Source organism: Lissotriton helveticus, chromosome 3_1, assembly GCF_964261635.1.
Source record: "Lissotriton helveticus chromosome 3_1, aLisHel1.1, whole genome shotgun sequence".
Taxonomy (NCBI): Eukaryota; Metazoa; Chordata; class Amphibia; order Caudata; family Salamandridae; genus Lissotriton; species Lissotriton helveticus.
In genome coordinates this window covers 179,328,005-179,616,362 of record NC_136061.1, presented here as the reverse complement: position 1 = coordinate 179,616,362, position 288,358 = coordinate 179,328,005, and positions in this window count along the sequence as shown.

The following is a 288,358-nucleotide window of genomic DNA, read 5'->3' as shown; positions in this document are numbered from 1 at the left end:
ACAACACGCAGTTTGGTTTTAGGAAGGGCCATGGGACGGAGACTGCCCTGATAAAAGCTGCCGAGGAGGTCAGGATAATCATGGATAAAGGTGGTGCAGCCATCCTGATACTCCTAGATCTATCCGCGGCCTTCGACACGGTCGATCATACCATCCTGATCGACCGTGTCGCCGCCCTAGGCATTCAGGGCAGGGCAAGAGCAACGTTGGCTTCTTTTCTGGCCAATCGAGTACAGTCCGTTAAGATGGGACGCTTCTGCTCTCCTGATTTCACTCTCCCGTGTGGCGTTCCCCAGGGCTCCTCGCTAAGTCCGACACTCTTTAACATCTACGTGTCGGACTTGGCGAGGGTAATGAAGTAATTCGGTATAGGTTTAACATCATATGCCGACGACACACAGCTGGTCCTGGAGATACACAAAAACGGAGAAGCAGTGGCAGCGAACTTTCAGGAGGGCATGAAGGCAATCAGTTCATGGATGAATCGGAACTGTTTAAAGCTAAATTCCGACAAGACGGAGGTGATGGTTTTTGACGAACTAACTCCGTCTTGGTCCCCGGTCTGGTGGCCTTCGGAACTTGGAGCTCCCCCACCACCTGTTGCCAAGGTGAAAAACTTGGGCGTGCTTTTTGATAATAAGCTTACGTTTCTAAGCCATGCCAACGCGGTGGTGTCAGCCTCCTTCTTTACCCTGAGAATGGTGAAGAAACTGCTCCCATTTCTTCCCCCAACTGCAGGTAAAACCTTAATGTCCTCCCTGGTGTTATCTAAGGTGGATTACTGCAATGGTCTATTGCTTAACGCACAAGAGCAAGTTCTGAGCAAATTACAGCTTGTCCAGAACGCTGCTGCAAGGATTCTCATGGGCATACCCAAGCACGCTTCTATCTCTCCCACAATTCGTGAGCTCCACTGGCTACCAATAAGAAGCCGGATAAAGTTTAAGGCCATGTGTATCATTCACAAGGCCTTGAACAACAATGGACCTGATTTTTTCAAAAGAGCATTTAAACTGTACAAACCCAGCCGAACATTACGTTCTTCCTCGGCCCAACAGCTCCAAATCCCATGCACAAAAAAAGTATCATGGGGAGATAGACGTTTTGTAGTGGCAGCATCAAAACTATGGAATCAGATCCCTTCCTCTGTTAAAGATCAATCCTCACTACTTCTATTTCGCAAACATCTCAAGACTTGGCTCTTTAACCAGTAAGACGTCAGTGGAACCCCTGCAATCTGCAAACACCAGCGCCGAGACACCGAAAGGTATTTGCGCGCTTTAGAAATTAAAAAAATAAATAAATAAATAAATAAATATATCTGGACTTACAGCAGTTCCAGCTTCATCCTGCTCATTCAGTACAGCCTGTGACACGGTTCCCACTCCATCCCCTTCTTTACCTGGGCTAGTCTTATTCTTGTGTATATTTGTAATTTTTACTTTCTTCCTTGCATAAGCGGAAGCGGTGGGACGTTTACGTTTTGGTATGGCACCCTCCTTCCTCCCGCGTAATCGTCTTGTGCTTGCCTCATCTTCCGGAACCTCCAACTCTACAATTTCTGATGTGTTGTCACCCACCACAACTATCTCTGGACAGGATGTATGGTCATTGGGTGGTTGCAGTGACACCTGAATAGGAGGTGTTGGTAACTGAAGGAGCTGACCTGTGGTGTGATGCACATCGGCTTGCAACAGTAAGGGAGCAGCGCTGTCGACGCGTTCTGGACTTCTTGCTGATGCTATATGCCCCAAGGATGATCTTTTAGCCATTACTGGGTCTTGTGACATTCTTCTGGCTATAGCTAGATCCAGTGACACCCTCTGCTCCATTAAACTTATACCCATATCAATTACCGAGTTCGTCCTGGTAATGAAATTGTCAAGGGTACATGTTAACTGAATACCCCCCTTCGTAACCTTACTCCTGCTTTCTCTAGTGGACATCCTTACTAATACACAATCAATTTACAGTCTATGGGTAGGTGTAAGGTACATACAGTTTATAAGCATACAGGACGGAAACACAAGGGGGGTGGCCCAGCCCAGTCTTACTCGGTCTGGAACGGGCTAGAACGGGCCCGCCCTTGGCCCGGGCTTCGCCCGCGTGCGTCCCGCGAAGGTGATGTCGATTTTAACCTTCCTGGCAGGGGGCGTGGACACCGGGGGAAGAGGCACCAGCTGTGAGGAAGTGTAGCCTGCGGGTCCTCGCAGTCCCCCGGTGATAGGTAAAGCAAGCAGCAAGCAGCAGTCACTCAAACGGCACCCGTGGACCGGGACCGAAAATCCCACTTAATAAAACAAGCGGGGAATCAAGATATACCGCTATTGTGACAGTGTGGCTGAAGGTTTCCATTACAATTTTCCAAGACACTCTGGAAAATGAACAACTTGATTCATTCATCCTGATTACCAAATGCCCAGCCTGGGAAGCTGAATAAATCTCTGCATCGCCCTTCCCACCCACTTTCTGATTTTTTTAAAATAAATTCAAAGGCTACCCTGACACGTAGCATGGAGAACAAAGATAAAATGGTGGCCTATGGCAAACACACATGCACACACACACACACACACACACACAAACACTGGCCACAAAAAAAATGGATACGTAGACAGCAAAAAAAGGAGGTATGCTAAACAAATAAGAAAACACTACCATTAATGCAGCAGTGTCAAAAACAGCAAGCAATGGCATAGCCAATAGGTCTCGCCTTTGGGACCTTATAAGTGGTTAGCCATGCAACAGTTGATGTTGTTGCACCAAGGATATTGTGCTGCATAACTAAATACTTATAAGGTTCCAACGGCGAGACCTATTGGCTATGCCAATGCTTGTTCTCCTGGTAGTCAATTTTAACACACTTTCCCTTTTTTACACTGCACTACGTACTTTCATGTGTTTTGCTTCATTGATCTTAGGAAATCTAGCCCCTGGAATACACTAAAACATCTGTAAGTTCTTCCTTTACACTAGCAAGGAGTTGCAGCTCCTTGTCTGCACTAGGTTGCAGCCAAGAGGAGATCCCAAATGATGAAGCATGCCACCTTGGTGGGTGATGGGATTATGTCCTCTTAAAGAGGACTTCCTCCAAGGTTTTGTGTCCTGTTGAATTGTGCTTGTCTGTTTGCATATAATTCTTCTAGGGACCCGCGGATTCTATGGTATTGTTGGAGGTTCAGATCCCCCAGGAAGATTGATTTAAGGATGGAGTTGATTGCCAGGGTGGTGATGAAATCCAGGATGGAGTTGCAGAAGCTGGGGTGGGGGCCATATGGTCTCTAGGTGAGGGTTCCTCTGATTGTGGTTATGGTGTCTGGTTTGATCTGAAAGTTGAGGTGCTCCATGATCGGTGTTGTGTGTTCGTCCGAGGCGATACAGTTGAGGGAGTCCTTGGGGATGATGGCAATGCCTCCGCCCGGTCTGTTTGGGCAGTCTCAGTGGATCATTTTGGGGGTGAGACAAGTTTCAGCGATGAACATCATGTCGGGGGAAGGGTGGTTATGGTGTCCCAGATTTCCGTGGCGTGTTTGCATAGGGTCCGACGTTGCATAGGTAGCAGTGAACCTGTTGTCTCTGAAGGGGTACCTGCTGCTGGTTGGTGATCGTTATGATGGTTCTTGCATCGCAGAAGTGGCAGTGGTGGCAGGTGAAGGGTCCTTCAGTGGAGGGTGGAGAGGCAAGCAGCAGTTGTTGTCTCATGGCTTGGTTTCGAGGTGCTGGATTTCTTCAGTGGAGTACCGGTGTCGGGCTGTAGATCCCAAACAGTGAACCTCAGACCCTTCAATTCCAAGACCACCTTAGTATCTAAAGGGTTACCCCAGAGCTCCTGCCTTAGCCCCTCCCTTTTCAATGTGTACGTTGCTCCACTTACAGCACTCCTTAGGAACATCGGGTTTACCCAGATTTCCTACGCAGACGACACACAGCTTCTTCTTTCTTACAATAAAGGTACCCCCAACATCCAAAACATATTCGCGGAAGGCATGAAAGCTATAACATCTTGGATTAGCAGCAATTTCCTGCAGTTAAACGCAGGAAAAACAGAAATAATGCTCTTCAAAGACACAGTCACCAGCTGGTCCTCTAGCTGGTGGCCAGAGGAACTAGGCTCGGCACCATCTCGTTAGCCAGTAACTAAAAATCTAGGAGTCCTAATAGACAACAAATTGAATTTGGATGAGCACACAGCGGCAACCAAACGAGCTTGCTTTTATGCCCTCAGCCTGCTCCGTAAGATCTTCCATTTCCTCCCCTCCTCAACACGTACAACCCTGATTCATACCCTAGTACTTAGCCGCTTGGATTTCAGTAATACTTTGCTGATCTCTGCTAAGGAATCTGCCTTGCATAGTCTTCAGGTGGTGCAGAACACAGCAGCCCGCTTGGTAACCAGTGCACCCTACCGTGCCTCCTCACTTCCCCTACAACGTAAACTCCACTGGATAACCATACGCAAAAGAATCCACTTCAAAATCTTCTGCATAGTGCTTAAAGGTCTAAACCAGATGGGTCCTGTATATCTGGCCGACAAACTGGTCAGGTACACACCATCGCGTACCCTTCGATCGGAAGGGAAAGGTCTTCTCGTCATCCTCCATATCAAGCAAACTAGATTGGGAGGAAAATCGTTCTCTTACCTGGCCCCCAAACTATGGAACCAACTACCCCTGGATATCTGCCTCTCCAGTAAGTATCTAGGCTTTAGGAAAAAACTTAAAACCTTACTGTTCTAAATACTGCTTGCCTTACCTCTACGTTATCAGCGCGGAGATACCCCATTTGGGGTGATTCATGCGCTTTACAAATGATATAAATTAATAAATAAATAAAATCCAGGTTGCGGTCTAGACCCGAATGGGCGCAGATGGGCATGCATCCTGCACGCCGCCGGCGCAGTGGCCTCCATTAAGTAGCTCTGGGAGGCGGGAGGGCAGGGAGCTGGGTGGAAGGACGATGTGGGTGAAACCGGCAGGAACCGGCATGAGGAGACACGGCCCACGGGTAGAGAGCAAAGGCGCTGAAGAAGAATGCACAGGAGCCAGTAACTAGAAATACGCCGATTCCACAGGGAAACAAAATAACACAAAGCAGGCAACTAAAATACGATAACACAAGGAAGCAACTAAAAATAAAATCACACAAGGAAGAAACTCAAAATAACATTACATAAGGAAGCAACGAAAATAAAAACTGAGCAAAGAAGGCAAATTACGCTGCACAAGGGGGGGCAGAGCCGGGCTCGAACCAGTGAACTCCGCGCTGACAGTAGGACCAAATGTGCCTCTCTTCTGCGAGGCTACGGTACGTGGAGTGGCGACCAGACCAGGAGGTAGCCTGTGAAGACATAGGTGACTCTGGCTAGTATGACAACATTTCTACCAGTTTTCAGTAATAGTTGCAAAGTATTTTAAGAGAGGATTGGACTAAAGTAGTTTTTTCTATTGTTCTTTCTTATAGCATCCAGACTTGCAGAAAACTTGCAGAAACTGACAATGATCAGATGAGGAAGTAAAAAGAGCCTACCTAGTGCTTAGCTAGCGCAGAAACATATTTAGCTATAGCAGCATTGTATGAACTCTCAGGATTTGTCAGCTACAGGTAATCACAACAGGGAAAGTCTGGTCACAAAGGTATCACTGTGTGGTCTCAGGAAATAAGATGACTTGAATGCAATAAAGACCTTCTCTCACACATGCCGGGCTGGGACCATAGTTGCTGTGAGAAGAAAGGGTGCTTTTTTTCGGGTCAAGGTGCAAGTGGTGCGTGGAGAGCAGCTAGGACTGTTCATCCACACATGCACATAAACAGGTGAAATGGTTGGTGGTGTCCTACCAGCATTGTCAGGAGTTGGTAGCAACGCTCCAATCAGGATTCTCAGAGAACGTTAGGTTCTGCTGAAGTAGCTGAAATGTTTCATTCATCCCGCCCGAAAGAAAATAAATGCTGCAAAAAACTGATGCTTTTTTCTTTTTCTGGAATGCACCTGCACTCGAATTGCTATATTTTTAGGATAGAGGTTTATGGAAAATATAAAAGGCTTTGATGAGAGTGGTAGTGGGGCTTTACATCCTTGTTGGCAGATCTTTGCGTCAGGGCGGCTCTTTATTCTGACCCCTATGTACAATGCATGGGGAAGAGTTACTTCAAAATAATTTAGGTAATAGGGAGGGGTGCTACTATGAATATCTAGGTTGTGGAAACCTTCACTACAACCTGATGGCAGTCAGTACTTAAACATTTTCTGCATTTGATAGACAGACAGACACATACACAAACACCCCTTCTACCTTTAAGACTCCAGAAATCATTACAAGGAAGCTCTTTCCCTTCCTTTTTGGCCATACAGCTAATTCCCACCAAAAGATCTCCAGTCAGTCTGCATATACCATTATGAACAACAACAGAAAAACACAGCCCAGTCTCGAGGCAGCTGGCATCACCCTCAGGATCCGTGCCCTTCTCTGCGCGCGGACGGCGCCTTTGTTTCTCCTGCCCCGCCCTCTTCACACCTTGCTTCCTTCAAGTTTACAAGCCGCAGGTCGCCATCTAACTCCCTGGCGAAGGTGAAGCTAGAGCAGGGCAAGGTACCGCTGAATACCACTCCTGGTTTTAAAATGCCAAACTGCAAGCATACTCGGTATCCTATGTTAATAAAGCGTTTCAAAGCCTAGTCAGAGGTAAAAAGCGCTATACAGATTGAAGTATAATACAATATAAATGCAGTGCAATTCAATAGGAAGTATTTAGCATTTCCTCAAAAATACTGTTTTTAGATATTGTTACAAAGTGTCAGAATTTGAATAAACTGTGATTGACAATATCAGTCCTAATACCTAAACCCTCTTATTCAAATAACGTGATATAATCTGAACCTAGCACATACATATTTTGAGTGTATCATTTAAATCTCATAAAAATATATTATACAATCTGTTGATCCCACCCTATAGCCACACCACCGCACTTCTCAGAATTGTTGAGACAGACACTGTGAGTATGCAAATGTACAATGTTCTAGCGGCTCGTTTCAATGGTCACCCCTAGGCGCTATTTCCTGACCAAAATTCTCAAACGCAGATAGCAAGTGTATTTGTTTTTGTACTGAGATGAATAAATTCATTTGAAATATTTAGCAGGGCAATGATATTTTGAGCAACTGACGAAGTTTTGCCATTTGGTCTGAAATCAAAAGTAGATTGAAAAGCCTGTGTTTTTCTTCTGCATAAAAAACAGATTCAGCCGGCGCGGACGGCGCCTTTGTTTCTCCTGCTCCGTCCTTTACACAACTGGCTTGCTTTTGTAGGCAATGGAAAAAAACAAGCATTTGCAATGTAATCGGTCCGATTGCATTGCAAATGCTTAAGTTTAAAACTGAGCGTGGCGCCGCTTCACGGACACCGCGCTCGGTTTTATTAATAGATTTCTTAACTTCAACACTGAGCGCGGAGTCCTTGAAGTGGGCGCTGCGCTCAGTGCTAAAGTTAAGAAATATAACAATAAACTGAGCGCGGTGTCCATGAAGCGGCACCGCGCTCAGTTTCAAAGTTAAAAAGAAAAGTTAAAAAAAAAAGACTGGCAGAGCGTTTCCCTTGCAGAAGCGAGCAGGGGCTCATAAGGTGTCAAGCTCGCTCCCGCAAGGGAATCGCCAAACGTGCATGCGTTGCTATTGAAAGCAATGCAACACGTGCACGTTTTTAAGGCGAAAAGCAAGTTGATTCCAAAAGGTCTTTTTCCTATGCAGCGCGCATGCGTGCTGCATAGGCAAGACCTAAAAATGAGGCACTGTTCCTAAAGAGAGAGGTTGGAGAGGGTCAAACCAGAAGGGGATGCTAATGATCAGTACTTGTTGCCCTCACTCACCCAATCAGGTGTCATGCTTCATTATAGAGCATGCTACTCGTAGGGCCGAAACAGCAATGCCCTATGGGCCCTGCAAGAGGGCGCGTGTTGGACCCGGCCCTTTTTGTAGGCTTACCCCAAAAATGTTGACTTCTTCCTCCTAGTTTTCAGACCCTCTTTGTGTTGGCTTTAGGACCCAGGGCATTTTAACACTGCTAACCAGTGCTAAAGTGCATGAGCTCAATCCTTTAAATATGGTATGATTGGTTTACACCTGTTTGGCATAGTTAATTTACTTTACATGTGAGTTCCTTGTACAGTGGTATCCCATATATCCAGGGCCTATAATTTAAATGCAACTAGTGGGCCTGCAGTGTTGCTTGAGCCACCCACAGTAGTAGCCTTTCCAACCTTTCTCAGGCATGCCACTGCAGGGCCTTCGAGAGCTATTTGCTGCCACATTGACTTGCATTTAAAACTACCTGCCAATCTTTTTTAATACATATAGGTCACCCCTAAGGTATACCCTAGGTAGCCCTATGGGAAGGGTGCTATGCAGGTCAAAGGTAGGACATGTGCCTTTATTGTGTGGCATGTCCTGGTAGTGACAAACAGCCTAGTTTGTTTTTCACTACTGTGAGGCCTGCTTCCTGCATAGGCTAGGGAATCCCCTTACATTTGTTTAAGTGAAAATTCCAGATTTGAAATGAGCAGCGTTTGTAGGAAAGGGCCCCTATTTGCATGGTTACCCCACACTTTTTACCTGACACAGGATGCACTTTGACTTTGTGTGCCCTGGGTCTCTGCCAATCAGGTACCCAAGGTCTGTGTTCTTTCCAAAGGTGTACCTTTGTCACCATAATTGGCACATCTCTGGTTACACTTAGGCCCCTTATGAAAGGTACCATGGGTACCATGGGTACCAAGGGCCCGGTGACCAGGGAAGGCCTCTAAGGGCTGCAGCACCTATTGTGCCACCCATAGAGGCCCTGTACCTTAACACCCACACTCTGCCATTGGAGGCTGCGTTTTTTGATGCAGAGAAATGTGAAGAGTCGACATGGCACACATCCCTGTGTACCATGCATGCAACCCACTGTCTGAGGACTAGGTAAGTCACGCCTCTATCAGGGTACACTAGCCCTCAGATGAGTGTACAGTTGAATGAGGCCTGTACCCCATACAGAGCCTAAGTCCATTCTTAGACATTGTAAGTGTAGTAAAGCCACAAAGAGTATATGGTCTGACAGTTGGTCATTACGAACTCCACAACTCCATAACAGCTTTATTAAACCTGGGATGTTTAGTAGCAAACTTCTCAGCACATTAAACTCACACTGATGCCAGTGTGGGATTTAATGTAAAATGCATTCAGAGGGCATCTTAGAGATACCCCTGAAAAAGGACCAGCTCTGGCCAGGTTTCTGGACCCCTGGGTAGAGGGCCTCCGCTCTCTGGGTCCAGAAACAAAGCCCATCCTGGGCAGAGGTGTCATGCTTCCTCCCCCAGGATGGGCAGGGTCCACGAAGGGGAAGCTCCAAAGACCTTCCATCTTTGCAAGATGTCCCTGCCTTTTGCTGCCCCCAACAACTGGCTCCCACCGGTTCTGCGCCCCACTTTGGGTGGGAGAATCGACAGGAAAAACACGTTAGAATGAGAGGTGTGCCCAACTTTGCCAACCCCACCCCACAAGTGGGGGAGGTGAGAAAAAGCACACATGTCAGTCCCTTGAACCCGATCTAGGGATCGGTTTCAGGGTACCTTGAATCCAGTGGCACAATGAGCAAGGGACCCACGTCTGGGCATACCCATCCCACTTAGGGTGAAAAGTGTTACGCAAACAAATGATGAACGGAATACTGAATAAATCATACATTCACCTCCAGTCAAGAGATCTGGGTTAAATCCATTGTGCTTTTGCTCAGCATACCACCCCAGTTTAGACCCAGCCATATGCAAATCAGTGTTCACTCTTCTACTCATGGGAACAGTCTAGCCTGAACTGCCATACCATATCCTCCCTGGACTGGGACTGGCTTCTGGGTATTACTCCTCATCAACCATGCTAACTTGAATCCAGTGGCACAGTGTGCAATGGAGACTCCCTCAGAGTCCCTGTACCCGGGGATTGCCATGGGGTTCTGAGGCTAACAAACTTCAACATTTAAAAATATTTTTTGCATAGTATGCACGGCAGTTATGATTCATATGGCTATATGTTATACCTATTAAAGTTTATACTCCTATGTAAAATGCATATCGTTTTGAGGGTTGCATTGTCAGGATAATGAGTATGATTTCAGGTGTTGCATAATATGCACAACAATCATGATTCATGGTCTATGATTTATGTACAATATGCAATCTATATTTTATATAATCCTATGTGGAGTCTCTTTTGTGGTGTAAATATTGTGTTACTGGTGTGACACTTTACACATTGCCTCTGGGGGTAAGCCTGACTGCTCAGTAAAAAAGCAACTCGGGGTGAGCGTAGGTTATCTTTGGTGTGTAACTTACTTGCCCTGACCAAAGTTGTGGGTTCTGTCTGGCTTAGGTGCGTACCCTAGCCAACCAGGAATCCCTTTTTTTAACAGCTCTGCATCGGAGTTCTTTTATTTCCATGTCGTATAGGTTGAGGTGTGTTCTGGGGTGTTAAATGAGTACAGTGGAGTGAAAATTAAGTGAATTAAAACTACCTATGTGGAGGCTGAAATGTCATTTAATAAGAGGGCCCACCAGATAGGGTTAAAAAGAGAAAAGCACTATTGTGTGGGTTCTATAGACCAGGGTAGCTCTAATGTTTTTGTTGTGGAATTTTCTATGAAGTCAACATGGTTCACGCCTTTGTGGTCCTAACAGATCCTTGGCGTTTCTTCAGGATCCATATGATCCCTACCCTACACCTAAAGGGAAGATCTATGCAGTACCATAAGTAATTGAAATACCTCAGTGTTGTATTTATCTAACCCTATGTAATCACTAGTTCATGCTCCATTGGTAATGCGCACTGCTGCAACAGAAGTGGCTCCACGCGATGCACGCTTGCGACCTACCCCAGACTCTGCTCGAATGTCTGTACGCAGATGAGCGAGAAGAGTCAGAGTAGGTCGCAGGCATGCCTATTACACATATGCCCCCTTTAGGTTTAGGGTGCATTGCAGCGCAGGCCCCACGAGGATCACACCCTACGATGTAGCATGACACTCAGGGGGATATTCACAAGGACTTATCTCCGATTTATCTCCAGCTTAACACATCAAAAGTGGAGATAGATTTACCACCCTATTCACAAGCTGGTGCAAACTGCAGACATCGCCAGTATTCCCGCGATAACTGCCCCAAAATTTATCTCCACGGTGTACACCACCAACTAACCCTACTGAGATGCAGAGTAAGTGTTCCCGTGCAAAAACACATGAAAAAACCACAACGCCACTTTCACAACAAACTGCCAGATCTGCGATGCGAACCAAAAACAGGCGATAAGCCGGGGTAGCAGTAGGTAATTAACACCTGCCTTTTGCTGGTGTTAAGCAGGACGACTATCTGCAGCATGAAAGGGTGCCCAGCCAAGAGCCACACCTGAAGACCCACAGATGCCATGGAGACAATGATCATGCAACACAGATACCCATGGGGGCCACAACACTCACTGCACCATGCTTGCCTTTGTACCATCCAACCCACAACTGCCAGAGTCGGAGGAGTCACACAGCCAGCCCCATCCAAGGTCATCAAACCTGTCCTGGATGCCAACATCAGCTTGGTACCCCAGCACCCCCACGTCACCCACACTGCGCAGGAGCTGCTGGAGACCAAGCATGGCCCCAACGCCATAGCTGGATTCCCTCACGTGTCAGGGACAATCAACTGCACACATGTACCCCTCGTCGCCCCTGCCCACACTGCACACAACTACCACAACAGAAAGCACACACATACCATGAATTTGCAAGCAATGGTGGAACAAACAGAACTCCTCAACAATGTTGTGGCCAACTCCCCAGGCAGAGTGCATGATACTCACATCTCCCGACAGTCCATCATCACCCAGGACTCCCAGGATAGCACACATGGAAATGCAGTGCCCTTTGGTAAGTCCAAAATAAACACACCACACACCTCCAGCCAACAGTCATGCAACTCACGACACTGCCAATAGGCACGCAGCACAACTACATTCAACATGACACACAACATGCCAACCGACCAGACACCACAACATGACTCCATTGGGAATCTGGCCTTGCCATGCCCACAACCCAGCCACGGCATGGCAACACAGGCACACAATAGCAGGATGTGAGGAGAGGCATGGAGCAGGCATGTGCGAGAGCGGCACGTGACTAAGGAATGTGAACTTACCCAATGCAAGGTGTGGCGTGGAGGTGCCAGACAGACCACAGAGTGCAAACCACAGAAATGGCCCTGTGGAGATCAACTGCTGGTACATGGAGTGCAGTGGCCAGTGGACGCTACCATGTACCCACAGGCTGTGGGGCCGAACACGGAAATGTTGCATGTTATGACCCCCCCTGGATGCGCGTGTGTAGGGGGTTGGACCTGCGTACGCCAGGCCTGCGTAGGGGTGTGAACAAAAAGTCTGTTGCACTGGTTGTGGTTCTCATTCAGAATGGGCAATGTGTCTGCCAGGGCGGCACCTCTCAGCCCGCCACGAGTCCTGCGCCGAGCGCGGCGGGGCCTGCGGCGCTGTGCGCCGGCTGTACCCGGTTCCGCTGGTCCCACGACCCATCATGCCTGAACCAGTGCACCAACGAGGCTCCGTTCACCTGCCTACACTGGCGTGTGTCAAAAAGGGCCCACCGCGTGCTGGTGCAAGCTCCAAACACCAGTCCCGCGACCTCTGCAGCCTCCGCAGACCATCACTGGCCCCCCGACTCTGGCCCACATTACTCCTTTCTCATTGACATACTCCACCGGCGTCCTCTTCGGCCCAGTAGGTACCACATGTGGATCTGTGTCTTGAATCTTGAATGGCAGTGACCCCAAATCTGTGGCAGCGGCCACAGCACCAGACTCCCTTCGATCAGTGAGGCATAATTCCATATCGCAGGCCTGCGACACGTGGTGCCCCTAACCCTGTTCAACACAAGCCGGTGACACGTTGTGCTACTAACCCTGTTCAATGCAACCTGCCGACACGTGGTGCCACTAACTCTGTTCAACACAAGCTGGCGACACATGGATGAGGGCTCAGGCCTACCCTGCGGACCAGTAGGTCCCACATCCAGCACTCAGTCACGAATCATGAATGGCAGAGTCCACACCAGTGAATGCACGGAGAGGAGTAAGAGGAAGATGCGACTCGGTCCGGACGAAAGCCGGATCAGCATCACGGAGGTGATCGAACACTATCAACAACTGACCTGGTGCCATCAACCCTGTTCACCACAAGTCCGCATCCCGTGTTGCCACTGAACCTAAACTACGCAGGCCGGTGGGGCCATCCACCCTAAGCCTGTGACACTCAGTGAATGGCCCTTGCTGACCGCTGCCTCAGCCTACACTACGGTCCAGTAGGTCACACATGTTGAACTGTGTCTTGGGTAAGATGTGGAGGAGTCCACATCATTGGACATGCCTCATCACAGGCAGCAGTCCCTAACAGCACTGGTGCCACTAACTTTGTGCTCAATAAGCCATGGGCACTATCTGGTTGGTTCTTGGTGGCATCTGAGTCCATGGCCTAGTGGTTTTCTGCATCTTCATCTAGCTGGACCGGACTTGGTGTCCGACATGTGTCTGTTCCATTCATCTCCACCATAGTGACTGTTTCAGCGCATCCTGCCCTCTTCATCATACCCTAGGGGTACACCTTCTACTGTCCACCGAGACACTCTGTGACAAGCCCCTTTGTCTTCTACGGAAACCAGCTCTACACACGTGACCCTGTCCCAGTGCCCCGCAAGTCAGCGGCCCATGGCGGTAGGCCCGTGCAGGACGCTGTGCATCCAGGGCCACTAACTCCTTGTAGCACAAGTCATGGGGTCTTTATGGGTGAATGGTTCTGTCCTTTACGATCTACACTGTTGTCGATTTCTGACTGTACCAGTCAGCCCTTGTCGGCTGGTGTGCACATACCCCACACTCATCCAACACAGGTGTCACTCAGTATGTGTGCCTGCTAATAAATGTGGCCATGTGCACGTGCCCATAGCCATTCACACCATCTGAGCAAGTGTGTCCGTGAGGTCATTGTGTCAGCATGATGGGCACAGGCCCTGCAACATCACAGTGTGCTGTCTTCAGCGGACGTTACCATGTCACCTCAGCGTTGGCCGTGACCCTGGACATGTAGCTCCGCACGCACCCCCCTGCATGCACAAGCAGCGTGTGCTGGTCCGGCATACGTCAGGTCAGCGCAGAGGTGTGCTGATTTGGCAGGGGGAGCAGGGCGTAGCTCAAACATGGCCTTGGGCAGGAAGTGCGGTAAGTGTGTCTCTGTGTTGGGGTGTAGTTGCCACCAGGGCCACAATAGTTGATGTTGCAATGTAGCATGCATCAGGAGGGCGAGCCCGCACGTACGGGGACATGTAGGAGCGCAAGACCGCTTGGGGTCTGGGCACATGCATGCCAAGTGTTATGTGTATCAGTCCTGCGGATGCATGAGTCAGTTGCCTGGCCTCATTCACAGCGCAATCACAGCCAGCCATGGGCTGTACACCTGTGTCCGCCCTGTCCGGACCATTGGCCGACAAGTGGCCACACACCTTCAAAGGCCAGCGTCATAGTGTTGTTGGCATGCCACTGGACATGTGCGGACAGGCATTACAATGCTGTGCTGTAGGAGTGCACGTGATGCAACCGCACAGTGCACACAAGTGTGGGGGCACGTGGGAGGGAGGAGCAGCTGTGTGGCAACGTAACACACAGTGAGGCCGTTCATGTGCCACATACTGGGCATATCATCCATGATTCCCAGGGTCGCAGACATCCCATCACACCCACGACAGGCCACTGTACATCTCATGTATGCATGCAGATGGCGAAGTTACTGTAGGGATGAAAGCTCCTTTGTCTAGACTATCAGGCGGTAGCCCATCTGCTGCTCCGAGCAGGAACTTGCGTGTGGCCAGCACCCCTGACAGATACGATAGCATTTGCTTGCGACTCCCACACTAAACACTGCCCGACATGAGACCAACGTGTACACATCCCGCACACAGAAGTCCTGGGTCGTAGTTAGCATGCATGAAATGGCCTTCACACGTACTCCCACCCCACCCCAGGCCTGCACCCGTTGCACACAGACACTGCTCAATGCACCAAGCTGTGCCATTTCATCCACAGGACAAGCGCAGGGCAAGCCAGTGCTGCTTCAAGCAGAGCCACTTACGCAATGGCAGAACATCGCAGACACATGCTTGACTCCAGTCTCATGGACCTGTACCGTGCACGTCTGCTGCATGTACTGGGGGCACTGCAGTTGGCTGTGCCGTGGATCAGTTACCGGCTAAGCTTCCTCCTTGCGGACGTCACCTGCATTCAGCCTGTGTTGCATTGTCGCTCGTGCATATTCGTGTGGTTCATGGATGTCTGCCTCTCCAACGTAATGGTAGCTGACCTGGATTTCAACGCGTGTGTGCGCCCCCTGTTGGCCCAAGACCAGGAGTGTCACCGTGATGCCCGTTTATGACATGCATGGATGTTTGGCATGCAGGCTGGAAATTGTACTGGGGAGATTGCACGAGTCGTCCACATTGGGTCCAGTGGTTGGAGTTAGCACATCTGTACGGGTCAGCTGATGGATTACGTCGATGACTTGTCAGATGTGGTGGACAACGATCCTTCGTTGGAGATGTTGGCCTACACTGCTGCACTCGCGTTCATGGACGCTTGACAAGGTACCTGATGTCGCAACTGGATGTGACCCATTGAGGTGTCCCGATGCCTGGTTGCATATTGGGAATCCAGTCACATGTCCCAAGACGACAGTGGACATGGCTGCATTGGCCTGGACTCATGATCCAGGTGCAGACAATCAACGCGGGTTGGCACTGACTTGTGTTGGTGATGGACTCCCCCGAGGTGGACACGAGCGCTTTCCTACGTTCCTCACTTGTTGTATATTGATTTGTATGCCAATGTGTGTGTCACAGACTCTCTGGCTCCCTGCCATACGTGCATTGCCATCAGAACTGTTGGTTTGTACTTGTGCATTATTATTAAGGCTCACGGTTTTCTGTTTAAACGGATTAATACATATAAATACAGAGGGAAAACCTTTTGGTTTTTGTCTGTATTTATATATAGAAACTGGAAAATACTTAGAAAACAGATGCTCCTGCCGCCTCTGTGCTCCTCTATAAAATGTGAGTCAGAGGTGCACAGGGGCCGCCAGAGGAAATCGCAAACTGCTGCCCTTAAACTGCCGCTCCAAAGAGGGTTGAACTAGTGCAGCTGGGAGCGCCGTGTCATGAGGCCCTCCAGGGCCCCTCACAGCGGTGGTCAGGGAAGGTGTACATTGTTGGAGCAGTGCAAGCAGCTCATGTCCATTAAGAGGTGTGAAAACACCCCAGGACATCGGCTCAAGCCCCAGGAACCTTTTGTTTTAGTTTTTGTAGGGGAGGGGGGAAGGAGGGTGATGAGGCAGGGCACAGAGGGGGCAGACATGCCTCTAACAAAGAATAGCTCGCAGGAAACGGAGGGGGTCAAAGGGTGTGCATTAAGAACACCATTTATTTTAAAATATAGTAGATTGTTGAGGTGGAGCGACGGTCCCATGAAAAGCAAGTTGGGTCCTACGAGGGAGTGAGGCACCCCTGGCAGGGACCTAATGAAACCAAGATTGCACCTCCCAAGACGGATTGAGAGTCAGAATTGCCTTGCAACGCTGGCGATTTACAAGCGAGGTGAGCCCAACACTCATACCTCATATGCATACCACATTGGGTGAGGTGAGCAAGAGTGGGGCATGTGATGGCGACAAAATCCAGCGTGTATAATAGAAAGGTGGTTCCATTCCGTGATTTCCGGGCCATGAGTATTGCATATTGCTCGTCTCCATAGGCCCTAGGCGCTAGAGAGGTTTCCCTTCTGTAGGTAGTGATGGGGAGGGCCTCCCCTCACCCATCAGCCAGCAGACAGGTGAGCATGCTTTCCCTCAGTAGGGCCATAGGGGTGGAACGATCTGGGGTGGGTGGGCGGAATGCCTCATCAGGGCAGGAAGAAACTTGCCTGCACTCTGCAATGAAGGCAGGGAAGCTGCCAATGTGAATAATGCATTTAGCATAGGATCCAATTTTTTAAAAAACTGCTATAACAACCTAGTGCAAGTTTGCATGTCAATTTAAATAAATGTGGTAAAATACTAATTTCAGCCTCTTTTTTTTCATGCGACAAAAATAAATGTGGATAAATACAGATAAAATGACAAAAAATAAATATGGATAAATACAGACGGAAATGTTGGAAAAATAAATACCATAAAACCAGGAGCCCTAATTATTATGTCCCTGTATCATGCTTTGCCAGATGCGTATGGCCGTTTACCGGCCCCAGGCGGGTGCACTTGTGTTCTGTGTTCGGTTGTGCAACTGTTGGTGTTTGTACCACATTGTGTTCGATGTTGGGGTACTCTGCTTCCTATCTGTGTGTGCTGAATTGTGTGTGAGATGTCCCTTCAGCTCTGATTTGGCTCACCCTGCTCCCTTTCAGGCAGTGTGGTTTTCACTTCTGTGCTTGTTCACTGCTGTGATATTGCCGGGTTGTGTGACTTGTGCTCTTGGTTGGTGTTGTTACTCTTGGGCATGGTTCGTCTGCAGTTGTGCTGTGCTTAATTGTGCATGTGTGCCATTGTGCCCATCTCCCCCGTCCCCTCAGTCTCTGCTGATTCCTCACCCTGTTGCTGTTGTGTTTGTAGTTTTGGGCAGTTTCCGTTCCCTGAGTCCTGCCACCATCTCCAGACTGATGTGGTGGACACCATTTCCTCCATGTCATCCAGCTCCTGGTGTGGCGCTAGACTCCCACCTCCGGTGTGCGTTACTGCCTTCTTGTTGTTGGCGTGTTTCTGCTTGTTTGCGCGATTCTCATCATTCTGGATGTTCTGGTTTTCTTCCATTATCCTCCCCGCTCTCAGGCTGCATTCAACTTGTCCAAGATATCCTGCTGTGTACAATGTTTTGTTGCCAATGGGGCTTGTGGGTTGTATACTGGCTTGGGATGCCACCATTGTGTCTGACTGTTGTTTTCTGTTTAGTTTGCCTTTCTTTTTCATGCTTTTGTTGTGCTTATTCCCGCCTGCCGTGTGTGTCGCTGGCCTGGCGGTGCTTATCCCTGCTTTCCTCATCGCGAATGGGCTCATCGCACATTTATTTGTGCTGTGGTTTGTGTTTTTATCTCCGCCGAGGTGGTTGTATCCCGGACATTGGCCGTGGGTTCGGCAGACTACTGCATGGTACCGTCTTGTTGGGAATTCCACATTGACACTGGGTTATTTTCCTGCGATAGGCTGTGATGTGTAAAGTTGTGTTAGCATGTTTTTTTGTTTTTTGTTTTTTGTTTTGTTGAAAAAGACCTTTATTGTTGGAAATATACAGTACACAGCATTCTGCTGACATCCCATCCGGGCCAGCCGCACATCCTTAAATTCACAGCACTTGCATGGAAAGAAAAGAAATAACACAGCCACATGGCCGACAACCCGAAGGCCCGGCGGCGTTGAAGTGATTAATTCTGTAATTCGTGATCATGCGTGCATTCAGCTATAAAAGGATACAACGTGAGAAATAACGACTGTAATTCTGCAGGTCTTCATTTTCTCTTTTATGCTCATAATCAAACTTGAAGAAGAACTCAGTGCTTTGGGAGTACTCATCAGTGACCGTTTGCTTGTCACGGCTCGCCAGAACACTTGTGAGGCACATAAAGGATAGTAAGATATCTCGCTCCCTAGAAGGGCGCGGGATTGCATGAAGGAGAGATGTAGTTGCACAGTGCCACAAGCGTGGCAGTCATTGGGGAGTAGATAACACGGTCAGCTCGTCGGTGATGCCAGGCATCCATTGTCTAAGCTGGGTAGTCGAGCTTCAGCTCTGACAGGTGACCTCTAAGATCCCAAGGCGCGGTGCGTATGATAAGTAGCAAGGAAGAGTGTGGTCTAGGTGTTTGGGGGACCAAAAGGTCGAAAAACAGTTGTAACAGCAACTAGGGAAGCATGTATGGAAGGAAGAGGGGGAGAGAGATAGAGGTAGCCATGTGGTGGGGGGGAGGTATCATCTATATGCAAATAGCAATTCAGCGGGGTGAGCGGGAGGGGGGGTTCGCTTGCGCATCAGATCCGTGGGGGCAGGTATATTCGGATAGTATTATTCCGTCCGTAGGCAGCAGGAAGACCCCTATCTGTGGTAGTGTGCGTGGGGGCACTGGTGTGGGAAAGACTGCATAACCGTCAATACTAGACAGTCTTGTGCGTAGCGTGCAGTGACTGTGACCCAGGGTCCCTAGGGGAGTTGTAAGTAGTGTAGCAGCAGTCATGTCTCAGTATCACAGCAGGGCCTGGGAGGGGGGGGAAAGGTACACGGAAGAGGCTCACTAGAAGCGAGCACAGCGCGTGTTGTTCATCGCTGCGTGGGGATGTAGGGATGGTCCATATTCCGTCATGTGATCCCTTGCTCTATACATTTCTGTTGAAAGGACTGGAGGATAGTGTCCCAGTGTTGTGCAATTGGGAATTTTCTTAGGCCAGCTGTTTCCTCACGCCGCAAAGCTGCGCTCTCCGCTCGGGCCCAGTTCGCCAGTGAAAGGCTCCAGTGCCGGATGTGTGGAGGCGCATCAGCTTTCCACCGCTTGGTGAGTAGTCGTTTTGCCGTGATGAGTCCAAGATCCCAGTACCGGGCCTGAACTTTATTAAGGCGCGTACGTTTGTACAACCCCAGCAAGCAGGCCTCCCACGTTTTCGGTACTCGTTCGTCTGTACAATGCGTCAGTATCATGGTCACCCCATCCCAATACTGTTGAAGGGTAGGACAGTGCCAGAGCATGTGTAAAAGGTCCGCTCCGGTCTGGGAACAGCGATTGCAGGCCGTATCCCCGACTGAGAAGTACCTGTTAATCTTGTCCGGAGTGAGGTAGGCGCGGTGTAGTATGTATAGTTGTATAATTTTAAAGCGGGGGTTACAGGGGACATTAACCGGACCAGCCAAAATCATTGCCCATTCCTTATCTGTCCAGTCTCGTCCTCTGTCAGCTGCCCATTTCTCCCTCAATTGCGCTGTGGCGGGATGTGTATGGAGAAGGAGAGCTTGCGCTAGCCAGTGAATTATGTGTGTGCCATTACTCATGACGTGTAGGTATTGTAGGAAGTTGTGTGTGGGTAATTCATCAGTGATGTCTCCCCAGGCCGCGGTCAGTGTGTGTGTGAGGGTCGCGTGTAATAGGAATTGCCCAGCCGGTAAAGATGTGTCGTCGGCGAGGGTGGCGAAGGGGAGGAGAGCGCCGTCGGAGTAAAGGTCCCCCAACGTTTCCACTCCTGCCGTGGTCCAGCTATCAAGCTGTGCGGCTGTGAGTGTCCCTGTCGCAGTCGGGGTGCCCAGTAAGGGGAGCACCGGGGCATATGGTGTTGTCGCCAGCGTTAGGCGCAGACAGCGAAGGAAGCATCTGCGTGCTACCGCGAGATGTAGCTGCGACGGACGCGGGGTCTTGGTTAGAGGGTGGAATAGTACCTGGACCTGTAACTGAGTCCAGACCGCAATATCCGTGGCCGTGTCTCCCAAGTCTCTCCCGCCCAGCCATCCCGACACCCACTACATTTGCGCTGCCAGATAGTACAGCTCCAGATGGGGGACAGCTAGGCCTTCCGCTTCGGTTGGCATGTATAGTTTCGCCAGTGCGATGCGTGGGCGGCCCTTGTCCCGTAATAATGCCTCGAGGTCTCGAAACACCCGGTTAGGGACGTACGTAGGAATATTGGCAAAGTAGTATAGGAGGCGCGGCAGTACGATCATTTTCGTCAGGGCTACACGACTGGGAACGTTCAGCGGCAGTGTTTTCCAGAATCCAATCTGCGAGCGGATGGATGCAATCGCCCGCAGCAGATTCCCGTCTAGGATATCCGCAGGTTCCCGGTAGATATGTATCCCCAGATACCGGAACGTCGTGGGGTACCACTGCAGGGGCACACCGCTGATGGTTATCTCACTTTCTGGTGTATTTGGATCAAAGGAATAAGCTCCTGATTTAGCCCAGTTGACTCTCAAGCCCGACATCGCCTCAAAAGCGCCAAAGATGTCAGTGAGGGACTCTGGAACATCACTAAGGTCTTTCACATAAAGGAGAAGATCGTCGGCATATAGCGATACCACATGTAGGCCATCTGCCATCGGTATACCCCATCCCTCCCCATGGGATCTAAGAATTTCGACCAGGGGTTCCACAGCTAATGAGAACAGCAGGGGCGACAGGGGGCAGCCCTGCCTGGTGCCTCTCCGCACTGGGATTGGGTCAGAAAGGAGAGCACCAGTGCGGACTCTAACAGTGGGTCTGCGGTACAAGAGGCCTACCATGGTCAGGAAGTCGTCGCCTAGTCCGAATTTATCCATGACCGCTCGGAGGTAGGCCCATTCCACGGAATCAAACGCCTTTTCCAGATCCAGCACCAGACATCCAGCGCGCGGCCATTGTCGTGGAGCATATTCCTGAAGTCAGAAAAGTCGGCGGATATTGTGGGAGGTGTGGCGCGTCGGTACAAACCCGTTCTGGTCCCGATGTACCAGCTTGGGCACAAAAGGGGCCAGTCTACGAGCGAGCGAGGAGGCGAGTATTTTATAGTCCGTGTTTAGCAGAGCCAGAGGGCGGTAGGATCCCATCAGCTCACCATCCTTGCCGGGTTTGAGCAGTGACACCAGGGTGGCCTCATTAAGTGTCGGGGGCAGGTGAAAATCGTCCGTCGCTGCCGCGTACATCTTCACCAGCTGTGGAATAAGGATGTCCGAAGCAGCCTTGTAAAATTCGGCCGGCAAGCCATCCGGCCCCGGAGACTTGCCATTCGAAAGGTTGAATATGGCGTCACGGAGCTCCTCGGGGTCTAAGGACGCCCCTAGGTCATCCTGCTGCGCAGCTGTTAACACGGGCATAGGTATCGGCAGGAGATATTCAGTTATGTCAGACAACGAGGCGCGCAGACGGGAACGATATAGTCCCGAGTAATGACTGGTGAACGCCTCATGTATGTGACGTTGGGTGTAGAGTAAGCCACCTCCCTCCGCCTGTATTGCCGAGATGGGAGACGAGCGGGTCTCCTGTGCGATCAGCCAGGTTAACAGTTTACCAGGTCTGTCACCCTGACGATGCATGCGGGCAGAATGTGCCGCAAAGTTAATGGTGCGCAAACGTTCTAGGAGGCGATCATGGTCCGTCCTGGCCTCTGTTAGTCTGGCGTCTGCGTCCCCCCCCGCTGCGCTCTCAAGGGCCAGCACCTCCGTCTCAATACGTGTCAGTTCGGTTTCAGTTGTCTCTTAATGTGTCCCTGTGTACCCAAACAGATTCCCCGGGTCACTACCTTGAAGGCGTCCCACTCGATCTGGGGAGAGGACGCTGTGTTAGTATTAAGTTCAAAGTATTGGGCTGTTTGTGTGTGTAGGGATTCACGAAAGGTCGAATCTAGCAAGAGGTCTGGTTGCAGGCGCCATGTGGGGACAGGTGGGTGCGGGTTCTCCCAAGCTATCGCTAGCGTATGTGGGTTATGGTCCGAGTGCGTTCGGCCCATATACTGGGTATCCGTGACTAGTGGGAGAAGTTCAGTAGAGATCATGTACCTGTCTAACCTGACATGTAGCGCATGGGCCCCAGACCAGTAGGAGTACGTCCGTGTAGTGGGGTTGCGAGCCCTCCAAGCGTCACGGAGGTCCCATTGCATGGCCCAGGTTAGAAGTGCTTTCGTGGTGGTGTGTGTCAGAGCTGTGGCTGTGGGTGCGGTGGATCTGTCCAGGTCAACATCTAGGACGCTGTTGTAGTCACCCCCAAGTATCCACGGGATCCCATGCCAAGGCACCAGTTTCAAGGAGAGGCTGTCAAAGAATTTACCCTGGTCAATGTTGGGGGAGTATATAGAGGCGATTACGATTGGGCGTCCGTCCAGTCTGCCCCTGGCAATCACATATCTGCCCTCTGTGTCAACCTGCGTGTCCATAACCGCCCATGGGGTGCCTGGCCGAACCCATATGAGTGTCCCTCCAGCAAAGGAGGAATACCCAGTAGCGTAAAGCTGCCCACGCCATCTGCGGCGCAGCACAAGTATTTCTGGTGCGTTTAAATGTGTTTCCTGAAATAACGCTACATGAAACTTGTGACGTCTCAAGTAGGAATAGATTTGGTAGCGCCTTGATGGTGTGTGCATACCCCTAACGTTCCAGGTGCAAATCTTGATTTCAGCCATAATCACAGTGTAGACATGGAGCGCCCGCCCCATCTGCCCTCCACCCCTCTGGTGCGCAACTACCTAGGCCCCCCAGCCCTCCCCCTTCACTCATTCCAAACTTAGGCACCCGTTCATGAAGGAATAGGGTGGGTAAGCTTCCAAGGGCAAGGGTAGGGGAAAATACAGAATGTTCAAACAATGTAAAACCATAACAAATACCATAAGGTCGGCCACGGAACATGTCGCCGTCCAAACACACCAAAGAGGCAAAAGTTCAATAAACAAGTCTAGGGGGTGTCATGCGCTAATCACAGTATCTGCGGTGTTAATAGATAAAAGTAGAAAATGAGAGTTAGTGGCCCTTCCCTGGGCCCTATGTCGAGTGTGCCGTGTGTACAGATTCTGTATCCGGGGAACCATTGCTGACTCCGCAGCGCTCGGACCTCCGCTGGGCCCACAATGTAGGGGGAGTGCAAGCAGTCCTTAGCTCCCATTTGACCGGCAGGGACCAGTCTCAAGACGGGAGGGGCAGTAACCACGGAAGAGAGGCGGGGAGGGAAAGTGTAGTATAACACATCTTCACCACCTCCTTACCTGCTCAGTGTCCACTAGTTCGGGAGGCACACACACTGTAGGAAGGTCTCTCCATCTAGCACCAGAGCAGGGTGGATCGTCCAGTGTGACAGCCAGTAGTCAAAGTGTCCAGCAGTCGTCACGTCCTCTGTTCCATCCCCTGCAGCTCGGCAGGGTCCGGGCTCGATGATGAAATGTCTTTAATGAAGCATGTCCGCCGTTTGTGGCGTGACTTCCGGCAGTTCCACGGATACCTGGGAGTCTGGCAGGCCATAGATGGCGTCGTCATCGCTGGGGATTGTCTGTGGGCCGTCCTCTAGCATAACTTCTGACGAGGGCGAATTGCTCAGTTGAGTGACTCTCCGGAGCGCATCTCGCTGTTCTTGGAGCATTTGATCCTCCGGTGGGGAGTGCCTTGACACGTCCTCCGGGCGGCGGGTCTGCTGGCCTCTGTTTCTATGGCAGCGGCGCGGCCCTCATGTGCGTGGCCGCGCCTCGCTCCCTTGTGCCTGCCTGGGCGTCGTGTCCGTGCCGCTGTCCAGCCACTCGCCGACTTCCTCGGGGGTGTCAAAGAAATAGGTTTTGTCCCGTGCCACCACTCTCAGTTTCGCAGGAAAGAGAAGAGAATATTTCAGGCCAGCGGTGCGGAGACGCCGTTTTACCTCCAAGAAATCGTGCCTTTGACGTTGCACTTGAATGGTGTAATCCGGAAAGAACATTATGGTAGCATTGTCTATGCGGATTTCTCCAAGTCGTCTAGTTTCCCGCAACACCGTGTCCCTGTCTCTGTAGTTCAATATCCGGAAAAGGAGTGGCCGTGGGTTAGCGCCCGTGGCGCGGGGTCTTGTAGGAACTCGGTGTGCCCTCTCCACCACAAAGTATGGCGAAAGCGTACCTTCAGGTAGCAAGTTTCTGAGCCATTCCTCCACATGTTGGGCCGGATGATTCCCTTCCCATTTTTCCGGGACCCCCACGAGTCTGATGTTGTTGCGTCTCGCCCTCCCTTCCGCGTCCTCAGCTCGGTCCTCCATGGAATTCAACTCTGTTCAGGAGGTCTTGTACCTGCTTATCTGTCTGGGTGACTGTGGGTTCAAGGTCCCTGACTGTCCCCTCCAATGTCTTAGTTCGATCAGCCAGCTTCCTGTGGTCGTCTCGTAGGTGGGTGAGATCTATGGCGACGCTGTCTATTTTGGACTCCAGCGATGTTCTGGTCAGCTGGAGGGACTGCTCCATGCGTTCCATGGCTGCTAGTACGCTGTCCAATCTCGCGGCCACTTGATCGGCAGCCATCTTGCCCTTTGATTTTTCTGATTTACCCTTTGGCGGGGCAGCTCCAGTCCCAGTGCGGGTTCGTACCCCTCCGGACATGTGCGGGATCGCCTGATGGACAGTACAATCGGCGCAGCTGTTTAGGAACACTACGACCAACTGGCGATGTAGACAATGGCTGCAATCGATAGGTCTTTCCACGTTATCTCCAGGTCCCACGCCAACTGCCAATTCGCGCCACCTGCGCTGCGCGTTCCCGGGCTGTGGGTAGGACGGAGCAGTAGTGCCCGCCGTCGACGAGGCTAGTGAGGGCTGTCAGGTAGGACCTCGTCTCTCTTCAGCGCAGGGCCTCCGCGTTGCGTAGGCTGTAGCAAGGAGCTAGGGCCAAAACAGTATGCAGTCTCTCCGGGCCCGCGTTCGAAAAGGTATGGAGGTAAGGAGGCAGGGCAACGTCGTCTGTAGGCCGCAGCTGAGGGCCCAGGCGGCAGGCCCGACCCGCGGCTTTGCTCGCCGTGTGTCGTTGGGCGGGTGGCAGCCGGCTCCGTGGGTGGCGCATGAAAGAGTCTGGTGCAGAGTGGGTTGTCGCAGGTCTTCGGCACAAGGAGCGGCCAATCTGCCACGTGCGCCTGTGGGCCGGTCAGCACTGCCGTCCGGGCAGCATCGCCGCAGGCCGGGTGGGAGGTATGAGATGTGCCAACAGTACCAGCGGGCGGTGAGCGGGCTCCTCGCGCATGGTGTCCGTGCTATCCGTGTGTCCCTGGGAGCACCCGCCGCAGCAGCGTGGACTTTCAAGGAGGGGTCTTACCAGGTAGGCCCGGTCTCCAGGCAAAGGTCAGGGGGGGGGTCCGTCATCCGGCCCCACCGCTCCGTCGGTGTGTCGTCGGCCCAGGAGCTGCTTCGTCCTCAGGCGCTGCGTCAGAGGGCCAGATAGTCGTGTCCCCCGCTCGGGCAACAGCAGCGCGCCTTCCACGTCGGGCCCCTCACTGACGGTCAGTATCGTGGAGGAGAGGGGTGCAGGATTGCTAGAGGTCTCCCGTAGGTTGGCACCGGCTGGCCAGCCGGCCGCGTCCGTCAGGGCGTGTGATCAGGATGTGGCCTGGGCGCCGGGCCCGATCCGCGGCCTCGCGTGAATTCGCCCGCCGCGCAGGAAGCGCCAGGGCCCGCAGGAAGGCCGTAGGACAGGCCGGTGCTTGCCGCTCCGGGTCTCCGGAGCCAAAGTCGGTGAGAATGCCGAATACGGTGCCTGGAAGGTCCGCCTACAATTTCGGCCGGCAGCAGTTAATTATGGCGGAGAATCGGCCCAGGGAAGGGGAGCTCAGCACGGAGCTCTACCCTATTGCGACCTCCGCCATTGCGTGCTTAGCCACGCCCCGTTGTGTTAGCATGTTTTGGTGATGTTTAGCACACGTTCTTGTGAATATATCCCTCAATCTGGTGTGTGAGGGCAACAGGTACAGCTCATTAGAATCCTCTCCTGCTTTAACCCTCTCCAACCTCTCTCTTTAGGACAGCCCCCCCTTTTTGTCTAACAGATCATTAGGAGCATGGGTGCTGGACCTTTATTAGCTCCATGTCCCTAGCTAAGAATTTGCCAACTACAAACATCTCAAGGCATCAAACATTACCCCACCAATACACTTTGAAGCAAAACGTAAAATGCAAAAAAAATAGATTTTGCATTTAAACCAAGGTCATGCCTAAATGAATAGATGTTTTAAAAAACAGCTACTACCGCAATAATATATGCCCAATGCCTAGTAATGGGCAGCTGGCTGTGGCTGGTGGGCAGACTAGGCCCCACACTAAAATAGCAAAATAGTGAAAATTCACAAACAAACGAGAAAATAGAGAAAAAGTACTTTCACAGTTTTAAAAGTAGGCTACCAGCCCTCTCAAAACTGTGCAAACTTTTTACCTTCACAAAACTAAAAAAGCAAATGCAAAATAGGCCCTACTTTAACTACAGGCCACTCACAATCAAATTTAAAAATTGAGAAAAAACATAAAAGGTACAGAAAAATACTGGTGCAATGGCCTCCATCAAACAACAAACTTTCCTAAAGTTATTTTAATTTACTTGAGTTGATATCTCACCTAAAAAGTCCTTCAAATCCAACTGTAATTATACAGCAGGTTTTGCAGAGAAGGAGAGTGATCCTTTCCCCTCCAAATCCAAATGAAAAGTGACCAAGGGATGGACAAAACACTGGGAGGAGCTTTCTGGATAGGAAAAGAATGTTAAAGTCTCTATGGTACTTCCTTATTGCAGGAAAAAAAAGTGAAATAAAAGAAAATGCTTTTAGCACTTAAAACTACCTGAACCATCCGTTTGGGTAGAATAGTTAATCAAAAACCTATTTTCGAGTTGATTTTGCTGCTTCTTGAGTGGAAAATCTACTTGAGAAGCAGTCCTCTGAATGCGTCCGCTCATGACTGCCCACATTAGAAAATGGCACTAGAGACTTCCTAGCAACCGGAAATCGAGCTGATGGATGTCAAATCATGTTTGCGCTCGCTAGAATACTTGCTTTACATGTTGTTCCTAATAATCCAAAGGCCTGGGTTCTTGGATCTGAGAGCTGAGTAACAATAGTGGGGCTATGGAGGGATATCATGGGGTCCATTCAGAGCTTCAGAAGCGACACAGGCAGGGGAGACCTTTGTGAGCCTGTCCCAGTGTACATGAGACCCAGCAGGCTATAGAAGGGGGCCCAGGATGGGTCAGAGCCCAGTCACAGGAAATTATTTACGGGGCAAGCAGGGGAGACTTCCTGGTACCTGCAGGAACCCATCCCGGGCACTTTGTTACATAGAAAGCTGGTGAACGGAGCCCAAGGCCGGGGGCTCCCACCCCAGGGTCAGTGGGAGCTCTGACCCATGGCTTAGCAAGCGCTTCATATCCCCAGGCAAGCATGGGAGGCCTGCCCAGGCTTGCAGGTCCCCATCCCCTGTGCCGAGTGACACCATGGGCCATGGAACATAGTCCAGGGCCAATGGCTTCCACCCTGGGCCTACTGAAACTCTGACTTGGGACCTGGTCAAAGATGGGTTCCATCCCAGGCACTTTGAGACATGGTGGGCCATTGAATGAAGCCCAGTTCCAAAGACTTCCAATCCAGGGCCAACTTCGGGCCCAGTCAGAGCTTATTATTATGGATAAACAGGAGAGGTCTCCCCGAGTGCCAGGGCATCAAGTGACACAATGGGCAAAGGAACTGATCACAATGGGGGTCTTCCAACATAGGGTCCAGTCAGAGTTTCTTATGTCAGGCCTATCCGGGCACTTTGAAAATCGGTGGACTGAGGAATGGAGCCCAGAACAGGGGCTTCCAACCCCGGGCATTCAGTAGCATCCATGGAAAGAGCAAATTGCCATGAATGATTCTTTATGTGGCAGAAGGTGCCCCTTCCTGCACATAAGCAATCATTCCTGCAGCGCAGGCACCCTTGCAACATGGCGGCATGGTGCCTGCGCTGGCACCAGGCAGAATTTTTGAGCCACCGCTTGAGGAAACACAGGGATGCACCATATTCTTGTGACTATGGCGCATCCCTGCATTTTAAAAATGTCAGAGCGCGGCGCTGCTGATTTTGGCGCAGCTCCGAGCTCTGACTTTGTTTTTTAACTTTGCCCCTAAATCTCCTCTGAAATTAACTGAATATTTACCTCAAAACCCATCGACCCGGTGGTCCACGCCGAGAGTCTCCAAAATCATTAAACATCTTTCTCCTTCACAGACATATGTAAGTGTTCTCGTTTTTATGCGGTAATAGTTCTCTTGCTAAACTGATTGTAGGGCTCGGGTTGCTTGAATTTCAGAAAATGTTATTGTTGACAGCAGACTTTGGTTAGTCAGTACATGCACTTTTCATTGTGCCAGTGAATTATCCTTGTGGGGCCGCTGTTACTATTTGTCCTTCACTTTGATGTAACTTGATGGAACAAAGATTTACTTCCTGCATGATTGTAATATAATGACACCAAAAACGTAGTCTGACTAAGCGAATTAGCGCAACCCTTTTAGAGAGTGAATGGTAGGATTGCCCTTCACTCCAACAGATGGTTGGAAAAATGGACCAAACGAGTGTATTTTTCCTGCCCAGGTTATCAGATATATTGTTTGCAAATCAATACCTCTGCACTTTCTGAAGCACCTTCTGTTGGGAAGAAATCCCAGTGGTCCAGTACATAAATAGCCTTTATTAGTCTTGCATCTACAGTGTACCTGTATGTATAATACCATTCCTAGGTAAGAGTCTAAAATGTTCCACTATATAAAGGACCACCCTCGTGCCATTATCTGCTATGCCCTGGTACGGGATGCACCATCATCAGTCCAGTATCCGCAATGCCCAAGAATCTTAAAATGTTAGTGTAGGAGGCGGGCTTAGTATATGGTGCACACTTAAAGAAGTGATTCCCCTTGCACTAATCCAGGCAACCATTATGGTGATTTTAGTGGTCTTTGATAACCTTTAAGCTTTCAAAAGGGTAGCTATGGAGAGCAGCCTTCAGGCTTATCTTGAATGATTGTAAAGCAGTTTGTTTTACCACATTTAATCAATAGTGCAGATTAGATAAGAAAGAACCACACAGTGTCCATGAAAAATAAGAATATTTATTAACACAACACAATCACTATCACTTGGTCTATCTTCTATCCGTAGATATCAATATTTCACATAGGGAATACTTAAAATAATTTAGGAAAGTATACACAAATATACACATGTCTCCAGGGGGAAACCAAACCATATACTAAATAAGTGGAATGCAAACTGCAAAAGAGAACGGGACTTAGACAAAAGGACTTAGAAGAGCTTGGGAAACCAGGAACCACTGATGGTCAGTACCCAGGAACTCCAAGGGGGCTGTGTGCAGAGTGGAAACACAGCTGCGTGTTCAATAGAAGTCAATGGAGAAGTCGCGGTTGCAGTTTTAAAGAAAAAGTTCCCAGAGGACCCCAAAGACACCCCTTTGGCATGCAAAAGTTTGAAGAGCCACACCACCTTGGATCCCCCAGAAACCAGATTACCTGCACCTTGGAAGTTGGGTGCATAGGGTTAAGTGACATCTCTCATAGATGACAACGGGCGACTCAGAAAGAAAGGCCTCTGAATAAGACTGTGAAGATGTGTGGTGGAATCCAAGGGCGAATCATTTTTTCTTAAAACATCTGTTTATTGATTTTTGACAGGACATAATGCGATTTACTCAGTACCTTTTACTGTATCATATACATATTTTACTTTCATGGGTGTACCCTCCTTCCTCCGCGAGCCTCCCACCTCTTTGTGTCTTGGTGTCACAGGGAATCGTCCATCTGGTCTGTCCTCCACTGCATTTCCCCACCCGGATTCCCACACAAGTTCCCTCTGTAAGTATTCCACATGTTCCACTTCCTAGGAAATCCCCTGCTTTCGCACACTGTTTTTTATGCTATCATGCACCAATCAAGGTCCCTTATCCACTCTCGCCAGTTTGGTGTTTCTGCCCCCTCCCCCCAGTATTTAGCTATATTGCACTTTGTGATTATCAGTCCCAATGTTACCCAGATTCTCCCTTTCTCGCTGAGATCTGTGGGTTTCAATACATTATGCATGCACCAGCATGGAGGGGGGGGCGGGTAATTTCTATCCCTGTGACCTCAGTCATTTTCCGTACTATGGTGGCCCAATATTTTGTATGTGAGGGCAGCCCCATAGTATGCAGGTGCCCTCTTTGCCACAACCCCTCCTACAGGTAGAATCTTCTACTCTACCCATTTTTACCAGACTGCTGCATGAATAGTATATTCTGTGGAGTATTGTTAGCTGCATTAATGTGAATTTGCTTGATATGGCTTCTTCTTTCAGGGATGACAGAGCTTCCTGCCATTTATCATCCTCTAGCTCCCCTATGTCTGCCTTCCACCTTCCTCTGAGCTTAGCAAGGGAAATTATTAACCTGTTTCTGGTACGTTAGGGATATGGCTTTCGTGCTCATATGGTCTATTATGATTCTGTTCTCTAGTGGGAAAGACTCTGGGCATTCTGTATCCTTAGGAATTGCTGCTTGCAGTGCGTGCTTAATCTGTAGATAACTAAACACTTCTGTATTGGACAGCTTGTATTCTTGCTGGAGCATCTCAAAAGATCTTACGTATCCCCTTGCCCACAGATCGTCCACATGCTATATGCCTATTAGGTCCCATTTATCGAAGCCATGATACTAGCCCATGGCCCCTAAAGTTTCCGCATCCCACAATGGGGTATGTTGTGTTATCTTGTTTTCCCATACCATCTGTTACTGAATCTTGTTTCAGAATTGAACCGCGATTTTGGTTGAGCCCGTCAGGGGCAGGCGACTGAGTGAAGTATAGGGTGTTTTAGTATATCCCCTCTTGCCTAAAAAGTATCTAACCATGAGATACGCGGGTCCTTCGGTGATTGGTGTATACAGTGATTAATAGCTACCAATGTAGACGGCCAATATTATTTACATGTCAGGCAGTGCGGTACCCCTATCGTACCATCCCCAACCGAAGTTTTAGTGCACGATTCTCAAAGGCTTTTCCGCCCACAATAGTAGTCTTTGTTCACTTTCTATTATTTTGGAGTACTTGGGAGGCACAGTGTGTGAGAAGTTGGCCTGGTATATGCTGTCCACTAGTTATAGTGGGCACCCTGTACCAGTCCAAATAACACTTATTGATGATTAGGTTTAAGACAACCTTTATTGAAAGCTATCCTAGTGGTAGCTATGGAGAGCAGCCTTCAGGCTAAATCTCTAAGAAATGTAAAGCAGCTTGGTTTACCAGATTATAACTTACTGAATGATTAAATGAAAAGAGAACCACACAAGGTATATATAAAATATATGTATTTATTACTAAACACTCTCTACTAACCTCTTTATGAAATTAGAGAGCAAGATCCACAATATCAAAACCCTAGAACAAACATAAATAGCACAATACACAGTGAGCTCCAAAGGGATACCAAACCATATATTAAGAAAGTGGCATAACAACCCTGACTAGACACAGTGCCTAGAGCACGTAGAATCGCTGGGACCCCAAGGAAACACCCAAGGTAGTGACAAAGGGGACCCACGGGGAATCGTGCAGTGTGAGAACACGTCCGCGAGCTCCGTACAATCCTATGGGAAAGTCGCGGTTGGAATTTTAGAGTTTAAGGACACTTAGAAGAGGACTTTGACCAAACCCTTTTAGACTTAGAAGTTCTGGGGCCACCACCCATGTGAGCACCAGAGTACTAGGGATGTATGATGTTACAACGCATACTTTCACAACGCCTACCTTTACAACGCGGTTTTTACCACGCATACCATTACAACGCATAGCGCTTTGGGGTGCTGGATAGTGAATAGTTTAATTTACTATTCCAACTCCAGTCCCCGTGGATAGTAGGGAAGGTTATCGGATAGTAAATTAACCTATTCCCTATCCTAGAGCGCCCCCCAGAGCAATGCGTTGTAATAGTTTGCGTGGTAAAAGTTGCGTTGTAATGGTAGGTCGTTGTAAAAGTTTCGTTGTAAAGGTTACATACCGAGTACTAGTGTTACCTCACCCAGGGAAGCCGGGTGCATAGGTGTCAAATGGTGTCGGGAATCTTCGTCGTTTTCAATGGAGAGGTGCTGCAAAGTGCTGCTGCTGTGAAGGAGGAAAGTGTCCGGTGTGATCCAAGCTGGGATCGGGGATGAGAAGAACCTGAAAGCAGAGGGGACAGAGTCTGGGTCACTTGCCAGTGACCAGGGGCTCGGTAGAGGAATGCCCACCGATGACAGGTGCCTGAGGTGCAAAGAGGTGAAGCTTGACTCTGCAGCCACACGGACCAGGAGATGTCAACGATGACCAGAGTCCACAGGCGAGCTGTCCCAATGAAGGATGTCGAGAGCTGGGGAGTCGGTGTCCGGATTGGAGACCAACAAGCCTTGGCAACTGCAACCCATGCAGTCAGAGAAAAGATGCTTCAGTGAGGACCAACAATGTCCTTGGGACTCCCCAAGCTATGGAGCGTCAGGGCACACCTGGAGCAACCAGGAAAGCCCACAGAAAGTTAAGGTTACCTTTTTAGGGACCCACAGGTCGACGGGCCAGGGATCACGAAGGGGCCTCAAGAGAAATCACAAAACACCAGCCCATGGAACACTCGTGGAGTGTAGGCTGGTGATCTTCAGTGAAAACGCTGCTAGGGGGTTGGACTACAAGTAGCCCAAAGCACAGCCTCAGGGATCGCCAAAAAGCATATGCTGCTGCAAATGTTTACTGTGTCCAGGGGTTTTGGTTGCACGGTCCCCACGAGGGCTGCGGATCTGAGGTTTGCTGAGAGCACAGTTCGGCCTCAGTGAAGCTTGGGAACCAACCTCCTGTGTTGCAAAATCTTCGGAGTCTGTCCTGATCTGCGTAGATGCAAACCGGTCAGATGCGTTTAGGTGCCAGCCTTGCAGGGGAGTAACTCCTTTACTCCAAGGGAGATTCTTCAGTCATCCAGCATCGTGCAGATTGTCAAAGTACTTGGTTTCTGTAGCAGAGTTTAGTCCAGGTAAAATCTAAAGTCCTTTGGTCAGGGTCTCCTTCTTTATACGCAAGGAAGGAGTGGGACAAACTCTGGGGACTCACCTATGAGAGGGTCAGGACAGAGGGGTGGCTACACCATGTCCTTTGTCCAGTTTCGTGCCGGAGCAGCGGCTGATAGCCCCTGCAACCGGTTTGAGCTGGACTATGTTCAGGGACACCAAATATGCCCCCAGTGTAGACATCAAAGCAATCTTGGAGTGCACCCACACAGCCCCAATACACCAGAGCCTGTCTGGGAGGTGGTCACACCTCACTGTGACAGGAAACCTATTGTACAGCCTCCCCTGCCGGCGTTTCATCCAGCAGCAGGAGGCTAGACTAGTGCCTGTGGCTGGCAGCATCCATCTTGTGATGCCAGGGTCGAGAAAGCTGGTAACGGGTGTACTGGTGCTGTCATATTTCTCCCTCTAGGAGGGTGGAATCATACCTCCCCCACCAGTTACTGGCGGGGAGATATGATTCCAAGGTGTTTGACACCAAATACAACATTTTTCCTTGCAGCCGTTTTAAAGTTAGGATTTACCGCGAGGTTATAATGCACTTAAGAGTATATGCATCACAAACAACCATGGAATACAGGTTCTGAAGGCTTGATATGGCTTGCCATAGGGGTGACTGATAGGTTTATATGTGCAGTGATAAGGATAGATATAGTGAACCTATATCTAAGTAAGGAGTGCATGCACCACCTTACACAGGCTGCTGTAGCAGACCTGTTGTGTCATTTTGAATGGTCTCTCAGGGGTGGCATAATACATGCTGCAGCCCCTGAGAGGCCTCTGGGGTTCCTATGCCCTGGGTACATGGTATACCATATACTAGGGACTTATAAGTGTACCCCAGAATCCAATCTGGAGTGTACCTAAAGCACATGCAATCAATTTAGAGGAGAAAGCAGCTAGGCTGAGGTCCTGAATAGCAGGATCCCAGCCAGACTAAGTCGAAAACAGTAAAACATCAGCAAAAAGTGGGGGTAATTATAAGAAGCAGATCCTACTTTCCTACACAGTATATGGTGTGATCTGTAGGATATAGAGGAATCGGGGAAGCACCATCATGTTGAAGAGGGCCTCTCTCCCTGGGAAAGAGAGAGGCAGCATCTTCCAGTCACAGTAATCTCCCTGTAGGCGCTGTAGGGGGGGCAAGAGATTGTGGCTATAGAAGAGATCTGGGTCTACTGCTATCAAAACCCCCATATATCAGAAACCTTTTTCACCACCTCTGCCTAACATTCCCTGGGAAGTGTAGGGGACTGTCCATGCAGTACCGAAATGGTGGATTTTGTCTAATTTATGTAATAGCCTGAATATCTACTGAAGTCGGTGAATATATTCAACGCCCTGTGAATTAAGGTTTTGGGGGATGCTAAGTAAAGGAGGATATCATCTGCCTATAGGGATATTCTGTCTTCCCATCCATCGGTCCATTGAAATCTCCTAATCAATGGAAGCCAATGGTTCCAACGTCAAGGCAAACATTACAGGTGACAGGGGGCATCCCTGCTTTGTCCCCCTCCTCAGGGGAAATCTGTAAGACGTTGTATTGCTAACCACAACTTGCGATATAGGGTCAGAATAGAGCAGTCTAATCCATGTCATGATGTTGGGGCTCAATCCCAATTTTTTTAATACATGTATGGCCATTCCACTGTGTCAAAAGGCCATACGGGCGTCGAGTGACATAACCACCACGTCTTCTCTTAGTGTGTTTACCCTTCCTAGCACTCGTGGACTCTAGGCTGATTAAACGCTGTATTTCTTCAACGCATAAAGCCTGATTGGTTGGAGTGAACCAATTGCGGAATGACCTGGCCAGGGGGATAGTTTGGCTAGGATTTTGACATTAATTAACGAGATAGGATGCAGAGTTGTCTTTTGGTTTTCCCTCCTTATGAATCACTATATGGAGGCAAGACGTTGGTCTTCGGGCTTTATCCCCTGATCCCAGCTTTCCAGGTACATGTTTTTCAGGTGGGGGGCTATCGTGGTTGTTGCAAGATTATATGGCTCGATCGGAAGGCCATTGTACTCTGATGCTTTCCCCGATTGTATATTTTGGATCGCTTGCATTATCTCTTCCTCTGTTATTTCACCCTCTGTTAGTGTCAAAGCCTCAGTATTGAGAGTGGGTAGGGGAATGTCTGCAAGCAGTTCCCTGGTTTCCTCTGTTGTTGATAACCCGGAGGGTGAGTATGTCTCACAATAATATGCAGCAAATGTGTCTGAAATTTGTTGTGGGTCTCTAAGCTTCTCTCCTTCTCTTAAAGGTGACTGCGGTAACTAGCCTATTGCCTTGCTCATGCCGGTCTAACTAGGCAAGCAGTTTCCCTGTCTTGTCTCCCAATTCATCTATTTTGTGTCTGGTCGCCGTATAGTTGGCCTTTGATGCGTCTGTGGCCAGTTCACGGTATTCTTTTTTGTTTTTCGATTAAAAATGTGTCTGGTCTCATCTGCGTTACTATCAATTAGGGCTTCCTCGATCTGCTGGAGTTTGCACTCTAGTTTTTTGATCACTACTTTTTTCTCTTTTTTATGTTCCGCAACAGAGGAAATGGCTTGCCCTCTTATCACAGGCTTGTATGCCTTCCATAATGTCTGTGTGGATTGGACCATCAACACGTTTTCATAAAATAGTATTTCATCGCTTGAAGCAGTCCTTTTTTATCTTGAGGATTTTGAGCCACCATGGGTCAGTCTACGTCCTCCCCCCTCTGAATAGATCACCCAAAGCGCCGAGTTGTCCGGTATTCTCCTTGCCAGGTGGTGTATTTCCCTAAACTTCCCCACCAAGTCCGACAGTGTATTTATGTAGTATATTCTGGAGAGACTATTGTGTGCTCCCGAATGAAATGTGTACTATTGTGTTGTTGAATTATCGGTTCGCCACACGTCCACCAGCCCCATGGCATTCAAGAAAGCAAGTAGTCGGGAAATAGCTTGTTGTGTGGTCCGCTGTAAATATCTATCTGGGGGCGTGGTCTCGGAGGCGACCAAGATGGACACCTCTTGAGAAAGCTCCACCGGTTGGGCTTGCTTTTCTTCGTTTTGCCCGATGTAGGGGCGTGCTGACAATTCCGGACACTGCCCATCCGTGCCCGCAGACATGCTGCACACATCGCCTGGGCCACTGGAATGAAGTGGTATGCCCAGAGGGAGCTCCGGTGTCCGTGGTGCCCGGGACGACGCTTCGGCCTACTCCGTGAGTCTGTGACGCTGCCGGGGTTGGTGGGAGCCCGCGCCCGCTGCTGCCTTGGGGGTGGCTCTGTAGCCTGCCTCGCTCTTCGGCCTCCCTTCCGCTGCCTGCTTCCTGGCTGACGCCTTCTCCGGTTCGATTCCCAGGCCTGGGGCGGGCCTCGGGCCTACACGGCCTGGTGCGTTCCCCGAGGCTGTGACCTCGATTTCTGGGGCCGGCGGGCCGGGGGGTGAGGCTACGGGAGAGCTGGGCTGGGGGCTGGTGTTTTGGGGCTCGCTGGGGTGGCTAGGGCTGTTTGGGTTTCCCCCCTCGGTGCCCGGGGAGCCACCTGCTTCCTTCGGTGGGTGGGGGTCCGCGCTCCCTGACGTCTGGGGCCCCGTCCCCGTCCCGGTTTTGGCTGTGGGTCTCCCTGGAGGCGTCCATCACGGTGGTGCCTGATTTGGGCCCTGGACTACCGTGTCTCTGCTGCCCGCTCCTGCCTTGATGCTGCTGGCTGGCCTACCTGCCTCCCCTGGCCACGTGTCACTGCCTGCATGTGAAACACTTCAATTTGTGTCTGATCATTGTGGATGCCCTGCTTCTTTCTGACTGTGTTCTGCCCTGCTCCTGCCTGGTACTCCCCCTGCGATTTTGTTTTGGTGCACACATCTGACCGGCGTCCAGTGGCCTTCTCCTGGCGACCATCACCTTCTTCCCTCCTTGTCGCCCACTGATTTGAAGTGCCACTCATCATCGGCTGCCGCCTGGCTGCCTCCCTTGGTTATCTTGTGGCCGCTGCCGATCTCTGTTTGGAGTCAACTCCGTATCTTTCCGCCCACGTGGATTTATTGCCAGAGCCCTTTGGGCTCGTCTGCCTGGTTCACCCACACTCACCGCTGCGTCGGCGCTGCAGTGCACTCCCTGCTGGGCCCGGGATCTCTCACCCATCACTTTCTGCGACAATGGTGAAAAAAGACCCCAAACAGCCCAAGCTCCAGTTTGACAAGGCCTTGGGCACTGCGGTGGAGTCCCCGGCTGACCAGCCAGCTATGGTCCCTCTTCCCCATGACGCGGAGGGTGCGTCACCCCTAGTTGCGGCCATGCTGGCGGAGATGAGAGCGGGGTTTAAAACTCTAGAGGGCCGATTCGACGATCTGATACCAAGTTGGCGGGGATGAATACGAAAATCCAGGCTAATGACCGCAGATTGGATGTGGTGGAGTCCAGAGTCTCGGACATAGAGGACGGGGCTTCCTCCTCCTTGAAGTGGCTGGAACGGGTGGAGAAGATCCTCAAAGACGTCGCCATCAAGAACGAGGATTTGGAGGCCAGTAGCCGCCGCAACAACATCCGCATTCTTGGCGTTCCGGAATCGACATCCACTGGCCGCATGGACACGTTTGTGGAGCAACTGCTCTCAGACCTCTTTGGCAGGGACTCCTTCACCCAGGGCTTTGTGGTCGAACGAGCCCACAGACTATTGGGCCCACGTCCTAGGCCTGGTCAGCCACCTAGACCCATCATCGCCAGGCTCTGGAACTTTTGTGATCGCGACACCGCTCTGCGAGCTGCTCGAGACCTGGGGGAAATCCAGCAGCAAGGAAGCAGACTCTTGGTTCAGGAGGCCAGATGCAAATTCCAGGGGGTTAAGGCAACAGCGAAGAACTTTGGCCTGCGCTACGGCATGCTTTATCCTGCTCGATTGAAGGTGGACATAAATGGCCCGGCGCGGGTGTTTGACACTCCGACTGAGGTGCAGGAATTCTTCCGTGACTATAAGAAAGACCATATGGCTGAATCTGGGGGCCCGAGGTCTTCTTCCCCCCAGACACAAGCATCGCAGTCAAGTGTGGACCTTTTCTCCCAACCCGGGACTGGCTGATTGTCTTTCGTGTTACAATGCCCCTTTGATGTGTCCTATTAATGGTTTTTTCTTTCACATGTTCCGCTCCGCACATAGAGTATTTGATTGCTGTTTTGCCCGACCGGCGTGGCGTTGCCATGCCCCATGGTGTACACCACTGTGGACTTCTTTATTGTTTGGATGCTGCACTTTGTTGCTTTGATCCACTTGTTTTGCTCAGATTTTTGTCAATTAAGTGCACAGTTCGCTATGTTTGGGTCTGCCTCTTCTTGGGGTGTAAGAGGTTGGGTGGGGGGTGGTGGGGGTTTTGCTTTTTGTTTAGTGATGGTTCTTGCAGTTTGCAGAAAACTATGATTATTTTGTGGAATATGACATATGCATGCACAGTTTTGATTGTTTTGATGCAGTTTGGATGGTACAGCTAGGGAATGTGCCGGTCCTTTCGGGCTTTCACTGTTAACATGGAATGTGCGTGGTCTGAATAACACCAGGAAGCGCAGACAAGTCCTTAATTATGTAGCTCGACACAAGTTGATGTCCTTTTTATGCAGGAGACTCACCTGTCTGGCGCAGACGGCACTTTGATTGCTTCTGGCTGGGGCCCTCATAGGTTCTTCTCCAATTACAGTAGATACGCCTGTGGGGTCTCCTTCTTTATACATAAAAGAATTCAGCTCGCACACTATAACACAAATCAGGACCCCGATGGCCACTTTTTGATCGTCTCTGGGCTGCTGATGGGACATAGGATCACCCTGGTGTGAGTTTACGGCCCGAACACTGACTCCCCTTCCTTTTTTCAATCCTTATTGACACGTCTCCTCTCAATAGACACCGGATTGTTGCTCATGGGTGGGGACTTCAACCTTCTGATGGACCCTGCTAGGGACAGCACTGCTACATCCCCCAACACCAAACCTCGCGCCCGACTGGCCCTCAGAGATATTTGTGCACATTACTCCTTAGTTGACATGGAACTCCAACTACACTCGCACTACACTGTCAAAGAGAGCCCACCACATGCCGGTGCAAGCTCCAAGCCCGAGGCCCCGAGCTTGCCAGCCTCCTCAGACCATCACTGTCTCCGAGACACTCCTTTCCCATTGACATACTCCACCGGCTGACACAGCGGACTAGTAGGCCACACATTTGGAACTGTGTTTTGATTACACTATGGCAGAGAACATTATTTATGGCTGATTTTATTTCACTATACTCCCTTCGATGTGGTGCCACCAACTCTGTGCATAGCATTCCAACCACACATGTCTGTGGGCCCTTGCCGACTTCGGACTTCGGCCTACACTGAGGTCCTGCAGGCCTCACACCAATCCAATACAGTCCATACCAGACAGGACACGGCATCGTCGCAGGCTGCACACCCGCTCAGCTCTGGTGCCTCTACCTCCGTCAAGCACAAATCTTCTCCACATGCCATTCCAACGTCGTGTGTTAGAGATCCAGGAGGAGATGGCTGGACAGCGGTTGACCTGCGCTGACCACTGCCTCTGGCCTTCACGGCGGTCAACTAGTTCACACATTTGGAACTGGGTCTTGCTGGCTTCATGGCTGAGTTTATGTCATTGTACAGGCCTCATCACAGACTGCATCCCCTTTCAGATCTGGTGCCACTAACATGTGCCCTGAATCCATGGGCACTCTCTGGTTGAACTTTGGTGGCGTCTGAGTCCATGGGCTGGGGGTTGTCTTCATCATCATGTAGCTGATACTAACATGGTGGTAAAAAGGAGTCTGTAGCATTCAACTCTGCCATTTGCCTGTTTCTGCTTGCTTCGGCCCTCTGCATCATGCCCTGGAAAGACACCTTCCACTGTCCCCCGCTTCCCTCTGTGACATTCTCCTTGGACTTCCAAGAGGACCCGCTCAATTCGTGTGGCCCTACCTCAGTGCAGCGCAAGTCAATGTTGGCGTGTGCCTGTGTGCCTGTGCCGGCTGCAGTGCATCCGGGGCCACTTACTCTAAGCAGCTCAAGTCATGAACCCTTGCTGTTTGAAACTTGTGCTGCTTATTGTCTGGTCACTGTTGTGGTTGTTGCCAGCACCAACCAACCACTGAGGGGTGGCTTACACTACCCAACACCCATCCAGCACAGGCATCACAGTACATGTGACCCTGGCAATTAAGGGGGACGGGCGCACGTGCCCGTAGCCAGTTCCACAAACTCACTCAGTGTGTCCATGTGGCCATTATGTATGCATGAAGGCCCCGGCCCATTCCGCATTACATTGTGCTGGGTACAGCGGGCGCAACCCTGTCACCGCAGTCATTGGGGTAGACCTAGGGTATGTAGCGGTGTCGTACCTTCGTGTGAGCGTAAGTGGAGTAGACAGGCATACAACAGTACAGCTTAGGCGTGTGGCTCCTCCACCCGTGGATCTGGGTGTGGTTAAGTTCAGGCCTTGCCAAGGAAGTGACTCATACGCGTGTCTCTTTTGTTGTAGTGTCTGCGCCACCCGTCCCGTAATGGATAATGTTGCTATGTGGCATGCCCCCGGAGTGTGGGCTCGGCCAAAGGGGTACATGAGGGAGGGCATGCCTGCTCGGGGTTAGGGATCACACATGCCAACTGTTGTGTGTGTTGCTATTAGCGCAGCATGCACCAAATGTCTACCCTCAACGGCCTGGTGAGGTTAACCAAGCAGGTGTTCTACATCTGTGTTAGCCCCGTCCTTACAATGAGCCTACACACATGTGGCCGGCCACCTTCAGCGCACATTACCACTGTGTCGTAGTGAAAGAGCGTGCAGGTCACCTGACTATAATTTTACCATATACGTATTGGGCCCATAAGTTCAATTTCCCATATTTATTAATCGGGTAACCTTACACTCTACTACCAGTATCCCTGTTCCTTCCTATTGTATTTCCAATGTACCCAACTTACCACTCCACTGCTACGGGTACCTAATGACCACAATGGATCAGGGAGCTAGCTGTAAAAGAAAGGCAGACACCAAAATACGAAATACCTTTTCTATATTTACACTCATATAATAACCACAGACTCAGGGAGTTTTTAAAACCTTTATCTAGTTTTCATCAAGATCAGAGAGCATAAGGTTCACAGCAAGTAAACTGTCAATAACTAAGATTATAAAGAGCACATAACCATATAGGAAGTAAATAAGACCAACCATTTGTAAGTCTAAAGAGAGGTAAGATCAGGGAACATACTAATGAAAATTTTCAGGTTTTCAGACTTGATAAGGAGTGACTAAAGGACAGGGAAAAATAAGGAACATTCTAGAATGTCACGGTAAAGTATTACCCCTTGAAGAGGATAGGAAAATAGAACTTTAACTTGTACTACAGAAATTTCGAGATACCATGTAGCTATAGATAAGGTAAGAATGGACCATACTAATAAGACAGTGTAATTGTTTGAATCGACTAAAGGATGGGTAAAGAAAAGGAACATCTATAATTTTATGAACAGTATGAAGAACAGTACTTATAGGATGGGGAAAAATTGGAACATGCTAGTATAACAACTACAATGTAGGATTTTATCATTTGTCAGCACAAGGAAGGTAGAAAAAAGGAATAAAAGGCAAGTACAGATTTATTCACAGCAAGGAAATGGAGAATGCAAAATGGGTTCCCTCAGATTTATATTTACCTAGAACCGTGTGAAGACCAACCCTGGCCACGGGTCAGTTAAGGACAGGAGAAACCCCAAGGAAGGACAGTCGCCAGTAGGCCAGCAGGTGCAGAATGGACACCCCAGGACAGGACAGGAAAACCAGATTAGGATCAGGACAGGATCACCAAGGTAAGACCAGCACCCGCAGTTCGGTAGCAACGCCTGCGCTCCACCCTCTCTGCAGCTATCAGTCAGAACCCCAATTGGGTTATCGAATTTCCCAGCAAAGTGCTCCGCCAGCACTTAAGGTTTCACAAACCCCGCTTGGGTCTATGGAATATTACTGACAGAGTGCTCCGCAGCTCTCTGTATCAGTCACCTATTGAGTGCGTTGGGTCAGTGACAGGTCAGCTATTCGGACAAGTCGGACAATTTCTCTAGCTAAACCTAGGCTAGTTATACTGTTTTCGGGTGAGTGTACCACCCCCCAAATGTTGCAAGTGTAAGAATCCCCAATTTCGATTGGTCCTCAAGTAGGACAGGTCAACACACCAACCAGGATTTGACTTTTCAAGTCCCAATTTACATCTTTTTGGGACCTCCCATTAAATTTGGGATTCCCATGACATATTCAAAAAAATACAATGAAGAACACAGACGACGGTGCATCTTCCCAGGCACATCTTGGCGGGGACCTCTGGGTTGGCGCACGTTCAATGTCACAGAGTTCATCCTCTGGCAGAAAACTGTCATGCGCAGAAAGGCTGTTCAATATGGAGTATTCCCATCCCTCATACCCAAGGATTACGATACATGAAAAGTAAAGGAAAACAATTTAGAACACAGAAATAAATGAATACACTGTATACCAGGAATCCCTATATGACTCCCCTTACTTTATACTAACTATAGCATTAAGATTAGTGCAAAACGAACAGCAGTGCAAAAAGCTGCAGTGCAAGCTTCGGGATGTGAGAATACAAAGCGGCCATTTTAAAGCTAATGCGCAAGCGCAAAGATTTCCCACCAGAACTGCGAGTACGTCACGTCATGTGAGTGTGACCAACGCATGCGCAGAAGAAATTCCCGCTAAGCAGCGGCCATTTTAGTGGCAAGCGTTTTAGGATAAGTAAACACATAGGCAAGCGTTACTGGGACACCCCGTGTAATGTAGAATATGCAATATTAGTAATACGAACAGGTTGATTACATCTTATTAATGTTACTTGAGGTTCTTGATCCAAGCAAGTCGCTTTATGTGCGAATCCTTGCTCCATCAATCCCCTCTTTGATGATATTTTATATCATCACAAATTCATGGAACCAGATGCCAACTTTTTTCACTTTTTCCCAAGTTCAATCTCTTCAAACATTCTGTTCAGTTTTTCTTTCGTTTCTTTATTAGGGTGAACATTTTTTCACCCTTTTATAAGTCTGATTATTCAGTTCCTCCAATTCAAGTTCATCCACGTTTCTTTTTTCTCCTCTCTGGTTCACAGTGTACTTCTTTTGGTGCTTTCGACATTTACAACAGATGAATATGATGAATATTACTAAACCTATTCCTGCAATTGGCATCAGTATTTTAATAAAAAAACTTTTACCTAAGTTAGCAAACCAATGACCTATGGCGGAGAGCCCATCAGTAAGTCTCTTCCAGGCACTGTCAACCTCAAGTGGTTTAAGCTCTTTTCACAAATTTGTAATATTCCTCACATACGTTTTGATTTCTACACTTTTATCAGGTATGTAGGTGCAACAATGTTGCGCTTTCAGCATTCTGCAGACTCCGCCCTCTTTTGCCAATAGGGTGTCAAGAGCAAGCCTGTTCTGTAAAACCATTGATCTGACCGCAACCATTTCGGTATTGACCATCAGGAAACCTCCAGCAGTGTCAGTAGATAACTGATCCACTACTTTTGATAATTTGCAAATTCTGTGCGTGTTCAGAACCACTCCCACTGTAGGTATCAGTGCACTAAAAATATCTCCTACAATTTCAACAGCACTTTCTCTTTTAGTACGGACTAATTGATTAGTCTTTTCAGGGCTTCCAGTGATTTTCCCCACATGGTATATCTTTGCGAAGACAATACCAAAATAGCACCTCCCGTACCAATGGTCGGGCAATTTGAAGTAAGCCTTATTTCCACATATAAAGTAAATTCCTGGAAATACAGGCTCTGTCCATCTTTGAAACCCCAACCCCCAATTACCTTGTAATTATGTTCGCATTCACTGGAACCAATGAAAATATTGTTATAATAACTAGTCATTTCTCTTTTAAGAGACAGTTTCCCCTTCTTTTCGAAATCCAGAAGCATCGTAGCATTAGCTCCACCATTTGAGGTGCTCCCTATACTCTCTGCCCATTTTGGAACTTTCTGGTTCTTATCTTTTGCTTTCTTTTGGAAACTTTCTCTTCTCTTTTCTACCATATCCAGAAATTATTTTTCTTTTTCATGTCAAGAACAGGTCAAGTTATTTGTGTGTGCCTCATCTATATTTATTTTTCCTACAGTTAGAAAATAATCACTCATGTATTTAGCTACGTCTCTAGTCGTATGTACAGGGTTCAGGTTTCTCCGAACAGAAGTTCAGAAAATGTCACGTCAAAGTTTGAGTAATAATACTGTAAAGGTCCTCTTTTATAAAATAAACTGGTTAGTATACTACAGGAAATTCCATCGGTTAAGGGTAAGTGGTGATAGGTTACACCTTCAGCTACAGAAGTAGGTAGCTTCATGCTGACATAACAATCGTCTATTTCCATAGTTTCTACATAATGTACTAACAGGTTTGCGAAAACATTTAAATGAGTCTTGTTCTTTATTTTGTTAAAGTGTAATTCTTCCTCATCTGGTGCTTCTAATTCTATTTGTCTCCGTTTCAGGCTAAGTGGTTTGTCCAATGTGTCTACTCTTCGTGGTGTAATTCTAGTGTGTGATTCTACAGTATCACCACCTTTGGTTTTTCTTTGTTCGCCCTAAGTTGGCAGGGCATGCTCAGACGTGAGTCCCTTGCGGATGTATGACGGTACCACGCGTACTTTTACAACGCGTACCGTTACCACGCTACTTTTACCACGCAAGTCGTTACAACGACTTGCGTGGAGGGGCGCTGGATAGTAAATTATTTAATTTACTATTCCAACTCCAGTCCCCGTGGACTCTAGGGAAAGGAGTTGGATAGTAAATTAAAGTATTTACTATCCTGGAGCGCCCCCCAGCGCATGTCGTTGTAACGACATGCGTGGTGAAAGTAGCATGGTAACGGTACTGCGTTGTAAAAAATGCGTTGTTACCGTTGTATACCTCCCTTGCTCACTTTGCCACTGGAGTCAAGCAAGCCCGGCTGAAGACGGCTGTAATGCCAGAAACCGGTCCTGGGAAGCTTGATTCCGGTCCAGGGAAGACATGGCTTGGCAGTTCGGGCGTGACTGTTCCCATGAGGCACAGGGTCAGACTGATTTGCATATGGCCATGTCTGAACTGGGGTGGCGGAGTGAGCTAAAGAACGGTGATGGATTAAACCCAGATCAGTTGACTGGGGGTGAGTGTTTGTATTGTCAACGCTCCGTCCATCACCACCTTTGGTTTTTCTTTGTTCGCCCTAAGTTGGCAGGGCATGCTCAGATGTGAGTCCCTTGCTCACTTTGCCACTGGAGTCAAGCAAGCCCGGCTGAAGACGGCTGTGATGCCAGAAACCGGTCCTGGGAAGCTTGATTCCGGTCCAGGGAAAACATGGCTTGGCAGTTCGGGCTGGACTGTTCCCATGAGGCACAGGGTCAGACTGATTTGCATATGGCCATGTCTGAACTGGGGTGGCGGAGTGAGCTAAAGAACGGTGATGGGGGTGAGATCAGTTGACTGGGGGTGAGTGTTTGTATTGTCAACGCTCCGTCCATCACCACCTTTGGTTTTTCTTTCTTCGCCCTAAGTTGGCATGGCATGCTCAGACGTGAGTCCCTTGCTCACTTTGCCACTGGAGTCAAGCAAGCCCGGCTGAAGACGGCTGTAATGCCAGAAACCGGTCCTGGGAAGCTTGATTCTGGTCCAGGGAAGACATGGCTTGGCAGTTCGGGCTGGACTGTTCCCATGAGGCACAGGGTCAGACTGATTAGCATATGGCCATGTCTGAACTGGGGTGGCGGAGTGAGCTAAAGAACGGTGATGGATTAAACCCAGATCAGTTGACTGGGGGTGAGTGTTTGTATTGTCAACGCTCCGTCCATCACCACCTTTGGTTTTTCTTTCTTCGCCCTAAGTTGGCAGGGCATGCTCAGACGTGAGTCCCTTGCTCACTTTGCCACTGGAGTCAAGCAAGCCCGGCTGAAGACGGCTGTAATGCCAGAAACCGGTCCTGGGAAGCTTGATTCCGGTCCAGGGAAGACATGGCTTGGCAGTTCGGGCTGGACTGTTCCCATGAGGCACAGGGTCAGACTGATTTGCATATGGCCATGTCAGAACTGGGGTGGCGGAGTGAGCTAAAGAACGGTGATGGATTAAACCCAGATCAGTTGACTGGGGGTGAGTGTTTGTATTGTCAACGCTCCGTTCATCCCCACCTTTGGTTTTTCTTTGTTCGCCCTAAGTTGGCAGGGCATGCTCAGACGTGAGTTCCTTGCTCACTTTGCCACTGGAGTCAAGCAAGCCCGGCTGAAGACGGCTGTAATGCCAGAAACCAGTCCTGGGAAGCTTGATTCCGGTCCAGGGAAGACATGGCTTGGCAGTTCGGGCTGGACTGTTCCCATGAGGCACAGGGTCAGACTGATTTGCATATGGCCATGTCTGAACTGGGGTGGCGGAGTGAGCTAAAGAACGGTGATGGATTAAACCCAGATCAGTTGACTGGGGGTGAGTGTTTGTATTGTCAACGCTCCGTCCATCACCACCTTTGGTTTTTCTTTGTTCGCCCTAAGTTGGCAGGGCATGCTCAGACGTGAGTCCCTTGCTCACTTTGCCACTGGAGTCAAGCAAGCCCGGATGAAGACGGCTGTGATGCCAGAAACCGGTCCTGGGAAGCTTGATTCCGGTCCAGGGAAGACATGGCTTGGCAGTTCGGGCTGGACTGTTCCCATGAGGCACAGGGTCAGACTGATTTGCATATGGCCATGTCTGAACTGGGGTGGCGGAGTGAGCTAAAGAACGGTGATGGATTAAACCCTGATCAGTTGACTGGGGGTGAGTGTTTGTATTGTCAACGCTCCGTCCATCACCACCTTTGGTTTTTCTTTGTTCGCCCTAAGTTGGCAGGGCATGCTCAGACGTGAGTCCCTTGCTCACTTTGCCACTGGAGTCAAGCAAGCCCGGCTGAAGACGGCTGTAATGCCAGAAACCGGTACTGGGAAGCTTGATTCCGGTCCAGGGAAGACATGGCTTGGCAGTTCGGGCTGGACTGTTCCCATGAGGCACAGGGTCAGACTGATTTGCATATGGCCATGTCTGAACCGGGGTGGCGGAGTGAGCTAAAGAACGGTGATGGATTAAACCCAGATCAGTTGACTGGGGGTGAGTGTTTGTATTGTCAACGCTCCGTCCATCACCACCTTTGGTTTTTCTTTGTTCGCCCTAAGTTGGCAGGGCATGCTCAGATGTGAGTCCCTTGCTCACTTTGCCACTGGAGTCAAGCAAGCCCGGCTGAAGACGGCTGTAATGCCAGAAACCGGTCCTGGGAAGCTTGATTCCGGTCCAGAGAATACATGGCTTGGCAGTTCGGGCTGGACTGTTCCCATGAGGCACAGGGTCAGACTGATTTGCATATGGCCATGTCTGAACTGGGGTGGCGGAGTGAGCTAAAGAACGGTGATGGATTAAACCCAGATCAGTTGACTGGGGGTGAGTGTTTGTATTGTCAACGCTCCGTCCATCACCACCTTTGGTTTTTCTTTGTTCGCCCTAAGTTGGCAGGGCATGCTCAGACGTGAGTCCCTTGCTCACTTTGCCACTGGAGTCAAGCAAGCCGGCTGAAGACGGCTGTAATGCCAGAAACCGGTCCTGGGAAGCTTGATTCCGGTCCAGGGAAGACATGGCTTGGCAGTTCGGGCGTGACTGTTCCCATGAGGCACAGGGTCAGACTGATTTGCATATGGCCATGTCTGAACTGGGGTGGCAGAGTGAGCTAAAGAACGGTGATGCATTGAACCCAGATCAGTTGACTGGGGGTGAGTGTTTGTATTGTCAACGCTCCGTCCATCACCACCTTTGGTTTTTCTTTGTTCGCCCTAAGTTGCCAGGGCATGCTCAGACGTAAGTCCCTTGCTCACTTTGCCACTGGAGTCAAGCAAGCCCGGCTGAAGACGGCTGTGATGCCAGAAACCGGTCCTGGGAAGCTTGATTCCGGTCCAGGGAAAACATGGCTTGGCAGTTCGGGCTGGACTGTTCCCATGAGGCACAGGGTCAGACTGATTTGCATATGGCCATGTCTGAACTGGGGTGGCGGAGTGAGCTAAAGAACGGTGATCGATTAAACCCAGATCAGTTGACTGGGGGTGAGTGTTTGTATTGTCAACGCTCCTTCCATCACCACCTTTGGTTTTTCTTTCTTCGCCCTAAGTTGCCAGGGCATGCTCAGACATGAGTCCCTTGCTCACTTTGCCACTGGAGTCAAGCAAGCCCGGCTGAAGACGGCTGTAATGCCAGAAACCGGTCCTGGGAAGCTTGATTCCGGTCCAGGGAAAACATGGCTTGGCAGTTCGGGCTGGACTGTTCCCATGAGGCACAGGGTCAGACTGATTTGCATATGGCCATGTCTGAACTGGGGTGGCGGAGTCAGCTAAAGAACGGTGATGGATTAAACCCAGATCAGTTGACTGGGGGTGAGTGTTTGTATTGTCAACGCTCCGTCCATCACCACCTTTGGTTTTTCTTTCTTCGCCCTAAGTTGGCAGGGCATGCTCAGACGTGAGTCCCTTGCTCACTTTGCCACTGGAGTCAAGCAAGCCCGGCTGAAGACGGCTGTGATGCCAGAAACCGGTCCTGGGAAGCTTGATTCCGGTCCAGGGAAGACATGGCTTGGCAGTTCGGGCTGGGCTGTTCCCATGAGGCACAGGGTCAGACTGATTTGCATATGGCCATGTCTGAACTGGGGTGGCGGAGTGAGCTAAAGAACGGTGATGGATTAAACCCAGATCAGTTGACTGGGGGTGAGTGTTTGTATTGTCAACGCTCCGTCCATCACCACCTTTGGTTTTTCTTTCTTCGCCCTAAGTTGGCAGGGCATGCTCAGACGTGAGTCCCTTGCTCACTTTGCCACTGGAGTCAAGCAAGCCCGGCTGAAGACGGCTGTAATGCCAGAAACCGGTCCTGGGAAGCTTGATTCCGGTCCAGGGAAGACATGGCTTGGCAGTTCGGGCTGGACTGTTCCCATGAGGCACAGGGTCAGACTGATTTGCATATGGCCATGTCTGAACTGGGGTGGCGGAGCGAGCTAAAGAAAGGTGATGGATTAAACCCAGATCAGTTGACTGGGGGTGAGTGTTTGTATTGTCAATGCTCCGTCCATCACCACCTTTGGTTTTTCTTTCTTCGCCCTAAGTTGGCAGGGCATGCTCAGACGTGAGTCCCTTGCTCACTTTGCCACTGGAGTCAAGCAAGCCCGGCTGAAGACGGCTGTAATGCCAGAAACCGGTCCTGGGAAGCTTGATTCCGGTTGTGGGAAGACATGGCTTGGCAGTTCGGGCTGGACTGTTCCCATGAGGCACAGGGTCAGACTGATTTGCATATGGCCATGTCTGAACTGGGGTGGCGGAGTGAGCTAAAGAACGGTGATGGATTAAACCCAGATCAGTTGACTGGGGGTGAGTGTTTGTATTGTCAACGCTCCGTCCATCACCACCTTTGGTTTTTCTTTGTTCGCCCTAAGTTGGCAGGGCATGCTCAGACGTGAGTCCCTTGCTCACTTTGCCACTGGAGTCAAGCAAGCCCGGCTGAAGACGGCTGTAATGCCAGAAACCGGTCCTGGGAAGCTTGATTCCGGTCCAGGGAAGACATGGCTTGGCAGTTCGGGCTGGACTGTTCCCATGAGGCACAGGGTCAGACTGATTTGCATATGGCCATGTCTGAACTGGGGTGGCGGAGTGAGCTAAAGAACGGTGATGGATTAAACCCAGATCAGTTGACTGGGGGTGAGTGTTTGTATTGTCAACGCTCCGTCCATCACCACCTCTGGTTTTTCTTTGTTCGCCCTAAGTTGGCAGGGCATGCTCAGACGTGAGTCCCTTGCTCACTTTGCCACTGGAGTCAAGCAAGCCCGGCTGAAGACGGCTGTAATGCCAGAAACCGGTCCTGGGAAGCTTGATTCCGGTCCAGAGAATACATGGCTTGGCAGTTCGGGCTGGACTGTTTCCATGAGGCACAGGGTCAGACTGATTTGCATATGGCCATGTCTGAACTGGGGTGGCGGAGTGAGCTAAAGAACGTTGATGGATTAAACCCAGATCAGTTGACTGGGGGTGAGTGTTTGTATTGTCAGCGCTCCGTCCATCACCACCTTTGGTTTTTCTTTGTTCGCCCTAAGTTGGCAGGGCATGCTCAGACGTGAGTCCCTTGCTCACTTTGCCACTGGAGTCAAGCAAGCCCGGCTGAAGACGGCTGTAATGCCAGAAACCGGTCCTGGGAAGCTTGATTCCGGTCCAGGGAAGACATGGCTTGGCAGTTCGGGCTGGACTGTTCCCATGAGGCACAGGGTCAGACTGATTTGCATATGGCCATGTCTGAACTGGGGTGGCAGAGTGAGCTAAAGAACGGTGATGGATTGAACCCAGATCAGTTGACTGGGGGTGAGTGTTTGTATTGTCAACGCTCCGTCCATCACCACCTTTGGTTTTTCTTTGTTCGCCCTAAGTTGCCAGGGCATGCTCAGACGTAAGTCCCTTGCTCACTTTGCCACTGGAGTCAAGCAAGCCCGGCTGAAGACGGCTGTGATGCCAGAAACCGGTCCTGGGAAGCTTGATTCCGGTCCAGGGAAAACATGGCTTGGCAGTTCGGGCTGGACTGTTCCCATGAGGCACAGGGTCAGACTGATTTGCATATGGCCATGTCTGAACTGGGGTGGCGGAGTGAGCTAAAGAACGGTGATCGATTAAACCCAGATCAGTTGACTGGGGGTGAGTGTTTGTATTGTCAACGCTCCTTCCATCACCACCTTTGGTTTTTCTTTCTTCGCCCTAAGTTGCCAGGGCATGCTCAGACATGAGTCCCTTGCTCACTTTGCCTCTGGAGTCAAGCAAGCCCGGCTGAAGACGGCTGTAATGCCAGAAACCGGTCCTGGGAAGCTTGATTCCGGTCCAGGGAAAACATGGCTTGGCAGTTCGGGCTGGACTGTTCCCATGAGGCACAGGGTCAGACTGATTTGCATATGGCCATGTCTGAACTGGGGTGGCGGAGTGAGCTAAAGAACGGTGATGGATTAAACCCAGATCAGTTGACTGGGGGTGAGTGTTTGTATTGTCAACGCTCCGTCCATCACCACCTTTGGTTTTTCTTTCTTCGCCCTAAGTTGGCAGGGCATGCTCAGACGTGAGTCCCTTGCTCACTTTGCCACTGGAGTCAAGCAAGCCCGGCTGAAGACGGCTGTAATGCCAGAAACCAGTCCTGGGAAGCTTGATTCCGGTCCAGGGAAGACATGGCTTGGCAGGTCGGGCTGGACTGTTCCCATGAGGCACAGGGTCAGACTGATTTGCATATGGCCATGTCTGAACTGGGGTGGCGGAGTGAGCTAAAGAACGGTGATGGATTAAACCCAGATCAGTTGACTGGGGGTGAGTGTTTGTATTGTCAACGCTCCGTCCATCACCAGCTTTGGTTTTTCTTTGTTCGCCCTAAGTTGGCAGGGCATGCTCAGACGTGAGTCCCTTGCTCACTTTGCCACTGGAGTCAAGCAAGCCCGGCTGAAGACGGCTGTGATGCCAGAAACCGGTCCTGGGAAGCTTGATTCCGGTCCAGGGAAGACATGGCTTGGCAGTTCGGGCTGGGCTGTTCCCATGAGGCACAGGGTCAGACTGATTTGCATATGGCCATGTCTGAACTGGGGTGGCGGAGTGAGCTAAAGAACGGTGATGGATTAAACCCAGATCAGTTGACTGGGGGTGAGTGTTTGTATTGTCAACGCTCCGTCCATCACCACCTTTGGTTTTTCTTTCTTCGCCCTAAGTTGGCAGGGCATGCTCAGACGTGAGTCCCTTGCTCACTTTGCCACTGGAGTCAAGCAAGCCCGGCTGAAGACGGCTGTAATGCCAGAAACCGGTCCTGGGAAGCTTGATTCCGGTCCAGGGAAGACATGGCTTGGCAGTTCGGGCTGGACTGTTCCCATGAGGCACAGGGTCAGACTGATTTGCATATGGCCATGTCTGAACTGGGGTGGCAGAGCGAGCTAAAGAACGGTGATGGATTAAACCCAGATCAGTTGACTGGGGGTGAGTGTTTGTATTGTCAATGCTCCGTCCATCACCACCTTTGGTTTTTCTTTCTTCGCCCTAAGTTGGCAGGGCATGCTCAGACGTGAGTCCCTTGCTCACTTTGCCACTGGAGTCAAGCAAGCCCGGCTGAAGACGGCTGTAATGCCAGAAACCGGTCCTGGGAAGCTTGATTCCGGTTCAGGGAAGACATGGCTTGGCAGTTCGGGCTGGACTGTTCCCATGAGGCACAGGGTCAGACTGATTTGCATATGGCCATGTCTGAACTGGGGTGGCGGAGTGAGCTAAAGAACGGTGATGGATTAAACCCAGATCAGTTGACTGGGGGTGAGTGTTTGTATTGTCAACGCTCCGTCCATCACCACCTTTGGTTTTTCTTTGTTCGCCCTAAGTTGGCAGGGCATGCTCAGACGTGAGTCCCTTGCTCACTTTGCCACTGGAGTCAAGCAAGCCCGGCTGAAGACGGCTGTAATGCCAGAAACCGGTCCTGGGAAGCTTGATTCCGGTCCAGGGAAGACATGGCTTGGCAGTTCGGGCTGGACTGTTCCCATGAGGCACAGGGTCAGACTGATTTGCATATGGCCATGTCTGAACTGGGGTGGCGGAGTGAGCTAAAGAACGATGATGGATTAAACCCAGATCAGTTGACTGGGGGTGAGTGTTTGTATTGTCAACGCTCCGTCCATCACCACCTCTGGTTTTTCTTTGTTCGCCCTAAGTTGGCAGGGCATGCTCAGACGTGAGTCCCTTGCTCACTTTGCCACTGGAGTCAAGCAAGCCCGGCTGAAGACGGCTGTAATGCCAGAAACCGGTCCTGGGAAGCTTGATTCCGGTCCAGAGAATACATGGCTTGGCAGTTCGGGCTGGACTGTTCCCATGAGGCACAGGGTCAGACTGATTTGCATATGGCCATGTCTGAACTGGGGTGGCGGAGTGAGCTAAAGAACGTTGATGGATTAAACCCAGATCAGTTGACTGGGGGTGAGTGTTTGTATTGTCAGCGCTCCGTCCATCACCACCTTTGGTTTTTCTTTGTTCGCCCTAAGTTGGCAGGGCATGCTCAGACGTGAGTCCCTTGCTCACTTTGCCACTGGAGTCAAGCAAGCCCGGCTGAAGACGGCTGTAATGCCAGAAACCGGTCCTGGGAAGCTTGATTCCGGTCCAGGGAAGACATGGCTTGGCAGTTCGGGCTGGACTGTTCCCATGAGGCACAGGGTCAGACTGATTTGCATATGGCCATGTGGAAAATTAGTACGGTTTGGTAAACATTATCTGCGCCATCTTGCCTTTTCCCCTGATGCCACACTTTTGTCGCGCGCGCCCGCCATTTTAGGTGCCTCAAGCAGGACCATCCCTTTTGCATGCCACTGGCCCCCGACATAGCCCTTCGCCCCCACCAAGCCTGCACGCTGACCAACCCCCCCCTCGCTCGCACCTGCCTTGAGTCATAAACCCCTCTTCAGCGCAGCTCTGCCTCAAAGCCCCATCCTGTTCCCAGTTCGACCCCTCCCTTCATTCTTTTCATAGTCCCCGGCCCTTTGATGCAAAACCCCTTTTTCCTGTGCCCGTTTGTCTTCCTCGTTCCCAGGCCGACACCTAGCTCTGCCGATACTGTTTATTGCCCCTCCCCGTACAGTAGAAAGCTCCCTCATCAAAAGACCCCCGAGTTGATCAAAGCCCCCACCCCATGAGATCCGATCGAACCCCCACATTCCATGAATCGGCGGAATATCCAGCTGCGCGATAATCATCACCTGTTGTGACCAGGGTGGGGACTTCTACTGTAAATGTGTATGGGAACGGGCCCGAGGGGGAGATCCCGGGAATGTCTTTCCGTACATCAAAGCATTTGCCATGAATATGTAACCTGTAATAAAACAATAAAACTTGTGTATAAGAGGCCAGGCCTCAGAGATGTGGTTAGAGCACCTCATGACGATACCTGCTGTCTGTTTTGTTGTGTTCTCCTCCGGAGAGAATAAACCTTGTTTCCTGCTTTCCAGTCTCCAGCGCCTGCCTCTTCATTGCTTAATAATTCGTGGGTTACAGAGGCAATACCGCCGGGCAAATATCGATTGTCCCCGACCCTAGGTTTTACAATTGGCGTCCCAAACGTGGGGCCCACCAGCGACTCGTGGATCCAGTGGGAGAGGTCCCGACGACAGAGTGAACGACTGCAACGATCGGGAGAGCTCTTGCCCAATAGACCCTCGTCTGGCAGCCGATCATCCGAACTTCACTAGTTCCGAACAGACCTCTCTCGAGTGATCTACGGTCCTGACTGGGAACCATTAGGAGTGCCGTGAGAAATACGAGAAGAAGAGGACGAACGGGCGCTGGATTCGGAAGACAAGAAACTGTCCATACGGTCCGGGTAAGGTCGTGTAAGCACGACAAACTGCAAAATAATTGATTGATCGTTCGGAAAATACTAGTATTACTCTTTGTTAACTTATTTGGAGATTCACTGTCTGCACGCGGAGAAACAGTAGGCTCTTTCCCTTTTTCAAACAGTGAAGGATAGGTAACGCAGCCGTCGTGCCTATTTTTCTCCCCCACTGATTCTATTATTTATTAACGGTTTTCAGGAGATTCCCTCTCCCACACTGATTAACTGGGTTCTTTGACCCCGAACTACTGTTCACGGATTGTCTTCTGGAGATTCTCTGTCTGCAAACAGGAAATAACAGATTCCTCTTTACGGATAGTGAAAGGGTAGAGGACGCAGACTTTTGCGCCCCTGCTTACTCTCCCCATTGATTTTATTCTAGTTATTTATTATTGGTTATTCTTTATTATTGGTTGTTCTTTATTATTGGTTGTTCTTTATTATTGGTTGTTCTTTATTATTGGTTGTTCTTTGTTATTGGTTATTCTTTGTTATTGGTTCATGAGGTATTCACTGCCTGCAAACAACGTAGAATAGAAATATTCTGTCTAGTCTTTGCACACAGTGATAAGATAGGCAGTGCTGACTTTTTGTCCCTCGTTGCGAGCCGTCATGTCTGTCTTCTCCCCACTGATTGATAATTGGTTCAGCCCGGACCGTTTATTAGAGGTGGATCATCTAGCTCCGCTGGAAGGTACCCCTAATAAGGACATGTTCATAAACTATGGATTAGTCACCATAGCCTATAATAAATTGTGGCACAGGTATACCAAAGAAAGTCAAGACAAACAGTGGCCACTGGTAGGATCCTTCGACCTTGATAAAATAGAAACGTTAGAAATAGCCCTTCGTAATAATAAGACGACGCCTATTATGCTCGACAGTCTCGGTATGTGGCGAAAAGAGGCAATGCAACGACAGAAAAAAGACGAGGACAGAACAGGTAGAGGAACATATCAACAGGACAACCCCTGGACACCATGACCCGAAGGTTATCCCCCGACACTACGCACAGGACGGCCAGACTTAGGGCCAGACCAATGTGCTTTTTGTAGATATGTCGGACACTGGAAAGCCCAATGCCCGACTCTACTGAGCGTGAGTAGGGGCAGAGGGCCGACAGGAGTAACAGGCCGACAGAAAGGGAAAAGGCGCGAGACAAAGAAGAATCAGACTCACATGGACAGACCAGATAGAACCACCACGTTCGATTATGCCCGATGGCACAGATTTCGCCAGAACAATTTCAGCGATATGTTCGAGTTTTCCTAGGTCGGACAATGTAAAGACGGGAACCCAGCCTAGCCCTAAATTAACAGACGGAAAAAGATAATTATGGCCAATAACTGTTTTTATGCTTGTCTTTGGATCTTGTATGTCATACTTTTACTGTCTCCCCGTCTGAGTTTGTGTGTACGTAATGTATGAATCTGCGTCATCCCTCTACACGTGCTTTCGTGTTACATAAACTCTGTTAACAGAAATTTAGCTTGAAAGAACCTGGAAAGAAAGGAATGGGAAACGAAATCAGTAAGCCACTGATGAACACGAACTTTTATTTTAACATAACAAGCAAGAAACAATAACGCTAAGAACAAGAACGGTAAAACTGTAGAAAATGAAAGTCAACAGAACATTCACCCCCCCCCCATTCTGGAACCTTCCAAAGTAGGGCAGGGTTACGGCTACGCCCAACCGGCGGCAACCCATATAAGGCGGGCCCTGCTGCCAACACTTGGTCAGGAAATCTTAACGTATGGGGAGCCGGAGGAGAGGCAGGGGCCAGCGGAGTCCGGCCACAGCGGCCCTGGGTAGCTGCAGGTAGTCCCGCCACCTGCCTCCCCGGCCCAGCCGCAGCGGCCCTGGATAGTTGCAGGCAGTCCCGCCACATGTCACCCCCCGGTCCGACCACCCATGGCCAGGGACCGGGGCCAACTAAGTCCGGCTGCAGCCGATAACCTAAGGAAGCCCGGCCCAGAGAAGGACGAGACACCTCTTTCTTTTCCCTTCCGTGACAGCCGCAGCAACTCTGGGCGGCGGGATGTCCTGTTCATACCTCCATGGAATTTAGTCCAAGCTTGGCTGGGAGGGAGAGGCGACGCGGACGAGCCTCTCCCACCTCCATGGATAGGAGGTCTCCCAGCCCCCGGCCCAGCGCCGAACTCCCCCAGCCAGGCGGTGGTGCCCCAGTACTTGCGCAGCACCGAACGTGCAATAGTGCCCATATTTTTGGAGCACTGAATATGCAATGGCTGCACCGATACTTGTGCAGCACCGAATGTGCGCCACAGGTGGCCATACTCCCACAGCACTGAGCACAAGACTTGGGGAGCACCGGATGTGGAGAGACCTTCGTGCGGGCCGATGAAAAAGAGCAGCATGGAGTGCACCGGGAGAAGGAGACGACGCGAACGAGTCTCCCTCGCCCCCCAGGTGGGGGCATTACAGCCGCACCCCAGCCGAACGTCCCTCTTCCACAACACAGAGTTCCATTCCCTATTTGTCCTCAGAAAGGTCTCTTCCACTCTTGCAGACTCGACGAGAGGGGACTGCTGCAGGGCCCCAAAATGGCGTCTGGGCCTGCTGGAAGGCGGGTCTCGGCCGCTAGAGTAACTTTGAACAGCAATGTAACTCGGTCGCTCGCCCACCGGAGCACGAGCCCCCACCTCCGGCAGCATCTCCACAGCCTTGAAGAGTCTACAAAGGTCCCCGGCAGAGCCTTCGGCCCCTGCAGGCTTCCGGTAAGGGACGACTGCCTTGATCACTAACGAAACAAGCATGACATTGCCACTCCTTCTGTTAGCATGAATTCTAGAACTGCCGAAAAGGACTCTGGTCCAACTGCCGGTTGTAGGAAACATTTTTTCCTGATGTTACTTCCGGACTAACCCGACCCCGCCCAAAATGGCGCCGGTATCAATAGGAACTTACGAACACCTCGTGGTGTTCCTTTCTACTAATACAAAACTTGATGTTCTGAGACATATATGATCCTTTGTACACTTGACCAGAAAAGAAAAGGAGAGCTCACTCGACGAACATTGTAAAAGGATCCCGTTAAAAATGTTGATTACAAATGTACGATGTATTATATTTTTATAGCTGATGTATAACCTCGTTTATGACGCACGCACACGGTATGCATATAGGAAATCTGATTGCAACTATTTTTGACTATGCTTCTAAATTATGAATGCCCCCGATCCCCCAACCAATTGATAGACGTTTTAGTTCCCTACGGATGAATGAATAAACCTTTCTAACGTTTTTATTGCTGCGAAATAACGCCCCCACTGTACGCACTTTAGCCATTGCCGTGTTCAGCCAAATACGACTGCACCCTCATAATCTACGTACTGAAATGACTTTGCAAAAATAAAGGTTTTCGAAACTATGAACGGGTATTGCATGCTTTATTTAAAAATGTGGGATCGGCGGGAGAATTCTTTTCTGTGCACCCTACTCTGCTCTCTCTTTAAGGTTATTAGAAGATGGTTGCCCAGCCCCGGAGGAAGGATCGGATCTACGACACGATACTCTGCCGTCAAATATGCGACTGACTCAGGGACTCGCACATGGAGAAAGACCCTGACTTCTGGGGATGGGTAAAACGAAACGGTATAAATGATGGAATGTAAAAGTAGGGTAAAATAAAACGATGTAAATGTTATAAGGTACGACGCTCAAAGGTATTAGGGAACAGAGCGGACCAAAGAACTGAAGAACCTTAGAACGTCACAGCATTGAAAGAGATTTAAGGACCCCGATAGTTGAATACACCTGCCAACTAGAAACTTTGCGCTAAGTACTTCTGATTCTCTAACGTTTTCCTACTCACAGCCCATAAGGACACACTGCCCCCACCCCCCCCCCTGGCTCCAGAAACCACAACCTCAGGGATTCTATCCCGAGGAGATAAGACGGGTATGAGGTAAGTAAAGGACCCTTGAATCCATGTATTTGATATGCGCGAATGTTGTCCCCCTCCCTTCCCCTCTTTCCCCCCCCCTCTGCAGGTTACATCAGAGATCACAGCCGAGGTGTGGCGAAGATCTGAAGCCTTGCCATGTCTGATACACGAAGCAGACTAGCGCCGCGAGGTGGCACCTAAGCACACCCACGAACTACTAATGTAACAGACCAACCAACAAATAGTATGACTCGATGAAAAATGATCACCCTTAATCCATGATGCGTGAATGGACACATGTCGCGTGTGAATGAAACTATGAGAGAACGTTTGTGTGTGACTGAAGCGCTGACTCAACTGGTCAAAGGACCAAGAATGCAAGGAGGGCGACACGATGGTGCCCCCTTTTCCTTTTTCTCAACGCATGTCCCCCGTACCCGACCTAATGCTCGCCCGTCCTGAACCGCATGCTTACAAAATACTAACACAGACCTGCGATGTCTTGTATCGAGTAATGCGCTGAAAAATCTATCTTAAATACACGGCCGCTCCCTATGTTGCACGTGTACTATCTAGCCTATTGTTACACATCTCTCTCTCTCTCTCTCTCTCTCTCTCTCTCTCTCTCTCTCTCTCTCTCTCTCTCTCTCTCTCTCTCTCTCTCCTCCACACTCTCACTCTTCCGAACGACTAGCACCTAAATTGGCAAACCGCCACCCCTAGCACACCACCCAATTGGCTTCAAATACCGCCAGTATTTGCTCAAAACTTGTCTTTAATGCAATCACCCTAACGCTGTGTCACCACCTCTCCTTTCCAAAAAAATATTTCGATGAAACCAAGATTTGGCCATAAAGGAAAGGACAGGTAAGACGACTGAGGTTCCCTAATCTGACCCGTAATAAGGGAACTACATGTCAGCGGCCCCTATGATGAAATAAAATGTCTCAGATGATGCGACCTTCCCCGTTCCGAATTGTCGCAATCCCCAAGCCATAAAGGTAATCGAAACCTTCCCATCTTCCCAGGACGCACCCAGTATTGTGTTCAATTGCCCCAGATAAGAGTTTTTAACTATCCTCCACCCCCGATTGTAAAAGATGAGCCGACTTGCAACTAACGCAGGCCAGCTGTGGTTCCTAGAAGTGATTTTCGATAGGCAAATTTCAGAGTTTTGAATTCGAGAAATGCCACTGAACGCTCACCAACTGAACTGTGGCCTTCTGCCGATAGTACCCTTATAACCCAAAAAGTAAGGTGATGTCCCCCCCCCCCCATCGCAGTTTTCCATGTCCCTAGCTATCTTCCCATGAGACCCCTGTCTGTTCTAATTTAGTAATCAGGCCGTGAGAGACTGCATAGGAACCAGAATGATGGTTTACAAAGTTAAAGATTAGACCAAAACGAAGAAAATCATTGCAATGAATCTTGTGGAAAGCGAAAATGTTTAGTTAAAAGGCAGGATGCATTGATAAAATGAAAGATGTTTAGCCTATGTTCGTCCCTCAGCGAGATACCTATTAGTACCATGTTGATAGCTCACAAACACCCTTTTTAAATATAAACCCCTAGAGAACGGTATAGCTTTGTCAGGCTTGTATTACGAAGGTGGGTCTCCATCAGATGAACTGTCGAAACTGTAATAAATAGTTGTAAAGGAAAGTCATAGTAAATCCAATAGGCCCATCACCGGCCATTTATATGTTACTTATGAACCTTAATATAACGGACGTCTTCATTCCGTGCCTGGAGCCGGGAGAGAAATAGACTTATGTGTTTACCTTCCTCTACCAATTCTCTAAAGACTGTCTTTTCGAACTCGTTTAAGGGTACGACTGTCGGAGGAAAGAAGAACCGGATGTGGGAGCACATGGCCTGACTACAGATCTTGGAACACCTGCGACGTTGGCCGAGGCGAGACCGCGACAGAAAGGAGCTGCAGGACGAGGCACTATTTCCGACAAAGTGAGAGGAAAGGGCTAACCTGATGCCCCTGCCTAATGTTCAAATGTGTGCCGAAAGGTCCCCGCTCCCTAAACTCGGTCATGAGCCCGCCAACCTGAAATTTTCCGTTCCCCTAGTCTGTCCTCGGTCTGGCCTTCGCTCCATCCCCCTTTTTCTCCGACCTACCCTATGGACTATTTGTACACTCTTCTTCCATCTGAACTTTCTTGACTATCGACTCCGAAAGACACAGGGCGAAAAAGACCTTTTTGACCAGAAGCGCGAGGAAAAGGTCGTGCCCTGCAACACGGGACCTAGAATAGAGCTGGACCCTTAGCTCCACCGCCGGTGCTCCACAGCGCCAACAAAGGACGACAAACAGTACTGAGAACTCATTAACTTCGAACATTGACACCCTCATTCATCGTTTCTGCTACGTCTCGTTTCTTTCCCAGCCTATGTTCTAGTCAAATATATGTGGAGCCCGTATATAATAACCTGTATGCAATGTACTCACTGCTCGCTACAGAATCATTTTTGTATTACATTACTATGACTTTCCTGCTAACAAGTTTATCAAAGTTTATCAATAGACCCGCCTCCTAAAACTAGAGAAATTAAATGTAATGTTTTCGACTCCTTCACCTGGGTTCCTACTGCTTTCCTTATGCCCACCATAATAGACCTGAATAGGAAATGAACCAGCAAGATGTCTTGAATATGTTAAAGGGAGGACTGTGGAAAATTAGTACGGTTTGGTAAACATTATCTGCGCCATCGTGCCTTTTCCCCTGATGCCACACTTTTGTCGCGCGCGCCCGCCATTTTAGGTGCCTCAAGCAGGACCATCCCTTTTGCATGCCACTGGCCCCCGACATAGCCCTTCGCCCCCACCAAGCCTGCACGCTGACCAACCCCCCCTCGCTCGCACCTGCCTTGAGTCATAAACCCCTCTTCAGCGCAGCTCTGCCTCAAAGCCCCATCCTGTTCCCAGCGCGACCCCTCCCTTCATTCTTTTCATAGTCCCCGGCCCTTTGATGCAAAACCCCTTTTTCCTGTGCCCGTTTGTCTTCCTCGTTCCCAGGCCGACACCTAGCTCTGCCGATACTGTTTATTGCCCCTCCCCGTACAGTAGAAAGCTCCCTCATCAAAAGACCCCCGAGTTGATCAAAGCCCCCACCCCATGAGATCCGATCGAACCCCCACATTCCATGAATCGGCGGAATATCCAGCTGCGCGATAATCATCACCTGTTGTGACCAGGGTGGGGACTTCTACTGTAAATGTGTATGGGAACGGGCCCGAGGGGGAGATCCCGGGAATGTCTTTCCGTACATCAAAGCATTTGCCATGAATATGTAACCTGTAATAAAACAATAAAACTTGTGTATAAGAGGCCAGGCCTCAGAGATGTGGTTAGAGCACCTCATGACGATACCTGCTGTCTGTTTTGTTGTGTTCTCCTCCGGAGAGAATAAACATTGTTTCCTGCTTTCCAGTCTCCAGCGCCTGCCTCTTCATTGCTTAATAATTCGTGGGTTACAGAGGCAATACCGCCGGGCAAATATCGATTGTCCCCGACCCTAGGTTTTACAATCATGTCTGAACTGGGGTGGCGGAGTGAGCTGAAGAACGGTGATGGATTAAACCCAGATCAGTTGACTGGGGGTGAGTGTTTGTATTGTCAACGCTCCGTCCATCACCACCTTTGGTTTTTCTTTCTTCGCCCTAAGTTGGCAGGGCATGCTCAGACGTGAGTCCCTTGCTCACTTTGCCACTGGAGTCAAGCAAGCCCGGCTGAAGACGGCTGTAATGCCAGAAACCGGTCCTGGGAAGCTTGATTCCGGTCCAGGGAAGACATGGCTTGGCAGTTCGGACTGGACTGTTCCCATGAGGCACAGGGTCAGACTGATTTGCATATGGCCATGTCTGAACTGGGGTGGCGGAGTGAGCTGAAGAACGGTGATGGATTAAACCCAGATCAGTTGACTGGGGGTGAGTGTTTGTATTGTCAACGCTCCGTCCATCACCACCTTTGGTTTTTCCTTGATTCTACAGTATTGTCAGGTAGATTATTATTTGGGTACAGACTTGGGTTTTTGCTCATCATAGAAGGAATAGTTATGGTTAGTCCTATCCAAAGTATTAGTACTATCGCTACACTACATAAACATACTTGGCAGCATGTTTTACAACAATTTCGTCTCGGTCTCCCATTCTCAGAAGAATCTGACATTTTCAGGTAAAAAGAAGCTTCAACCCCTCTTTGTAACTCTGCACAGCTTGCTTACTCAAGTAACTTTTTAGGGTGGTTCTGCTTCTTCTTCGGTCTGTTCAGCAATCAATTCTTCTGCACTTTCATCACTTTCGTCACTTATTTCCAAGTTCTCAAATTCTCCCAGTACAAAGTAAGTCCATTCAGGGCTGGGATACTTGTTATTCAGCTTTTTGATGCGAGCACTTCTTCTTTTTGGCTTTGTCACCACTGGGTCAGTTTGACTCGAGGCCTCATTTATCTGTTCAGGCTCCTCGGTTATCGTCTTCAGACGCAATCTCAGCCTTTTCTCAAATCTAGGTACTGAGTCACCTTTCTTTAGTCTTTTAACTGGCACTGTGTCTTGGCCTTCTTCCAACACCCTTTTGTTTTCGTTCAGTTGTGGCACATTGGGATCAAATTCGTCATCAGTATTGCTCCCTAACTGACTAGGTCCAGGTCTTTCATCTATTTCTTCTGCCTGGTCTCTAAACTGGCCTTGTTCAGGTATATGTTGGTTTGGGCTTTGATCTGTTTCGATCTCTTCTTCCTGAACACAATTGTCTAATCCTACCTGTTCCTGTTCAAGCTCTTCGAGCTCTTGTTTTTCTTCCGCTTGAACTTCCGCCCTAATTTCTATCTGTCCCTCTTCAGGTGCAGGTGTTCTTGGAGGAGTGTCAATTACCTGCTCTTTCCCTATCTGGTCCTCCTCAGAATCAGATTTAACGTGGATTTTGATGATCTGAGTAGCTTCTTCTTCACCTGTCTCGTCCTCACTATCCCACTGTCTATCTAGCTGGGCTTGACTTCTAGTTCGTCTAGGATTGATAGTCAGATCGAATAATGGAACCCACTCTTCTTGACTGGAGCTCGGTTGTACTTCTTCAGCTACTTCAGGACCGATGTCTTGGGATCCTTCAGCTGCGCAACCTTCAGCCTCAGTTTCGTCAGGTTCAGTCACTTTCTTCGTGTGGCTGGCATGGATCCAGGGAGGTACTCCTGCACACTTTACAGCTGTGGTGGTTACCAGGATCACCTGTCGCGGCTTTCCCCACCTAGGTTCAAGGCAACTTTTCAGAGTGTGCTTCTTTATTACGACCCAGTCACCTGGATTCAGGGCATGTGCTGGAGTCGTTGGCCTGGCGACGTCTTCTCCCCCAACCTGGCGAGAGATAGAACGTACTTGGTCAGCCAGCTCTTTACAGTATTCCAGTACCATATCATCAGATATGCTTATTATTTTGTATCCTGGTACCCATGCTTGCCGCATTGCTCTTCCCATCAAGATCTCGTGGGGACTCAAGCCCGTGTTCCGATCTGGAATACTTCTGAGTCCCATCAACACAAGAGGCAGAGCATCTGGCCATTCCAGTTGAGTGTATTCACACATCTTTCCCAATCTTGATTTGATCGTGCCATTTATTTGTTCTACCACTCCAGAAGCTGAGGTTCCGTGACAATTGTAAGTGATGTTTTCGACTCGCACGAATATGGTCGAGTCTGGTATCTAAGAACCGCAAATGACGAGTTTAGTAAGTGTGCGCAGTTTCGCTGTGCTAACTTAAACCGTTCGTTTAATATGTGGATTTTTCATCTGTACCCACGGGTTCCATCTTAGATACGGCATCCATTTTGTCTCTTGCCCTCAAGTAGCCAGCGAACGGACACTGTCCGCTTCGTTACCCTGGGACTCTCAAGATATTTGTGGAAGACACATGTTCTTTGTAAATATCTTTTACGATGAGGGGGATGATACTGTAAGGCAGATGGCCCCGCTTGAGGCTCATCTTGCCGTGCCGGTTTATTGTCTCAGCCGTGCATCTCATTAGGCACGTCCCTTTGATGCCTGTATCTCGTGTTTCCCGATACCTCCCCTTTTACACCCTTTTCGATCTCCCCACTGTCTCCATCTTCCTCTGCACCTGTCTTTGTCCCTATTTCGATCTGTTTTACTGCCGATTGGAATTCACTAATGTTGGGAAGATGGGTTTTTACAGTTGGGAACCGCCAAATGTTTCCGCACTTATGTTCCGGACCTTATGTGTACCAAAGTGACCAAAGCGACCCCTCTGAGGGATAATTATGGGAACCAGGTTGTAAACTTTTGTGTACCATGTTGTCCTATGAGTAAATTCTGTATAAAAGGAGCGCTCCACAGAACCAATTTGAAGCAGTCTCCCCAAGTTGCACGTGTTGTACTTGTTGTGACTTCTGTGTTCCCTGCAGTAAATAAACCTTGAATCTTTGACGCCGAAGGAAGTGTCCCGTGTCTCTGTAGTTTGTGCGCCGAAACAGGTATCCCATGAAGGTTATAGGTGTTGTTCCCTGGCACCGCTGGTACTGTTAAAAGTCCAGTCCTTCAATTGGCGCCCAACGTGGGGCGACTTCAGCGGTACCGGTCCAAAGCCTGATGATCGTGAGGAACTTCGTGTGAAATCTCCGAGGGAAGGTGCACCCCGCTTCATCGATCCTGTTGTCGAAATAAGTGGCCCGAAGTTTTTCCCTGCGAAGATTCCCGCCTCCTGACGGCTGCGACGGACCGATGCCCTGACTGTCGACCTGTCTTCGACGCCCGGCGTAGACCTTATGTACAAGCGAGACGATAGACGGGCCTTCCTGGTGACGCCATCGAAGTTCTGAGTTAAGTATTTGTGGGTCGCTCCCAGTCCTTGGTGGTTGTTCTAGCTTTTTGAAAGCTTTGTTGTTAACCTTTAAGGTTTTTGTTGTAATAGCTCACTGAGCTTTGTAATAGCCTTAAGGCTTTGTTGTATTACATGGTTCCATTGCATTTGTGGTTCTTAGTATTGGTTCTTAGTATTATTTGACAGTTGCAATTGCCAAAAACCGAGGGTTTTGACTTACACGAGGTTTCATTGCTTCGGTAATCCTTGAAGTTTGATACTAGGTTAGTGTGCACGATGCCTAGCCATAGTGGTTTGTTTCGTATTTTCAAATGTTGCGCAATGGATTCCCGGTTGGAGGACTCGTGTCCGATACCTCCAGTTGGAACTCCGATACATGATCTTTATAGTCGACATGGGGTAGGCCCTATAATCTATAATGATTACTGGATCCGTTATACAAAGAAAGACGGTGACCTTAGATGGCCACCACATGGAACTTTTGAACTTTCGATTTTAGATAATCTTGAGGCTAAATTATTTTTAAAGAAAGCTAGGCCAGCTATGTTTGATTCCTTTCGGATATGGCGTAAAGAGGCCAAGCAGAAAGAAATCAAACAACTTAAAAAGGATCAAAAGCAAGAGTTTGTTCCTGTAATGCAAGCTATAAAAGAATATAGACAAGACAAAGAAGAAAAGGACATGGAAATCTCTACTAGATTGCATCACATGAAAATAGATAAATGTTACCCAGTTTTACCGAATAAATCAGAAAAGAAAGAAGAAGATTTGAAGGAGGATTCCTTGTTATCATATTTGATGAGATCACCACCTCCTTATGTACAGGGTGCTACTGCTCCTGTAGTTGCTCCTGTAGTACCTCCTGTTATACCTCTTGTTGCTCCAGCGGCTGCGGGTCAGCCCGCTGTTAACCCTACGTTTGTTTCACCACCTGTTCTCGTTCCTACTGCTCCTTTACCTTCGCAGACTGTTGTTTCTGCTACTCCGACTACCTTGTCCGTTCCTACTATGCCTTCTTTCACTTCCAGTGTTGTGCCCCTGTTTTTCTTTCCCCTTCTGTTCGTAAGCGTGTCCCTAACTCTGTTGCTACCCTTTATTCACCTCTCTCTGGTCCGTTATTTTCGTCTGATTCATCTGAAACTCCTCAGAGACGGAGTCAGATCCCTAGTGGTAGGGAGAAAGAGACGTTAATAACCATGGCTCATAGGTGGATGAAACATCCTGCTAATTACACTCCACGTGTAGTCTTTGATACGTTTTCTCAGTTTAATGAGCCTACGCAGAGATTCGTATTTGAGGAGATGTGTAACTTTTTGAGAGAAGAGTGGTATAATGATGATGTAGATAATATACCGTCCGACATAATTGAACTTCAGAGTCACTTTTCGAACGTTATGATTATAGGAGACGATGTACGACGTGCCGTGGAACGCTTATTAGCATTCAGATCCACAGCACATTCTCGGGTATCATTAGATGATACCACTGAGAACTGGAAAGCGGTTCCTGGTCAGTATCCCATGAGAGAGGTTCCGCCACTGTGGGTGCCCGGTGATCCTAATGCAAACCCTGTGGTGCTACTGCATTTTCGAAGAGTGTGGATACATCTTCCATGGAAACGATCGGAAGTTTTGCAAGTGAAGCAATCCTTGCCTGATCCGCGTAAAAATCCGGCTGGTTATTATAAGGAGTTATCACAACTGATAGAAGCTTCTATTATGAACCTTGCCGACATCGACATGTTGTTTGGCAACGTTGTACCGCAACCAGTTTGGGCTAAAATTCGTCAAGCCAACCACGCAGTTGAATTAGGGGGTGATTGGGCTGCACTGCTAGCAGCTGATGTATTACAAGTCGGTGGGGCCAAGCCTGAACAGTTGATCTTGGATTTGCCTCAGAAAATAATTACGCTCATGAAAACTCTCATGCCAGCGATGAAGGTGAACTGGGATAAGTTATCAGCTTGTAAGCAAAAGAAAGACGAGAGTGTCTCGGATTTCTTTACAAGGTTTGAAGAAGCGTTTGTCGACCACAGCGGCCAGGACATGGGCGCTGAGGGAGGCCAGCGATTATTCGTTGACAAATTCGTGTCGAATTTGTTGCCTGAGCTATGCAACAAATTGAAGAATTCAGAAAGTGCGTGGGCAGTTTCAACCCCTGCGCAAATACTAGCAACGGCCCAGTATTATGAGAATAGGGAAAAAGAAGAAAGTGATCGTGTAGAAAAGAAAACGAAAGAACTCAAAACGAAGGTTTTATTGCAGCAAGCATACCCTCCACGATCAAACCAAAATGATTCACAACAGCAGTATCGACCACGAGCACAGCTCGATAGAATACAGCCGCGCTCTGACAACTTTGATTACAGATCTTCACTTGGGTATAATCAGTGCGCATATTGTAGGAAAGAGGGACACCTAAAATATGATTGTCTTGTTTTACGAGACCGTCTAAATGGTGTGTCAGCACGAGGAAATCGTGGCGGTGGTCCCCAACAAGCACCACGTGGTAGAGGTCGTGGTTCATCACACAATCAGAGTGATCGTTATCAAAATCAATCGGATACAAATAATTGTTTTGACCAGCGCAATGCGGGGTCAGTTCGATCTGCACAGTATAATGTGGATGATTATTATGCAGAGCATGAGACTGTTGTAAATGACCACTACTAGGACAGCCAACGACAAAGAGAGGGAGTAGTGTCAGTTCCGGTCGATCAGAGTGGGCCTTACGTTGCAGTGGCTACATCGGGTGTAGTTGAGCCTTTTCTGTTAGACACTGGTGCGACGAAAAGTTCCATCATGCATTCAAAACTCCCTGGCGCACCTTTGTCTGGCTTAACGAACGTTTCCGTTGGATTCTCTGGCGCCCCTGTTAGTAACCCAGTCTCTAACCCTTTGCCTCTTATGATTGGACCTCGTGAGCTAACGGCTCCACTGATTCTATCTACAGGCTGTGGTGAAAATCTTTTGGGCCTGGATTTGTTGAAACGATTATATGCAACATTGTATTGTTCCCCCGAAGGAGTGGAGCTTACATTAGGACGGAGAGTGATCTCTCCCATGTATTTGTCAGTCGATAAATTCCCACCGGAATTGAGTTCTCTCCCTGCGTCTCTATGGGCCACAGGTCCCAATGACGTGGGCCTGTTAGACATTCCACCCTATGTGATTCAATTGAAACCAAATGCGCGATTACCGCGTTTGCCTCAATATCGTATTTCTCTTGAGGGCGAACGAGCGCTGTTAGCAATCGTTCATGATCTCATTGGAAAAGGTGTTGTTGAAGAAACTCGTGGAAACGTGTGCAATAGCCCTGTATTGCCGATTCTGAAACGAACTGACCCAACTAAACCTCCTGTGTATCGCTTTGTTATAGATTTGAGAGAGGTAAACAAAATAGTAGTTCCACAATTTCCTGTGGTTCCCAACATTACGGCCTTACTAACAATGATTCCGGCAACTGCCTCCTGGTTCACAGTAATCGATTTAAAGAATGCTTTCTTTAGCATCCCGATTGCAGAGGAAAGCAGAGACCTATTCGGATTTTCATTAGGTGGTCGCAGCTTTAGGCTAAAACGCGCTCCACAGGGCTACTGTGAGAGTCCGTCAATCTACAGCCAAGCACTTAAAGGTCAACTTGATGCCTTTGTATTACCAACGGGTGCAGCTTTGATTCAATACGTGGATGATCTTTTAGTGGCAGCTGATACAGAAGCTATTTGCAAAACGGCTACAGTATCACTGTTACGCTATCTACATGACTTACACCACAAGGTATCGCCTTCGAAGCTACAGTATTGTTGTCAAGAAGTTACCTATCTAGGTCACTTATTGTCAAGAGAAGGGAGAAGGTTGACCCCAGAAAGAATTGCAGCGATTTCCCGAATGACTGTGCCAAAAACTCAGAGAGATGTTCGCGCCTTTTTAGGTATTACGTCCTATTGCAGACAATGGATTCCAAATTTTTCATTGTTGGCGAAACCATTGATAGCCCTTACGTGCAAGGATGTCCCATCCCTGTTGGCGAAACCATTGATAGCCCTTACGTGCAAGGATGTCCCATCCCCAGTACCTTGGTCTGAAGAATGTCAGAAAAGTTTTTTGGAATTACGTGATGCGTTGTGTTCGGCTCCTGTGTTGGGTACCCCTGACTACAGTAAGCCGTTTACACTATACGTTCACGAGAGGGATGGTTGCGCGTTGAGTGTTTTGACACAACCTTTTGGTGGTAAGCAACGCCCATGTGCCTACTTTTCTTCGACTTTAGACCCAGTAGCAAGAGCTCTGCCAAGTTGTTTAAGGGCAACAGCGGCAGCTGCGGCGTCCATTCGACAGTCCGCAGGTCTAGTCATGGATAATATGCTCACGGTAATGGTTCCGCATGCAGTCGACACTCTATTGAACCGAACGAAAACTCAACATCTGACAAGTGCAAGATTGTCTGGATATGAGTTGACGTTGCTGGCCAGTCACATACGGATAAAACGATGTAATGTGTTGAATCCAGCAACATTGCTGCCGATCGACACAGAATCAAGTGATGAAGCAGTACATGACTGCTATCTCAAAACTGAAGAGGAAACTAAGGGTCGCATTGACCTAAAAGATACTCCATTGACAGACCCCGATGGTACTTTGTATGTGGATGGTTCTTGTTTCAAGTTGCCGAACGGTGATGTGACAACTGCGTATGCTGTAGTTACATTGAGAACGATTGTGGAAAGCGCAAGGTTAAGTCAGAATTCGGCTCAGGCTGCTGAGTTAATTGCTTTGACGAGAGCGTGTGTGTTGTCTAAAGATAAACGGGTGAATGTGTTTACGGATAGTCAGTATGCGTTTGGTGTGGCACATAGTTTTGGACGACTGTGGAGAGAGAGAGGATTCCTTACGTCACATGGTACGAAGATTCAGCATGGCCAGCTTGTGAATGATCTTTTGGATGCACTTACGTTGCCTAAGCAAGTGGCGATTGTTAAATGTAGTGCGCATCGTAAGGTGACGGATGATGTTGGTCGTGGTAATGCGTTTGCGGATGAGACTGCTAAGGAGACTGCCCGGAACCTTAGCACTCGAATGTATGTGACGAGTTCGGTTAGGTGGCCTGCAGAATCAAGTATGTGTGAAAACACCATCGAGAGTGTGAAAGCAATTCAGAATGAGGCCACCGAGACTGAAAAGACGAAGTGGAAAGAAAGTACGGGAAAGTTGGATGCGAATGATTGTTGGATTGACTTATCGGAACAGAAAAGATGGATGTTGCCTGATGCGTATGTGCTGGCTGTTGTGACTATGGCACATGGGTTAGCACATATTAGCGCGAAAGGTATCTGTAAATTGCTGTTTCCTGTGTGGAAAAATGATGGTATTACGAAATGTGCTGAACGCTTGGTTAAGAATTGTATGATATGTATGTTGTACAATCCTGGTAAGGGAACCCCAACTCCTTCTGGTAGTTTTGCTCCCCCTTCATGTCCCTTTGAGGTGATCCAATTGGACTTCATCCATATGGAGCGATGCAATAACCTGAAATACGTTTTAGTTGTTGTTTGCGCATTCTCCCGATGGATTGAGGCCTATCCTCTCAAAGACAATACTGCTTTGTCCACTGCGAAAATCCTACTGAAGGAATACTTTCCTCGGTATGGAATGCCTAGAATTGTGTGGTCAGATAACGGAAGTGAGTTTGTGGGGAGTGTGATGAAGAGTGTGTGCAAGGGCCTTGGAATTAATCAGAAATTCCATAGTGCCAATCATCCTCAGTCAGCTGGTTTGGTTGAAAAGTACAATGGCACCCTCAAACTAAAACTAGCAAAGATTCAGGCTATGACAGGTCTTTCGTGGCCTGACGCTTTACCTTTAGCATTGCTGTCAACAAGGGCAACTGTACACTCCCGAGTAGGGCTCAGTCCCTATGAAATAGTGTTCGGTCGTCCTGCCAATGTTTGGGGGGTCCCTAGACCGGGTGCTTTTTGTGATCTTGAGTATCCAATGTTGATCGATTATCTTCATGACTTGACTGCTAAACTGAGGTTAATTCACCAACAGGTTCACGAAGCATTGCCGACGCAGACGGAGGGTCCAGGCCACCAGCTCCAGCCCGGAGATTGGGTGGTAACGCGAAATTTTTCGCGCAAGAACAATTTGGATCCCAGGTTCACTGGACCCTATCAGGTCCTCCTTGCCACGAGAACTGCAGTTCGTCTTGAGGGGCGGAAGAATTGGGTGCATGCCACCCATACCAAGAAAGTCCCCATCCCGTTGCCAGCAGACTCGTGGGTGAGGAAAGGCATTGCATCAACTGAAACCGAAGGATTGCCGACGTTTGTACCTTTCAGCGACGCACAACCTGTCGGAGAATCCTCAGTGCAGCAAAAAGGCATTGTTGAACACTTGTCATCAGAAGACTCAAGACCAGAACATTCAGCTGATCAACAGGGCGTTGTCCCTTCAACGGATCTTTTGTTTAACGAACAGACACGTCCTGGGAAAACCCGATATTTTTTGCGATCCAGCACTAAAGACTAATAAAAAAACCCCGTTCTGTCCCTTGACAAGTGCATTATCCCGTTTTCCATGATCAGTTTGAACACTCATACTATTGTAATTATTTTGTACATATTCATTGAGCTTCGTTCCTTACACTTTTTGTTTCCACAGCTGAGAGACATTGATTTCGCATATATATATATATTTGTGAAATAAAGGCCGTAGGGCCGCGCGCGTACTTCCTTCTGGTTAGTAGGTCTTGACGCTAGGTTAAAGACCGTCGGTTCCTGGGAACTCCTAGGAATTGACTATTGCTACACAGAACGAAGTGCGTCAAGAAACGTTGCGGACGGTCATAGGGAATGGCATTTTCGAAGCTGATGGACTTGGAAAGAGCTCAAGCACAAAGATTCAAGCTGCAGCAACTCAGTCGTACCAAATATTTTGTGTTCCAAATATTCGTACTGTTTGTGACTGTTTCTGCGTTATTGGGGGGTGGAGTATATTACACGATGTCTTACTTCTTGCCTTCTACCATACCTACTCCTACCCCTGACCTTAAACTCACCCCCACTGTTTCTCCTCATTCTTTTCACATTTTACCTGAACACGAGCAGGCTAGACGTGTAGAATTCCTCAACAATTCCTTTATTCAGCTCCTTCATCAGCATCAGTTAGTGGTTAACACTACTAATTGTTGGGTGTGTGGGTTGATGCCGCATACTACGGATAAGGGAATTCCATATCTGGTGTTACCGTATAGCTCCCAAGGGTCTGCTCGAGCATTTCAAACAATGTTTCGAAGCGCACTGGGTTTCCACCCCATTCGAGAACCACGTTCCCCCTACTCTGGTCCTACCTCGTACCAAAAATCTTTGTCTATAGCAATAGAGGATTTAGATAGTGATATCTATGATCCCTCGCTTATCCCTGAAGAAGAGGTACAAGCCTATAGGGTCCTAAGTAGAGGCGAATATAGTGTGTTCACTGGTGAAAAACAGCTTAAAAGCTCGCCTCCGATATGGGTCGTACCCCACATTGGCAATTTTTGTTTAATAGGTCGCGGCCGTAGATCGAAAGCCCGACTTGGAGAGAGTGCTTGCACTGAAAATTATATTTTGCCAATGGTCTCGTCCCCTGTGTTTTTGGCTGCCAAGGGTACATACTTTATTTGTCATGATCGTGCGTATGCATGGTTGCCCTCTGACTTCATGGGCTCATGTTTTATCGCAAACTTGTTGCCTCCAACGTTTACTGTAGATGCAGATTATCACAAAACTAGAGTTGTGAGAGGCGTAATTAGCGAAGAGGATACTGCCGGTCAAGAGGCAGGAGACTTTTTCAAGGGTTTCCTCCCATTTTGGGGACCTATGGTTAATAGTAGGAACCTGAGACAGTTGACTCGAGTGGTAGAATCGACAGCTAATATTACTGCCAGTGCCCTTGGTAATATCACCACAGAACTTCAGGCGGATAGACTTATGACGTTACAAAACCGTATGGTTTTAGACGTGATCTTAGCAGATCGAGGTGGGGTATGTAAGGTGATCCATTCGAGCTGCTGTATTTTCATTCCTGATAACGCTCCGACTGTCTATCAAGCCATCTCGAAGTTGCATAAGATCTCCGAATCCATACACGTGGATGTAGGGGATTGGACGCTACTTGGATGGATTTGGGGCCTGATGTCGACTTGGGGTTGGAAGATTCTGATGATCATTGGAGTTGTTGTAGCGTTCCTGTTCACGTGTTGCCTTTGCGTGCAGTGTGGTCCTGCCTTATGTGGCCTCTGTGCTACAACGTGTATGAGACAGCCACCTGTTACCAAGGGGTCTCGATTGGACAGAGCTATGCTACAGCAACATCTCGAGGGTCTGATGAATATCGAATATGATTCTGACTAGTGCTTGCCTACATGAGGGCAAAAGGAGCGTCTGAGGTTCCGTGACAATTGTAAGTGATGTTTTCGACTCGCACGAATATGGTCGAGTCTGGTATCTAAGAACCGCAAATGACGAGTTTAGTAAGTGTGCGCAGTTTCGCTGTGCTAACTTAAACCGTTCGTTTAATATGTGGATTTTTCATCTGTACCCACGGGTTCCATCTTAGATACGGCATCCATTTTGTCTCTTGCCCTCAAGTAGCCAGCGAACGGACACTGTCCGCTTCGTTACCCTGGGACTCTCAAGATATTTGTGGAAGACACATGTTCTTTGTAAATATCTTTTACGATGAGGGGGATGATACTGTAAGGCAGATGGCCCCGCTTGAGGCTCATCTTGCCGTGCCGGTTTATTGTCTCAGCCGTGCATCTCATTAGGCACGTCCCTTTGATGCCTGTATCTCGTGTTTCCCGATACCTCCCCTTTTACACCCTTTTCGATCTCCCCACTGTCTCCATCTTCCTCTGCACCTGTCTTTGTCCCTATTTCGATCTGTTTTACTGCCGATTGGAATTCACTAATGTTGGGAAGATGGGTTTTTACAGTTGGGAACCGCCAAATGTTTCCGCACTTATGTTCCGGACCTTATGTGTACCAAAGTGACCAAAGCGACCCCTCTGAGGGATAATTATGGGAACCAGGTTGTAAACTTTTGTGTACCATGTTGTCCTATGAGTAAATTCTGTATAAAAGGAGCGCTCCACAGAACCAATTTGAAGCAGTCTCCCCAAGTTGCACGTGTTGTACTTGTTGTGACTTCTGTGTTCCCTGCAGTAAATAAACCTTGAATCTTTGACGCCGAAGGAAGTGTCCCGTGTCTCTGTAGTTTGTGCGCCGAAACAGGTATCCCATGAAGGTTATAGGTGTTGTTCCCTGGCACCGCTGGTACTGTTAAAAGTCCAGTCCTTCAAAGCGTCTGGACGATATGCACAGTACAGTTTTTGCGTGATTTTGAATGCTTCACAGATTTGACTTATTATTTCATTCTGGAGATGACTTCCTCTGTCAGATTCAATTAAGACTGGGAAACCGTAACGAGGTATGAGTTCCCTAAGTAATAATTTGGCTACTGTGATGCTGTCATTTCTACGTGCAGGGAAAGCTTCCACCCATTTTGAAAACAGGCAGACAATGACAAGTAGGTATTTAATTTCTCGACATGGGGGCAACTGAATGAAGTCAAGTTGTAGTCTAATAAAAGGGCCTTCTGCCTTTCCAATTTTTCCTGGCAAAACAATAGTTTTCTTTCCAGGGTTAAATTGCTGACAGGTCAAATACCTCTGGCAGAGTGCCCCTGCTACGCTTCTGAATTTCGAATTGAACCATGTTTGGTGGAACATGCGAATCATCGCATCTCTGCCTACATGTGTATTTCCATGTATCAGCCTAGCCATTGGAGCAAGCATACAGTCTGGCAACACAGGCATATCATCAAGGTAAACAATGACACCATCTGCACCTCTCCTACGACAACTGAAGCTTCTCCATCTTTGCTTTTCCTGTGGCTCTGCTGCTTCCTGTAAGTCTCTCACTTCCTCCCATGTATTCACTCCCTCTAGCATCAAAAGTTGGCTGTTGTTTCCCCCAACCTTTATATTAATTGAAATTCGGTACTTTGCACAATGTTGGGCTAACTGGTCAGCATATCGATTACCTGCTGTCACTTTTGTCATCACCAGATTAGTGAGCAGCACACTTGACCACAGCCAATTCTTTTGGTAACTGGATTGATTCCAGTAAGTCCTGCACGTATTTCCCTTTGTAGCCACAACTGGCCGAAGTCATGCACAACCCCATAACCATACTGGCTATCAGTGTATATGGTTATTTTTTCTCCCAAATTTACAAGCTTTGGTCAGTGCAATTAATTCGGCTACTTGTGCAGACTTGACTCCATACAAATAGGATGCTTCCACTGGACGCTCTAGGGTGCACACGGAGTAGGCAGCACTTAGGCCACCATCCTCATGGCTCATGCATGAGCCGTCTACAAACAGCTCATAGTCTTCACTGTACAGAGGGTCCTCTCTGATGTCTGGGCGTGACTTGGTACTGAATTCAGTCAAGTCAATGCAATCATGTGCAAATTCTTCCCTCACTTCTGCTGCAAATGAATTTGGTAGTAAGGTAGCTGGATTCAAAATGTTAAATCGTTCAAGGGTCACGTTTCCTGCACCTACAAGGATTCTCTCATACTTAGTCAGCCGACTAGGTGTGAGATACTGGGTTTTTGTTCTTGTCAGGAAAATTACAACTGAATGTGGAACATACACAGAGACTGGATGTCCCATAACAATGGACTCACTCTGTTCAAGACTCATGCATGTTGCAGCTACAGCTTTCAAACATCCAGGTAATCCAGCTGCTACTGGGTCTAATGTGGAAGAAAAGTATGCCACTGGATGTCGAGTCAAACCATGAATTTGGGTCAGGACTGAGAGTGCACAATTGTCTCATGTGTCACAGAACAGTGCAAAATCTTTTGAATAATCAGGCATTCCCACTGCAAGAGCAGTACACAGGCATTCTCGTAATTTGGTCAAAGCTGTCATGCTTTCGTCATCCCACTCTACTGGGTCACTTGCTCCTTTCCTTGTCATTTTTATCAATGGTTTTGCTAGGACTGCAAATCCCACAATCCACTGCCTGCAGTACCCTACAACTCCAAGGAACATTCTGATTTCCTTCTGAGTATTTGGCAATTCCATGTTTCGAATTATCCTGATTCTTTCGGAAGTGACTTTCCTGATACCTCTCTCTATCTGGTGCCCCAGATATTTTACAGATGTGGTACAGAATTGTAGCTTTTCGGGTGATACTTTATGTCCTCCTTCACCTAAATGGTTCAGCAAGGCAATTGTGTCAGTTACACAGTCTCTTCGACTTTTAGACGCCACCAAGAGGTCGTCTATGTATTGCACCAAAACTGATTTTCCGGGCAATATTAGGGTTTCAAGGCATTTTTTCAGAATCTGATTAAGATTGAGGGGCTTTCTGTATACCCCTGAGGGACGTGATTCCAGACATACACGTGACTGTCGAACTCAAATGAGAAAAGAAATTTGCTGTCTGGATGCAAAGGAATTGAAAAGAATGCATGACATAAGTAAACCATCCAGCATTCCATGGAATTGGGTATAGAATCACTGCAGGGTTTGGCACAACAGGAAAACAAGGAACCACAATTTTGTTAACCTTGCGCAGGTCCTGCACTACCCTGTACTTACCACTAGGTTTCTTGATTCCAATTATCGGTGGGTTACATGGGCTGCTCATCACTTCTTGTATGATATTTGCCTCCAACAGTCTTTTTATTTCAATGGCAACTCCTACTTTTACTTCTGCACTAATTGTGTACTGTTTAATACGCCAAGATACTCCTTGGAGTGAAAGTAGCGCTATAGAAATGTCTTTTACATACAATATTTGGGTATACTGCATTTTCTTTTATGGCTATTTTAATTGGGTCAACATTTTCCATTAATCCTACATCTTTTCCCGTGAAATCCCATACATCTGGCTTCACTGATTCTTGGAGCTCTTCAGGTAAGTCTTGGATTGTCAGTCTTTCAATTTCAGAGTCAGGTCTTGCTAACATTAATTTGTAAATTCCGTCTTCGTCTGGGGTCTGGATTTCGACGCCATTTGGTGTGCAAAAGATAGTACAGTTCATTTTACACAATAAATCCCGTCCTAGCAGGTTTACAGGACTGGAATCACAGACAACAAACCTATGCATTTCTTTAAAATTCCCAATTTTAATCTCCATAGGTTTTGTAACTGGGGTACTAATTAGCTGATTAGAAACGCCCACTACTTGGATCGCTTCTCCCGAGAGGGGTAGGTTTGGAACGTCTGCTGTTCTCACAGTAGAACGGGTAGCACCAGTGTCCAACAGAAAGGTGACGTCATTTCCTTTAGCCTTTCCTTCAATGTATGGCCCTGACTTGTCCACCGGCAAGGAGGCGCCAAGCACGGACTCCTCGTCTTCCCCCCTCAGGCACCGTCAGTAGGTGTCATCACAGAGAAACGTGTCATTTAACAGAAATTGTAAAGTTGCTGCATTTCTATTCTCCCTTCCTTCCCATACTTTGGTGTCTTCACCCTGTTGTGCTTTGCTCCTATAATTTTGTCTAGGTGCACGAGGCAACTGATTCTGCTTTCGTGGTTTCTCATTCTGCGTCAGTGGATTTAAATCATTTATTTGTACGTTACCATTCTGTACATGTGGACACTCGTCTCTCCAGTGACCTATCGGTCCGCACCCGTGACAGGGGAACTTTTTTTTGGCCTCTTCTCTGCTCATTTTTACTCTGGGGTTTCCCCCACCCCGGACCTTGATTCTGATTACTGGTCAATTTATTTAGCTGCTGTTCTTGGTGTTCTGCTAATTTTACCTGAGCCCACATGACCTTTTCCTTCAACTCTTTTCTTTTATCTGCCAATTCATCCTCGCAATATTTAGCATACTTCAGTACTTCATCAATTGGTTTAGACTGCCAGCAGATTTTATTGTCTTTGATCCACTGGGAAATTTCAGTTCTTAATCCTAGCACAAATCTATAAATGAAGTGGGTCATGTCTTTCATATCGATGTTGTCCAGACCACTGTACGTCTTGAACACCTGTAACAGTCGTTCATGATAGGAGTGCACAGTTTCATCTCTATTCTGAGTAGTTCTGTCTATTCGGGTCCAATCAGTTTCTTTTGCAGGCACTTTTCCTTTTAGATGTAATATTACCTGATTGTACTTTTTCATTACTTCTGCTGAAGGAGCCCCTGTGTTTGGGTCTCTCGGGTATTCTTCACTAGGCCAATCAATAGCAATTTTACATTCTGTCCACAAATCTACGGGAACTACAATGTCAAAGAACCCATCTAAGTCTTTCCAGAGACACTTCTGGACTTTCACGAATCTCTCAACCTGTCGGTACCAATCTACAGGTTTCTCCCGTAATTTTGGGAAGTCATTGGTAAAGGACACAATATCCTGTCTGGACCATGGAACATGTACATATTTTCCACCTGGCACTTCTCTCATAGGATAACATTTTTCTGCCTTGTCTGCATCTTTTAACGGGTACTCAGATGTCATTTGGTTTGATCTAATCTCCTCCTTTTTCTTTTCCCACCTGGCTTTCCATTTTTCTAATTCTCCCCATTTTTGCAACAGGTTCAATAATTCTCTGATCTGTACCTTTTTCCCTGACACATTCATGTTTTCTAAGACTCTGTCGGAGAACTCTGCTCTGTAGGGTTTTTGCAATACTTTAGATTTACCAATATCTATTCCCATACTAGCCGCGGTGTCCATTAATTTCTCATGGAACACTCTGGTATTACGGGTGATACTTTTGCAAATAAACAGCAATTCTTCCTCAGTAAAGGTATTCAGTCTGTCTAACCACACATTTCCAGCCATCAGTTCTTTCAATTCTATCCTTAATTTGTAAATATCTAATGGTTTCGACTGAGGATTTTGTTTTTCTAATTCTCGGCTCCATCTTTCAATTTCTTCAGGAGTCACTACTGTGGCACTTCTAGTACCAGAAGTTGACTCAATTTGCACTTCTCTTGAAGTGAAAGGAGTGTTCTTTCTCTGTGAACCCCTTTCTGGTTCCCTTACTGGTAAATCCATCAAGGAAATCACAGATTCACATTCACTTGCCTGATCATCTACAATTAAGGGCTCTTTTCTCGGCTGTACTACAGATGGGGTAACAATTGGAGTCTTTGGACTTCCCTGTCTATCCCCGTACAAAGGAACAACTGGTCCAATAGTTACTGGAATTGTTAAGGCTTCAGGGCTTGTATTCAGTTGGGAGATTTTCTGAATTAATTCTGTTCTCTGTTTAACTATAGCTTCTCGTTCTCTATCCTGTAGGACTCTTTCCATATTAGTTTCATGCAATATTTGCGGAGTTAGAGTGGGAGCATAATTCGGGGCAGTTGGATGCGTCATACTCGGTCCTTCGCCATAATTAGGTTTTAGGAAAGGGTTTCCTGTACTCAAAGGTCTTATCTCCTCCCGATAAGGAGGTCGTAGACAGGTATCTCTTGTATCTAGGGATCTTGATCCCTCCTGGTAAGGTGGTCTTAGCCAGGTATCTCCTACATTTGAGGATCTGGATCCCTCATTATAAGGAGGTGGATTCTTCATTAATAATTCCTCCAAATAATCATCATCTGAATCCCCACAGGTCATCAAATGTTTTGTTTTCTCTGTCTTTTTCTCTCCCAGTGCTGCTTCTAGGGCTATCACAGGGTACAATCCTTCTACTATCATGTTCTGTCTCCATTTCTTCATTTTGCTTTCTCGGGTTTCTTTATTTACTTTAGGATACCATTTTGTCAACCCCTTGTCCATTCTGGGCCTGTCTCGCTCAAAAGCCTCTATCTCCCATTCTTCTAAGGCCTCATATTGCGTTAGTCTGGGTCTGGGATGTAAATCATTCATTTGGGTTCTCAAATTGAACAGAATCCTACTATTAAATGTACCGTCTAACGGAAATGCCAAGATCCCGTGGTCTTTAGTATATTCCACCCAATTTTCCAACCATACACAGGCATCGTAGCCTTTGTCAAACATCATAAATGATGCGGGAGTATTCGGTGGTGGAATGACAGCTCCTTCTCTAGTTTTGATAGGCTTGTCTCTCTTGAAATAATTTTTCACTTTGCTTACTAAGGTAATTTTCCTCTTTTCTCCGTACATAACGCTTTGACGACCTTTCCACTGATCTTTTCCGAACCCTATGTATCTTGGATCAGGTCTAGTTTCTGGATTATATGTATGCCACATATACTTTTCCGCTAGTGACTTTGTTTACAAAAACACTTCCAATCAATAAGCGTCTTTTAGTGTTCTGCAACTAATCAAATGCGCGATTTCAAAATATTTCAACCAATAGGTGCGTGGCGTTTCTCGCAACCGAGTTCTCACGCTCCTGTGCTCACCCCTCCTTTACAATTACGTCTCAACTACACGCCCGCTGTCTCGACCAATACCAGCGCGGCACTGAGTGACGTCAGCGCAGCTCCGCAACTGACTCCCTCCTTCACAAGGTAAGAAATGCTTCGATTTCTACCTTTTAAAGTGCAAGTGCTTCGATTTCTACCTTTTAAAGTGCAAGTGCTTAATTTAATTCACAACAAAAACACATTTGCCACTGTACTCGAGTGTCTAGAAAGAAAAGATTTGTTTCACTACAAGTAAACTTCTTCTATTTACTTTTCAAATACTGCGAGTAGATCCCTTCTGCCTACCCTTCACACAAGCATTAGTGAACCTGCTACTCCTTCGACTCATCCACTTTGGGATATATACTAAGCCAAAAGTTTCACTAGTGAACCCCTTTGCTATCAATCAAGCTTAGAGGAACCTGCTACTCCTCCCGTGTGACCCTTACTAGGTTATATCACAATAGAGGTTTTGCCAGCAAACTCTTTGCTAGCATTTATTCAGACATTTATTCAGAAAACCCTAATTAGTGCTTCCAGTTCTGCCTAACCTGCACCAATTTTCCTCAAGCCACTGACCTCACCGCGACGTGGATTCTCCTCACCACTCGCTATTCTGCCCCGGGGATTCCAGACAAACATATAACAATCACTAACGAGTTTTGTTAGAACACATATCAATATATCAACAAGAAAAACAATTTAAAACATTTCATAATTTTCAAAGCAATAATCAACAATTGTACATTCGATCGATTTAGTAGCAAATTTTGTTCACAATTAGCAGCAAATAACCTACCTACCTATCCTAACTAGTCCTACCTACCTTTAACTAGTCCCTAACCATCACCTCTGCTACCACAAAATTACTGATAGAGCGCGCAGGTCACCCGACTATAATTTTACCATATACGTATTGGGCCCATAAGTTCAATTTCCCATATTTAATAATCGGGTAACCTTACACTCTACTACCAGTAACCCTGTTCCTTCCTATTGTATTTCCAATGTACCCGACTTACCACTCCACTGCTACGGGTACCTAATGACCACAATGGATCAGGGAGCTAGCTGTAAAAGAAAGGCAGACACCAAAATACGAAATACCTTTTCTATATTTGCACTCATATAATAAAGTCCACATTTGTAAAGCGCACAATCACCCGTAAGGGTCTCTAGGCGCTGGGGGCCGTCGGGAAGATTAAGCGAGCTATTGCCCAGAGTCACATGGTGCTGGGCTAACCTGCCGCCGGAGCGGGGGATCGAACCGTGGTCCCCAGATTCCAGCGTCAGTCACCCTGGCCGCGGCGCCACACCTCTCCCTATAATAACCACAGACTCAGGGAGTTTTTAAAACCTTAATCTAGTTTTCATCAAGATCAGAGAGCATAAGGTTCACAGCAAGTAAACTGTCAATAACTAAGATTATAAAGAGCACATAACCATATAGGAAGTAAAAAAGACCAACCATTTATAAGTCTAAAGGAAGGTAAGAACAGGAAACATACTAATGAACATTTTCAGGTTTTCAGACTTGATAAGGAGTGACTAAAGGACAGGGAAAAATAAGGAACATACTAGAATGTCACGGTAAAGTATTACCCCTTGAAGAAGATAGGAAAATAGAACTTTTACCATGTAGCTATAGATAAGGTAAGAATGGACCATACTAATAAGACAGTGCAATTGTTTGAATCGACTAAAGGATGGGTAAAGAAAAGGAACATCTATAATTTTATGAACAGTATGAAGAACAGTACTTATAGGATGGGGAAAAATTGGGACATGCTAGTATAACAACTACAATGTAGGATTTTATCATTTGTCAGCACAAGGAAGGTAGAAAAAAGGGATAAAAGGCAAGTACAGATTTATTCACAGCAAGGAAATGGAGAATGCAAAATGGGTTCCCTCAGATTTATAATTACCTAGAACGGTGTGGAGACCAACCCTGGCCACGGGTCAGTTAAGGACAGGAGAAATCCCAAGGAAGGACAGTCGCCAGTAGGCCAGCAGCTGCAGAATGGACACCCCAGGACAGGACAGGAAAACCAGATTAGGATCAGGACAGGATCACCAAGGTAAGACTAGCACCCGCCGTTCGGTAGCAATGCCTGCGCTCCACCCTCTCTGCAGCTATCAGTCGGAACCCCGATTGGGTTATCGAATTACCCAGCAAAGTGCTCCGCCAGCACTTAAGGTTTCACAAATCCCGCTTGGGTCTATGGAATATTACGGACAGAGTGCTCCGCAGCTCTCTGTATCAGTCACCTATTGAGTGCGTTGGGTCAATGACAGGTCAGCTATTCGGACAAGTCGGACAATTTCTCTAGCTAAACCTAGGCTAGTTATACTGTTTTCGGGTCAGTGTACCACCCCCCAAATGTTGCAAGTGTAAGAATCCCCAATTTCGATTGGTCCTCAAGTAGGACAGGTCAACACACCAACTAGGATTTGACTTTTCAAGTCCCAATTTACATCTTTTTGGGACCTCTCATTAAATTTGGGGTTCCCATGACATATTCAAAAAAATACAATGAAGAATACAGAGTTTATATACAATTGTTTCAACTGCAGAACAGTTCAGCTTCTTCTACTAGGCGAAGGTGCATCTTCCCAGGCACGTCTTGGCGGGGACCTCTGGGTTGGCGCACGTTCAATGTCACAGAGTTCATCCTCTGGCGGAAAACTGTCATGCGCAGAAAGGCTGTTCAATATGGAGTATTCCCATCCCTCATACCCAAGGATTACGATACATGAAAAGTAAAGGAAAACAATTTAGAACACAGAAATAAATGAATACACTGTATACCAGGAATCCCTATATGACTCCCCTTACTTTATACTAACTATAGCATTAAGATTAGTGCAAAACGAACAGCAGTGCAAAAAGCTGCAGTGCAAGCTTCGGCATGTTAGAACACAAAGCGGCCATTATAAAGCTAATGCGGTAGGAGGACGGTGGCAGTGTCCCCCAATCCGCTGACGCTGTATGCTGTGAGCTAATGATAGAAGTTGCATATGATTTTAAAAACTGAATTTGTTGAATGATTTTATTTAGCGCCGTATTTTAAATATCGCTCGTAGCATAGTTTCTGTTTATCAGCGCTACAATCAGGGGCTTGCACGCTCAAGGTAAACTTACTGCTAATCTCCGCCTGGGCTCGACGATCACTCGTCCTGCTCGCCCCGGTCCGATTCGGCAACCAGTGCCGTTGAGCGGAGGGCGGGTTAGGCAGAGCCAGTGACTTCCGCCCACATCCAGCGGTCAGCGCTCTAGCTGCTGCACGCAGAGGGGTATATAGGCAGCGAGGAGCAGGCGGCGAGTCGTGGTAGGAGGACGGTGGCAGTGTCCCCCAATCCGCTGACGCTGTATGCTGTGAGCTAATGATAGAAGTTGCATATGATTTTAAAAACTGAATTTGTTGAATGATTTTATTTAGCGCCGTATTTTAAATATCGCTCGTAGCATAGTTTCTGTTTATCAGCGCTACAATCAGGGGCTTGCACGCTCAAGGTAAACTTACTGCTAAACTCCGCCTGGGCTCGATCACTCGTCCTGCCCGCCCCGGTCCGACTCGGCAACCAGTGCCGTTGAGCGGAGGGCGGGTCAGGCAGAGCCAGGTGACTTCCTCCCACATCCAGCGGTCAGCGCTCTAGCTGCTGCACGCAGAGGGGTATATAGCCCCCTCGTAACAGAAAGCGCACAGCGAAGCGCCTGAGACGCGCCAGAGAGAAGCCCGTCTGCGCCCGTCCGCGACCGGACGGGATCAGGGGCCATGGCAGACACCTATGGAGTGCGTAAAGTATCTAGGTTAATCTACACTTCACGGGAATTAATGGGTTTGCGTGATAACTTACTCATAAATAACTGTCAGCAACTACATCACTGCTGTCCTGAAGGACCATTCTCATGTAGATTTTGCCATTGTCAATTTAAGATAGAAAAAGACATATCCCCCCAAAAACATACTGCTAACATTCCTATTGTTATAGTTCAGGGAGGAAAGAACTTACTTTGCAATATAAGATCCTTAGCAAAGCACTATATTGAAGTCTGGGACCTTATCTCTACTCATAAACCTGATTTGTGCTTCCTAACGGAGACATGGCTTAAACCCCACTCTACTCCAGCCATCACCCTTGTTATACCGGAGGGTTATAAGATAATCAGAATGGCCGGCCCCCAAAAAGTCGGTGGGGGAATAGCTATTGTATTTAAAGATAATATCTCAGTTTCGGTTCTTGATCAATGGTGCAACACGGCTTTTGAAATGATGATCTTTAGGATCAGTTCTTCAGCCAAACACAGTAGGAAAGGAGCTTTGGTCTATCGTCCCCCAGGCTCCATAAAAAGCACCCCAAAACAGTTAGTGGAAGCATTAGCTCCTCATGTGCGCCCAGATAAAGATTTTTTGCTGCTCGGGGATTTTAACATCCATAGCGAGGAAGTAAATAATAGTGAGGTACAATCCTTTTTAACCGACTTATCCTTAATGGGATTAAAACAATGTAACTATGGACCCACACATCAAGCAGGGCACACTTTAGATATGATAATATCTCATTTTTCTGGTATCGAATGCTACGCACCCAAACAGTACCACTGGACAGACCACTTTGTACTTGAGTTTACTATGCCTGAGAAGGGTGTTTGTTCCATCCCCCCTGTTCAAATCCCATCTAAACGTAGGCAATGGCATAAAATTACTAACACCAATTTTGAACAGAAATATCTTACTCTTCTTATTTCGCCTACAGATTGCCCCGATAAAAACCTTTAAAAAGCGACCTGCAAGGAAACGAGAGGTCTGGTTTTCGGAAGAACTACGTAGCCTCAAACGAAAGGCTCGAAAGACAGAAAAAACATGGAGAAAATCCCACTTGAACGACGATAAAACTAACTATCATAAGGCCTTAAGCATATATCATAAGGCTATACGATCTGCACGCAAGAACCATGTTACTTCACAGTTGGAGGAAGCTGGCAACGATTCTAAAGTTCTGTACCAGATTGTTAACACTTTTTTAAAACCTGTAGCATGTGAAAGTGCAGACATGGCGTCACAACATCTTTGTGATAACATCTCGAACTTTTTCACTGAAAAAATCAATGCCATTTATGATAAAATAGAGGCACTTATCCCTGCCACGACTGGCCAGGCTCATCAAACTCTGGCACCTACTGTGCCTACCAATTCTCACTCATTTAATGATTTCCCTGAAATCTCCTTACAAGAGGTTCAGAAGCTGCTTACGGACATCAAAAGTGGGAGCCCGGCCGATTCACTTCCAGCTAGGCTTATGGGTCCTTTAGGGACAACACTTGGTCCTGATATTAAGAGACTGGTGAATCTCTCAATTAAAACAGCTAATGTCCCTCAGCAATGGAAAACTGCCTTAGTTAGACCAATTAGGAAAAATACTTCTTCCCCCTGGACCAACATGTCTAACCTCTGGCCGATTTCCCTGCTACCATTTTTAGGGAAAATTATTGAGAAACACACCAATAAACATCTTTCCAACTACCTTGAGCAATCAGACAGCCTTGATCCATCACAGTCAGGTTTCAGGCCAAAATACAGCACCGAAACGGTCCTGCTGTCGATAACGGACGATCTACGTATGTACCAGGACAATGGTTATTCCGTTGTCCTGGTGCTACTTGACTTATCGGCGGCGTTCGATACCATCTCACACAACATCTTGATCGAACGACTGTCTGTGAGTGGCATCGACGGTAAGGCACTGGACTGGATTAAAAGCTTCCTCTTCAACCGCACCCAACGCGTCACCATGGGTGAATTCAGGTCGGAAGAGGTTAAGATCACCAAGGGGGTCCCGCAGGGATCGTGTTTAAGCCCGACCCTGTTTAATACCTATGTGGCTCCCCTGGCAGAAATAATCAGAGCCTTTGGCTTCTGCCCAGTGTCCTACGCTGACGACACGCAGCTACTCTTCCCCTATAAACAACTTACTTCAGAGATTATACAATCTTTCTCCGATGGGATGAAGGCAGTAGCGCGATGGATGTCTTCCAACTTTCTTCAATGTAATGTTGGGAAGACCGAGGTGATGCTCTTCGGTAAAGCCAGGGTCCAATGGTCCCCTGATTGGTGGCCTCTGGACCTAGGCCCAGTCCCTGAACCTAAATCAGTAATCAAGAACTTGGGGGTACGTCTGGAGCCGGAGTTGACCATGAAACAGCATGTCAACATCACTGTGGGATCTTGTTTCCACGTGATAGGTCTCCTCCGTAGGATATTTCCTTTCCTCCCTGACACCCACAGAAGAACTTTAGTTCAGGCTCTAGTGATCAGCCGTCTTGATTACTGCAATGGTCTGTTAGCAGGCGCTAATGAAGAGGTTCTAGACCGTCTGCAAGTAGTACAGAATACAGCAGCCAGGTTGGTGCTCAATGCACCCCCCAGATCTCCATCTAAACCTCTATTACGTAAACTTCACTGGCTGCCCATACGTCTACGAGTGAAGTTCAAGACCTGCTGTACTATTCATAAAGGTCTTCATGAACTAGGACCTGAATATCTGTCAAAAAAATGTGTCCCATATGTTCCTGTCCGTACCCTTAGGTCCAGCGAACAGTTGCTATTAAATGTACCTAAGATCAGTAAAACTAGGCTTGGCGGTAGGGCTTTGTCTGTGGTGGGTCCCAATTACTGGAATATGCTCCCGTTGTCACTGAGAAAATGATCCAACCATCTTCTTTTTAGAAAGAATCTGAAAACGTTTTTGTTTAGCTTATTTTAGCTAATTTCCCGTTCTTCGGATTCTGTTCTGAACGAATATATTCAAATTTAATATCTTTGCCACCTCTATAGTTTCTCAGGCCGGCTGTCATAAGCGCGGAGATACTCCTAAGGGAGTCTATTCATAGCGCTATAAAAACCAGCAAATAAAATAAAATAAATGCACAAGCGCAAAGATTTCCCACCAGAACTGCGAGTACGTCACGTCACGTGAGTGTGACCAACGCATGCGCAGAAGAAATTCCCGCTAAGCAGCGGCCATTTTAGTGGCAAGCGTTTTAGGATAAGTAAACACATAGGCAAGCGTTACTGGGACACCCCGTGTAATGTAGAATATGCAATATTAGTAATACGAACAGGTTGATTACATCTTATTAATTTTACTTCAGGTTCTTGATCCAAGCAAGTCGCTTTACGTGCGAATCCTTGCTCCATCAGTAGTCAGGCTTTTGGACATGCACAAACAGGCATGACAATGGTGTGCCGTAGGGGTGCAAGTGATGCAACCGCGCTGCGCACACTAGTGACTATGCTCAGGGGAAGGAAGGATCAGCAGTGAGGCTATGTAATACACATTGATGCTGCTATTTGCAACAAGCAGTTCATGTCATACAGGAATCACTAAGTCACACATATCACACACCAATGAACCAGTGAGCCTGCCAACACATCATGCAATACGTAGTCTTGACTCATGTCTCTCTGCACTGTCACAGGTGACCAAGGATAAGCACTCTGCGATTGGATGATGACCCCCCCTCCGAGCCCCGAACACACAGGCCCAGAGGCAGTACAATTTGGCCCACAAACGCACTTGGGGCATCAAGGAGCACACGTTTCGCGCGTTGAAGTCATGTTGCGGGTGCCTGGATGTCACAGGTCGAAAACTTCTGTACAGCCCAGACATCGTGTGCAAGATGATTGTTGCACAATATATGTGTACGCAGCAATGCCCCATGGACACGAGTGCCAGATGCACCGGACGATAATGATGAAGATGAGGCAGGTGGACCACACCCCACTGCAGCTGCAGCAGGAATAGCCCATTGAACACCATCATGGACAATTTTTTCTCATGTTGACATCACATTGTCACGGTACTTAGATATCATGGGACAGTACGATGAATGACCATGTGCAAATAAATGCATTCCAAGACACATTCCCTGCTTGCATGTCACTGATCTGTACAGGCACTTCACTCAGACAGGTGTGGGTGTGACATGTAGTGCTAGTAATTTTGGAATTTGATAATGGATGGTGGGTGTGTCACCTCTGTGCAGTGTGGCTATTTAGGGTGTCACGTATTTGAACTGCCAGTTCTGTGTGTCAAAGTTGGTACGGTATCCCACCCTTCGGCTTTTCACATGTGTCCCAATTAATTTCATTTTGGCTGTCATTTGTGGCCTACAAGTGACAACAGGTCTTCTTTTGGGCTCTGATATGTGCCACGATGATGCAGGGATGTACACTGTGACTCAAGTCCCACGACATGGGCAACATGTACATGAGGGGGAGTCACTGCCCCAACATTAGTCCATGCTTGCATTTTAGCTTGATCATGGACATGGCACGTCTGTGTGCAGGGGGTGTTGATTGTCCCTCTGCAATGTGAAGAGAAGATGCGGTTTCACAGTCTGTTCCATGTACGTTTCCGCATTGGCGCAGGTTACATACAGAATGCATGTCAATGTACATTGTGGCTGTTTGTGGGGAGATGCCTATCTGATGTGGGACAATAGTCATTTGTTCTACGTCACGGCAGTAGGGTGGTGCTTGTATGTTGTCTTCTCTCCGTTTTTTTACTCTGCTTTTAGGGTTCATTTTCCCTCATGACGCGTGGGAATCACAGGCCTCTCGCTGGGTATCGCTGTTGTTTGTATCTCGATTGGCCTCATCGCTACTATTTTCGCGTTGGTGTTTCACTTTTTTTTGGGCCTCGCGTTGGTTTTAATGCGGACATTTGACGCTTGTGAGCCTATCGCATGGTACCGCCAGGTTGTGAATATGCCGTTGACACAGTGTTGTTTTCACGCGATAGAATGCGATGTGCAATGTTGCGTAATGCTTATTTTGCGCTGATTATCACACGTTCTTGATAATATCTATTCTCTATGTATTGGAGTACCATTCCTCTTTTAATTCTATCTCCCAGTCCATTTACGTTCCAGGAGAGAAGTCTCAGTCCCGGGCGATTATATGTATTAAACGTTTCAATTGTGGTTTTTACCCTTCTTTCTCCCCTCTGCCCTTGAACATGACTGTATCCTACTCTTGAGATGTGGTGGGTCACCCATGTTCCTTTTTCCTGTAACTGGTTTAACCTGTCTAACATGTTAATCAAGAAGAACTGGCTCGTATCAAACACATATAACCCCTTGATCAGTTTGTGTTTGGAAAACTGATTGATTTTTTAAAAGAACCCTCACCCACCAACCTAGTTGGTGGCATGCTTCATCATTGGGTTCCCACCCCAGGCGCCAAGTGCACCCTGGGTGTGCTGCGACGCCTGAATTACAGCAGAGCTGTTTTTTTTGTGTTTAGTGTGATGCATTGATCTGCGAGTTTAAAACTGTCTATATGGTCCCCCTCAGTGAAGAGAGTGAATTTATTAATGACGCCCTATTGCGGGGGTAAAAATAGATACGGCGGATACATCTAGAGTTTTAGTTTTCACTCATGTATCCTGTATAAAGGTCTACATGTTTCAGCCAGTCATTACCATACGCTGGCTTTTGTCAGGACCAGCAAACGTGAAGCCAGACTGGGGGAGTGCCTACAGCCTGGAGTAAACAGAGTGCGCACACGCTAAGGTACGTAGAATGAAAGAAAAGCTATTCGTTTTCTTCTAGATGTTAAGGACTAACTTGCAGTTGTTTCGTTAACCCTGCCATAGGGCCCCATTAATAAATTATCGAGGGTTATATGTTTTTGTTACGAGACAGTTCTTCTTGATTAACATGATTGATATTGGGGAAATTAGCTAGCCTTTCTGATTTCCTCGCTCTCCCGGTGATATTTAACCGGTCTAAAACATTGTATTCTTCCTGTCAAACTCTGAGAATTCCTGTCAACTAACCTGGAGTTGCTATTCTTCCCATAGCCACCCTTCCATAAACAATAACACAATTTAATACAATATATGAAATACCCCCTCCCTGCCTCCCTGCAATCCGGGCTTGGTACAGCCCGAGTCTCCAACTATTCAGAGTCCCTGTTACCCTTTCCCATTCTGTGTCATTGGGGGGGAATAGGGGCTATTCCCCTGTATCAACCAACCACCCCATATATCAGTGGGGTACCAGTAGAAACAATTATTTACTAGGTTGATGTCTATGTCCATTTGTCTCTGCCTTAATGTTCTTTCCTGTTGTAACACCTGGCTCACCTGATAACCACATACTCAGATGTGCCCATATCATCTTCCTGGACCATGTAGGCCATCTTCACTGATCCTCCTCTGGAGTCCGCCCAGTTCCGGTGACCAGCTGCATCTGTTCCTCAGGCTGCTGTAGAGGTTGTCAGTGTTTCTTCCACTGGTCTTACGGGCTCCTGCCTCCCACTACCCTCCATCCCTCCAGCCACTCCCTTTCCAAATCCAGTGTCTGGAAGAACCAGGCTTTGCCCTCTGCCTCAGTCCTTAATTTTGCTGTGAATATCTTGGAATATTCATTCCAAAACTGCGCAATTCCTGCTTGATCTCATTGAAGGTCCGCAGCTGTTGCTGAACTCTGACAGTAAAGTTAAGAAAGAAGGTTATCTCACTGTCCTCAAAGTGAACTGGTGATCCTTTCCTTGTTGCCTGTAGAATAACGTCCCTGTCTCGAACGTTGAACACTCTGGCCAGGATAGATCTGGGTGCGGCTCAGGGTTTGGGCCTACATCCTGGGACCCGGTGTGCCCTCTCTACAGAGAACATTTTTGGGAGACCTCGTGGTTGCATTTGTGTAGTTATGAGGTCTTCTACAAATAGGGATGTTGCCTGCCTTTCTGCGTGCTCTGGTACTCCAATAATCCAAATGTTATTCCAGCATGATCTTCCCTCATAGTCGTCCAACTTTGCATCTAGATCACGACAGGTCGTTTGCAGTTCCTTAACTTGGTGCTGTGTAGATTTTAATCACTCTGGAGTCCGGTCACCGTGGTCTCCATTGTGGTTACTTTCAGCCTAATTCATCAACGGGCCCTTTTGCGAGCCCCTAATAGCGAATCATAGCGAATCGCTATTAAGGACTCGCAAAACGGTATCCATGTAGGAATTGCTAAATAAATAGCGATTCCTACACATTCCTTATTTGCGAGTAGCAAATTGCTAATCGCAAATAAGGAATAACTCCCCATTCATTCCTATGGGCCAAAAGGTCCATAGGAATGAATGGGGAGTATTCCTTATTTGCGAGTAGCAATTTGCTACTCGCAAATAAGATAGCGATTGAAAGGGTGCCAGGGGTGTCCAAAGGACACCCTGTAGCACCCCTGAAATGCAAATTGAAACAGGTGTTGCGCACACACATGTCCAAGGGACATGTGTGTGTGCAACATGCAACTTAGAAAAATGCTTTTAAAAGCATTTTTCTAAGTTTTTGCTAATTACCGAGAGGTCTGACCTCTCGGTAAATAGCAGCCCAAAATTGCAAATTCGCAATTTTTAAATGTGTCATGAATAGCATTTATGGAATCTCTAATAGAGATTCCTTAAATGCTAATCCTCGCATATTTGCTAATTCTTTATTAGCGATTTTTGCATTTGGGATGATGAATCCCAAATGCAAAAATTGCACTCGCAAAGGGCCAGATTCTGAGAATCTGGCCCTTTTGCGAGCGCATTTAGCTACATGAATCAGGCTGTTTATCTCTTATTTTTCCTAGGTCTGCTCTGAGCAATGAGACTTCATTCGTGATGGTGTACATTCTTTGCACTAGGGATGTAAGTACTGTCATAATTGCTTTCATAATATTCTTAAGGGAGGGTTAATCAGTCTCCGAGTGTGGCTGGGCAGGCGGAGTAAGCTAGGGTGAAATCTCCGTTTCCACCATGTGACTTCTATTTGTCGTAAATTTGTAGAGTTTAGTCTGGCCCACCTTTTGGTCCTCTCCCCCAACATCTCTGGTAACCAAACGGAGTTTGCTGACTTACAAGGTTTTAGGAGTATGGGGATACTCCCTCCTGCCTGCCTGTGGGGGAATCCTCTTCACTCAGCTTGTCAGGTTTCTCACGCTCTCAAAGTTCTTGATCGACATTACAATCCTCTTCAGCGAGTCACCTTAAATTAGCGTGAATTTCCTAGGACCTGAACATGATGTTGGCTTATACCAAACAGTGGGGCCTATTTCTCTAGTCACTTGATATTTAAGTTAGTAATACTGTGTCTGTGAGTAAGCACACCCTCGACCTTCGGCGAGCATTTCGTGGTGGACACCTCGTTGCATCTAATTCTGTAGGGAGAGCTCGGCTTTATTACTCTTCTTTGGGGTCCAACCTTGCCTTTCGTAATTTCCTTTGATTTGCTGTACTCCCCTAATCATATAGCATACCTCTGGGCTGCCGCTGCTTATGGCTGTGACCCACCTGGGGTATATTTTGAGTTGAGGCTCACCCTCACGTTCTTGTTATTAGGGTGTGACCATTTCAGATCTTTCAACCAATGTTAATCCATGTCAGTGGGCCTTGACTCAGGCCCTTCATTTTTTCTGCAGGCTTCACTGTCCTGAAAGCTATGTTTTATTGGGTGTGGGCTGGGTTGCGGAATTCTACACCCTCTTCCTAGAGTCCAGGGATTGTATCACATCTTCTCTTCACAATGGCCTCCGTGTATATCCCTGCTCTACGTGGCAGTAGTGGTTGCAGTCTCTAGGCTCGCCCCTTTGAACCAAGCGGCTCCACGTTCATGGCCCGCCTCGGGGGCTTCTCTTAGGGTTTCCTGTTGCTTTGGGGTGCGCCCAAGGAGGAGGGCGGTGTGCCGCGCCAAGCAAGTCACTCTCCCCCGTCTCACGACTTGCCTTCTCCATGCCCTCACCCCTTCTCCCTGTTCTCTTGGGCACTGCACCTGGTGCGTGACCAGCTTCACCAGTCAGGAGCGAGGTACCTGTATCATGTTGTTCGCTGTATTTTTCGCTGCATGGCTGTTGCAGTTTCTGGGCCCTCTTTCCGCGTTACCCACAGCTAATTCTTCTCATCCCCGCTGTCGCTCTTGAGGCCTTCTTGCTTTTTTTTGGCTTCCCTTGTTCACTTCGTCATTTGGAGGAATTGTGAAGGAGGATGAGGCTTCATGATCTGCGACTCATTTCTTCACGCCTCGCGATTTGTCTCCTCCGCGCCCTTACTCAGGCCTGCACTTCGCCATCACTCACCACGCCAGTCCCCGGCTCCACTTGCTGTGAAGGCCGCTGCCCTCAGCTGTTCCTATTGCCACCCCCGGATCGGAAACACTATCTCCCAGCGGTCACGATTCACGTGAGGTGATGCAGATGCTACTTCTGGTTACGCTGCTGGCTCTGGTTCTCCATTTTCGGATCAGTTGGTCAGATTTTAAGGGGGGTTTTGGTGGATGCTTCAAAAGAGCTGCTCTAGTTTGCTGCCATCTTCTTCAGTGCTCAGCCATGCCCCCCTAAGGGTGGATTCTTGCTGAGGTGAACCTGCGAGCACAAAAGCACAATGCCCACATTTGTCAGGAATTTCAGAAGAGTTCACAGGTAACCATAAAAGATGGATCCTACTTTCCTACAGTTAGACATTTTGTTTGCAGTATTCAAGATGGTACAGAATATAGACCATTAATACTTCTCATTGTCGATGCCCATGTCTGCAGTGCTCTTGTATGTGAAGCACTATACTCAGGCTGGTACTGTAAAACCTCCTCAGCCCCACTGACCTGTGGTCTCTGACTTGTTTCCACCCTAGGACTTCTTTAAGATCCTTCCGCGCGGCGCAGCATGGTGAAGTGCAGCCTGCCCTGCACATACAGCAGAGGTAGCCTAACTAAAGCAACATGGAGACATAGATTAGGGTGCCATGGAGAAGTGGGAGGCGTCAGAGTTTGAGGTCATCTTTGGTCCAACATCGAAAAATGTTTAATGTTTACGTTTCTTATTAACCCCGGGCATAGTAGGCGTAGCGGGGCTCTGCGGAGGGCCACAGAGTTGATAACAAACTCAGTGGAACTCCGTGGAGCTCCGCCACGTCACCCGCCTTCCAACCGCCCTATTAACAATTACTTACAACTTTTAAAAAACGACTTAAAGTAATTAAAAAAACAACTTACCTTAGCTGCGGTGTCCCCGGGCTGCCCTCCTCATCACGTTCTGTATGAAAACTGTGCATGCCTGCGCGCATATTCGCATTTCTCGTGACTTACAGGTTACAAACATAAACCTGTTGCATTGACTAATCCATGTGACTATAGAAGGCACCTGATGCATATACCATTGCTAACACACTTCTATAGGAGGCACATTAACCCACTGAGCTTTTGTAATGCGATTGTAGTCTGCGACCAGAGCTACAAAGGTCTCTGCAGAATGTACATGTGTAATGCGTTCTCTGACTGTCATTGGAAGGCAGAACAAGCATTTAAAACCAGTGAGACATGAGAAAATGCATAGAATTCTGAAATTGGAACATTGGGGATTTGGGGGGGTGGCCGACCAACGGGAGGCTCGCCCCCCCGGGGAAGTTTGGGGCACCAGAGGAGGGGGGGGGGGGGGAGGGGGAAGTTGGCCCTATGGGTGCGCCGTAGCGGCGCTTTTTGGGCTGGTTGGGCGGTTTGGGCTCCTTTTGGGCTGCCTGGGGACGGGGGGGTATATAGGTGGCCATTTTGTGTCACCGCGCACGTTTGTGGTGCGGTGACACAGCAGCCAGGTCGGAGAAACATTTTGTCCGATAGTGATTTCGGGCCCGGCGGTTGTGTGGCGGCGGTGCGCGGCTTGTCCGAACCGTGGGAGCGGGCTGAGGAGTGTGCGACGCTCCGGCGGTTTGTGGTGCGGTGATCCGGGTCGGCGGTAGGGGGCGTGAGGACGGGGATGGCGGCGACAGACCCGCGTGTTGTGGAGGCACTGAGGCTGTTGGCAGAGGCGGGCCGCATGGACTTAATGCGGCCCGACGTGCAGGTGAGGCCGCCGCGGCGCGCTGCCATCGGCGCCGCGGCAGCTGTGGCGGCGTGCGACCCTCCGAGGTCGCGGGTTGCTCGGCGGGGGGGGAGGGGGGGCGGGGGGGCGGAAGGGGGAGGCCGGGCGGTGGCCAAGGCTCCTGCGAAGGCCGCGGCCAAATCAAAGGGGGGGGCGCGGAAGGCCCGGGAGGCGGGGCGGAAGAGGCCGCTCGTTTTCGTGACCGGTGGGGAAGGGGGGGTGGGGGGTGGGCGGGAGGAGGGGAGTGCAGCGGTGGATGCGCGGCCGGAGGGCATGGGAGGTGTGGGGGAGGGGGGTGGGGATCGGATGGTTGTGGAGGGGGAGGGCGCGAGCGATGGTGGGGGGGGGCGGGGGGGTGACAGTGCGGAGGGGCCTGCGGGGGGGGAGGGCGCTAGTGGCGGTGGGGAGCGCGGGGAGTTGGTGGGGGTGGGGCTGGGGGGGGCTGCTTCGCCGCTGCTCATAGAGGAGACAGATGTGGAGGAGGAGGGGGTGGGGGGGGAGGACACGGAGCTGGACTGGGGTGAGTCATCGGAGGAGGAGGGGGGAGGGGGGGCGAGGGGGCGGTTGGCGCTGGGGCAGGGGGCCCGGGGGGGGGAGAGGGGCCGGGCGGGGGTGAGAGGGCGGGGTGGGTCGGAGGCGCTGGGTGGCGGGAGGGGAGGCGGCGGCTTGACCGGCGAGGGGGGTGGGTCGGGGGGGGCGTTTGGGAGGGGCGGTTTTGAGGGGGGGGCTGGGGGCCGGGATGGGGGCACAGGCGGGCGGGTGGCGAGTTTTGGGTGGGGTACGGGGGGCAGTGGCGTGGCCTGGGGGGAGGCTGGGGGGGTGGGGCGTGGAAGGGGGGTGGGGCCGAGTTGGGGTTTCGGGGGGTGGGGTGGGCCGGGGGGTTGGGCGGGGGAAGGGGCTTGGGAGTTGGGGGGAGGGAGTGTCCCGGCGCGGCGCGGTGGCCATTCATCGGGATGGGGGAGGGGTGCGGCGATGGGGTGGGGTTTTGGCGGTGGGGGCAGCGCGTGGGGGGGCGAGGGGGGTGGTTTTTACCCTGGCATGCTGGACTCCACCTTTTTTCCTTGGCAGGAGCTGTTGGTAAGGCGCTCGGGGGAGCAGCATGCGGCTCCCACCCACCGAGTGGATGGGCCGGCTCTGTTTGGTGCGGACGGCCGAGCTCCGACGAGGGACCTGGCTCAGGGACTGGGCGAATGGAGGCGAGACGCGTCTCCGCCGGCCCCTCCCCGATGGGTCTCTACGGCCGCCGGGGTTGGGGGAGTAAGGATGGACACGAATATTTCTGGATTGCCTGCGAGTGTGGTGCCTAGGAGGGGGAGTGTGGACTTGATGGATTTAATGCGGGTGTGTCGTGAGCGGGCGGGTTTGAGCCGGGTGGAACTCCAGTTGGGGGGCCAAAGTGGTGTGGTGCCGGCGGATGGTGAGTCTGAGGAGGAGGGAGAGATTCGGGAAGATGGGGGGGCTGGTAATGGTGTTGGAAGTGTATTTCAGGTGCCAGCACGGCAGGAAGCTCCCAGAGTGACGGCCCCCTCGGCTCAACTGGTTAGGCGGCGGGACCCAGCAAGGACGCCGACCTTGACGCCAGGTAAGACAGGTGACGGCGCGGGGAGCGCTAAGAGGCGTTGTGTGCAGGTGTCCGTGGGGTCTGGGGGCGATGGGGAGGATGGGTGGCGGCTGGTGCGGGGTCGGTATGTGCAGGACGCGGGAGTCGGTACCGAAGGCGTGGGGTCGGGCGGGGCTGCGCCGGGCGGAGGAAGCGGGGTTGCGGCGGCGGGCGACGCGGCGCCGGGCGGAAAGGAGGCGGCGGGGGGAAGTAAGGAGAGTTGTGTAATCCCGGTGCGGAGGCTTCCGTACATGGGGCTGACCAAGCCGCTGGGGGCGCACCTTTCCGCGGCTACGAAGGAGAAGATTTGGAAGGGGGAATACATCGATATTTTGAAGCTGCTGCATAGGGAGTTGACATCGAAGGAGGGGTCAAAAGAGGAGGAGCAGGAGTTGGCTAGGCGCCCAAGGGTGCCCCTGACGCTGGACAATTGGTCGGCGGCGTTCCTAATTTACGCGAGCGTGTATTGCGAGAAATTCCCGGACAGGTGCGTCGCGCTCTTTAAATACATGGATGTGGTCCGACGGGCGCAGGTGACGTACGGCGGGTATGCTTGGTCGCACTACGACGAGGAGTTTCGGGCTCGCTTGGCGGGGGACCCCGAGGCCCAGTGGGGGGAGCTGGATTCTGATTTGTACCAGCAGACGATGGGAGGGGCCAAGTTTGGCCGCACCATCTACACGGCCAGCGGTTTGCCGCTGGCGTCCCCCCCCTTTTCGGCGCGCCCCACCCGTGGGGGGGTGGGTCAGGGCGCCTCCGGCAGCCAGGCCACAATCGGGGCCTGCTGGGATTTCAATAGGGGTGCCTGCGGGCGGGCGGCGTGCCGTTTCCGGCATGAGTGCTCTTCGTGCGGACGGAACCACCCGGCGCTGCGGTGTTGGGGTTCCGGGGGCCCCCCAGGCCAGCTGCCCCCGCAGGGGGGTGGATTTGCCAGAGGGGGTTCAGGCGGGGGGAGGGGTGGGGGTAGAGGGGGGGGAGCAGGGGCTCTGGGAAAGGGCTCGTACGCCGGTTAGGATCGAGCGGATGGAGCCCTGGTTGGCGGCGTATCCGCGGGCGGAGGATGCTGCGGTGCTGCGCAGGGGTTTTCGGGAGGGTTTTCGGTTGGGGTACGAAGGTCCCCGGATTGCTCGCTGGGCGGAAAACCTAAAATCGGTGAACGCGCACAAGGGCATAGTGCGAGAGAAACTGTTCAAGGAGGTCAGGGAAGGGCGGATGGCGGGCCCCTTCGCGGCGCCGCCGCTGCCAGGTTTGATCGTTTCCCCCATCGGGGTGGTGCCTAAGAAGGAGGAAGGGCAGTTCCGACTGATACAGCACTTGTCTTGGCCGGAGGGGGAGTCGGTCAATGCGTACATTTCGGCGGATTTGGCGTCGGTGACGTATTCGTCGGTGGACGTGGCGCGACGTCTGGTTGCGACGGCGGGGCGGGGTGCGCTGTTGGCAAAATGCGACATCAAGTCGGCATTCCGACTCCTTCCGGTGCACCCGGCGGATTACCAGCTGCTAGGGATCCAGTTTCAAGGTCACTACTTTGTGGATAAGGCGCTGCCGATGGGGTGTTCCATTTCGTGCGCACTATTTGAACGGTTCAGCTCCTTCATTCAGTGGGTTTTTTCCAGGCGCACAGGCTCGGAGTCAGTGACGCACTATCTGGATGATTTCTTCCTGGTGGGGCGGCCCGGTGCGGCGGATTGTCAGCGGCTGCTGGATGGTTTGGCCGGGTTGATGGGGGAATTTGGGGTTCCCCTGGCGCCAGAGAAGACGTGCGGTCCCAGTACGGTGTTGTCCTTTCTCGGTATCGAGCTCGACTCGGTCGCCATGGAAGCACGCCTGCCAGAAGACAAACGGGTGGCGATGTTGGGTCTGGTGGATGACATGTTGGCGAGGCGGAAGGTGACGGTGCGGGACGTACAGGTGTTGTTGGGTCATTTGAATTTTGCGTGCCGCGTGGTGCGGGCCGGACGGACGTTTTGCCGGCGTTTGGGGCTGGCGTTGTCGGGTTTGCCATTGCCGCATCACCATGTGCGCCTCTCGGCGGGGGTGAAAGAGGACCTGCGCATGTGGCGGGCTTTCTTGGAGCGTTTCAATGGGGTGCCGATGGCGCCGGCGGAGGACTGGGAGTGGGAGGTCACCATGTACTCGGATGCGGCGGGCGTCGGTGGTTTCGGCCTGTACTGGGAGGGAAAATGGTGTGCGGAGCAGTGGCCGGACCATTGGCAGGCGGGGGGGAGGAGCATTGCGTTCCTGGAGTTGTTCCCCTTGGTGGTGGCTGTCACGGTGTGGGCAGGGGCGTTGGCGCACAAGAGGGTGCTTTTTCGAGTGGACAACATGGCCGTCGTGCAGGTGGTGAACAGGCAGTCGGCTCGGGATCCTCAGGTGCTGAAATTGATGCGGGTGTTTGTCTTGCGGTGCTTGGACAATGACATACTGTTTCAGGCGCGCCACGTTCCCGGTGTGGACAATGACATTGCGGATGCCTTGTCTCGTTCACAGTGGGAGAGGTTCCATGGGCTAGCCACGGCGGCGGAGGAAGTCAGGACGCCGGTGCCGGAAGAACTGTGGTCGGTAGGCGAGGCCGGGTCTTTCAGTTGGTGAGGACGTCTGTGGCTGTGTCGACATGGAAGGCTTACGAGCTAGCGTGGGAGGAATTTCTGCAGTCAGGTGCGGTTCGGTGTGGGGACAGGTGGCAGCGCGAGGAACAGGTGGTAAGATTCATGTTGGCGCTTATGGACAGGGGTTTGTCGCGGGTGTCAATTGCGGGAAAGTTGTCGGCGGTGGCCTTCATGGGGAAGATGTGGTGGGGTTACCCTCCGTCGGCGGGGGAGTTGGGAACCAGGCTGCTGGAGGGGTGGGCGAGGGAGCGTGGGGCGACAGTGCGGCGGCGCCGTCCCATTTCGGCGGTTTTGCTGGCAGGAGTGATTGGCGCGCTGCCGGAGGTGTGCAGGGATGTGGGCGAGTCGGTGCGTTTCTCTACGTTGATGTCATGGCTTTTCTTTGGGGCGTTTCGAGTGTCGGAGCGGCTGGGTGCAAGGGGGCGGCGGGGGGTGCTGTGGGGAGAGGTGGAGGTGCGGGACCGGGAAGTGGCGGTGTGTTTGAGACGCTCGAAGACTGACCAGCGGGGGGTTGGTACCTGGGTGGTGCTGGGGCCGGGCGACACGGAAGGGGTGTGCCCGGCGGTTTGGGGCAGGAGGTTGATGGCTGAAAGTGGCGTGTCGGAGGGGGAGGTTTTTGGGCGGGGTGGGGGGGGAAGGGTGACGGCGTCGCAAGCGTTGTGGGTCTTGCGGCGGGCGCTGCGGGTCCTGGGGGAGGATCCCCTGGCGTTCGGGACGCATTCTTTTAGGATTGGGGCAGCGACGGAGGCGGCACGGAGGGGTTGGGGTAAGGAAGAGATTCAGAGGCTGGGTAGGTGGAAATCGGACGCTTACAGGACGTATGTGAGGTTGAGGGAGGCGGATGGTGCTTTGTCGCACTGATTCCCGATGTTAATCTATGTGTCTTTGCAGGTGCTGTGGCGGGGCCGGATGTGGCTGTCCTGAATTTGTATATTGTGGGACATTCGTTCGTCAGGCGGGCTGAACGAGCGGAGTGGGACAGACATCAGGCGCTCAATTTGGGATTGGATCCGGGGTTGTATAGATGTCATTGGAGGGGAAAAGGGGGTAGGCGTTGGCATGAGTTATTGCCATTGTTAAACACGTTGGTAAAAGGGGGGGTGTGCCCGGATGTGGTGGTAATTCACCTGGGCGAGAACGACTTGGTGCAGTGCAAGGGTTTGGCGCTGCTCAAGCAGATGAGACAGGACCTGCAGGAAATCGGGAGGCGATGGGCGGGCTGCCATGTCATATGGTCAGAATTTATTCCCAGGCGGGTGTGGAGGGGAGCTGAGCGCCCAGGGGCCATAGACAGGGCTCGAAGGAAGATCAATCGGGAGATGCGCGTTTTCTGCGCCAAGGAAGGGGTGGGGAGGATGGAGCACCCGGAGTTGTGCTATGGTGCTAACTATTTCTTCCTGGAGGATGGGGTCCACCTGTCCAGGTACGGCATGGAGCTGTACATAGTGCAGTTAAAGGAGGCTATAGATGGGGCCCTGGGGGTGGTTCGGTACCCCAGGAGACAGGAGTCCTAGTGGGGGGGGTCGAAAGTCGTAAGCGACTTTCGAGTGGCGCTGTCCTAAGGAAATAGGGTGGTTGGCTGGAGGCCTGGGACTGCATGGTAGCGGGGGTTTGGGGTCATGGAGGTCATTAGGGGCATCTAGTAGAGGGGCAGGTTGATGAGCGTATGTTGTTGTATTACTGTTGCAATGTTCGGGTTTGCATTTAGGGGTGGGGGTGGGGGGCTGTTAGGCAGTTGTTATTTAGTGAGCAGTAGTTTTGTGCGGCACAGGCCAAGGGGGATGTTTTTATATGTGCACCTGATTCCAATAAAAGCGGCCTTTTTCACACACTTCTGGTGTCTGTGTCCGTGCTTCCCCCCCCCCCCCCTCACCTACTGGTGTGCCCCAATGGGGATTTGGGGGGGTGGCCGACCAACGGGAGGCTCGCCCCCCCGGGGAAGTTTGGGGCACCAGAGGAGGGGGGGGGGGGAGGGGGAAGTTGGCCCTATGGGTGCGCCGTAGCGGCGCTTTTTGGGCTGGTTGGGCGGTTTGGGCTCCTTTTGGGCTGCCTGGGGACGGGGGGGTATATAGGTGGCCATTTTGTGTCACCGCGCACGTTTGTGGTGCGGTGACACAGCAGCCAGGTCGGAGAAACATTTTGTCCCACCCTCCCTCCCTTTTTTGCAGGGTTTCTTCGGGTTTTTTGTGTTAGGCCCACGCTGTTTTCCCCTTGCGGGGTGGGGGGGGGGGGGGGGGGTGGTCGAGGATTTGTCCCGAGGGGCTTTTTTGGTTGAGGGTGCACTATTTAGGTTTGAGGTTGTGTTTTTTGTCGCTGGAACAGGTGCGTTGTGGGGCGCTGTCCTAAGGAAATAGGGTGGTTGGCTGGAGGCCTGGGACTGCATGGTAGCGGGGGTTTGGGGTCATGGAGGTCATTAGGGGCATCTAGTAGAGGGGCAGGTTGATGAGCGTATGTTGTTGTATTACTGTTGCAATGTTCGGGTTTGCATTTAGGGGTGGGGGTGGGGGGCTGTTAGGCAGTTGTTATTTAGTGAGCAGTAGTTTTGTGCGGCACAGGCCAAGGGGGATGTTTTTATATGTGCACCTGATTCCAATAAAAGCGGCCTTTTTCACACACTTCTGGTGTCTGTGTCCGTGCTTCCCCCCCCCCCCCCCTCACCTACTGGTGTGCCCCAATAATATCATGTAGCATGTTACTTTCATTTTAGACTCAGTCATTCAGACTCTGACCATACTCCTAGAAGCGTTATTTATATTTTAGTTGTTTTCTTTTTGCTCTGCCCTTTTCTCGTTTTCTATTTTAGTTGTAGTTACATCTGTCCCCTTTGGGCCTTTGTTGACTTGTACAGCAGCGAATGGCTACTTAGAATTTTTTTTACTGTACCTGATAGGTACTTTAAGCTTAGGAACGTCTTGTAAAAAATAAGTCAACATCTAATGTTGTAAAAGAAGCAAACATTTCCTTAGGTGTCATTGATGTTCTGCAAATTCTCGGCTGGTGTTTGTTGTAGAGAATGGTGTAATACACTCATATTTCCAGTGCTTATTTGGTCATGATAACAGAAGAAGCAACTTACATAGCAAAACAAATCCCCACATGAGTTATTATTGGCCGAGGTTCTTTGGCTGAAAAGGCTGACAGTGAGCTCTCAGTAGGCAAAGCACAAGCGTAGCATTATTGTACCCATCATTTCATTGCGCGAAAAAAGATGAGCTCGTTCCATCGCACGTTCCAAACAAGTTCATCTCTTTTAACAAGTTCAGTGTGCTGACTTCGGCTCAGTTGCTGATAGCTGTCAAACAATGGGTAGATGAGCTCATTGTGCCTTAAAGATTCCTACTTCCATGTATCCAACCCGAGGAACTGAAAGAATTGCCTCTGGTTTCTGGTGGCACACAGGCACTAGTAGTACAGGACACCAGCAGTCAGTTTCAAGGCTGCCTCTCTGGTCTTTGCCAGAGCTTAATTTGAGGCTGTGGTTTCCTATGCTCAACACCAGCACCTAATCACCAACATCACGCGCGTTTCATGAGCACCAGTTATGGACATATTCATTTACGGGGATATTAAGTGATTTGCCCAGAATCATAGGATGTTGAGCTGACTCCGAGACTCGAACCTGGTCCCCAGCGCCGAAGTCGGCAGCTCTGGCCATTTAGCCACACCTTCTCCCCACTGTCATGGTTAGTAGTTGGTTCTGTTTTAGGCGGTGCTAATAGGACAAATTAGCTGGTGCCAGCTGCCTCCTGATGATAGGCACGGTACCTAACATTTTTATTACAAATTAACTACTGGTCTTTACCAACACTCTGGCTCCACTGGAAGATTTTCTGGAGTAGCAGTAGGACACCTGCTATCTTGTAGGCCCAGCATCAAGGGAGCAAACTGGCCCTCAGGACCCTGACCAATCTTAGATACTCAGTGAATCACCCTCTTTGCTGCCCTCAAAAAGTATATAGTTTATTTATTAGGGTGACTGGTAAAAGGTTCCCCGCCACCAAGCATAGTAATGGAGTCAGCCAAGCAGTCAATAATTTTATGCGCAACAACACCCATAGACCCATCTTTAAGCACTTGTGTAAGGTTATTAATGTATTTGACAATCTGAACACCAAGGGCAGAGCTTGCAGAGTTCCAGTTCGCGGAATTCGGCGGTGTTATTGAAAAACTCCACTGACACGGAATTCCGCGTCGGGCGAAGTATTATAATTAGGGGTGGGCGGAATTTGCATAGTCGCACTGCGCAAAGCTCGGCGAAACGGTAACAATTCTCCGCGAGCACGCAAAAGTTCTGCGAACGCTCAGAATTGCTTGTTCCGCCTGTTCACAATGCTTTTTTCCTGTTCACGAATGCTGTTTGCGTGCTCGGGGAGAAATATCTGGAGAACACGCATTTTGAAAGCACGAACAAGCAAAAATTCCGCAAAGCAGCGGATTGCGGAATTTTTAGCAATTCCGTGTTCTCCGCGAAACGCAAATTACCCAAACTCCGCAAATTTCACGAGCGGAACAGGAATTACCGCCCAGGCCTAATTATAATGTCTGAAGCGATAAGAAGCTTGAGGAGGCGTGTGGTGCGGCGCTCCTTAAATGTCCTCTGGTACTAGCTGATTGTTTTCACGCTGTACTAGAAGAATGCACTATACTTCTTGGAGGCCTCAGCACAGGGGCTATTTGAGTCAAAAGATGAAGATCTATGCAAGTGTGCTCACGTCATGCCCGGATCATTGCAATGAAGAAATGCTTTAATTACAGATGCAGATTCATTTACCAGTGCACACGTGCAGCAGGCGCGGCAGGAGGACACCTGCCCGCGCGCAGAATTTCCCTAAGTAATGCATGCATGTGTGCGAGTACACATTGATTAATGTACATGCTGCCTGTTCTTCCTCTGTCATATATTTATACAAGTGAGTCCTCCAGATATTATTTATCACACACCTTCCCCCATGTCCTGCGTGCACTCTCTCACACAGTATTACCCGACAAATCATCCTGTGATTCTATGCAAATCACTTATGTCCCAGGGCTTAAATATATGAACATGACCTTATGTAACGTAACTGGTACTCTTATAAAGCGCTCCAATTTTTTTTAGTCCAGTTTGCTCTGTATAAAACTGCATAAAAATAAACATAAAATTGAAGTGCTCTTTCCTTGTACTACTAGGTATACTTCCCTCCACTGGCACTTCGGTGTGGACCTGGTACTCCTAGGATCCTCGGCGCACAAGGCAGAGGACTGTAATGGGGCTGGTATGCATATGGTCTTGTCCTGCTCACAGCGCATGACACAACACACGTACACTCTGGGTTGTACTGCGGACAAAGGTCACGTGCGACCTCGAGCCCCTTTATTTATTCCCTCGGACCGAGCCCGGTCACGAGGGGTGAGGTGCTGATACATTGTCCTGTAGAGGCCGGGTGCCCCTCTACATCTCTCCTTTCCTTTAGATTTAGAAGAATGGAAAACATGAAAAGAAAGAGGATTAGAACATTAGAACAAAGTGTTAACTCAGTACATTTTTGACAACAAGGTCATGGCCAAATTCGCATCCACCCGGTGGTTAACCACACATAGTCCCTGGCTGGGTTCGGGGTTGGTTCTTAGCTAGTACCGTTGGCTGCGAAATTACATTATGCCAGGGTCCGTTGCGACGCTCCCCTGGGACCTCTCGGGGTCTACATTCCCGGATAAGCCCTGATGACCTTCAGGTGGTGTGCTTGTCACGTCAGAGTCACCCTCAGACTTGCAGTAGGTCCCATGGACATGTCCATGGGGTCCTATTCTCCCTCCAATGATGTCCTGTTGAGAAGGGGACACTGACGACTTCCTTGAACCAGGATACATTTCACACCACCGTGTGTCGGCCTCGTCGAGCAGTGACCATCGTGCCATCCACCCTGGTGACCGTCGACACCTCCTGTTCGTAAGGTGTGTGAAACTTACACCCAGGGTTACGATCTTTGAGGAACACTCAGGATCCTACACGCACGGATGAAGTCTTTGCCCCTCTGCTGGTGGTGGCCTTTTCATTGGTGACTTTACATTTCTGCTGGGCCCTGTATATGTCCCGACTTGGCGGTGCCCAGTTGAGGTCTTCAGGGATGAAATCCCTTGGGGAGCACCTCAAAAGGAGCGTACCTGGGGCACACCCTGTGGTTGAATGAGGTGTCTGCTGTTAGGCGAGCAGGAACAGATGGAGACATGTCTCCAGGTCCTGTTGCTGGTCCACTCCAATTCCTAGTGCCTGGTTCAGGGTCCTCATGAAGCACTTGACCTCGCCGTTGGCTTGAGCCATTGAGGTGTGATCCTGTGGTGCCGGATGGCTCGCTGTTCCAAAAAGTCATTAAAATCCTGACCCTGGAAAGGCGGTCCGTTAGTCGGATTTTACTTCTTCTGGCAGTCTGAAGGTGGCAAAGATCTTTTCGAGGGCCGTTTGAACGTGCGTGAAAGCCATGGAGGGTACCAACTCATTCACCGGAAATTTAGAGAAGGATTCCATGATGACCATGGTGTGCCGCCCATTTGGGAAGCTTCCAAAGTTGATGCAGACTTTAACCCAAGGCATGTCACAGGGTTCTTCGGTGATAACCGGCGCAGAGTCCTCACCCGTGATGGTGCACATTTCCTTACTTCTTCGTCCACCAAACTGTCCATGCCGGGGAACCACACCTTTGTTCATAGCCAGTCCTTTGTCTTGGCCGTACCTTGGTGACCCTGGTGGACTAGGGAGACCCTCCGTTGGTGTAGGCCTTTGGGGACTACAATTCTCTGTCCTCAGAGGACCAGCCCGGACTGGCTGATGCTGAATTTGTGCCTTACCTTCCATGTTTGTCGTCGGGCGTTCTGCTCTTCCGCCGCAAGTGCGGCAAGGCCATCCAGAAATCGATGCCACCCCCCTTTCTCCAGGGCTTCCTTAACCCTTGTCAAGGTGGCGTCCACTTCAGTGGCGTGGCACAAGTCGTTCTTGGTGACGGCCAGAGGGCAGGCATTGTCTTCGATCATGAGAAACACAGTGCAAAAGGGTATGATGCAATTTTGACTGCACTTATCGCTATATTAGGTCATATGTAGTTTAAACTCCTATGGTGCAAAGGACCTGAGGCTCAATACCCTTAAACCTTCTAGGATACAATATCCCAAAAATAGCACATTAACAATATGATCCTTTGATCACGCACACGAAAGCCTCGGTGTTTGCGATGTCATCAAGGACCTGGTCCCCCTCTGTTGGCTTAGGGTGTCTCGACAGGAAATCGGCTGGTTTATCTGCACCCGGTCGATACAGCAGTTGACATGAGTATGCATGCAGTTGTACTGCCCACCTTTCAATCCTTGGAGGTGCCAGTCTGGAGGACCCACTGAACAGTGGTATGAGTGGATTATGGTCCGTTATTACTCTGAAGGGGTGACCACACAAGTATAGATGAAAGTGTTGGCAGGCCCATCTTATAGCGAGAGCCTCATGCTCTATTTGTGCTTATCTTCTCACAGTCTGACATAGTGCGCGACTGGCATAGGCTACGGGGACGTAGGTCCCTTTGGTGTCCTCTTGAGGTAATTTTGCCCCTAGCCCGAACTGGCTAGCGTCAACGACCAGCTCTGTCTTCCTTTTGGGATGGAAGTAGCTCATCATTGTTTGATCCAAGAGTGCCTTTTTGATGCCTTGGAACGCTGCCTCCTTTCGAGGAGTCCACTCCCAGGATGTCCCGGTCTTGGTCAGTTGTCTTAGCGGTTCCGATATTGTAGCAAGATTCTGGAGAAACTGTCCACAATACGTCGCCATCCCCAGGAAGCTTTATTTTCTGTGGAGTTCTGTGGATAGCTTCTGCCTTGCGAGGGTCGACCCAAAGCCCATCCCTCGAGAACACATAGTCTATCAACCCCTGTTAGAAGGCCCATTTTGTCTTGTGCAGGGTGAGTCCGCAGTCGGCTAACCTTTGTAATGTTGCCCTCAGCCTGGCGTGGTGCTCCTCCAGGCTCTGTGAGTAGATCAGAATATTGTCCCTCAGATTTATCATCACGATAAGGCCGGAGAGGGCTTCCTTGATGGCGTTCTGGAAGACCTCTGCTGCAGATGACACTTCAAAGCTGAGTCAGGTATACCTTCAGAGACCTACATGCATGGAGAAGGTGGGGATGTAGCGGCTCTCCGGCTCCAACTTCAGCTGATGGCATCCGGAGTTTATGTCGAGTTTTGATAACCAATCGGCGCCATTCAAGTCCACTACGATGTCATCCATGATCGGGGTCGCGTGCAGATCCCTGCGAATGGCTTGGTTAGGGAGCCTCATATCTACAAATGACCTGATAGCCCCTGGTTGCTTCGGCGCTACCACCAGTGGTGATACCCAAGGAGTGGGTCCTGACACCTTCTCTATTAAGCCTAGGTCTTCTAGGTTCTGCAGTTCTTGCTCCACTAGGGGGCAAAGATGGAACGGTATATGCCGGTGTTGGAGTGCACGTGGCTGAACACCCTGATCAATGTGAAGTTTCACTTGGCACCCCCGGAGCTTGCCCAGTCCTTTGAAGAGTCATGGGAACTCCTTCATCATGACTTCAGCATGGTGCTCGTGAACCTGTTTGGCAAAGAACACCTGCTCCAAATCCTCCGCTGTGTGGCAGCTCAGCAGCGTGCCTTTCTTTTTTTCAGTGATGTGACAGGTGGTTTTCACTGCGTACTTGTCACTGGAGGTCCCGACCTCCATCATCCCCCTCAGTGGCATGGGTTTGGTGCCACCGTACATGTAGATTTTGGCAGCACTGGGTGTCAGTTTCGGTTTGGGCGACAGCTTGTCGTACTGGTCAGAGTCCATTACATAAACGGATGCCCCAGTGTTGATGAGGGCCTGTACTGAAATCCCGTTGACTTTGATGTGGCACAGTGGGGGAAGGCGTCCTTTGTAACCCTGTCTGCCAGCGAATGAAATGACAAACATGTTATCGTCGTCTTCGTAGTAGGCAGTAGCGTCTTGTTTGGGTGTGGCCTTTGTACTCTTCTCTGTGATTACAGCCCACCCAGTGACTCTCATTTCCTCGCTTCTTCCATGTTGCAGTTAGTCAGTCGTATTTGTCCTTCCGCTGAAGGACAGCTTCTACTATCTCTCTATTTGGGTGGCTTTTAGATCTTCCAATGCTTACTTATAGGGAAACATTTTTGCCAAAAGCACTCCAAATGAATGTATGTGTTTTCCAGCTGCCTCCCTCGTGTGCTTTTATCCCCTTTTGTTCTGCATTTTTCACTCTCGCCTGAGTGCTTCTCCCCCTTGCTGCTGTCCACATTTCTCTATCTCTCCACTATGTGTTTCTCTCCCTGCCCTGCACTCATGCTCTCTTTTATCTCTCTCACCTAGGTCCTTTTTTGGCTACCACCTCCTCCGCTTCCCATGTCACTCTTTCTCACTTATGTGTGTGTGTCTCCCTCCCGTGCTCATGTTGCCTTCTCACCCATGTGTTTCTCTGCCAACACAGCTGCACAGCTTTCAGAGTTGCTCTGTCTTGTCTGTGTGCTATTCCCATTTCCTCCTGTAGTCGGTCTTACATAGTTGCTTGAATGCCCACCATGTTGCTTGGACTCCTGCTGTATTGCTTGGATCCCCAAGTGCCCGCCTACCGCTTGCTCTCCAGACCCCTGCTGTTTAAAAATTTAAACATGCTTTTGCACTAATTTTGTTTATTTACAGATCCACCTCGGATTGGTAGATAACAAGGAAAAAAAACACCCTCGTCATTTTGGAGGTGACTGCATCATGCTGTCAGAGTGTGTTTCCTTTTTTTTCCTTTTTCTGTTTTCTGTTCTTTTTTCTTTAGTCATGCTGCACAACATCAGTGATATTGCACAGCATGGCAAAATACATTGACAAAGCCAATAGGTCCCAAAGACAATACCTATTGTTTTTTCCAATGCTCGTTTATTTTGATGTTATTTTTGGGTAGCTAACTGCTTACCTAGGACCCTGCACTTCTCCTAACTTCTGCTAGCTTTCTACTTAGTGACTGTAGGTTTCCCATCCATTCTAAGACTGGTATCCAAGCAATTTATGTATCCGCATTTTGCAGATTATCTTCTCTTCCTAATGTATATTTGTTTGAAGCATATGTAGCTGATTGTAATCTGGCGTTTTCAGAGGTCATTGTAAACGCCAGATCATCTTCCAGATCTCCCTCATAAATTTCCGCTACAAAATTTCCAGATGGATTATGGTCTGGTAATTTCCTCACAATCAGCTCCATATATTGCTAGGTATTCAACTTCTGCCTCCACTACATTATCTAGGAAACTTCAGAGTCATACCTAGGGGTGTGAACAAACATTATTATTCTCCCCTGCTACTCTATGTGCCTTCTTCCTCATTTCATCTATATGCAGGGATCAGAGCGCTCTAGCACACAGTATTTGCCATAGGCACCCTTATGCTGAACTGATCCAGTCTTTTTTTCAATTCTTTGGAAAGCTGGTATCTTGATTTTCTTTCTCAGTCTTACTTTCACCATGATGTCAGATTTATAATACTGGCATCAAGGTTGTGTTCACTGTAGTAACTGAGTAAATGCTGCAAGGCTGCTTGGGTTCTATATCGCTCACTAGGCCGAGGGGATACTTGGCACTGGTATTAGCAAGCCTAATTACCAAACAATCAGCGCTGCAGCTTTCTCCTGAAGATATTAAATGAAGTAGCCTTTCTTAGATCAGTGGGGGGTTCTTTTTCAAGATAAACAACCGAAAAGAACGTGATCATCAAAATATTGTTTTTTACAGTGCAGATTTCTATCCAGTGTGTACAACTTCGGTTTGTCTGAATCACGTGCATAGAGCATGATTGGTATTTATTCTAACAGGACGGAGCACTGAAACTTTTCAGACACCCCCCCCCCCCCCCGGTCACTATTAGATCTGGGTTCAATTTATCATCGTTCTTTAGCTCACTTCGCCACCCTGTTCAGATCCAGCCATATGCAAATCAGTCTTGACCCAGTTCCTCATGTGAAGAGTCCACACCGAAGTGCCAAGTCAAGTCTTCCCTGGATCGGAAACCAGCATCCTGAGAACCCAACAGTCAGGCTAGCTTGAACCCAGTGGCAAAGTGAGTGTTAGAAATGGGGGTCTCTAGTTGGCAGAGGTATGTACCTTTGTCCAAGTAGAGACCCTTGCTTCCAGTCAGGGTAAGGGAGATCCACACTTTAGATAACCCCTGCTCACCACATTGGTAGCTTGGCATGGGAGACATGCTTATCACAAAGACAATATGTACAGTACTTGTGCTCAGAAAACACAGTAATACAATGAAAATACCATACATTGACACCACACCAGTTTAGAAAAATAAAGTATCTGTATCTGTATCTAAACCAAACAAGACCAAAACAACGAAAAACTGCAACATACATATATCAAAATAGCACTTAAAAACAGCTTCTTGCAGAAATAGTACTTGCAGAAACAGGTAGCTCCATCTTGGGCTATTACGACGTTGTGACAGGCATAAATCCAAACTACGTCGACGACAGCGAGGTGCGCAGCATCAGGCATCGAGTCACACTGACCCCCAAACAACAGTATCCTAGAAAACAAAGTCTATGGACAATGCATGGCCTCGTGGAGGTGAGGCGTCAGGGCCGAGGTACAGGCTGGTGCCCTGGTTGCCACGGGAGCAGTGTGGCTTTCTTGTCTGCGAGGAGGGCACATGATGTGTCCAGGACAGGGAAAGACGGCGGCGTCAGCGGTGAGGCATCGGTTCTGGTGAAGCGATGCAAAGCCGTAGAGTTTTTGAAGTCACCCTAGTCGATTATCTACTCCAGTTGGGTAGGAAGGGGGGTGTGGTGGCTGTGTGCCCCCCCTGGTGTCATCTCCGAGGAGGGTGACAAAATGGCAAAAATATGTGTTTTAAACTCATATTTTTGCCATTTAGTCAAGCTGGGGGTGACAAAGAAATCACTGAGAAGGGGGTGACAATATGGCAAAAATATGTGTTTTAAACACATATTTTTGCCATTTTGTCAAGCCGGGGGTGCCAAGAAATTTTCTGCACTGGGTACCACCTGACCTTGCTACGCCACTGATCGGCTCCACGATAACAGGATGCAGGCGCTGGCGGTTAAGGCGTTAGTGTGAGCATTGGCGTAAGGAAGGCCGATAACTGCAGGCGTAGGCGGGCATCAAAGTGCATAGGATTTAGAGTGCAGGCGAGGTGGTGCATTGTGCATATCACAAGCGGTCCCCCTGGCCTCTTTCGTCGTCAGCGGCATCGCTGACGACGTCATAGTTGGTTTTTTTGTGCTTTACTTAAGTTTCTTCCAGCTCCCAACAGCAGAAACAACCTCCAGAGGCCTAAAATTGGAATAGACACCTCCTAGCAGGTCAGAACTCCCAGCAGTGGAGTTCAGAGGAGCTGGTGGTGAAGTCTTTATGTCTCTGAGACTTCAGAACAGGAGGCAAGCACATACAAACTCTGGGAAATTCTTCTTCAAGCAAGTTTACAGAAACGTTCCTGTCTTGTCCTCTTCCTTGGCATAAGCAGCAACTGCAGGCCAACCAGGCAAAGCACATAGCAAAGGGGCAATACTCCTACTTACAGTTCTCCAGCTCTTCTCCTTGGCAAAAGGTTCCTCTTGAGTTCTGAAGTGATTTGATTCTTTGGGGTTTAAGGTCAACTACTTATACCCCTTTTGTCTTTGCTCTCTTTGTGGCAAGGGTCTCTAAGCCCAGCCCAAACCAGTTCTGTCCTCTCTGGTGTAGCATGGACCACAGGGGGTGGAGACAGCATTGTGCAAAGGAGACAAAGGCTATTCAGGTGCAAGGGAAACTCCTCCCCCACTCTAAATGCAGCCAAGGTCTATTCAGCCCATCTCTGAGTCACACAGGAAAGGCAAGGAACTCCTCAACCCCCCAGTGGCGGTCTACATCGAACGCACATCCCCAGCACCAGTCACTCCAACACGAGAAAACCAATACACAAACATGCAGAGGCATACAAAATGGTTAAACATGAAAATGCCTACTTTCTAAAAGTGCAAAAACAACAGTTGATGGACAGAATGCAGAACAATGTCATACATTCACCCCAGTACAGAGATCTAGGTCTAAATCCATTGTTTTTCTGCTCACCACACCACCCTAGTTCAGGCATGGCCATATGTAAATCAGCCTTGAGCCTGTGCCTCATGGGAACAGTCCAGCCGAACTGCCAAGCCATGTCTTCCCGGGACCGGAATCAAGCATCCTAGGACCGGTTTCTGGCTATCAGCCGTCTTCAGCCAGGATAGCTTGACTCCAGTGGCGTGGAGAGCACGGGACTCACGTCTGAGCATACCCGTCCCACTGGGGGTGACAAATGCAAAAACAACAGTTGATGGACAGAATGCAGAACAATGTCATACATTCACCCCAGTACAGAGATCTAGATCTAAATCCATCGTTTTTCTGCTCACCACACCACCCTAGTTCAGGCATGGCCATATGCAAATCAGCCTTGACCCTGTGCCTCATGGGAACAGTCCAGCCGAACTGCCAAGCCATGTCTTCCCTGGACCGGAATCAAGCATCCTAGGACCGGTTTCTGGCTAACAGCCGTCTTCAGCCAGGATAGCTTGACTCCAGTGGCGTGGAGAGCACGGGACTCACGTCTGAGCATACCCGTCCCACTGGGGGTGACAAATGCAAAAACAACAGTTGATAGACAGAATGCAGAACAATGTCATACATTCACCCCAGTACAGAGATCTAGATCTAAATCCATCGTTTTTCTGCTCACCACACCACCCTAGTTCAGGCATGGCCATATGTAAATCAGCCTTGAGCCTGTGCCTCATGGGAACAGTCCAGCCCGAACTGCCAAGCCATGTCTTCCCTGGACCGGAATCAAGCATCCTAGGACCGGTTTCTGGCTATCAGCCATCTTCAGCCAGGATAGCTTGACTAGTGGCGTGGAGAGCACGGGACTCACGTCTGAGCATACCCGTCCCACTGGGGGTGACAAATGCAAAAACAACAGTTGATGGACAGAATGCAGAACAATGTCATACATTCACTCCAGTACAGAGATCTGGGCCTAAATCCATCGTTTTTTTGCTCACCACACCACCCCAGTTCAGGCATGGCCATATGCAAATCAGCCTTGACCCTGTGCCTCATGGGAACAGTCCAGCCTGAACTGCCAAGCCATGTCTTCCCTGGACCGGAATCAAGCATCCTAGGACCGGTTTTTGGCTCTGAGCCGTCTTCAGCCAGGATAGCTTGACTCCAGTGGCGTGGAGAGCACGGGACTCACGTCTGAGCATACCCGTCCCACTGGGGGTCACAAATCCAAAAACAACAGTTGATGGACAGAATGCAGAACAATGTCATACATTCACCCCAGTACAGAGATCTAGGCCTAAATCCATCGTTTTTTTGCTCACCACACCACCCCAGTTCAGGCATGGCCATATGCAAATCAGCCTTGACCCTGTGCCTCATGCGAACAGTCCAACCCGAACTGCCAAGCCATGTCTTCCCTGGACCGGAATCAAGCATCCTAGGACCGTTTTTTGGCTCTGAGCCGTCTTCAGCCAGGATAGCTTGACTCCAGTGGCGTGAAGAGCACGGGACTCACATCTGAGCATACCCGTCCCCCTGAGGGTGACAAATGCAAAAAAACAGTTGATGGACAGAATGCAGAACAATGTCATACATTCACCCCAGTACAGAGATCTGGGCCTAAATCCATCGTTTGTTTGCTCACCACACCACCCCAGTTCAGGCATGGCCATATGCAAATCAGCCTTGACCCTGTGTCTCATGGGAACAGTCCAACCCGAACTGCCAAGCCATGTCTTCCCTGGACCAGAATCAAGCATCCTAGGACCGGTTTCTTGCTCTCAGCCGTCTTCAGCCAGGATAACTTGACTCCAGTGGCGTGGAGAGCACGGGACTCACGTCTGAGCATACTCGTCCCACTGGGGGTGACAAATGCAAAAACAACAGTTGATGGACAGAATGCAGAACAATGTCATACATTCACCCCAGTGCAGAGATCTGGGCCTAAATCCATTGTGTTTTTGTTCACCACACCACCCCAGTTCAGGCATGGCCATATGCAAATCAGCCTTGACCCTGTGCCTCATGGGAACAGTCCAACCCGAACTGCCAAGCCATGTCTTCCCTGGACCAGAATCAAGCATCCTAGGACCGGTTTCTGGCTCTCAGCCGTCTTCAGCCAGGATAGCTTGACTCCAGTGGCGTGGAGAGCACGGGACTCACGTCTGAGCATACCCGTCCCACTGGGGGTGACAAATGCAAAAACAACAGTTGATGGACAGAATGCAGAAAAATGTCATACATTCACCCCAGTACAGAGATCTGGGCCTAAATCCATCGTTTTTGTGCTCACCACACCACCCCAGTTCAAGCATGGCCATATGCAAATCAGCCTTGACCCTGTTCCTCATGGGAACAGTCCAGCCCAAACTGCCAAGCCATGTCTTCCCTGGACCGGAATCAAGCATCCTAGGACCGGTTTCTGGCTATCAGCCGTCTTCAGCCAGGTTAGCTTGACTCTAGTGGCGTGGAGAGCACGGGATTCACGTCTGAGCATACCCGTCCCACTGGGGGTGACAAATCCAAAAACAACAGTTGATGAACAGAATGCAGAACAATGTCATACATTCACCCCAGTACAGAGATCTGGGCCTAAATCCATTGTTTTTTTGCTCAACACACCACCCCAGTTCAGGCATGGCCATATGCAAATCAGCCTTAACCCTGTGCCTCATGGGAACAGTCCAGCCCGAACTGCCGAGCCATGTCTTCCCTGGACCGGAATCAAGCATCCTAGGACCGGTTTCTGGCTATCAGCCGTCTTCAGCCAGGATAGCTTGACTCCATTGGCGTGTAATGCCAGAAACCGGTCCTAGGAAGCTTGAATCCGGTCCAGGGAAGGCATGGCTTGGCAGTTTGGGCTGGACTGTTCCCATGAGGCACAGGGTCAGACTGATTTGCATATGGCCATGTCTGAACTGGGGTGGCAGAGTGGGTTAAAGAACGGTGATGGATTAAACCCAGATCTGTTGACTGGGTGTGAGTGTTTGATTGGTTCAGATGCTCCGTCCATCACCACCCCCTTTTGTACCGCTTTGTTCAGCATAAGTTGGCAGGGTATGCTCAGACGTGAGGCCCTGGCGCCGCGGCCAGGGCGACTGACGCTGGAATCTGGGGACCACGGTTCAATCCCCGGCTCCGGCGGCAGGTTAGCCCAGCACCATGTGACTCTGGGCAATAGCTCGCTTAATCTTCCCGACGGCCCCCAGCGCCTAGAGACCCTTACGGGTGATTGTGCGCTTTACAAATGTGGACTTTACTTTTTACTTTACTTTGCCACTGGATTCAAGCAAGCCTGGCTGAAGACGGCTGTAATGCCAGAAACTGGTCCTAAGAAGCTTGAATCCGGTCCAGGGAAGGCATGGCTTGGCAGTTCGGGCTGGACTGTTCCCGTGAGGCACAGGGTCAGACTGATTTGCATATGGCCATGTCTGAACTGGGGTGGCACAGTGGGCTAAAGAACGGTGCTGGATTAAACCCAGATCTGTTGACTGGGTGTGAGTGTTTGATTGGTTCAGATGCTCCGTCCATCACCACCCCCTTTTGTACCGCTTTGTTTGCCATAAGTTGGCAGGGTATGCTCAGACGTGAGTCCCTTGCTCACTTTGCAACTGGATTCAAGCAAGCCTGGCTGAAGACGGCTGTAATGCCAGAAACCGGTCCTAGGAAGCTTGAATCCGGTCCAGGGAAGGCATGGCTTGTCAGTTCGGGCTGGACTGTTCCCATGAGGCACAGGGTCAGACTGATTTGCATATGGCCATGTCTGAACTGGGGTGGCAGAGTGGGCTAAAGAACGGTGATGGATTAAACCCAGGTCTGTTGACTGGGTGTTAGTGTTTGATTTGTTCAGGTGCTCCGCCCATCACCACCCCCTTTTGTACCACTTTGTTCGCCATAAGTTGGCAGGGTATGCTCAGACGTGAGTCCCTTGCTCACTTTGCCACTGGATTCAAGCAAGCCTGGCTGAAGACGGCTGTAATGCCAGAAACCGGTCCTAGAAAGCTTGAATCTGGTCCAGGGAAGGCATGGGTTGGCAGTTCGGGCTGGACTTTTCCCATGAGGCACAGGGTCAAGGATGATTTGCATATGGCCATGCCTGAACTGGGGTGGTGTGGTGAGCAAAATAACAATGGATAAAACCCAGATCGGTGACTGGGGTGAATGTTTTGCCATTGTGCAACATTCCGTCCATCATCTTGTGTGTAACACTTATCTTTACTTAAAGATGGCGCTGATCTGAGGGACTTCTTACAAGGACCGACTAAACCGTGTCATAAACATTTTATATACGCCGGTATCTATGCCCTGTATAATGATGCATGGAAGATTACGCAAGCAGAGTCTGCAGAACGAATACGAGAAATTGATCGCATTCATTTAGAGAAATCCCTCTCTGTAGTTGACAATGGGTTAAAGACTCTGTCGTCCAGGATATTTTGTTTGGACAGCATAGTATCCTCTGCCATAGACATAATGCAGCAGGACATGTTGCTAAACACCAACTAACAAGTAACACTCAGTCAAAAACCTGCTCATAAATGAGGGTTGAAAGATTTCGTGTGCTGTTTGCAAAATCAATAACGGGACACCCTTACGATAGTTACAGTGTTCCCATCAGAGTTCCATCCTGTACCGCCCTTCATCATTTGGGAAGGCCACCATAAGTACACAGGGAAACCCCATGTCCGATTTGGCACAGCATGGTGGAAAACAATGCCCAATGAAATTATGACAGGTAGGTGGCAGGATGTAACTACTAAGCAGTGCTAAATAATGAAAATAAAAGAATTTTTCAAAAAAGTGGTGATGTTAAAAAGGGGTAGAAGAAGGAAAATAGATTTATTAGCAACCTTCAACTCCCACTCTCTAAAAACAGTGCAAAAAAGGTAGTGTAAGCAAATTACTACCTCGACAGTTTATAAAGTCACGGTCGACATGTTTCTGCAGCTTTTACCTGTGCCCCGGGGTCACTTGCTGCTTCTTCAGGACCTATCCTGCTACTGCTTAATTAGTGCATACTAAACAAGGAAACTTAAATAAAATAAATGTCACCTTAGATTCTCCTGATGAGAGGACCAGTGGATTTCGCAAAACAGCACACACATATAAAAGAAAAAGAGAGAACAAGCCTATTAGCAAAGCTCTCGGGCGAGACTCGAATACAAAGCACAGTCTCGCAATTAATGGTTTATAATCCATCCCTTTCCACACTTATTTTGAGATAACAGTTATTCCCAAAAGAGCCAGATTACCACTTGTGTAAAAAAACACTCACCCCATGTTATGGAGAATGTTGCCCCACCTCACCCGGCATTAGCTCAGGTACTACGGAGCCCCGCTCTGTATGAATAACAAACACATATTACAAAAGAATCAATTGAAGGAAGTACTGTTAGGTCAAGGCAGGCCACTCGATATAGCGTGGTTTACAGAGGCGCCTGTTCCATCTGTTGACTCACCTTTCCGTCGGTACTCCAGACGTCCAACTGGGCTGTCTGTGGGAGGTACCGGCGGTCGGAGTCCAGTTACTTAAATAGGCTATAGATCTTGTGAGCCTACCGGCACATACCGGAGAACGGGGACGCGCCGCCCCGCTCCTTGCTGCTAGCGTCAATCAGTCCTCTTCCGGGTATTCCAGAGGAGTATTCCGATTGGCTGACGCGGAGCGTGACGCGGTCGCGTCGCGCCAGGAACTATGGGCTCTGTGGTTTGGAACCCTCGTGTATACTCTGACTAAACAAATCTATTGTATAAGGTCTAAAGGGTCTCATAGACTCCCAAAATTTTGACACGCATAACCGGCGTCATCACGCAAATTGTCGTGACGCCCTCGCAAGGATGCCAAAAAAAATGTAAAAAAATTTATACAACGTATAAAACAGCCTGGCGGCAACTTGTAATTGACATAAATGGAAGCGCCAAATCCAAGACCCCATGTGTCTTCTTTAACAAGGTCTATGTCCATATCATGTTTAGGCTCTTAGCAAATCTGGGTGAGGCCCAGACAGATCTCGCCTAGAGAGGCCAATATAATCGCGCTACTCCTGCGCTGTATCCATTGTAATGGACAACAAACTCCTGAGCATCCACGCACCCAGGCAGCGAACATGTTCTGTCTCCCTTAATCAGCAGACTGGCGGTGCTCTGTCTAGAACATCTCCTCCAGTCTCATTAATCTCGTCCTTTAATCTGAACAAAACATGTGTCACACGCGTCATTCCTGATATCCACAATCGATGGGGCCTTCTGGTACCCCATCGTAATATGGGAGTAATATTCATAACCCACTCGCCATATGATCATCAGGCACTCATACTCAAGGGAAGTAACAGATATACCTCACTCCGGGCATATCATTCATTAATATGAAAGCACTGATTAACTGGTGCCTCTAGCTCTTGAGTGACATCCAAGGAATATCCTCGTTCAATCCTCGCTTGTCTGTGCCCAATTTATGTACCCATCGCTGTTCGCGCTGGAACAGGAAGCTCTTAGTGTCAGTGATATGGGCTGGTATCAAAGGCTGCTCTATCACAGTCCAATGTAACTCAGACGACATATGCTTAGCTGTTAAAAAGTGGTTCGTCAGTCTGGTCGACTGTCTTGAGCACCGAATGGAGCTTTTATGTTCACAAATGCGTGTCTTAATTTTGCGAGTAGTCATACCCACATATCTCTTATTGCATGGGCAGCTAATTAGGTACACTAAGTTGGAGCTGTTACAATTTGTGAACCTTCGCTGCTCCCACGGTCTCCCAGTCCCTATATCAATGGTTTGGGATTTTGTTGTGTTCGGACAGGCTGCGCAGTTCCCACAGGGATGGTGTCCTGTGGCCGCAGGCATGTCCCATAATGTACCTAAAGCTCGTGGTATTTCCCCTTTGGGACGCGTGTGGACCAATCTGTCCTTTAAACTCTGCCCTCTTTTAAAGGCAAACAGTGGAGCTGGAATAGTGTCACCTCCAGTATTCAGAATGCACCAGCGTTTCTTTATTATTTTCTGGATAGCATTTGATTGCGTAGTGAATGTGCTCACACAGGTCATTCGATTTTGAATGGGTTTAGGTGGCAATATCTCCAATAGCCCCTCACGGTTGTTGTTGGAGGCTCTCTTTTTTGATTTCCGAACTAGGCCTTTGGGATAATGCTTTTGTACAGCTCTGAGGCCAAACCGGTAGTCGTGGGTGTAATTAGTAGATCGAGAAACGCTAGATGAACTCTACTTTGCTCCATTGTGAAGCGTAGAAAGCGATTTCTCTCATTCAGCCATTCGTGGAACCTTGTTAGTTCTTCTTCACTCCCTCTCCAGATCACTAAAATATCATCAATATACCGCTTCCACAGACGCACCTGGTCTGTGAAAGGGTTATTGTCCGAGAAGATGTGCTCTGTTTCAAAATTATGAACATACAGATTCGCTAACGACGGCGCAAAAATGCTGCCCATGCTCGTTCCACTGACTTGAAGATAGAGTGAGTCTTCAAATTGGAAAAAATTCTCCGTCATGGCTATATTAGCCAGAGTCATTATGAGATTGACGGGAGTGATGGAATCTAGATCTCTCTCTAAGAGGAGCATTTCCACTACTTCTAATGTCTCTTTCTGTGGGATGGAGGTGTACAAACTCTCCACATCAAATTACACCCACGACTACCGGTTTGGCCTCAGAGCTGTACCGAAAACCGATGTCGCGTAACTCTTTACTAGACTATAACAGCTGTCATCCTAAATCTCTTCGAGATAATTTACCTTATGGGCAATTTTTGCGCATACAACGAAATTGTTCGATTAAAGACCGGTTTGAACATCATGCCGACTGCCTTAAAGAAGATCTTGCACAAAAGCATTATCCCAAAGGCCTAGTTCGGAAATCAAAAAAGAGAGCCTCCAACAACAACCGTGAGGGGCTATTGGAGATATTGCCACCTAAACCCATTCAAAATCGAATGACCTGTGTGAGCACATTCACTACGCAATCAAATGCTATCCAGAAAATAATAAAGAAACGCTGGTGCATTCTGAATACTGGAGGTGACACTATTCCAGCTCCACTGTTTGCCTTTAAAAGAGGGCAGAGTTTAAAGGACAGATTGGTCCACACGCGTCCCAAAGGGGAAATACCACGAGCTTTAGGTACATTATGGGACATGCCTGCGGCCACAGGACACCATCCCTGTGGGAACTGCGCAGCCTGTCCGAACACAACAAAATCCCAAACCATTGATATAGGGACTGGGAGACCGTGGGAGCAGCGAAGGTTCACAAATTGTAACAGCTCCAACTTAGTGTACCTAATCAGCTGCCCATGCAATAAGAGATATGTGGGTATGACTACTCGCAAAATTAAGACACGCATTTGTGAACATAAAAGCTCCATTCGGTGCTCAAGACAGTCGACCAGACTGACGAACCACTTTTTAACAGCTAAGCATATGTCGTCTGAGTTACATTGGACTGTGATAGAGCAGCCTTTGATACCAGCCCATATCACTGACACTAAGAGCTTCCTGTTCCAGCGCGAACAGCGATGGGTACATAAATTGGGCACAGACAAGCGAGGATTGAACGAGGATATTCCTTGGATGTCACTCAAGAGCTAGAGGCACCAGTTAATCAGTGCTTTCATATTAATGAATGATATGCCCGGAGTGAGGTATATCTGTTACTTCCCTTGAGTATGAGTGCCTGATGATCATATGGCGAGTGGGTTATGAATATTACTCCCATATTACGATGGGGTACCAGAAGGCCCCATCGATTGTGGATATCAGGAATGACGCGTGTGACACATGTTTTGTTCAGATTAAAGGACGAGATTAATGAGACTGGAGGAGATGTTCTAGACAGCACCGCCAGTCTGCTGATTAAGGGAGACAGAACATGTTCGCTGCCTGGGTGCGTGGATGCTCAGGAGTTTGTTGTCCATTACAATGGATACAGCGCAGGAGTAGCGCGATTATATTGGCCTCTCTAGGCGAGATCTGTCTGGGCCTCACCCAGATTTGCTAAGAGCCTAAACATGATATGGACATAGACCTTGTTAAAGAAGACACATGGGGTCTTGGATTTGGCGCTTCCATTTATGTCAATTACAAGTTGCCGCCAGGCTGTTTTATACGTTGTATAAATTTTTTAAAAATGTTTTTGGCATCCTTGCGAGGGCATCACGACAATTTGCGTGATGACGCCGGTTATGCGTGTCAAAATTTTGGGAGTCTATGAGACCCTTTAGACCTTATACAATAGATTTGTTTAGTCAGAGTATACACGAGGGTTCCAAACCACAGAGCCCATAGTTCCTGGCGCGACGCGACCGCGTCACGCTCCGCGTCAGCCAATCGGAATACTCCTCTGGAATACCCGGAAGAGGACTGATTGACGCTAGCAGCAAGGAGCGGGGCGGCGCGTCCCCGTTCTCCGGTATGTGCCGGTAGGCTCACAAGATCTATAGCCTATTTAAGTAACTGGACTCCGACCGCCGGTACCTCCCACAGACAGCCCAGTTGGACGTCTGGAGTACCGACGGAAAGGTGAATCAACAGATGGAACAGGCGCCTCTGTAAACCACGCTATATCGAGTGGCCTGCCTTGACCTAACAGTACTTCCTTCAATTGATTCTTTTGTAATATGTGTTTGTTATTCATACAGAGCGGGGCTCCGTAGTACCTGAGCTAATGCCGGGTGAGGTGGGGCAACATTCTCCATAACATGGGGTGAGTGTTTTTTTACACAAGTGGTAATCTGGCTCTTTTGGGAATAACTGTTATCTCAAAATAAGTGTGGAAAGGGATGGATTATAAACCATTAATTGCGAGACTGTGCTTTGTATTCGAGTCTCGCCCGAGAGCTTTGCTAATAGGCTTGTTCTCTCTTTTTCTTTTATATGTGTGTGCTGTTTTGCGAAATCCACTGGTCCTCTCATCAGGAGAATCTAAGGTGATATTTATTTTATTTAAGTTTCCTTGTTTAGTATGCACTAATTAAGCAGTAGCAGGATAGGTCCTGAAGAAGCAGCAAGTGACCCCGGGGCACAGGTAAAAGCTGCAGAAACATGTCGACCGTGACTTTATAAACTGTCGAGGTAGTAATTTGCTTACACTACCTTTTTTGCACTGTTTTTAGAGAGTGGGAGTTGAAGGTTGCTAATAAATCTATTTTCCTTCTTCTACCCCTTTTTAACATCACCACTTTTTTGAAAAATTCTTTTATTTTCATTATTTAGCACTGCTTAGTAGTTACATCCTGCCACCTACCTGTCATAATTTCATTGGGCATTGTTTTCCACCATGCTGTGCCAAATCGGACATGGGGTTTCCCTATGTACTTATGGTGGCCTTCCCAAATGATGAAGGGCGGTACAGGATGGAACTCTGATGGGAACACTGTAACTATCGTAAGGGTGTCCCGTTATTGATTTTGCAAACAGCACACGAAATCTTTCAACCCTCATTTATGAGCAGGTTTTTGACTGAGTGTTACTTGTTAGTTGGTGTTTAGTACTTATGAGGGACGTAGCACTCTTGGTCATTAAACTTTTCCTCTGACCCTCCCTAGTGAAGTTTGCAGGACATGTTGCAACATGGTCAGTCACAATTACGTTCTATAATGGTATAAGTCTGGACGTTAAAAAACCTTCATTCAGGCTATGTGCCTTGGCGTTTAATCAATACCACGTCACTGTTTTAAGAATTTAATCTCACTGATAAACAGATCAAACTGGCACAGAGGGGAGCAGACTATACGGTGCTGAGCATTGAAAAACTGGAACGATTGCCATTTACTGTCGCTGAAAAGCCAGCCATTGAATGGATAATTCACCGAATAATCACTCTGCCTGTTACAATTTTCCATTTTCAGTATTGCCTAAAACACATACCAGCAGGCATATATGAAAGGTTGGGTAAAGAATACATCAAGACATCCTGGAAATTACCATACACACACAAATGTTGGAGTGGAGGAAAGAAGTGTTTCTTCGTGGTAAAAATTGTGAAAAACCACTAAGCGGCTCTCTCTTTTGTCATGGTATTAATGCCTGCGATGGTTCCTCTAATAAAGTATCCTGCCACCTGAAAGGTTCACCAGCTGCAGTGATTGATCCAGTTTTTAGGCAACTTTCTAATGGAAGTTACATTATGTTGAATGATCACAGCTGCTGTGGCATGTTGGCAGGTTTAGCCTATCTCGTAACTGTGTCATCCAGGGTCACTTGCTGTATGCAAGTATTGTTTCCAAAAACCAAGACAGACCAGGAGTTGCCGTTATGGCCTTCAGTGAACATCTCTTCTGTACGAATTGATACTTTAAGCAGAATGAAAGCCATTCTTTTACAGAAAACTGTGCCACTGACTTCGGCCAAAGAGACCTATGATCTGCAAGTCGCAAGGACTTCTGCAGAGATACACACCCTATTAACTACAAATTGCCCTGTACATTTCGAAGAGTACAAGTGGTATTGTACATGTATTTAAGACGATTTTTTTGGGACTGTTAGCACCTTTTGAAGCAGTCCTAGGGATATTTCCAAACTTCGTGCACTCTGTGTTTGGCGGATTTCCTCTCATTTTGGGACTCGCTGCAGGAATACTATTTTTGCGCCTACTGCTTCGATATGGCAAGCCAATCCACAGCAGACACCCACATCACGGTGAAAATACTCTACTGGCGTTGAAGTGTTGTGAGCGTATAGTCCAAATTTTGGTATTAACTCGTTTAAGAGAATTGAATATGGTTTATGTCATTCAGACAAATCTGGCAAGATTGCATCTACCTGTTCTACGATGCCTGCTATGCAGAGAAGAATGTGTGTTGGACATCTGTCTCACACTCCCATCAGTCCTGCCAACGGATGTTGATAGTTTGCTTGGACCAGTGACGGCTCATGCACTGTGTTGTCCCCAGCGGCTACCAATCCTGATGACGGCATTCATTGAGATCTCACAGACGCAAAAGGCTGACGGTGAGCTACGAGAGAAAAGCGTCACACAAGTACCATCCAATTCGAGCATTGCTAATGCGACCAACGCTGACGGCGATGCTTCACATCTATGTGCGGTTGATCTTCTTAACAAGGTAATCCAACTTTCACCTACAATGACAGACAATTTCTTTACAGACTTAGAAGAGTTTATGTTTTCACCAAACAATAAAAAAGACTTTTGATTTGGCACGCAGTGTTCTGAAAGACTCTGAATTCGACCTTCATTTTTCAAAACAAAGTCCTAATTTTGGAACTCTTTTTTCTAAGATCAAACATTTGTTTTTCCAAATTTGTTTTTTTTCAATTTTTTGGCACAAAGTAATCTGCCTAAAGTAGAACTATTCATAGAGAACTAGAATTCTTCGACCTTGTCCACACTCAAACAGTTTATATAATCTGCCATGGAATGGTCTCGACTTTTTCTTCTGTAATTAAGAGCCATTTCATAAAGGTACTTTTGTGATTCATTTGGATAGCGTTTTCAAGTGTCATCTATATGCTTTGAATGATACATTGCGTTAAATGCGTACAGCACAAATGCTTTTCGTGTACAACCAGTACCAATGCATTTTTATGTATTTTGGGTGGGTTTAACACATCATGTTTAGATATGTTTTTATGTGTTTTGAACTTAGTAATCTTGTATATAAGAAAGTGGAGTGGGTGTTGTGTGGCGTTTTAAACTCCAAGTGAATTTTTCCGATTCATGCCCTTATATAGGTACAATTCATATTGCCCTTATATAGGTATATAAATCAAGCCCTTATTTGGGCATGCTACCCAAATACAGGCATGGCTACTGCCGCCCGTACCAAACGTCACAATGACTTCTTGGAAAAACAGCTTAAGCAGTCAGGGACTTCCCCTTGCTTGAATATTGATTTGTCCAAGAACTCAGTTACTTTACAAAGAACAACTATTCCCTAGGGGTTCTTACCTGATTTTCATATGCCCGACTTTAGGTCAAACTATGGCATTCTTATACTCCTTCAAGGTATAAATATACCTTCACTTGCTCCTAGCAAGATACGGAGGTTCGGAGCAGTTGGAAGACCTACTTGCCCGACGTAGTTCGCTACAGCAAGTGCAGAAGGAAGCCGACTCTCCATCTGACGCACTGATTAGGAAGCTGGCCTTCTCCTGCCGAGAATCCATCTCCAGTGTTTCCGGCTCCACTTGCGGGGTGTTGGGAAATCGAGTCCCGAGACAGAGATACCAGACCACCGTCATTCTAACAAAGTATGGAGCCGATTAGAACCTAGAGAAACCTTTGGTAGATTCTTGGCAAAAACAAAACCTATGCTACACAATACTTACTTCTTCCCTCGTACTAGACTTAGGTTAGGTACATTGGGGTAGGCGTATTTTAGAAGCACCAGTTAAGTATTTTAGTCAATGTTATTTATGTATGTATTTTTATATGGCTTAGAAACCATACAATACTCTAACAGTATCATTTCATATTACTATTTACGCTGTACGTATTATACTTTGCAGTCTGAATAACGATTGTAGCAGTTCACCTCTCTTGCATGAGAAAGAAGACTGTTCAATAAACCCTTTTTATTGAAAACGCCCGTCTCACTATTTCTCTGCAACTCTATAGAAACGAAGCATGCACGATTGACTGAGTGAAATACTTATCTATTGTTTCCACGACTCTGAGAGATATATTCTTATTCTTGGGAAACAAAGTTGTCATGTTTATGAAGTTTTCAGAAACTAATCCCTTCTTGTGTATTCGAGAAAGTTTCTTGTGTCCTCTGAGTTAGCTGGCACACAGCCATTTAAGTTTAGTATATACGATAGAGACCTAGTTGACCTATGTCCTACGTCAAATCTATAAGATATAATATTCCAATGAGCATAGCCTATTGGGAATATAGGAACTACACTACATACTGTGTTGGACTATTCCCTGTGCAGCCTCTCATGTACTTGCTCTGCTCTTGGCCCGGGACACTGGCTCTGTTGCTCTTTGCTGTGTTGGGCTATTCCCTGTGCAGCCTCTCATGTACTCGCTCCGCTCCTGGCCCTGGACACTGGCCCTGTTGCTCTTTGCTGTGTTGGACTATTCCCTGTGCAGCCTCTCATGTACTCACTCTTCTCTTGGCCCTGGACACTGGCCTTGTTGCTCTTTGCTGTGTTGGACTATTCCCTGTGCAGCCCCTCATGTACTCGCTCTGCTCTTGGCCCTGGACACTAGCATTGTGGCTCTTTGCTGTGTTGGACTATTCCCTGTGCAGATTCTCATGTACTCGCTGTGTACCCTGAACTGGCCACTGGCCTTCCTGTTTTGCCCTTGCCTGTGCAGCTTCTCATGTACTCTCTCTGCACCCTAAACTGGCCACTGGCCTTCCTGTTTTGCCCTTGCCAGTGCAGATTCCCACGTACTCGCTCTGCACCCTGAGCTGGCCACTGCTTTCATGTTTTGCCCTTGCCTGTGCAGATCCTCATGTACTCGCTCTGCACCCTGAACTGGCCACTGGCCTTCCTGTTTTGCCCTTTCCTGTGCATATTCTCATGTACTTGCTCTGCACCCTGAACTGGCCACTGGCCTTCCTGTTTTGCCCTTGCCTGTGCAGATTCTCATGGATATGCTCTGCATTTTGGGCCTTGCTCTTCTCTACTGTTGGTGCCTATCTGTGCAATATATGAATAAATACAGTTACTCCCGTTGTCTGTTTTGTCAGTGTCCTTAATGAATACAGTTATTTTGGTGTGTGTATATGGTTGACTGTGCCCCATGCTCTGACATTGCCAATGTCTTTGCTCGCCCACTCTTTTTTTAACAGGGGTGACAAGGACTTCAGTTCTTCCTGACACTGATACTTGTGGGGTCTAAGATGTAAATTTTACCTGTGATGCAGTTGTCATTTACATGATTTGTTGATGTTATCTATGTTCTTCACATGTCAGGTTGGCGGGGCACTGCCAGCACAGAGTGTGATTCTGTCCACAGGTTTGCAGGTCGGCTGTTCTTCCTTTATGTGCGCCCAGCAGTGTATGTGCATGGTCATCTTGGGATGGCCAGTCATCCTGGTCCCATGGCATACCTTAGATGTGTGCTCTTGGGTAGTCAAGAAGTGTGCAGTGTGAAGGGAGTGACTCTGTAGTGAGTGTTGATGTGTGTGTGCCCCTGCATTGTCAACTACACACATGTGTCACCCATGAGTTGTGTGCCTGTTGTTTGGATTGTTCAGCCCTGTGGATGGGGTTGTATGCACATGTTTGAGTTGTATGTTGTGCACTGTGCAGTGTGTTGGTGTGTCCATGCAGTCCTGTCTGACTCCTACTTGTTGTTTCTGTCACTTGTGAGTATGCAGAGTGTGTGACTGGCATGTCAGTGTTGTGTTTTGTTGTTCATCCATGTGTCTTGATACTGTTTGTGTAGACTGTGCAGACCTGCTGCTCCACACTGCCATTGTGGTTGTGTTTTCTCATGCATTGCTGTTACATGGTGCCTTTTTGCCTCCAGTATGGTATGTTGTGTGTGGTGTCATGCCATCCTCTATCTGTGCTTCGGATGCCTACCCATTGTGGGTCTTCACTCCCTCTCTTTGTGTATGGTGCACACCTGCCATGTCCACTACTGACGTACAGTACACTTCACTTAGATGTCATCTTTCCCCCTGGTTTACATGTGTGGGTGCCTCCTCGTCACTTCATTTGTGACACTGTGCTTTGTGATGCAGTTCTTTGGCCAGGAGCAATGTGCCACTCAGGATATTTCCCCAATTGTTTATTTGTGATGTTCTTGTGCTGTTTGTCAGTCATGGTTGCTCATCTGCTGGTCAACTGTGTGTGCTGCCCAGTCCTCAGGTCAAGTTGATTCCACCTTTGTACCCCAGACTTGTGCATCTGTTGTTGTTTTGTTGGATGTATGTGTGTTGGCTGTGGTATTGCTTCACTTCTTGGGTGTGGTGTTGTCTTTGTGCTGTGTTGATTTGTGTTGTGTAGGTTGATGTTGTGTCAATCATGTCTGTGTGTGACTAGTGTGCTTGGTGTGCACACACTGCTTGTTGTGCGTGCAGTGCTGTGTGTGTATGTTGCCTTGTCATTGTCTGGTGTGCATCCCCTGATGTTCTGCTGTGTTTGCTCTGTGATTTTCTTGCCTGTGCATCTGTTGTTTGTTTGATGTGACTGTGTTGTTCTGTGATGGTGGACTTCTTGTGTGTGTTGTGGTCTGTTGTCTGTGCATTGTTCCTGAGTGATGAGGTTGTTCACTCCTGTTGTATCTGTGCTCCCATTGCCTTTCCACAGTTTGGCTGCACAGTGCATGTCTGTTTTTGTTGTGGTTCTGTGTGTGTTTCTGTTGGGTTATGTGTTTGTGTGTTGTTTTGATGCAGACATTTGTTCTGGCATCCCTGTGTGTGTGATGTTTGTGGCTACACCCAGGGTGTGTGTGTGTGTGTGGACTGGTAAGTATTGCCAGCCTTCAGTGTGTTTGACACTGGTGTTGTGTACTGCTGGTGCGAGGGAGGGTATGTGTGTATATTCCTCCTGGTGTTTGTCAGTCATGGGGTGTGTTGAGCTGCTGTTGTACTCCTGTGAATTAGTTGTATGCATGTGTGGCTGTTCACAGTTTGACTTCAGGGCCTTCCTTTCTTCCTTGTGCCTATACATGGTTTGCCTTGCTGTCTTTCTGTGTTGTTGCACCGTCTGTGGTTAGACTTCACTGACTAAAGCAGCCATGTGTGGCTTGATGGTCTGAGGGTGTTGTTCTGTGCTCCTTGTCTTGCATGTGATGTACACATGCTTGTTGTGTGTCTTCCATTTGTATGCATCCCACTTTGGCTTTCCTATTTGTTGTGCTCCACTGGTGTTGGCATTTGGGGTGTGTATGTATCTGTGCGTCAGTCTGTGGTATGTATGTATGACTATGCAGGCTGTGTGTCCATTTGTACTTTTGTTCCTTGTATGTGTTCATTGGGTGCTTTTTGTTTCCCTGAGTGTGGTGGTGTTGTGGTGTATGTATTTCCCTGGCCCTGTGATTCTGTGCTGTGTGTTGTGTGTTCCTATACAGCCACTCCTGCTGTGGCTGTCTCCCTGGTTGTTGTTTGTTGTGTGGTGCAGGGTGTGGTATGACCTGGCTTGTTGTTGTGCATGGGGGTGCACAGTAGAGGCACATGGCATATGCCTTCATGGGGTGTGCCAATGTGTGGTGGGAGGAGGCTGAGCAATGTGGTGTTTGTGCCCCGCCCATGTCTTTGGCTGGCCCTGCCTTCTGCATTGTGCGCATGTATTCCCTTGTGTTCACAGCAGCGGTGACGTGACTGGGACATTGATGCATGGTTGTGGAAGATGTGTGTCCAGGACGCGGAGGGGTGACTTGGTGGCAGGTGGGTCATGTGTGAGTGCCCTTATGGATGTGGATGTGGACCCTGTGTCAGCCCATGTGTTGTGTTTGTGTAGTTGCATTCCTGCGGTGGCGTCCGTGGCAGTCCATGAGTTGCTGGTGACGTATCAGCTACAGCACCGGAAAGGCATGTAGAGCTGGGTCCATGGCAGTCGTGACCGGGTGGTGTGGGCCGGGACACTGGTTTCGCGCTCCGCTGTCGAGCTTCCACCGTCTCTGATTGTGTGGTGTCTCCGCTGCAGTGCGTCTGCTTGTTTGGGGCATCCTAATTTCTGGAGCGGGGCGGACGTCATTCTGCACGGCAGTGAGTCTCCATTGGCTCCTACCGCTGCGATGGCGGGCGTACTTTGATGGTGGTGCGCGTCGCTCTGCGGCAGATGGGAAATGATCTATGTTTGGCCATACTAATATGGCGGACATGAGTACTGCTGCTCACGGGTGGAAAAAGTCGGTTTCCGCACCGCCCGCACCGCCCGCACCGCCGGCACCGTGGTGGTGCCACCGCCTGACATCCTAACCAGTCCCTAAGTACGAGGGCAGGGCAGGACTCGAGCTGTGGAGACCCACCACCTGTGTTGTTGAATCTTTTGGAGTCCGTAGGAGCTCAGGATCAGCAGAGTTCAGCTTATTTGCTCTTGCTGCAGATGGATGAAAGTGACTCCTTCACTTCAAGTGAGAGTTCTTCAAGTGTCTTGGATGCCCACAGGCCTTGGAAGGTTCCTGCATGTTGCGCAGGCACAGAAGTTGCAACGGACTTAAAAGGGGACCAAGTCGAGCCCAAACGAAGTCCAGAAAAGTCCAGAGTGCCCAGACGGTAGAAGTTGAAGTGGTGTGTAAATTGAATCATGTCCCACGATGAATCTGAGGACCCACCCACAGGTAAGCCCTTAAGTACTCTTATTTAAGGGTTGGTATGATTCAGGGACCCTCTCAGGGGAGGGACTGGACAGTGGGGACGATACTCCCATGTCCTTTGTCCAGTTTCAGGCCAGTTTCACGCCAGAGTGGGAGCCAACTGCTCCCAGAGTTGGTTTGAACTGGACTATGCAAGGAGGCACCACATGTGCCCCTCATGTAGACTGAGTGGTGCATGCAAGCGCACCCACCCGGCCCCAATACACTGAATCCTGTCTGGGAGGTGGCCACACCTACTTGTGGCAGGATACCTATTGTTCTGCCTTCCACTGCTCAAGCTTGGCTCAGCAGCAGGAGGGCAGAATTGTGTCTCTGGTCGGAAGAGCCATGTTGTGCTGTACGGGTCTAGAAGACTGGTACCGGGAGCACTAAGAGCCTTACGGATGGCTCCTCCAGTACTTGGAATCATACCTCCCTCGTATGATGTTAACATGTTGGATACCAAACAGGATAGGATTCGTTCCAGCTGATTTCGAGATGGTCATCGCATAATTACGTGGGCCCCTCTATATGGTATATGGCAGCTTCACTTGTAACCTGGAAGAATGGACTCCATAGGCTGCAGGGGTGTCCTGCTCATGCAGGGACACCCTCACACTTAGAACCAAGAACGCTGCCCTCAGGATTGTAAAGGCCTACTGTAGGGATGATGTATAGGTTTTAAGAGCAGTGACCATAGATATAGGAAACCTACATCTTTCATAAGTGGTGCAAGCACCAGCCTACACAGGCTACAATGGCAGGCCCTGGGTACCTTCATGGGCATCCGCAGAAATGTTTCCGGGTGGGGGGAATTTTTAACTTCATCACCATCCTCCGTCATGATTGAGCACCAGTATCAAATAAATAAAAAAAAATCTAATAAGACAAAGAGCTTAAATAAACAAAGAAACTCATAGGGGGAAGAGAAAAATCTTGTGAGGCGCCACAGCAGACGACCTGGCAACTTCAATGAAGCAGAGGAAAAAACTAAAAATGCCTGGAAAAAAACTAAAATAAATTAAATCAGGTGGATGTGATTCTAGAGAGATCCACATCAGCAAACGTTTCACTGATGGTACAGTGTACGATTGTCTGAAATCTACCTCTCCCCTGCCTCTCTCTCCCAGCCTCGTACCCGATCTTGGTTGTGTTGCCTGTTACATTTAACACTCAGCATTCCCTCTCCATGACACTCAAGTTATCCTAATGGTTCCGCTTCTCTGATTTCTACCTCTCCTATCCAAGCACTGCCTTTAACCTTTCTCTCCAGCATTTACTTTATTCACTGATTCTGCCCCCTTCATGTCCACCTCTCCCCTCCATGCTCAACTCTTCATATTTTATCTCTCTTTCACCTCTTATCTCCATTTGCTGTTTCTACCCCTGTAGCTTCTGCTTCCTCCTACATGCGCTGCTATTCACCACTCTTCTCCCCGGCCTCTTACCTTGCTTCACCTCGTGTGCCAGGACGCAATACAGACCCCTGCAGCACAGATGGGCCAACAACACTTCAGAGGGCCCCAACCCATCAGGGGGCTCTTATTCAGCCCAGGGCCAATGAATATCTGTGAGTTGTGGGAGACTCAGGGGCCCATTATCACATTCTGCCGAGTGGGACCCCATCATTTTGAGTAACACCACTGCTCTTCTGTAAGTTACAACATTTTCTCCTCTTCCACCCTCTCACTCTACCCAAGCCGTTGCATGCTATTCCTTTTGCCTAACCAACGTTCTTCCCATCTTTCATTGATTCTGCCATTACGTACACATCACTCCTTCCCCATCTCCCTTTCCTTAAGCGTCTTTTTCTATATAGCTGTTTTGCCCCTTATGTTCAGCTCTCTGCTATACACTGTCATCTCCCCAGCTCTTACTTTCTTTGGTTTGTCTGACCCCTTCTAGATGTGCCTCTCCCTCAATACTTCTATTAAAATCTAAAAAGAACACCAGACCTCTTTAGATGTACCCAGGAACACAGGAATTAAGATTTCAGGTGTAATCAAACATGATGTCGGGGAGTAGTGCTACCTTTTCAGATGTGCAAAACAAGAAATGGTGGTTGGTTTGATGGGTTAAATAGCAAAGGTGTATCTTAGACGGTTCTTTGCACTCACCTCAGGGTGGTAAGGATGGATGTGGGGGTCATCCCTCCTTCACTCCTACCAACTCAATGTTGTCATCTCTACTATTCTTTTACAGACCCAATAGTTCAATATTCCTTTGTTTCATGTAAATTACAAGAAAATAAGAAACAGTAAGCGATTATACTCGACTGCACTTACTATTTATGTTTGACTCTGTTCATGTTACTTTTGGATGCACATGCTTATTTGTAAAATAAAACAACAGCACAGAATGGTAAAAAAATAACAATAATAACCACCTCTCTCTCTCCATTTTCTGCTCTTCAACCCCTTTCCCTTCTTTGCAAGTGAGCAGAGCCCGTTGGTATGTGAGGTCACTCTGTTTAGGTCTAGCCTAGCTGCAGCTCGACTTTTAGCAAGGGGCTTTTCAAAGTGCTACCCACAAGCTTTTTCTGGCCTAAAGCTTGCGTGCATGTGCGCCTGAACCAGAGGAACCATCATCTGCCTTTCTTATCTCATTAAGCTTTGTTCTAATGGCTCCTCTGCTCGCACTCCCGCCTCCCTTCTCCCCCTCCCTCCTCGTCAGCTTTATTCAGGCTCCTCTGCTTGCACTACCCCCGCCTTTCTCCCCCTCCCTTCTCGTCACCTCTGCTTGCACTACACCCTCACTACCCCCTCCTTTCTTCCCCGCCCTTCTCACCAGCTTTTTAGGTCTCTCCTACTGTTCTCTCATACTCGGTCCCCAAGGCACTGCTGACTTTTTTGTGCTCAAAACTTCCCAGCTATAGGGAAGGAAGTGTTCCTCGCTTATAGCTCTGTACATCACTGATTTAATTCCCCTGTTGTCCCTCTATCAAGCCACTTTTCTAAATAATCTCAGACGTAAAGTGGAACAACGATCTGTTCCTTTCCCAAAAGTTAACTCCATTTAAGTTTCTGGAGCTGGGACATGCCTCGGATTCCCTCTTGTCATTTTTCTTCCATACCTGCCCTTCCCTTCTCCACTTCCTTTTTCCGGTTTTCTCCTCTCCCTCCCCATTGGCCTCGCAAGCTCACCTTTACTTCCGAACCTCCAACATACCTTACATTCCACCCCTTTCGCCAGCCTGCCTAGCTTTAATTTCCAGTAGAGAATGCTCTAGCAACTGAGGAGCCTGCCGGGTGTCACTCACTCCACCTCCAGCCGGTGGTTCACGTCCTCCCTGGGCTCGCTTTCTCTCTGTGTCAGTCTGGGCCACTCCCTTCCTCCAGCCTCTTCCCCCATTTGTCTCGCCATGCTTTTTTCCCCCCTTTTCTGAATGAAGGGAAATTCAAGGCATGAGCAAGGAGCGTGCACAAGTATGTGATGACAAGCGAGTGTGATACTTTGGTGGAGATTAATTTAAAAACTGAACGGAGATTGGGTGGGGGGAGGAGTGTTTTTTTTTACTGAACTGATGTGAAACCGAGGTCGGTTATGGGCGACTTGCTGTGTGTCACTAACAGAGCCACGGGGGCCTTGATTGTTGACCGAAACAGGTGGGAGCCGTAGGAATCCTGTCACCTCAAACTGTCCGCCTCTCAAAGAAGTAATCGGAGGCGACGGTTCGACCTGAAGGTGAAAAGATGACGTATGCCACACACAGAGGTCGTTCGCGATTTGTATGATCAGACTGAAAAGGAGCGCGAACACGCAACAATTTCTCCTTCTCCTAAGCAGCCGGTGCTTCCTGAAGTTTCTGCATGCTGGTTTTGGCAAGGTGAACAGGCAACATGGACAGATTCCGCTTGGTAGGAATGCGCCATACTTATTTTCTTTTAATACACATCAGGCCTAAGCAGTAGTTATTTGTTTAGGGGTCCGTAAAAACTGCTGACAGGCCTGGTGCTGCTAGACAATCCTCATGCTCTGCCTTGCACCCTTCTCCCCTTCCACCTTGCACCCTTCTCCCCCTCCGCCTTGCACCCTACTCCCTCTCCGCCTTGCACCCTTCTCCCCTTCCACCTTGCACCCTTCTCCACCTTGAACCAATATCCCCCATTTGCCCTGCACCCTTCTCTACCTTGCACCCTTCTCCCGCTCCCCTTGCACCCTTCTCCCCACTGCCTTGCACCCTTCTCGCCCTCCCCCTTGCACCCTTCTCCCCTTCCCCCTTGCACCCTTCTCCCCCTTCCCTTTATACCCTTCTCCACCTCCGCCTTGCAACCTTTTCTACCTTGCACCCTTCTCCCCTCTGCCTTGCACCCTTCTCCCCTCTGCCTTGCTCCCTTCTCCACTCTGCCTTGCACCCTTCTCCACTCTGCATTGCACTCTTCTCCCCTCTGCCTTGCACCCTTCTTCCCTCTGCCTTGCACCCTTCTCCTCTCTGCCTTGCACCCTTCTCCTCTCTGCCTTGCACCCTTCTCCTCTCTGCCTTGCACCCTTCTCCCCCTCCGCCTTGCACTCTTCTCCCCCACCGCCTTGCACCCTTCTCCCCTTCTGCCTTGCACCTTTCTCCCCCTCTGCCTTGTAAACCTTCTCCCCTCTGCCTTGCATCCTTCTCCTCTCTGCCTTGCATCCTTTTCTTCTCTGCCTTGCACCCTTCTTCCCCTCCCCATGCACCCATCTCCCCCTCCCCCTTGCACCCTTCTCCCCTCTGCCTTGCATCCTTCTGGCACTCCCCCTTGCACCCTTCTCCCCCTCCCCCTTCTACTCTTCTCCACCTTCGCCTTGCACCCTTTTCTACCTTGCACCATTCTCCCCTCTGCCTTGCACCATTCTCCCCTCTGCCTTGCACCCTTCTCCCTTCTGCCTTGCACCCTTCTCCCTCTGCCTTGCACCCTTTTCCCTCTGCCTTGCACCCTTCTCCACTCTGCCTTGCACCCTTCTCCCCACTGCCTTGCCCCCTTCTACTCTCTGCCTTGCGCCTTCTCCTCTCTGCCTTGCACCCTTCTCCCCCTCCGACTTGCACCCTTTTCCACCTTGCACCCTGCTCCCCTCTGCCTTGCACCCTTCTTGCCCGCTGCCATGCACTCTTCTCGCCCTCCCCTTGCTCCCTTCTCCCCTCTGCCTTGCACCCTTCTCCACCTCCCCCTTTCACCCTTCTCACCCTCCCCCTTATACCTTTCTCCCCCTCCCCCTTGTACCTTTCTCCACCGCTGCCTTGCACCCTTTTCTACCTTGCAGCATTCTCCCCTCTACCTTGCACCATTCTCCCCTCTGCCTTGCACCCTTCTCCCCTCTGCCTTGCACCCTTCTCCCCTCTGCTTTGCACCCTTCTTCCCTCTGCCTTGCACCCTTCTCCCCTCTGTCTTGCACAATCCTATTGGAAATACATTTCTAATTCATACAATGAAAAGTATAAAACAAATTATAAAAAATACCACATATATGACCAACAATATCAAAAATATGCCTTGCACCCTTCTCGCTCTCTCCCTTGTACCCTTGTCGCCCTCTGACCTACAACATTCTCGCCCTCCCCCTTGCACCCTTCTCTCCTCTGCCTTGCACCTTTCTCCACCTCCGCCTTGCACCCTTTTCTACCTTGCACCATTCTCCCCTCTGCCTTGCACCCTTCTCCCCTCTGCCTTGCACTCTTCTCCCCTCTGTCTTGCACCCTTCTCCTCTATGCCTTGCCCCCATCTACCCCTTGCACCCTTCTCTACCTTGCACCCTTCTCCCCTCCGCCTTGCATCCTTCTCCCCTCTGCCTTGCACCCTTTTCGCCCTCTGCCTTGCACCCTTCTCGCCCTCTGCCTTGCACCCTTCTCGGCATCCCCTTGCAGCCTTCTCCTCCCTGCACCCTTCTCCCTCTCCGCCTTGTACCCTTCTCCACCTCCGCCTTGCACCCTTTTCTACCTTGCACCATTCTCCCCTCTGCCTTGCACCCTTCTCCCCTCTGCCTTGCACCCTTCTCCCCTTTGCCTTGCACCCTTCTCCTCTCCGCCTTGCATCCAAGCATTGGCATAGCCAATAGGTCTCGCCTTTGGGACCTTATAAGTGTTTAGCCATGCAACAGTTGATGTTGTTGCACCAAAGATATTGTGCCGCATAACTAAATACTTATAAGGTCCCAAAAGCGAGACCTATTGGCTAATCACTGCCACAACCCCTGCCCTGCCCAGTCTGCAGCACCTCAAATGGATGAGGTGTCATGTTGCCGTTTCAGCCCATGGCAGCCAGGCCCAGGAGAGGCCCCCCCCGCCTTGTGTCTTTCACACTTCACCCAAATGGAGGGGGCTGCCACCTGGAACAATGGCACCATTTCAAAAGCATGATGGGCTAGTGCCGGCCCTGATTGGGCCCACACCGGACGCACTGGCGATCCGGGGGGGGGCAAGTGCCCCCCTTTACCCGTCCCCCGCGGACGCCCATGGGTACCTTAGTACCTTATACTAGGGACTGATAAGGGTACCCAAGTTTCCAATCTGGGATGTACCCAAGTACTGAACATAACAATTTAGGGGAGAACACAGAGAATGGGGTCCTGGTTAGCAGTATCCCAGTCGGACTACTCAAAAACAGCTTAGTACCAGGCTAAAAGTCAGAGTTACCATGCAGAAGGATCCTACCTTCCTACATAACCCACCCCCCTTTTCAAACGAAAGGATATAAGGCTAACCTTGCCCAATTAAGTCTTTTTTTCCTGACTGGCCATATAAGGAAGGTCCTGCACTTGCATGGAGGCCGCCAATCTAATGGTCCACTGAGAAGGTCCTCCCCTGTAGGGCTTTGGATCCTCTCAAAAGTTTGGGGTGCCTACCTGTTGTTGGAAGTGGGATCCCCGGCTGGCCAGGGCTTTCGCCAAAGCCAGTCAGAGACCACCACACCCAAGTCAGGGCAAGGGAGTTACACGCCAAGATAACCCCTACTCACCCTCTAGGTAACGTGGCGCGAGCAGCAAGGCTAAACTTGGAGGCGATGTAGGCTAAGTATTTGCGCACGCACCCCAGCAACAACAACCAAAGGCCCACCACAAAGGAAACTCCACACAAGGTTATATAAAAATAGCCTTTGTATTACACCAAAACACATTAGATAAAACACACACTTTACAATGTGCCAGAGGCACGGGCAGAATTTACAAGGGATTATTTACAAGACAGGGCCACCTGGACCACTGTCAGGAATCAGAAGTAGCACTTTCAGAAATAGCACTTAGTACATAGAATATAGCACAAAATAGCACACAACCAGTAATCACTGGTAACAGGACCTCACTAGCACCACCTGTACTAGGGAGAAAACAACCACCTATGTATCACAATACCTGTAGGGGTGTAAGCACATAACACATGATGCAATGCATAACATTCATTCAGAGGTGTAAAGAGGAAAACACATGATGCATCAACAATACATTCAGAGGTGTAACAATAAAACACAGTTGCGCAAAACTCACAAGTCACCACCTGTGACTGTCCCTGTGTCCCAATGTCAGGGCCTAAACGTGGCAGTTGCCCACAAAGTGCTGGGCAACTGGTGCAGGGAAAGTTAGGGCACTGTGGAGCCTCTCTGGCTCAAGAACCACCACTGTGGCACTGCGGAGCCTCTCTGGGCTCAGAAGTAAATCAAAATGCCCTCCTAGAGCCTCTCTGGACTCTTGCAAATGTGGCACCACCGTTGGAGTCCCCCCTCTGGGGACTCGAAATCAATGAAGGCCCCTTGAGCCCCTCTCAGGGCTCTAAACACGACTGTGGCACCTTTGAGCCTCGCTGGGCTCTAAACAAATAAAGGTGATGCCCCCTGAGCCTCTCAGGGCTATTAACATCAAGCAATGCCCCCAAGAGCCTCGGGGCTCTAAGAACACTTGCCCCTTCGTTGGAGTCCCACTCGGGGGACTCTAGAGACACCAATGCCCCCTTTGCCGGTGGAGCCTCGCAGGCTCGAAAGAAGATGTGGGCGGGAGCCTCTCTGGGCTCTGCACAAATGGGGCGCCGTGAGCCTCGCACTGGAGGGGAGGGGCGGGCACCGTCAATGTGCCCCGACGCCCCCCTCTCCCTGAGCAGTCACTCACCGGCTTCTGCAGATGCTCCCTCGGTCTGGGGAGTAGCGCGTCTCCTCTGCCCGGCGGCTCTTCTTCTCCCCGGGGCTCCGGCAGGCAGCAGCTTCCGCCTGCCTCTCTCCTGCCCCCGGCCTGCCTGACTTCCGGGTCGCGGCTGCGGGGGCGGGACTTCCGGTCGGCCCGCTCTCCGATTGGCCGGCCGGCGAGAACACTTCCGGGTCGCACTTGGCAGCGGCCCGGCAACGTTTTTAAACACCCGGGCTGCGGCGGTGAATCTCGAGGGGCAATGCCGGGTGGGCACCGGCCTTAATTACCATAAAGCGCGGTGGGCACGCGCTCGATTATTCAAAACCAGCGAGGTGGGCACTCGCTTTACAAGGTCGATAAGGCGCTCCCAAGCGCCAGGGGGCAATCACAGCGCTCCCAGCGCTACAATTCCAAATAAAGCGCTCTCACAGCGCTAGAGGCCAATAAAGCGCTCCCTCAGCGCTAGGACCAAAAGAAAGCGCTTTCAAGCGCTAGGGCCCCAAGTAAAGCGCTCCCAGGCGCTTAACAGAAGCAAAGTCCAGCAAAGTTCAGGGAAGTAGGCAGAGGGGCAAGGCTGGGCCCAGAGCCAGCTCACTGGGTCTCCAGGCAGGGAGACAGCCCAAGTGGCGGTCCTCTGGCCCAGCAGCAGCAACAGCCCCCTCAGGATCCTGGAAGAGAACAACATCTGTGGGGACACAGCCCCATTTTTATACAGTGCATTCCTTTGTCTGAAGGTGCAGGGTGGGGGCAGAACCAGTCGCAGCTGGTTCTGGAGCACTCTTGATGGCCCAACCACCCATTCTATTCACTGGCAGGGCTTGGGTCATCAGTCACACCACAGGGGGGCGGAGCCAGCATTGTGTGGGGAAAACCCAGCCCATCCAGGACACAGGTACACTCCTCCCACACATCACTCATGCTAATCTCCCACTCACCACCGGGGCAGACCCACACAGACTTCCTGGAGCCTGGCATCCCAGCCAGCTCCAGCCAATCACACGCCAGCACCCTCACAGCACACGTACAGCCATGTCTAGAAATGGCGCTTCCCTTCTAGACACATACATGCTGCATACACCATCTCGCAGCATTCACTCCCCCGAGTTCACACATACCAAACTTGACCATGCACACCTCACGCACCAGGAACTACCAGGGACACAGACATTCCCCATGCATTCCTATGGGAGGGCAGGCCAATCTCACACACGCACTCAGGGAGAGCACGCACTTTACACTGCGCCACAGTGTCAAAGTGCGCAAAGGACAGAAATCACTATAATTTAAGGCAAAAAGTTCAGGGGTGAACCTGCCACAAGGCCCAAGTCCAACACAACCCCCTTCCAGCCAAAACGCAGGGGAGACCAATCACCACCGTGATGGACTTCCCTGCTTGGGGCGATAGAACACGGACGCGGGCCCGCACTGCAGGGACACCCTCCGGTTCTATGCCACATTGATCCATAAGACAAGCACATACTTAAAAAAAAAACAGGCCCAACTAGGCTACCCCACTGGTACTCCTGAGTTGTCCACGGCTAGGACCAGGCCCTAGGCCACCCAGATACCACTGGTCCTTGCCAATCCACAGAGTGGGGGGTAGTAACCCCTGGCCTGCACTAGCCATTCTCCACTCCCTTTCTCAGTGTAGTTCCAAACTACCACTGATCCTTCAACCTAGGGTCCGCACCCTCAGGCTGACCAGAGGTCACGGGCAAGAATGCCCCACCCTACCTCTACTTCTGAAGCACCCTCCAGAACACAACTCTCCCACCAGTTTAAGACCTGACTTCCTCAGCAGCAGTGACCACAGTCAGACCAGCACAAGATCGGTGTAGTAAGGCGTTGCACTTTGCGGGTTGCCAGATGCGGCACAGGCGGCGGCTCGCGGACCGCGTCGAGACGGGGACGGCGAGCGGCATAGGCTGCGCGGCCGAAGACAGACGCGGCTCAGTGCGGTGCCTACAGGACACCAGGCTGGTCATGACAGAGTCACAGCTCCCTTAACTGGTTTACCACCTGGGATTCAAATTCACCGGATGCACAGGGGTCAGACTTCCTCTGACCCCCTTCCAGAGTTCTGCACCCTCCCACTGTAGAACAGGGTCCCTCCACTTAAGGTAGGCCCCACCTGCTCTCAGGGTAGTACCACAACACTCCGCCAAGAACCCTAAAGATCCCTGCTAGGCCTGTACCACCCCTTCTGGGAAACACAGGGTCTCTTCACTTAAGATGAGCCCCACCTGTGTTCACAGGGGTACCCCTAGAAGACAAACCGGCCAGGACACTGGCTACAGTCGCCCTGCCGTCCAGGACAGGCAACACCTGACCCTGGCTCCCCAACCTAGGGACGCTACCCTTTGGTTAGATGCCTGGCGCACCAGGACTTCCACAAGTTGGAAACAAAAATCTAAGACTTTCTCTCCTCCTTCAGCAGCAAGGCAACCACTGCAGGTCAATACCCCATACAGCTTACCTGGTTCCTTCTCTTCAGGCAGGAGTTCCCTCTTGTAACTTCAGGACACTACATACAGTTGCCCTTACGTCCAGATCCGGAAACACCGGCTACTGGCTCCCCAACCAAGGGACGTACCTCTTTGGTCAGATGCCTGGCGCACCAGGACTTCCTTGAGGGTGACACAACTAATGTGTCGTGTACAAGTCTGCCTGACACTCAGGACAGAAGTGGCATCACCATGGTCACTCACTGGCGACACAACCCTTCTGGCTGGCCCCTGACCCACTGGCTCTTCCACTGGGGAACCTATCCCCCTCGCACCCCTCCATCTGGACTTCTGCACCCTCCCAACTGGAGCGGTACTGCCAGACACCAGAACTACTGGAACCCTGGTTACAGAGGTTCCACGTTCTCCAGACACTCTGGAAGATCCTCCTCAAATGACCTATTGGTACAGCCTAGGTCCCCGACCGGATGTTCCCTTCAGAAACATTCCAGGCCCTGACACTGGGTTTCGGGCACCTGGAGACATGCAGTCCCACCCACTCCTTCTCCTCTTGAGACAGGACGTGAGCCCCTACACCGAGACCTAGCTGGGCTACACTGAACCTCTTCCACCACGCTGGGCTGGAAGACACCTCAGACACTCCTTTTGGAATCACTCCATCCCCTATGCCTCTCTCCTCCCAGAACATTACCAACTCCAAAATTCTGTCTCTCAACAGACCACAGAAATCAAAAAGCAGGCTCCACTATCTGCAGACGTTCTTGGGAAAAGTTCCACACACAGGACTTAGGTATCTGAACCAAACTAGCATTCAGCAAGCTCCCCATCCAGAGAACTTACAAACACGTCCAGTGCCACACACCATTCATCCACACACACCCCTCCCCAGACTGGTAAGGCAGTTTCTACCACCCCTGACTTCTCAACCTGACCACACTTGACACAGGTACCATTACTCTAGGGCAGGGACGGGGGACACATGCACTGGACACACTTATGCTGCCACCACTGGATCCCACCCTTCTGGTGAATCCAGAAAACACACTGCACTTAGGGGGATGATCTACCCTCCCGAGCTAGGGACACCTAACTCAAAGTGCACAAGAAACACATTTCCACAGAAATGACATTTTTAGCAAACTGAAACAATAATCCCCAAAATGTTTTTATCTAAAATGCAGAGTTTTGTGGTGCAGCCAGCTGCTACTAAGGTACAACGCAAACACAAATCCTTATCCCACCGCTGCCACCAATGTTGGAAGTGGGATCCCCGGCTGGCCAGGGCTTTCGCCAAAGCCAGTCAGAGACCACCACACCCAAGTCAGGGCAAGGGAGTTACACGCCAAGATAACCCCTACTCACCCTCTAGGTAACGTGGCGCGAGCAGCAAGGCTAAACTTGGAGGCGATGTAGGCTAAGTATTTGCGCACGCACCCCAGCAACAACAACCAAAGGCCCACCACAAAGGAAACTCCACACAAGGTTATATAAAAATAGCCTTTGTATTACACCAAAACACATTAGATAAAACACACACTTTACAATGTGCCAGAGGCACGGGCAGAATTTACAAGGGATTATTTACAAGACAGGGCCACCTGGACCACTGTCAGGAATCAGAAGTAGCACTTTCAGAAATAGCACTTAGTACATAGAATATAGCACAAAATAGCACACAACCAGTAATCACTGGTAACAGGACCTCACTAGCACCACCTGTACTAGGGAGAAAACAACCACCTATGTATCACAATACCTGTAGGGGTGTAAGCACATAACACATGATGCAATGCATAACATTCATTCAGAGGTGTAAAGAGGAAAACACATGATGCATCAACAATACATTCAGAGGTGTAACAATAAAACACAGTTGCGCAAAACTCACAAGTCACCACCTGTGACTGTCCCTGTGTCCCAATGTCAGGGCCTAAACGTGGCAGTTGCCCACAAAGTGCTGGGCAACTGGTGCAGGGAAAGTTAGGGCACTGTGGAGCCTCTCTGGCTCAAGAACCACCACTGTGGCACTGCGGAGCCTCTCTGGGCTCAGAAGTAAATCAAAATGCCCTCCTAGAGCCTCTCTGGACTCTTGCAAATGTGGCACCACCGTTGGAGTCCCCCCTCTGGGGACTCGAAATCAATGAAGGCCCCTTGAGCCCCTCTCAGGGCTCTAAACACGACTGTGGCACCTTTGAGCCTCGCTGGGCTCTAAACAAATAAAGGTGATGCCCCCTGAGCCTCTCAGGGCTATTAACATCAAGCAATGCCCCCAAGAGCCTCGGGGCTCTAAGAACACTTGCCCCTTCGTTGGAGTCCCACTCGGGGGACTCTAGAGACACCAATGCCCCCTTTGCCGGTGGAGCCTCGCAGGCTCGAAAGAAGATGTGGGCGGGAGCCTCTCTGGGCTCTGCACAAATGGGGCGCCGTGAGCCTCGCACTGGAGGGGAGGGGCGGGCACCGTCAATGTGCCCCGACGCCCCCCTCTCCCTGAGCAGTCACTCACCGGCTTCTGCAGATGCTCCCTCGGTCTGGGGAGTAGCGCGTCTCCTCTGCCCGGCGGCTCTTCTTCTCCCCGGGGCTCCGGCAGGCAGCAGCTTCCGCCTGCCTCTCTCCTGCCCCCGGCCTGCCTGACTTCCGGGTCGCGGCTGCGGGGGCGGGACTTCCGGTCGGCCCGCTCTCCGATTGGCCGGCCGGCGAGAACACTTCCGGGTCGCACTTGGCAGCGGCCCGGCAACGTTTTTAAACACCCGGGCTGCGGCGGTGAATCTCGAGGGGCAATGCCGGGTGGGCACCGGCCTTAATTACCATAAAGCGCGGTGGGCACGCGCTCGATTATTCAAAACCAGCGAGGTGGGCACTCGCTTTACAAGGTCGATAAGGCGCTCCCAAGCGCCAGGGGGCAATCACAGCGCTCCCAGCGCTACAATTCCAAATAAAGCGCTCTCACAGCGCTAGAGGCCAATAAAGCGCTCCCTCAGCGCTAGGACCAAAAGAAAGCGCTTTCAAGCGCTAGGGCCCCAAGTAAAGCGCTCCCAGGCGCTTAACAGAAGCAAAGTCCAGCAAAGTTCAGGGAAGTAGGCAGAGGGGCAAGGCTGGGCCCAGAGCCAGCTCACTGGGTCTCCAGGCAGGGAGACAGCCCAAGTGGCGGTCCTCTGGCCCAGCAGCAGCAACAGCCCCCTCAGGATCCTGGAAGAGAACAACATCTGTGGGGACACAGCCCCATTTTTATACAGTGCATTCCTTTGTCTGAAGGTGCAGGGTGGGGGCAGAACCAGTCGCAGCTGGTTCTGGAGCACTCTTGATGGCCCAACCACCCATTCTATTCACTGGCAGGGCTTGGGTCATCAGTCACACCACAGGGGGGCGGAGCCAGCATTGTGTGGGGAAAACCCAGCCCATCCAGGACACAGGTACACTCCTCCCACACATCACTCATGCTAATCTCCCACTCACCACCGGGGCAGACCCACACAGACTTCCTGGAGCCTGGCATCCCAGCCAGCTCCAGCCAATCACACGCCAGCACCCTCACAGCACACGTACAGCCATGTCTAGAAATGGCGCTTCCCTTCTAGACACATACATGCTGCATACACCATCTCGCAGCATTCACTCCCCCGAGTTCACACATACCAAACTTGACCATGCACACCTCACGCACCAGGAACTACCAGGGACACAGACATTCCCCATGCATTCCTATGGGAGGGCAGGCCAATCTCACACACGCACTCAGGGAGAGCACGCACTTTACACTGCGCCACAGTGTCAAAGTGCGCAAAGGACAGAAATCACTATAATTTAAGGCAAAAAGTTCAGGGGTGAACCTGCCACAAGGCCCAAGTCCAACACCTGTCATCTGTTTGAGCCAAGAACGAGGTATGTTGGGTGTCTGATTAGGTAGGGGAGGCCCTAACAGGGTTGGTCTCAACTTTCTCAGAACACTGGAACATTGAGGCCTTTCTCTCCATGACTGACTTAAGCCTATCCTGAGGGGTCAACCTCTGGCTGCTTAGAGCTTTTGGTTGATCCTGTCTGGTTGGGACAATGGAGGGCCAGTGAACGTTTGGGACAGGGTTGTCCCAGGTTTTACCTTGCCCTACAGAGTCCATTTAAGGGATATCACTCGCTAAGCGTAAGAGGGATCCCTTGGATTGCTGAGGTGGACCCACCTGGCTAGTATTACTAAGGTGGGTGTCCCTAACCTGTGGATGAAGGGATTCCTATTGGCAGTGGGTGGTGGGGTCCACTGACATCCCTGGTCTCTGCAGCCCTCGGCTGCTTGAGATTTGGTAGAGAGGGGCAGGAAAGTTCCCCTGCCCTCAGTGGCTCTGCCAGGACAGGCCTGACCTCCTCTGGGGCAGTTTCTTTACAAGGGGTGGGATCAGTTCCCCGAGGAGGCTGACCTTCATACTTTTCTTCCTCCCCTTTGCTCTCTGTTGGAGCAGAGTGGGCCATTCTTTCAGACTCTACTGCTCCTGAATTTTCCCGTGGTTGGACGGGGGCCTAAGGGTCACTCTAACTTTCTCAGGGAGGCCTAAAATCTCTAGAAAGGCCTTCAGTTCTATTTCAGACCAGGCTGAACCTTCCAATCATTGCCCAAGAGGCAATCTACAGGCAAGTTTGGGGACACTGCAACTCTTTTAGGACCAGTGACCCCTCCCCAGCTGAGATTGACAACAGCCATGGGATGATCAGTTCTAACACCAGTAAGACCTTCGACCCTCGGTATAGGTCCACTCTCTCCCTGCAGCTCTTCTGTGCCGTCTCCTGCCTCTAGATCCAACCTCCTCATTGGGAGGTTCAAGGCTGCTGCCCGCTCCTGCGCCTGCTGCCCCCTCCAACTGGGACCAGACTACCTGCAACCGGATCACTGACAGAATATCAATGATCAAAATATCGAGCTGCCAGAATATCGCTGACAAAATATTGACTACCAGAATATCGAATTCCTATCTACTAACAGGTAAGTACAAAAATATCGAATCCTGAATATAGTTGTAAATAATATAGTTTGCTCAAATATTCCCCCCGGAATTCCCCCGCTGCCACCTCCCCTACTTAATGGTGGCTGCTGTGCGGTCACGCAGCGGGCACGCCACGCCAAAGGGTAGCCCATCTGCACCCGTCCGTCACTCAACCACAGCCAGCGGCAGGAACTCTGATCCTCCCACTAGCCATCGCTACAACACCACCACCCTCCTCGCACTCAACCCTGGAAGACTTAGAGAATGCCAATAGGCTTAGTCGAATACAACCCACAGCCAGTTCTGCCTCCACTGCCGCCAGACTCTCACTGCCACCCCAGCCTCCAACAGTGCCGATGCCAGTACCGGCAACACCCTAAAATGCATCCTCCTCAACGTACACTCTGTACACAGACAAGCCATGGAAATCTGGAACCTACTCGTCTCTCTCTCATCCAAAATCGCCTTCTTCACAGAGACCTGGACCAATGCATTATCCACCCCCAACATCAGCACTGCCACCCCAGATGGATACCAGATCCAAAGGAAAGACCGCCCCAACCACCCAGGAGGGGGCCTCGTCATCGCCCACAAGAGCACCCTCCGCCTCACCACCACCAGCGAAACGTTCCCCTCCGCAGAACACCTGCACTTCCAGATCCAGACCACCCCCAAAGCCACACTCTGAGGAACCCTCGTTTACAGACCCCTTGGCCCCTTAACACCCTTTGCCACCACCATCACCGACTTTATTGCACCCCACGCCATCGCCTCAACAAACTACATACTCATTGGAGACCTGAACTTCCACCTTGACAACCCCAGCGCCCCCAATTCCACTATCCTTCATGACAACCTCGCCAGCATCGGACTTAAACAACTCGTCAACACACCGACCCACAGAGCAGGACACACCCTCAACCCCATCTTCGCAGCAGGAAACAGCGTCCAATTCAGCCACACAACGCAGCCGCCATGGACCGACCACCACTGCGTACACTTCGCCATCAACAAACCCACGGCACCCAAACCAGCCCCACACCCACCTCGAAGGAACTGGTGCAAGGTTACCAAAAAGCAACTAAACTTCACACTCACCCGAGACAACCACACCTGGGCACCAAACGCAAACGACGCAGACAGAGAACTCCACACCTGGATCTCCAACTGCGCAGACGAGCTTGCACTGCTACGCAACCCAGACAGACAACGCCCCAGGAAAGCCGCCTGGTACACCACCGCTCTCCAAGAAGCCAGACACACCTGCAGATGCCTGGAGAAGAACTGGAGAAACATCAAGACAACCAAAAACCACACCACCTACAATGACGCCATGACGGACTACCGCAACCAGATCAGAGCCACCAAGAGGAACTTCATCCAAAACAAAATCCTGGCCAACTCCAAGGAACCTTTCAGTGTCATTCAAGAATTCACCAACCCACGCAGCAAAGTCACAGACATCATCCCGTCACAAGACCTCTGCGACAAGCTTGGAACTATTTCCACCTCAAGATCAAAAACCTCTGCAACAAATTCATCGACCATCCACCAGGAGCCTCAGATGGCCCCCTGGCAACCAGAAACACCAGCCAGCCCACCAATTCCAACTGAACACTGATCACGGCCGAAGACACCGCCTCTACCATGAAAAGCACCCCCCGCCCCCCTCACATCTACCACTGAGCCGCGGCCACCATCGCACCTGAACTACAACGCACCATCAACACCACCTTTAAAACAAGCACTTTCCCAGATGACTGGAAGCACGCAGAAGTCAGACTCCTGCTCAAGTAGTCCCACAACTGACCCCATCAACCTCAAGAACTATCGGCCCATCTCGCTCCTCCCCTTCGCAGCCAAAGTTGCAGAGAAAACAGTCAACAGGAAACTGGCACGATTCATTGAAGAGAACGCCGTCCCCGACCGGTCCCAAATCCGGATTCCGAAGCAACTACAGCACCGAGACCGCCCTACTCACCGCCACAGATTACATCCGCACCCTCCTGGACCAAGGCCACTCCGCAGTCCTCATCCTACTCGACCTTGAACACCATCTCCTACCGCACACTAGTTGCCAGACTGCACGAACCAGGCATACAACAAACAGCCCTGGAGAGGATCAGATCATTCCTCATCGGAAGAAGTCAAATGATTAGACTCCCACCCTTCCTCTCGAAAATCCCCTGCGGAGTCCAGAAGGGTTCATCACTGAGCCCCACCCTCTTCAACATCTACATGCCCCCCCCTCATAGCCATCGTCCGACAACACGGCCTCAACATCGTATTGTATGCCGACGACACCCAGCTCATCCTCTCCTTCACCAAAGACCCCACCACTGCCAAACTCAACTTCCAGAAAGGAATGCAAGACATCACAGTTTGGATGACCAGCAGCTGCCTGAAGCTCAAAACCGAGAAGACAGAAGTCCTCGTCCTCAGTACCACCCCTTCTGCATGGGATAGCACCTGGTGGCCGACCGCCGTCGGAAGCCCACTTCCCCCTCAGACCACGCCAAGAACCTCGGCATTATACTCGACTCATCACTCACCATGAACAGACATGTCAATGCTATCACCTCCAGCTGCTTCAATAGCCCCTCATCCTTCACAAGACCTTCAAGTGGATCCCCCCTGAGTCAAGGAAGACAGCCACCCTTGCACTCATCACCAGCAGACTGGACTATGGAAGCGCACTCTATGCTGGCATCAACAAGTCCCTACTCCGCCAACTCCAGACAATACAGAACACGGCCGCCAGACTCATCCTCTGCATCCCCCGACACGAGCACATCAGCCAACACCTACGAAGTCTCCACTGGCTCGAAGTGGAGAAAAGAGTCACTTTCAGAATTCTCACTCACGCCTACAAATGCCTACACAACAACGGACTCAAATACCTTAATGACAGAATCAACTTCCACGTACCCAAAAGAAACCTCTGATCTTCCAACCTCGCACTGGCCGAAACCCCCCGCATCCACAGAGCCAGAGCAGGCGGAAGATCCTTCTCTCACATTGCAGCCAAGACCTGGAAAGAGCTACCAGCAGACATCAGATACGTCCCTCCCTGAACACCTTCAGGAAGACCCTCAAGACCTGGCTCTTCGGCTAAACAGATCAGCTGACACCCCCTCCCTCAGTGCCTTGAGACCCTCATGGGTGAGTAGCGCGCTTACAATTTCCTGATTGATTGATTGATAACACCATCAGCGTTTGTCACCTGGTACAAGTACTCAGGTAAAAGCTTAAGTGGGGACACCAGGATTCCTGTCACCATGGTGACACTAACCCCTCTATCCCTATAGGCCACAGCTTTCTGACCATTAATCAGAGGTTCCTGTCTGTACTTGCCCATGGCATTGGGACTTATAGTAAAAGTGTCAAACCCATGCCACCACCACAGACTGAGGTTGCCTGTGTGGGGTATCTGGCTAGGCTGGTATCCACCTCTTTACCCATTAGAACCCAACTAAATTTTTGGGTGTGCTAGTAAAACCTGAGGGAACTACTACTTGGGGCACTAGGGGGTGTTGTAGGTCCACTGATGAAATATCAATGTAAAAAATATTGAATCAAAAATATTGATGTAAAAAATATAGATGTAAAAAATATCGATATTTAAATATGTATAAAATAAAATACAATGGGGCTCCTTAGTATGAAGTCCGCCTGCCATACCCCCGGGAAATGGGACCACCCGCTAAGGGAGCGGCGTTCCCGCACATCCCATTAGGATGCGCCCACCACACTGGTGGGCGCATCCCGCATTTCTGACATTGTGGCGGGTGCTGTTAAAAGCACCGCCCGCCGCAATGCCAGAAATGCAAGATGTGCGTTTGACAGTACAACATGAAAGGCACCGCGCGGTGCCTGCCACGTTGTACTGTCAAATGCAAGGGGGTACCATTGGTACCCCCATGTGCACCCCTCAACCCCTTGAATCCCTGGGGGCCCATTACAGGCCCCCAATGCTGAGAACCTCATGCCTTTCGTCCCCGCATGTATGCTAATATGGATGGCGACTCTTCGACCGGGCGGAAAACTGATGGAGGGTCTTTCCGTCCGCCGGGGTCCCCCCGCCATGGTAATGTGGCGGGGGAATTTACATGCGGGCGGGGGTATCCGTCGGGCGGATCGCCAGCGCTATGCGGGCAGAGGCGATCCGCCCGACATACTGATGGGGCCCTATGTATTTTCTTTGTTTAAACTGAATGAACATATTTATAAAACTGTAATGCCCATCTTCAAAATAATCTGCAAATAAACAGAAAAGGTTTTATTTAGTTCTCTTTATAGTTTGGTGTTTATTTAAAAATCGACATAGGATATGTACCTGAAAAGTAATTGTGAGAATAGCCCTACATGCACGTCCCTCACCAGTTTTTGCTGCATCAAGTCCCGGAGGTGGAAATCAAAGGGGATTTTCAACATCCTGCTCAGCAGAGTCCCCACTTGCTTGGTTGACTGTGAAACTCCTACATATTGATAACTTATGAAGCATATCACATATGTATATTATCTTTCAGCACATTTGCAGGGTCTGAATCATAACAGCAGGGCACGCCCTTCGCACACGCCTTCAGGCAGGTCTTCTTCCAGTAGTTTTCCATCGAAACTTTGACTTCATCCAAAATCCGTTGGGTCGACCTTGGGTCCCAGGCACCTTCTCCGCTTAAGGTATCTTCTCGACATTCCAGTTAACTCCCCTGGCGCCTTCCTCTACCAGTTATTATGCCTAATGAGACATGTGTCCTTGCACCTGCAACAGAAGGCCTGAGAGCAAATCGACCATGCACACACACAAAATTCTACAGTCAGCATTTGACTAAGAAAAAGAGCCTTCCCAAGGAAAAATACATTTCGAGCCTGCAACGTTGAGCTAACATAAGAAATCTCAAATAGGCCTTCTCTTGAGTGTATTTGCGATCGACCTTTACACATTTAAACATGTGATTCTAAAGTTACCTTATGAACATTTCATTTCATAACATCTAAAGCATTACATTAAATTTATAAGCAAATCTACACGTGCAAACTTTAATATGGTGCACAATTTAATTCTAATGCATCACTTTACACATGAACTAATGCATTTTACATCAACCAAAGCACATTTTCGATTAACTTATACTTTGACCTACATAAACTACATGGTTACATTTCTATTCACTCTCATACATACAATTTTAGTACTACATTTATAATGATTACATGCTAATACACTCTTCTAAATATGCGTGTGCTATCAGTGAATATGATGCACCCCTACAATTTTCAGAATAACATGGCACTCTATCATATTTTTGCCTCACTATAATAACATTCACACCCTGTCCACTGTTGCCCTGAAAGTGTGGTCTTTTTTCACTTAAAAATTTGAAAACATTTAGAAAGAATGGGCATTATGTGTCCATGCCATTTCACCAGACATTATTCCCTTCCCTCCTTTCAGCTTTTATAGGAGCTGGAATATCTTCCATGGGCCTAATACATCAATAAATACCCACCTGGTTTTAACTCACTGTTTACAAAGGAAAAAATTGATTTTAATTCAGTGGAAAAGTTATCTACTTGTGTTTCTTTTTAATATTTCATGTACTTTAACTGAAAAAGATTTTTGGTGGATGTTACCCGTGTTACACCCGCTCTCTCTATTGGTAATGCTCTACTGGTGTTTTGAAGTAGTGCTTGCCTTGGCGTCAGCTGTGGATTATTATTAGTACGGTGTTCAAATACCTCAGTAATTTTGTTGTCTTTTAAAAATTGGTTCCAGTTGTTTGTGTGCGTAGCATCGCATTTAGCTATGGATTCCTCTCGTATGTTTTTATTACATGTGCAAACTGTACTGCTTCTCATGTATGTGTCTACAATAGACAAGGAGGGAGAGGACAGGAATGCTCTAGGGACGCAAAGGGAGCTGATGGTTCAAATGAGACTGGAGAGCTACATGTTGTTGCTGAAGAATGGATACACTTGGTGTAAGCTTGCAACAACTACTTGAGATTTTAACATGAGCACCATTAAGTACATTCCAAGTTTGGTAAGCGAGGACTTAGAACCAAAAATATACACACCCTTCGCAATACCACCAATGGTAATTCTTCTCACAGTTTTAAATTTATACAGAACTGGCTCAAGGGAAGGGGTCCCAAAACACCTTTTTCTCTGAAGCCTTTGCCATAGGAAAAATTAGACATAGATAAACACAAAACGGCTCAACAGAATTATTTTGCAGAAGGCTAGACCTTTACCCAAAAAGTGTGCTTTTTTGTGATTTGTTGTTAATCTGTTCAGTAGTTTTTGGGAAAAAATAAATAATGTATAGATATATTATCATTTGCCACACTTCAACACCAGCATGAGCTAGCGGAATCAGAATGGTTTTGGTACCTGCAGGCTCGGAATGCTCTCCGGTCACTTCTCCCAGAGGGGTCCTCCCCCCCAGATGCTTCCCGGTTAGATGACAGGATACTTGACGGACACTTACCTGAGAAAACTATATCCGTAATATATAAAAAAACGTATAAACAACATGGAAAACCCCCTCCACACACTGCGGGAAAAATGGGTGAGGGACGGCCTTAAAATAGATGATGAGGAGTGTCAGGAAGCGGGGTCCTCCCCTAAGACAGTTGCGATCCCAGCAAATCTCCAATTGATACAACTCAAAATCCTCCACAGAATCTATGTCACGGGGCCCAAACTGCTACACATGGGAGTGGCCGGGGGGGGGGGTGAAACTGTAGAAGGGGGTGCACTCAGCTAGGCACTTTTATCCATATCCTCTGGGTCTGCGATCACATCCAATACTACTGGCAAAAGGTACATGAAGTAATTAGTGAAGTAATGACAGTGTTCGTCCGCCCAGAGGCTCGCAGGTGCCTCCTAAACATTTGGGAGCCTACTGACCTCAACACTTACGAAACACAATGGGTTACGCTCGGGCTCATGGTGGCCAAAAGGAATATCACGCAGCTCTGGGGAGCTGCACATTCACCGACGATTGTAGACTGGAAGGAAGACCTCGTTTGGTGGATGTTCAGAGAAAAGACAGTCTACATTGCTCGTGGCTGCCCCCACAAATGACCCAAAATCTGGGCCCCCTGGAACTCATATCATGGGATTATATGTACCCTGCCCCATAATATAGACTGCAACGATGTCCCAACTCCATAACACCCAAAGAAACATTATGCTGAATTTGTGATCATAGACTGTCTCCGCTGTATTCTCACATGTCAAACTCACTGTACTGTATGTTTATGTTGATAAAAAGATATATAAAAAATAAAAAAAATGTATAGATATATTGACAGTTGATCCCGCTCACTTCTTCGGGGCTCATTCTCCAGCACAAGGACGCCAGGCGGCAGCTACAGCGGCAGAGCACTGAGTGGCAGGATGGTCTCCTCAATGAGCCAGGTTGGCAGGTATATCGAACAAAAAGTTAACTGTGTGGCCTTTGTGGTAAATAAATAATTAAATACCGGTTCTATTTTTCAGAATAATCAATAAACGGGTAGCTCAATAAATAAGAGTCAAAATTCGAGGTAGCTGGAGTTTACAGGCTTTAATCAGGCATAAAGGACAGGAACAGGACAGCCTGTACGGGAATAGGATGGCAGCTGCCGGGGGCAGGATCTGGGATGACTAGCAAACTTTAATATCGGTGCATAATATATATACTTTAAACAAAATACATTACATTCAATACAGTAGGCGTAGCAGTAGGCGGGGTTCGTAGCAGTCGCGAAAGATAAGACATAAAGTGGGTGTAACAAGAGGCGTGTACAGGGCGTATACATAGACATGTGGTGTAAACGTAACAGAATATGTCATAAACGGGGCGGAAACATGGAGGGGGCTACCTGAGGAGCTGGGACCTTTAACCTAGTGGTGCGCGCAAACTGGCAATGACGTGTTACTAGGAGGAACTGGGGGCTATGACTTCTGCACTAGAAGAGGAGACTAAAGTCTGGAGTGTCAGAGCGACATGTACCTAAAGCCTATCTAGTATCTGGTGTTTAGAGAACATGTTGATAGAATCCAAAAGTTATCAGGGTAAAGGCTAACAGACTCTAAGACTGGTGCATGCATTATTCTACATGTAGTGCGGGTGCGATGAATATTCTATGAATATAATACAGTATTTCTCTTACATGGAGACATAAAGGCTAGACCATGACAGAAACTATTGATGCGATTCAGTAGCTTAGGAATGCAGAGAAGGAGGGCTGGACTGATAACTAGAAACATAACATACTCTTGGCAGACTGTTAGGCAGAGCCAGGCCGGGCCGGGCACTGCGAGGCATGAAGTAAGCAAAGGGTCAGGGATACAGGTGGGGGCTGTATCGCTCCTCGGAGAGGGTTCAGGAGACAGGAGCTGAATCTGGGTCCGGGCCCTTTTGAGGCCTAGAAACGGGGACTTTTCAATAAATTAACGTGCACACTGTAAAGTGTGGCAACGTAGTTTTACATAGGCCTGATACTCGTAGCTTTCACGAAGACTGGAAACTGACATACTGGAGTTGGACACAACTGTAATTGCGTCTTTAATCGATCAGAGAGGAATACATATGCATATTAATCATGCACGTATAACATAAGATGGGGAACACGTAGGCACATATAACATGGCAAAATTTACTTTTCCACATTCCCTCCTTGTGCCCTACGTTTCCATCAGGAAACATCAATATTCATGATACCATCTATCATTTCATATAGCATCATTTGCTCGTCTCGAATTGTCTTGGAACGGGATTTAGGACTAGGAATACAAGATGTAGCACAAATGCCGCAAATCGCAGGGCCACATTGTATACAGAGGCAGCAACTGAATATGAACATTACTGCAATACCTAGGAATGACAATATTTTCCATCCCCAGGCAGATATAATACTCCAGAGCCAACCGGACCATGTCCAGGTGCCTGGATTCTGGTGTATCTGATGGGCAATTTTATGAAGTCTGGTTATAGCTGAATAAACAGACGGCGCGTTATTAGGAATGAAAATGCAGCAACTAGATCCGATGACTCTACATGCTCCTCCTCTATCGGCCAGTATGACGTCAAGAACGAGACGATTTTGGAGCACGACAAATCTCATAGCAGATTGCTCTTCGGTTAAGTTACCTAGAGCAGAAGTAGTCTCATTCACTACTGCTTCAAGGGTTCTAGTTAACCTACGTATTAGCTTACTATTCTGGATAGGTCCTATAAAGAAGAAGAAACCTTTATTGAAGTCTTGATATTGTTCTAGAGTAGTTTCAGTTTGATCGACAATCGGGGACTCGATCTCCCTTTTATGTCTGACGTGTACTAAATGTGTGTTTCTGTGATAATCAGATGGGGCTAGAAAAACTGGTGGCAGTAGGAAGGCAATGTAACATGTTCCATCCCAATCGAGGGGCAGACGAACATATGCGGTCTGACCACAAACAAAATAAGAATGACGTGAGGCTTTAAAGATAGATTTCCCACTGTCACTATACTCGACAATAGTAATACAATCACTGTGTCCTACATGTACTGAACCTTTCTTTCTGACACATAATTCGCCTTTGACTGGTAGTACTGAAATAGCAGGCAAATCTGGAGTAGTATCGGACTGAACATTCAGGACCATAAAATTCGAAGAATAATTACCTAAATCATATACTTCATTTTCTAGATCTAACCCTGTTCTATGGGGGAGACCTTGCTTGTCTGGGAAACATGTACTATTCAGAAGGGACATATCAGTTGAGGATGACGTTAACGTGGACCATGCTCCACACGAACCATTATGTGAAAATGGATAAGGAAAGAGTGGCAGAACTCCCTTCGGTGTCTGGAAAGGGGGGAGTCGACCACACACCCAACAATTAGTGGCATTGCTGGTCTGGTGTGAATAGTGTAACATTCTAATAAACGTGTTATTTCGCATAGCAAGACGATAGGATAGCTCGTGAGGAGGCAGATCACTAAATGTGTGCTCTACTGTAGTATTAGAAAACTTATTTACATGAGAAATTGGAAAACATAAATGTAATGCATAACTTGTGCAGGTAACCATAAGACTCACATATACTAGAAAACTTAGAACAATGATACACTTGATAGAGTTTTGACTAACTCTCTCACTAGGGGGGTCTATCTCATACATGTCAGAAACCTGTCTAACCGTTTCACCCGAGAGGGACTTAGACAATTAAACTGGCTGACTTATTTTACTAGACCTGAGTTTCTTTTTATACTCCTGCTGCGGAGTTTCCTCTAACCGGGAAGGCTTGAATTCAGAGTCAATTTTTAGGCAGTCCTTAGAAATGTCCTTGGCAAATGTTTTTTTCACGAATTCCATGGAACTTCTTGATGTGGGACAGATGGACCCACCCCTTGCGGCCTTCCAACTTCACGGCCGTGCGGGTGGTCAGAAGAACTAGTCGTGGCTCCTTCCAACGAGGCTCCAGTGGACTTGAACGATCAAAATTCCGCACCAACACGAGGTTTCCTGGAATGACTTCATGCGGTTTAACCTCGGTGTTGTCTGGAAATGCGGCGGCAACCTGTGAACGACAAGAGTGTAGGGCAGACATCAAGGAAGCTAGGTAATCTGTCAACATATTACTGGAAACGTCTGTAATACTGCGGGATCTAGGTGTACCCCACATGTTTGGGGGGCGGCCGAATACGACCTCATACGGGGACAGACCTGATCTAGAATGTGCGACCATGCGCATATAGAATAAAGCGACTGGCAGAGCTACTAGCCAGTCTACACCTTTCTCTTTACATATTTTGGCAAGTCGGATTTTCAGAGTTTGATTATGTCTCTCTACGAGACCGGCTGCTTCAGGATGGCGCACACAATGGAACTTCCACTGGTACCCCAACAGAAGGGAAACATGTTTCATAAGTTCTGATGAGAATGGCTGGCCGTTATCTGAATACACGACCCTAGGGAGTCCATAGCGGGGAAAGAATCCACGAACCAACTGCTTGGCAGTGGTCGCAGCTGTGTAATCTGGAACTGGATATGCTTCTGTCCACCTGGACAAAGCGCATACTACTACGAGGACATACTTGAAACCTCGACATCGCTCCATCTGAATGTAATCCATCTGGAGGACTTCAAAAGGGTGGTCAGGAGGTTGGAATCCCCCTTGTTCCACCGGGACACTTTTACCTGGATTGAACTGACAACATATCATACAGGTACGGACTTTCTGCTTGGCTGCAGCTCGTAAATGCTTGTTGAACCAAAGGTTCTGGATACTGTCTAACATAGCTTTTTCTCCTAAATGTGCAGGACTATGTGCGGTATTGATAATGACTTGAACCATTGAGTCGGGGAGAAACCATGTGGCTTTTCCCTTCGTCAACCATCCTTGGTTTGTCTGGACCCCTCCTTGTTCGGACCATTTCTTTATTTCATCGGGAGTAGCATGTAACTGCATGTCTATGACATCTTGTGTAGGGTCCTTAACTGTCATACATGTAGTCGGATCTGGGGTGTGTGTCAGTGTCGTGTTAACTGGAATGTCTGGTGTCTGAGCTGTAAGCTTGACTGTTCGATCTGCTAGATCGTTACCTTGGGAAATAATATCAGTGACTTTCGTATGTGCTTTGCACTTCATGATAGCGATAGCTGTCGGTAAATGTATTGCATCTAACAGAGCTTGAATAAGAAGACCATGCTGAATCTTGGTTCCATGAGAAGTCATAAAACCTCTTTCTTGCCAGAGCACTCCAAAGTCGTGTACGACTCCGAATGCATAACGTGAATCTGTATATATGTTTACTTTCAGGTTCTTAGCACGCATGCAGGCTTGGGTCAGAGCGACTAGCTCTGCTGCTTGAGCAGACAAGGTGTCAATACGGTGTGTCTCTATAACTTCAGTCTCAGTAGTCACTGCATACGCGGCTACTAGTTCTCCTGTACTTGTTCTCATACATGAACCATCCACATAAAGTGTCAGGTCGGGATCAGGTAATGGAATATCTGTCAAGTCTTGTCTTGGCTTTGTCATAGTGTTAACTACTTCCACACAGTCATGTGTGGCAGGATTTGAAGTAACTGACGGTAACAGTGTAGCAGGATTCAGAACGTTGCAGCGTCTGATTTCTATGTGTGGCTGGAACAGTGTCAATTCATAACCTGTTAAACGTGCAATTGTCAAGTGCTGAGTCTGTGTTCGGTTTAAAAGAACTTCCACGGAGTGTGGAACTTGTACTGTCAGGGAGTGTCCTAACACTATGGAATCACTTTGTCTGATAGCTAGTGCTGTGGCTGCAACTGACTTGAGGCACGCAGGCAGAGCCTGGGCTACTGGATCTAATGTGCTCGAAAAATAAGCACAGGGCTTGTATTGTCCTGCTTGATCTTGTGTGAGAACAGATAATGCTGTACCATCACGTTCTGTGACAAAAAGTGTAAAAGGCTTACTGTAGTTCGGTGTAGCCAGAACAGGTGCTTGGCATAAGGCTTTCTTTAATTCATTAAAAGCAAGTGTATGTTCAGATGTCCAAGGGAGGACAGTCGATACGGCTGCCTCCTGTGTCGTTAACTGTATCAGTGGCTTGGCTAGAAATGCATACTGAGGAATCCATTGTCTGCAGTAAGAAGTGAGGCCAATAAAAGCTCGTACCTCCTTCTGTGTCTTGGGCTGTGGAAGACTCGCTATTAACTGGATACGGTCTGGTGTCAACTGCCTACCCCACTTGGACAGTAAGTGGCCTAAGTAGATCACTTGCTGGACACAGAATTGAAGCTTCGAAGGGGACACCTTGTGCCCCATCTCGGCTAGAAAATACAGGACTGTAAGTGACGCTCGCTCGCAGTCACGTTCAGAACGGGCGGTGATCAATAGATCATCGACATACTGGAGCAGGGCAGTGTCAGTTGGCATGTGAATATTGTCTAGTTGTCTCTTGAGTGCTTGACTATAAATACTAGGACTTTCTGTGAAACCTTGAGGAGCTCGTGTGAATTTATAGCTCCTTCCATTTAAACAGAATCCGAAAAGGTACTGACTGTCTGGATGAATGGGGACACTAAAAAATGCATTCTTGAGGTCGATAACAGTGAAAAACGTAGCTTCAGAATCAATGGCTGTCAGTAGGGAAGAAATATCTGGAACAACTGGGTACTGGGGAATGATACATTTATTAAGTTCTCGAAGGTCAATCACTAATCGATATACTGGAGGTGCGTTTGGATCAGTACGTTTCATGACTGGAATGATAGGAGAATTACATACATTGGAGTCAGTTTCTACAACCCCTCCTTGAGCAATAAGCTCATCAATAATTTTGGATAAGGCTGTTACAGCCTCAGGTGGCAATCTGTACTGTCTGATTCGTGGCAAAACTATACCTTGCTTGAGAGTCACACGATGGGGTGTGATGTTCATACAACCAACATCAGTTGGACCTTGTGCCCATAGATGCTGTGGGACATTCAGTAATCTTGGATCAAAATCACGTAATACATAGTGACCTTTAAAGTCACGCAAAAACAAACGGACTCCTTCTGGGGAGCAACATATAACTGCACCTAATTCTTTCAATGTTTTAATGCCTAACAAATTTTCTGGACATGCTTTTGTAAGTAACAAATCAGTAGTTCGGGACAATGGACCAACTTCTAGAGAAACTGGTTTTGAAATTTCGTTAACAATTGGCTTTCCTGAAAATCCAAGGGAAACATTTCTTGAGCCTGAGAGCGGAGCCCCTGGAACCTCGTCATGACTGATAGTAGTCCTACTTGCCCCTGTATCAATCAGAAACTTTCTGTCTTTCCCTAATACTTGACTGTGTACGTAGGGACCCTCTTGATCTACAGGTATCTCAATGAGAGGCAAGCCTACCTCCCTCTCTAGGCTGTTTCATGAATACTGTTGATACTCTGGATACTCTGCCTGGGCATACTGGTACATCTGCTGTGTAACATGCTGTGTTGCAGCGATAGGCTGCGGTACTGTAACTGTCTGTTGTGCATTCTGTGGTGACTGAGAAGTCTGTGAAACTTGTTCTTGTCTAGGCGGACGTGGTCTTTCTTTAGTCTTACCAGTAGCTATGTTGTGTTTCAGAACTGCACACTCGTTTATAAAATGACCTGGCTGTTTACAATAATTGCAGGTCCCTTTAACGGGAGCTGCAGGATGACTGGCTTGATTCGGACTCCTCTTCTGACTGTCTTGTGGAACAGATTGTGCAACTAATACTTTCATTTTCGTGTCTTTCATACGTCTCCTTTCGTGTTCTTGTTCTTCCCTGATTCTGTTCTGGTGATACTAGAGCATCTGTAACATTTGGGACGGAGTATTAGCTTGCCAGGTACTTTCGACTTTCAAAACTCGATTTTTAACTTGTGGACTTGAATTCTCGACTAGTTTAGTAACAAAAAGATGAGGGTATGACTCGCTACTTGTTTTCAAACCACTGTTAATAATAAAACATTTCTCAAATCTAGAATAAAAATCACTAGTGTCTTCGTCTTGTTTCTGTTTACAGGCTGAGATTGCATCCCAGTCTTCCTTTTTCGTGGCTAGTAACCTTGGCAAAACCTGTATCAATAATTCGGGCAACTCTTTAACTTTACCCCCTAGACCGGTACCTGGTACACGTGAATTATCTTCAGCTTCTAGAGCTGTCCAATCTATCTTTTTCTCTCCCACCTCCCATTCTTTTTCCTTGAGTTTTTCATACACCCCTGCGGGCAACAGGACCTTTAACATTTTAATGATATCAGGATACGTGTATTCTCCCATACGGAGCATGTCTTTTAATTCTCGATGGAACCCTGCTGGATCTTTATCGTGACAGGGAATTAACTTCTTCATCTCTAAGAGTTCCATCTTGGTGATAGGGGTGTAAACAAATACTCGTTCTAGATCACCACCCGTTGTCCTAACTGGGTGTACTTCTCGTAACGGATGCTGTCTGTCTATATATAATAGTTTATTTTCTGGAGGTGAGACATGAACAAAATGCGGATTCAGAAACGTTCTATATTTGTGGCGCTGCTCTAGAATGATACTAATTAAATCGGTACCTAGACCTTTCCATCTATACTGGAGTAACTCGTTCAGAACATCATGTAACGGACCTGGATCAGAATGTTGTCCCTCATACAGTGTAATGAGGTGCTGGATCATATACATACCCACCAGTCGCTGCTCGGCTGGGGGCAGTTTCAGAAACATTTGTGCCACTATTTCGTCTGGAAAAGTGGTAGAATCAGTAGTCCATCGGACTGCTGATCGGGCTAGTTCTTGTTCATGCATGGTACTGAGTTCGTTATAACCGATTCGTGATTTCAGAATGGGATCGGTAGCTTGAAATACTTGTTCGAGAGAACCTTGTTCTGGTGCTGGAGGAGGGAACACTGTCTTGTGTTCCGGGCGTGAATGTCGGTCGGGAAGTCTAGTTCTACCTACATACGCTATTCTGGAGGGATTCTCGCTGTCTACCTCTTCAGTATCAGAGGCGTCTTCTTTCTCGGTTGCTTGTAATGCTTCTCGTTTCTCGTGTAACTTTATTATTTCTTTACGGATTTTCTTGTACATACTCTCTATACAGTTCTGGGTCTTGTGTCTTCCCTCGGCTATATGGTCACTCCATTTGGTCAGGACTTTCATTTCTTCCGGATCTTTTTCCGGATAATCTTGTTCTCTTATTAAACAATTAATTAAAAACTTTAAAAGCATGAGCTGGGTCTCGACTTTTCGTTGAGCCATGGCGTCGCCAATACTTCCTGGGTCTGCTCCTGTACGGATGAAACGATATATTCTGTCTAGATAACCTTTCATATTGGGCAGGGTGTCCAAATATTCGGTCACCCGTCTTACACGCAGTGAATATATGACCATATTATCATCACCTGGGACTGGATCATAACGGCATTCGGTAAGAGCTCGCTTGATATCTGCAACTGACTGATGCTTGGGCGAACGCTGTAACGCTCGGGCATGTTGCTCGATTAATGTCACACGTCTGTGCTGAGGCGGGGTTCCAGGAGGACTTCCCCCCGAGGCCCCTTGACTAGAATCGTCGACGGGTATTGTACGGGCTGGGAGAGTGACCGATGTAGCGGGTACATGTACTGTAGGTTGGACCGGGGGTACCGTAACAGGTGCTGCAACGGGTGCCCCGGTGGCTGGAGGAACAGGAATTACATTATTTACGGGAGCTGGCGGAACAGGATTGGCGTATTCTGGGACTGTGTCGTCCAAATAGGACGAGAGAAAAATATCAGCTGCGGTCTGTTTGTGACGTAGCTTAATCGGAACTAGTGACGGCGGAAAATTACTGGATGCCTCCGGGGTTGCTTTTGGCAAGCCCTCGGCAAGAAGAGGATACATACCCTTAATAAGGGCATTTCTCTGTCTGTCTGACTGTTCGGCTTTAACTCGTTCACCTATTTCGATTAATTCCCTTTCTTGGGCTCTTTCTGAGGATTCCCTACTTAATTCTGCTTTTCTGATTTCTTTTTCGGTTCTTTTATGGGATTCTTTGCGCCATAACTCGATGGCATCTTTCTGGGACTGTCTGGATTTCTTTTTCCATAATGCTTCTTCTACTCGCATGATGCACTCGGCATCCCATGTACCTGATACAGGCCATCTATATTTCTCTTCGAGATCTTTAGTATACTCGACCCATAAGTCTAAGTACAATATGGCACTTAAGCCATGCTTATGATACATAAAATGTCCTGGACTGTCCCTAGGCGGGACAGGAACTGCTTCCTCGAGCAGACCTTTCCTGGTTTTTAACTGACGTAACTTAGAGAACAGAGGCATGATTTAGACTGGAATCTAGACACAATACAATACACAATAGACACAATAATGACTGAAAAACAAATCATTCATACCACGACATTAAAAACACATTGAAATAACATTAAAATAACAGTTCGAACAGAATATTACCTGGAATACTTGAGAACAGAACACATGAATTTCTCGAGAACAGAACTTACTAGAATTACTAGATGCACTGCTGAAACAGTACGAAACATACCGGTCCCATAAAGAGACACGTCAGGACCCGCATCCACCTAGGTGGACACTTCGTGTTGGATCTGTGTACCCAAACCCACGGACCAGAGACAAATTAATTGACCCTGTCTAGATACTACCCCAGCAACGGTACTCACCGGGCAGCAAGAACGGAAGGCCTCGGACTGGACTGGACTGCTACGACGACGGACTATGAACTTCGGACTTCAGTTACAGGTGGGCCTCCGGGTACCTCGGACCTTGGACTCTCGGCTTGGGCTCTGGTCGGGACTCGCCGCGTTCCTCCACCGCCTCGTCTGGACGCTGGACCGCAACCTCCGTCTCCTCCGTGGGCCTGAGGGATACTTGAAGCAGAAATATCTGCACGTGCACGGTATGGTTCCGTCACGGCTGCAGAGGATCAGGGGGCCTGCGTGGCTTCTCCGGCGCGTGGGGAAAGGGCAAGTTCCTATTCGGGCGCCATTATGTGGTAAATAAATAATTAAATACCGGTTCTATTTTTCAGAATAATCAATAAACGGGTAGCTCAATAAATAAGAGTCAAAATTCGAGGTAGCTGGAGTTTACAGGCTTTAATCAGGCATAAAGGACAGGAACAGGACAGCCTGTACGGGAATAGGATGGCAGCTGCCGGGGGCAGGATCTGGGATGACTAGCAAACTTTAATATCGGTGCATAATATATATACTTTAAACAAAATACATTACATTCAATACAGTAGGCGTAGCAGTAGGCGGGGTTCGTAGCAGTCGCGAAAGATAAGACATAAAGTGGGTGTAACAAGAGGCGTGTACAGGGCGTATACATAGACATGTGGTGTAAACGTAACAGAATATGTCATAAACGGGGCGGAAACATGGAGGGGGCTACCTGAGGAGCTGGGACCTTTAACCTAGTGGTGCGCGCAAACTGGCAATGACGTGTTACTAGGAGGAACTGGGGGCTATGACTTCTGCACTAGAAGAGGAGACTAAAGTCTGGAGTGTCAGAGCGACATGTACCTAAAGCCTATCTAGTATCTGGTGTTTAGAGAACATGTTGATAGAATCCAAAAGTTATCAGGGTAAAGGCTAACAGACTCTAAGACTGGTGCATGCATTATTCTACATGTAGTGCGGGTGCGAGGAATATTCTATGAATATAATACAGTATTTCTCTTACATGGAGACATAAAGGCTAGACCATGACAGAAACTATTGATGCGATTCAGTAGCTTAGGAATGCAGAGAAGGAGGGCTGGACTGATAACTAGAAACATAACATACTCTTGGCAGACTGGGAGGCAGAGCCAGGCCGGGCCGGGCACTGCGAGGCATGAAGTAAGCGAAGGGTCAGGGATACAGGTGGGGGCTGTATCGCTCCTCGGAGAGGGTTCAGGAGACCGGAGCTGAATCTGGGTCCGGGCCCTTTTGAGGCCTAGAAACGGGGACTTTTCAATAAATTAACGTGCACACTGTAAAGTGTGGCAACGTAGTTTTACATAGGCCTGATACTCGTAGCTTTCACGAAGACTGGAAACTGACATACTGGAGTCGGACACAACTGTAATTGCGTCTTTAATCGATCAGAGAGGAATACATATGCATATTAATCATGCACGTATAACATAAGATGGGGAACACGTAGGCACATATAACATGGCAAAATTTACTTTTCCACACCTTCCCAAGGGCACGTTTGTGCCACGAATCTGCTGAATGGGTCACTCCACATGTGGTGTCGAATGTAGGGTACCTAGGTTTTAATAAGAATGCCTGTTCCCCTTGAGCTATAGATAAAGCCTGCATGTGCCAGAAAGGTGTACCCAAAGCGGTCGAGTGCCTTATAGTGGTTACCCTTCAGATGGCTCTCCTGCAGACAGACTAATTCCGAGCGGTGCCTACGAAGATATTGCAGCACTACGGTGTGCTTAATTTTGCTTCCCAGGCTGTTGACATTCTATGTCAGGACTTTTAAGGCTAGCTGAGATCGGGGCTCCATTGTATGTCATAGTGCATGTAAAGCCATCCCTGTGTGTGTTGAGGGATTGACCCTGTCCCATCATCCCTGAGTGTCCTGTGTCTGTGTCCTTGGTTGCATGTTTCCACTGAGTTAAAGCAAGTTACAATATGCAATACAACTGAAATACAATAAAACTGTCATCCCCAAGAAAACTCCCTCCACCCTGATACCCTGCATAGTAGGTTCAGAACAGCGCACCTCCCCAACTTGCAGAGTATCTGTAACCCTAACGGTTTCATGCAAACTGTCAAGGGTTGGCCAGCAATGCTTTGATAAGCAGAAATAGTTCAATCATATAGCTGCACCCCATTATCATATCATAGTATTTTCGTATCTGCACTGAGTAGATCATCAATACATATCTCCTCCCCTTAAAATGATTACAGACCCTGCCTGGGCGGGCATGCATAGACCTGAAATACCTGAGTCTTATGTGTCACAAACATTGTCCAGCATTATCTGCCCTCTCCACTTAGCCACTGTTGGACCTGGGGTCACCAGACCACATAGGGTAGCCTGACACAGAGTAGGAAGGTCTAGCCCAAAGGCAAAAGTGTTAAGCTTGCGTCACACCCTCACAGGAACCCAGCGTCCATCCACTCAAAAATTACACTACACCAGTTTAGAAAACATACGGTTCACTTTTATAAAAGTTCTTTGAGCTTTCTTATTCCGTCAGACCGTTTAAAGTTACTCACATGAAGTACCTCTCCCGTAGTCAATTCAACTATACATCGTTCTTTAAACTTAATTAATTCAACAAATGCATTTCATACTTTATATTAAAGGCAAATTCTTGGTTGTTCAGATATGGCACCCTAGGGGGAAAGAATCTTTTTCTTCCAGAGAAACAGGAGAAGAACCTCAAGCATTCACACAGTTGGAAGATCACTTTCTACAACCTGCTTAATCAAATCAATTTAGGTGCTTGTCTAGTAGGTGACAGAGTTATTTTGTCCCCTCCCCCTCTGTAAGGAAAAGAGCAGGCAACAATTTTAGACAGTAAAAGAATTATAATAGATTAGTTGACTCGCCATGTACTAGCACTCTATTTTACTTTTCTGTTCAGCGATAGTTCTGGATCAGGTAGATTCCCAAAATCACAGTTTATTTATCTTGCCAGATAGGCTCCTCTGGCCAGCACGACAGTGTTACTAGTATTCACATGGGGGTCTCACCACCAGGACCTTTAGCTTCCGATCTCAGGTCCTATACCAGCCCCCAGATCTCTCCTTACTTGTGGTGAATAGTGTTTATAACCGACTCCGCCGTCTCCGTCAGTTGAAGGAGACCGTAGTTCTCAATCAGCCTCTCTGCTCCCAGCGACGCCTCCCTCGCAGGTCAGGCCGATCTACCACAGAGCCTACACCGAGGGGAGGTCGCGCTGGTACAGTGGTGCCGCGGTATTCACCTCGACAAAGCTTTTCCTCACACCGCTTCCGTCGTCTTCTTTGCGAGCTGCGCCACTGGGCAGGCGCGGGAGATCAGCGGCTCTAAAGCGAAGACGCCCTCAGGCAACCAGCGGCCCTCCTCCGGTCCTGCGCGTACGCTGCGACTTTCCTGGCGCCACTCCACCCCCTTTTGGAGATTAGTTGACACCCTACAGGGCCTGCGCAGAACCGCGCCTTCCCAGCTTCCCCCGGCCACTTACTCCGCCTTTCCTTCAGAGCGGCCAGCGGCTTCCAGGCGTCTCCATCACCAGTTCCTTCCCCACCTCCACAATCAGGAATACCACCGTCCCTGGCTTCGCTACCAGGATTAGGGCTGCGGGACAGGCAGCTCACACCACGGCGGCCACGCTACCTTCCACCAGGTTTTTACGAGTGGAAGACGACCACCCGGTAGCGCTTCTAAGCACAGGTGAGGGGAGGACAGATGGGACCAGCGTGGGCGGGATATGGTTGGGAGAGGGGTGACCAGTTCTCTCTGTCCTTTCTCTACCCTTGCGGGGCTTCCAAAAGTTCTTGGTCAGTTCTCGCTCACTGGACAGCGGGGCAGAACTTTCACTCAGCTCACTCCCCTATAGTCTCTCAAGTTCACCCCGGGCTAGGGGTTAGTCCTTCTTGACTTGTGAGGACCTTGTGTCCAGGAACATCAGGAGCGCAATCTAAGCAGGGCCAGGTCTGCAGGTATGGGGGGGGGTGTCAGCAGTAAGGTGGCAACCCTTAAAAAGAAGTCAACCCTCTGAGTGTCCTAACCCCCCTTTGCCACAGCCTGCACTCCAACTAGCTCTCTGAATGACAAAATGGCCGCCCACAAGTTGGCCTTTTTATACCCCTAGTCCGAAGTGTCCAGAACAGGCCAGAAGGTTCTAGATCCCACATATAAGTCTATGGGCCAGTCCCTGAGGTAATCAGTTGTGGCAGTTGCCAGCCACCATTTTGTGTGACTAAATGTTCATCTTTATAAGGGACACCTAGGCCTCAATAAAATTATGGGGATAAGGTAGCACCCACCCCCTAGGACAACACCAAAAATCTTCAGCGGACATAAAAAATGAAAAGTACTAGGGGGCAAAAAGGGACAAAATAAATAAATAATAGGAGGGACCACCCAAAGGGTCTACAGGTCTAACACGCGTTCCCCCCAGCTGAAAGTGGGGAGAGCTACCCAACCCCTTGGGAGTTCTCATCACTAAGGCGGAAATACCTAGAGAGACCGTCTGCATTCGCGTGGTCCACTCCAGGCCGATGTTCCACCCGGAAGTCCATTCCCTGTAGGGAGATAGACCATCTCAACAACTTGGGATTTTCTCCCTTCATTTGCATCAGCCAACGAAGGGGACGGTGGTCAGTCTGAACCAGGAAGTGCGAACCAAATAGGTATGGCCGCAACTTCTTCAGAGCCCACACCACTGCAAAGGCTACCCGCTCAATTGCACTCCACTTCTGTTCCCGGGGAAGCAGTCTTCTGGACAGAAAGACAACAGGTTGATCCAGACCCTCTTCATTGAGTTGCGATAACACTGCCCCAATGCCATGCTCTGATGCGTCTGTCTGGACAATGAATTCCTTGGAAAAATCCAGTGCCCTTAGGACGGGAGCTGCACACATTGCTTGTTTCAAGTTGTCAAAGGCTTGCTGACAAGCCTCCATCCGGACTACCCGTCGGGGTTGTTTCTTGGAAGTGAGTTCAGTTAGAGGTGCCACAATTGTGCCATACCCCTTCACAAAACGACGGTAGTATCCTGTGAGGCCCAAGAAAGCTCGGACCTCGGTTTGGGTCTTGGGGGGCTCCCAGGCCATGATAGCCTCAATCTTTGCCTGGAGGGGCTGCACCGTTCCCCTGCCCACCAAGTGGCCTAGGTACACCACCGACCCCTGCCCGATCTGACATTTGCTGGCCTTGATTGTCAAGCCGGCCTGTTTCAGGGCTTGGAGAACAGCTTGTAAGTGACACAAGAGGTCCTCCCAGCTGCTGCTGAAGACGGCAATGTCATCTAGATAAGCAGCAGAGAAGGCCTCCATCCCGGAGAGGACCTTGTTCACCAACCGCTGAAAAGTGGCAGGAGCGTTCTTGAGCCCAAAGGGCATCACACAGAACTGGTAGTGGCCCTCAGGCGTGGAGAAGGCTGACCTTTTCCTTGCTCCATCTGTAAGGGAGATCAGCCAGTACCCTGAGGTGAGGTCAAAGGTACTCAGGTATTGGGCAGCTCCCAGCCGGTCAATGAGCTCATCCGCCCTAGGGATCGGATGAGCATCAGTTTTGGTCACTGAATTCAGTCCCCGGTAATCCACACAGAACCTTAGTTCTGGAGTGGTGCCCAGTGGGGCAGCTTTTGGTACCAGAACCACCGGGCTGGACCAGGGGCTACTCGAAGGTTCAATTACTCCCAGCTCCAGCATTTTAGTGACTTCACTGTGGAGGCTGGCCTTCACCTTATCTGACAGCCGGTAGGTCTTAGACTTCACTGGTGGGCTGTCTCCTGTGTCCACATCATGGGTACACAGGTGGGTCCTTCCCGGGATAAGGGAGAACAGTGAGGAATACTGCTCCAGGACCTGGCGCCAGTCCTCCCGCTGTTCAGGAGTTAGGGATGGGGAGAGATTCACTCCTTCCACCGACCCATCCTTTTCCTGAGACGAAAATAGATCAGGGAGAGGCTCACTCTCCTCTTCCTCTGCTCCATCGGTCACCATCATTAAAATGACCTCGGGCCTCTCATGGTGGGGTTTGAGGCGATTAGCATGGAGCACCCGCAGGGGCTGCCGGGGGGGGGTCTTCAGATCCACTAAGTAAGTGGCCTTACCCTTCTTCTCCATCACCTCAAAGGGGCCTGTCCAGCGATCCTGGAGGGCACTAAGCTCTCCAGGTTCCATCACCCACACTTTCTGGCCAGGCTCCAGCTCCACAGGGTGAGCATTGTGGTCATACCACTCCTTCATCACTGCTTGGCTGGCTTCCAAGTTGTCAGAAGCTTGCTTCCACAACTTAGCCATCTGGCTCCAGAAGGCCAGCATGTAGCTCACCACATCCTGGGGAAGCTTCCTGGGAGTCTTTTCCCATCCGTCTTTCACCAGGCTGAGAGGTACACACACAGGGTGCCCATACAGAAGTTCAAAGGGGCTGAAGCCCACTCCCTTATGTGGCACTTCCCTGTAGGAAAACAACAAACAGGGTAGGAGGACGTCCCATTTCCTCCGCAGGCTCTCAGGCAGACTTCGGATCATGCCTTTCAAAGTTTTGTTGAACCTTTCTACTAGACCATTGGTCTGTGGGTGGTAAGGAGTGGTGAACCGGTAGGTAACCCCACACTCCTTCCACATAGCCCGCATATAAGCTGACATGAAGTTGGTCCCCCTGTCGGACACAACTTCCTTGGGGAAACCCACTCGGGTAAAGATCCCCATCAGGGCCCTAGCCACTGCAGGTGCAGTATTGATCCTCACAGGAATTGCCTCTGGGTATCGTGTGGCGTGATCCACCAGAACCAGGATAAACCGGTGACCAGCTGAAGTTGGTGGATCCAATGGCCCCACAATGTCGATGCCCACCCTTTCAAAGAGGTTGCTAACGACCGGAAGTGGTTCCAGAGGAGCTTTCAGCTTCACCCCTGTTTTCCCACTGGCTTGGCAAGAGACACATGTCCGGCAGTAAGTGTCGGATGACACCTTCATCTGAGGCCAATAAAAGTGGGGGACAAGCCGGGCAAAGGTCTTGTCCTGACCCAAGTGTCCTGCCAAGGGTATCTCATGAGCCAGTTCTAGAAGAAAGGCTCGGTACCATTGAGGGACAACCAAGGCCCGGGATGACCCGTGCACCGGTGCCTTGGGCTCACTGTAGAGGAGACCATCATCCCAGTAAATGTGTTAGTTCCCAGTAACGTTACCCGCTGCCTGGGCATCGGCCTGTCACTTCAGTCCCTCAAGGGTAGGGCACTCCATCTGGCCCTTACAAAACTCCTCCCTGGTAGGCCCTCCTTCCACATGCCACTCGGCAGGAATTGGTAGGTTCTCCAGGGAGACAACATCCCCCTCCACGGACTCCTGGTCCACCACCGCAGGTGACCTATCCGTCTCACGGGGGGTGGATGCCGAGGCAGGCTTGTCCTGTCCCCGAATCTTTCCCTTTCTGTCAGCTGGCCGTGCCTTTGTTCCAGGCTCCAGCCCAAGCGAACTCCCCCTCCGGGTAGTCGCGGACCTTGTGCTGACACAGGCCCAGTCAGGTGTTCCCAGCATCTCAGAATGAGTCCGGTATTCCACCTCCTTCCAAGCTTTGTGCTCCATATCATTCCCCAACAGACAATCAACTGGCACGGCAGGGCTTACGGCAACTCGAAGTGTACCTGCAACCCCTTCCCACTCAAATGGAACCTCGGCCACCCGGTAGCGACCCATTCTGCCGTCTGCCATCACGGCGGGGTGGAGTACATGTGGAATAACCTGCTCTGGAGACACCAGATGACTTCTTACCATAGTCATACTGGCTCCTGTGTCTCTCAGAGCTTCCCCTCTTTGGCCATTGATGGTGACCCACTGCCCATACTTAGTAGTATTTGAGGGCACCTGGATCTTAGGAACCATCTCCCGATCTCCCAGGGACACTAAGGTGACTCCCGCCCACTCCCCCCCCTTGTCTAAGGGCAACTCCTCCCCGAGCACTACACTAGCTACTCCCGGGGTTTTTCCTCCAGTGGTATGGGGTGGTCTCTTTGGGCACTTGACATCACCTTTATAGTGCCCAACCCCACCACACTCATAGCAGCGGACAACCCTTGGCTGCTGACTATGGTCAGGATGAGGGTTTCTTGGCGGGTTAGCCTTGGGAATGAATCCTGTTCCCTTTCCCTGGAAACTGTTTTGGGGGCCTCTTGAGAACTCCCTCTTTTTATCTCCACCCTCTTTCTTCTGGGGAGCGCCCTGTCTGGTCCTTTGGGAATCCCCTCCAGTCCCCCTTGAGGACACCCGGGTACTAGGCCAGATGTCCGCCTCCTCTGCAAGCTTCCGGGGGGCTGGTCAGCTTGCTGTCCACCAGGTGTTGTCGCAGCTCGGGAAAACATTTCTCGAGTAGGTGCTCCTTGAGGATAAGATCATACAACCCCTCGTAGTCCCCCACCTCGCTGCCTTGCACCCAATCCTCTAGGGCCTTCTTTGCATAGTCTAGGAAATCCACCCAATTCTGTGTGCCCAGTTTGTGGCTGCTCCTAAACTTCTGTCGGAATTTTTCTGGAGTCAACCCAAACTTTTTTATCAGCGCCACTTTCATGGTGGGGTAGTGGGTCTGCTCTCCCTGCTCTAGGGCCAGGAGTGTATCCCTTCCTGCAGGAGGCATGTATTTATACAAGCCACCCCCCCCAGTGTTTTCCCAATATCCCATGGGCTCTTAAGGAGACCTCATAGGCAGCTAGCCACTTTGCGATGTCATCCCCTGCGCTGTAGCTGGCGACTACATCCTTGGGCAAATAGGGTCTGGGTTCCCTGGTTATTTCTTTGGGTTCGCTGCCACCAACAGGAGTACTAGGAGTCCCTATTTGCAGGGCCTTGAGGTCTAACTCCCTGAGACTCAAATCATGAGCCAGCCTCTTTTCCTCCCTCTCCTTCTCCAACCTAGCTAACTCCCACTTCAACTGCCTTTCCTCTCTTCGGTCAGCTAATTCGGCTTCGGTTAAGCTCCTTACAGAAACACTACTGTCCTCTCCCGAAAGTGTCCTAGGACCTTGCAATAGGTTCCCCCTTCCGGTTTGGTACAATTCATCCACTCCGATGACAGTGTCCCTATCCCCCTCTTCTTCCTCCTTCTCCCCATCTGGATGGGCTGCCACCCATGCTCTCAAGCTGGTCTGGAGTTCCCCCTTTTTAGCACCACGCTTGAAAAACACCCCCTTACTTTGACAGAATTCCCTGAGTTGGGCCGCAGTGTAGGTCTCCAACTCTTCCAAATCGAATTCCATTTTGTCAATAGGGTCTCTGACAGTCACTTGGAAGAAGTCAAGAACGGGCGATAGTTAAAAGCTACCTCCACCCACCACCGGGAAAGAATTTGGAAAACCAAAACTTTTAATTAGGGAGTCCGCTAGGAGAAAACTCCAGGTGTAGGTGGGTAGTGCACACTGAGTTACTGCCAAGTGGACGCAAGCACAAGTTCTAATCCCACCGCTGGACACCAATTATGTTGGACCTGGGGTCACCAGACCACATAGGGTAGCCTGACACAGAGTAGGAAGGTCTAACCCAAAGGCAAAAGTGTTAAGCTTGCGTCACACCCTCACAGGAACCCAGCGTCCATCCACTCAAAAATGACACTACACCAGTTTAGAAAAATACGGTTCACTTTTATAAAAGTTCTTTGAGCTTTCTTATTCCGTCAGACCGTTTAAAGTTACTCACATCAAGTACCTCTCCCGTAGTCAATTCAACTATACATCGTTCTTTAAACTTAATTAATTCAACAAATGCATTTCGTACTTTATATTAAAGGCAAATTCTTGGTTGTTCAGATATGGCACCCTAGGAGGAAAGAACCTTTTTCTTCCAGAGAAACAGGAGAATAACCTCAAGCATTCACACAGTTGGAAGATCACTTTCTATAACCTGCTTAATCAAATCAATTTCGGTGCTTGTCTAGTAGGTGCCAGAGTTATTTTTCCCCCTCCCCCTCTATAAGTAAAAGAGCAGGCAACAATTTCAGACAGTAACAGAATTATAATAGATTAGTTGACTCGCCATGTACTAGCACTCTATTTTACTTTTCTGTTCAGCGATAGTTCTAGATCAGGTAGATTCCCAAAATCACAGTTTATTTATCTTGCCAGATCGGCTCCTCTGGCCAGCACGACAGTGTTACTAGTATTCACATGGGGGTCTCACCACCAGGACCTTTCGCTTCTGATCTCAGGTCCTATACCAGCCCCCAGATCTCTCCTTACTTGTGGTGAATAGTGTTTATAACCGACTTCGCCGTCTCCGTCAGTTGAAGGAGACCGGAGTTCTCAATCAGCCTCTCTGCTCCCAGCGACGCCTTCCTCACAGGTCAGGCCGATCTACCACAGAGCCTACACTGAGGGGAGGTTGCGCTGGTACAGTGGTGCCGCGGTATTCACCTCAACAAAGCTTTTCCTCACACCGCTTCCGTCGTCTTCTTTGCGAGCTGCGCCACTGGGCAGGCGCGGTAGACCAGCGGCTCTAAAGGAAGACGCCCTCAGGCAACCAGTGGCCCTCCTCCGGTCCTGCACGTACGCCGCGACTTTCCTGGCGCCACTCCGCCCCTTTTGGAGATTAGTTGACACCCTACAGGGCCTGCGCAGAACCGCGCCTTCCCAGCTTCCCCCGACCACATACTCCGCCTTTCCTTCAGAGCGGTCATCGGCTTCCGGGCGTCTCCATCACCAGTTCCTTCCCCACCTCCACAATCAGGAACTACCACCGTCCCTGGCTACGCTACCAGGATTAGGGCTGCGGGACAGGCAGCTCACACCACGGCGGCCACGCTACCTTCCACCAGGTTTTTACGAGTGGAAGACGACCACCCGGTAGCGCTTCTAAGCACAGGTGAGGGGAGGACAGATGGGACCAGCGTGGGCGGGATATGGTTGGGAGAGGGGTGACCAGTTCTCTCTGTCCTTTCTCTACCCTTGCGGGGCTTCCAAAAGTTCTTGGTCAGTTCTCGCTCACTGGACAGCGGGGCAGAACTTTCACTCAGCTCACTCCCCTATAGTCTCTCAAGTTCACCCCGGGCTAGGGGTTAGTCCTTCTTGACTTGTGAGGACCTTGTGTCCAGGGACATCAGGAGCGCAATCTAAGCAGGGCCAGGTCTTGCAGGTAGGGGGGTTGGTGTCAGCAGTAAGGTGGCAACCCTTAAAAAGAAGTCAACTCTCTGAGTGTCCTAACCCCCCTTTGCCACAGCCTGCACTCCAACTAGCTCTCTGAATGACAAAATGTCTGCCCACAAGTTGGCCTTTTTATACCCCTAGTCCCAAGTGTCCAGAACAGGCCAGAAGGTTCTAGATCCCACATATAAGTCTATGGGCCAGTCCCTGAGGTAATCAGTTGTGGCAGTTACCAGCCACCATTTTGTGTGACTAAATTTTCATCTTTATAAGCGACACCTAGGCCTCAATAAAATTACGGGGATAAGGTAGCACCCACCCCCTAGGACAACACCAAAAATTTTCAGTGGACATAAAAAATGAAAAGTACTAGGAGGCAAAAAGGGACAAAATAAATAAATAATAGGAGGGACCACCCAAAGGGCCTACAGGTCTAACAGCCACCATTCCAAGTGGGTGGTGGAACACGCCTTTAAGGCAAACAGGTCCATCACTCACTTGTCTTTCTAGGCCCCATGAGTTGACTGCTCCTCGCTGTGCTCAGACTGTTAGCCCCCCAGCTTTCTGGCCGCGTGACCCATCTTTGCCTCTGGTGGATCCAACAACCAGGAGTACACAAGCCCTCTAGCCAGTCCCTAGCCTCCTCAGGCATGATGACATGCCAGGATTTGCCCTCTGCCACCAACTGCAGCTTCACTGGATAGAGCATCATGTATTTGAGTTCTTTAGCTTGTAGTACCTTTTTGACTTCATCAAAGCTGCAGCACTGGCGCTACATCTGCAGTCTGAAGTCCAGGAAGAAGCATATTGTGGCATTCTCATAAGTCAGGTCACCATAGGGGTGAGCTGCTTGCAAAACGGCATCCATGTTGAGGTAACTGAACACCCTGGCTATGATTGTCTGTGGAGGGGCACACAGTGGCTGAGGTGGAACCTGCGTTCTATGTGGACCCTCAATGCAAAATAAACTCCAAAGACTGTGGTAAATAAATAAATAATACCTCTATTTTTGACTGGATATAACAATAACAGATAGCTCAATAAATAAGAGTCAAGATTCGAGGTAGTAGGAGTTTGCAGGTTTAATACAGCATAAAGGACAGGAACAGGACAACCTGCACGGGCAAGATCTGGGATGAGCGCGCTGCCCTTTTAATAACAGTACACAAGTATATATACTAAAACAATTGCATTACAGTACATACAGTAGGCGTAGCAGTGGGTGGAGTTCGTAACAGTCGCGAAAGATAAGGCAGAAAGTAGGTGTGACAGGAGGCGTATACACAGACATGTGATGTAAACGTAACAGAATATGTCATAAATGGGGCGGAAACATGGAGGGGGCTACCTGATGAGCCGGGACCTCTAACCTAGTGGTGCGCGCAAACTGGCAATGACGTGTGACTAGGGAGAAGCTGGGGGCTATGACTTCTGCGCTAGGAGCAGAGACGAAAGTCTGGAGAGTCAGAGCGACATGTACCTAAACACTATCTAGTATCTGATGTCTAGAGAACATGTTGATAGAATCCAAAAGTTATCAGGGTAAAGGCTAACAGACTCTAAGACTGGTGCATGCATAATTCTACATGTAGTGCGTGTTGAGGAATATTAAATGACCATTAATACAGTATTTCTCTTACATGGAGACGTAAAGGCTAGACGATGACTAAAACTATTGATGCGATTCAGTAGCTTAGGAATGCAGGGAAGGAGAGCTGGACTGATAACTAGAATCATAACATACTCTTGGCAGACTGGCAGGCAGAGCCAGGACGAGCCGGGCACTGTGAGGCAGGAAGTAAGTGAAGGGTCAGGGACACAGGTGGGGGCTGTATCGCTCCTCAGCGAGGGTTCAGGAGACTGGAGCTGAATCTGAGTCCGGGCCCTTTTGAGGCCTAGAAACGGGGACTTTACAATGAAATAACGTGCACACTGAGAAACGTGGCAACGTAGCTTTACATAGGCCTAATATTCGTTGTATTCACGAGAACTGGAAACTGGCATACTAGAGATGGACACAACTGTAATTGCGTCTTTAATCGATCATGGGGAATACATATGCATATTAATCATGCACATATAACATAAGATGGGGGACACGTAGGGACACAGAACATGGCAAAATTTACTTTTCCACATTCCCTCCTTGTCACTACGTTTCCATCAGGAAACATCAATATTCATGATACCATCTATCATTTCATACAGTATCATTTGTTCGTCTCGGATTGTCTTGGAACGGGATCTAGGACGGGACTTGGGACTAGGAATACAAGAGGTAGCACAAATGCCGCAAATCGCAGGGCCACATTGTATACAGAGGCAGCAACTGAATATAATCGCTACTGCAATACCTAGAAATGACAATATTTTCCATCCCCAGGCAGAAATTATACTCCATAACCAACCGGACCATGTCCAGGTGCCTGGATTCTGGTGTAACTGGTGGGCAATTTTATGAAGTCTGGTTATAGCTGAATAAACAGACGGCGCGTTATTAGGAATAAAAATGCAGCAACTAGATCCGATGACTCTACATGCTCCTCCTCTATCGGCCAGTATGACGTCAAGAACGAGACGATTTTGGAGCACAACAAATCTCATAGCAGATTGCTCTTCGGTTAAGTTACCTAGAGCAGAGGCAGTCTCATTCACTACTGCTTCAAGAGTTCTTGTTAACCTACGTATTAACTTACTATTCTGGATAGGGCCTATAAAGAAGAAGAATCCTTTATTGAAATCTGTATACTGTTCTAGAGCAGTTTCAGTTTGATCGACAATCGGGGACTTGATCTCCCTTCTATGTCTAATGTGTACTAGATGTGTGTTTCTATGATAATCAGATGGAGCTAGGAAAACTGGTGGCAGTAGGAAGGCAATGTAACAGGTTCCCTCCCAATCGAGGGGCAGACGAACATATGCGGTCTGACCACAAATAAAATAAGAATGACGTGAAGCTTTGAAAATAGATTTCCCACTGTCACTATACTCGACAATAGTAGTACAATCACTATGTCCTACATGTACGGAACCATTATTTCTGACACATAATTCGCCTTTGACTGGTAGTACTGAAATAGCAGGTAAGTCTGGAGTAGGATCAGACTGAACATTCAGGACCATGAAATTCGAAGAATAATTACCCAAATTATAAACTTCATTTTCTAGATCTAACCCTGTTCTGTGGGGAAGACCTTGCTTGTCTGGAAAACATGTACTGTTCAGAAAGGACATACCTGTTAAAGATGACGTTAACGGGGACCATGCTCCACACGAACCATTATGTGAAAATGGATAAGGAAACAGTGGCAGGACTCCCTTCGGTGTCTGAAAAGGGGGGAGTCGACCACACACCCAACAATTAGTGGCATTGCTGGTCTGGTGTGAATAATGTAACATACGGATAAATGAATTGTTGCGCATAGCAAGACGATAAGATAGTTCATGAGGAGGCAGATCACTAAACGTGTGCTCTACTGTAGCATTAGAAAACTTGTTTACATGAGAAATTGGAAAACATAAATGAAATGCATAACTCGTGCAGGTAACCATCAAGCTTAAAAATAATATGAAACTTAGAAAAACGATACATCGGATTGAGTTTTGGCTAACTCTCTCACTATGGGGGTCTATTTCATACATGTCAGAAACCTGTCTAACCGTTTCACCTGGGGGAGGACTTAGACAATTAAACTGGCTGACTTATTTTACTAGACCGTAACTTCTTTTTATACTCCTGCTGCGGAGTTTCCTCTAACAGGGAAGGCTTGGTATCAATGTCATTTGCGGGACAGTCCTTGATAAAAGTGTCTGTAGAAGTGTTATTTAAAGTTTTAGGTCTTAGTCCGTGAAATTTCTTGACGTGAGACAGATGGACCCACCCCTTACGGCCCTCCAACTTCACGGCCGTACGGGTGGTCAAAAGGACTTGCTTCGGTTCCTTCCAACGAGGCTCCAGCGGACTTGAACGATCAAAATTCCGGACAAGGACCAAGCTTCCTGGAACGATTTCATGCGGTTTCACCTCGGTATTGTCTGGAAATGCGGCGGCAACCTGTGAACGACAAGAATGTAGGGCAGACATCAAGGAAGCTAGGTAATCTGTCAGCATATTACTGGAAACATCTGTAATACTTCGGGGTCTAGGTGTACCCCACATATTTGGGGGGCGGCCGAATACGACCTCGTACGGGGACAGACCTGATCTGGAATGTGCGACCATGCGCATATAAAATAGGGCGACTGGCAGAGCTACTAGCCAGTCTACACCTTTCTCTTTACAGATTTTAGCGATGCGGATTTTCAAGGTTTGATTATGTCTCTCTACGAGACCTGCTGCTTCAGGATGGCGTACACAATGAAACTTCCACTGGTACCCTAACAAAAGGGAAACGTGCTTCATAAGTTCGGATGAGAATGGCTGGCCGTTATCAGAATACACGACCCTAGGGAGTCCATAGCGGGGGAAGTATTCACGAACCAACTGCTTGGCAGTGGTCGCGGCTGTGTAATCTGGGACTGGATATGCTTCTGTCCACCTGGACAAAGCGCATACAACTACAAGGACATACTTGAAACCTCGACATCGCTCCATCTGAATATAATCCATCTGGAGGACTTCAAAAGGGTGGTCAGGAGGCTGGAATCCACCTTGTTCCACCGGGACACTTTTACCTGGATTGAACTGGCAACATATCATACAGGTACGGACTTTCTGTTTGGCTGCAGCTCGTAAATGCTTGTTGAACCAAATGTTCTGGATACTGTCTAACATGGCTTTTTCTCCTAAATGTGCAGGACTATGTGCGGTATTAATAATGACTTGAACCATTGAGTCGGGGAGAAACCATGTGGCTTTTCCCTTCGTCAACCATCCTTGATCTGTCTGGACCCCTCCTTGTTCGGACCATTTCTCGATTTCTTCGGGAGTAGCATGTAACTGGATATCTATGACATCTTGAGTGGGGTCCTTAACTGTCATACAAGTAGTCTGTTCTAGAGTGGATGTCGGTGTCTTGTTAACTGGTATGTCTGGTGTCTGTGCTGTAAGCTTGGCTGTTCGATCTGCTAGATCATTACCTTGAGAAATAATGTCTGTGACTTTCGTATGTGCTTTGCACTTCATGATGGCGATAGATGTCGGTAAATGTATTGCATCTAACAGAGCTTGAATAAGGAGACCATGCTGAATCTTGGTTCCATGAGAAGTCATAAAACCTCTCTCCTGCCAGAGCACTCCAAAGTCGTGTACAACTCCAAATGCGTAGCGTGAATCTGTGTAAATATTAACTTTCAGGTTCTTGGCGTGTATGCAGGCTTGAGTCAGAGCAACTAGCTCTGCAGCTTGAGCAGACAGGGTGTCAATACGGTGTGTCTCTATAACTTTAGTGTCAGTAGTCACTGCATACGCGGCTACTAGTTCTCCTGTACTTGTTCTCATACATGAAGCATCCACATAAAGTGTCAGGTCGGGATCTGGTAATGGAATGTCTGTCAGGTCTTGTCTTGGCTTGGTCATGGTGTTAACAACTTCCACACAGTCATGTGTGGCAGGATTGGAAGTAACTGACGGTAACAGTGTAGCAGGATTTAAAACATTGCAGCGTCTGATTTCTATGTGAGGCTGGAACAGTGTCAATTCATAACCTGTTAAACGTGCAATTGTCAAGTGCTGAGTCTGTGTTCGGTTTAAAAGAACTTCCACGGAGTGTGGAACTTGTACTGTCAAGGAATGTCCTAATACTATGGAATCACTTTGTCTGATAGCTAGTGCTGTGGCTGCAACTGACTTGAGGCACGCAGGCAGAGCCTGGGCTACAGGATCTAATGTGCTTGAAAAATAAGCACAGGGCTTGTATTGTCCTGCTTGATCTTGTGTAAGAACAGATAATGCTGTACCATCACGTTCTGTGACAAAAAGTGTAAAAGGCTTACTGTAGTTTGGTGTAGCTAGAACAGGTGCTTGGCATAAAGCTTTCTTTAACTCATTAAAACTAAGTGTATGTTCAGATGTCCAAGAGAGGACAGTCGATGCGGCTGCCTCCTGTGTCGTTAACTGTATCAGTGGTTTGGCTAGAAATGCATACTGAGGAATCCATTGTCTGCAATAAGAAGTAAGGCCGATAAAAGCACGTACCTCCTTCTGGGTCTTGGGCTGTGGAAGACTCGCTATTAACTGGATACGATCGGGTGTCAACTGCCTACCCCACTTGGACAGTAAGTGGTCTAAGTAGATCACTTGCTGGACACAGAATTGAAGCTTCGAAGGGGACACCTTGTGCCCCATCTCGGCTAGGAAATATAGAACTGTAAGTGATGCTCGCTCGCAAGCACGTTCAGAACGGGCTGTGATCAGTAGATCATCGACATACTGGAGCAGGGCAGTGTCAGTTGGCATGTGAATATTGTCTAGTTGCCTCTTAAGTGCTTGACTGTAAATACTAGGACTTTCTGTGAAACCTTGAGGAGCTCGTGTAAATTTATAGCTCCTTCCATTTAAACAGAAACCGAAAAGGTACTGGCTGTCTGGATGAATGGGGACACTGAAAAATGCGTTCTTGAGGTCTATGACTGTAAAAAATGTGGCTTCAGAATCAATGGCTGTCAATAGAGAAGAAATATCTGGGACTACTGGGTACTGGGGAATGATACATTTATTAAGTTCTCGAAGGTCAATCACTAATCGATATACTGGGGGTGCATTTGGATCAGTACGTTTCATGACTGGAATGATAGGAGAATTACATACATTGGAGTCAGTTTCTACAACTACTCCTTGAGCAATGAGCTCGTCAATAATTTTGGAAAAGGCTGCTACAGCCTCAGGTGGCAATCTGTACTGTCTGATTCGTGGTAACACTACACCTTGCTTGAGAGTCACACGATGGGGTGTGATTTGCATAAAACCAACATCAGTTGGACCTTGTGCCCATAGATGCTGGGGAACATTGGACAATCTCGGATCAAAATCTCGTACAACTTAGTGACCCTTGAAGTCACGTAAAAACAAACGTATTCCCTCTGGGGAACAACAAATGACTGCACCTAATTCTTTCAGTGTCTTAATACCTAACAAATTTTCTGGACATGATTTCGTAAGTAGTAGATCAGTAGTTCGGGACAATGGACCTACTTCTAGAGTAACTGGCTTTGATATCTCGTTTACAATAGGCTTTCCTGAAAAACCAAGGGAAACATTTCTTGAGCCTGAGAGCGGAGCCCCTGGAACCTCGTCGTGACTAATAGTCGTCCTACTTGCCCCTGTATCAATCAGAAACTTTCTGTCTTTCCCTAATAGTTGACTGTGAACATAGGGACCCTCTTGATCTACAGGTATCTCGATGAGAGGCAAGCCTACCTCCCTCTCTAGGCTGTTTCATGAATACTGCTGGTACTCTGGATACTCGGACTGTGCATACTGGTACATCTGCTGTGTAACATGCTGAGTTGCAGCAATAGGCTGCGGTGCTGGAACTGTCTGTTGTGCATTCTGTGGCTGAGAAGTCTGTGAAACTTGTTCTTGTCTAGGCGGACGTGGTCTTTCTTTAGTTTTACCAGTAGCTATATTGTGCTTCAGAACTGCACACTCGTTTATAAAATGACCTGGCTGTTTACAATAATTGCAGGTCCCTTTAACAGGAACTGCAGGATGACTGGCTTGATTCGTACCCCTCTTCTGACTATCTTGAGGAACAGATTGTGCAACTAATACTTTCATTTTCGTGTCTTTCATACGTTTCCTTTCGTGATCTTGCTCTTCTCTGATTCTATTCTGGTGATACTGGAGCATCTGAAGCATTTGGGATGGAGTATTAGCTTGCCATGTACTTTCGACTTTCAAAACTCGATTCTTAACTTGTGGACTTGAATTCTCGACTAGTTTAGTAACAAAAAGATGGGGGTATGACTCACTACTCGTCTTGAGACCACTGTTAATGCTAAAGCATTTCTCGAATCTAGAATAAAAATCACTAGTGTCTTCGTCTTGTTTCTGTTTACAGGCTGAGATTGCATCCCAGTCTTCCTTTTTAGTGGCTAGTAATCTTGGCAAAACTTGTATTAATAGTTCAGGTAATTCTTTACATTTCTCTCCAAGACCGGTACCTGGTACTCGTATCTTATCTTCAGCTTCTAGAGCTGCCCAATCTATCTTTTTCTCTCCCACCTCCCAATCTTTTTCCTTGAGTTTTTCGTATATGCCCGCAGGCAACAGAACTTTTAGCATTTTAATTATATCTGGATACGTATATTCTCCCATACGGAGCATGTCCTTTAATTCTCGGTGGAACCCTGCTGGATCTTTGTCGTGACAGGGAATTAACTTCTTCATTTCTAAGAGTTCCATCTTGGTAACTGGGGTGTAAACAAATACTCGTTGCATTTCACCATCTGCTGTCCTAACTGGGTGTACTTCTCTTAGCGGATGCTGTCTGTCTATGTAAAACGGTTTACTTTCTGGAGGTGAGACGTGAACAAAATGCGGGTTCAGAAACGTTCTATATTTATGGCGCTGTTCTAGAATGACACTAATTAAATCGGTACCTAAACCTTTCCATCTATACTGGAGTAACTCGTTCAGGACATCATGTAACGGACCTGGATCGGAATGTTGACCCTCATACAGAGTAATGAGGTGCTGGATCATATACATACCCACCAGTCGCTGCTCGGCTGGGGGCAGTTTCAGAAACATTTGTGCCACTATTTCGTCTGGAAAAGTGGTAGAATCAGTAATCCATCGGACTGCTGATCGGGCTAGTTCTTGTTCATGCATAGTACTTAACTCACTATAACCGATTCGTGATTTCAGAATTTGATCGGTAGCTTGAAATACTTGTTCTAGAGAGCCTTGTTCTGGTGCTGGAAGATGAAAGACTTTCTTGTGTTCTAGGCGTAAATGTCGGTCTGGAAATCTAGATTTACCTACATACGCTATTCTGGCGGTATTCTCGTCGTCTACCTCTTCAGTAGAAGAGTCATTTTCTTTCTCGCTTCCTAGAGCTTCTCTGCGTTGTTCGTGTAACCTTATTATTTCTTTACGTATTTTCTTGTACATACTCTCTATACTATTGAGTGTCTTGTGCTTACCCTCGGCTATATTATCACTCCACTTTGTCAGAATTTTCATTTCGGCAGGATTTTTAGTCGGGGAATCTTGTTCCCGTATCAAACAATTGATCAGAAACTTTAATAGCATGAACTGGATCTCAGATTTTCTGTGAGACATGACTTCACCGATACTTTCTGGATCTTGTCCTGTACGAATGAAACGATACATTCTGTCTAGATCCTCTTTCATATTCGGTAGGGTGACCAAATACTCGGACACCTGCCTTATACGTACGGAATATATAACCATACTATCCTCGCCTGGGACTGGATCATAACAGCATTCAGTAAGAACTCGCCTGATTTCTGCAATGGACTGATATTTGGGCGTACGCTGTAACGCACGTTCATGTAACTCGACTGCTCCTAGACGTCTACTTGGCGGCGGCGTACCAGGAGGACCTCCTCCTGCGGCCCCTATACTGGAATCATCGACTGATACTCTTCGTGCTGGCAAGGTGACTGATGTGGCGGGGATTTGTACTACGGGCTGGACCGGGGGTACCGTAACAGGTACTGTAACAGGTGCCCCGGTGACTGGAGGAACAGGAATTACATTATTTACAGGAGCTGGCTGAGCAGGATTTGCATATTCTGGGACTGTGTCGTCCAAGTAGGACGAGAGAAAAATATCAGCTGCGGTCGGTTTGTGACGTAGCTTGGTCGGAACTAAGGGTGGCGGAAAATTACTGGATGCTTCCGGGGTTGCTTTTGGCAAGCCCTCGGCAAGAAGAGGATACATACCCTTAATGAGGGCATTTCTCTGTCTGTCTGACTGTTCGGTTTTAACTCGTTCACCTATCTCGATTAGTTCCCTTTCTTGGGTTCTTTCTGAGGATTCCCTACTTAATTCTGACTTTCTGATTTCTTTTTCTGTTCTTTTATGAGATTCTTTGCGCCATAACTCGATGGCATCTTTCTGTGACTGTCTGGCTTTCTTTTTCCATAATACTTCTTCTACTCGCATGATGCACTCAGCATCCCATGTACCTGATACGGGCCATCTATACTTCTCCTCTAATTCCTTGGTGTACTCCACCCATAAATCTAGATATAATATGGCGCTTATGCCATGCTTCTGATACATAAAATGACCTGGACTGTCCCTAGGCGGGACAGGAACTGCTTCTTCTAACAGACCTTTTCTAGTTCTTAACTGACGTAATTTGGAAAACAAAGGCATGACTAGGCTGGAGTCTAGACACAATACAATACACAATGAACACGATGATTACTAAACAACACATTCATACCACGACATTGAAATACATGAATGACATTTAGGATAACAGTTCGGACAAAACACTACCTGGAATACTGAAAACAAAATACATGAATTTCTCGAGAACAGAACGGACTAGAACAGAAACTAGATGCACTGCTAAAACAGTACGAAACTTACCGGTCTCATAAAGAGACACGTCAGGACCCGCATCCACCTAAGTGGACACTTCGTGTTGGATCTGTGTACCCCAAACCCACGGACCAGAGACAATGCAATTGACCCTGTCTAGATACTACCCCAGCAACGGTACTCACCGGGCAGCAAGAACGGAAGGCCTCGGACTGGACTGGACTGCTACGACGCCGGACGGACGAACTTCGGACTTCAGTTACGGGTGGGCCTCCGGGTACCTCGGACCTTGGACTCTCGGCTTGGGCTCTGGTCGGGACTCGCCGCGTTCCTCCACCGCCTCGTCTGGATGCTGGACCGCAACCTCCGTCTCCTCCGTGGGCCTGAGGGATACTTGAAGCAGAAATATCTGCACGTGCACGGTATGGTTCCGTCACGGCTGCAGAGGATCAGGGGGCCTGCGTGGCCTCTCCGGCGCGTGGGGAAAGGGCAAGTCCCTGTTCGGGCACCATTATGTGGTAAATAAATAAATAATACCTCTATTTTTGACTGGATATAACAATAACAGATAGCTCAATAAATAAGAGTCAAGATTCGAGGTAGTAGGAGTTTGCAGGTTTAATACAGCATAAAGGACAGGAACAGGACAACCTGCACGGGCAAGATCTGGGATGAGCGCGCTGCCCTTTTAATAACAGTACACAAGTATATATACTAAAACAATTGCATTACAGTACATACAGTAGGCGTAGCAGTGGGTGGAGTTCGTAACAGTCGCGAAAGATAAGGCAGAAAGTAGGTGTGACAGGAGGCGTATACACAGACATGTGATGTAAACGTAACAGAATATGTCATAAATGGGGCGGAAACATGGAGGGGGCTACCTGATGAGCCGGGACCTCTAACCTAGTGGTGCGCGCAAACTGGCAATGACGTGTGACTAGGGAGAAGCTGGGGGCTATGACTTCTGCGCTAGGAGCAGAGACGAAAGTCTGGAGAGTCAGAGCGACATGTACCTAAACACTATCTAGTATCTGATGTCTAGAGAACATGTTGATAGAATCCAAAAGTTATCAGGGTAAAGGCTAACAGACTCTAAGACTGGTGCATGCATAATTCTACATGTAGTGCGTGTTGAGGAATATTAAATGACCATTAATACAGTATTTCTCTTACATGGAGACGTAAAGGCTAGACGATGACTAAAACTATTGATGCGATTCAGTAGCTTAGGAATGCAGGGAAGGAGAGCTGGACTGATAACTAGAATCATAACATACTCTTGGCAGACTGGCAGGCAGAGCCAGGACGAGCCGGGCACTGTGAGGCAGGAAGTAAGTGAAGGGTCAGGGACACAGGTGGGGGCTGTATCGCTCCTCAGCGAGGGTTCAGGAGACTGGAGCTGAATCTGAGTCCGGGCCCTTTTGAGGCCTAGAAACGGGGACTTTACAATGAAATAACGTGCACACTGAGAAACGTGGCAACGTAGCTTTACATAGGCCTAATATTCGTTGTATTCACGAGAACTGGAAACTGGCATACTAGAGATGGACACAACTGTAATTGCGTCTTTAATCGATCATGGGGAATACATATGCATATTAATCATGCACATATAACATAAGATGGGGGACACGTAGGGACACAGAACATGGCAAAATTTACTTTTCCACAAGACGCTTAGAGCAAAGAATATTGACAATAAGGTCTTCGTGAAAGAGTTCTACCCTTGGCCCCTCTGCACTTCAGTGACCCACACCACTCTGATATTATTTGTGCGTGCTCTGCCTTCCTGTCTTCGAGTTTGGCTGCCATGACGATGTGCTGCTTTGTGAGGTATTGGAATTTTTTAGACTTGGATTGATGTGTGATTCTGCTACAGTGACTTTCTTGAAAATCTTTTTTAAATCCGCTCTGAGAAGGGTGACATCCACGGTCACTGCATCTAACTTTGGTGCAATGGTACTCTTAAGGCCACATATTACAGCCATGATGGCACTAAGGGAGGGCTCCGTTGTCTCTGGGTGTTCGGTATGAGGCCTGGCTTCACCAGGTGGCGGCCTGGATACCGCATATTTATTCATTTTGTTGGTTTGTGTTTGTGTTGTCCAATTGGTTTTCACCATAGCCTCTGGGGAGTGTGGATAGGGGTTTTTCCACCAGATATGTATCAATCCCAGTATTTAACTGCATCTTCGGGCCCCGGGGATTGTTGCGTGACTGAGCAGTGCCTGGTTGAGTACTCCTATGCTGCCTTTCCAGGCTCCGGAAGGCCTACCCACACAATTCAGAAGCTATGTCTCGAGGCCACCCTCGCCAGGACCGCCGCGCCCCCCACTCAATTAATCACCTGTGGAGCATCAACAAAACTGGTAGCTCAGCACTGTTCATGGGCCCCAGAGGGTGCCGCACAGCGAGAAAGTGCAAGTATGATTCCACCGGTAACATGGTTATGGTTGACCCCAGTGCCTTCCCCTACAATCAAGAAGCTGATGCATAGGTCTCCGTATTCAGACCGAGACTGTTGTGCCTCTCCCACGTTAAGTCAGGAGCCGCTCAGTACCTGTCCACACCTCTCCACTGTGCTGCCCAGCTCCACTCCTTCGGGGATGCACCCACTACCTCAGCACCACACCACCAGCCGCGCCCCGTGCAATACCCGCATCCACAGCAGGAATAGGCCTGACCACTGCAGGGGGAAGTCATCACTCGTATCACAGCAGTTAGCAATTACCATGGGACTCTTGAACTCCTCCAGTTCGCAGGTTCCTGGGACGTTCTTTTGCCTTGAGACGATGAGGGAGAGAGGGAGGGCAGAGGATGACAAGGAGCAGCACACAGGATGGGCAGCAAGCACTTTTACCCTAGGCGGTAGTCCTGCTGCACCGCTGCACCTCCGCGAGAGAGTCCAACGGTGCAAAAGGGGCTGAGTCCTCTAGAAGAACCGAGGCGATTACGACCCTCTTTGGTATGCCTGGCGGAGTCTGAAAAAGCTTCCTGGCTAGCAAGGGACTAGTGGCGATTAGGGTGTCTCCCGGGCATTTGCCGGCAGGTCGGACAACGGGCCGCCAAGTGGGCACCCGCGCCCCCAGAGAGTCTAATGGACACTGGCAGCCAAGCAGGACCTGAGCCCATTTGAGGGAGAAAAGGGGAAAGGGAGAAATCATCGGTGATCAGCGGGGCATCATTTCTCCTCCCGACTGCTGGTTTAACGGGCCATCGAGCTGGACTCGCGCCGCCTCCGCCTTTGAGCCGATCGACCGGTTCTGAGGGGCCAACTCGTCCGGTTTGGGCCGCTCAGAAACGAACAGCAGAGCTCGGGGCTGCCGAAATGCATGGTAATGAAGAATTGAATGACCTTTGATCTGGAGTTTTGCCGTAGACGGCACCGAGGCGAAACACATTTCTCTCCCCCAAGGGTGAAGCAGTGCCTGCTGGCAGGTTTCCCTGCTGTGGTTAGTCTCGGTTCGATCGGAATCTGCAGCAAGGCTTGCCATGATCGTAAGTAGACGTAGTTAAAATGGCGTGACTGAACCCTAACAACTCGGCTAGAGACTTTGTGAATTCTAGGAATAAGATCTTACGCTATGGCATATAGAATCATTAAAACAAACACTTCCCAATCTATTATATTCAGCATTAGTAGATTTTTTATTCTGTGTATATTGATCGCAGGAAGACTGGTCAAATTACTTTGAGCTGTTAAACTTTTGTTGGTTTATAGCGTCATAGCTGCTTTTTATGATGATGGTGTATGATTTTTCTTTCTATTATGGTATATGTCCTGACCTTAGATGTTAACTGTGATGAAGTCCTGTGTTCTAAAGCACTTATGCACGTATTTCTTGTTGAGGATGATTTATGACTCCTATAATTCATGGATAGTTTTTAACTGTTTTTAGACTTGTATGTATAAAATGATATGGTTCTGTGTTTTTATGCATGTATCTTTTATGGCTAAAGTAGCCGAAATAAAGATTTTAATTGAATTGAATTGAATTCTCTTGGACTCCTGCATGTCGGGCTGCTAGCTTAGCGGACCTCACGACTAACACCAAGCAAGATCATCAAATATTTAATCAACTCAGTACGATTATACCAGAACTAATTCATAGCCACGTCTTGCCTGACTCTAAAATGGTGACGGTTTTGCCCGTTGTGCAACACCTCTCCTTTAACTCGTTTCAAACGAAGAGTCTCAACGAAATTCACTGGCACCTCTTTCTAATTTGTTGGACTGCTCTGGTGATGCTCAACTGCCAAGTGCACGTGTTGAAGCAAGCACCTATGCCCGTTGCATGCATGTAGTGATTCCTCCTGCAAAGCCGCCTGACCTTAAGATGGCGGATCTCCGATCCCTCTTATAAGGATCTGGATGTGCTCATCCCACAGCACGGAGTCACAGCCATATGGAGATTTGAATTGGGAGCCCTTTGATATGCCTCAGCTGTTAAACAACGGCTAACCAAGCAGGTCTGTGTTGGTATAGCGAGTGGGTCATCTAGTGAAGCCTGCCACGTTATCAGGATCTCATGTATGCTAGGGCCAACAGTGAATAGGCTACAAATTCTGACCACTGCTCAATGATATGCCATAGCTTAATTAATAATTATACTGACATGGTGTGGGGTTTGCCGCATACGTCCCTACAATAGCCCAACGGCCCCCGTGTAAATTGAACCAAGTATTAGATCCCTGATCCCTCAGGACAATGCAACATCCCCCTGTAAGTGAAACGGATCCACACCCTAGCAGCCTCTACAATCGGAAGTCGGCGATCTTGGCGCTTGGGGCCTGACCCCAATATGAATGAACAAACCTTCACCTTCATGACTGCCTAGCAAAGTCTGTATCTGCCCAGTGCCTAGCCCTTGGTACCTCGCTTTCCAACTGCATCCTAGGAGTTCCCTCAGCCCTATGCTCTGGAGAGTCAACAACCAGCCCTAGCGCGACAGCACAAAACCTCTCTGCTACTCGCACTTTTCCCTCTTAGGACGGCTCTAGAAACTCTAGCCCTCCCTTCTTTATAGGGTGCCTACCCCCGTTCCTTATAGGGTGCCTGCCCCCATCCCACCTAGTTACTATGCCATCCACCACTCAGCCTACTCCAACCCGGCCTCCGCTTACCACTTAAAATTGCACGGCCCAAACTCCTTATCAATCAGTGTCCCCCCTAACCTCTCACCAAAAGCAAAAAAAACCTTCAAACAAAATCTGATCAGACAACATCCTGAATCCCTATTCGCGGACATCTATCACTGCGCCTCCAAAGGACAAATAATAATGGATTTCATCTTCCTATCTGAAAGACCCGAAATATGGAACTCCATCCTCAGATCACAACTCAAGATCTCAAAAATGACTAACACTTCCCATAGCTGCAAACTGACTTTCTCAACCCCCAACCACACTAGGCCTATGGCAATACTACTGCGACCATCTACTCCAATGGCACAGTCTTGAAACAAGCCAACAACGACAATCTAGAAACCTTTGATGCTCTCTTCCCATCCCTACAGGAATTCCCCTGCCCACGAACTCCTCCCCTGCCCGCCCATCCTCCTCTCTCTGAAGAACCTGACCCGCCAACAGAACTCAGCCATCTTTTCGGTGCACCCTAGTAATAACACCTGCCCCCCCACCGCAAGACACCTCCCCCAACACCACCAGAGAGAACAAGACCCCTCTACCCCCCTCCAGCAACCCCCCGTACCTGACCCCACCCTCCATCCCTCGCAACCCACTTCGAACAACCTCAACACACAGTTCGTGGCTCCCAATACCCGCCCCAGTTCCTCATGCAATTTAACATTGATGCCCCAACTTGGCCCCCGCCTCCCCGCACCCCTGATCCCGCCTAGATCCCACACAGACAGCTCACCCACAAAAGGGCAACTTAACAATGTTAGGCTCCATCCCACAGGTTCATCTTTCCCGCTCAGAACACCCACACCGACATAGACACTGGGCAGCGACTCACCTTGCTTGAAAGCCAGATAACAACCATAATCGAGGGTCTTAGTGAAATCCTCACCAATCTCGCCTCACCCCTAAAGCCACTCTGTTCCCCTTACTTCCGCTCTTTCGCTCAACAAATGCTTTTCAATGCTCCCCTCCCGAAAGGAATCTCCACCCCCCTCGCAAATCAGGCGCAGAGACCGAAAAGAACTAGAGATTAAACTTCTGCGAGCGAAGTGGCAGCTATTGCTTCCTCATACGACAATCCTATTAATGCGACCCTCCAATCCAAAATACAGGTGATCACCGGACAAGGACGAGAAATGGCCCCTCCGAAATCCCCTAAACCCCCGGCCACACGCACTATCATCCCCATGGTCTCCCGAATGAAAAAACCCACAACAGAGACATCCCCCACAAACTACATGCTCATAAACTGCAGATCAGCCACTAAACATACCACAGAGCTAGCGGAATCCATCCTCACCCACGACACAGACATAGCATTCATCACCGAGACATGGCTTAATGACTCCTCATTTCCACTTATGGATACTCTTGGCCCCCCCCAGGCTTTGTAATCACCAACAAAGATAGAAAAGATCAAAGAGGTGGGGGCATAGCTATCATCCACAAAAACAATATTTGCCACCTTATTTACCACCCCCCAGGCAACACCACCACCTTCACTGAACACCTGTCTCACCTGATTACCCACTGCTCTCTCCGGGACACGAGCAACCTTATTCTGGGCGACCTCAATCTACACTGGAAAGAAGCAAACAACCTGCTAATCCAGAACCTGAAGGAGCTGCTTCACAGCAACAAGCTTACCCAAAACTGCCTAGAGGCAACCCACAACAAAGGAGCGATCCTAGATGCCATCATCGCTCAGCACGACACTGTCACGATAGACCGTACCCTGCCCGTGGACTAGTCCGACCACCACTTAATCCTTTTCCACCTCACTCAGCCAATCACACTTAAACCCCCCACCCAAGACCCTCCGAAATGGACTAGAAACGTCACTCAAATTAACATGACTGACCTAGAGGGAAGGGTTAATTCTCTCCTCACTTCCTCCATGGATGATCTTTCAACAACGGAACTCACCTCACACTACAACACAATCATGACATCCATTCTAGATCAAGTAGCCCACTTGAAACTAAAAAAAACACGAATATCCCTTCCAGATCTTAGTTCAACACAGACATAAACAACGAAAGAACACAACTAAGAGCTACAGAAAGACTATGGAGGAGCAACCCCTCATCAAGCCTACTCGAACAACTCAAAGCAGCCCAAAGCAATTACAAAAAACACATCACCAGCGAAAAATCCACCTTCTTCTGCGCCGCCCTGGACAACGCAAAAAACAGGCCCAACGAACTGTTCAAAATCATCAGGCAACAAACCTCCAAAACCCTGGAATCCTCCCTACAGGGCTCCAAGGACTTGTGTGAAAACTTTGAGAACTTCTTCGATGAAAAAATCACCAAAATTGAGCTCTTACTGGACATCAGCGCCAACCCCGTCTGCAAAAGCCTGCCCCCAGTGATAGTAGATAGCAAGCCCAAGCTCCCCACAAAAAACTGGAAGTCCTTCAACCCCATCGCGGAAACTGAAATCCTCAAACTTATCTGTACCTCCAAACCAGCCTCTCACGTTCTTGACCCGATACCCACCGAACTAACCAAAAAACTGAAACTTTCCATAGCCCTGTTCTGGTGAAAGATCATAAACTGCTCCCTAAGATCCTGCATCGTACCTGAATGCCTCAAAGTTGGCCAAATCACGCCACTACTAAAAAAGCCAGGCCTTGACTCCAAGGAACTGAATAACTTCAGGCCCGTCTGCAATCTCCCCTTCCAATCCAAAATCCTTGAAAAATGCGTCCTCCAACAACTGACTCAGCACATGGATAGCATCAACCTTCTTGACCCCCACCAATCGGGTTTCAGAAAAGGCTACAGCACCGAGAACGCGATCCTTAACATCACAGACAACATCCACAAGTCCCTCGATACCGACCACTGTTGCCTCCTCATTCTCTTAGACCTATCGGTAACCTTTGAAACGGCTGATCACTAACTTCTCATCAAGGCTTTACAAGAAAGGGTAGGAGCTGATGAGTTGGTCCTTCAATGGTTTTCCTCCTTCTTACACAGCCGCTCACAAAGGATAAAAATGAAAAACTTTACCTCCGACCTACACCCCGTCAACAGGGGTGTCCCCCAAGGTTCAGTGCTTTCACCTCAACTCTTCAACATATACATGGAGCCCCTCACCACCCTACTAAAAAATGCCAACGTCCCTTTATTGTTGTACAAAATATCGATTTTTTATATATATATAAAAAATAATGTTAAATAAATTAAATAATAAATGTAACTTAAAAAAATATTTAGATGTAATGTATATTTTAACAAATATAATCAATACATTTAATTTAAAAATGTAAACGTACATATATGAAATGTTATATATATGTATATTTACTGTAAAACAATTAATAAACTAATAACTGTAATTTATTTTAAAATATACATATATAAAAATTAACAAATGTATATATATATATATATATATATATATATATATATATATATATATATATTTATATATCCGTCCAATAAGCCCCGATCTTTAGAGACGCACACCACGAAGAAGAGTTCATCCGAACTTTTATTCACATGAGGCAGCAATTAAAGCCTAATTAATAAGTGTCCCTGACGCGTTTCAATGCCTCCTGACATCTTAATCATAGGGTGGGTGGTTTGGAAAATCAGAAACAGACTGCAGCTTATTTTCACACAGCATGCTTTCTCCAGTGCAATGCATGCTAGTAGCTGTAGTCCCAATTACTCCCCTTCGGTGGGGTCCGTTTTTTCCAAAGTTAATTTTTGCTCCCAATTTCAATACAATGTTTTCTTAGCCCTCTGGTGGGCCTCAGGTTTGTAATTCTGCCTGCTGATTGCTTGCTTCTTCATGCTGTAAAAAGGCTGCAACAACGTTATGCAACCACACAGACCTTCAACATGATGCTAGCGGCAGTGCAGTCTCCCACGGCCGGAGTTGCCGTGTAATATATCCATCCAAAAAAGTCCCGAGCTTTAGAGACGCACACCACGAAGAAGAGTTCATCTAAACTTTTATTCACATGAGGCAGCAATTAAAGCCTAATTAATAAGTGTCCCTGACGCGTTTCAATGCCTCCTGGCATCTTAATCATAGGGTGGGTGGTTTGGAAAATCATAAACAGACTGCAACTTATTTTCACACAGCATGCTTTCTCCAGTGAAATGCATGCTAGTAGCTGTAGTCATCATGTCTCTAAAATTCCATCATATATTAGAGACCCAAAAGACATGATTTAAAAACTGAAGGCTTAAATTTTAATAGAAATACCGACATACTAGTATCTTTGGATATTGAATCCTTGTATAGTAACATCCCTCAGCTTGAGGCTATTACAGCGGTTGAATGGTTCATTCTTACCTATAATAGAGTGTAATGTTCCGTTCATTGTGGACCTTCTGACAATCATTCTGGATTAAAACACTTTTGAATTTAATGGGGACCTTTTTAAAAAAGTGAAAGGTGTAAGCATGGGGGCATCTTGAGCCCCCACTATAGCCAATATTTATATGGAATTGTTTGAAAATCAATACATCCATAACGAAATAGCCCCATTTTTTGAATCTATACATGAATGGTCAAGACATGATATCCTGTTCATATGGAAGGATGACGACATAAAACTTCAGGAATTTATAAAATGGATCAATCTGTGTGACACAAATTTACGGTTCACTGCTAACATTGGGAAAGGAAATATTGAATTCCTAGATATTGAAATCAAGGAAGTTGATTCCGCTCTCCAAGTAGACTTATATACAAAACCTACAGCTAGAAATATGTTATTGCATTTTTCTAGCTATCATCCTAAAATGCCAACATGAAAGCATAACGATGGGGCAATTTTTACGAGTCCGACGCAATTGCACTAGTCTGCAGGATTTTGACACCAGAGCCACGACTATGAAGCAAAAATTCATAGATCGAGGGTATCCGAAACGTTTAGTCTGAGAGGCATACAAAAGAGCTAGGTTTTACGACCGTAACCACCTACTTAAAATCAACACCAAAAAAGATGTACCTCAATGTGTGTGTGTTACTAGACATTCAACTTTAAATGAGAAAATTCGACAGACAATAAATGCCCAATGGCATATTCTCAAAACCCCAGAACAGAAGCTCCAGCGTCCGATGTTTGCACACAAACGGAACAAGAATTTGAAGGACCTTTTAGTCCATTTAAGAATGCAAACAAAACCCCCATTTGTACAAAAAACGTTGGGGGGTAGTTACCCCATTACTGGAAATCACAAATGCTCTCACTGTAAGGCATGTGATGGAGCCATCATCACAGATAATTTTAAATACCAACCGCATGACATAAAACTGAGGACATTTACAAATTGTAAAACAGACAATGTGGTATACCTATTACTTTGCCCTTGTGAAAAAGGCTATGTCGGTGAGACATCTAGACATTTTTCGACACGCCTCACTGAGCATCGCTCCGCCATCAAAACTAAAAACCTTACAGCTCCTATGGTGAAACATTACATAGAGATGAACCATCATGAAACTGACATTAGATGGTTGATCCTTGAACAAATTAAAGTCAACAATATCCAATTAGCTGAACCCATAAGAAAACGTAGGGAGGTATTTTGGATTTTTTTGTTAACATCCCATATCAATGGACTGAACTCTGAAATCCCGTGGGAGCAAGCTATCAGGTTCAATTACTAAAGTCTATCTTCCTTGGTCCATCTTTCTGCTCCCCTCTTTTTCATCTGAACACCTTTTTGTGTTCACTATTACTTTAACATGCCGGACCATTTTTGCTGTATTTAGTTCTTTTAGCCGGGCTTGGCTCCGCTTTTACCCCTTTTTTCGCCGGGTGTCTTTGCCATGAGTACACCTGTTTTATCTATCCCGAGCTGTGTCTATCATTCGCGCTCGTAGCTTTGGCTTTGTTGTTATTTTCGGCCGGGCTTGGCTCCGCCTTGCTGTTGGTATCACGTGTTCAGTCTTGTGACCTCTTTTATCCATCTCGAGCTATGTCTATCATTCGCGCTCGTTGCTTGGGTTTTGTTGTTTTTCGGCCGGGCTTGGCTCAGCCTTGCTGTTGGTATCACGTGTTCGGTCTTGTGACCTTTTTTTCTAATATTTAAACCTCCGGTGCGTAACGTTCCAATTTAGCACGTCTCGGGCGGTTTGCAGTCCCTCTTGCCGAGCGGTCGATTTGAACCTCGATGAGATCCAAACGACTACTATATTCTTGGTAAGTGGTCCTATCAATAGCCCGTATTGCGCTTATCTGATTGCTTTTCGATTTTATATGTTTTTTTCTTAACATTTTACCTTCTTGCTTATATTTAAGCAGCTGTAAGGTGTATCCTATTTGTTGTCTTCCAGCAAACATTATCGTTTTGCTACTATTGAAATATGTAGCAAGTGTACCCGATAATTTTCAGAACTAAGACATTAGTTTATTTCGATGTTAAGGAGACTTAACAGCGGTTTCTTTCATCCCAACCGTTTTCTGAATCTGTAATGCTTAGCCTTATATTGATTTTGGTGACTTATAGTCAGTCGTATAGAGTTTTTCTTCATCACTTCTTTGTTATTTTTTGGCTGGGTTTGGCTCCGCCTTTCCAATACATCATTTTTCACGTGTCAATTTACAATTGGTAAGTTTGATGCAGTTGAGGCTGTTTGTAATCTTTGCACTCGTGCATTCAATTTTTGGGAATACGTGGTAATTAATTTTACCCTCTGATGTACTCCCTATCTATGCATTTATTGAGATTATCATCTTGCCTTTAGCTGGCTCATTGCATACTAGTAGACTTTTGATGTATTTGGAAGCTAGCTCCCGGTGCAGCAATATCCACATCACGGGACTTCCGGAAACCACCAATGTGGGAAACATAGAACTGTTTGTTGAGGAACTGCTAGCGATGTTAATTGGTAGGGGAAAGTTCTCCTCAATGTTCGTTATTGAGCGTGCACATCACTCTCTGGGCCAGAGACCACTGCCGGGAGCTTCCCCGAGACCGATCATAGCCAAACTTCTCAATTACAGAGACAGAGATGCAACGTTAAAAGTGGTAAGGGAGAAGCAAACTCTACAATATGAGAACTCAACTATTTTCTTGTTTCACGATTTCACGCTCAGAGTACAAGAAGCACGCAGACAGTTTGCACCTCTGAAGAGGCAGTTGCATGACCAGAACTTAGACTACGCTATGCTATACCCGGCATGACTGCGGGTGGATAGACAGGGCCGATCTCTGATTTTTATGGACCCCCAGACAACTGTAGAAAGCGCTGAAGGAGTGGGCCAGAGACGAGGCTCACACTGCGGGATCACCAGATCGAGATTGAGCAGCCGGCGGCAGTCTGGATGAGCAAGACTGAACTCAGAGTACTCTTACTTGCAGAAAAGACTCATTGGGGTATATTCACAAGAACGTCCTTTTACTTGGCGGTTCCCTCCGTACTCTTTACTCCACCCCATTTTTAAAGCCGAACTGGCTGAGGCCATTGAGACATTTTCTGAGACCAATTCTGGATCAGTAGACTCTTTTGCCATGGGGTGGGACACCTTTAAGGTGTACATCCGTGAGATCGCCATTCCTAAGCACTCCGTAGTCCTACACACCCTTTGTAAGCGCCTATTGGACTTAAAGGCTACTTTGACAACACGAGAGCAGCAATTACTAACAAGGGCGGACAACAGTCTCACACAAGAACTGTACCATACGCTAGAAGAGTATCACTCTACAGCAGACGTGGAAATAAAGCACTTGGGCAAATATGCGACAGCTCGCATATCTGGGGTCTGTCCTGGCCTCATTGCTTAAGAGACGGAGGGAGAACTATAATGTGACAGTCCTTAATGATGCGGAGGGGGAAGCTCCTCACTGACCCACTTGGCATAGCCAACAGATTTAAGCAATATTACACATCACTATACAGCTCCAAGGGGGGGAGTGATGACAAAGCTATTTTAGACTACCTTACTCATATTAAACTGCATTGGCTGATGAATGGACACAGGGAATACCTGATGCACCCACTAGAAGTGGAAGAAAAAAACAGCACCTTTGGCTGGGATGAAATCCAATAGCGCCCCCAGAGTGGATGGTCTCACTGTCTCCTTTTAGTATGAAATGTTTTTATTGAGCATTTGCAACAAGACAGAATTACAGTAAAGCTGAAAGAGGGTCGTGGGTCAGCCCGATGACCGACAGGCAAAGCAGTGTAAAGGAAAGGTACCAGACAAAGGCCATATCATGTGGAGTCAAGATTATACACAGCAAGCCGCCTACTACCCAGTATGGGCCGGCCGCGTCATAAACATAGTGAAGCTAGAAAGCGACCCCTTCATTCGTCACTAGATCTTCAGTTAATGAGGCCGAGATCCTATAACAGTGCTAAGCAGCTCGAATCTAACCAACCTACAGTCTAGCACCTTCCCATCGCCAAAGCGCCCCCCAGTCCGCTTGTAGGCGCGTCGCACCTCCGTCATCTGACGTACTTAGAAGGAAGAAAGACCCCCCCAACAATCCCATCCCTACCCAAAACTCAACGACCCCCCTCCCATCCCTGTAGCCCCTCACCCCCCTCCCCTCCCTGCTCCCACCCCTCTTGGTCCATGGTCCTCATCTATTCCCACCAATGGTCTCATCCAACCTTCAGGGCCGAGTCAGTCTCTTTCCTTTCGGCTTCGGTCTCCTTCAACCTCAACAATCGAAGGTATCTCGGAAGACAATAAAGCTAGAAATGGCTTCCACAGCTCAGCATAGCGAACCCCCTCCCCTGCTCTGGACAACGAGAGCCTTTCCATGCCCAGAACCATCCAGAGGCGTTGAAGCCAACCCTGGTATGTAGGAATCTGCTCCGATCGCCAGTGCGCCACAATATTCTGTATTGCCGACCCCAGCGCGATGGCAATCAAGCGACCCCTCTGGGATCTTAACGGGTAGGTCAGAGCATTAGGCAGCCTCAGAAGGACATAGGAGGGGAAGCGCGGGATGTCTGTGTCAAAATGAGCGTCTACATCTGCTAAGATCTGACGCCAATATTCCTGCAAAAATTGGCACTCCCAGAGTATGTGAACTAGCGTGCCAACCTGACCACAGCCACGCCAGCATAGGGGGTCCTTGCCACTGTCCATCTCATACAGGCGCTCGGGGGTGTAGTACTAATAAGTCGCTACCTTCGTGAGAGTGTCTGTGAGCCCCATATGGTAGGCCGAGTGGCGCGCCCTGTAGTACACCCCCTTCCACTCCTTTTGAGTAAGGGATCTCCCCAGCTCCCGCTCCCAACGCACCCTGCTTGAGCTGTAAGTGTATCTGTGTTTGTGCGTGAGCATTTTATAGAGATCCGAGATTAACTGCTTGTCTGTTGTGCGAGTCGTCAGCCAATACTCAAAAGCCGTCAGGCGCCTATCCGCCGCGGATCTCACAGATGTGTTGAGCGCCCAATGCCTGACCTGTAAATATTGGAGCCTTTCGGATTCTGGCAGGCCGAACTCCTGACAGAACTGCGGGAAAGGGACTACTCCCTCTGGGCCATAGATATGATGGAGAGCGCGGCAGCCGGCAGGTTTCCAACGCGCGAAAGCCTTCCCGTCCATCCCCGGTTGAAAGTGCGGGTTCTCAATGATGGAGGTGACGGGTGACGAGAGGGTGGTAAGCCCCTGGGAAACTCCCACTCGGTCCCATATTTCCAGCGGTACCCGCGTGATAAAGGACGCATAGAGATTGGGAAGCCTGTGTTCGCGACGCATAAAGGGAATCTCCTGTAGGGTCCTTCCGGCGACCGCCTGATCCTGCAACAACCAGTGTTTCCCGGATTCCCATCGAGCCCATTCTACCAGGAAGCGCAACTGAGTCGCCTGAAAATACGTAGCCAGGTCCGGAATCCCAATCCCTCCGTGTTCAGGTGCTAGCATTGCTATCTGCAGCTTCAGACCGGGCTTCCTCCCGTTCCATATAAACTGCGAGAGTTCCGACTGCATCAGTTTTATCCAGCCTTTTGGCGGAGTAAGGGGGATCGTGCGAAAGAGGTAGAGTATTTGAGGGAGGATCGTCATCTTGAGGGCCGCTACCCTGCCCAGCCATGACAGCGGGTAGTACTTCCACTGCCCCAATTCGCATCTGATTTTTTGTCTCAGTCAGGAGTAATTAATATCTACGGTAGTCTGTAAGGAAGGCGCCAGTTGTATCCCGAGGTATGGGACCGCCTCCGAGGCCCACTGCATGGGGAACGCCTCCTGTAAACCGGAGCGCGTGGCTGGCTCCAGCGACAGGTCGAGGGCCACAGACTTAGTCATATTAACTTTAAAGCCCGAGACTCGGCCGAACTGAGCAAGGTCTGCGAGGCATGCAGGGAGAGAGCTCCGGGTGGTCGGCAAGCGACATCAACACATCATCGGCGTACAGGCTTATGGTGTGGACGTCGCCCCAGAACTTGATTCCCTGCACCTTCGGGTCCAGCCTAATTAGCTGCGCCAGAGGCTCCATATAAAGGGCGAACAATAGTGGGGATAACGGGCAACCTGTCTGGTGCCTCGCTCGATCGCGAACCGGAGAGACGTGTAGCCATTGACCCGGACCGCGGCTGAAGGGAATTTATAACAGTTTAATACCCTAGTTCGGAATTTAGGCCCCATGCCGGCCTTCACTAACACTCTCTCCAAATACACACCCTTCGCACCCTATCAAATGCCTTTTCGGCATCGATGGCCAGCATCATGTATTCGCCCTCCGTGCAGCGGCCTTTTCTAGGAGGTGGAGGGGCCTCTTGGTGTTGTCAGAGGTCTGTCGCTCCGGGATGAGTCCAGACTGGCCTGGGTCAATCAGCCCCCCCATGCATGGTCCCAATCGGGAGGCGAGGATCCCGGTGTAAAGCTTAAGATCCACGTTTAGGAGAGAAATAGGCCTATACGCTCCACAGTCTGCGTGGTCTTTGCCCGGTTTGGGTATCACCGCGATAGATGCTTCCAACAGGTCTCCCGGGATCGCACCCTCCTCCGTGAAAGAGGTAAAGAGTTTAGCAAGCAGAGGGGCCACCTGGCTACAGAATGTTTTATAAAAGCTCACCGGAAATCCATCCGGGCCAGGAGCCTTGCCCAGTTTGAGGCAGGAAATAGCAGAGATCACCTCCTCCGGACGACTGTCCTTCTCTAGACATTCAATCTGGTCTTGTGTCAGGGCCGGCAGTGGGATCGTCGCCAAGAAATCTGCTTCCGGATCTGGTGGGGCAGCCGCGTATAACTCTGCATAGAAAGCGCTGAAGGCCCCAGCTATAGCCTGGTCCCCAGTTACAAGTGTGCCATCCCTCCCTCTCAATTCCTGAACTTCCCGTCTCTGCGTGATCGCGCGTAGTTGTGCGCCAGAAGGCGCCCGCATCTGTCCCCCCCTGTATAATACGCATGATGCAGTCGCAATGCTGCGTATTCTGCCCTATCTAAATCCAAGGCAGCAAGCTGCTGGTGGGCAGCTTTCAATTGCCGCCATATTCTCGGGGCCCCCGTCCTCCTGTGTATCTGCTCCAGTTCCCTAGTCTAAGCTCGTCCCTTTTGGCCTGACGTTCTGCATTCCCCGCTGTCGAGACAGAAATAAACTCCCCTCTAAGGACTGCCTTTAGCGCTACCCACTGTGTGGCCAACGTGGTGTCGGTGTTGCTGTTATGAGAAAGGTAATCCGCTATTACGTTCTGGATTTTGGAGACCACCACCTTCCTATGCAACAATGATTCTCAGAGACGCCAGACTCTGTGGGAGCGCTGTGGGTGCTGAGGGTGACCGTGACCGGCGCTTGGTCGGAAAGAGAGGCCGTACCTATGTCGACGCTAGTGATGAGCATTTGGGTAGCTGTGGAGACAGGTAATCTAGGCGCGCGTATGTCTTATGGGCAGCTGAAAAGTATGTGTAATCCTTCTACCCGGGGTTGAGCACGCGCCAAAGATCCACTAACCCCAAGTCCCGCACTCGGGCCAAGCCTGCGGCCGAGAGCGCTCCCACCTGTGCAGTGCGGTGACAAGACCTATCTAATAAATTGTCAAAAACCAAATTCAAATCCCCAACCAGCAAGAGGTAGCGGTCTGTCATGTCTGGAGTGTCAGTAAGACCGGTGTAGTCCCACTCGGGGATCCCCGTACCATCCCTCCCACCTAACGACCAACACATTGAAGTAAAGACCGAACCTCCCTTCCCGTGGACCATGGACCAAACACACTCCTCCCCCAGAGCTCCCCCCTCTCCCAACCACCCACAACTAACCCCCCCCCCTCCCCAACGTGAAGAATACAAAGAACAGTCTTGTCAATCATCCACTAATGTAGATGCACAGTAAAGATCAATATTGGGGGAATGTGTCCGACTCCATCACCTCCTCTCCCGCCGCCGACCCTTCTGGTCTCATCTCCTCCTTTCTCAGCAATGCCACAGCGTGTCTAGATCAACATTCAACCGCTGTCTGGGCCTGCCAGTTCCGTCTCAGCTTTCTCCACCGCCGCTCGTTGACCCTCCTTGATCTCCCCCATGGGCGGGCGTTTTGGCCTGCGCCTCCTCCGTTGCTGTTGCCACTGCCTGGTGTGGTCCACCCCAGTCGCCCCCCGGACGGGCGGCCCCTCCTCCTCCTTCGGCTCCTTGATGTCCAAAAGACAGCATGCCTCCCGGAAGGACTGCAGTTGGCAGACCTTATTGTCCAACCTAAACACCAAACGAAAGGGGTGGCACCAACTATAGGAGATGTTGCGCCGTCTCAGCTCCGCAGTGACCGGCCTGAAGGATCTACGTTTTTCGAGGGTGATGGCCGCCAAATCCTGATATAAAGACGGTGAGTGAACTCCAAAGGAGATAGTTCCCATTTGTCGGGCCTTGCTGAGTTTCTCTTCCTTGGTACGGAAATCCTGCACGCAGACTAAGATATCAGCCGGCGGGGCGAAAGCGGCCCTGGGCGGGCCCGTCCGGTGCGCCCTATCAAGGCGGAGTGCTGAGTCCGCCGGCCTACCAAGAATGTGGTTGAACAGGCCTTGCGTAAAGTGGAAAAGATCCTCCGTGTCGGGAGTCCGCTTCACCCCCCGAATCCTAATGTTATGCCGCCGGGAGCGCTTCTCTAAATCCTCGACATGAGATTGAAGGTCCACCTGCTGGTCATGTATACGGATGATTTCCTGTTGCAGAGCCTCTATTTCAGTGTCGCGCCCTTCGCCTTTGGTCTCTAAGTCGGCCACCCTTTCTCCTATGGCATCCGTGTTGCGGCAGACCTCTCTGATCTCCTCCTGTAATTCCCTCTTCAGAGCGTGAATGTCCTCCCGCAGACAACCAAAGAGGGATTCTAGAAAAGCCTTGGTGATGGGCTCCTCGGTATTCGCCGTTCCAGAGGTAGGGGAGCCCGTGGCCATCTTGTCAGCACCCGCCCGCTGACCCACCGCAGTGGAGTGTGCCCGCTTCCCCGTCGTGGTAGGGGTGAACAGGTCCTTAATGGTTCTATCTTTCCGGCCCCTGACAGAGGACATGTCCCGCGTGGCTTGCGGCCAGGCCGCGAATGATGCTATGTGGCGATACGGGCCTGGGTTTCAAACACGCGGGAGGTCCCGGTTCCCCACCCGAGAGCGTGGAGCCGCCGACTGCATGAAGAGCCCCTCCGCGGGCCCCACTGCTGTTCCTCTACGCACCACGCGGTCGGTAGGAAGGCGTCTGTCCCCCCAACACTCACTCAGCCAAGCCCTCACCGCGCCGTCGGGACAAGTGCCGCCTTCCCCCGTTAGTCGCTCCAGTCACCAGTGCTGATGTAGGCCGTACTGACCCAGGGGACTCACGACCACCGGCCTCTGCTCACCAGTCCGAGGTCCCAACACGTGCCCTCAAGGCGCCTCACGAAGGACTACCCCTCGCTCAGGTATGCGGCCAATGCGTTGTCCAAAATGGCGACCAGCAACGTGCAGTAAGTCCGCCCCCCGGGCCTCCCAACCAGGCCCCGGAGCCCGTAACCGACCCCACTGCTCACCTCCAGGTGGGTTTCCCCGTCCGGTCGAGACCTCCAATGTCCAGTGGAGAGGGGCAGAGTTGCGCCATAGCGGCCCACCAAACCACGGGACCAAGCACGCGGTCACCGGGTGGTCCCCTCGCCCGCTCTCCGCACCTCACCTCGGGCCAGGGTCCCCGGAAGCCGACGTCCGGTCAATGGGCAAGTGGCGCTCCACAGGCGGGCCCCCCACACAGCGCCGCACCGTCTCCTTCCTCTGTTGGCCTCAGCCGAGGCCGCTCCTGCCGCGGCCGATCCCAGGCGGCGGCGGTAGGTCCGCAGTAGCCCCCGGGCAGTTCCACCCCAGGGGCCTCACGCAGAGACCGCGTGGGCCGGACCCACCACCCACACGCCGGCTCTCGCGTAGCAGAGCCCCGTCCGCGGTGCTCTCAGGCCAGACACACTCCGCCGTCACCTTCGGCCACGCCTCCTCGTATCCTCTCGCCACAAGGCCAAACCAGGCCGCTCTCGGCTCGAGCCTCTCTCCACGGCTTCAGGAGCTCCTGATGCTCCGCAAGGATTCTACCTGGGGCCAAGCCCGTCGGGGTGACTAAAGCTCCTCAGAGGGGCCCAAAAAACGGGGGATGAGGTGCTGTAAATGGTGCTATGTTAGCGGCCGGCGGCGGAAGCTCCGAGAAGCACGTCCGCTCACACCTCCATCTTGGCCATGCCCCCCCACTATCTGCTTTTAAAAAGAATTTAGGGACCTCTTGGTTCCGCACCTACAGACACAGTTTGAGGAAATCTTTGACGCACGTGAAATGCCACCATCAATGCGGGAAGAACTAATTATTACCATACTCAAACCTGAGAAACCGCCGACCGACTGTGCCTCTTACCGTCCGTTGTCGCTTCTTAATGTGGATGCCAAACTTTATGAAAAGGTCCTTACGGCCAGATTGTCTCCCCTTGTGCTGCTGCTGATATCACCAAAGCAAGCCGGTTTTGTCCCTGGTAGAAACCTTACGTATAGCTTGAGAACTGTGTTTGGGGCTATACAACACACTCGATGAGATAATCAGGCGATGGCAGTCTTCCTTGACATGGAGAAGGCGTTTGACTCCGTGGAGTGAAGGTACATGACTCAGGTGTTGACAAGAATGGGACTCGGAGTGTCTTTCTGCAAATGATGGGAGTGCTTTACAACTCCTCCACAGCTAGGGTCAAGATTGGTGACTTGGTTACCGACCCTATTCATAGTACTAGAGGCACACAGCAGGGTTGTCCACTCTCCCCTCTATTATACGCTCTGGTTGCCGAAACTCTTGCCTGTGCGATGTGAGAATATCATAGCCATAGGGGTATACAATTCCCGAAATATAACTTAATTATATCCACACACGCAGATGATACATTATTATATGTTAGAAACCCTGACCAAAATCTCTTGACGGTACTGCGCAAAGTGATTCTTTTTGGTGTCAGGTTCGGCCTTAAGGTTAATTGGAGCAAATCACTCATTTTCCCGCTGACTGCAGTGATGGCCCAGTTTACGCCAGAATACCCCCTATGTTAGACGACAGAGCCAGTTCAACATTAAGCATTACAGTGCATACTGATTCGGATGTTGTATTCAAAGAAAATTATGGGAAAGCGATGTCCAAATTGGAGGACGACGTTGACAGATGGATACATTTACCCCTATCATTAGCGGGTAGTGTATTGATTATGAAAATGGTAGTCACTAATATTCCCATAGTCCTCTCGAGGTCCTTCTTTCGGTTGCTGACAACCCTGATGGTACGGTTAGCCTGGGCTGGGAAACACGCTCGAGTGAAGTAGAAGATTCTCACGCTCCCATACAGCTTGGGTGGACTTGACGCTCCAGATCTCGAACTGTATTATAGGGTGGCGCAGGGAGCCCATGAGCACCACTGGGATGCACATCCTCATGGATGCTCCACATTATCGGATTGAGAATGTGGTGGCGGCTCCAACCCATTTGCCAGCGCTCCTATTTAAACCGTCTGTTTCCTTGACTCCATTAATGCGATAGCACACGCCTGGCATCACCTCCTGAAAATACAAGCTGGCGCCATCCTATACTCCCCTAAGACACCCTTGGGTGGTGCCATTGGTTGCCCCCGTGCATGGAAAAAAGGGTGATTAGGGCCTTAAACACTACAAATTTCCACACAATAGGAGAGATGTTTGCTGAGGGTAAAACGATATTATGGGAACATGCAGTAAGGAAAGGACAGACAGCTACACCATTGACCCAATTCCACTTTACATTAAGCTTATATACTCTGTTCCACAGCTTCTTGGGGCTGAGCTTAGGTTTAAATTACTGAAACCTTTGACTGGACGTAACAAGATTGTCTCTTTATTGCCTGTGATGAACACCAATCCACAGCACTTAATAACCCCCTTTCTCGCATGTAGTATTTTTTTTTGCTGTGAAAATACACATAAAAGATAAGCACAGGGCTGGACAATATGTCCTTTCGTCTGTGTTGTGATGTTGCGCGTTCCGCATTCCAAGCTACCTTGACTTGGAATGTGGAGTGCGTGAGATCATGTTCTTCGGGTTCTCTGAGGAGCCGTTACTTATGGGAAGCTGAAGAGGGTTGACAAAATTAACGACTTTCTTCCTACTTTAATTGTTGCTGCGTCCTCATTGACTTCTACAAATTTGGCGACGATCTGTACAAGACTGTCAACCATCTAGAAGACAACAAAGAACCCAGGCATAATAAAAAAAAAAGAAAAGAAAGAAAAAAAGTAAACTATAAGTAAGGCTCCTTGCTTATTTGTCATCTACTCACCTTAATATGCGCGTGTCGCCTCTGACTCCCAGCGCAAAGATTCAGCTTCCCATGCCTCTTGTTGTTTTCAAGAAATCCACCAAAGATGCTTAAACTCAGGAGCTGTAAGCCGGTCTCGCGTCATAAGTCAGGCTTAGCGTTTCGGACACTCACGTCATTGCGCACGTAAAAAATAAACGTGGCAGACATCTTGGCTCAAGGGCAACTTCTACTACTGTTTCCTAGAAAACCGAACAACGCAACTATCTCCGAGGCACGAAATATACGTGGCAGACATTTTGCATTTAACATGTCTTTGATTGCCATCTCCATGGGAACAAAACAACGCAACTAGTTCCCCAATCTCTGCTTTTTCCTGAAGCCATCTATCATTTATAGTGCGGCCTTCATCTAACACTTGTCTGCATTTACAAAGATGCTGCTTTACACTGTGACACCCACACAAATTTTTTTTTAAAGCGGGTCCATTGTTTGCGTTTACACGTTTAAGTTAGTTCACGCTATGACACAACGTGTCCATCATTAAAAGCCTATTGTTTGTACATTAATCATCAACAGATACTGCTGTTTTTTACAAATATCTACGTCTTTGACTTCAGTTCTTCATCATACACAGTGGCAACAGCAACATTGATTTGGCACTGTGACACGCACACATTTCCATTTGCGTGTCAAATATTCAACAATTCTCCACTGTTTAAAAGAAGGTGTGTTAAATTGTATTCAACTTCAACGCAAAACTTTGATACGCACAAATTTGCATTTGTGTATCTATTAAAATTTATGACCGTGATACGCCCACATTCTATGCAAAACTTTGATACGCACAAATTTGTATTTGCGTATCAATACAAATTTATCACTGTGATACGCACACGCCATTTATGAATTTATTATTAGAATTTTTTTTATCTTATATTTTTTTGGGGGGTGGTAATTCTCTTCTTGTGTAGTGACTTTGCTAGTTGTATATTTTTAAACATTGAATGGTGTGAATAAACATGCAGAGTATTAATGCTCCTCCACCTTTCCTTCAAGTTCCCGGGGATCCTCCTATTCCATGGCGTTCTTGGTACAGAGCTTTTACAAAATATCTAGGTGCTATTGGTGGCAACAGATATTGGCAGAAAGGAAAAATTCTTATTAGAGCATAGTTTAGGTTTTGAAGGACTGTCAGTTTATGAGCACCTTCCACCGTATGAGGTGAGGGAGGATGATGAAGAAAATTGATGAATATCAATTAGCAGTCAAAAAAGTTTTTCACTAAAGAGCAGCAACAGGATGAATCCATCATTACTTATGTTGCTGCTTCGCGTACACTAGCAGCTGAATGTGAGTTTGAAAACTTCATGTCTCAACTTATCAGAGATCAGATTGTAGTTAGATGTTGGGATAAGAAAGTTCAAGAAAAGTTATTAACATTAAAAAGCCTACACTCACAGAGACAATAGATATAGTCAAAAGAATAGAAATTTCACGTAAATCGTCTAAAGAGTTAACCAAGAAAACTGACAGTGGGGTGTCAGTAGTTAAAGATAATATGAAAGAGAGCACTAGTCAAGCACAAAAGGAGCCAAGCAAGTATGTCTTTAAAAGAAAAGAAGGGAAGGATAATTTTTTCAATCAAAAGAACATTTGTTTTCGGTGCGGTAATACAAGACACGGTTTCAATGGACGTCCTTGTCCTGCCATGAATGTAAAATGCAAGTTTTGTAATAAAATGGGGCATTTTTCAAAAGTCTGTCAAACGCCCAAAGGACATATCAAGATTAATTCGGTTTTTGACAATGAAAGGAGTTATGAGTCAATAAGTGAACAATTTGAAAGAGATTTGATAGTTGTTGTACAAAGTGACGAAATGGATTGTGTTGATCCATATGAAAATATTATTGTGGATGGAAAAACTGTGAACTTATTAATTGATTCAGGGGCCAGGATGACCATGGTTACTGATGATCTGTTCAAGAAAACCTGGAATGATAAGCATTTACTTCCCTCTGATAGAAATCTATTTACATACGATGGGAGGAAGATTTAACTAACAGGATACTTTGAAGGACATTTGAAATTTAAAGAAAGGGAGATTTTTGGAAAAAGTTACGTAGCAAAGAAGGGGTTGAATATCCTTGGGTGGTAACACCAAGGATTACTCGGAATGACTCTTAGACCAGGAAAATAACTCCAGGTTTTATTGGTTGTAGATCATCCTCTTAGTGAACAGTCGGATCCAGAAACCAGTGGTGTGAAATGGATCAATAAATATAAAGAAGTTTTCAGTGAGAAGATGGGAAGAATTTCCGACTTCAAGCACATGATCAAAGTACAAGGAGGTACCACCCCAGTAAAACATAAACTGAGAAATGTTCCTTTCAGTGTACAAGAAGAATTGTCACAAAGTCTCAAGAAAATGTGTGAGGATGATGTCATAGAACCAATTGAGTCATCTCTTTGGTTATCTCCATTGGTTATCGCAAGAAAACAAATGGCCAACTTAGAGTCTGTGTGGACCTTAGAAGTCTAAATAAAGTTATCTAGGTAGACTCACATCCTCGACTACGCATTGATGACATTGTTTCTGCATTCTCTGGTGCCAAAGTATTTAGTAAAATAGATTTGTCTTCTGCCTACCATCAGTTAGTACTCGATGAATTAAGCAAACACTATACTGCTTTTGTCTCTCGTATTGGGAGTTTTCAATTCAAGAGAATGCCATTCGGATTGGCTTCTGCTGCTTCCGTTTCTCAACGTGTGTTGGAGAATGTTTTGAATGGTATAAAAGGAGTCGTAACGTTTCAAGACGACACATGGTCGAAAAAATGAATCACACATTGGTAGAATGTATTCAAAGGTCTATTTAAAATGCTGTTTGTTCAAGAGGCTGTTGAGAGCATGTTATGGTCTCACCGTACGACTCCAAATGCTGTAACTGGTAAGAGTCCTTTTGAATTAATGAGGGGGCGTTCCTCAATGTCCTAGCTGTGTCCCGCATGGTTAAGGTCTTACCAGTCTAAAACAGACAATAGGAATTCTTTTGACGAGACTTTACGCCCCAAAGTAGAGTAGTACCAGAAAAAGATGAAGGAGTTTTAAAGTTTCAAAGTTTATTATTATGTTTTTGGCTCTCAAAAGAGGGCCACATATATCAATCACAAAATTATACACCAAAATATACAATAAAATTCTACAATAATACACAAAGAAAAAAAGAACCAATTGAGGGATCACAACATGAACACTGACAGAAGAATCAACAAATAGCATCTACAGGATTCATTAGTAAATGTTTAAAAAACTCTTTAAAAAATTTAAAATTTTGAAGCAAAACATTTCATTGGGTGGACAATAAAGGGCATAAAAAAAAGAATTTACATTTAAAATTCCCAACTGAAGACAAATAGATCTCAACCATTTAGAACGTAATGGACGTAATGTAGGACAAGTAAACAGAACATGATTTCGGTCTTGCACTGCCTTATTACAAAAATTACATATGGGAGATGTTCCATACCACTTTGCTAAAAGAGAATTTAAAGGAAGCAGATCGTGTCGTAAAAGGTACCATAGCCTTCGCACTCGATGAGGAATATTCCATGAGACATACTGCTGGGCCTGCTTTATAGAATACGAGCTTAGGAGTAACTCACCACCCTTCTTTTCATGTAAAGCGATCATATCCAATTTAAAGCAGAGTTCCCAAGATGCATGTTTCAGCTGAGACTTTAGTTGAGAGGGAGAAAGTAAGAACAAAGTATTTTCATCCAACTCTAACAATGCTACAGCTTTTCTAATTTTTTTTACTATTAATGAGAACTCATTTAGATTGCCCAGCAGTTCCTTTTTAATGTATGCCCGTAAGGAACCCAATTCACCTCTAGCCAAACATGCCACCCATCTTACCAGGGCAATCAACCCCTGTACCCAGCAGCTCCGAAGGCCAAATTCCAGCCTGCATGTGGACACTGAGCAAGCTGTATTAAAGGAGGAAATTCTTCTTAGAACCTTTCCCTCCATTAACTGCAAAAAACCCCAATGTCTTAACTCCACCAGTTCTATTCCATAAAGCAGAGTTGCAGGGATTTTTGCTCTGTACACTTCCAAAAATCGGGCAAAGTGTCTTTTCCCTGTCGCAGAGTACAGCGAACATAACCCCATACCATGAGCCAATGCCTTACGCGAATTGTGTTCAATATGGGGTTTTTCGCTTAGGTTTGCCGAGATTATTTTACCTAAAAAGGTGTACGTTTTAACTACCTCTAATCTCTGGCCTCCTATAGCCCATCCGAAGTTTACAGATCTACATTTTTTTCTTCCAGTGATGCACATGATTTTGCTTTTAGAGATATTAATCTTCATAAAATGTGCTTCTGCAAATAAATGTAAAGCTTGCACGCGATTAGACAGGCCCTTAGGAGTTAAGTCTAAAATGAGGATATCATCCGCATACATTAAAACAGAGATGGATGAACCTCCAACTACCGGAGCTAAACCAACGCCTGCAGCAATAAAAGCAGGTAGGTCCGCAGTATATAGAGAAAACAACCTGGGGGCCAATAAACACCCCTGTTTTAACCCGTTTAAGGATGGGATGCTCTGAGAAAGGCCCCTTTCTCCGCCTTGCAACACCTTGCACCAGGTATTCGAGTGAAGAGATCTTACAAGTTCCAGTAGAAGGGGCGGCATACCCATTTTAGCAAGCTTTCTCCACAGCGTTGGACGATCCACCTTGTCAAAAGCTGTGGAGAAATCTATGAATGCTGCGTATACTCCACCTCCCCGGACTCGTACATATTTGTCCGTAATCACTTGAAGAGCAGTCAAGTTATCAAGTGTACCATGCTTTTTACGGAACCCAGTCTGTTCCAAAGGTAAAATATTATTTGCGTCCACCCAATCCGAGATTAATATTAAAAGACCTTTAGCAAAAACTTTTCCAACAGCATCCAGTAGAGCTATCAAACGATAGTTCATGGGTTTGTCCCGCTCTCCCTTCTTGAATAAGGGTATTAATATACTTCCCTTCCAGGATGTAGGAACTGATCTAAGTAAAAAACATGCTTTAAACAAAGGGAAAAGAATCCTGCTCCAAGTAGAAACATCCTGCTTCAGTACTGAAATGGGCAACTCATCTGGTCCCATTGCTCCGGAAGAGCGCATACTCTTAATCGCCGAAGCAATGGATTTCTCAGAAGGAGGATTCATAGCAAACCTACAGTCCCATACGGAATCACTATCCTCACCCTCTACGCCATTTGATGCATACAGATTCAATATAAATGAGCACCAAACATCTTCAGGAATAGAAATGGGAATAGGGGAGGTTCTTGTACCACATGCCTTGCCAATTATGGACCAGAATTCTCTAGGTTTACCATAAACAGAAGCCTCCCTTAAGCTAATCCAGAGAGAGTCTTCTTTTTCTTTTTTTAATTTTGCTCTCACTCTGGTCCTCCTTCTCTTTAGTAAGGATAACTTATTAGAAGTTTCCGTGGATCTAAACAGAAATTGTTGCCTCACTAATTTATTTATTTATTTATTTAGTGGCACTAATAAACTAGGAACAAAAGTCACTTTCCCGGAATGTCTAGGCTTCTTTGCAGTCGCAGTAAGCTTTTTCTTAAGGTTTTCAAAGTGGAAAAATTCCATACCCTGCCATTCTTTTAATTCAAGTAAGGTTTGAGCAAGAATAGTTTGCAAACCCTTCATAATCGTCGGGTTCCAAAAACATCTACCGGACTTACAAAGAAAAGAAACTCCTCCAGTGCTTAAAGACCAGGAATTCGTGACCTGGGGTTGTAATAAAAGAGTTATACTGGTCACGTTATGATCGCTCATAGGAGTTTGAGAGACCATTATATCCTGAATAAGGGAAAAAGAGACATAGTCCGTAATTACATAGTCAAGGATGGATTCACCCTTAGGGGACTTATGAGTAAATTTAGCAGGGGTATCAGATGGCATCCTACCATTTACAATTAACCCCTCTAGATAACTAAGTTCTTGTAACATTATCTTTCCTCTTTTGCTAGTTTTTATTTTAATTGGAAAGATAGATTGGGGTATATTAAATGCCTCTTCTTTAAACTTATTTCTAAACAAATCTATACTTAAGTTAGACACTTTGCTATTCAGATCGCCCACAAGTAGAATGTAAGGAGGCTGGTCAAGTTCTAATAGATGCTTAACATACGAAAACATTTGCTTCAATACAGTATTAAAACCATCTTCAGGCGGAATGTATGCATTAATGATTACTAGAGAATGCTGGCTGCCTAGACTGGATAGATTATTAATAGTTATAGCTTGAAAAAGGTTACTTGTGTCAACATAATGGGAAAATTGCCATTGGAATGCATTAGACAGGAGGCAGGCAATTCCCCCCTTAGCGTGACCTTTTTTAGCTGGCGTGGCTGCTGCCTCAAGCACAAAGTAATCTTTTCCACCATACAAAATATTTTTACACCAGGATTCTTGAATGCATATCACATCCGCATGTAAAGAAAATAAAAAATCAAGTTTCTCCGGTCTATTATACAACCCTGCTGCATTCCAGGATATAACTTTTAATTGGCTGCTAAAGATGTTGAAACAGTCTTGGATTATCCGAAATATTATTAGACAAGACTCCTGGAAGCCAGTTCCACTGATGATTATCCTCCGTTATAGGAGCAATCATGTTCAAGGGGGTAGGTAAAATCTGGGAAACCATAGGTTTACCTCTTGAGACCCTGATTTGTAAATCTTTTTTGGATTTGGACATATTCTCCTGCCTAATACCCAACTTTGTGGCCCCTTCTCTAGGGAGAATATCCTTTCCCGTATGCGAAAAGGGTAACACATCAATCCCTCTACATTGAAACGATTCTGCCTGTTGTAATACCAGATTAGATATTATTTTAGAGTAGAATTTCGCCCGTATGCGTAGCCCATTTTCATACCTTACTAAGGAAACCAAGTCAATGTCATTCGACTGAATAAGTTTTAAGCTTTCAATATCCTTAAAACAATTAAGCAACCATGACCTGTTTAGGTATAAATCAGAGTCAAATAAGGGCAAAAAGTCCAAAGTCAGGGTATCCACATAAGAATTAGAAACTTTAAACTGTAAAGAGGAAGGATTTGTAGCAACATCAACCGGCAATTGAAAGATAGGCGCTGAGGGGTTAAGGACCCCTGGCGCTGAGGGGTTAAGGACCCCTGGTACAGTAGGCATAACTCTTGTCACTTCTTCAATTGGAACACTGGGCAATACTGAATAGTCCTCTTGATGAGGGACTTCCCCAGCATTGGCACAGATATTAGGTGAACAATTGGCTACAGAACCATTAATACAATCAGCCGCCTTATTAGAAAAAATGTCCAATAAAGATTTATCTTTAATATCTGCAACATCAAGGTCTTCATTGTTTGTATGTTTTCGAAAAATGATTTGCCTCTGTTTTTTCTTCTTGTACTTACGAACAGGTTTCCTATTTTTCCCTTTCTTCTTTCTACTTTTATTATCTTTTCCATTTACATCAGAATTCACTTCAGTCTCCTTTTTTACAAGGGTGAAAATTGGGAATAACTCATTTCCCGCATTTAGGTCCACATCCAAAAAACTTTCTTCCTGTAGGGTAGGGTCTGATACCTTCATGTAATTTGATACAGATGGAATAGGCATCCCTAAGGCCTCATGTTTGTTAACTACTACTGGCATACCTGCAGGAGCATTTTTTTCCAATAAGTTATTGCTATCCAAAGTATTCTGTAAGACAATCTCCGGAGCAGGCATAGAACCATTTTCTGTACTTTTTGCCAGTAATACTTTCAATATCTGTGTAACTGAGTCCAAGGTGCAGTCAGAATTCCCAACAAATTTGCTCAGTAAAGACAATATGGAAGCCAATAAATGTTCTAATACTATCAAACAGTCAGAGATAGGTCTATCATCCTTCGGCAACCCAGAAGCGGTAATGGGGCAGATACAGGATAGATTAAGTAGAGAATTCCTAGAGTCATTCTGCAGTGAAGGAATGTCATTAGATGTTATAGAGGGAGTACTACTATATAGCAATAATCCTGACGGCGTAGCTCCCATTGTCGTCTTACTGGGATTCAAATGAATCAGATTTCCATCCTCCATATAGCGGCCACATAATTCAAGGTCAATACTGGACAAGAATGACTCTCCTTTTATAGCCACGTCAGGACATTCTGCACCAGTAGGAATGTTAAATATAGGTGCATTCGTATCAGTTGTCTTATTATCCGACTGCTCTCCCCCTGAAGTGCATACTGGAAGGTTAGCCACAATAGATTTTGGCTGGGGGAACAAAAGATGTATAGAGGCTGACTCAGAGATGGAAACTTTTTCCACAACAGGCGGTGCACCCACCAAAGGCACCATCTCAGAACCAGCGATTTCCGGGATTGCCAAAGACTTATCCACGGGTTTTTCCCATAATTTCAATATCTGCATCTGTCCTTTCATTAACACACCGTTGCCATATTTATTCCTGAGGGGGTTAGATCTAGTTTTTATACATGACCTCCCCCCTAAAACTCTTCCGGAGCGTAATTTCTTTGCAGTCATCATAAACGGAGAAGTAACCAGGCAGCAAAATATAGTTAGATGATATATATATAACAATAACTGTTTCTTATGACGAATCCTTAGTGATGCAAATGATGATTGCTCGTCAGTATTCAAAGATATCTCCTTTAGAGCATCACACGTTGGCACTCTCAATTAACTAACGTAAAATGTAAAATGACGGGGCCCAGCCCAGCCTACCTCAGCCACTGAGGGCCATAGAGGGCCCGCTCTTCGTTCGCGCTTCTGTCCGCGCGCGTCCCGCGTTCGCGTCAGATGACGAAACTAAGTAGGAGGAGGAGGGGGCGGGAAGAGGCACCAGGTGCGCGCGATGATCAAGCACTAGCACCTCTGGGCCTCGCAGTCCCGCTCCCGCTCCCTCAGCAACCACGGGGATTCACAAGTAGAGCACACGGGCTCCAAAGTCCACACAAGCGCCTAGAAACAGAGCAGTCCTCGCCGTCTGCACGAACAGCACAATTCCTCAGCGCAGGTTCAATCAAGGGAAGGCAAGCACTGCGAGCGGCCCCCGCAAAGCGGGGGCCGCTAGGAGTAATGAAGCTTTCAGGGAGGAGGGGGCGGGAAGAGGCACCAGGTGCGCGCGATGATCAAGCGCTAGCACCTCTGGGCCTCGCAGTCCCGCTCCCGCTGGAGTAGTTCAACGCCTCTCTCCCTCAGCAACCACGGAGATTCACAAGTAGAGCACACGGGCTCCAAAGTCCACACAAGCGCCTAGAAACAGAGCAGTCCTTGCCGTCTGCACGAACAGCACAATTCCTCAGCGCAGGTTCAATCAAGGGAAGGCAAGCACTGCGAGGAGTATTATGATAACAGACATAGGGGCTCATTAGGATGTCTGCCCGCCATCCCGACGTGAAGAGGGACCGCCCGCCATAAGGGAAGGGGTCCTGTGGGGGCAATTAGGATGTGCCCGCCACAGTGGTGGGCGCAAGCCGCATATTTAACATTGCGATTGCTTTCAGCACCGCCCACCGCAATGCTAAAAAGGCATGTTGCGCATTTCAATGCACAACGTGACAGGCACCGCACGGTGCCTGCCACGTTCTCTATTGAAATGCACCCCCCAGCCCCCAGAGTCCCTGGGGGCCCCAACGGGCCCCCACAAGCAATTCACGCATGCCTTTCCGTGGCGGCAATGCCGCTACGGAAAGGCATTTTTCCGTCTCCATAGTAATATGGCTGGCGGTGTCTAACAGACACTGCCACCATATTAAACTCTTTTCCGCCCGGTCGACTTGTTGACCGGGTGAAAAAGCGGCGGACGGTCTTTCCGTCCGCCGTGGTCCCCCACACCATAGTAATATGGCGGAGGGAAATGGGTGGCGGGCAGGGACGGATCTCGGGCGGAATGCCACCGCCATGCGGGCGGTGGAGATCCACCCGAGATCCTAATGACCCCCATAGAGTTGGGGAAAACCACACAAGCATTGAGGTGGGGGATTGGGTTCGGATCAAGATCCCTACACATGTTGTAAAAGGTAATTCTAAATTCAAAGATCCTATACAAGTTGATGCTGTGTCTAAGAATGCTGATAGAGTCAAAGGACATGAATGGTGGAATAAAAATAGAGTACATAAAATCATTGCCATGAGTGAGAAGGAGAGTGTCTGCTGACTTTAGCAAAGTCTCCAACAGAAGAGAAACTTCAAAACTCTCAAACAAACGACTCAAGGGTTTTGACATGTCTGATGCCATGATGCAAAGAAATGTTGAGGAAGACACTTTTCCTGTAGCATTACGCAGAAGCAAGGGGGCTGTTTCTAAGCCCATTAGTTTTCACAATGTATAGAGTGTTTTAGTCGTAATTTCTCCTTTGGAGTATTTTAGATGATATATTTTCTTTTTTCTCTTAAATTCTTTATTTTCAAATTTGTATTTCGACATCTTTGTTTTCTTAATATGTTTATAAAAGGAGGGAAATGTGTTGTGATGTTGCCCGTTCCGCATTCCAAGCTACCTTGACTTGGAATGTGGAATCGGTTGAGCTGATGAGAGTTGACGAAATAAACGACTTTCTTCCTACTTTCATTGTTGCTAAGTCGTCATTGACTTCTACAGTCTGCTTATTGAATGTTGAGTTCTGAGATCTTTTCCCCCCACACTGCTTTCCTGCGAAGCCTTTCATTGCTCGCCACCACTATCCTGAGAGTTCGGAGTGGAAAGCATTATACTTGCCCAGTTTGCAGAGCCATAGCAGGACAGACGCTAGGACACCAGCGGCAAACAACCTCACCCACCAAGTATTAGGGCCTGTATCCCCCTGTTTACCCTTTGGCCTCCTGAACGTGGTCTGGCGACTGGTGTTGGTTATTTAATTAAATATGACAGTCTGTTTTTACCCCCTGGATATATTTTGGTAGGTCAAACCAACTAAAATTTAAGGGTGAAAAACGTTGAGGTAACTACTAGAACATGGAGAAATTGGTGCAACACCAGAAAAAAAAACAGAGTTACTGTACACCGGCCATCTGCTGGGGCCTGAACTAGAATGTGCATATGGCAGTGGCTCCTCTCCTAACTTCATACTTAACTTATCCAGGGCTTTAAGTGGGCTGGGTCCTGCCGGTGCTCAGTACCAGCAGTTCCATTTTTGGCCTCAGGGTGAAAAAAATATCTTAACTCTGCAGCAGGACTACCCTTTTTTGCCTTTGATGTAACTTTAAGAGACTTGGTATAGTTTTTTGACAGTCTCATCATATCAGAATTGAAGCATTTTCAATATTCTATACAACAAAGTCACAGTTGTTGCTTATTTATCTTACACAATTAACAACCATTGGCAAAGCCAATAGCTCTGACTTGTTGTAGGTATAATGTTACTTGCTGTATTGTATATCTGTATGCAATGACAGCAAAATACCAGTCAGGCGCCGTACTATGCTAAGCACAGATTTTTAACTTACGTATGTTTTAGCTGCGCCCTTAATTACATCGGCCACGCCCCTTTGAGAGACCCTCTAGTTAGGTCTCGCCTACGCAGCACACATGTGCTGCTTAGGAGAGAGACCTGTAGCCATGGGCACAGCTTTGGGGGCAAAAACGTGCACGCGTTGTATTGCTTGCAATGGCAACGTGTGCACGTCTGGCGATTCCCTTGCAGGAGCACGCGGCGCCATATGGTGGCACCATATGGTCGCAATCATTGCGCCTTGCTGCACGCTCCCGCAAGGGACTCGCGCAGGCCCCCTCCAGCCGCGCGAGGCGCGCTTGCGACGCTTGTTGGTTTTGAGATCTGTTCACCACAGCTTTAATTGATATTTGGACCACACGGCAGCGCTAATCTTCCAGACCCATGCTAAACACCGTTCATTATAAACATCAGCAAATAAAATATTACTTGCACTTATAAAATCGCGGTTTTATGGCCAGCATAGATGAATTTAAACGTCCGCCGTCGGCCTCTCACAGGCGCGGGGCAAAGGCAACAAGGTATTTTTGTCCCACGTGCCCCGGCCCAAAAGACACGGGGTGAAGTTTTACTTAAAGTAAAAGCCAATATGAGAGTTTTATGACTGTCGTGGCAGGGCCTGCTTGTTTTAACTTTGGTGTTGCGCTACTTTCAACGCCTGAACTAGCGTGCAGATAGTGCCTCGGTAGTCCCGCCACAACACCAGGGAAGAAGGCCTCCTGTCAGTTCGCCTTGGCATTGTAAGGCGAGCAAAATGAGCGCCGGCCTTGAATCACCACGCTACAGCGGCGAGCTTGCCTCCGGTGTGGTTCCCAACCCCTCGGAACATGACTAGCTCCTCCCACTTACTTCTCTGCGCCTGCGCCTGTGCCTGCTCCTCCAACGGATCCGGCTAGGCATACTTCATGCTACCACTGTATCCCTTGATACAGGAATCCCTAGGGCCCACAAATCTTCTCCAGTGCCACCCCAGTCCTCCACAGAGTATTAGGGGTGACTATCAGCATGATGTCAGCCCGCGCCACAGCGGACAATGAGCAATTAACTTAGTTTAGACCCTGCGAGGGATCCCCCTCATTCTCCACTGTGTTGCTGTGTCGGGTTCGAGTATTTGAAAGAAATACTTTTATTAATAAAAGTACAAACGGGACCCGCAAGACAACGCCAGAGAAACAAATGAACTAACAACAGTTAAACATAACATCTTGCAGTAGAATATTCGAACTTCCTTTCATTATGACGTTGTTCATGAAGTCAAAAGGTGAACGAACAAGTTTGCATGAATGCACCAAATTTAACGTGTGTGCCCCCAGTGCACGTTGGACCATGCCTTAGGAGGGCACCTGTGCAGACTTGCAGGTCAGATCCACAACGGGGGGCCCCAATCGCCCCTGGAGGCTTGCTTTATTCCCGGCGGTGTTGTGTAATAAAACCAATCCGGGCACTTTGCGACCACTCTGTCTTGCTTTAGTTAAATAATTGTTGACTTTTAATATTGTGAACTTTTTTTTCTTTCTGTCCCGAGGCTGCACTTCCGAACAGAAAAATGTCACAGACAACATTACACAAACCTAAACAAGCTTTGGCATAGCCAATAGGTCTCGCCTTTGGGACCTTATAAGTGTTTAGCCATGCAACACTTGATGTTGTTGCACCAAGGATATTGTGCTGGATAACTAAACACTTATAAGGTCCCAAAGGCGAGACCTATTGGCTATGCCAATGCTTGTTTTTTCATTCCACTGAAAGTCCTTATCGTATCCTTAAGAATATCCTTAAGAAAAAGTTGTGAGGGAATGAAAGGACAGTGGGCCCTATTCACAAAGGAGAGCAGCGGCCCGCTGCCGTGGCGGGGAACGCACTTATTTGTTATGGCCCTCTTTGAATTTGCCCCATGGGGAGGGGCAAGAGGGGTTTGTGTGTGGGTAAATGTAGTACAACTTGTTGTAAATATGCATAAGTATCAGCAAAGCCAAGACTATAATTGAGGACACGCAAAAGAAGGAATACGGAGGAGATGCGCCTAAGGCAGGCATACGTGGCAGACTGCCCACCAATGTCCTCATCTCTTTCTTTTTATGCCCACTCCAACACCTGAACACTTTTATGAGCTTCGGCAGCACATATATTTAATTGTGCATTTTATTTACGTCTCGACTGACACAGTACAGTGCCGGTTTCACAGCTTTAAGTTAGAGCAGACAAACGTCACTGCTCACACACCACGCCCACCGGGGTCCGAGACGGCGGACAAACCTCGTAACACGATTGGCTTGTCGCTGTAAGGAGTCGAGCGTCTGTAAATATTATGAGCACAGATGGCGCCCTAATTACATGTGCCGCACCATCTGCAGGCTATAAAACTGTTGCTTTGTAAGAATGCTCTTTAGGTTTCTAGTAGGTGAAACTGGAGAAAAACTGGCTATTCGACCACAGTGACAGATTCACAATGTGTTCATTGTAAAGACATTTTAGTGGAGTACATTCAGCGCGTCTTTGTAGGATCTGCCTGTTTGCAAGAATTGTACAGCTCGTGTTTTCATAAGTAAATAACTAAATAAAATGTCTCTGTTTCTTAAAGCCGCAGTCCGCTCCAGGAGGTCATTGATTTTAGATTAATTTGAGTATATTGATGAATTAGTACTCTGACTCTGTTTTAATCAGCAAAATACCAAAAAATCAAAAATGCTACAGGTGTCATGATTTGGTGAACATGTGACATGAAATGAATCAGAGTTTTCCTGGATCGATGTCATTATTACAACTGGGTATATTGTTCAGGAGGAAGTCAGGCTGTACTGTTTCTCTATTCAATGGGGGTGAAGAATAGATATTTCATATCAAGAACGGAGGTTACCATTATGCTTTACTTTCTTACCACTCTCTTTTAATGCCACTCTGCAGCACCTTTAAAGAACCCCCTTTTCAATTTGTAGGCAATAGCAGAGTGGTTCCTTAGCAGTCTGGCAGTTCAGACATGGGCTGTGCAGTAGAGCCAATGTCTTTCAACACCTGCACACAGTTTAAAGCTAGAGCTGAGAGATTTCGGCGTCAAGGAAAAGTAACATCTTATCCAAGTCTAAAGCTAGCCAAAAACTGCAGAGTGCCGTTTGTGGGCCAGTGGCTGCCTTCCTGCCACTCACAAATATTTTATGGAGCCCAGCCGGGAAGCGCCTGGCCCATTCTTGCAGCTTCCTTTCCCTAACACAGGATTTCCTATGGAAACCATTAGCCTTTACATGCCCTCAGTGCCAACGACTTGTGCAATTACTGGGTTTAGAGTGAATAAATGATTAAAAGTCAAATCAAAATACTTCACTACTTTTTTAAAAAGCTGACACGTTTTCAACAAGTTTATCTCTTCTATGTTAATCTGGGGTCCTCTTGGTTTTGAGTCCAGTTGTCACATGCTGTCCACACCCATTACAAGTATAAAAAGAAGATTAGTACAGTCAATTTGAAAGAATTGCTGCTATAACCCCAACATTTAAGGGCCACTCCACAAAGGAATTTTTGAGCATTGCATGTAGTACTCTTTTAGTACTATACCGATACTCACAAATACTATTCACAAACCTCTGGTTGGAAATCCCTGCCTCTTCTATCTCATGTATGGAGATCTCTTGCACAAGTACAACGCTCTCCACACGCAGAGGTACATTTTGTTTGTAGTAAATGTGAAAGGGATAAGGTGGAGCACCTGGAAAAGGTGGATTATTTTAAGCAGAGGTACATTTTTTGTAGTAAATGTGGCTGGGACAAGGAGGAGTTCCTGGAAAAGTGGGAATATTTACTGCTAAATAAGCGGCGTTCAGGGAAATTTAAGGCGGGATTTAGAGAAGGACATGCAAATGATAAAACGCACACACGAAAGTGTAAGGCAACTGCTATTCACAAAAGTTTAACCTCAATCTACTACAGTAGCACTACTGACAAAAGTGGCTCAGATTTCCTCTAGCCAAGCGAACTTTTAGTACTCCACCATACCTCAACACAACATCAAACAATCGATAGCCTGCCACATGAGAAAGCAAAAAAAAAAAAAGTGTTTAAACGTCATCATGTCAGTGAATATCTTTGCCCCTCAGCACCGGCACTTAATCACCAACACTGGCACTTTACATGAGCTCCAGTTAAGGACATATTAATTTATGGTAGGCACGGGGAGGTTCAGGGCCAGATGTGCGACCCTTTTTTGCAGGTGCAAATGGGAGATCAGCCTGTTTGCAACTGCAAAAAAGGGTGCAAGCATGTACAAACACTATTTTGCGAGTCACTGACTTGCAAAATATCGTTTGCAACTCTCACTATTAGGAAGGGTGTCCCTTCCTAATAGCGAGCCTCAATCAATGCCATGTACTATTTTTTTGCGGTCGCAAAACGCTTGCAGTTTACCACCTAAGTGCCCCGCTCTTGGGCACTTGTGGAACTGTATCTTAAATGGCCGACTCCGCTGGGGGGGGGGGGGTGCACCACCGCGGAATCATGCTGCTCTGAGCTGGTTTGATTATCAGTGCAGCGGGACAGTTTGGCACAAACTTTGAATGGGGATGGACTTTGCCTGTACACCTGTGATCATGAAATTGTATTTTATTGATTGTACTGCTGCGGCCCACTTGGGATGTATTTAATGAACTACTGGCCCCAGAATGCATTTCGAATATATTATTCACTTGAATGTGATTGAGGAATGGAAATAAATAAGGGACTAATACTGGTGTTCGTTTTGTTGGCAGTTCATCGATATGCAGAAAGCCTTTGAGGAAGGGTGCTAGCCCGAAACTCTTCAGGCTCTGCTGGCGCTGGGTGCACTGGTACTTTCCCTTACCTGGACTGAGCCAACAGGGAGTGAGCCCCGCTCTTGGGCACTTGTGGAACTGTATCTTTAACGCCGACCAGGCCGGGGGGTGCACCCCCGTGGAATCGTTCGGCTCCGCAGCTGGTGCGATTATCAGCGCTTTAGAAGACAGGGGTCCTTAGCTTACCAAAATTAAAACCGAGAATGAAATATAGGCCATGATAGGAAGCTATATTTATCCTCTGTCCAGCCGGACAGGGTATTTATTAGATGCAATGAATAAACATTTGTATAAATGATTTTTAGGCACAGTCCTGTACCTTTCTCATGAAGGACACACGACACATAAGAGAAAATATGAAAAAAAGAAAAAAATGAAAAAGGATTTCACAGGCAAAGAAAGAGCAGTGCTGGCCACTTTTAGATGTTAAATTAAAGCGTGTACCAGACAGCGCTAAGCACACGTAAGGTAAAACTCAATGGTTAGGTTGTGAAAGCACTATATCAGTCAAAGTTTCGTTCCCTTATGCTCTAATTATACAGGATCATCATCAGGACTATAATGACAACAATTGCCTGCCTGGAACTGTAATACAACCGCCTGTTGTGGAGGAAGAAGAAAGAAACAGAAAAAGGTAGCCAGTGGCTGAATTAAAAAGTGATACTTCAACAAGTTAGACTGTCCAATTACTTTGTACATTTATTCGGAATCGACTTAGCGTGTTCTATTTAGTGTCTGGAAACAAGGTGAAGGTACTGGACTTTCATAACCATGTGCGTTAGTGACTGGTGTCAATTCATTGATTAAAAATTAGAAACAAAATTTCCTTCCACTAAAAATAAATAAAGTCTATGAGATTCAATTACTACTATTACATTTGATTTCATTTTTCAGCGACCGCCGAGTGACAAAGCATCCGTGTACATTCATACAGTGTCCTGGGACAGAGAGCGCTAAGTGATACTTGACCCCTCAAAGAGATTAATTACCTTACCCGAGTTTGAGCTCATTCTATCTAAAACGGTTGGCGCGCCCGCCTTCAGATGTGGCTGACAACGTGGTCGAGGGACTTTCCCTACGGGAAAAGGGGTGCACGTTAGGTGCCCACCCTCTTAGGGAATTATCTTAATGGGTGCCGGAAACGAGTTTTACCTGAATTTCGGGAACTTCAGGAACTGAGGATCCGCACTTTTGTGCTAGGACTCCAAGGTCCGTGCATATGCCACCGAAAGTTTTCTGAAGGGCGGGAGATATGGGTTACTTAAATTTAGGTTAGCATTAACCGTGATCATGCCATCCAGTAACTTAGACCTAGGAAATATCGGTAATTACCTTTGGTACGATGTCCTATGTTAAGGCAGTGTATATGGAACTGCAGGGTCCGGTTGGGATTTAGCGCCTAGTGCAGAAAAGGGACACGAATTCTCAATTTATGAAAAATTTCGGTTTGGAAAAATCGTAGTTTTCCGCGGTACAGTGAAGGTGGTGAATCTTACCTTGGTAGTACGGGGACTACTTTGTAGCGGGAGTTCTGGTGGCCAGGGGAGCGGTGTCCCATATGTTAGGAACAGTAGCGGTCAATGGAGTGTCGATGCCTCGTCTAAACCAGGAAAACAGAAAGGCAGGGGGACCGGGTCACGAATAATTCCATTTGGAAATATCGTAAGTGTGCGTTTGACCCAGAGGAATAATGGCGCTTACCTTAGTAGTGCAATGACTACGTTGCCTTTGGTGTTCTGAGGGTCGGGGGAACGATGTCCTATCCGACCATGGCTGCGGTTGCAGTGAAGCTCAATGGAGCGTTCGTTTGTATGGGGCAACGTGGAAATTGGAAATAGAAAAGGGCCAGACTATGGCGGCCATATTGGAACGGGTCTTACCTAATCCTTAATATGGATTTGGTCATATTGCACAAATATCTAGTGGCCTTGCGGTATGAGATTCCCCTGGCTTGTAAGTGAAGTGATTAGACACGAGATAAAGTGGAAGCTAATGTACAGTGCAGGTGGTTACATATTACATAAGTGACAGTGCGTTCTGTGACATTTAATACGTTTAAAGATTATATACAACGGACATTTTAATTTCTGAATTGCCAGGACAACTTAGGTCGAAAAGGTTCAAGTGGTACCGTGCAATTACGTCAGAGTCTTTTGGTTTGTTTGCTTCCAGGCCTGGAAGCATAGTGTGCACATTATACTAAGGTAGTCCAATCTTCTGCTCGATTCAGGCCATTCCTAATTGTATCAAAATGAATCATTGTCTTTAGCTCCTCTTTGTTGAGCATTTGGGTAATGTCTCCTCCTCGGGCTGGTAACTTCACCACTTTCAATATTGTCCATTTTATGTCATTTTCGTTGTGCCCAACTTCCACGAAATGGTCCACCAGAGGGGCATTGGTTGTTTTACATCTTACACGGCTCCTGTGCTGGCAAATGCGTGTCTTAGCTTTTCGTGTTGTCTGACCCACATATAGTTTTGGACATGGGCATTGGATGGCATAGATTACATTTGAAGAATTACAATTTGAAGATGAACGTCTTTCAAACGTGGTGTCATTGTGGGTGAATTTCTTGCCCTCCACCGTGTATTCACATACATTGCAACATCCACATTTTACATGGCATATGAGTGGTGGTAAGCCCCAGGCTGTGTCAAGGGTGGTACCCTGTGGCGTTATTGGTAATGCTGCTCTTACAAGGTGGTCTTTTAGGTTTTTGCTCTTGCGAAATGCGAAGAGGGGTCTTTCAATGTTTATTGAGCCTGCATTAATCGCTGGCCAGTGATTTATGATTGATCTTCTGATTTTATTAGAAACGGGTGAGAAGGTCATGACGCTAGCGATTCTATCTTTCTGATCTTTCTCCTTTGGCATCAGTAAAACCTCTCGTGGACAATACCACGCTCGTTTCAGGGCCTGTCTGACTATTCTCCTCGGGTAGCCTCGGTCTTTTAACTTATCGGAGAGAACAGCAGCCTCTCTAAAATAGTCAGTTTTACAGGAACAATTTCGTCTGATCCTGAGGAACTGCGAATATGGTAGGGAATCCCTCAAAGCCCTAGGATGGCTACTTTTGTAGTATAGAAGCGTATTCCGCTCCGTGGGTTTCCTGAAAAGTCTGGTCAGAAGTTCACCCTCTGAGTGGTAGATGGTGAGATCCAGAAATGCTATTGAGGCCTTGTCATGGCTTAGAGTAAATGTAAGCCCACAGCAATTGTTATTGAGCCAATGCAAGAAACTGGTCAGCGTTTCATTGGTCTGGTTCCAAATAAGGAAAATATCATCTATATATCGCCTCCACATTTTAATACCTGAGAAGAAGGGATTAGATGATGTCAGTATGGAACCTATTTCAATTTGATCCATGAACAGTATGGCCAAGTTGGGGGCAAAAATAGCCCCCATTGATGTCCCCTTAATCTGCTGGAAATATGTGTTGTCACAGAAAAAGAAATTTCTCGTTAAGCACAATTCTAATAATTGGAGGATAAAAAGAGTGGGTACCATGTGTGGGCATTGACGAGTGTCTAGGATTTTCTGAATGACTAGTAATACTGCCGTTTGTGGAATATTTGTATATAACGATTCCACGTCTAACGTGCATAGTGTCTCATTAAGGGGGTCAAATTGGAGATGTTCTACTACACGGTGGAGGGCAAGAAATTCACCCACATTGACACCACGTTTGAAAGACGTTCATTTTCAAATTGTAATTCTGCAGATGTAATCTATGCCATCCAATGCCCATGTCCAAAACTATATGTGGGTCAGACCACACAAAAAGCTAAGATACGCATTTGCCAGCACAGGAGTCGTGTAAGATGTAAAACAACCAATGCCCCTCTGGTGGACCATTTTGTGGAAGTTGGGCACAACGAAAATGACATAAAATGGACAATATCTAAAGTGGTGAAGTTACCAGCCCGAGGAGGAGACATTGCCCAAATGCTCAACAAAGAGGAGCTAAAAACAATGATTCATTTTGATACAATTAGGAATGGACTGAATCGAGCAGAAGATTGGACTACCTTAGTATAATGTGCACTCTATGCTTCCAGGCCTGGAAGCAAACAAACCAAAAGACTGTAAATGTGGGATACTTGTAAAGCGCACTGTTACTCTACCCGAGTGTCCTGGCGCTGTTGACCGCTGGGGAACCCGTCCTGGTTTTCCCTGTGAAATGGTCCCTTTCTGGGTATCTCCAGGGTGAAACCAGGCATCCCCAGCGTCTGTGGGGGGCCGTTGTAGAGATGAGGCAAGCTTAATGCCCAGAGTTACCGAGTGTGTTCCCTGGTTAGAGTAGGCACTGAGGCGAGAATTATCGAGTCCGTTGACCCTGGTCCAAGACCCTGCCGCGTAGGGAATTGAACCCAGGTCCCGGGCCATTCTCTGCTTACAGGTCTGCCGCATCTAACCAGTGAGCCACACCTCTCCACATCTCTGACGTAATTGCACGGTACCACTTGAACCTTTTCGACCTAAGTTGTCCTGGCAATTCAGAAATTAAATTGTCCGTTGTATATAATCTTTAAATGTATTAAATGTCACAGAACACACTTTCACTTATGTAATATGTAACCACCTGCACTGTACATTAGCTTCCACTTTATCTCGTGTCTAATCACTTCACTTACAAGCCAGGGGAATCTCATACCGCAAGGCCACTAGATATTTGTGCAATATGACCAAATCCATATTAAGGATTAGGTAAGACCCGTTCCAATATGGCCGCCATAGTCCGGCCCTTTTCTATTTCCGATTTCCACGTTGCCCCATACAAACGAACGCTCCATTGAGCTTCACTGCAACCGCAGCAATGGTCGGATAGGACATCGTTCCCCCGACGCTCAGAACACCAACGGCAACGTAGTCATTGCACTACTAAGGTAAGCGCCATTATTCCTCTGGGTCAAACGCACACTTACGATATTTCCAAATGGAATTATTTGTGATCCGGTCCCCCTGCCTTTCTGTTTTTCTGGTTTAGACGAGGCATCGACACTCCATTGACCGCTACTGTTCCTAACATATGGGACACCGCTATCCTGGCCACCAGAACTCCCGCTACAAAGTAGTCCCCGTACTACCAAGGTAAGATTCACCACCTTCACTGTACCGTGGAAAACTACGATTTTTCCAAACCGAATTTTTCATAAATTGAGAAATCGTGTCCCTTTTCTACACTAGGCGCTGAATCCCAACCGGACCCTGCAGTTCCATATACACTGCCTTAACATAGGACATCGTACCAAAGGTAATTACCGATATTTCCTAGGTCTAAGTTACTGGATGGCATGATCACGGTTAATGCTAACCTAAATTTAAGTAACCCATATCTCCCACCCTTTAGAAATCTTTCGGTGGCATATGCACGGACCTTGGAGTCCTAGCACAAAAGTGCGGATCCTCAGTTCCTGAAGTTCCCGAAATTCAGGTAAAACTCGTTTCCGGCACCCATTAAGATCATTCCCTAAGAGTGTGGGCACCTAACGGGCACCCCTCTTCCCCTAGGGAAAGTCCCTTGACCGTGTTGTCAGCCACATCTGAAGGCGGGCACGCCAACCGTTTTAGCTAGAACAAGGTCAAACTCGGGTAAGGTCATTAATCTCTTCGAGGGGTCAAGTATCACTTAGCGCTCTCTGTCCCAGGACACTGTATGAATGTACACAGATGCTTTGTCACTCGACGGTCGCTGAAAAATTAAATCAAATTTAATAGTAGTAATTGAATCTCATAGACTTTATTTATTTTTAGTGGGAGGAAATTTTGTTTCTAATTTTTAATCAATGAATTGACACCAGTCACTAACGCACATGGTTATGAAAGCCCAGTACCTTCACCTTGTTTCCAGACACTGAATAGAACACGCTAAGTCGATTCCGAATAAATGTACAAAGTAATTGGACAGTCTAACTTGTTGAAGTATCACTTTTTAATTCAGCCACTGGCTACCTTTTCCTGTTTCTTTCTTCTTCCTCCACAACAGGCGGTTGTATTACAGTTCCAGGCAGGCAATTGTTGTCATTTTTGTCCTGATGATGATCCTGTATAATTAGAGCATAAGGGATCGAAACGTCGACTGATATAGTGCTTTCACAACCTAACCATTGAGTTTTACCTTAGTTGTGCTTAGCGCTGTCTGGTACACACTTTAATTTAACATCTAAAAGTGGCCAGCACTGCTCTTTCTTTGCCTGTGAAATCTTTTTCATTGTTTTCTTTTTTTCTTATTTTCTCTTATGTGTCGTGTGTCCTTTATGAGAAAGGTACAGGACTGTGCCTAAAAATCATTTATACAAATGTTTATTCATTGCATCTAATAAATACCCTCTCCGGCTGGACAGAGGATAAATATAGCTTCCTATCATGGCCTATATTTCATTCTCGGTTTTAATTTTGGTAAGTTAAGGACCCCTGTCTTCTAAAGCATAATTCCCCACGGTCATCAGCCAACTGTTTGGGTTCCCTTGTTATATTAAGAAACTGTCGCGCAATCACTAGATTGCAAGGGATTTTTTCATAAAATTCCCCACCCTCAGCCGAGGGTAGGCTCCCCTAGTACCCCCTCTCTAAAAACCATAAACCTCCCTTACTTCTAACCCTTTACCTTTACTCTCACGACCTGACATGTCCAAACACGCACCCTTGTACACGGATGATTATATAAAACAACTTTGCCAGAGACCTTCTCTCCTCTCAGACACTCCTGATGCACCTGATGTAGTAAATAGCCCTTTGCCTGAACAACTAGAGAAACTTCATAAAAAACAGGTACGATTGGAGTTAATGATTTTAATGTTAACTGACTATCTGAAGGCCGAGGTGATCCCATTGGGCCTCCAGGTACGAAACATCCCCGGTATATTTACCGACAATCCCAAATATATCTCCAATTTCAGTTATATAGGGACCACCTATTCCCGACATTGGTTATTCATAGTACCACAAGAACCAGAAGGCCATGGGGTGGCCACGCCCACCTGGGCGGAGAATCGTAATGGTGCTTTTATCAACAGCCGTGACCGGAACACTATCGAAAACCTGTTTGCCCCTGACGAAGTGCGAACCTGCATGAAACGCGTTGGGCTAAATTTGGGGCGATGTTCTGTGAGGCATTCCTGCTGTGTTTGCATGCTTTTTTTCTCCATTAAAGAAGTGGCTTAGCAAAGCGTCTGTGTGGGCCTCCTCTCTGCAGGTGACTGTGTTTGGTACATTTGAGCGGCTCAACCGGAGCCGCGAGGAGGCACTGTTCTACTGTGGTAGAGCCCTATGAAACACCAACCGACGCTTCAGTATTAGGGCAGATGCGCCCGATGGAGTCATATTTCCAGCATGACAAGCGCCATGTTTTTAACCCTCGCTACCCACTTGGGATTTATTATATTTAATTTTTGAGCCGAGTGACGGCAAATCACTTGAGACTTTATTCATAGTACCACAAGAACCAGAAGGCCATGGGGTGGCCACGCCCACCTGGGCGGAGAATCGTAATGGTGCTTTTATCAACAGCCGTGACCGGAACTCTATTGAAAACCTGTTTGCCCCTGACGAAGTGCGAACCTGCATGAAACGCGTTGGGCTAAATTTGGGACGATGTTCTGTGAGGCATTCCTGCTGTGGTTGCATACTGTTTTTCTCCATTAAAGAAGTGGCTTAGCAAAGCGTCTGTGTGGGCCTCCTCTCTGCAGGTGACTGTGGTTTGGTACATTTGAGCGGCGCAACCGGAGCCGCGAGGAGGCACCCTTCTACTGTGGTAGAGCCCTATGAGATGCCAACCGACGCTTCAGTATTAGGGCAGATGCGCCCGATGGAGTCATATTTCCAGCATGACAAGCGGCATGTTTTTAACCCTCGCTACCCACTTGGGATTTATTATATTTCATTTTGAGCCGAGTGACGGCAACTCACTTGAGACTTTATTCATAGTACCACAAGAACCAGAAGGCCATGGGGTGGCCACGCCCACCTGGGCGGAGAATCGTAATGGTGCTTTTATCAACAGCCGTGACCGGAACTCTATTGAAAACCTGTTTGCCCCTGACGAAGTGCGAACCTGCATGAAACGCGTTGGGCTAAATTTGGGACGATGTTCTGTGAAGCATTTCTGCTGTGTTTGCATGCTGTTTTTCTCCATTAAAGAAGCGGCTTAGCAAAGCGTCTGTGTGGGCCTCCTCTCTGCAGGGGACTGTGTTTGGTACATTTGAGCGGCGCAACCGGAGCCGCAAGGAGGCACCGTTCTACTGTGGTAGAGCCCTATGAGACTCCAACCGACGCTTCAGTATTAGGGCAGATGCGCCCGATGGAGTCATATTTCCAGCATGACAAGGGGCATGTCTTTTAACCCTCGCTACCCACTTGGGATTTATTATATTTCATTTTTGAGCCGAGTGACGGCAACTCACTTGAGACTTTATTCATAGTACCACAAGAACCAGAAGGCCATGGGGTGGCCACGCCCACCTGGGCGGAGAATCGTAATGGTGCTTTTATCAACAGCCGTGACCGGAACTCTATTGAAAACCTGTTTGCCCCTGACGAAGTGCAAACCTTCATAAAACGCGTTGGGCTAAATTTGGGACGATGTTCTGTGAGGCATTCCTGCTGTGTTTGCATGCTGTTTTTCTCCATTAAAGAAGTGGCTTAGCAAAGCGTCTGTGTGGGCCTCCTCTCTGCAGGTGACTGTGTTTGGTACATTTGAGCCGCGCAACCGGAGCCGCGAGGAGGCACCCTTCTACTGTGGTAGAGCCCTATGAGATGCCAACCGACGCTTCAGTATTAGGGCAGATGCGCCCGATGGAGTCATTTTTCCAGCATGACAAGCGGCATGTTTTTAACCCTCGCTACCCACTTGGGATTTATTATATTTCATTTTGAGCCGAGTGACGGCAACTCACTTGAGACTTTATTCATAGTACCACAAGAACCAGAAGGCCATGGGGTGGCCACGCCCACCTGGGCGGAGAATCGTAATGGTGCTTTTATCAACAGCCGTGACCGGAACTCTATTGAAAACCTGTTTGCCCCTGACGAAGTGCGAACCTGCATGAAACGCGTTGGGCTAAATTTGGGACGATGTTCTGTGAAGCATTTCTGCTGTGTTTGCATGCTGTTTTTCTCCATTAAAGAAGTGGCTTAGCAAAGCGTCTGTGTGGGCCTCCTCTCTGCAGGTAACTGTGTTTGGTACATTTGAGCGGCGCAACCGGAGCCGCAAGGAGGCACCGTTCTACTGTGGTAGAGCCCTATGAGACTCCAACCGACGCTTCAGTATTAGCGCAGATGCGCCCGATGGAGTCATATTTCCAGCATGACAAGCGGCATGTTTTTAACCCTCGCTACCCACTTGGGATTTATTATATTTCATTTTTGAGCCGAGTGACGGCAACTCACTTGAGACTTTATTCATAGTACCACAAGAACCAGAAGGCCATGGGGTGGCCACGCCCACCTGGGCGGAGAATTGTAATGGTGCTTTTATCAACAGCCGTGACCGGAACTCTATTGAAAACCTGTTTGCCCCTGACGAAGTGCGAACCTGCATGAAGCGCGTTGGGCTAAATTTGGGACGATGTTCTGTGAGGCATTCCTGCTGTGTTTGCATGCTGTTTTTCTCCATTAAAGAAGTGGCTTAGCAAAGCCGTCTGTGTGGGCCTCCTCTCTGCAGGTGACTGTGTTTGGTACATATATATATATATATATATACATACATAATATAGTTCTTTCTAAGTAGCCTTCCTGTTTCTTCACAGGTTATCCTTAATAGAATATATAACCCCACACTTAAGAGTTCAAATAAATGTTGAAGGATTGTTTCAAATATACCAGTTCTGAGCAACTAATTTGTAAAGGTTAAGTTGCTAGAAAACATGTTTTTGTCCTAGGGTTTAAACATTAAGATTCTTACATTTCTGCGAAATTCTAATTTGAATTATTTAACACATAACATCATCGTTTTGCATATATGGACTTGATTGTTGTATATTTGACAGAGCATCCGTGTTCAAGAATCTGTGCTTAATGCATTGCTCATCTGACCTCAGTATCTGCCATACCTTTTTCATGGGGAACGTCTATTTTAAACTCATGGTGGCCTTAAGATTAAGATCATTCAGTGGCTTCTGTAGAAGAAAAGTCTACCCTCTTGCTGCAAGGTAGGCCCCAGGGCAGTGCAGTGCAATCTGCGGATAATTCACTTAGCTACAGATTCCATACTTGCCCTCTCATTTGACCTACAGAGCCAAGGATTTATTGGCGAACTGGAGTGATTAAGGCCTGTCACGCGAATTCTGGAGAGGCAGGGGGCCTCAGCACACCCAGGCAGAGAGGCTGGGAGAGCTACAGCCTCCATGCCCCCCGGGATGCATGTTTCACCAAAAATGATGTCCAGAGCAGTATATCTTTAAAAGTAACCATGGGGACTCTGAAAATGTTATTAAACACCAGCCTTATTAATGACAACATGTGTTATGTCACTGTAAGACGCGCTTACACAAAGGCCCTGGTATGAGGCAGGCAGAGTGGAATTGCTGCATGGAATTCCGCTCTGCCTGATTCTGAGTGGGTCAGTCTTTCTGCACCCGGTTTTCCTGACCCCATAAAAAATTATACGAGGGTTTGAATGCAGCAGCCAAGCGTCTTTCACTATTTTGCTTGCTGTTAGGGACTTTGCTTTGCCATCCCTCTGCTCCTCCCCACACCACCCTACCTCTATCTCCATGCCACACAGAGGCACAGCATACTTTTACCACCTGTGCAAATCAGGTATTAAACATATGTGCCAACCCTGATGAAACTGGGAAACCTGTGTGGTTTTACAACTTGTAAATCCAGTCCCACCTGGTTGTTCCCCATTCCATGGAGTTTAACTCATAATTGCATGGAACTGTTGCCATGTTACCACACACTAGCATCTGCTGGAAACCGCGCCCCCAAAAATATATTAATCACAAAAAACTTACCAGGCGAACGCGACAGCCTCTGCTTCTGACCTCCACAGGAACTGGAAGCTGGAGCCTGGAACTCCCTTCACCAGTCAGGGCACTGCTCTCATGCTGTGACAGCAGCGCCCTGATTGGAGGGAGCAGCCTCACTCGGTGCTCCACAGCGCCCTGGAGGCCTGCACTGACTCTAAAGCAGCTGACCTAAGACAGCTGGGTTAGAGATGTTTTAAGTGCACATGTGTGGCTGCAAAAACACATGCGCTCTTTAAACATAAGTCCACAGACATCCCACCCTCCTACCTGCTGCTATCACTCAGCAGCGACCCCCCCCTCCCCTTGCCGTCCTGACGCTTGGCTCGGGCTGGGATGAAAAATAAAATGATAATAAATTACCATTTTATTTTTCATGGGGTTTTGGGGGGTTTTAAGTGGGGCAACTCTCCTCCACTCCAACGGAGCAGCTGCCCCTGTATATTGTAAATACCACATTTTGACTATGCCACCCATCAGTACTATGCAACTCGTAATCAGGCCTATAGTTGTAAATTACAACTACAAAAATACATTCTTTGCACCGATTGGTGGGTGTTATACCTGTGTGTAAATGACTAGGGATGACCATGTGCAAATGGTACTTGTATCTGTAATGTGGTCATTAACACCATTTGTGCAATGTTTTTGATGGCCTTTATAACCAGGAACAAACTGGTAAAAATTGTCTGCGCAAAATCTGTTGCAAGAGCAGTTTGCACTCATCCCCTGATAGACGCTATTGGTAAAAACAAAAATTGAAAAATGTGTTCAGTCCATTAAAGTAATTTGCCATTGGCTGTGTTAGATCGATAAATTAACAAGCATTTGCAATGAAATCGGTCTCACTTTGGGACCTTATAAGTATTTAGCAATGCAGTGGGACCACTCCAGTGGGTAGACAGAGGGCTGACATAACGCTACCCGAGTGGTGGGTTATTTTTAAAATTTTTATTTTAGTTTGTTCACTTGCATTCTTAAAAAATACAATTTTTAGTGGGCTCAGCATACTGCATACAACTTCAGTGCTAACGCGGTGTCCTGGAAGCGGACCCGCCTGAAGAGTAGCGCTCTAGTTGTTGCTGGAGCTTACGAGGTTACCTCCCTCCCTACCTCACTTCCTATAATAGGACGGAAGTTGTGCCTGCTCCAGTGTTAGAGGGCTGACATAATGCTACCCGAGTGGTGGGTTATTTTGAAAATCTTTATTTTAGTTTGTTCACTTGCATTCTTAAAAAATTCAATTTTTAGTGGGCTCAGCATACGGCATACAACTTCAGTGCTAACGCGGTGTCCTGGAAGCGGACCCGCCTGAAGAGTAGCGCTCTAGTTGTTGCTGGAGCTTACGAGTTCCCTCCCTCCTTCGCCAGCGGCGCGCAAGCCTGTCTGCGCCCGTCTGCGCCCGTCAGCGCCCATCAGCGCCCGGAACGTGCACAGGGCCAGAACCCCTGCGCACTCTACCAGGCACCTATACACAAGGGAGCAACTGTACTGCTTTAATCCTCATACATGTGTTCCGCATAACATAGCACTGAACTTTAAGACCACATCGCTTGCACGCTGCAATCTATGTGGATGGACGGCACCCTCATTATACTCCATTACTGAGGCTGAGGGGAACTCTCCTAATACACTGAATATCAATAGACAGTATGATAACAATTATTGTTGTAACTCGCGTCATAGGGATGCTCATGTCAATAAAATGCCTACTAATTGTGTTTTGCTCAATACTTGATCGATGGTAAAACACAAATTCCAGTTACAATGCATGATTCAATTGGAAAAGCCGGATTTGGTTTTTCTTACTGAGACATGGGCCAATGAGAACAGTGACCCGGATTGGCAGCTAGCAATCCCGATGGGTTATCTCATTGCCAAATATGATCAAATAGGGGCTAAAGGTGGAGGAATTGCTATAATATACCGCTCTGACTATACGGTCAGAGTTGGGCCTGAGCCCATAGCTGATGTGAAGGCTATATCTTTTTCTATAAAATGTAACAAGGTAGAAATATTTCCAGGCTTATTAATTTATAGACCTCCAGGACCTAGAGTAGGTTTTCTGAATGCCATCCACAGCTATCTGGAATCCTGTCTAGACACCGAGCATTTCACAATCTTGTGGGATTTTAACTTCCACTTGGAAGACATAAGTAACTCTGACACTAAGGGGGTCATTATGATGACGGGCGGACTTTGTCGGCCCGTCACCATAGTGGGAAACGGGACCGCCCGCCATAAGGGCGGGGGTCCCGTGGGGGGCATTAGGATGTGCCCGCCACAGTGGCGGGCACATCCTGTAGTTTTAGCATTGTGGCGGGCGGTGCACTCTGCACCGCCCGCCACGATGCTAAAAATGCTTTTTTGCATTTGCATATGCAAAGCGGCAGGCACCGCGCGGTGCCTGCCGCTTTGCATATGCAAATGTGGGGGGGTACCATAGGTACCCCCCATGTGCCCCCTGACAGTGTTGTGAACCTGGGGGCCCTGCAGGGGGCCCCCGCAGCAATCCCCGCCTGCCTTTCCGTGGCGGCATTGCCGCCGCGGAAAAGCAGCTGCAGACAGGCACCCTAATATGGATGGCGGTGTCTGATAGACACCGCCGCCATATGGTTCCATTACCGCCCTGGCCGCAATGCGACTGGGGCGGAAAAGCGGCGGACGGTGTTTTCGTCCGCTGCGGTCCCCCCCGCCATCCTAATATGGCGGGGGGGAATTAGAATGCGGATGTCGGGCGGATTGCCCCCGCCAGGGTGGCGGTAGCCACCGCCACCCTGGCGGGGGCAATCCGCCCGACATCCTAATGGACCCCTATATGCTTGCTAGATAAGCTAGCTAGCCTTGATTTTAAACAGATCATTAATGAACCCACATATATAGCAGGACACAGGTTATATGGGATATGTACCAACAATCCTAGCATATTGATTAGGAAGGTCTGCCCGTTACCATGGACTAATCATTCTGCTGTCTACTTTGATATAGTGCCAGAAACATCTATCAGGGGATGTAGCTCTCGTCCTCTGCATAATAAATACAGGGCATGGAAGTCAGTAAGTAAACCAGACTTTGTATCGGCACTTACTAAAGGACCGGAAATATCCAATGACTTAAATCAAACTGATTTTTATAACTGGTTAAACACAGCGGCCAATAAAGTTGCACCTGAAGTGGCCAAGAAATCTCGAGTTATAAAGGTCTCATCTCCCTGGTACTTACCCAATTTGAAACTTATAAAGATCAAGTGCAGACAGAAGGAACGACTCTGGAGATCCCAATATGATGTTGGTCACAAGACAGACAATTGTGCAGCCTTGGAAGACGACAAGGTCGAAATTATACAGGCAAAGGCTACTTACTATACTACTAAAATCCAAGAAGCTGCAAACTCCTCAAAAGAACTATTTCAAACAGTCAATGCCCTGTTGAAATGCCCGCGTGATGTTATGTTTACGCCGGAACAAAAACTTGTAGACAAACTAGCTGTTTTCTTGCAAAACAAGGTGCAAGCTGTGTATGCCAGTTTAGAAGAATCAATAAACAACACAGGAGAAGAAACCCTAGTTCAGTCTGAATTTAGGGTGGACCATGTAGATCTGCAATCCTTCCCCCTAATTACAGAGGAAAGGGTAGAGGAATTGGTATTAAGCATTAAATCTGGCTCCCCCTGGACCCCTGCCCACCTTATATACTGCATTTGGCATCAGAAGTAATCAGTAGTTCCTTGTCTCCAGTAATAAATAAAATTCTGTCTGAAGGAGTTTTTCCCAAAGCATGGAAAAAAGCAAGTATACGTCCGCTTTTAAAAAAGCCCAAATTGGATCCCCAGGTTGAAATGAACTATAGGCCTATCTCCTGTCTGCCTTTTGCAGCGAAGGTATTGGAGAAAGTAATAAACCTAGAAATAACGTCGTTCCTGGAGATAAATAATCTATTAGATACCACGCAACATGGTTTCCGTTCTAAACACTCAACGGAGACTGCTTTAATCCTGGCAATTGAAGAAATACGTAAGGTAAAAGATGAAGGGGGAAGGGCTGTACAGGTACTGCTTGCTTTAACTGCGGCCTTTGATACGGTAAACCACTCAGTATTAAATCAAAGGCTGCAGGATGTAGGTGTCAGGGGTACAGCACTGTCTCTCCTATCATCTTTTTTGTCAGATAGGAAACAAATGATTTGCTGGAACGGCCTCAGATCAGAGGAATTTTCCCTCCCGGGCGGAGTCCCGCAGGGATCGGCCTTATCACCAACAAAGAACCATGGCTTTATTCTGGCATCTTACGCTGATGATACGCAGCTCATAGTATCTGTAGCTGAGTCTGTAGATGCTTGGGCTGCTGATTTCTGTAAATGTATTTCATCCTTAATGACCCGGATGAATGTGGACTTTTTGAAGCTAAACGCTGAGAAAACAGAAGTCCTGGAATTTGGTTCAAAAGACCAAATCTGGAATCAGCTATGGTGGTCTAGTACAGCCGGCTCACCCCCCTGTACCGGTCACTAAAGCCAGGAATCTGGGAGTAATGGTTGATAAAAATCTTACGTGGGCGCCACAGATTAATCAGGTTACGTCCGCGTGCTTTTTTACCCTAAGAGAATTGAAAAAGATTCTCCCTTATATTCCTTTCACCCTGAGAAAAACGGTGGTTGTATCCACCATCTTATCAAGAATTGACTATGGCAACACCCTTTACTTGGGAATGGGTGTTGCTCAACTAGATAAGCTTCAAGCTATCCAAAATGCGGCAGTCAGAGTTTTACTTGGGCTGTCTAAGCATCCGCCAACATCAAAAGCGATAAGGAATATTCATTGGCTCCAGGTACGAAGACGCATTGAATTCAAATCACTTTGTCTGGTGCACAAAGCTTTGTTTGGAGAGGGGGCTGAGGATATGCAAGCTCTCTTTTCACATTGTGTCCCCACCCGGACTTTAAGGTCGTCTTTCCTTGGCCTTGTACAAATTCCAAAGATAAAAAGAGCATGTGTGGGGGAAAGCGGCGTCCAAACTCTGGAACACACTTCCACCACATCTTAGAAGTCTACCTAATAGATAGGCATTTAGGAAAGAAATCAAGACCTGGCTTTTTCTTCAACACTAATGGGCTGTGCTTATGTCCTAGTTCACTCTAACACAGCGCCAAGACGCTTCGGCAGTAGTGCGCTCTACAAATACCGTCAGTCAGTCAGAGAGGCTGTAGATTGAGGATAGAGGGCATCTTCCCAGGCTTTTCAGAAGATAAGGAGATAAGTGGCACCAAAAGGTCAAGATATTTACTGTATATCAGCTTTCCTCTATTCAAGGCACTTTCAGCCAAGATCGCAGGGTGGTAGAGGACATCCTACACGACACAGCAAGGGGCTGTGGTAGCTGAGGGGCCACAACAGCCAGAAACCGGCTGGCAAAGAGCAGGTGTACATTCTCCCAGCCCAAACTATACCTGTATAGCTCTGGGGCAGGGTCTCATGGACAGTGTGCATCAACGGTGTCACATACACAGGAGGAATGGAAAAGATGACGACGAGAACCTGGACACAAACTTCCACATTGTGAGGAATTCACCTATCTCGAGAGGACATTATTTACCCTGTGGCACAGAGCTAACAAGTTACATACCACAAACAACAGAGCACAAGGGCCTGCTACGGAGGGGATGGGATGGATCTTACATGGAAGTGGCATACACACCCTTTCTCTACCGGGGCTACAGACAACAAGCAGCAAAGCAGATTTTTTTCTTCATTTAATGTGTTTAATTTGCACTCAATGGTTTATTACAGTTTTAACGATATTGGCATCTAACGGTATTGTCTTCACATGTTTAGTCCCTAACGCCCTTCACTCACAGGGCGTCCACTCCTTCATTAATGCTCTCAACTCAGCAACACACTCAGAAACCCTAAGACCATACTGGCTCTCATGGTACTACACACTACTTGATATTTTAAGCTGACTTTTAAGAATATACTTACCAAACCAGTGGTTGATTTCTACAGGAACTTGATAAAGGCACCACTAATTGCAATATATTTCTCCTGCAGCTATGTCAGAGGCATTTTCTCTCTGGCTCGTTCACATTTTATTGTAGCACATTTTCCAAGTTGTTGCAGACCAACTCATAACTATATTTTTGTTTTGCAGCTATGTTAAACTGCTGGACGCCTCATGATTGCTACATGTTTAGTGTTCAGTCATGTGTCAAACAAGGGGGGGGGGGGCTAAGAGCTAGTAAAGGTCCAGTACCCGTGCTCCACACAATCATATCTATGTAAAAGTAGGGTTACTGTTCCTAATGAAACACTAGTAGTGTCTGTCAAGAAAAGAAAGAGTGGGTATCTAGGTACTCTGCTATTCAACAGGAGACAGTCAAAAGTTATGTCTCTTGTTGCCCTCACACATCCCAAGGGCTGTCATGCTTCATCATTGGGCGGTGTTCCTCATTGGGCTGGCGCTGCAATGCCCTATCGGTCCCCCGAAGGGTCACTTTAGCGGAGATCTTTTTATTTTGCCGTTTGATAAGTGAGGGTGTAAGTTCTTAGTGGGATCATGAAAAGGGAGTGTGAGATTAAATATTAAAACTGGCTAGGGGAGTGTCCAGTCATGCCAAAACCCTGGGGTAGGTAGGAGAATTAATCCCTCTTAATTTGATTCCTCTTGAGTCAAGGTTACGTTGGATCCATTTGGAATGTCACAGGGCTCTTAAAATGCACTTACTAGAATGGCTTGATCTTCGGAACTCATATATGCTATAATTTTGGAACTTCTAATGGGGAGAGTTAGATCAAATAAAGAGGGAGTGGGGGGGTCTTTGATTTTACCATTTACTGCACTGGAGTGGAGGCAGGTGCATGCGGTAGAAGGCTAACATAGTTTAATGTTTCACTTGAAAAATCGTAATTCATCGCCAGCACAGGCAGTTACACTTGCTCAGTGCATTTTATAGCCACATTCTGTGGAGAGAATGTAACTTTGGGCCCCTATAAAGTTCTTCACTGCGCATGTTCCTCTTCTTCTACGAGTCTGAGAAGCCATCAACAAGATGCTCGAGCACAGACTGAAAACTTCTGGATGCGGAACCAGCTCTTCACCCTGCACAACTACAGCTCATTCATCTAAAGGTAACCAGATAACTCAATTCTACCAAAGAAACAGTGCGCCTGTTGCGTTTCTTTTTCCAACCTATTGCATTCTGGTGTTGTAGTCCTGGTCCACTTTAGTTGATCTAATGCGCCAACACACCATAAACGATTTGTGCAAAAGCCTGGAACTGAGCAGTGTCCTTGGTGACATGGGGCCACTTGCTAAGCTTAGACAGCAGCCAAACCCCTTGCTCCTGTACATGCCTTGCCATCAGCAAGGTGCACGAGGGTACACTGCACCTTGAGGCCAGTGGCAGCATGCATATCTGCCTAATTACCAATGTCTTCAGTAGCATCATCAGCATAACTCTTTTTAAAGTCAACAATGCTTTGCATGCTGGGAGTGTTACGCTAACCCCCCTTATAGTGGGGAAAATAAAATTAGAGCTAAAAACATCTTATTTTCCCATTTTGCCACACACGTAAGACGTTCATCTACTCCAGTGCTTTGCATTGAGGGACTTGTTGCCCTGATTGTAGAACAGAATACAAAATGACTACAAATCCCTGAAAGTTATCATGCTGCAAGTGTTGCTTTTATCATTCAAAGGGCAACAAAATAGACTTTAATGGTATTCCTGATGTTTAAACCCTGCTTAGCATGAAAACACCAGCAGGCCCGTAACATAATGTTCTAGTATGGTTATTTCTAGATAACATAACATGAGTATTTGAAAAGCGCACATTCAAGGCCCTGACGGGGTATCTTGCCGCTGAATAACAGATGTTCATTGATAGATCACTTACTACTACTCCTGGCAAGACACTGAATTGCTTTTGAGAATGGGTAGCACACTACTCTGTGGAGGCCCACTGTTCGTGGTTTAGTCAGGTGTGGTGGATTTAGAGTTAATGGTTGAAACGTTCATTAATGATACTTTTCTGTTTTGAGCAGGTTTCATTGGAGTAGCCAATTGCCCCGCTTTCTGCAGGTTTGTACCACTGCCCACAGAGTTGCTGCAGGATGCCAAATGCCCTACTGTTTTTCATTAAAAAGAGAAGCAAGTGGGAAGGATTGGAGTTACCAGACAGGACACCCCAGCAGGCCGTGTAATTCTCACTCTTTCAGCCCTATATAAAAGAGATGCCTGTGAGTCATTGGGAGGGAATGGCAGCGACACTGGGAGGAGTCCTGTACAATGCAGCCACGGGAGGACTTTTAGCTATAAAGATGTAAATAAAGCCCTGAATACATCAGCAAAACCCACTTTTGAGTCATGTATCTGAAATATGCTTTCGTTATTTATTCCTCCCATTAAGCCTGTGCTCACATATTGTCCGATTAATTGGCAGAGGCAAAAGGAAAGTATAATTTGTTAAAGATCAAACCGTTTTTTAAAAGTAGAAGAACCAAAAACTGCAACACACTACTACTTACTCAAAAGATTACACATTTACCACTGCATTATATTTTAGTGAAAATGCCACAAAATTGTGCACAGTCCCTTTTCGCACATATAATATACAATGCAGTATCATAAACAATACATGTATAAGCAGCTTTTGAAATGCTTCTAAATATTCCTAATTCTTGCCAATAACGTGGCAGAGGCATACGTTCAAAAAGTTATTGTCCAGGACCACAAAATGTGGCCAACTTGGGTGGATGGAACTAAAAATGTTGCCTCCAGATTTAATAGCAAGACATTGCCCTTGTGGCGGGAATGGTCACTGTGGCATGTGTCTACCCAGTTTTACTCACTATTTCCAGCATATTTCAGAACAGCGGTGCAGCAGATAACATGGGTAACCACCCGCAAAGAGCAGGAAAACACAAGAACATTAAACTATTTTGAACAACCCAGTACAATTATTTTTCCATGAGTAATGTCTAGTCGGATTTTTTCACCATTGAAAACACATGGATCCAAAGAGCGCGCGTGGGTCTGCAGTCAGAGTCCAGATGCTCACGTCTTACGAGTTAATGTGAACCCGGGTCCCTGGAATGGCGCAGGCACCGAAGCCAGAGGCGGCTACGTCATACGCAAAGAAGTGACGCACAGGTGGCTCGCGGCTGCGTATTGCGTCTCAGGAGCTGCGGGGAGAGGTTCTGTGAGTGGAAGAGTCCGCTCGCTAGCCCTCAGCTACATGGAACTTCCTTCCGCCTCATCATCCCAGACGCCCGGAACACTGGAGCCAGCATTTTCCGAACCAGTGCTAAATAGGGGGAGGGAAGTGAAAGCGTGCCATGTGCGCGCTGTGTTCACGCAGGGCAGGAGATGTGCACGCGTACGGAGTGCACATCCCCTGTCCCCCTTCAGAGAAGACGCCATGCACGCGCACATCTGATGTCCGAGCGCGCACACGGTTTGTCTTCCTTTTGCTACCAAAGCGGCAACAAAAGAGACTCGCCAAGGCAAAGCAGAGCATGCGTTGCATTCGCTAGGCGAGACCTAAAAAGTTCAATGATGCTGGCTGGGTCCATGATCAAGTATTGCCAGCATTCAGTTACCACATAGCCTTGTGGGGTGATGGGGGGAGGTGGGAGGGAGGAGGGTAGTAGCCCCATCGACTATAATTAGGACTGTAGATTTTGATACAGCCCTTAAACAACAAAACACACTAAATGGAACACCTCCAGTGACTCACTGTTTAGCAGCCAAATTGGATGACAACACAGAGAAAGACAGAAATAAATCTAACAGGGGCAGGCCAGGATAGCAGTGTAGCTATACCAGCCATACTGTGTACCCACCACTCATCCCTACACATGAATCCACCTCTAAGCCCGTTATAAAAACTTACCACTGACTACTGAACATAAAACATAAATCATCCTCCAGTACTTAAGTTCAGCAAATAAATACTAACGCACGCCTTCAAACCCACCACTCAACCCTAGTGATGAATTTAGCACTACACCCCATTCATGAATTTACCGTTCACTACCGCCCTTGGACCCACCCACTTCTGCATAAGGCTTTACCACTCACCCCTGTATGTGGTTTCAGCAAAGAACCTGTATATGAGGCACCGCTTTCACTATTGATAGAACCAACTGCTCCCCACTGAATACAGGCCCTCACCTCTTCTGGAATCTGGATCCCCAGACACTACTGCACTCGCACACCTATGAGCTTGAAAGTTGAAGAGGCCCCCTGCAAGGTACACAGAGGGGCCCCTGCTCCAGATTTAATCCTGAGCTCTCAGGCCTGAGAACTGTGCTGAGGAGTCCCCCTGCAGCTCGGGGGACCCGCCACCGCGTGGGCTGCTGGGGCCTGTGTTACTACCCTGCCTGCATTCTCTGCACCCAGAACACCCCTACAGCGAGTGGCCCGGTAAGGTGAAATCCGACCTCCAAAGAAACCTCTGCAACCAGCCGCCCTGTGCCATGGAGAACAGAACCCGAGGTGCACCTACATCCCAGAGCCCTCCGACTTACCTGCCCAACCATTGGTTTCTCCCAGAAGTCTTCCTGGACCGAGCCTGCAGCTAAAAACCAAAACCAAAATTCCCCATTGGAAAAATTAGGTCACCAGAAGCCAAAACAGCACCCTGCACCCAGCTGCCCCTGCGCCGCTGCGGGTGCACTTTGTGTGCTAAACTGGATCCCCCTATGCCCTGAGCCTATCACCAGGAGCTTGGCTCCCACAACCAAGTGGCCTGCTCGTCAACAGCCACCAACTGGAGGCCCCTATCCCCATTGGGTAACATTGGGCCTCAACATTCTGCACCCGGCCAGCCTAGTGCCACTGAGGGTCTAATGAGAGTGCAACATTGACCCTGGTGGACCCCTGAGTCTACCCCAGAACCTCAATTCCCACTAACAAATACTTACCTTAAAACCGATAACACTATTTTCCTCCACAGGATGACATTGACTGTTTTTCGTGGAAACGTTTTCAAGTGTGGAGTTTGAAAACCTAAAGAAATTCTTTAAAATTGTACTGTTTAACAAAAACGATTTAACTACTTGTTTACAGGAAATGTCCTAGAGTAGTATCTAGCTATACTACTCTGTGTAAGAAAAGTAATCCAAAAAGTAACTTACCTGGAATTTTACTGAAAGCCCCATTCAAGACTATGTACTGCATTTACAAAGCACTGCATTTCTCTGAAACAATACTTAAGTTAAATCATAGTACATTTACAATTGCAATCCAAACTGTGTTACAAACTGAATTATTGCTACAAAGTATGTATTGCTTACCTGTGCCAGGCTTGCTTGGTTCTAGGAAATTAAATAACTAAAAGCTACTACTGCTTAACATTGTCCTCTGATAAAGCCGGACTGCTCGACCACACTACCACAAAGTAAGGTGCTATCTAACTTTCCGTCTGCCTACCTTTGGGAGTCCACTGGATCCTGTGCACACTATACCTCACTTTGTATAATATATACAGAGCCACCTTCCTACGCCGTGTACCCCTTCTGCAATACATCAAGTGAGGCTAACCCTAAACTGGTGAAAAAGGAATGCAAATGTTGTTTGTACTTGTTTGCTTCAATGTACTTCATGCAATGTGGCCTGTGGTTTTTCTAATCAAGTCAACTTGAAATGTTTGTTTGCATGCTAGGTATGGCACCATTAATGATAATGTTCAAAGCTTGTTGTTGAATACATATCAATCAGATCCCTTGAATTGTTATAGGTAGAGGCAGTATGAGATCAGGTGTTGACAGCGCCAAGATACACACTGGCCACCAGGCGCTTTACAAGTAGACATGGTCTTTTAAGACAGCTAAGTTCCTCCAGCCTGACAATTGCCTGCCTACCAGTTAAACTCAGACTCCAAATGCTCTCCAGCTTTACCTCTTCTTTCTAAGTATGGGTATACCTTTATTTCCATGTTGTAGACATCCATAGCGCTAAAGCACCCTCCAGCGTGCACACACCTCATTTGCATACAGTGTGCAATCACAGAAAATGACATCATAGAAAGTGCAGTGGCAGATACCTTGGAACGACGTTGGTGGGGTGAAAAAATAAGTCAAATAAACCTACCTTCCCCACTGCCATCGCACGTCTTTCCTCCATCCTCTTCTCTCAGCACCGGAAGCACTCAGGCTCCTGGACTCTCCCAGCCAATCATGTCTCTGTGCATGAGGGCGCATGCAGGGGGGCCCATGATGTGCACCCTCGTATTTTTGCACCCCCGGTTCGTGCACAGGAAGGAATTCATAACATGGTGCATTCCTTCCCGTGTAGGAACGTATTGCGTTGGTACCACAGCAGTGCCTTTATAAGGCTCTCTTATGAGCAGCCGCGGGCCGTGGAGGGAGTTACGGTGGGGCAGGGAGGCGGGGAGGGGGAGGGGCAGGGTGGAGGGTGCTAAAAACCGGCATATGGATAATTGCAGGTAAGTAAACAATTTAATTAATAAAACGAATTTCGTAGCGCACACTGCATCGCATTTTGCGATGCAAGGCACACTACCAAATTCGTTTTATTAATTAAATTGTTTACTTACCTGCAATTATCCATATGCCGGTTTTTAGCACCCTCCACCCCGCCCCTCCCCCTCCCCGCCTCCCTGCCCCACCGTAACTCCCTCCACGGCCCGCGGCTGCTTATGAGCCTTAGAAAGGCACCGCAGTGGGGCTGCTGCAACACATTCCCCTGCCAAGGACAAGTGCCTCTTTCCTTCAAAGAAGCCCGGCTGATCCCCCTGCTGAAAAAAACGGGGGCGGACAAGAAATGTCTGAAAAATTTCAGACCAATCTCCCAGCTACCATTCCTGGCGAAAGTGCTGGAGCAACACGTTCTCACTACTCTGTCGGAGCACCTGGAAAGTAACGTCCTGTTAGAGCCGAATCAGGCAGGCTTTCGTGCGAATCATAGCACGGAGCTTGTCATGCTGTCGATTGTAGATGAACTGAGGAACAGAGCAGACAAGAAAACTCCGGGTGCCCTGGTGCTGTTGGACCTCTCCGCGGCATTTGACACCGTGTGTCATAAACAACTATTGTCGCGGATGAGGGAGTTCGGCATTCAGGGCACAGCACTTGCATGGTTCACATCCTTTCTTCAAGGGAGGATGCAGAGAGTGCAACTTGGTGACCTGTTTTCCACCGCAACATCGATCACCTGCGGAGTACCGCAAGGGTCTGCTCTGTCACCCCTTCTGTTCAATATCTACCTACAGCCTCTGATTCTAATGCTCAACCAAATGGACTGCCAGGTGTATAACTATGCGGATGACACCCAAATCATCATCCAACTGGATGATGGCCAGGATGCCTTCGCAAGACTGCAAAACATTCTGAGAAGCACAGCCAACTGGATGTCCAGGAATTCCCTAAAGATCAATCCGGATAAGACCGAGGTGTTGCCTATTACCATCGCTGGCAACCCATGGAATGATCAATTTTGGCCTAGGGAGCTGGGTATGCCCCCGGAATCGGCGGCAGTGGTCAAAAGCCTGGGCATTCATGTGGACGGTACATTGTCCATGAAAAAACAAGTTACGGCTGTAGTCGGCACCTGTGTAGGCCTTCTCCGACAACTCAGGAAAGTCGCCTCGTTGCTATCCTTCTCCACCTTGAGGAGTGCGGTCTCTGCTATGATTCTAGCCAGGCTGGATTATGGCAACTCGTTGTATATAGGATTACCGCAAAGACTCCTTAATAAAATGCAGGTTGTCATGAATGACGCTGCTAGACTCATCTTTAAAAAGCCGAGGAACACGCATGCATCCCCCCTCTTGCATGAACTACACTGGCTGCCAGTCAAGCAAAGGCTAATGTTCAAGGGGCTGTGCATAGTCCATAAAGCCCTGTATGGTAGGGCACCAAGCTACATGAAATCACGCCTGACTCTCTACAGGCCGGGTAGGGCGTTAAGATCTGCAGAAGCTACCCTCCTTGTTCAACCACGCTGTAGACTGGCTACTGTGGGAGGTCGTGCTTTCTCTTACACACTCCCAGCTCTCTGGAATAAATTGCCACTGGAACTGCGGAAAGAAACCAAGCTGCTGCCCTTCCGAAAGAAATTAAAAACTGTGCTCTTTCAGCAAGCATGGGGTTGCCCCTGATTCGTGACCAGCTGTATCTTTCTGAACCGCCATGCAGACCCTGACAAAGCGCTTAGAGACCCCTGGGTTATAATGCGCTATATAAATCAAATAAATAAATAAATAAATAAGGATTACAGTTGTAATATGGTAGGCGGTGTGAGGACGGCTTTGGCAATCCTCCCGTGGAGCACTAGTGTTGCGCTCCAAGGGAATACCGCCAACGTGAATCACTGACAGAATATCGACCTACAAAATATCGACCTACAGGAATATCAACGCAGGAATATCGAAGGCAGGAATATCGACATCCTATCTACAACATGGTAAGAACAAAAATATCGAAACCAAAATATCGGTGTTAAAAATATCGTAATTAAAAATATAGTTTTTTATCTCGTAAACAAATTGGGAAAATAAAGTAAATAATACTTATAAATAGAATAAACATAGTTAAAAATATTTAATAATGTTTAAAATTAATAAATAATACATATATAATAATAAAACATTAACTAAATATATACATAAAATATATATGTACTTAGTTAACAATAAGTTTTAATAATTATTTTAATACCTTAAAAAATATTATAAATTACAAATACATCTACACACATAAAACAATACCATAAATAACAAGTATATATGTATGTTTAATACATTTAAAAAATTGAATATACTTTCAATATTTTTACAATTAATTATATACTACATTATCTAAAATAATACAAAAAATATTAAATAGCTAAAAAAATAAAACTACTATTCAAAGTCCCAAAAAAACTACAGTAATGAAACCATAGGATAGCGTAGGACTTAACATTACTATTCCCACTCCAGAAAATGCAACAGTAGGGAAAGCGTTGGATAGCTAGGGGTAAAAATTACTATACCCACTCCAGAGAGTGCATCAGAAGTGAAAGCGTTGGATAGCGTCGGGGTAAAAATTACTATTCCCACTCCATAGAGTGCAACAGTAGGGAAAGCGTTGGATAGCGTAGGGGGAAAAATTACTATTCCAACTCAAGAGAGTGCAACTGTAGGGAAAACGTTGGACAGCGTAGGGGTAAAAATTACTATTGCCACTCCAAAGAGTGCAACAGTAGGGAAAGCGTTGGATAGCGTAGGGGTAAAAATTACTATTCCAACTCCAGAGAGTGAAACAGTAGGGAAAACGTTGGATAGCGTAGGGGTAAAAATTACTATTCCCACTCCAGAGAGTGCAACAGTAGGGAAAGCGTTGGATAGCCTATGGGCAAAAATTACTATACCCACTCCAGAGAGTGCATCAGAAGTGAAAGCTTTGGATAGCGTAGGGGTAAAAATTACTATTCCCACTCCAGAAAATGCAACACTAGGGAAAGCGTTGGATAGCGTAGGGGTAAAAATTACTATACCCACTCCAGAGAGTGCATCAGAAGTGAAAGCGTTGGATAGCGTAGGGGTAAAAATTACTATTCCCACTCCATAGAGTGCAACAGTAGGGAAAGCGTTGGATAGCGTAGGGGGAAAAATTACTATTCCAACTCCAGAGAGTGCAACTGTAGGGAAAACGTTGGACAGCGTAGGGGTAAAAATTACTATTCCCACTCCAAAGAGTGCAACAGTAGGGAAAGCGTTGGATAGCGTAGGGGTAAAAATTACTATTCCAACTCCAGAGAGTGAAACAGTAGGGAAAACGTTGGATAGCGTAGGGGTAAAAATTACTATTTCCACTCCAGAGAGTGCAACAGTACGGAAAGCGTTGGATAGCATATGGGTAAAAATGACTATTCCCACTCCGGAGAGTGCAACAGTAGGGAAAGCGTTGGATAGCGTAGGGGTAAAAATTACTATCCCAACTCCAGAGAGTGCAACAGTAGGGAAAGCGTTGGATAGCGTAGGGGTAAAAATTACTATTCCACTCCAGAGAGTGCAACAGTAGGGAAAGTGCTAGATAGTATAGGAGTAAAAAGTACTATTCCCACTCCAGTGATACAACAGTAGGGAAAGTGTTGGATAGCGTAGGGGTTATAATTACTATTCCCACTCCAGAGAGTGCAACAGTAGGGAAAGTGTTGGATAGCGTAGCGGTAAAAATTACTATTCCCACTCCAGAGAGTGCAACAGTAGGGAAAGTGTTTGATAGCATAGGGGTAAAAACTACTATTACCACTCCAGTGAGTGCAACAGTAGGGAAAGTGTTGGATAGCGTAGGGGTAAAAATTAGTATTCCCACTCCAGAGAGTGCAACAGTAGGGAAAGTGTTGGATAGCGTAGGGGTAAAAATTACTATTCCCACTCCAGAGAGTGCAACAGTAGGGAAAGTGCTGGATAGTGTAGGGGTAAAAAGTACTGTTCCCACTCCAGTGAGTGCAACAGTAGGGAAAGTTTTGGATAGGGTAGGGGTTATAATTACTATTCCCACCCCAGAGAGTGCAACAGTAGGGAAAGTGTTGGATAGCGAAGGGGTAAAAATTACTATTCCCACTCCAGAGAGTGCAACAGTAGGGAAAGTATTGGATATCGTAGGGGTAAAAACTACTATTACCACTCCAGTGAGTGCAACAGTAGGGAAAGTGTTGGATAGCGTAGGGGTAAAAATTACTATTCCCAGTCCAGTGAGTGCAACAGTAGGGAACGCGTTGGATAGCGGGAGGGTAAAAATTGCTATTCCCACTCCAGTGAGTGCAACAGTAGGGAAAGCGTTGGATAGCGTAGGGGTAAAAATTATTATACCCACTCCAGAGAGTGCATCAGAAGTGAAAGCGTTGGCTAGCGTAGGGGTAAAAATTGCTATTCCCACTCCAGAGAGTGCAACAGTAGGGAAAGCGTTGGATAGGGTAGGGGGAAAAATTACTATTCCAACTCCAGAGAGTGCAACTGTAGGGAAAACGTTGGATAGCGAAGAAGTAAAAATTACTATTCCCACTCCAAAGAGTGCAACAGTAGGGAAAGCGTTGGATAGCATAGGGGTCAAAATTACTATTCCAACTCCAGAGAGTGAAACAGTAGGGAAAACGTTGGATAGCGTAGGGGTAAAAATTACTATTTCCACTCCAGAGAGTGCAACAGTACGGAAAGCGTTGGATAGCATATGGGTAAAAATGACTATTCCCACTCCAGAGAGTGCAACAGTAGGGAAAGCGTTGGATAGCGTAGGGGTAAAAATTACTATCCCAACTCCAGAGAGTGCAACAGTAGGGAAAGCGTTGGATAGCGTAGGGGTAAAAATTACTATTCCACTCCAGAGAGTGCAACAGTAGGGAAAGTGCTAGATAGTATAGGAGTAAAAAGTACTATTTCCACTCCAGTGATACAACAGTAGGGAAAGTGTTGGATAGCGTAGGGGTTATAATTACTATTCCCACTCCAGAGAGTGCAACAGTAGGGAAAGTGTTGGATAGCGTAGCGGTAAAAATTACTATTCCCACTCCAGAGAGTGCAACAGTAGGGAAAGTGTTTGATAGCATAGGGGTAAAAACTACTATTACTACTCCAGTGAGTGCAACAGTAGGGAAAGTGTTGGATAGCGTAGGGGTAAAAATTAGTATTCCCACTCCAGAGAGTGAAACAGTAGGGAAAGTGTTGGATAGCGTAGGGGTAAAAATTACTATTCCCACTCCAGAGAGTGCAACAGTAGGGAAAGTGCTGGATAGTGTAGGGGTAAAAAGTACTGTTCCCACTCCAGTGAGTGCAACAGTAGGGAAAGTTTTGGATAGGGTAGGGGTTATAATTACTATTCCCACCCCAGAGAGTGCAACAGTAGGGAAAGTGTTGGATAGCGAAGGGGTAAAAATTACTATTCCCACTCCAGAGAGTGCAACAGTAGGGAAAGTATTGTATATCGTAGGGGTAAAAACTACTATTATCACTCCAGTGAGTGCAACAGTAGGGAAAGTGTTGGATAGCGTAGGGGTAAAAATTACTATTCCCAGTCCAGTGAGTGCAACAGTAGGGAACGCGTTGGATAGCGGGAGGGTAAAAATTGCTATTCCCACTCCAGTGAGTGCAACAGTAGGGAAAGCGTTGGATAGAGTAGGGGTAAAAATTACTATACCCACTCCAGAGAGTGCATCAGAAGTGAAAGCGTTGGCTAGCGTAGGGGTAAAAATTACTATTCCCACTCCAGAGAGTGCAACAGTAGGGAAAGCGTTGGATAGGGTAGGGGGAAAAATTACTATTCCAACTCCAGAGAGTGCAACTGTAGGGAAAACGTTGGATAGCGAAGAAGTAAAAATTACTATTCCCACTCCAAAGAGTGCAACAGTAGGGAAAGCGTTGGATAGCGTAGGGGTCAAAATTACTATTCCAACTCCAGAGAGTGAAACAGTAGGGAAAAAGTTGGATAGCGTAGGGGTAAAAATTACTATTCCCACTCCAGAGAGTGCAACAGTAGGGAAAGCGTTGGATAGCATATGGGTAAAAATGACTATTCCCACTCCGGAGAGTGCAACAGTAGGGAAAGCGTTGGATAGGGTAGGGGGAAAAATTACTATTCCAACTCCAGAGAGTGCAACTGTAGGGAAAACGTTGGATAGCGTAGGGGTAAAAATTACTATACCCACTCCAGAGAGTGCATCAGAAGTGAAAGCGTTGGCTAGCGTAGGGGTAAAAATTGCTATTCCCACTCCAGAGAGTGCAACAGTAGGGAAAGCGTTGGATAGGGTAGGGGGAAAAATTACTATTCCAACTCCAGAGAGTGCAACTGTAGGGAAAACGTTGGATAGCGAAGAAGTAAAAATTACTATTCCCACTCCAAAGAGTGCAACAGTAGGGAAAGCGTTGGATAGCGTAGGGGTCAAAATTACTATTCCAACTCCAGAGAGTGAAACAGTAGGGAAAACGTTGGATAGCGTAGGGGTAAAAATTACTATTTCCACTCCAGAGAGTGCAACAGCACGGAAAGCGTTGGATAGCATATGGGTAAAAATGACTATTCCCACTCCGGAGAGTGCAACAGTAGGGAAAGCGTTGGATAGCGTAGGGGTAAAAATTACTATCCCAACTCCAGAGAATGCAACAGTAGGGAAAGCGTTGGATAGCGTAGGGGTAAAAATTACTATTCCACTCCAGAGAGTGCAACAGTAGGGAAAGTGCTAGATAGTATAGGAGTAAAAAGTACTATTTCCACTCCAGTGATACAACAGTAGGGAAAGTGTTGGATAGCATAGGGGTTATAATTACTATTCCCACTCCAGAGAGTGCAACAGTAGGGAAAGTGTTGGATAGCGTAGCGGTAAAAATTACTATTCCCACTCCAGAGAGTGCAACAGTAGGGAAAGTGTTTGATAGCATAGGGGTAAAAACTACTATTACCACTCCAGTGAGTGCAACAGTAGGGAAAGTGTTGGATAGCGTAGGGGTAAAAATTAGTATTCCCACTCCAGAGAGTGAAACAGTAGGGAAAGTGTTGGATACCGTAGGGGTAAAAATTACTATTCCCACTCCAGAGAGTGCAACAGTAGGGAAAGTGCTGGATAGTGTAGGGGTAAAAAGTACTGTTCCCACTCCAGTGAGTGCAACAGTAGGGAAAGTTTTGGATAGGGTAGGGGTTATAATTACTATTCCCACCCCAGAGAGTGCAACAGTAGGGAAAGTGTTGGATAGCGAAGGGGTAAAAATTACTATTCCCACTCCAGAGAGTGCAACAGTAGGGAAAGTATTGTATATCGTAGGGGTAAAAACTACTATTATCACTCCAGTGAGTGCAACAGTAGGGAAAGTGTTGGATAGCGTAGGGGTAAAAATTACTATTCCCAGTCCAGTGAGTGCAACAGTAGGGAACGCGTTGGATAGCGGGAGGGTAAAAATTGCTATTCCCACTCCAGTGAGTGCAACAGTAGGGAAAGCGTTGGATAGAGTAGGGGTAAAAATTACTATACCCACTCCAGAGAGTGCATCAGAAGTGAAAGCGTTGGCTAGCGTAGGGGTAAAAATTACTATTCCCACTCCAGAGAGTGCAACAGTAGGGAAAGCGTTGGATAGGGTAGGGGGAAAAATTACTATTCCAACTCCAGAGAGTGCAACTGTAGGGAAAACGTTGGATAGCGAAGAAGTAAAAATTACTATTCCCACTCCAAAGAGTGCAACAGTAGGGAAAGCGTTGGATAGCGTAGGGGTCAAAATTACTATTCCAACTCCAGAGAGTGAAACAGTAGGGAAAAAGTTGGATAGCGTAGGGGTAAAAATTACTATTCCCACTCCAGAGAGTGCAACAGTAGGGAAAGCGTTGGATAGCATATGGGTAAAAATGACTATTCCCACTCCGGAGAGTGCAACAGTAGGGAAAGCGTTGGATAGGGTAGGGGGAAAAATTACTATTCCAACTCCAGAGAGTGCAACTGTAGGGAAAACGTTGGATAGCGTAGGGGTAAAAATTACTATACCCACTCCAGAGAGTGCATCAGAAGTGAAAGCGTTGGCTAGCGTAGGGGTAAAAATTGCTATTCCCACTCCAGAGAGTGCAACAGTAGGGAAAGCGTTGGATAGGGTAGGGGGAAAAATTACTATTCCAACTCCAGAGAGTGCAACTGTAGGGAAAACGTTGGATAGCGAAGAAGTAAAAATTACTATTCCCACTCCAAAGAGTGCAACAGTAGGGAAAGCGTTGGATAGCGTAGGGGTCAAAATTACTATTCCAACTCCAGAGAGTGAAACAGTAGGGAAAACGTTGGATAGCGTAGGGGTAAAAATTACTATTTCCACTCCAGAGAGTGCAACAGTACGGAAAGCGTTGGATAGCATATGGGTAAAAATGACTATTCCCACTCCGGAGAGTGCAACAGTAGGGAAAGCGTTGGATAGCGTAGGGGTAAAAATTACTATCCCAACTCCAGAGAATGCAACAGTAGGGAAAGCGTTGGATAGCGTAGGGGTAAAAATTACTATTCCACTCCAGAGAGTGCAACAGTAGGGAAAGTGCTAGATAGTATAGGAGTAAAAAGTACTATTTCCACTCCAGTGATACAACAGTAGGGAAAGTGTTGGATAGCATAGGGGTTATAATTACTATTCCCACTCCAGAGAGTGCAACAGTAGGGAAAGTGTTGGATAGCGTAGCGGTAAAAATTACTATTCCCACTCCAGAGAGTGCAACAGTAGGGAAAGTGTTTGATAGCATAGGGGTAAAAACTACTATTACCACTCCAGTGAGTGCAACAGTAGGGAAAGTGTTGGATAGCGTAGGGGTAAAAATTAGTATTCCCACTCCAGAGAGTGCAACAGTAGGGAAAGTGTTGGATAGCGTAGGGGTAAAAATTACTATTCCCACTCCAGAGAGTGCAACAGTAGGGAAAGTGCTGGATAGTGTAGGGGTAAAAAGTACTGTTCCCACTCCAGTGAGTGCAACAGTAGGGAAAGTTTTGGATAGGGTAGGGGTTATAATTACTATTCCCACCCCAGAGAGTGCAACAGTAGGGAAAGTGTTGGATAGCGAAGGGGTAAAAATTACTATTCCCACTCCAGAGAGTGCAACAGTAGGGAAAGTATTGTATATCGTAGGGGTAAAAACTACTATTATCACTCCAGTGAGTGCAACAGTAGGGAAAGTGTTGGATAGCGTAGGGGTAAAAATTACTATTCCCAGTCCAGTGAGTGCAACAGTAGGGAACGCGTTGGATAGCGGGAGGGTAAAAATTGCTATTCCCACTCCAGTGAGTGCAACAGTAGGGAAAGCGTTGGATAGCGTAGGGGTAAAAATTACTATACCCACTCCAGAGAGTGCATCAGAAGTGAAAGCGTTGGCTAGCGTAGGGGTAAAAATTACTATTCCCACTCCAGAGAGTGCAACAGTAGGGAAAGCGTTGGATAGGGTAGGGGGAAAAATTACTATTCCAACTCCAGAGAGTGCAACTGTAGGGAAAACGTTGGATAGCGAAGAAGTAAAAATTACTATTCCCACTCCAAAGAGTGCAACAGTAGGGAAAGCGTTGGATAGCGTAGGGGTCAAAATTACTATTCCAACTCCAGAGAGTGAAACAGTAGGGAAAAAGTTGGATAGCGTAGGGGTAAAAATTACTATTCCCACTCCAGAGAGTGCAACAGTAGGGAAAGCGTTGGATAGCATATGGGTAAAAATGACTATTCCCACTCCGGAGAGTGTAACAGTAGGGAAAGCGTTGGATAGCATAGGGGTAAAAATTACTATTCCAACTCCAGAGAGTGCAACAGTAGGGAAAGCGTTGGATAGCGTAGGGGTAAAAATTACTATTCCAACTCCAGAGAGTGCAACAGTAGGGAAAGCATTGGGTAGCGTAGGGGTAAAAATTACTATTCCCATTCCAGAGAGTGCAACAGTAGTGAAAGCGTTGGATAGCGTAGGGGTCAAAATTACTATTCCCACTCTAGAGAGTGCAACAGTAGGGAAAGCGTTGGAAAGCGTAGGGGTCAAAATTACTATTCCCACTCCAGAGAGTGCAACAGTAGGGAAAGCGTTGGATAGCGTAGGGGTTAAAATTACTATTCCCATTCCAGAGAGTGCAACAGTAGGGAAAGCGTTGGATAGCATAGGAGTAAAAATTACTATTCCAACTCCAGAGAGTGCAACAGTAGGGAAAGCGTTGGATAGCGTAGGGGTAAAAATTACTATCCCAACTCCAGAGAGTGCAACAGTAGGGAAAGCGTTGGATAGCGTAGGGGTAAAAATTACTATTCCCACTCCAGAGAGTGCAACAGTAGGGAAAGTGCTAGATAGTATAGGAGTAAAAAGTACTATTCCCACTCCAGTGATACAACAGTAGGGAAAGTGTTGGAAAGCGTAGGGGTCAAAATTACTATTCCCACTCCAGAGAGTGAAACAGTAGGGAAAGCGTTGGATAGCGTAGGGGTAAAAATTACTATTCCCACTCCAGAGAGTGCAACAGTAGGGAAAGCGTTGGATAGCATAGGAGTAAAAATTACTATTCCAACTCCAGAGAGTGCAACAGTAGGGAAAGCATTGGATAGCGTACGGGTAAAAATGACTATTCCCACACCAGGAAGTGCAACAGTAGGGAAAGCGTTGGATAGCATAGGGGGTAAAAATTACTGTTCCCACTCCAGAGAGTGCAACAGTAGGAAAAGCGTTGGATAGCGTAGGGGTAAAAATTACTATTCCCACTCCAGAGAGTGCAACAGTAGGGAAAGCGTTGGATAGCGTAGGGGTAAAAATTACTATTCCCACTCCAGAGAGTGCAACAGTAGGGAAAGCGTTGCACAGCGTAGGGGAAGAAATTACTATTCCCACTCCAGAGAGTGCAACAGTAGGGAAAGCGTTGGAAAGCGTAGGGGTCAATATTCCTATTCCCACTCCAGAGATTGCAACAGTAGGGAAAGCGTTGGATAGCGTAGGGGTAAAAATTACTATTCCCACTGCAGAGAGTGAAACAGTATGGAAAGCGTTGGATAGCGTAGGAGTAAAAATTACTATTCCAACTCCAGAGAGTGCAACAGAAGGGAAAGCTTTGGATAGCGTAGGGGTACAAATTACTGTTCCCACACCAGAGAGTGCAACAGTAGGGAAAGCGTTGGATAGCATAGGGGGTAAAAATTACTATTACCACTCCAGAGAGTGCAACAGTAGGGAAAGCGTTGGATAGCGTAGGGGTAAAAATTACTTTTTCCACCCCAGAGAGTGCAACAGAAGGGAAATCGTTGGATAGCGTAGGGGTAAAAATTACTATTCCCACTTCAGAGAGTGCAACAGTAGGGAAAGTGTTGGATAGCGTAGGAGTAAAAATTACTATTCCCACTCCAGAGAGTGCAACAGTAGGGAAAGCGTTGCATAGCGTAGGGGAAAAAATTACTATTCCCACTCCAGGGAGGTCAACAGTATGGAAAGCGTTGGATAGCGTAGGGGTAAAAATTGCTATTCCTACTTCAGAGAGTCCAACAGTAGGGAAAGCGTTGGATAGCGTTGAAGTTAAATATAACATACTTATAAATAATTTGTGTATTTAAAATAATAATAATAATTTAATTTTTAAATAACTCTACATCATTTACAAATACCCATTAATAATTAATAAAAACATAATTACAATTGAATAATTAATTAACAATAAATACCAATAAATATGAATTAATAAATATGACTCACCAAATAGTAAAGATTGAACAATAACATATTTTTCATAGCAAAAAACATATTAATTATTAAAACTTAATTACCAATTAAAACATATTAAACAATACAATTATTTTTATATCAAAAGTACTTTTTATGAAACATTAATTACCAATTAATAAATAATAATTTCGACTTAATAAAAAATAATTACTAATTAAAAATATTAATTACCGATTACAAACATTAATTACCACTTAAAACATTTAATTACCAATTAAAATAATGAATTGCTAATTAATAATTAATTAAAAATAAAATAATTATCAATACCAATAAATACAAATAAATCATTACCTAATTACAATTAAATTACTTCCCACCCTATTAACCTATAAAACCACAACACGCTCCAGTACTAAAACATAAAATTGACTTAAAAATAACATTATTAATATATAAAAATAGTACACATATAATTTAAAACAAGTAAAATACAAAAAACATATAACACATACATATTAAATACATAAAATACATACCAATAATACAAATATCGATATTAGTAACATTGAGATTAGTAACATCGATATATTTAATATCGATATTACTAACTTTGATATTACTTACATCGATATAACATTTTTCGATATTACTTACCTTAGTGTCGATATTCTGTCCAATGATATTCTTGAACTCGATATTCTGTACCTTTGATATCTCTAACTCGATATTTCTGTAGGTCGATATTAAGGAATCGATATTTAGACTGAGCACCCGCCGAAGTCATATTCAGGCCCTTAATATTACCTGGGAGAGAAGTACCCACTCACATGGTATATTCACCTAATTGCAATACAGTGGTAAATGTATAGCCAGGGCCACTGAAACTATGCAATTGTGTGGCCATGGTGGTTTTCCCATAATTATGGATTCGCCGGATTTGCCACATAATCCAACATCTGCTACATAATCTACAGATTTTAACCCCAAAAAATGTTTCTTGCTCAACTGGTTCAAAAGTTAATAAGACCCAGCAACACTTGTTGCCAGGCAATTAAAGGCCCATTTTAAAGGTTCACTGGTTACCTATTTGCTGCGTATTACTATATTCAGGTGTTAAACTGATACTACTGAGGGGCAGCCTATGCACCGACAGTGTTACCAAGCGTAAAATGAGAAATAATGAAGTAATCCTATGACAAAGGGCTCGATTCCGATTTGGGAAACCAATCCGTACGATGATTCCAAATTGTAGCCGTTTCCGTACGAATCGTACAAATCTGTCCGAATCGCATAGCACGATCCGTAGGAAAAAAATACGTCCAAATCGTTACGAAATGTACGAAAAGCAAGGGAAAATCCGTATGATACGGACCCTGAAAGTGAACCGTACGGAGTGCTATTGTAACGAATCGTACTTGCTGGGTCGGAAAAAGCAGCTTCGATCCGTACGGACGTTTCGTACTGCGTGTTCTGAATGCGATTTGTACGTATTCATAAGTCGTATGGTCTTTCGCACAATTTGTACAGAGATATGCATTGGGTTCAGATCGTACTTCATCGTACGTACGGGGACATTGAAGGTGTACGATTCGTATGGGAAAAATGCTCCGTACGGCTATTCGAAGGGGATTTTACCGAATCGGAATCGACCCCAAAATGTCCTGCATTACACTGCATAATTTGCTTTTACCGCATAATAAAGTGAACTCTGCTGCCGTTCTCTTCTGCATAATTACAGGGGCCCTGTGAATAGCCTTTGAACCAAGTAGACGTGTGTTACATTATTGGCTCTACTAATTTAATCAACTGTTTTTTCCTGGGCAAATAATAATCTCTCTGTGCCTCATTTAGGGATTTACAATTGTGACTTCACTTTAAAATAAAAATAAAAAAATCAATGGAGAATGGATCACTTGTATACTACAGCACCGGGGTTTTTTGGGATGCCCTTCTTAAAAAACCCTCATACACTCACGTTCTTCGGTAAGGTGGTATATCTTGATTTTCCACCAAGCAACGTAGCGTGGGTGCATCATCATAGGGTTCTTTTTTTGTATATGCAACCTCCACCAGGAGGTACCCACTGGTATTGTAGCAGTGTTCCAGAAATAGTGCTCCAAAAAAGTCCTTAACAAGGGCTTAGGATTTGTCCCCACACCTACTAATGACACATTCAAATTAAAATGAGAACTTGCAGAGTTTTGTAGAAAATTGAAATTAAAAGCATTTTTTGAAGGTAAAGACGACACGAGACCAGAAGGATATACCAACTTGAGGAAAAAATCAACTTTCACTCTACCTCATAATATGGTCCCGATAGAAATTCAAATGTTCGAGCAAGCAATCATGAGACAAGCCAAGGAAATTGAAGTGTCAATCAAAAGGCCATTCATGAACATTACGAAATCTGAACAAAAAGCTATTGATGAGTTGAAAAAGAATGAGAATTTGATTATAAAACCCGCCGACAAAGGGGGTGGCATAGTCCTCCTCAATAAAGAAGGATACAATCAACAATGTCTCAAACTTTTATCAGATACCAAAATCTACAAACAAATCACCATTGACCCTACTGCAAGATTGCAGAATACTATCAAAATGATGGTCAATGAAGCAGAACTAAACGCATGGATATCAAAAAATTAGGCTGATTATCTAATTGAATCCAAACCTAGAACGCCCTATTTCTAATCTTTGCCCAAAACTCTTAAAAACAAATTACCTCCACCCGGATGACCGATCGTCTCTGGCCTAGGCTCTGTGCTCCAACCCTTGTCAAAATTTGCCGATCAATTTCAAAAACCCCTAGTACAGAGGACCCCAACATATCTGAAAGATACTAGAGACTTGTTGAACAAACTAGTAGATATAACTTACAATGAGAACTAGATGCTTTTAGTCGGTTTAGACATAGAAAGTCTATACACTATTCTTCCACAACTAAAAACCATGGAAATTCTTGAAAACATCTTCTTCTCAGACAGTTGGGAACACAAGACACCAAAGCACTTCGTACTAGAGTGTTGCAAATTAGCTCTGACAGAGAATTATTTTGAATATAATGGGACACTTTTTGTACAACAACACGGTACATCCATGGGAAGCGCCTTCGCGCCTTCGGTAGTGGGATTGTATGTGAGTAATTTCGAACAGAAATATGTCCTCAATGACACAAAACCCTTTTGTCTCCAAATCTTATTTTGGAAAAGATTTATTGACGACATCATTGTTGTCTGGAAAAACGACAAGAACAATCTAGATGAATTTATGAAATAGCTGAATGAGAGAGATGAATGTTTAACATTCACCTTCACAGCTGATAAGAAAGAACTGGATTTCTTGGACATAACTGTATGTTGAAAATAATACAATTCAAACCAAAACATACTTCAAACCAACTTCTAAAAACAGTTTGTTGTCATACAGAAGTTTCCATCCGAAGCCATTACGAGAGAACTTGCCATATGGACAGTTCCTGAGATTGAAGCGTAACTGTAGCAAATTAGAGGATTATAAAACCCAAGGCTCAAGACCTAACAGAGAAACTAACAAAAAGGGCCAGAAGAGGGCAAGACACCAACCATGTGAATGTTTGTTAGCTACCCCACAGAAAGAAAATGAAGAAGGCACAATTACAAGCGTTACTACATATACTACAGCTAGCAATGCAGTAAAGAAACTGGTCAACAATCTTGGAAAATCCTTACGTCAGGAAATCTTAAGTGGCCTAAACCAAGGTTTGCAAATCGCAGGACGAAAAATCTGAGAGATGTGTTGGTCCATACTAGACCACAAATGACTCCCAGATGTGAGAGCATCACCAGGTCTTGGAACATGACCCCAATTACTGGACATTACCCATGTGGATCCTGCACTGTTTGCAAGTTAACATCACCAACAAAAGAATTGCAACTATCGGATAAACTATTATGGACACAACGTCAAAACACGAATTGCAATTCCTCACATGTTATTTACATGATAACATGCCCGTGTGGATTGAAATACATCGGGATGACATGTCGAAAAGTCAAAATAAGAATCGGCAAACATAAAAGTAATATCAACACAAAGAAAGTCACAACTAAAATGAGCAAACACTTCCTTGATTTTAATCACAAAGCTGATGACATAAAGTGGACAATCATAGAAATGTTGACCATAAAAATCAATAATGTGGAGAAAATCCTATATAAAAAGGAACAAAGATGGGTAGACCGATTGAAAACTAATGGTGAAGGGATGAATGATGATATACAATGGCACCATTTCTTCTAAAATAAACACCAATGAACCAAAATGAGTGTCCACCCCATTAATTAGCCAACTGATTAATTTTAATACAGCAGCCTCTCCTTGATTCCTTCATTCCTTCTACCAAGACTTGCATTTTCAAATACGACTACTACATTAAAACTTGGTTCCCTCAACATATATAAGAACATTTTGTACACTACACATAGTAGTCTCTTTTTAGTGTTCACTAATATAAGGGACCACGTGGTACAGACAAGCATTTCAGCTAATTAATTAAAAAGCAACACTAAATTCATATCTTTAACCACGATAAAAAAATATAAATGGTAAAAATAATTTGTTCATTCAATCTTATGATTCTATTCCTTTCGTATATACCACATACGGCAGTCTCTCTTTAGTGTTTATTAACTACCAACACTAAAAGAGGACCAAGAAATATCGCCAGCCATTTCCGGGGGCAGAGACAGCACCAGCGAGGAAATCCCGCAGAGCCGGTGAGATCCGCCACACCGACAGAGTCATCCTCATTCCATCTAGTAAGATTGTTCTGTATTCTAACATTCTTGCTCCACACTACAGGTGAGGAACTAAGCGTCTCTCGAATCCCCGATGAAAACTTGATTCATGAAAACCAAGGTATGAGTCTTATAAGTAAATAACGCGCACTTGGTCAAATACACGTTGTTAGTTTCATTTACCATTTTAATCCACCCACCAAGCATCAGTCTAACTAGTGTGTTTTAGATATAGATTAGCGGAAATTGAACAATATCGCTAGTCATTAACTTGATGTTTATCTATTATAGATATGAAACGCGATGTCCTCCATTTACAATCCGTACAGGAGCGCAAATATAGAGTCATCGGTATCAAGAACCGCGAGTTTGCACATTGAAATACAGTGACAATCTAGACAACATCATATGTTCCTTTTGATAAGAAATGAGGACACATGCACTGTTTATTCAGATTACATTTTATTAGCGAATTCAGTTCAAACTTGTTACGCCTCGGTACTAAGTTCACCAATACACTCCTAAATCTTCTCCCTATAAAAGAATTCACAAACAAGAGTTTTGTTAGTTACGATCATAGGGCAATATGCAATACAAGATAATTATTAGTTATTTCTTTCATTCACAGGAACTACTCACCTTGTAGAACAAACACGTGGGGAATTGCTCCACAGTGATACTACACAAATCGTGAAAGTATTATTAATCTTTTAATATATTCCATCCCGGTCCTGACGAAAGCCCCTTAGACCCGGCTGGGCACAGTGGGGCTGAAACATGTTGACCACCTTTTATGTACAAAAGGTTTAGTAGCTCGACCTTTCATTACAGTTAAAATATTTTTTTTAGTATCTTTTGATCTATATCTTTAATAAATGTATTTTTTAGATCACAAGATTTTTAAACTCTTTTCACTTTTTTGGAGCACTATTTCTGGAACACTGCTACAATACCAGTGGGTACCTCCTGGTGGAGGTTGCATATACAAAAAAGAACCCTATGATGATGCACCCACGCTACGTTGCTTGGTGGAAAATCAAGATATACCACCTTACCGAAGAACGTGTGTGTATGAGGGTTTTTTAAGAAGGGCATCCCAAAAAACCCGGGTGCTGTAGTCTACAAGTGATCCATTCTCCATTGATTTTTTTATATATAGAGTGGAAGTTGAATAGATTAATACGTCTACCTCCCTCATCCTTGATCATAGAAATGCACTTTAAAATAACCTTACAGGGCAAACTCTCAGTACAGGTCCTGAGCCTAGGTTTCATTCATTCATTTAAGGTTGTTTGTATCCCAGTAACTGAAGGCTCTACTGAAGCTGCTTGGTGCCTGTCACCTCATGTGCTGCACTGCAAGGATGGTATGCATCCTCGCGCACCCACATGAATGTCCAAGCTCGTGCCTCTATATGGGTGCACCTTTAACCTGCCGCTCATGCATGAGGGAACCAACCGAGGATATCACTGGTAATAAGAAGTATTAATCAAATGTAATAAGTGCTATACAAAGGATGTTATGTTAGCTTGTCTTGTAAAGCGCATGGCTACCCCAGCAATGGGGCGTCCCAGCGCTGTAGACCACTGGGGAACCCGTCCTTTCCCTGTGAGATGATCCCTGCTGGGTATCTCCAAGGAGAAACCTGGCATCCCCGGTGTATATGGGGGGCCGTTGTGGAGATGTTGTGGAGATGAGGCAAGCTAATGCTCAGAGTTGCCGAGTGTGTTCCCTTGTTAGAGTAGGCACCGAGGCGAGAATTATCGAGTCCGTTTTGACCCTGGTCCACGACCCTGCCGCGTCGGGAATTGAGCCCTGGTCCCGGGCTGTTCTCTGCTTACGGGTCTGCTGGAGATACCCAGAAAAGGACCATCTCACAGGGAAAACCAGGACGGGTTCCCCAGCGGTCTTCAGCGCCAGGATACTCCATGGAGCCGCAGTGCGCTTTACAAGTACACCCACATTTACATTTTACATTTCTAAACACCTGGATGCGACTCAATTCAAATAATACACTAGACAAGAGTAATATGCTGCCTGGAAAAAAAGTAACAACATCCTGGAAAAAGCAAACACCCTTAGGAAATGCAAGATTAAGTAAAGCATGTGAAAGCAGGAACTACGTGGTTACCTTAATGCTTTTACACTCATTATTCAGAAATCAATGAGTGTTTTTGCTTGAAAAGTTAAGGAACTGACTACAGGGCCTAGAAGTGTACCCTTTAGATGTCCATTGCTTATATCCTTACAAAACGTAAGCAGTTTGGTTTATAAAACACATCCCTAGACGCAGATAAACTAAATTAAGAAAAACCGCTTATAATGAACACATTAAACATTTTCCAAGGGCGCTCGGTTTCTTAATGTCAGCCATGCCTCTTAATTCATCCAGCACCGAGAGCATCACCAACTCGGTGCTGTGATGTGCTCGAAACCCTGCCTGTCGCTCGTGGAGTAGACAATGAGACTCCAAGTGAAGAGATAGGGACTTGAGGACATGCTGTTCTAGAATCTTAGAAAGAAAGGGCAACTGGGAGATTGGTCTATAGTTCTTCAAGACCGCAGGGTCCGCACAGGGTTTCTTCAACAGGGGCCTAACTAGCGCTTCCTTAAATTCAACAGGTAGATACCCCGTTTCTAGTGATCTATTAAGGAGAGAGATAATGCGCTCCTCCAAAATGGGGCGTGCCACGCGAAATACACTAGGGGGGCACGGGTCTGCTGGGGAGCCATATTTAGTTCTACCCATCAATTGCTCCAAACTCAGCACATCTATCTCTGGGAACTCCACAATAGTGCAATCGGTGGGATTATGGGGGTCAGGGTGTAGAACAAACCCAAACATAGTATTACTTTTTATTTCCGAGATGATGTTCTCCACTTTCTCTAGGAAATATCCCTGAAAGGTATTACAATTTATGGTAATTTCTGAACTTTCCGGCTTCTTGCTCAGCTCAGATAGGATTTTAAAGGTCTCTTTCTGGATATTCCCAGCCTTGTTTAAGCGAGACTCATAATGCTCCGTCTTTGCTTGCAGTATAAGTTTTTTATTCATATGAAGGGAAACTTTATACTGATCCCTAGCTATGTCGTGTTTAGTTTTCCTCCAGGATCTCTCCGAAGCCCGGAGCTTCCTCTTATGTTCCCTCAGGAGCGGGGTGAACCATGGAGCTCCTTTACCTGGTCCTTTAATGAGCTGTGTCCTTTCAGGTGTTATCTGATCGATAGCTTGACACAAGCTCCACGTTAAATCCGTGTATTCCAGGTCCAAGTTGTTTCCAGCACCAAAAGGTCGGGCCACTTTCGGAAATGTCTCAGTCAGGGTTTTTAAATCAACCTCATTCCATTTGCGGATTTTCCTAACTCCCCGAGACAAGTGACCTAAATGGCCATCAATATGGACTTCACAGTTCACTAAATAATGGTCAGTCCATATACATGGTAGAACGTCTCTGAGGATCACGTTTGGATCTGAGGTCCATACAAGATCAAGGGTGTGACCCTTGATGTGTGTGGGTACTTCCACGAGTTGTTTGAAGCTCAAAGAGGACATTATGGTATCCAATTGGCGTGTAGCCAAATCCTTATGAGGATTTTCCCAATGTAGATTAAAGTCTCCAGCTACCACGATTTTTTTATATCTCGTGCAGAGGTCAGACATAATGGGAGCAAATAGATCATTGAATAGTGGGGTAGAATTAGGTGGACGATAGACCGACAAGACCACCAGGCAAGAATTATTCAAGGTAATCTTTACCCCTAGCAGGTCCGTTAGGTCCACTGTTTCTGACAGTATTCTTCCTACTGACAGATTCTTTTTGAATAGGATCGGTACAACCCCCCGTGCGCTTCCTGCACGGTTGTGCCATATCGCATCATAGTTAATTGGTTAATTGGGAGAGCCGCAATAATGTCTGGCATGGAGTTATCACCCATCCAGGTCTCTGTGAGAGTCAGAACATCAATGTCATTATCCTGAAGCAGGGTATAAATCTCCACATGATGTTTATGGAGCGACCTAGTATTTAGACTGTCTAGCTTTAAAAGAGAGGGCTGAGCTCTAGGCTTGCCATTGTAGGGTCGTTTAATGGCATACTTATTCAGCTTTGCCAGAACTGCAAGGTCTGATAGCAGCTCACCATTATCTAGTTGGAACAGCTCCTCCGACGAGTAAAATAGCCGGTGGCCAGAAGTCCAGACCCCGGAGCCCGTCCGTGCGCGGACGGGCGCAGACGGGCTGGACTCTGGCGTGACTCCGGCGATGCTCTGGCGAGCCCACAGCACGTGACCGCTGCGCGTCAGCATGACCGGTTTAAGTACCGGTCTAGCGTCCTTGTGACGACTAGACCGTGCAATGCTTCTGGGCCTTCACCCCCACCCAAGATGTCCGCCGCAGTGCTGCTCGAGGGAGAAAAGGACCCGCACCAAACACGGTGTATTTCAAGTTTTATAGTGCAAGTGAGTGGCCGATTTAAAAACAGGGTAGAAGGTAAAAATTAGCACAAAGCAAAATGACGAACGGGGATTTAAAAGATACTTGTAATAGCTCCTGCAATATCACCCCTATGAGCGCGCTACGCTCTGCGCTGCTCCTTATAGCTGCAGAGTAGTTTCCAGTGCCAGGCCGCCCAGTTTACCCGGTTTAAGTACCGATCTAGCGTCCTTGTGACGACTAGACCGTGCAAAGCTTCTGGGCCTTCACCCCCCACCCAAGATGTCCGCCGCAGTGCTGCTCGAGGGAGAAAAGGACCCGCACCAAACGCGGTGTATTTCAAGTTTTATAGTGCAAGTGAGTGGCCGATTTAAAAACAGGGTAGAAGGTAAAAATTAGCACAAAGCAAAATGACGAACGGGGATTTAAAAGATACTTGCAATAGCTCCTGCAATATCACCCCTATGAGCGCGCTACGCTCTGCGCTGCTCCTTATAGTTGCAGAGTAGTTTCCAGTCCTCCTAGCATTTTTCTGCAAAGGGCACTACCTAAGCTTGGTGTGACCCATCCACTAGTTGGCACAGTGGCTGCCCCTGTAGATCACCCCTGGCTTCAAATCCAGTACATTTTGGCAAGGAAGCCCTGTTAACAATCAGCACTTGACAGTTCCAGTGTCCTCTTGTCAGTGTTTCAGTAGTAGACAGTTCTACTCTCGATGTAATTGCCTTAGTTGTAGTATCCAATGTCAGTGCAAGTATCGTAAATGTCTGAGTCCCTTCATCCCTTCATCAGTGGCCCTGTGTCATTGTGCCTCTGTGCCACTATCTCTCTATTGGTGTAGGGAGTGCCAGTGAGCCGGCTGCAAGATGGCTGCAAGTATGTGAGTCTCTGCTGGCCCGATGCTGCATCCGATAATAATTTGTGATGTGAGCGAGCGATTAGTGGCTAATTATTGTGGAATCAGCTTCCCGGGGATGGTATGTGTTGCTGAAAAAGGCGGCAGTGGTGGAGGCCTGCCAGACGAGAGGCAAGTGGGTGCTGACATCAGACACACCACGGAGTGGGTCTCTCAGAGACACAAAGAGACTCGCCCCTATGAGAGTGCAATGTAGGCAGCCTCGTGCGGCTGAACCGACGATGGCTAATTGAGGTAGGGGATGGAAGAGGAGAATTGAATTTCCTGCATGGCTGGAATTCCCCCTGCGAGCAGGGGAAGGCAAAGTCAGGCCTGCATCTGCCTGCTATACGTGCTCTTGACCCGACATAAGCAGTGGAGTGCATCGTCAGGGTGGTGCTGGGAGGGCGCTCACCTCCGACAGGGGACCAACTTGCACCTCCTCTCACCAATCCTTACCTGTCTGCCAGGCTGAACTGCAGGGACCCCAGAGATACTTGGGTGCTGATTAGGCCTGTGCCTTCTGGCGATTATTTACTTTCCCAGTAGGGAGAGGGACGAACTGAGCGGTCCCTTGGCTGGGCTGGAAGGCAGCACAAACTTGGGACCCCCTAATGTCTGACTCCTGAGCCTTGTCTAGCCAGCGGGGCTTGATGGAGAAGAGAGCCCCAACACATCTAGCAGTCATTGATTGGGCCTGCTCGTACACTTATTGTATCTCAAGAGAGAGGCAGGAGCGATTATCGCTCCTCAAGCACTCTGACTTGCAACCGCTGCCTGAGAGCCCCGGACAGTGTGTGGAGGACCCCATAATGGAAAATGTGGATAAGCAGCCAGCCAAGCTGTCATTTGACAAAAATGTGGTCCACAAGACCAGACAGCGCAAGAATCAGTGGTGATACCCCCATGACACAGATCACAATGTATACTCAGAAGATACAGACCCGAAAAACGTTGCTTGCCGACCTCCACAACCGATTCTAAAATAGATACTATTACTAACCAACTTGACTGCATGAGTGACCAACTCAACAAATATGATGACAGACTGGGTCACGTCAAGCAGCGGGTGTAGGACGCAGAGGATGGGGCCAGGGCACACATTGTACAACTTCCGAGCATGGAGAACGTCTTAGAGGTAATTAAGGCCAAAAGTAAGGGCGTGGAGGCTCGCTCCAGAAGGAACAATATTAGAATCCTTGGCTTTCCAGAGTCTATAGCTGAGGACTATACACAATTCGAGCTTCATGCTCTCTTTGGAGATCAACTCACAGCCTTGTTCTTAAGCACTGGCCCAAATGTTGTAAGAATGGAAAGGTAATCCTCCAACTCCCAACTGAAATGGAACATTCAAGTAATCGTGAATAAAATGAGCGGAGTACGAGTGTGCAAAGTAGCAAAGTAAGAGACTTCACAACCTTGTATATTTTTTCAATTCTACCAACTATGAGAAAAGTAGAGTAGGCAAGGTTTAAAGGCTCAGGGCCACAAGGTGCCATTAGTCATCTTAGTGTAGCCCCTCTGCCTTTCATCGTTTGAAATATTGCAGCAGAAAACTGTATACTGTGACTCCTAGATGTCTCGCCCCTTAGGGTAGACTATGATGTGTGAGCACTTCAGATTTACCTAGTGCCACCCAGCAGTGAAAACTGGCAGTTTGCTGCAGCCTATGGAGCCTCAGCCCTAACTAGCCCAGCACTCCTGAAAGGATCAATTGCCTTCCTGAAGGATGAGCAGACCCTATTTGATGCAAAGCCTGGCTACTGGCACTAGACCAAATTCAAGCAGCTGGCGGGCATCTTTCCATGGCCTTTCAGTTTAGAATCCATTTTCAGTAGGCAGTAGGCACAGGAGAGGGAGAAAAGCTGCTGGGATCCTGGCACACAGGTTCTTGCATAGGCAGTACGTGGGCACATGATGCAAGTCACCACTGTGTAGAATCCTTTTATATTCTTGTAATTCATCTGTACTCATTACACACTTATTACACAAAGTTCTTTGCATCTGATGAATACAAGATGTAGAGAACTTTGTGTAATGAGTGGATAATGAATTTGAAGTGAGACCATCTGTGATGCAGAGATCCACAATAGTCAAATGCTCTACTGTCGCATTTAATGAAGGTTGTACTGGTGTTTTAATGTATTAACCTTTGTGCACCTACCCTCACCACGCCAAATATACTTACCTTCATTGACGCCAAATAAGTTACGAATCTTTGAGGAAAGGCCATTTTGCCAACCAAGCAGCACAACGTAAGGAACACCGGTGCTTATTTTGTAAATAATTAAGTGCCATGGCTCTCGTCAGGATGCCACAGCAGCTTCACATTACCCCTGCCATTGCCAATGATAGTAACAACACAACTATCAACCATCACGCTCCTCCAAGTGTGAGAATTCAGACTTTTACAGGCCCCCAAATCTATAAGAATTGCTTGTGCAGCAGACAATAGTCATTTTTAATGGATATTTAATTAACAATTAACTGTTGTGGTCATCTCTAAAATAGTGAGAGAGCCCCACCATGCGGCAGCCTGTCACAAGCACCGTGTTCACAATTAAGTGCTGGTGTCGAGCACCGGAAACCACTGACTCAAATTAAGCACTGAGAACAACGTGTAGTGAACAGTAAATAGAGGCAGTGTGTCTGCATTCATACAGTAGACTGGGCGTCAAAAGGTATTTACTTTTTGCAGACAGAGTACACCATTTTTATAACCTAAAAGCAATCCCTAGTCTGCAGTGGCCTGCACATGTAATGAATGATACCTGAGCAAGTGCCTCAGTTGTGCACATGTCTACTACCAGCAGATGAAGTGCATTAAACATTAGTATGGGAAGTGTGATCCTGTGTGCGAGGTCACTGAACGTGGGGGTGGGATCAAAGGCATGGCTAAAAAGTCCAAAATAGTCCATGCCCTTGGTCTTTGACCTGCCTATAAAATGACACACACTCCCATAAGTAAAAATAATTCTTAGTTAAAATCATCAGTGAGAGATACACTATTTTACTTTGTGAACCTATTGGTTAATATGATCACTGCACATATCTGTGCCTGTAACCTGAAAGTAACATAATTGAACTGTAGTTGGTGTAATGGATAATGGTCACATATGTGGGTTTTCGTTTAATGAGGTCTAAACCTGTGACAGAAAAGTACTGTGAATATGTACGTCATTATTTTAAACTTCAATTACACACAGTGTAAGATAAGCTGTGACAAAGTGAGCAAAAGGATATTAAGTTTAAGATAAAAAAGTGCTTTCAAAATATATATCTCAGTAATATGCATACTATACACAGTGCAAATATTTTTCTAATTGTCCAATAAAAGTACGCATTACAGAGCTCAGCTGGTCACGTTACACTAGCACTAAAAAAAGTCTTTGTAATTAGGAAGCTTCAAGTGACTCCCTCAATTAAAGCCAATACAGGCTTCCAAGCAGCCTTTACATTTGCAGATTAACCAAATGTACACATTTACATTCCTTTCAGGCAGTAAACACCCTAGCAAACAGGCTTGTTTCTTGTTCAGCTGTGTGTCCCTCACTGGGCTTCAGGGCACAGGAGACTCCCTCCCTTCCGCTTCAGTTGAGGCATCTCAAATGTCGAATTTAACCGTCCTGGGCCAGTTGCCTTTTAACACAAAGTACGGGAACTGCTTTTGTCAAATTAAAAAAGCATTGGCACGTTGTGCCCCTCGAAACCCGTCCACTTCTGCCTTTGTCTACTACTAGTAGGAGTGTCCTGTGCCTGCAGCGGCTAAGGATACATGTTCCAACCTCACAGTTTTCCGATGCAACAGTATCCCTCAAGTGATCGCGTGCTGACCCATTCTGCATTATATTAGGAGTGATCATGCTTCTGCAAATACGAAACGCCTGCGCAGCCGCAGTGAGGAAGATCTGCTACATCACTTACCGGTCTAAGAGAGTGACTGTGTGCCCCAACACATATGTGCAGCAGCACTGTGTGCCAGCCAGTGCTTTAAATGAGCCGGTACTCACCGGTACAGAGTACCGGCATTTCTTAATTTTATCACTTTGAGTACCAGCACTTCTCCACTGCTGAGTAGAGTACCAGTACTCATGAAAGGGTAGGCTTATTGGCTGCGAGTGCTGGTGAGCACAAGTGGGACCTGTCTCTGGCAGCTAATGCACCGCTTCTGTAGCCCTGATCTGAGCCACAGCTGAGCTATTCAGCAGGGCTCATTTGCATAATGTCCAGCCCTCACCATCAGTCTGTGTTTGACAGAGCAGGGTTCATTCAGGCTCTGTGCTGTCAATCACATTCACACTTTCGTGTGCATTTGTGCACACACAGGATTAAGGGCAGTCCACTGACTGACAGGGCCAATTAAGAAAGCCATGGGAGGTAAAGAGTTTAAAATGACTTTAATCACACCAGCGTATTTTTTGTGTCTACTTATCTCTGTTTGTCTGCATGTATATGCCTGTTTTTTTGTGAGAGAAAAGTGAGAGAAGGACGGAGAGAATCGAGACACGCTCAGGAGGTATATGTAAGAAAATACGGGGCGCTTTGTGTATGCATGTCTGTTCGGCGAAAAAGGTTCATAAATAATGTAAAAGGGAAGGTTGGTGGATGAGTGAGTCAAAGGATGGATGGGTGTACGAGTGAAAGGCTAGATGGATGGGTGAGTGAAAGGATGGATCTCTATATGGATGGATGGATGAATGGATAGACGGATGAATGGAAGAATGGATGGATGAGTGAAAGAGTGGGTGGATGGATGGTTGTATAGATAGATAAAAGGGCAGATGGGTGGACAAGTGAAAGAATGGATGGATGAATGAAAGGGAGGGAGAATGGATGAAAGGGTGGATGGATGGATGACTGAAAGGGAGGATAGATGGAGTGAAAGGGTTGATGGAGGGATGAGCGAAAGGATTGATGGATGAGTGAGTGAAAACATAGATGGATGGATAGGTTTGGAGATGGATGGATAGGTTTGGCTATGGAAGAGTGGACAGATGCAACGGTGAAAAACTGAATGATGGATGAAAGACTGAATAGACAACAGAATGTAAAGGTTAATGGGGGACATCAGCAGGTAAATAGTAGGATGAAAGTATAAATAGATAGATCGATGGAAAGGACACGAGATGTCTTCTGGGGAAGGTTGTGATGACTTGCTACATTTGCTTGGTGCCATATGAGTATTTTCATTTTCTATCTACTCCTGTGCTAAAAAATATATAGCATTGTGCCAAATAACAGCAATTAACCGTATGACATTGAGAAGGTGCAACTATTACAAAACAAGGAAATGTTACCATATCATCGTGTTTGGCTTTCATTTTGTGTAATAAGTTAACCTGTTTTGTTTATATAAACACATTTCTCATGTGTTTTAGTATATGCTGTAACTATTATAGAAGTCATTAAGTATCATCATATCTCGCTCTTTAGCCCCGCCCCTAGCCCCCTTCCACTCCCCACAACTCTAGCTCATTTTAATAAGTACCTGCACTTATTTTTCCCATTTAAAGCACTGGTACCAGCAATGTCACATTCATGCCTACTTATAGAAAACACACTTAGGACTGACTGGATTCAAGAATGTGCTGCGCCTCTTACTATGCGTAATAATGAGTAGCTCTTAAGGACTGGATAACTGACGAATGACCTGGAGATTCAGTTAGGGCATTGTACAGATAATGTGAGTTATGGACAGTGCTGTGTCTACAGTGTGTACAGAGAATCTAAATTTCTACTACCCCAGGACAATGGTACCTGTATGTATTATTTTGAACTGGTTATTTAACAAAATACATTTTAAACTTGCACACAGTATAAGATAGGCTGCCACAAAGTGCGCACATAATTTAAGTTTGAGATACAAAATAAGTGCATCCAAAACATATATCTGAGTAATATGCATCCTGTAGCTAGTGCTAATATTTTGTATAATTGTCCAACAAAAGTACGCATTCTACAGCTCAGCTAGTCACCTTACACTAGCTCTAAAAAATGTCTTTGTGATTAGGAAGCTTCAAGTGACTCTCTCAATTAAATATGTAATGGGTAAAAAGTGCCTCCAAGGGAGTTTATTTAAAAAAATATTTTGATATTTTGAAAATATTTATTGTCTAGGACAATTTAATGGTCCTAATGGAGCTCAGTTCAGTCAATCATGTATATTAAATACACTACTAGCTTCACATACATAGATACAATAAACATTTAACAATAAACAAGGAAAACAACAAGAAGGTGTATATGCAAAATATTGGATTTTATCAAGGAAAGTCACAAGGGGTTTAAAATACAAATATACAGACAGGAAATACAGGAAGAATACAATGAGTTTCAGTTAACTTCTCTGTAGAACCTGTAAACACCTATCCAAAATGTAAATGTTATTGATTCCTATGGGATAAGATTGAGAGTTGACATTTCGGTCTCCTATGAATAATTCCTTGAGACCATCATCATGACTGATCGATTAATATTTGTAAAGCCCTCATGAAAATCCAAGTAGTTGTGTTGGATAAATATCGACAATGCCTCCGACTGCCAAAATTGTCGAGGAGCTTAAAGCCGGTAGACTTTGGACCATGTAATCTTAGGTAAGGATGCAGTGATCGCAATCAATGCGGCATAGATACAGTGTATAGGAAGTTGCAGTAAATGCAGAAGTCACGCCAGATGGAGAAGGCGTGTATTCCTTGACCAGACGACTTAAGCACCATATCAGATTGATTAAAGACGACTTCTGCATTTACTGCAACTTCCTATACACTGTATCTATGCCGCAGGAATCAATAACATTTACATTTTAAACCCCTTGTGACTTTCCTTGATAAAATCCAATATTTTGCATATACACCTTCTTGTTGTTTTCCTTGTTTATTGTTAAATGTTTATTGTATCTATGTATGTGAAGCTAGTAGTGTATTTAATACACATGATTGACTGAACTGAGCTCCATTAGGACCATTAAATTGTCCTAGACAATAAATATTTTCAAAATATCCAAATATTTTTTTAAATAAACTCCCTTGGAGGCACTTCTTACCCATTACATAACTTTTACCCAAGCCCCCAAGGGTATATTGGGTTGCTCACTGTTTGTACCTCCTCTCTCAATTAAAGACAACACCAGCTTCCAAGCAGTCTTTACATTTGCAGATTAACCAAATGTACACATTTACATTCCTTTCAGGCAGTAGACGTCCTGGCAAAAAGGCTTGTTTCTTGTTCAGCTGTGTGTCCCTCACTTGGCTCCAGGGCACAGGATACTCCCTCCCTTCTTCCTCAGCAGAGGCATCTCAAATGTTGTAATTAACCGTCATGGGACGGTTACCTTTTAACACAAAGTAGGGGAATTGTTGTCAAATTAAAGCAATATGGGCACGCCGTGTCCCTAGAGATCCCGTCTACTTCTGTCTACTACTAGTAAGTGTGTTGTGTACCTTAAGCAGGTAAGATTACATGTTCCAACATCACAGGGCCTCAGTGCTACAGCACCCCTCAGGTGGTCGCGTACTGACCAGTCTGCATTAGGAGTGATCACGCATCCGCGACCGCATGCGCAGCCATTGTGAAGATCTGCTACACAACTTACCTGTCTCAGAGAGTGACTGCGTGTCCCAACAAATATGTGTACCAGTACTGTGTACGAGCCGTGGCCCTGCCATTGCTACTTATAGAAAACACACTTAACAACGAATGTGTTGTGACTCGTACAATACGTAATACTGAGTAACTCACAACGGCTGTGAAATTGGTGAACAACGTGGAGATTCAGTCAGGGCATGGGGCAGATAATGTGAGCTGTGAAAATTACTGTCTACAGTGTGTACAGAAAATCCAAGTGTCATCCCCAGGACAATGGTAACTGCCTGTATTATTTTGTATTGGCTATTTAACAACAAAAATATTAAACTTGCTTTACACACAGTTTAAGGCCGTCGACCACAAAGCACGCAAAAAAAAGATTTAGGTTTGACATACAAAAGTGTTTCCAAAAGCCTGTGTGGGGATCTCAGCCCCGACAGTAGAGTCCCCACAATCATAAAGTTAGTATTAAATCATAGGTTTGTGAATACCAAAAAGTGGTAAATACACTCAAACATGCAAGTTTACCATTGCAAACCAGGCCCTGAGTGAATAGGGAGATCATGAGTCAGCTCACATAATCAATACATTCAGCCGCCGCAGGGCCGCCCACCAAGCCCGCCGTTTTTTCCCGCCGTTCCTGCCGCGACCCCGCCCCCCCGCTTGCCGATTGGCCCACGTGCTCCCCGCCTCCCAGCGGACCCTCCCTCCCGGCTCCCTTCTTAAGGGGACCCAGACCACGATTCAGGAGCGACCACTGCGCCCTCCACGGCCTGGTCGCCCCCACGCTCCCCGCCTGCTCTGCCTGCCTACCTCCACCTGCTGCCTGCCAGACGCCGATCCGGCGCCCCAGCCGCCGCAGGGCCGCCCACCAAGCCCGCCGTTTTTTCCCGCCGTTCCTGCCGCGACCCCGCCCCCCCGCTTGCCGATCGGCCCACGCGCTCCCCGCCTCCCAGCGGACCCTCCCTCCCGGCTCCCTTCTTAAGGGGACCCAGACCACGATTCAGGAGCGACCACTGCGCCCTCCACGGCCTGGTCGCCCCCACGCTCCCCGCCTGCTCTGCCTGCCTACCTCCACCTGCTGCCTGCCAGACGCCGATCCGGCGCCCCAGCCGCCGCAGGGCCGCCCACCAAGCCCGCCGTTTTTTCCCGCCGTTCCTGCCGCGACCCCGCCCCCCCCGCTTGCCGATTGCCCCACGCGCTCCCCGCCTCCCAGCGGACCCTCCCTCCCGGCTCCCTTCTTAAGGGGACCCAGACCACGATTCAGGAGCGACCACTGCGCCCTCCACGGCCTGGTCGCCCCCACGCTCCCCGCCTGCTCTGCCTGCCTACCTCCACCTGCTGCCTGCCAGACGCCGATCCGGCGCCCCAGCCGCCGCAGGGCCGCCCACCAAGCCCGCCGTTTTTTCCCGCCGTTCCTGCCGCGACCCCGCCCCCCGCTTGCCGATCGGCCCACGCGCTCCCCGCCTCCCAGCGGACCCTCCCTCCCGGCTCCCTTCTTAAGGGGACCCAGACCACGATTCAGGAGCGACCACTGCGCCCTCCACGGCCTGGTCGCCCCCACGCTCCCCGCCTGCTCTGCCTGCCTACCTCCACCTGCTGCCTGCCAGACGCCGATCCGGCGCCCCAGCCGCTGCAGGGCCGCCCACCAAGCCCGCCGATTTTTCCAGCCGTTCCTGCCGCGACCCCGCCCCCCCGCTTTCCGATTGGCCCACGTGCTCCCCGCCTCCCAGCGGACCCTCCCTCCCGGCTCCCTTCTTATGACGCCCCCAGAGCGACCGCGCAGCGGACGCGCGCAGCGGGAGCACCGATTGAGCGCCGAAGGTGCGCCAAAGGTAAGCCCGTCTACGCCCGTCCGCGCCTGGACCGCGCCCAGTGCCAGGACCCCTGGCCCCACCGCCGGAAGCCGACCCGACGGACCTACGACGCCACCGAACTCAACGCACTCAACACCGGCCGAACCCCGGGCTGCTACCGAGCCACACCGAGACGCACCCACGGACCCTTCAGCTGCCACTCCTGCAAGCTCACCTGCAACCGGACCCACGCCACACCAGCACCCACCAAGCCGAACTCCAGCAGCACCCACCTGAAGTGCATCCTGCTCAACACCCGCTCCGTCCACAGACACGCCGTCGAGCTCTGGAACCTGCTCGACACCACAGACCCAGACGTCGCCTTCCTCACGGAAACCTGGATGAACGCCTCCTCAGCGCCCGACATCGCCATCGCCATCGCCATCCCAGAGGGCTACAAGATCACCCGGAGAGACCGCGCCAACCAGACATGAGGAGGCATCGCCATCATCCACAGGAACACCATCCGCATCACGACCAACACCGACGACACCCTCGCACCCGCCGAACACCTGCACTTCCAGATCCACGTCAACCCCAAGACCACCCTCAGAGGCACCCTCATCTACAGACCCCCGGGACCACGCACACAATTCAGCGAGGACATCGCCGACTTCATCAGCCCACACGCCCTCCCCTCTGCCGACTACATCCTCCTCGGGGACCTCAACTTCCACCTGGAGAACAACAACGACCGCAACACCACCACCCTGCTGGACAACCTCGCCAACCTCGCCAACCTCGGACTCAAGCAACTGGTGACCACCCCCACCCACTACGCCGGACACACACTCGACCCGATCTTCTCTTCCAGCAAGGACATCGCCTTCAGCCACGCCACCGGACTCCACTGGACGGACCACAGCTGCGTCCACTTCAGCTTCAGAAGGACCACGCTCCACCATCACCAGCAACAGGCTCCCCGCAGAAGCTGGAACAAGATCACTGCAGACCAGCTCGCTACTTCCCTGAGCAAGAACCCTCCCACCAGCACAACAAACCCCAGCCAAGCAGCCACCAACCTCACGAAATGGATCAGCGACTGCGCAGACGACCTCGCCCCGCTGAAGACCCCGCCGAGCAGACCCTGCAGCAAGAAAGCCCCATGGTTTAACGACGAACTCAAGAGCTCCAAGAAGAACTGCAGAGCACTCGAGAAAACCTGGCGCAGAGACCCAACACCGGACAACATGACTGCCCTCAAGCTCGCCACCCGAAAACACCACCAGCTGATACACGCCACCAAGAAAACCGCATTCAAGGAACGACTGGACAACAACGCACACAACAGCAAGGAACTCTTCAACATCGTGAAAGAGCTCTCCAACCACAACGCCGGAAACAACGACATCACCCCTTCGCAAGACCTCTGCAACTCCCTCGCCTCCTACTTCCACAACAAGATCGCGGACATACACAACAGCTTCAGCACTCAACCGACGCACGCCACGACCGAACCACCGCCCTCCACCACCACCCTCCGCGCCTGGACCCCGATTAGCACCGAAGACACCATCCGCACGATGAACTCCATCCACTCCGGATCTCCGACAGACCCCTGCCCTCACCACGTCTTCAACAAGGCCGACGCTGTCATCGCACCCCACCTGCGGGACATCATCAACACCTCCTTCGACATCTCCACCTTCCCGGAGAGCTGGAAGCACGCCGAACTCAGCGCTCTACTCAAGAAACCATCAGCCGACCCCACCGACCTCAAGAACTACCGCCCCATCTCGCTGCTCCCGTTTCCGGCCAAAGTCATCGAGAAGACCGTCAACAAGCAACTGGCCGCCTTCCTCGAGACGAACGGTTCCCTCGACCTCTCGCAGTCTGGCTTCCGGGCCAACCACAGCACCGAGACCGCCCTGATCGCAGCTACCGATGACATCCGAGCCCTGCTCGACAACGGAGAAACCGCGGCCCTCATCCTCCTGGACCTCTCCGCGGCCTTCGACACTGTCTGCCACCGTACCCTAGTACAGCGCCTCAGCAACGTCGGAATCCAGGAGAAGGCACTGGAGTGGATCATCTCCTTCCTCGCTGGAAGGACACAGAGAGTCCGCCTCCCCCCGTTCAGATCGGAGGCCACCAAAGTCATCTGCGGCGTTCCTCAAGGCTCCTCGCTCAGCCCAACACTCTTCAACGTCTACATGAGCCCCCTCGCAGCCATCGCACGCCAGCACAACCTTAACATCATCTCCTATGCCGACGACACCCAGCTGATCCTCTCCCTCACCAACGACCCCGCCACCGCCAGAGCCAACCTGCACGAAGGGATGACAGACGTAGCCAAATGGATGTCGAACAGCCGCCTGAAACTGAACTCGGACAAGACGGAAGTCCTCATCCTGGGATCCTCACCCTCCGTCTGGGACGACTCCTGGTGGCCCCCCGCCCTGGGCAGGGCACCCAAACCAACAGACCACGCACGCAACCTGGGCTTCATCCTGGACTCCTCCCTCTCCATGACCAGACAAGTCAACGCCGTCTCCTCGTCGTGCTTCAACATCCTGCGCATGCTACGTAAGATCTTCCGATGGATCCCCACCGAGACCAGGAAGACGGTCACCCAGGCCCTCGTCACCAGCCGTCTGGACTACGGCAACTCCCTCTACGCCGGAACCACCGCCAAACTCCAGAAGAGACTCCAGCGGATCCAGAACACCTCAGCACGACTCATCCTGGACATCCCCCGCCGCAGCCACATCTCCGGACACCTGAGAGACCTGCACTGGCACCCGGTCAACAAGAGAATCACCTTCCGGCTCCTCACCCACGCACACAAAGCCCTACACAACCAAGGACCAGGATACCTCAACAGCCGCCTCAACTTCTACGCTCCCAAACGCCAGCTTCGATCGACCAGCCACGCCCTCGCCGCCGTCCCCCGCATCCGAAGAGCCACCACAGGAGGAAGGTCCTTCTCCTACCTGGCGGCCAAGACTTGGAACTCCCTTCCGACCCACCTCTGCCTGACCCAGGACCACCTCGCCTTCAGGAAGCAGCTCAAGACCTGGCTGTTCGAGCAGTAGCGGACCCCCTCCCCCCAGCGCCTTGAGACCCTCCGGGTGAGTAGTGCGCTATATAAATGCTCTGATTGATTGATTGATTGATGCAACCTAAAGAAGTTGTAAAGTCACTCAAGGAAGAGATACAAATTGATAAACTCTAAGAATCACGAAGGAATGGAAGTGAGTACAAAGGTCTAATACATATACTAGTGGTTAGAGTAAGTAAGTAAGTAAAGTTTTTATTGCACAATTATTTAAAATCATTGCAATATGCAAGAATACAAAAAAACGGTAGTAAAAACATTCGAGGCTGTTAAAAACTAAAGCAGTGAATGGGTGGGAAGGGAAAGTAAAAAGACAAGGAAAGTAAAAAATCGATTACTTGCAGGGAATTAAATTCAGGCATTGCACAGAGGGAAAAGTCATAGAATTAATTTCGGTAATGAATTTGACCAAGCGGGTCGCCATTTGAGGCGAATCCCCCCTCATGCATTCCTCAAGTGCTTCTTGGCATGTCCTGATACCTAGAAGGAGCCAAATTGGTCTCAGCCAGAATATTCTTTGTGGCCGCAATTGATGACAAATGCACAAAACGTGAATTAAGTTTTCCTCTCCCCGTTTGCAAAACCGACATTGGGAGGAGGCTCCTATCTTATATCCTTGCCCAAACTTGTATGCTTTCAGCGGAATTAGGCCAAATCAAAATCTCATTAGCTGGTGTTTAATATATGGTTTCATTGCTGATGCAAGATAAGATGGAAGGGTTTTCGGAGCGTACAATTTGGCGGCCCAGGTGCCATGAGAGAGCTTAAGAACCAGTTGTGTGTCCGATTGGTTTGAAAGGATTTTTGCTTGCTTGATTAAGAGATTTCCTTTCGTTTTGTTGGGCAGAGAAGAAGACCATATGTCCCCCGCTTCGAGCGATTTGAGGCAGAACGTTAGATATTTATTCCATGATGTAGCGGGGTTGTTGAGGACCAGCCATATACAGCTCTTTAGCGTATGAGAATTTGCTTGTTTCGCTTTTAAGCAATATGTAACGAATCTTGCAGCCATAATCCAACGCATGGAGGATAGAGAGAATTCTTTCCGTATTTGGGCATGGGAAGTCGAATTTGGCAATCGAAAGACCCGGCGGTAACATGATGATTGCGCTCTATCAAGCCAGTTATTCAGTTTGTCCTTGAAGATGATTGCTCCAAAGGCAATTGTGGGCAAAAATTTTGCATTAATCAATTTTATTAATGGGACAAAATCCTGAGAATGTAGGGCGTTCTTTGTTCTCATAAAGACCCCCTCTAGACGGCGAGCCACTGTCAGCATCTCAGTTGTATGCACCGAGCATCTACCTTTGTGGTCAATCAAGACGCCTAAATATTTATATGTAGGGACAGTCTTCAATTGCTTCCCCTCTATGAACCACAGGAGCTTTTTTGTGGTCGTAGGTGAGACTGCCATCGTCTTGGTTTTACCTACGTTTATCTCGAGCATATTGTTTTTACAATACTGTGCGAGAGAATTGAACAGCCTTTGGAGGCCCACCTGAGTTTGGTCTAACAGAATCGTGTCATCCGCATACTGCAGAATTTGGATTTTGCTTTGGCCGATTCCTGTGGGGAAGGCTCTTGATCCAGTTAACCATTCGGGAAGGTCAGCGAGGTACAGATTAAAAAGTAGTGGTGCGAGAGTGCACCCTTGTTTAAGGCCTCTATTTGTGTAAATTTTATTAGAGGTGGTCCATTTTGATGTTACTCTGACCTTGACCCATGTGTCCGTATGAAGGGCTATTAGCGCATTTAGTAGTGCCCGCGGAATTCCCCATTTTGACAGTTTTTCCCATAATTTGGGACGGCTAACACTGTCGAATGCTTTGCGGAAATCAATAAATCCCATGTACAGGGATTTGCCTTTTGCAGCTATGGTAGTCTCCATCAAGTGGGCTATCGAAATCAGATTGTCTTCGATGTGACAGCCCTTTCGGAAGCCAGTTTGGGATTAGATTATTCGATTCCACCCATTTTGTAAGTTCTTTCAACAATATGCTTGCATAGGCTTTCCCGTCCACATCGAGTAGAGCTATCATCCGATAGTTATCGGGATCAGAGCGCGAACCTTTTTTGTTGAAAGGTACTAAGAGTGATCCTTGCCACGTATGCGGGATGGTACGTCCCAGTGCATCTTCAAATAGCGGAGTCAACAGCAAAGCCCATTTTTGTGCAGCAGCTTTAAAGACCTGCGTTGGAATTCCATTGGGGCCTGGGGCCCCACCAGAGCGCATTTTCCTTATTACCGCAGCTATTTCTTCTGTTGCTATCTTAATAGGACAGGGCGTGTCTTCCTCCTCGACTTGCTGGTCTAGTGTTAGTTGAACGCCCCTACTGCCAATTGGTACGCCCGATGTTGTATACAGCTCTTTGACATACTTCTCCCAATCAGCGGGGGAGATATTAGTTGCAGCCAGAGGTTTGGCAGCTTTGGATGCCTCATTCACCCAATTCCAAAATTTCCTTTGATCCTTGGTTTTAATTATCTCGAAGGCTGCCGCCCAGTGAAGCTCTTCTTCCTGTCTTTGTAAGGCGAATCTGGCCTTCCTATAGACTTTTCTAGCCGCTTATATATCGCTCTTCAGAGATTTGTGTTGGCTTTCGCTGTACGTGTGGGCTCGTTGCAACTTATTTAATTTACTCTTTGAGAGAGTTACAGCTTGTTTTTGCTCCAGCAAGATAGTCGAAACCGGAAGCTCCTGCGGAGGGCTACTTGTTATTTTTAATGCCAACTGGTCTCTGAATTTACTCAGTCTTGTTTCCCAGGAGGGACCTGCCAAATAGTCAGCCCCATCTTGGCAATATTCGGAAAGAAGGTTATCAATCTCTGCTTCAAGTACTTCACAATTCTCCTCGAACCATCTCAGTTTTTTTACCTTCTGAAGGTTTGATTCCCGTCCAAACAGGGGAATTATTGGGCGATGTTGAGGCCAAAGGGCGATGTTACATACTAGGATGGCATGATCGCTGTCTACAGATGGCGTTACCGAGAACTGGCGCACCAGATGAAAAGATGAAAGGCGAGAAGAGATATCCAGATGTAATCTAGAGTAGCCATGTGGAAAGGGGATATATGAGTATAAGCTGCAGGATTATCGGTGGGAAACCTTCCATTGAGAACACGCAGACCAGATTGGTTTAGTTTTGTTGCAAGTCTCATTCCGCTAACTTCCTTCCGTTGGTATTGAGACTTTATCTCCGGAATTGCCCACTCTTCATTTCCTAGTGCTATTTGGAAGGATTGGGTTGGGTCCAGGTCCATTAGGTTGCAGTTGAAGTCTCCCATTATCAACCACAAATCATTTGGGAATAGAGCTTCCAGATCCTCTATTATGGGAATCAAAGTATTTAAAGTTGCCTCCCGGCGAATTTTTACAGGATGTAGATAGATGCAGCCGAGGATGATTTATTGCCTTATTTTCCCCTTGTCGTGGCTCTTCATCTCGATACTGAGAAAAATGTAATCGCCCTTCCCATTATAGAGTGTCACTAATTTTGCGTCCAGTGTATTCTTTACGGCGATCAACACGCCCCCGGATGCATGGCCACCTACTGCAGAAGGAATAGCAAGGGATTCGACTGTAGTGAAATCTTCCCAGGTGGTATTCTCTAAGGCCCAAGTCTCTTGGATCGCAAAGATGTCGTTTAGCTCCTGGAGGTCCTTAATTGTGCGACACATTTTCTCTTTGGTTAGGCCCCTGATGTTCCACGAGTAAATGTTTAAGCATCGAGCTGTGTCATACTTTGGTTTGCTTTCTGACTGGCTTGCCTGTGTACTACCCTAAGGCCTTGGAAAGCCAGGACCAATCATGAGATTTATTTAATTTAAATATGCACTTGCGTGGACCGCCTGCAGCTGTGGTGATTACTTGAAGTGGGGTGTCCATCCAGGGTGCTGCTTTTAATTCCTGTCTTGGGCCCCGTAGCATCGGCTGTTGTTGCTGTCTTCTCCCTTCCACATTTAAGTCAGAGCCCGTATTGTTGGGCAACGGGGTTTCAAGGTTTTTTTTTAAGAAGGTCGGGTAGTTGAGGGACGTATAGGAACTGACTCGAATGCCCCATTCACTCAGTTGTTTTGAGTTTTTAGCTAATATTGCCGCAGGCTCTGGATTGGTAAAAATTACCAGAGTTGACTCATTTTTTTGGCCCCAGGCAGGGTCAATAAAAGCCACTGTTTCAATGTCTGCTGTGTTGATGTTTTCTAAGCCTGGCAAATTCTGGCAAAGTTTTAGAACATTTCCCCTGTTGAGGATGTCCCATTGACCCTGCGATTCATATTCTGGATAAAGTAATACTTTTTTATTCTGTCGCTGTAAAAGACTAGGTTCCTGAATATTAGTAGTAGCTTTATGCAGTTGTGGCCGATTGGGGCCACAAATAGGAGAATCTGTTTGGGGCTTTTCATTGACACGATGTTCTGAATTTTCTAGAACAGTTTGCTTTGAAGTCAAGGAGTGGGTACTTGTTAACTGAGCGCTTGTAGCGGATTCTTGAGAGGAAGGTGTTTCATTATTGGGTCCGACCTCCTCTTGTGCGGCCCCTTTGTTGGTTTGACTTTCATCTTCTCTTAATGTTGGTGTTTCTGTGTTAGAGACTCTTTTTATTTGCCCCAGTGGTTAGAGTTATCTCTATATACATATATATAAAAATTGTAGATTTTCTCACGATTTTATTTTACCAGCGATTCGGCTTGGACAAGTACATATCACATATTTACAGAGTGAAAAGAGAAATAAAAATAAAATAAAATTAAAATAAAAAGGGGTAGAGAGCGGTATGTGGGGGAGAAGATTTGGAGGCTGAGATCGGTGAGAGGAGGGAGGGGCACCTGAGGGGGAGAAAAAGATAAGGCAGTCCAGCGTAAGAGAAATGTCTGAAGGTCAGCACCCAAGGGACCAAAGGAAAGGACAAGAATCAACAAAATGGCGGACCAGGGTCCTGGGCATCGATGGAAAACCATCTCAACATGGCAAGATGCACCCAGGGCAGGAGCAACAACAGGAGAGGGTCCCAAAATGGCGGGGCGCACACGAGTTTTAGTCCACAAGTTACGAGGACCAAGTCCAAAGAAAACTAGGGAGCCGACCCAACGGAGAAAGAACAAGAGGGGAAAAGGAGCCAGACAGTGCCAAAGGAGGAGCCTCTTCAGTATTAACACCTCCTCTCACCACTGTACTCAGTGAGACCTGTTTACAATGGGAAGGGAGGAGGGTCATTGAAGTAGCAGCTGGCAGGGGGGGGTTTGTACTAGCATCTGGCTGACACGGGGAGGGGGTCATTCCAAAGGAAGGGTGGGGTCGAACGAATCAAATCCCATACATTGCTAAATAGCCCGAACTCGTGTTTTTTTCACTTAGTGATGGCATGTCTGAAACACGTTCAGAGGGGTCTGGGAAACCCAGTCCCTGCAGACCTGGGAGGTATCTCAGTTAATAAACCTCTATTGTCATCTTTATCATTCATGGCTCTGGCTAAACCATAGGGCTCCTTTTTATGCACAGCAATACCATTTCTGCTGAGCAGGAAAACAAGTGTCACCGGTGTAAACAGCAGACTTGCACACTAATCACAGTTGTCCCTTGCCTCCTTGCATTGTGTGATCCTCTGTAAATCTGTTGTGTCTCTGACGCAATTTCCTTGCTCATAAAGATTAGGCAAATTATTACCCCTTACCACTAGGCATTTTGCAGGGGCTGCTGTTAAGGTGTGTTGCTACCTTGAACTGAGAACTCTATGAACAAGTATAAAACATTTTAAAGTGCTGCTCCTTTAACCTCTAAGTGCATTAAATAGAAACTGCAACTGTCACCATTCCTCATTGTAAAGATATAACATTTACCCAACTCAGAAGTATGGTCCTTCCACACATCCCAAGTCAGCAGCGATGTTTAACTCGTTAAGCCAACTTGTTCTGTTATTATGTTTGTGAGATAGCTGCGCAGTGGCGAGTGCATAAATGTACTAAGTATGTGTTTTATGTTTCATTTCTCCTTTTTGATTCAGATTAAATTCCAGGTATGCCAGAATGTTTCACCCTCACTGGCACGGAGATTTTTACATGGTGTTCTCTGATGGGCAGCTGCCATTTACAAAGGATGACTTAAAGACCCCTTCATGAGATTGGGCCATTTGCAATAACATATTTTAAACTGGCGAAAAATAAGTAATCAAGCATACAAGGTCATGACAATGTGTGAGGCAAAATGACACGCGGCTGAGCAAATGTTCTGGACACGCAGCTACAATTTGTCCTCTCTCGTTATGTCTGCTGCAATAAAACGCAAGTCGAAAAGTAACAACTGCACAACAAAGATTAGGTAGTTTATAGTCCATCTCTTCTCCCTTTTCTTTCTAACAAAGATGTTTCTTTATAAAGTTTTGTGGTTTACCTACCAAAAGTACCCCACTAGCTGCAAAGAAAAGCGTAGACTTGCAAACAAAGATGCAGTCCTTACCTGTGGAGTATTTGAATTTCAAATAATGAGTACTTAATGCAGACTTGCTCCACTTATCAGACAATGTTTTGAAACATTAAACTTCTTTTGATCAGTGAATATCGATAAATGGGAATAACCATTTACTGTAGCTAGGGGCTGGTGGCTGATTAGTGTTGCG